The sequence below is a fragment of the Molossus molossus genome, unplaced genomic scaffold (assembly GCF_014108415.1).
Source record: "Molossus molossus isolate mMolMol1 unplaced genomic scaffold, mMolMol1.p scaffold_m16_p_1, whole genome shotgun sequence".
Taxonomy (NCBI): domain Eukaryota; kingdom Metazoa; phylum Chordata; class Mammalia; order Chiroptera; family Molossidae; genus Molossus; species Molossus molossus.
This window is the reverse complement of record NW_023425344.1, coordinates 60,937,706-61,226,063: the sequence shown is the minus strand read 5'-3', so window position 1 is coordinate 61,226,063 and position 288,358 is coordinate 60,937,706. Positions and strand designations below refer to the sequence as shown.

The 288,358-nt window shown below is 40.3% G+C and overlaps 1 protein-coding gene and 1 pseudogene across 1 annotated transcript; both read right to left on the bottom strand.

The window, feature by feature from the left end:
• Positions 1–24,391: 24,391 nt before the first annotated feature.
• On the bottom strand, positions 24,392–25,714 carry LOC118640376 (solute carrier family 25 member 46-like). Its single transcript, XM_036277285.1, is given in 5 exon segments — positions 24,392–24,836; positions 24,838–24,919; positions 24,922–25,022; positions 25,145–25,492; positions 25,494–25,714. Coding segments are annotated over 5 exon segments (1,197 nt in total).
• A 44,481-nt stretch (positions 25,715–70,195) lies between these two features.
• On the bottom strand, positions 70,196–174,137 carry LOC118627528 (annotated as a pseudogene).
• Positions 174,138–288,358: the final 114,221 nt, after the last annotated feature.

The window sequence follows — 288,358 nt, the reverse complement described above, 5'->3', positions numbered from 1 at the left end:
CATTCTGACAGGTGTGAGATGATACCTCATAGTTGTTTTAATTTGCATCTCTCTGATGATTAGTGACACTGAGCATTTTTTTTCATATGTCTCTTGGCCATTTGTATGTCCTGTTTGGACAGGTGTCTATTTAGGTCCTCTGCCCATTTTTTCATTGTGTTCTTTGTCTTCCTTTTGTTGAGTTGTGTGAGTACTCTATATATTTTGGAAATTAACCCCTTATGTGATGTATTGTAGGCAATTATGCTCTCCCATATAATGGGTTCCCTTTCCATTACGATGGCTGTTTTTTTTTTTTTTGCTGTGCAGAGTTTTTTAGTTTGACGTAGTCCCATGTGTTCATTTTCTGCTTTGTTTCTCTTGCCTTAGGCATTGTAGCAATGAAAATTCTGCTGCGTGTGATATCTGAAATTTTGTTGCCTACATTTTCTTCTAGGATTTTTATGTATTCATGAGTCACATTTAAGTCTTTTATCTATTGTGAGTTTATTCTTGTGTATGGTGTAAGTTGGTGGTCTAGCTTCATTTTTTGCATGTAGCTGTCCAATTTTCCCAACCATTTATTAAAGAGGCTGTCTTGACTCCACTGTATGCTCTTGCCACCTTTGTCAAATATTAATTGAGCATAATGCCTTGGGTCAACTTTTGGGTTCTCTGACTGTTCCATTGATCTATATGCCTGTTCTTGTGCCAGTACCAGGCTATTTTGATTACAATGGCTTTGTAGTATAACCTGATATCTGGTATTGTGATCCCTTCTACTTTGTTCTTTTTTTTTCAAGATTGTTGTGGGTATTCAGGGTCTTTTTTGTTCCATATAAACTTTTGAAATATTTGTTCTAATTCTGTGTGTGCACCATTCTTTTGAGAGTACTATAGTCCTTCCTCAAGAAACTCCAGATTCTTCTAGTGCCTCATGCTGTGTCCACTTACTGGAAGGCATCTTGCAATAAAAAATCACCATGAATATGTTGTTCCTTTACAAATGAGACTCGGGAGTTCTGCTCTAGTTTGAGGACTTCTTGGAAGTAACATCTGGAACATTGTAGGGGCTCTGGAAGTGTTTATTTAAAGGGTGTATGGACATTTCAATGAAAGAATGTGTTTGCTAATTTGACCAAACATTTTTTTTTTTTATCCTCACCCAAGGACACTTTTCCATATTTTGTTCAGATAGAGTGGGAGGGAGGGAGGGAGGGAGGGGGGGAGAGAGAGAGAGAGAGAGAGAGAGAGAGAAAGAGAAACATCAATGTGAAAAGGACACATCGCGTGGTTGCCACCCACACGACCCAACCAGGGCCGGGGACAAACTGCAACCGAGCTATGCGCCCTTAGCAGGAACCGAACCCAGGTCTCTCTGGACTGCAGGCCAACTCTAACTGCTGAGCCAAACCAGCCAGGGCTTGACCAAACATTTTGATGTCAAAATTGCCTTTATTCCATAACTATAGATACAGTCCATTTCCTGGGTTATACATTTTTAGTATCTGAGGAACATTAACTCTTTATTGATAGAAGAGTATTAGGAGAATGAGGATGAGAGGGATTTGATGCATAGGTTTAACCTTATAAGGAAGTCAGCATAGGTCAGTGGTTCTTAAAGTGTGGTCTGTGTTCTGTGGACTAGGAGCATCAGCATTACTTGAAAACTAGAAATCCAAATTTTCAGGCCCCACCTTAGACCCATTAAATTATAAACTCTGGATTTGGGGCCCAATGATTGGTGTTTTAACCATCCCTCTAGGTAAGAGATGCATGGTAAGGCTTGAGAACACTGGTAAAGGATAGACTCATCTGAAGAGCTTCTAAAACATACTGAAGGCTGGGCCTATATTCTAGATCAATTAAATCAGAATTTTTGAGAATGGGGCCTGGGCATTGATGTTTGTTAAATATTCCCCAAGTGAGTTTAATATTCAGTCAGGGGTAAGAACCACTGACATAGAGTCCTGGTTTTAGTATTTGTTTTTGATTTTTACTTTTTATTGAATAAAAATGTACATACAGAAAAGTACATAAACCATAAGTTTGTGTCTTGATGAATTATCACAGAGGAAACATAACCATTTGACCAATACCTGGGCCAAGGCCTAGACCATTGCCTGCTCCTCTCCAGTGCCCTGAGCCCACTCCCAATCTCAGCCTTTCCCTCATGCTCTCATGTAACAACCACTGTTCCAACTTCTAACACTATTGATTAGTTTTTAGGATATTATTGTTGTTTTAAATACATTTTTATTGATTTTAGAGAGGGAGGAAGGGAGAGGGAGAGAGAGAAACATCAATGTAAGAGAGAAACATCGATCAGCTGCCTCCTGCATGCCCCCCACTGGGGATCAAGCCCACAACTTGGGCATTTGTCCTGACCAGGAATCGAACTCGTGACCTTTTGGTGCACAGGATAATGCTCAACCAACTGAGCCACACTGGCCAGTGTGATATTATTTTTTATTAAAGTGTGGTCTGTGTCACTGACAGACAAATCATCTGACATTCTTATTAAAATATAAATTTCTAGCCCTGGCTGATTTGGCTCAGTGGTCAGAGCGTTGGCCTGTGGACCACAAAGTCGTGCATTCAATTCTGGTCAAGGGCATATTCGGTCCCTGGCCCTGGTGGGGTCATGCGGGACTCAACTGATTGATGTGTCTCTCTCACATCGATGTTCTCTCTCTCTCTCTCTCTCTCTCTCTCCCTTACACTCTATCTGAGGGTAAATGGAAAAATATCTGTGGGTAAGGATTAAAAAAAATATAGATTCCTGCCTCCCCTCTCAGAAGTTTCCAGTAAAAAATCTTTAAGGATGGGAGTGTGAATTTCTAACAAATTCTACATTTGTTCTTTGCACTAAAATTGAGAACTGTTAAAACAGTCATTGCTACCAGATATTGAGATCTTCTGTGTTACAATGCCATTCTAGGTGTTCCTCATATATTTATCTGGTTTAATCCTTACTTCACACTCTGAGGTAGATCTTATTATCATTCTAATTTTTTAGATAACTAAGGCTCACTGAGGTTAAATGACTTGCCCAAAGGTCATACAACTGGTGAGAACTACACAGTCTCCAAGGTCTGTAGTCACTATATCATCTTATTCTGTTTCTAGGGAAACTGTCCTATTTCTAATTGTTTTTTAATTGATCTGGAATTAGGAAACATTCCAAATTTCTTTGAGGACCACCTTGTTTACTTTCACTTCTTATGGTGTTCTTTCATTTTCCATACATCATTCAAAATTTCTATGTGAAAAAAAGTTCTTTAAGAAAATAAATTATTGTTAAAGTTTTGGTGACTTAATGCACTACCTCTCTAAGTGTGTTCATTAAAAAAATAAATTTACTTAATGCAAATAATGAAGTTTGAATGGAGACACTTCTGGAAATAGTACATGGGTCATTTCAGGTGCAAGTGGGTGTGTTTTGGGTTTGTGACACACAGACTATTTTTTGTAGGTGAGGGTTTATACAGTATCCCTCCAGCGAATATCTATTAGGTAGGAATTGCATTCTTTTTTTTTTTTTTAATCCTCACCTAAGGACATTTTTCCATTTTTTGTTCAGATAGAGTGGGAGGGAGAGAGAGAGAGAAAAACGTCGACATGAAAGGGACACATCGAGTGGTTGCCACCTGCAGGGCCCAACCAGGGCCGGGGACAAAGTGCAACCGAGGTACGTGCCCTTAGTGGGAACCAAACCTGGGTCTCTCTGGACTGCGGGCTGACGCTCTAACCACTGTGCCAGGGCAGGAACTGCATTCTTATTTGTATTGAAAGTTACAAAGCAATACAACAGTTGAAACTCTTGGTATTATCATTTTAGAACAGAGGTTGGCAAATTACAGACCCCAGGGCCAGATCTAGCCCTTAGGCTCTGAATGGTTTCCACATTTTTACATGCAAAGTTTAAAAAGACTGTTAGCCTTTTTATTCGAACAGTTGCCTAAGAATTGAAGATATTGCTTTTTTTCTCATAAAGCCTAAAATATTTACTCTCTCGACCTTTGAAGAGTTTACTGACCCCTGGTTTGGAGATAATTCTGACATTGCAGTTCACACTAAAGAAAAGGGTACACTCATATTATTATAACACGCACACCCTCTTGAATTAAGATGTGCTTGTTGGATGGGTATCACTGTGTTTGTGGTGTGTGTGTGTGTGCACGTGCACTAAAGGGCTGGCAATCTGTGCTTCATTGTGCTTGCGTGTAGCCCAGTGGGGCAGCACCAGGCTAGGATGATGCCCTACTTGACCAGCCACTTACATGAGCATAGCTGCCTTTGGGTGGTGAGCCAGTTAGCTTAGCCTTTTCCCATGCATATTTGTGTTTTCAAAATTCTACTTCCTTTCTAAGAAGTCAGTGAGCATATGATAACTATTCTTATAAAGCACAACCTAAGATTTGATTGTAATCTTTCAGACACAGTTGGAGCTTGTTGGGAGCAATGACCCCTTGAAACCTGCTTTCCTAAACTGTTGGTACATGCCGTGGCTGGTTTGGCTCAGCAGTTAGAGCATCGGCTTGCGGACCAGAGAGACCCAGGTTCGGTTCCTGCTAAGGGCATGTACCTTGGTTGCAGTTTGTTCCCAGCCCCAGTTGGGGTCGTGTGGGTGGCAACCAGTTGATGTTTCTCTCTCACATTCATGTCTCTCTCTCTCTCTCTTCCTCCCTCTCTATCTGAAGATAAACACAAGAAAGAAAAAAAAAAAAAGATGGTACTGACAGCCTTCTCAGCATCTGACACTGGTCTCTAAGTGCTTTACATTATATCATTTAACCCTCTCAACTTCTCTGTGAATTACTATTAGCTTCCTTCCGCAGAAGAAGAAATGAGAGACACACAGACTTTTCTTTGGGCTCTGAGATGCAGGGATGAGGGACCCAAAGGTGTAGCTAGAAATTCAGAGGAAGTTTCCATACTGAATAACAAACCAAGAGAGTAATATTATCCAAATGTTGAATTCATTTATAAATAGAAAATTTCTCTATTTTTTTTATAGAATGTGCAAGCAAATTAAAAACCATCCATTATGCACAGCAGGATTTCAGAACAGATGTGTACATTGCTGCTTTCTGCTCAGTTTTCAATGTGTTGTGCACACTGTGGCAACAGGCCAGCTCTATACATGTAGGTGGAACAGAGTTCAATACCTGGACTCTCCATGGGAACAACATGAGATTTAGGAATTTGGGGCAAGGGGTTTTCTTCCATTCCCCAATCCTTTCTGGCTACTCAGTGATTCTTGAAATGTATTTAACAAGGGACAAAGCCTTTGAATCACTAGTTCAAGAAACACTTCCTAGCAGCCACTCCTCAAGGCTCTCATACCATTCTGTATGTCTAATCCTATTCTTATCGTACTGTATAGACAGGGCCTGTGAGTTATATTTATTTCTATATGCCCAGCATCCAGCACAGTGTCAGGCCTAAAATAAGTTGGTAATTAAATATTTTTGAATGAATGAAAGTTATACTTAGGTGTAAATGACTAATATCAGAACTTTTCCTGATAGCTGGTTTTAACAGGGTCTGGATGAGGAGGGACTTCCAGGAGAAGAGCTAAAAACCAAAAAGAGGAGGCAGAGAATATGAAAGCAAACTTCATTTCCTTCACAATTTTCCCCGCAGCCAGCCCTTCCTTAGCTCCCCGAGAAAGGAGCTGCCTGAGCGACGTGGGAAAGAACTGTTACACTTGTCCTTGGGCAAAATGAAAAGCAGTGGATACAAGCCACTGTGAGTGTTTCCTCTAATGTCCAAAGTGCATAGCATACTAATTATTACTCTGATTTTATGACAATAGCGAAGCTCTCTTTTGGTCCTTGAGCCTCAGCATAGTACTTCATTTTTTGTGTGCCGGCAGAGATTTGTTCTTGTGACATGGTTCCAGGGTTTGCTATCAACGACTGTCCACATCACCAACTAAACCTGCTACCTTGTACCCAGCAGGATGGCATGAGCCTTTCTAAGGCTAACCAGACTTATTGGACTGGAAATACCCAGGAATTCAGCCCTCTGGGGAGCAATTCTCAACCAGTGGCCAAAGTGGGTTTAGGGACAAGTACCCCACCCCTTGCCTCTCGAGTGGGGTGTCCTGGGGATGTGTGTTTTGTACTGTTTCCCAGTTTCCTCAGGAGATTAAGCTCCAGTCACCCCCAGTGGCAGCTACCTTGCCATCACATCTTCACTGGCTTCCGTTTCTTCCCTTTCACGTACCACTCACCTGCTGGAGGTATGCTTCCTGCACCTCCCGAAGAAACGACGGGCTGAAATGGTTGCCATAGGGTCTGCTTCTGGGGAACCCAAATGAAGACAGTAGGTTTTACTTATTCCAAAGTAGACATTTGTATCTTGTGATCTTCACTTAAAAACTGCTGGGTTTGTTTTGTTTTGCTTCAAGGGCTGGGAAGGTTGCGGAGTGGAGGCACAGGGATAATGATGTATGGGTTTTCATCGACAGCTGACTTCCCTGGCTCACTGTGGACTGTTAACTCTTCAGTGTTGAAGGGGTGAGAGTCCTTGTCTACTACTAATGGTGTCATTCAGGAGAATCTCCTCTGCTTTGTGACTAGCCTATCCATCAATTTTTGCAAAGCTGATGTTGTGGCCTTGTGCAGGAGCACCTTCTCAGAAAAGCCCAGATGAGAAAAGCCATTTAGCTTCCATTTCAATCAGATACCAATACCCTTTGCCCTTGTCCTCATGCACTTCATTTCCATCACCGGGGCAGTGATGAACACACACCAGCATGTGGTAGAGCATTTAGGGGAGATGTAAGGGGTGGTGCTGCTATGCTCCGTGCAGTGTGTCGCCTGAGCTGCACAGCATCGGCAGCAACCCTGTAGCATGAGGTGCAATAAGACGGTCAGGGCATTATGAACGTGTCAGGATGATGAAATTACTATAACAATATCGCCATTGGCAGCACACGCAATGCACTATATCTCAATCTGTCATTTGCCATGGTCATGCATTGTGTGGAATCAAGCTATTTTTTTTTTCTTTTGGGTTTGAGTGATGTTTGTAATGGTAGTGGTGAGAAAGGCAGAAGTAGATAATGATTTTGGATAGCCTTGTTTGAGTTAACTGTGTTGCTAGGAGACAAGGGGTTGTGGGGAGAGAGGGGAGTGAGAGGGGAGGAAAGGGGAGGAGAAAAGAGGGAGGTGTGTGGAGTGGAAACTGAAAGGGGCAAAGGGGATGGAAGAAAGATTATTTTTAAAGCTTTTAATTTCAGAGGTAAAAATCTTTATTTGCTCCCTTTTCAGGATGAGCTTACTCAAACGTAGGTTAGGAAATTGGAAGTTTTTATTTGCAGGCTCTTTTGTAATATCAACTTGGAAAATGTTAGTATCTTATGATTTTTCCCCGTTGCTTTCAACTCTACCACAAACCCTCACTCACCCTGTGGCCCTGGTTATTTCCTGGAACTCTCAGACATATCTCATTGATAGACTGATGGCTACTTCTCTGTATAGGGACAAGCAGAGAGTTTGATATAGACAAGGCAACCTTCTGTTTGGTGCCGTGCTTTCTTATTTTCCATTCTGTTACCAGCAACACACACAGGGGTAGTATGAGGGCATTTGACTCTCTTTGCTCAAAAGTTAGGGAATAATTAAAGAAAATTGAAAGGCAGGAGTTGAAAAAAATTAAAGGTATGTGATAAATACGACCTTTAAAGGATCTAAGATGAAAACAGGCACGAAATTGAATCCTTCATAGGAGGGTGATTGTAGAAACTGGATAATAGTCACACAGAGACGTCAGATCCTAATCTCTGGACTCTGTAAATATTATCTTACAATGAAGATATCTTTGCAGATTTTATTAGATTAAGGATTTGATATGAGGAGATTATCCCGGTAGACCTTAAATCCAGTTGCAAGTGTCCTTATTAGAGAGGCCAAAGGATATTTTACAGATACAGGAGAAGGTGATGTGAAGATGGAGGTAGAGATTCAAGTGAGGTGGCCTCAAATGAAGGAATGTCAACAACCACAAGAAGCTGGTAAGAAAACTGATAGAATCCTCTTATGGGTGTACCTCATCCTCAGCATTGTTCCTGTTTCATATAGTTCCTGCTTCTAACTCCCCGTGAGTATCTCCAAGTACTGTTTGGGAAATTTCATACCTATCCACAGGGTTTGATCTCATCCTAAGAACCATTACTTTTCCCTCTTTCCTCTTGGAGTATCTTTTCTCAAGTCTGAATGATTGGGCCTAAAGTAATGGCAGTCATCCTACCCGGGGAGATGCGATAGATCTAGATGACATGAGGACTTTGACCTGCTCCGTTTCCAACCTGGGTCGGTTCACCCCTTTTTAGGCAACCTGGTGGCCGCCTGCTCCCGGGAGGTCACCATATTGATGCCGAACTTAGTGCGGACACCCGATTGGCATAGCGCACTACAGCCTAGAACTCCTGGGCTCAAGCGATCCTCCAACCTCAGCCTCCTGGGTTGCTGGGACTACAGGCACACGCCACAATGCCTGGTGACATGAGGACTTTGGTGCTCAAGTCTCACACTGTAGTCCAGATTGGTCAGCAGTTCTCCTTTGTGTCCTTTTCAAGATCCTACACCAGTGTAAGTTGAGTCGCTTCTGTTTCAGATCCCAAATTTTCTCTCCTCTGCCCCTGTCTCACACACACTCACACACACACACACACACACACACACACACATTCATTTTATGGACAACATAAATTAGCAGAGACAGTGTAATCTAGACCAATAAGAAGGAAGAAATATCTCTAATTGCCTCATAATTTGTAGGGTGTACTGCTATTCATTACATCAGTCTATTATTATGGCAATAGTATTGGTTTATTTCCTTTATTCTCCCTTCCAAATTGTTCCCCATTGGAGTCTGCTGAGAATAAGCAGAGGGTCTGGTGCTGAACCCTTTGGCTTTTTGTGGTTCACAAAAGTGAACTCAAAATGGGTTAAATGTAAGACCTAAAATCATAAAAGTCCTGGAAGAAAACAGAGAGAGTAAGCTCCTTGACCTTCACAATGACCTTGGTAAGGTCATTATTATTGGCAACGATGTTTTGGATCTTATACCAAAAACACAAGCAATAAAAGCACAAATAAATGAGTGAGACTTTATCAAACTAAAAGTTTCTGCACAGCAAAACGATAAACAAAATTTAAAGACAACCTATGGAATGAGAGAAAATATTTGGAAATCATACATCTGATAAGGTGTTAACGTCCCAAATATATAAAAGGATATAATACAACACAATAGCAACAAAAAACAAAACAACAAAATCAAAATAAAACCAAGGAATCCAATTTAAAAAATGGTTAAAGGACTTGAATAGATACTTTTCCAAATAAGATATACAAATAGCCTACAGGTACATGAAAAGGTGTTCATCAGGGAAACGCAAATCAAAACCACAGTGAATTATCTCCTCACGCCTGTTAGAATGGCTGTCATAAAAAAGGAGAAGCCCTGGCCTTGTGGCTTAGTTGGTTAGAGCATCATTCCAATATGCCAAGATTGAGGGTTCCATTCCTGGTCAGGCCACATACAGAATCAGCCAATGATTACATAAATAAATTGAACAACAAATTGATGTCTCTCTCTCTCTCTCTCAGCAATTGAAAAAAAAGATGAAATAAATGCTAGTGAGGATGTAGGGAAAAGGAAACATTATGAACTATTGGTGGAAACATAAATGGTAGCCACTATGAAAATCAATATGGAGATTCCTCAAAAATTAAAAATAGAATTACCATATGGTCTAGCAACCCTACTTTGGGGTATTTATACAAAAGATATGAAATCACCATCATGAAGTTATCTGCACTCCCATTTCATTGCAGCATTATTTACAATAGCTAAGGCATGGAAACACCCTAAGTATCCATCAAAGGATGAATAAACAAAGAAAATGTGAAATATATGTAAAATGGAGTATTATTCAGCCATAAAAATGAAGGAAATGCTACCATTTCTGACAGCTTGTATGAACCTTGAGGACATCATGCTATGCTAAGTGAAATAGGTTAGGCATAGAAAGAAAAGTACTGTATGATCTTACTTATATGTGGAATCTAGAAGCATCCAAATCATAGAAACAGAGAGTAGATTGGTGGTTGCCAGAGGTGGGGAAGTTTAGCTCATCCTATGTAATAATGTTGTCTTTAGCTGGCCCTGAAAAGAGAACATTTTCTAAAGACACTGAGCAATATTTTTAAATAGTGGGGGAAGAAATAGTCTTGCAATAATTGTTTACTTAGGGATGGCATTTGACGGAGATAGAGGAGTTTAAAGAAATTAATCTGAGTGGTTCTTTTGATTTGGTGTTAGGAATGAGAATATTTCTTTTCTTTCTTTCTTTCTTTTTTAAAAAATCCTCACTAGGGACACTTTTTTTCCACTTATCTTCAGATAGAGTATGGGGGTGAGGGGTGGGGGGAAGAGCAAGAGAGAGAGAAACATTGATTGGTTGCCTCTCATACGACACTGACCAGGGCTGGGGACCAAACTGCAACCAGATACATGCCCTTGACCAGAATCGAACCCTCAACTGTTTGGTCCACGGGCTGATGCTCTAACCACTGAGAAAACTGGCCAGGGCAGAATGAGGATATTTCTGTTGGCTTCACTAACTATATCCTCATTTCTCCCTCATGTCCCCTGATTCCTTATGCAGATTTTATAATATAGTGAGTTTTTGACAGATTATTTAAATCCTAGTGAGGTGGAACAGTATTGAGATTGTTTATAATGACTATCATCAGTGGAAAATTAGTTTAGCCTGTCTCAGTTTATTCTCTTTGACAGCTTCATGTTTATTTCACACCATAGAAACTGAAAAAGAAAACACATATAAAGAACCTGTTTTAATGTCATTTCATTATATAAATAATAAACATGATCAAGAATGTGTTTAGGACTCTGTCCCAGCCACAAAAGGAAACTGAACCCTAAAGACCAAGCCAATTAGACCTTTTTAATAGGTTTGTTTTACTATTTTTGTTTCCCACACACTAGTTTCTTTTTTATTGAATTCTGTCAAATTTAGGAAATAGACAAGTCATGGTAATTTTAAACCATCCATGATTGTGTGGCCTTTGGAATGCACTGTCTGGGATACCATATTTTCTAGCTATGAGTTTGAAAAATGATGTGCTTTTACCTATTATTGCAATTAAAAGGTTAAGAATACATCAGGACTTCAGAACCCATTTATTTTGCTTAATTGAAAATCTGTCCTCCTTGGCCAACATCTCCCATTTTCCTTTCTCCCGCACTCCTGACAACCACCGTTCTACTCTGCTTCTGTGAGTTTGACTATTTTAGATTCCACATGTAAATAAGATCATGCAGTGTTTGTCTTTCTGTGTCTGCCTTGTTTTGCTTAGCATAATATCTTCTTTTTTTTTTTTAATCCTCATCCAAGGATTTTTCCCTTTTTTTCTTTTTTAGATAGAGTGGAAGGGGGGGTGGAGTGGGGAGAGAAAGAGAGAAACATCCATGTGAGAGAGGCACATTGATTGGTTCCCTCCCACACGATCCCTACTAGGGCCGGGGATAGAACCTGCAACTGAGGTATGTGCCCTTGACTGGGAATTGGACCCATGACTCTTTGGTCTGTAGGCCGATGCTCTAACTGCTGAGCCAAGTTGACCAGGGCAACTTAGCATATCTTCTAGTTTCATCCATGTTGTTGCAAATGGCAAGACTGTCTTCTTTTAAAAGGCTGAATAACATTTCATTGTTATATATAATAAATTTTCTTTATCAATTCTTCCATTGACAGATATTTAAGTTGTTTTCTTATTTGGCTATTGTGAATAATGCTGCAATGAACATGGGAGTGCAGATATCTCTTTAATATACTGATTTTGTTTCTTTCAGATATATATCCAGAAGTGGAATTGCATATGGTAGTTCTATTTTTAATTTTTTGAGGAGTCTCCCTAATGGCTATACCAATTTACATTCCCAACAATAGTGTATAAGGGTTCCCTTTTCTCCACATTCTTGCCAACACCTGTTACTTTTTTTTTATAAAGTCATACTAACAGGTGTGAGATGTTTCATTGGAAGAGCATGGTGATAACAGTACTTTACTGTGGGTTTTTGTTTTGTTTTGTTTTGTTTTTATTCCTCACCAGAGGATACTTTTTCCATGGATTTATATATTTACTTTTTTTAAGCAAAATTTGTTTTTGTTTTATTGAGGTATAATTGACATAATAAGTTGCATATATTAAAAGTGTACAATCTCATTTGCCTGTAATCTGTTTTGTGTTACTATAAATTGATTTGTATTTTTTGGAGCTTTATATGAATGGAATTATACAGTATGTACTTCTTTTGTCTAGCTTTTTAAAAATCATAATTAGTTAGAGATTTATTCATGTTGTGGCATATATTGATAGTTCATTCCTTTCTGTTGCACAGAATGCATGTAATCTCAGTAGTATTCCATTGTATTGTTATACACAATTTGTTTATCTCCTCACCTACCAATTGATAGATACTTCAGTTCTTTCCCTTTTCATCTATTACAAGTAAAGCTACTGTGAGCATTTGTATACAAGTCTCTGTATGAACATATGCTTTCCTTTTTCTTGAGTAATTATCTCATGGTGATATAGCCTTCTTCCTTCACCAAGTTAGGAAAGTTTTCTGTCACTATTTCTTCAAATATATTCTCTAACCCTTGCCCATTTTCGTACTCTTTGGGGACTCCTATGATGCGAATATTATTATGTTTCCAGTTGTCCCACAGTTCTCTTAAGCTATCTTCCTGTTTTTTAATTGTTTTTTCCTGTTGGTTGATTTTTTCTACCCTGTCTTCTAATTCACTGATCCGGTCCTAAGCTTCCTCTACTTTACTGGTTAGTCCTTCCAATGTGCTCTTTATTTCTGCTATGTCATTCTTCATTTCCACTTGGTTGGTTTTCAATATTTCTGTATCTTTATTCATGGTGCTGATGTTCTTTCTCATGATCTTCCTCAAGATCATGGCTCTGAACTCTACCTCTGATAATTTGCTTAGCTGCATTTCATTTATCTCATCTTCAATATAGTTCTCTTGTTCTTTCATTTGGGATTTGTTTCTTTGTTTCACCAGTTTGGCTATCTCAGTGGGTTTTGGAGCCTGCCAAATTTTCCCTGTGGGTGTTGGTGTTCTGCTGTTTGTGGCTCCCTCTCCTGGGTTTGGATGAACCTGGGTGCGCCCATGTTAAACACCACTGTCAAGTCTTACTTTCCTGGGTAGATTTGCAAACCCAGGAAAGGTTCAGTTATCCTCTAGCTTTTTCTGGAAGCTAGTAGTCTCAGTTACTCAGTGCATTGGAATGTAGCCCTGGTGTTCTGCATAAGAGGATTTCCAGGGGGTGGGATAGAGGCTGGTTGTTAATGGGCCTCAATTTGCGTTTCTTTGCCTCACCTGGGAAAGGCTGAATCTCGGAGAGAGGAGGGGGGCTGCTGCTTTTCCCTACAGCTCTGGGAGGGAGCACACTGGCCACCATCCTTTGTGGCCACAACTCAGCAAAAACTGAGTGCCCTCCTAATTTGGGGTGTTTCCAAAGAGTTCCATCCCAGTCTGCCCTCCCTCTGCTGTAGCCCCCAGGTGAGTGGCTGTGGCTATTTTAGTGCTCTGTTCCAGCTCTCTGTGCTGTGGAGCCGGCTTGGTCTTTATTCCCCAAGGGCACTGCTCACAGCTAAAACTGCTGCTGTCAGTGGGCTCCCAGCCCGCCACCCTCTAGCACCTCCACAGATCCTACCAGTGTCCCTGGTTATATGGTCCTGTCCTGCTGCTTTTCTGTTGCTTATTTCCGAGGATTTGTGTTTATTTTAGTTGTAATTCCTGTTTGGTCCTGGAAGATCGTCTGTGTAGATTCTATTCACTCTGCCCCCATTTTCACATCCTCTAGGCCTATCTTGTGCACAGCTGGGTTGCACAGGCCTTTCTGGTGCCCCCGCACCCTGCAGGTCCTGTGGGTAACTGGATCACACAGTCCCTTTGGGGACCTGGCTCTATGCCTATGTTATGGGCTGCTGGGTCGCACAGGCCTCTCTGGTGCTTCAGCACCCACAGGCCCCGTGGGTAACTAGATCGCACAGTCCCTGCTGGGTGGCACAGGCTTCTCTGGTGCCCCTGCACCCTGCAGTTCCCGCGGGTGGGCAGCTGGATCACACCAGTCTCTTGGGCTTCGGCTTCCCTCTGCTCTTGTGAGCTACTGGACCGCACAGGCCTCTGTGGAGCCCCAGGTCCTCCCACTGGTGGCTGGGAATGCTGCTGCCCAGTGGGGCTCAACTCCTGCTCAGCTTTTGCTGCAATCCTTGGGGATGGGTCTCAGCTGCTGGTCTGTGCTTCTGTTGCCTGGGGATGGATGTCTGCTCCTCAGCCTCTGTTGCTGGGGGTATATCTGGACTCTGATCGGGCTGCTACTGTTGGCGATGCAGGCTGTCTGCGGCTTCCGAGACCAGCACCTTGGTAACTCCACTACTGTGCACAGGTCTGTGTTAACACAGAGTGTCCACTGGTCCGATGGAGCCAGGTGCACTGGTGGGCTCAGGTTGCTGGGCCCTAGCCATTCCCACTGCCTCCTCCCAGGGAAGACCCAGGATCTTCCAAGATGGTGGGACCTCCCCGCGGGCAGGGAGAAGAGCCCCGAAGGGCTGCTTACCTCGGTAGCCGGCTGCTCCCATCCAAAGCACAGGAAGTTTCTGCTCCGCAGCTCTGCGCTGCTTGGGTTTGGTCGTCCACCTTTGCGTCCACTCACACTCTCACACACTTGCTCACTTTCTCACACACTCACCCTCCCTCCGGTCCTGCCATCTTCCTCTTCTCCCCATTCTTTTCATTTTATCTGCTATCTTCTTATACTCTATTTTTGTGAGGAAGTACTCAAATGTAGTTTATATAGTACATATCAGTGAAATTTCACTAATTTCTTCTTTGAGAGATCATTTTTGACATCCTTTGGGCTATTCATTATACCAGTGAAAATCTGTTTTTTTTTTAACATTCATTATGCTAATTAGTAAACATTTGGTGTTGATCAAAGATAAAGATAACAATAGTTGCAGCTGGAGCTGGGCTTCTTGATTAGAGCATTAGCTACCCTCCCTAGGATATGGATTCCTGATTAGGTTAACTGCTAATACCTAGGGTGCAACTTAAATTTACTAATACAGACTTACGTATAACACAGTCTATGCTGAAGTACTTTAAATGAAAGCAAAAATATCATAATTCAAGTCCAATAGACAATAGGATATATGAGGCTAGGGTTCAGAGGGAAAATCTGAATTGGAAAGATAATTTTGGCAGTCTTGTAATTCCATTTTGTTTGTGAACTTATTTGTTCATTAGATTCCACATACTAGTGAGACCATATGGTATTTGTCTTTTTCTGACTGGCTTATTTTACTTAGCATAATACTCTCCAGGTCCATCCATGCTGTCACAAAGGGTTTAGACTTTTTTCTTTTTCACAGTTGCCTAGTATTTTATTGTGTATATATACCACAGCTTTTTTATCCACTCGTCTGCTGATGGGCACTTAGACTGTATCCAGATCTTGGCTATTGTAAATAATGCTGCTATGAACATAAGGGTGCATGTATTTTTTCTGATTGGTGTTTTGGGATTCTTAGGATATAGTCCTAGAAGTGGGATCACTGGGTCAAAAGGCAGTTCCATTTTTAATTTTTTGAGGAAACTCTATACTGTTTTCCACGTGGCAGCATCAGTCTGTATTCTCACCAGTAGTGCACAAGGGTTCCCTTTTCTCCACATCCTCTCCAACACTTGTTGTTTGTTGATTTACTGATAGTAGCCATTCTGGCAGGTGAGAGGTGATACCTCATTGTAATTTTCATTCGCATCTCTAATAATTAGTGACCTTGAACATTTTTTTGTATGTCTGTTAGCCAGCTGTATGTCCTCTTTGGAGATGTGTCTATTCAGGTCCATCACCCATTTTTTAATTAGATTGTTTGTCTTTCTGGTGTTGAGTTGTATAAGTTCTGTATATATTTTGGAAAGTAACCCCTTATTGGATGTATCATTGGTGAATATGTTCTCCCATACAGTGGGTTCTCTTTTCATTTTATTGATGGTTTCTTTAGCTGCGCAGAAACTTTTTAGCTTGATGTAGTCCCATGTGTTTATCTTTTCCTGAGTTTCCCTTGCCCTTGGAGACATATTAGCAAAAATATTGCTATGAGAGATGTCTGAAATTTTACTGTCTGTATTTTCTTCTAGGGTTTTTATGGTTTTGTGAGTTACATTTGAGTCTTTTATCCATTTTTAGTTCATTCTTGTGTATGGTGTAAGTTGGTGGTCTAGTTTCATTTTTTTGCATGTACCTGTTCAATTTTCCCAACACCATTTAATGAAGAGACTGTCTTTATCCCATTTTATGCTCTTGCCTCCTTTGTCTAATATAAATTGATCATATAGGCATGGGTTGATTTCTGGGCTCTCCATTTTGTTCCAAGTTGTTCTGATTACAATCACCTTGTAGTATAGTTTGATAGCTGGTATTGTGATGCCTCCAACTTTGTTCTTCTTTCTCAAGATTGCTGCAACTATTTAGGTCTTTGTTGGGTCTATGTAAATTTTTGGAATATTTTTTCTAGTTCTGTGAAATATGCCATTGGTGTTTTAATAGGAATTCTGATGAATCTATAGATTGCTTTGGGTAGTATGGACATTTTAATGATGTTCATTCTTCCAATCTGTGAACACAGTATTTGCTTCCACTTGTTTGTATCTTCCTTAATTGTTTTTCTTCTATGTCATATAGTTCTCCGAGTACAGGTCTTTTACCTCCTTGGTTAAATGTATTCCTAGATACCTTATTTTTTTGTTGTTGCAATAGTAAATAAAGTTGTTTTTTTAGTTTCTCTTTCTGACAATTCATTATTGGTATATAAAAATGCATGGATTTCTGGGTGTTTTGTATTCTGCAACTTTGCTGAATTCATTTATTAGATCTAATAGTGTTTTGGTGGAGTTTTTAGGGTTTTCTATATATAATATCATGTCATCTGCAAGTAATGACAGTTTTACTTCCTCCTTTCCAGTTTGAATGCCTTTTATTTTTCTTGTTGGATCACTATGTCTGAAACTTCTAGTAATATGTTTAGCAAGAGTGGTGAAAGCAGACATCCCTGCCTTGTTCTTGATTTTAAGGGAAACACTTTTGGTTTTTGCCCACTTTCTTTTTTTCCCCTCACATAAGGAAGCATTTATTTGAAGTTTAATACCATTTATTTTCAGACAGAGTAGGGGAGCAGGAAAGAGAGAGGAGAGAGAGAGAAACATCGACTTAAGAGAGACACATCAATTTGTTGCCTCCCACATGATCAGACTAGAACTAGGGACCAAACTGCAACTGAAATGCATGCCCTTGACCAGAATTGAACTGTGACTCTTTGGTTTGAGGGCTGATGCTCTAACCGCTGAGCCAAACCAGCCAGGGCTGCCCACTTTCTTTAAGTTACTCAAAATAAGTCACTTTCAGATTTGGATACACACATACGTTTTCTTTTCAACTTGTTTATTTGCTGTTTTGTTTGGAAATAGCCCGCAATAATGAAACAGATACATTTTGCCATTCAATTTGGAAAGGCAAGGTTTTACTCTTCCTATTTTTAGGCAAGGACACAAACTTTAAAGTTTTTGTTACTGCTTCCTTTATGTAATTTACTCTCTTCCCAATTGCTAGCACTCAATTTAAAGGTCACCACTAATTCAATGGTGTTATTTTTGAATTACACACTTATAGGAACAATACATATTTTGATTTACTGATTGTTCAGAGATATTTTCTTTTATAGGCTTGAAAAAATGTTTTGCTACTTTGTAACAAACACACAAAGGGACTTCCGGTCAAGATGGTGGCGTAGGTAAAAACAACCACATCAAATTTACAACTAAACTACAGAACAACCATCATTCAGAACAGCTTGAAATCAGGCTGAATGGAAGTCCTACAACTACAGAATTAAAGAAGCAGCCACATTGAGACTGGTAGGAGGGGCGGAGGCAGATGGGCTGGTCCCACACCCACGTGTGGTGGATAAAAATCAGGAGGATACCTTGGCAGGGAAGGTCCTCCCTGAAGACTGAGGGGTCCCTGTTTCACACCAGGCACCCCGCTCAGGGTTCCAGTGCCAGGAAGAGAAGTCCCTATAACTTCAGATTGGATAAACCAGTGGGAACTGAGGCTCAGGGAGGCTGAGGCGGCCTGAGCCCCAGGCAGCTTCTCTTACAGGGCCCACGCATGGACTTATTGGACTCACTCCCTCTAAGGTTGGAGAGGAGGCAGCTCAAGGGATACCAGAGACAAACAGGGAAATACAGGGAAGAATTGAGCTGTTTGACATTGGAGCGAGGGCTGGAGAGGGGGCTTTCTCCCAGACAAACGTGCTGTAAGAGGCCTTTGTTCCTTGGTTGAGCCCTTCCCTGGGGTGGCAGACAGCCACCATACCTGAGACTCCAGCAACCTGGCTCACACTGGTAGCCCCACCCTGGTGATTCCCTGAGGCACTGCCCCACCCAACTTTCAGGCCCACCCAAGCTGTTGCCACTTGCTTAACCATAGGATTGGCCTGTCTTGGATCCTGCTTCAGGTTTTCCTAAATTCTTTTAAACAAGCAGCATCTGGTCTCAGCTAGCCCCATACCTCTCATTAAGTAATATATAGAAACAAACACAGGGAGGCAGCCAAAATGAGGAGACAAAGAAACAGGTCCCAAATGAAAGAACAGAACAAAACCCCAGGAAAAGAACTAAGCCAAATGGAGATAAGCAACCTAACAGATGCTGACTTCAAAATACTGCTTATAAGGATACTAAATGAACCTCAGAGAACTTAGTGAAGGCCTCAAGAGCATAAAAAAAACCAGTCAGAAATGAAGGAGGCACTAATTGAAATAAAGAATAATTTACACAGATTCAATAGTAGAGTAGGTAAAGCCAAGAAGCAAACCATCGGTTTGGAATATAAGGAAGCAAAAAACACCCAATCAGAACAGAAAAAAAAAAAAAATCCAAAAAAATGAGGATAGTGTAAAGAGCCTCTGGGACAACTTCAAGCATGACAACACTCACATCTTGGGGGTACCAGAAGGAGAAGAGAGAGAACAAGAAATTGAAAACCTGTTTGAAACAATAATGGCAGAAAACTTCCCTAACTTGGTGAAGGAAACAGACATGCAAGTCCAGGAAGCACAGAGAGTCCCAAACAAGATGAACCCCAAGAGGCCCACACCAAGAAACATCATCATCAAAATGCAAAAAGTTCAGGACAAAGAGAGAATCTTAAAAGCAGCAAGAGAAAAGCAGTTAGTTACCTACAAGGAAGTTTCCATAAGACTGTCAGTTGATTTCTCAAAAGAAACTTTGCAGGCCAGAAGGGAGTGGCAAGAAATATTCAGAGTGGTGAAAAGCAAGAACCTACAACCAAGATTACTCTATCCTGCAAAGCTGTCATTTAGAATTGATGGCCACATAAAGAGTTTCCCAGACAAGAAAAAGTGAAAGGAGTTTATCACCACCAAACCGTTATTATATGAAATGTTGATGGGTCTTTTTGAAGAAAAAGATAAAATATATGAACAAATAAAATGGCAATGAATACATCTCTATCGACAATGGAATCTACAAACTGAATAGGCAGAACAGAAACATTCTCATAGATACAGAGATCATTGTTTTGGTTGCCAGATTGGGGAGGGAGCAGGGAGAATGGGTGAAAAAGGTGAAGGGTTTAAAAAGTACAAATTGGTTGCTAGACTGACAAACCTCAAAGGGAAGGTGGTTGGAAGGTGGGAAGAAATAGATAGAAAAATGGCGGCGGAGTGAACGGAAGCTACACAGACCGTCTCCCAGAACCAAACTGGAATTACTACTATAACACAGACAAATTGACGGGAAAAAGCAACAGAAAAGCAGCTTTTGAGGACCATACAATTAGGGACACTGACTCCATCCTGGTAGGCTTGTGAAGGCGCGAGACGGGGTCTGGGAGCCCACGGTCGGCAGCTCGGCAGAGGCCTTAGCTGGGAGCGGCGCCATAGAACTAAACCATAGAACAAACATCATTCAAAACTGCCTGAAATCAAGCTAAATGGAAGTCCTACAACTACGGAATTAAAGCAGCAGCCACATCCAGACTGGTAGGAGGGGCGGAGGCACGAGGGGCAGTGCGAAGGGCTGGTCCCACACCCAAGTGTGGCGGATAAAAATCAGGAGGATACCTCGGCTGGGACAGTCCTTCCTGAGGACTGAGGGGTCCCTGTCCCACACCAGGTGCCCCGCTCAGGGTTCCAGTGCCAGGAAGAGAAGTCCCCATAACTTCTGGCTGGAAAAACCAGCGGGAACTGAGGCTCAGGGAAGCTGAAGCGGCTGGAGCCCCAGGCAGCTCCTTAAAGGATCCATGCACGAACTTATCGGACTCTCTCCCTCTAAGCTTGGAGAGTGGAGGCAGCTCACTGGGCGCCAGAGACGTACAGGGAAGAACTGAGCTGTTTGGCACTGGAGCGAGGGCTAAAGAGGGGGCTTTCTCAGGGACAAACGTGCTGTCAGAGGCCTTTGTTCCTTTGGTGAGCCCTTCCCTGGGGCGGCAGACAGAAGCCATATCTGGGACTCCAGCAACCTGGCTCACACTGGTAGCCCCGCCCTGCTGACTCCCTGAGGCCCCACCCCACCCCACCCAACTTTCAGGCCCACCCAAGCTGTTGCCACTTGCACAATGGAATCTACAAACAAAATGAACAGGTAGAACAGAAACATTCTCATAGATACAGACAACATATTGTTGGTTGCCAGTTGGGGGGGGGTGTTGGGGGAATAGGTGAAAAAGGTGAAGAGATTAAGAAGTACAAATTCATTGCTAGACTGACAAACCTCAAAGAGAAAGGGGTTGAGGGGGTGGGAAGAAATAAACCAAAGAACTTATATGCATAACCAATGGACACAGACAATAGTGTCTGAAAAGGCGGGAGGGGGGCGGGAGTGGGGAGGAGGGGGTCAATGGGGGAAAAATGTGGAACATCTGTAATACATTTTACATTCAACAATAAAGATTTAAAAAAAATTTGTTTTAAAATTTGAGGACATGTTGAGAGAGAGAGAGAGAGAGAGAAAGAGAGAGAGAGAGAGAGAGAGAGAGAGAGAGAGAGAGAGAGAGAGAGAGAGAAACATAGATTCCGTACATGCCTTGACCAGGTATCGAACCCATGCATTGTCTAGGAATCAATGCACCAACTGGGAATGGAATTAACAACCTTTTGGTGCACAGGATAACTGCTGAGCCACTCCAGGTGGGCCTATTTTTTCTTTTGAACACTATGTATCTACCACTTTTCAGAAATTTTCTTTCCCAACTTTTATCTACTCCATCACTGCAATTATTTGTCATTTTCTGGAATTTCTTTCACATAGTAGAGCTCACTGTGGATTATAAGATCATTACTTATCCTCTCTATCATATTAGTATCATCATCACTTATCAGTTGTATTATTGCAGCTATGCATTTTACTACAATGTACTACCAAACCAAGGGAAATTGAGCTGATTTTTATTTTTTCTGTTTTGCTGAACCTAGAATATTTGGAGTTTGATTTTTTTTTTTTTACTGGGGAAACAGTAAAATTTATGTCGAAAGTGTCTATTCTCCAGAGATTTATGAGCAAGCCAGAAGTCATTTTTTCCCCCCACATACACAACTAGATTGACAAATGCCTGGGTAAATGGCAAAGAAATAAAATGAATTTTCAAAGTGGACTCCAACAGAAGAATTTAATGTCATAGCTTATCACAATAGAGATATATCAACTATAGTATTTGGACAAATATGGTTAGAAAGAAAACAAGATGTCTTATTTTATGGGGCAGAAAATGCACTTACTTTTTTTGTTTTTTATTTAGTAATATCTGTGGTCTATTTTCTAGGAAGTATTTTTGTATTTAGTAATGTGTATATTCATGCAGACTTACACATTACTTCTGATTATTCTGGTTACTTAGGACTTTTCATATGTGGGTTATTAGCATTTTGTAGTTTATATATGCACATTATATTGAATATTTCTCTAGTGTCAGTAAGAAAATAAATCATTGGTATGAGAAAACACTGGCATTACAAGGTATTCATCTGGAATTATTCAACCTTTCACAAGCAAATGAGAAAGATTATAGGGTTAGACCAAATCCTGGATTCCTTTTCCTCTCTGCCCATCTGTATTCATTATAGTTGAAAGATAGACAAATGAAACTATTGGTAGCTCTGTCTTTAAAGCTTTATTACAATTTAAAAGCATTAAAAAGGAGAGAAAATGGAAAAATCTTATCAAAGGCTCAAAATAATCTTCATATTGAATAGTTGAATTTTCCAGCTTAATGACAATGAAGAATGAAGATAGGTATTGTAAAGATATGACTTCATATTGGTATAATTCAGTATTTGCAATTTTAAAGAATTGATTATAGAATTTGTAAAGACCTCTGTCATAATATAGAACTGACAATTGGGCACAGCACTAGAGGAAATGAAATGGGTCAGTGGTTTTCCATTCTGTATAAATTACATAGGGCAAACCCACAGCTTTGGCTAAAACGCACACCAGAATCCAAAATACCTCTGGTCTGTTGCTCTGGCTATTGTTATGCTTCTTGGACCCCAGGAATGTGCATTGAGAATATGGAAAAACCAGAGAGCACAAAGCTGTCACATGAAATGCAGAGAATATTGATAGTTTTCCCTGGTATTCATTTTTGTCCCCTTTCCCCAAAACATCCCCACTTTATTTTATTTAATTTTTTTCTTTATTGATTTTAGAGAGAGGAAGGGAGAGGGAGAGAGAGATAGAAACATCGATGAGAGAGAACATTGATTGGCCTCCTCCTGCATGCCCACCCCTGGGGATCAGGCCCACCAACTGGGCATGTGTCTTGACAGGGAATCAAACTGGCGACCTCTTGGTGCATGGGTCAACGCTCAAGTATTGAGCCACACCGGCCGGGCACCACCCCCACTTTAATCCAGGGATCCAACCTTTGCTAGCACAGCTCATGGGCTCCAGGGGAAGCTGAGCCCTCCCCCAGTTCCAGGGGTTCCTGATTGGTGTTAGGGTAATTCCATCCCTACTGTCCCAGTGTTTGATTCTGGAATAGTCGTGTGTCACAATAACAGACCCTTACTGGGGAACTTAGAGTCCTTTTCTTTGGTTTTAAGAGTGGGCCACCAGGCTTGTGGGTGCCTTTTCCTCTAGACACATGTTTTTAATGTTAGTCCTGAAACCACTGTAGCCAGTTTGAAGCAGACACATGGAAAGAGAATAGAATCAAAGAGATGCAAGCCAGAACTCTAATCAAATCATATCTGATCCCTGCTTTTAGAGCTGTGAGCTAATAAATTTCCTTAAGTGTTTATGCAAATTTTTTTTTTTTGAATTTTAATCATGTCTTCATTAAGACGAGTCATTCAGAAATGCAAGACAAGTGACGTTCCCTGCAGTACACAATCTCTAAATTTAGAAACAGTAATAGTTGTCATGATTATTTTATTTTCTTTCTCTGTGAAGAGTGGCTCTAAACACAGCCTGATGATTCACATAACCAGAAAAGGAAATCGAGTCTATATAAACGTGACACACGTGGAGCTGCGGCACTGAAGCGCCCTGCGTTTGGCTATAGACAAGTATGCTGTTTGCCTTAAATCTTCGGGTACCATGGCTTTTAAGTTTCATTTTGATATCCAAGCAGAAACTGCATGACTTCATCTTATGTAATAAGCTGATGTAAGGGTGGAAAACTTGTGGAAATGAAGGAAATTCCAAGTTTTGTGTGTGTACATAGTGGCTTTATATAATAAGTTTGCAGCCATTAAAGCGTTATATAGGGACAATTTAAGACTTCAATTCCTGATTACAGATGGCCAAATCTAATCCTTCTTGTCATTATCATTGGTGTCATAATTTATTTGCTTAAAGGTAAACTATGACCTCTTGATAGTATATACTATATTAAGGATGATATACCAGTTATCAGTCAAGAAGGTAAAATAAACATATAATAAATACTAAAGTCAGATGGAGTAAATTCAGCTTTGTGAAATCTTGTTTATGTTTGCTGACAAATTTTTGCTTCTGCCCAAGATCATTTTTAGTTCAGTATGCGTGCTACACTAGTTAGAATTTAACTCATGAATGTTATTTTATTGAGTTTTAAAATATTCAATACTTTTGATCCAAAAAAGATACCTATGCCTTAAAAAAAAGTCAATATAATCAGCATAGGCTTTTTCTACCAGTTTCCCTTTCTAATCCATTTCCCCCCCTCCCGTATTCACTTTTATTCCTCACAATTTCATAACAAAGTGACTAATCGGGAACTAAATCTCAAATACTATTTTGAAGAAGTGTAGAGTAAATAATTTTGGTAATTTGTAGGACAGTTGCATGCAGTGTGTACTGTATTATAACAGCACCAAACCCTTTATAAAAACCAAGCATTCCTTCTTCCTGCTTTATGGTATTAATGCAGTCTCTCATTCCCTCATACTGGGTATTAATTGGAAGCACTTCATAGCCCAGGTCTGTATTGTCAATTATTGTGCGTGTTCCTTGAATGTGAAGGCGGTGAAACACTGTTTCCAAGGGGTAAAGTATAACATCAGAGCAAAGACTGGCAGCAAAGTTAGCAATGAGTTCTGGAGAATAAGCATCCAACATACTCTGCACCGGGCTAGTGCTCTCAGCTGGGTGGCTAGCATAAGTCTTTCTCTTTAGAATTAGTAGGACAAACTTCTGAATGATTGAGCTGATGACGTAGTGAAGAACCCCGCACCGTAGGGAAGATCAAGGAGAGAAGAGGAAGCAGCCGTTTGCCGTGAGGCACTCCCATGCCAATCACTCTTCCGATGCCTCTTTAACACATTCCAGAATTCCAGTGTTATCTCCAATTATCTCACTCTGTACTGTTTCAATTAGACTTGCTGAATAAAAAGGCATTGCCACCATATAAGTTAGGCTAACCCTATGGGCCAGGTCCTGGCAAGTAGTGGTTTTCAAGGTGAATGGAACATCACTAAGTAATAATGTGCTGGAGCGCTCCACAGAGGGAGCCAGCAAGCTGGGGGGTTTCCAATTCACAATGATTTCAGCAGAGGGTGTTCTCCTATATGTTTAGGATTCCATTTATGTGAAACCTCCCTTGGTAAAGGTGTAAATTCACTGATTATTCCCTCTGCTCCAAGTGTGACTCCTTGGACAATAAATGTACTTCCCATTCCTTTCCAAAGGGCCCTTGGTCCCTGAGTTTTGTTGAAGCTGTACATAATATTGATAACTGTAAATGGAGTGAGATGATAATGCCGAGCATGGTAATTGACCTGACACTGGCGGCGCAGAACAATGCAAGGATGAGCCAGTACATTCTCTGTAAAGAGACTTGCAAGCCCAATACCAAATCCAGCAAATCTACTCAACTGTTCGCTGCTCTGCGCCGGCACCCCCGGGGAAGGCCTCCTCCCCCCGGCCCCTCGCCCTCCCGAGGTGCAGGTTGCGGCTACCCGGAATGTCTGGGGGAGTGGTCACCCAGTGGCCCAGGTCCGACCCGGCGCTGAAGGAGCTTGCAGGGAAAGCGACGCCAAAACCCCGCTCATCCCGTGCACTCCCTCGATAGCCCAAGCCGTCAAACCCGTCCGGGCGCCGCAGATGCATCGCAGACGGGCAGGATGAGGCGGGCCCAGCCGGAGACCACCACCGCTGGGGCCGCGGCGACTCCTGCCCACAGACTCTCCTTCCTCCTCCTCTTCCCCCGCCACCGGGTCTGGAGAAATTGACAACCCTGTTTATGCAAATTTAAGTGGGCTGTTCCTTGTAGCCAAGATTACACCTACTGATAGAGATAGGAGGTACAGTCCAAACCTAAGTGGTTCCTAATCCAGAGGACCCCACAGGGTCTGTTTCAGGGATCCTTTGGCCACTTTGAGCTAATGGGAGGGTCATATAGATGCTCTCTTCTGGTCCAGACCTATTTTAAAATTTCACTTTTTTTGTGGTCATGCTCTTCAAAGTTTTCTGGTTTGTAAGCCTAGAGAGTACTCCTTCAAAGGCCATCTCTGCTGGAATGGATCCTTTGGATGCAATCTGATGCAGATACCCATCCTCGGCTCCAGAAGTGCCTGCCACTGTGACCTCCAGGCTATGGAAAATACATCAAATGGTTCTTCTCTCTGGTAGTTCACCATCTCCAGCATTTCTTTTTTTCTTTATTGATGAGAGAGAGAGAGAGAGAGAGAGAGAGAGAGAGAGAAGGGGAAGGAGAGAGAGACAGAAGCATCAATGAGAGAGAACATCGATTGACTGCCTCCTGCATGCCCCCCACTGGGGATGAGGCCCACAACCTGGGCATGTGCCCTGACTGGGGATGGAACTGGCGACCTCTTGGTGCATGGGTCATGCTCAACCACTGAGCCACACCGGCCACTCTAGCACGATTTATAATGAGGAGACCTGTCTGTGGGAGATGAATTCTTACTAATAGACTCACTTCTGGCTTCTCTAATTTTATAATAGTTTTGGTCCAGGCACACAGTCACTTTTGGGAACACCTGTTGAGCCCTTAACAGCTAAAAGTGGAAGCTATTGTGATAGAGGCAACTTGGTATTGAAAAGGCTTGGTCAGGCATGATAATAAAGCTGTCATTCTAAATAACCTCTAACTAGGCCCCATAAGAAGTAGCTGGATTGCATTCCAAGGGTAAAATATCTATTGTCAGCCACTATATGCTACAGATAAACTTCTTTGTTTGTTAATCCTCACTCGAGGATATTTTTCCACTGATTTTTAGATAGAGTGGAAGGGAAAGAGAGAGAATCATTAATATGAGAGACTCACAATGATTGGCTGCCTCCTGCACAACCCCGACCAGGGCTGAGGATCGAACCTACAATCCAGGTATGTGCCCTTTACTGGGAATTGAATCCATGACCCTTCGGTCCATGGGCCAACGCTCTAATCACTGAGCAAAACTAGCCAGGGCTACAGACAAACTTTTACAGTGAGGGATCTGTGATGTGCATGGTGTGTAATATTATAAGCCTGCAATCAGATAGGTGTGTTTTGCACTTTTGTTTAAATAGAACTATCAAATCAAGACCAATGGTTTTACATTTGGTTGTGAGTTGGGGAGGGGGTGAGGGGCAGAGCACTTGGCAGTCATAGTTCCTCAGATAAAACACCTTAAAACAATGTATATTTACATTGCCATTTAATGCCATTCTGAATACGAGGCAGATCTGCAGGCAGAAAATCTGACTATTGTCTCTATAACCCCAATAATGTTGGGCCTCTTTGTTTTTCCCTTAGAGTCTGTCTCTGCTCATTGTTTCAGCCAAAGGTATATCAGTCTGACATCTAAAAATAATTGTAAAGCAATTTAAATTTTTACTGTAATGTCTTGGATGATACAAAGCGGAGACATTCATAACAAGGTACAAACTGTTAAAAGTTTTTTATTCATCTATCTTCTCAAAGTCTCACAGCATGGTAGGTGGCTCTAATCTGTTATTTTCTCAAGATTTCTTCAGAAAGTCAAAAATATCTCTTGCTCTCCTTTGTCCTGTCTCTATTCTCTTCTGTGTATATTTTCTTCTCTTGTAGAGTACATTTGGCCCTTTTCAATAAAAATAAATAAGGCCAATCTAGGATTCTCTGTTATCCATTACTCAGTTCTACACAGAGTCCCAGGAATTAGGTATATGATGAAGGAGAGAATTCTCCTTAGCATTACATTTTTGTTTTTGTTTTGTCAATCCTCATTTGAGGATATTTTTTCCATTGATTTTTTTAAAGAGTGGAAGGGAGGGATGAAAAGAGGAGGACGAGGAGGAGAGAGAAAGAACTTCTATTGGTTGCCTTCCGCACATACCCTGACTGGGACCAGTAAATTGAACCTGCAACCCAGGTACATGCCCTTGACCAAGGAGCGAACCCGTGATCCCCTGGTGCATAGGCCAATGCTCTAACCACTGAACCACTGAGCACACCATCCAGGGTGTAAGCATTACTTTTTTTTTTTTGATGTTAGGAAATATTTTATTTCTAATAATAACAACAACAATAATAATACTAGACATCAACAATATTAATATAACAGCTATTATTTGTTGAGAATGTATTATTTCCAAAGCACTACGTTCAGCACTTTCTTTCTTTTCTTTTTTTATTTATTTAATTTATTTTTGTTACAGATGTTTCTCCTTTTTCCTCCACTAATTCCCCCCTCCTCCTCCCTCCCTGTCCTCTCCCCAGCTTTGTTGTCCATGTCCGTTGTTCATGCATACATGCATGTAAGTTCTGTGGTTTATCTCTCCCCCACCACCCCCTCTTCTGGGGATCGTCAGTCTGTACCCCACTTCCATGTCTCTGGGACTACCCCATTCCTCAGATTGTTATGTTCATTATATTCCACAAAATAAGTGAGATCATATGATACTTGTCTTTCTCTGTTTGGCTTGTTTCGCTTAGGATGACACTTTCCAGGTCCCTCCATGTTGTCTCAAAGGATAAGAGATCTTTTTTTCTTACAGCTGCATAGTACTTCATTGTGTATATGTACCACAGCTTTTTTTTATCCATTCGTCTACTTATGGACATTTGGGCTGTTTCCAGATCTTAGCTATTATAAATAGTGCTACTACGAACATGGGGGTACATATATTCTTTCTGATTGGTGTTTCAGGCTTCTTAGGGTATATTCCTAGAAGTGGGATCACTGGGTCAAATGGAAGTTCAATTTTTAATTTTTTGAGGTAACACCATATTGTTTTCCATAGTGGCTGCACCAATCAGCATTCCCACCAGCAGTGTACTAGAGTCTCCTTTTCTCCACATCCTCGCCAACACTTGTTGTTTGATGATTTGTTGATGGCGGCCATTCTGACAGGTGTGAGGTAATACCTCATTGTTGTCGTAATTTGCGTCTCTCTTATGATTAGTGATGTTGAGCATTTCTTCATATGTCTCTTAGCCATTTGTATGTCCTGTTTGGAGAGGTGTCTATTTAGTTCCCCTGCCCATTTTTTAATTGGGTTCTTTGTCTTCCTTTTGTTGAGTTGTATGAGCAATCTATATATATTGGAAATTAACCCCTTATCTGATATATCATTGGCAGTTATGCTCTCCCATACAGTGGGTAGCCTTTCCATTTTTATGATGGTATCTTTTGCTGTGCAGAAGCTTTTGAGTTTGATGTAGTCCCATGTGTTCATTTTCTCTTTGTTTCTGTTGCCTTAGGTGATGTATCAGTGAAAATTCTGCTGCGTATGATGTCTGAAATTTTGTTGCCTACAGTTTCTTCTAGAATTTTGATGGATTCATGACTCACATTTAAGTCTTTTTTACATTTTGAGTTTATTCTTGTGTAGGGTGTAAGTTGATGGTCTAGTTTCATTTTTTTGCATGTCGCTGTCCAATTTTCCCAACACCATTTATTAAAGAGGCTGTCTTTACTCCACTGTATGCTCTTGCCACCTTTGCAAATATTAATTAAGCATATTGCCTTGGGTCCATTTCTGGGTTCTCTGTTCTGTTCCACTGGCCTATATGCCTGTTCTTGTGCCAGTACCAGGCTGTTTTGATTACAGTGGCTTTGTAGTATAACTTGAAATCTGGTAATGTGATCCCTCCTACTTTGTTCTTCTTTTTCAAGATTGCTGTGGCTATTTGAGGTTTTTTTTTGGTTTCATATGAATTTTTGAAGTATTTGTTCTAGTTCTTTGAAGTATGTCATTGGTATTTTGATGGGGATTGCATTGAATCTATAGATTGCTTTGGGTAGTATGGACATTTTAATGATGTTAATTCTTCCAATCCATGAACAAGGTATGTGCTTCCACTTTTTTATATCTTCCTCTATTTTTTTTTTCAATGACCTGTAGTTTTCTGTGAATAGGTCCTTTATTTCTTTGGTTAAGTTTATTCCTAGGTATGTTAATTTTTTTGCTGCTGTGGTAAATGGGATTGTTTTTTTAGTTTCTCTTTCTGTGAGTTCATCATTGGTGTATAAGAATGCCATTGATTTCTTGATGTTAATTTTGTATTCTGCTACTTTGCCAAATTCATTTATTAAGGCTAGTAAATTTTTGATGGGGTCTTTGGGGTTTTCTACATATAGTATCATGTCATCTGCGAATAATGACAGTTTTACTTCCTCCTTTTCAATTTGGATCCCTTTTATTTTTTCTTGCTGTCTGATTGCTGTGGCTAAGACTTCCAGTACTATGTTAAATAAGAGTGGCAAAAGTGGGCATCCCTGTCTTGTTCCTGTTCTTAAGGGAAATGCTTTTAGTTTTTGCCCATTGAATATGATGTTGGCAGTAGGTCTTTCATATATGGCCTTTATTATGTCTAGATATGATCCCTCTATTTCCACCCTGCTGAGCATTTTTATCAGAAATGGATGCTGGATTTTGTTGAAGGCTTTTTTGGCATCTATTGATATGATCCTGTGGTTTTTATTCTTCATTTTGTTTATGTGGTGTATCACATTTATTGATTTGTGAATATTGTACCAGCCTTGCATCTCTGGGATGAATCCCACTTGGTCATGGTGAATAATTTTTTTGATGTGTTGCTGGATCTGATTTGCTAGTATTTTGATCAGGATTTTGGCGTCTATGTTCATCAGGGATATTGGCCTGTATTTTTCTTTCTTTGTAGTGTCTTTTTCTGGTTTTGGAATTAGAATTATGCTGGCCTCATAAAACGAGTTTGGAAGTCTTCCTTCTTGAATTTTTTGAAATAGTTTGAGGAGAATGGGTGTTAGTTCTTTTTTGAATGTTCAGTAAAACTCCCCCGTGAAGCCATCTGGGCCTGGGCTTTTGTTTGCTGGGAGAGTCTTCATTACCTCTTCAATTCCTTAGTTGTTATTGGTCTGTTCAAGTTTTCTATCTCTTCCCAGTCCAGTTTTGGGAGACTATGTGTTTCTAGAAATTTGTCCATTTAGCTTAGATTCTCAAATTTGTTGTCATATAATTTTTCATAGTAGTTGTTAACGATCTTCTGTATTTCTGGGGTATCAGTTGTTACTTCTCTTTTATTTCTGATTTTGTGTATTTCAGGTCTCTCTCTTTGTTTCTTGGTGAGTCTAGCTAAGAGTCCATCAATCTTGTTTATCTTTTCAAAAATCCAGCTCTTTGTTTCATTGATCCTTTGAATTGTTTTTTTGGTCTCTATGTCATTTATTTCTACTCTGATCTTTACTATTTCCTTCCTTCTACTTGCTCTGGGGTTTTCTTTTTGTCTGCTTTCTAGTTCTTTTTTTTTTTTTTTTTTTTTAATCCTCACCCGGGGACATTTTTCCATTTTTTACTCAGATAGAGCAGGAAGGAGAGAGAGGAAGAGAGCGAAACATCGATGTGAAAGGGACACATCGAGTGGCCGCCACCCACACGACCCAACCAGGGCCGGGGACAAACTGCAGCCAAGGTACATGCCCTTAGCGGGAACCGAACCCGGGTCTCTGTGGACCGCAGGCTGATGCTCTAACCGCTGAGCCAAACCGGCCAGGGCTGCTTTCTAGTTCTTTAAGTTGTGAGGTTAGGTAGTCTATTAGAGATTTTTCTTGCTATTTGAGGTAGGCTTGTAGTGCTATGAACTTCCCCCTCAGAACTGCTTTTGCTGCATCCCATAGGTTTTGTGTTGTTTTGTGTTCATTTTCATTGGATTCCAGGAAATTTTTAATTTCTTTTTTGATCTCCCCATTCGTTGTTTAATAACATGCTATTTAGCTTCCATGTGTTCAAATGTCTTTGCATGTTCTTGTTGCAATTGATTTCTAGTTGCATGCCATTGTGATCTGAGAAGATGCTTGATATGATTTCAATCATCTTGAACTTGTAGAGACTTAGTTTGTGTCCTATCATGTGGTCTATCTTTGAGAATGTCCCATGTGCACTTGAGAAGAATGTGAATTCTGTAGTTTTGGGAAGAATGTGAATATCTGTAGATTCCATGAAATCCATTTGGTCTAGTGCTTCATTTAGAGTTTCTGTTTCCTTGCTAATTTTTTGTCTAGAGGATCTATCCAGTGATGTCAGTGGCGTGTTGAAGTCCCCTGCTATGATTGTATTGCTATCAATTTCTCCTTTGTAGTCTTCCAGAAGATTTTTAATGTATTTTGATGCTCTTATATTGGGTGCATATATGTTTGTTATAGCTTTCTGTTGGATAGATCCTTTCAATATCATGTAGTGGCCTTCTTTGTCTCTAGTTATGGTCTTCATTTTGAAATTATTTTATCAGATATGAGTATTGCTACCCCAGCTTTTTTTTTTCCTTTTCCTTTGCTTAGAAGATTTTTTTCCATTCCTTCACTTTCAACGGATGTGAGTCTTTTGTTGTGAGGTGGGTCTCTTGTAAACATCATATATGTGAGTCATGCTTTCTTATCCAATCAGCTACTCTGTGTCTTTTTATGGGAGCATTCAGTCCATTTACATTTTAAGTGATTATTTATTTATTTATTTATTTATTTTTTTATCCTCACTGGAGGACACTTTTCCATTTTTTGTTCAGATAGAGTGGGAGGGAGAGAGAGGAACGGAGAGAGAGAGAGAGAAACATCGATGTGAAAGGGACACATCGAGTGGCTGCCACCCGCACGACCAACCAGGGCCGGGGACAAACTGCAACCGAGGTATGCGCCCCTAGCGGGAACCGAACCCGAGTCTCTCAGGACCGCAGGCCGACGCTCTAACCACTGAGCAAAACCGGCCAGGGCTTAAGTGATTATTGATATGTATTTATTTATTGGCATTTTTGCTTAGTGTGGTTCTATTTTTCTTGATATTTCTCCTGCTAATTACAGCAGTCCTTTTAACATTTCTTTCAGTGCTCGTTTGGTGCTAATGTATTCCCTTAGCCTTTTTTTTTTTGTCTGGGAAGCTCTATTTGACCTTCTATTTTGAATGATAGCCTTGCTGGGTATAGTAGTATTGGATTCAGATGTTTGTTTTTCGTGATCTTGATTACTTCATGCCATTCCCTTCTGGTCTGTAGTGTTTCTGTTGAGAAATCAGCTGAGAGCTTTATGGGTTTTATGGCTGCAACTCAGCAAAAACTCTGAGCACTCTCCAAATTTTGAGTGACCCCACACAGTTCCAGTCCCATCTGCTCTCCCTCTGCCGGAGCCCAAGGTAAGTGGCTGCTGCTATTTTAGCCCCTGTCCCAGCTCTGCACTGTGGAGCCGCTTGGGAGTTTAACTCGAGGGCGCTGCTCACAGCCAAGGCCGGTGCCGACCGTGGGCTCCCAGCCCCCTTCTCGCATCTCTGTAAGACTACCAGGATTGAGTCAGTGTCCCTGGTTATGTGGTTCTCCAAGCTGCTTTTCTGTTGCCTTTTCCTGGTGATTTGTCTTTATTTTTGTTGTAATTCCAGTTTGGTCCTGGGAGATAGTCTGTGTAGCTTCCATTCAATCCACCACCATTTTGGAATCCTCTCAGCATTACTTTTAAAATTTAATTAATTAATTAATTAATGTTACAGATGTTTCTTCTTTTTCCCCTATTGACACTCTCTTCCACCTCTCTCCCTGCCCCATCCTCAGCTTTGTTGTCCATGTCCATTGGTTATGCGTACATGCATATAAATTCTGTGGTTTATCTCTTCCCCCTCACCTCCTCTTCTGGGGATTGTCAGTCTACACCCTACTTCCACATCTCTGAGACTACCCTGTTTTTCAGACTGTTATGTTCATTATATTCCACAAATAAGTGAGATCATGTGATACTTGTCTTTCTCTGTTTGGCTTGTTTCGCTTAGGATAATACTTTCCAGGTCCCTGCATGTCGTCTCAAAGGATAAGAGATCTTTCTTTCTTACAGCTGCATAGTACTCCATTGTGTTTATGTACCACAGCTTTTTTATCCATTCGTCTACTGATGGACATTTGGGCTGTTTCCAGATCTTAGCTATTATATTTTATTTTTTATTTTTTTTATCCTCACCAGAGGACATTTTTCCATTTTTTGTACAGATAGAGCGGGAGGGAGAGAGAGGAAGAAAGAGAGAGAAACATTGACGTGAAAGGGACACATCGAGTGGCTGCCACCCGCACGACCAACCAGGGCCGGGGACAAACTGCAACTGAGGTACGTGCCCTTAGAGGGAACCGAACCCGGGTCTCTCTGGACCGCAGGCGGACGCTCTAACCGCTGAGCCAAACCGGCCAGGGCCAGATCTTAGCTATTGTAAATAGTGCTGCTATGAACGGGGCGGGGGCGGGGGGTGTATATATATTCTTTCTTACTGGTGTTTCAGGATTCTTAAGTTTTTAGCGTCAGTTTTGATCTGATTAATATCTACCTTTCCCAATGTCATTTCCCACCACAGCCCCACACACATGGCTTCTGCCATGAACAGATTTTTAAACAGAGAAGTGACATGATTATATGTACATTTTAGAAAGATCACTCTGGTGTGTTTGGGGAATGGGTTGGTTTTTTTGTTGGTTTGGGAAGGAGGAGAGGTAGTAGGGAAATAAATGAAGAAACATTAGGATTGCCTGGCCAATGTGGCTCAGTGATTTAGTGGTTGATCCATGCATCAAGAGGTTGCCAGTTTGATTCCTGGTCAGGGCACATGCCCAGGTTGTGGGACTGATCCCCAGTGGGGGGCATGAAGGAGGCAGCCAATCGATGTTCTCTCTGATCCATGTTTCTATCTCTCCCTTCCTCTCTCTAATATCAATACAGAAAAAAATTAAAAATAAAATAGAAACTGTAGAATTGTCTAGAAAAGAGATGTTGGTAAGAGATGTCGGTAGTTTGGTCTATGATGGCGGCAAGGGAGATAGAAACAAGCTGAAAAGTTTGAGGTACATTTTTGGCTAGGGAAGAAATGAGGTTGTTATCCAGAGTAGGAAATATAAAGAGAAGATCTAGTTTCTAGGATAAAATATTGAGATTGGTTTCGGACATGTTGCATTTGAGGACTTATGGGATATCTACTTGAAGTGTTCATTTGTCACTGGTTTTGATAAATCTGGAGCAGAGCTAGGGATATGGATTTGGAAGTTGTCACCTCATAGATATGGCTGTTGAGCCTGTGAGTTTGATGAGTGTATCTCAGAAAAGCACACACACTGAGGTCATTAGTGGGCCAAGAGCAGAGCCCTAAGGAGCACTGTCATCCAACAGACGAACAAAGGAGACTTGGGAGAAAACCATGGAAAAATGAGACAGAATCTGAGAACATTTGTTTTAGGTCCAGGAAAGTGGAATTCTAATGATTTATTATTTGATCAGACAACCACAACTGACAGTGCATCAACAGAATATAGCATTCAATTCTGAGCACCAGCCTTTCATAAGGACACTGATGAACAGAGCGTGTTAAGAGAAAGGCCATCCACATGGCGAGGAATCCGAAACCATGCCAAAGCAGAGTGGTTGATGCTTTCATACAGAGAATATCTTTAGGGCAAACACATTTGCCATGTAGAAGAAAAATTCATCTTTGTTTTTATATTCCAGAGGGAATAATGAGGTAGTAAAAAGAAACACACTTCAGTCAATAGAAAGAATACTTTTACAAGAGATTAAAAATGAAATAGGTTGACTTGTTTGGAGTGACTCCCTTTGAGCAAGAGCAAGATTCCTGTCCTGAGTAAGATTTACCTATCGACGTAGCTTCTAATTTGAGAAGCTAGTGATTCTGTGAGACCACTGTCTATGTGTACATATTTAATGTGTATATTTCAGGTCACTGCACATAAGGGGTCAGTGTGTCATGCAGTAAGCTCAGGGTGACTACAAGGGATGGCATTTTACCCTTTGGAGGCTGTAAGTGGAAGTGACATGAATCCCTACCACATTCTTATCTGCACTCATGAAATTTTGTTGAGAATTCCTCTGAGGGAGAATGTCTCCGCTTTGAGTCAGTCTTGTGGCCTTGAGCTGAGACAGTTGACGAGACATCTTATAATAAGAATAAGAGGGCACAATGACCTAAGGGCTTCACATACATTTATATAAAAATTCTGTGAAGGAAAATCAATGTTGTGCTTCTGGCAATGAAAATCCAAACCTCACCAAATCACTCGGGATGAACACTTTCTTTTCAAACATCAGAGGGAGAACGCCCCCCCCCCCCGCCCCCCCCATCAAGCTGAACAAATGCTTCACGACGTCTCTGGATGTAACATGGTGTGATAGGCTTGGCAGTGACCCTGTTTTGGAACTACAATAACCTCCTTTCATTGAAGTCTTTTTTTTTTTATCCTCACCCGAGGATATTTTTTTCATTTTTTTGTTCAGATAGAGTAGGAGGGAGAGAGAGAGAGAGAAACATTGATGTGAAAGGGACACTTCGAGAGGCTGCCACCTGTACAACCCAACCAGGGCCGGGGACAAACTGCAACCGAGGTACATGCCCTTAGTGGGAACTGAACCCGGGTCTCTCTGGACCGCAGGCCAACACTTCAAACGCTGAGCCAAACCGGCCAGGGCTCAAGTCTTTTTTTTTTTTTTTTTAAATTGTCTCAGTGAAGCCTTTTTTGATCACTCAATCTACAATTTCACCCCACCTAATACTTCATTTCCTTGTTCTCTGCATCATGTCTCCCTTAGCACTTGTCTTGCCCTGAAGCAGGATCTTAGACAAGGATTTGAGAGCAGGTGGTTTATATGTGAGATGACCCCAGGTAGGCCAGTGGGACATGGGGGAGTGAGACAGGGAAGGGAAGAAAGCTAATGCAGGGTGTGGCAATCAGCAGGTTATGGCTGTGGGCAAAAGGGACCGAGTCCTTCTAGGGATCTCAGGGAGACTGCATGGACCTGTCGTGGATATGCCTCAGAGTATATCTGGAGTACAAGGAAGTTGGGGTGTTTATCCATCACTTCTCAGTCCATGGTTGAGAGCTGCTGTGGGGGGTTGGGACTTGAACTTCCCAGAAATTGCAGTCTCTGTGCTTGGGCAAGTGTCTCCAGCTGCCAGAGAAAGCCCTCTGCTTTTCGGGAGCTCACAACTGGAGGTCTGGGGCCAGGGTGCAAGGGAAGTATGAGTCCCAGGGAATCTGCGAAGGGCAATGATAGCATCTGCTAGAGAACTTGTTAACTCTCTACTGGACTATGTATTTTACTTTCTTATCTTAATTGTCTGTTTCCCACTATAACATAAACTTCATGAAGACAAGGGCCTTTCTGTTTTGTTTACCAGGTGGCACTGGAAACATAGTCTCTGAGTTGTTCATTCAATATTTAACAACTACTGATTAGTGCCTACCTGTTCCAGGTCCTGACATTCTTTGACACAGTGATCTCCAGGGAGCTGGGTAGATCTCCACTGTCTTCATAACTAACTCTTAGTCTGTCCTGACTCAAGATTAAGAATTACAAGGGAAAGATGATAATTAGACAAATATCTTTGTTGTAATCCGTATTTTTGGTATCTAAATAAATAACCATGACAGCATAAACTGCTAGACCAAAGATCAATAGGTGGTAGAAGAGAGAATGCAAACAACAGATTAGAGTGCTTACTCTAACCCCAGCTTCCACAGAGGCCTCTTTGCTGGTCACATGGTCACATGGTATCCCAAATCCAAGCCTACTTTGGACTGATAGTTGGGTTTAGGTCTCAGGAGGAAGTTGCAACCTTAGGATCATAATAAAGGAAGATGCTTTTGCTCTGAACTCTGTGCTTCAGTTGATGCAGACTCAGACTGCCAAATGGCCCAGATGAGTGTGTGATCAACAACTATTCCAGAGTGTTGAACACGTATGACTGTTAAATTATATCGTGCCTGCTCTGGGCATTTCTTTCTTTCTTTTTAAAACTATGTTTTTATTAATTTTAGAGACAGAGAAATGGAAAGGGGGAGGGAGAGAGACACATCAATTGGCTGCCTCCTACACACCCTCCCTGGGGATCAAGCCAGCGACCCAGGCATGTACCCTGACTGGGACTTGAACCAGTGACCCCTTGGTCCATGGGATGATGCTCAACCAACTGAGCCACTGAGCCACACTGGCCAAGACCTACCCTGAGCTTTTTTCCAGCAACTCTAAACCAAAGTTTAGAAAATTTACTTAAAATGTTTGGCTCATCTTTTCATTCCATTACTGGGCATTCTCTGATTCCCAGTTTTATGCCTCTCAGCTTCCTGTTATTTCCTAATTAAGCAAGCCAATATTTATCACTTATCTCTTGAGTCCTCGTGTATTTTTAAATTTCTATTAATAAGAAAATATACATGAATTTTGATGGTACGTTTTTGTATATTGGCCGCAGCTCTTTCTCCCTATATTAGAGGTGCTCATAAAGCACCGACCAGATTGAATATCCTTTCAAGTCTCAGTCCCACACTTTCTAACTTTGTTTTTTTCTGTGGTCAAATCTGCAGGCAGCCAAAGCTATAGATACATAGCCCATACCTCCAATTATTCTTCTTAACACTTTCTAGTGTGATTGCTAATTGGAGACTTTTCTGTACTCAACATTGGAATGGGTTGTGTTTTAAAATCATCCATGGGGACCTCTAGAATATATCTCCAAATATGGGGAAGAAATTTATTTCTAAGTGCAAATCCAACATTTTTATTTATATTTATTTATCTGTTAATCCTCACTCAAGGATATTTTTCCACTGATTTTTAGACAGAGTGAAAGGGAGGGAGGGGAAGAGAGAGAGATAGAGAGAAACATCAGTGTGAGAGAGACCCATTGATTGGTTGCCTCTTGCACGACCCCAACTGGGGCCAGGGATTGAACCTGCAACCTAGGTACATGCCCTTGACCGGGAATCAAACCCGTGACCCCTTCGCCTGCAGGCTGAAGCTCTGACCGCTGAGCAAAACTGCCCAGGGCCCAAACATTTTTAAAGTATAACTGTAGGGAGGAACATTTAGAGACATTTGTTTCATGCAGACACATCTGGCTTGGAAGGAAAACGCCAAGAAGAGGTAACTTAGGAATTTGTGGTAAATTAGGTCATCATCATCAAAATAACATTTCTGAAGATTATTTATCATGGGTTATTAAGCTGGGCATTGCACAAAGCAAAGTGGTCATATCTAAATGCCTGTAGAGAGAGAGTTAAACATGATTGGGACGTCCTATACTTGAATTCATCAAGGTTTACTAAGGGTCTGTGAATGGAGGAATATAATTTTTTGGGACCCTTCTGTCCCAAAGATGGCATTTAAACCACAGCAGATCAGCCAAATCATTAGGTCACGTGTGGCTCCACCAGAGCCATGCAGGTCTTGCTTGAGACTTTGGGCTTTCCATTCCAAGAATCAGCCATCAACCATGGCACAAACCAGCAAATGGACAAACCATGTGTTTGTGAAAACACTAGAAAATAAATTAGACAAATAGAGAAGAAGCCTTTACATCATGTTAAAACACTAGGGACAAGAAAATGTACATTTTTGTCTATAAAATGTACCCTTGGTATTCCATAAAGGTTTTCTTTCAAGTGAAAGAATGAACTGGCTGGTGTGATAAATTTGCAGACACCTCCTTTGGTGGGAAGTATTCCTGTGTTGCAAATCACTGATTTTATTAGATGGAGCTCTAGCAGCAGTCTAATGCTGCCTCATGAAAAATCCATAACAATTCAATCTCATTTTAATGATTCTGGAAAATAATAGGACATATTTGAGAACAGCCCTCTTACTCATAGTCCCACTTTCTAGTCATGCCTGTTAAAGTGGATGTGATTCATGGACTTTTGTGGCCATTATTATTATTATTTTTTAGCAATGTATGAACCCAGTTCTTTTTATCTTTACCTGCCTGATTCACACATCATCTCTCCCTCTTCGCATATATCTTGCATCTTGCATATGTTACAGCTTGTTTACTTATTCATTTGATGTCTAAGCTCTTTGGAGAAAGATCAAAACTAATTCAGATGAACATTTAAACCCATTATGATACTTGCTTACGGAAAAAAATATACATAATGGCTTACATTTTTAGTTTAGAGAAAAACGGAAAATAACTGTACCTAAGATTCTCTTCAGACATATAATTAGAGAACAGGAAGAGTTTCTAAGATAAACAAAAATTTGATAAAAGCCAATCTAGGAGTAGATTGGAACTCTGTCCTGTTTGCCTTCTAATTTCATTTTGTTTACTTATGTATAAATCTTTATTCATGTGACGATTTCATTGTGTGAAAATCATGCTATTTTCCTGTACACGCAAATCCTCTGGGAGCACAAGAGCTTGATGTGTATTCCCAAATAGGTCACTTTCTTTTTTTCTTTGAATATCGTTAGAATAATTTACCTTTGCAGGCTCAGTATTGGAAAAGAATAGGATATTACTGTATTTTCGCATGTTCTGGTTTTTGTGTTAGGACTATCATCTGTACATTGATTAGACTGTACACATCCTTCAAATATCTCAAGGTAAAAGAATATGTTACATCTCAAGTTCCATAGATTTTTGGTTTTTTTATCCTCATCCGAGGATAAAATTTTTCATTTTTTGTTCAGATAGAGTGGGAGGGAGGGAGAGAAAGAGAGAGAGAGAGAGAAACATTGACATGAAAGGGACACATTGAGTGGTTGCCACCTACAGGACCCAACCAGGGCCAGGGACAAACTGCAACTGAAGTACATGCCCCTATCGGGAACTGACCCCAAGTCTCTCTGGACCGCAGGCCGACACTCCAATCACTGAGCCAAACCGGCTAGGGCTCAAGTTCCATAGTTTTAAAATTGCTTATTTAGATGGACATATTTATGATCAGAATATGCTCTTTGCCTGATTTTTTCAGTTAGGATCATCATTTATCAATAGCAAATATTTAGTCTGCTAATAAAATATCAGTATTACCTGTGTTTCTATTGCTGTCTATTTTCTGCTACATATGCTTTTAGTGTGATGTATATTTATTGGTGTACCATTTTAGCCATATGAAAACTGTTGACATTATTCTTTTGTCTTATTACATATTAATGGTTTTAACCACCATTTGCTATCAGCTGCTACTGAGAAACCCTTTTATAGATATACAATGCTTTGAAAGTAAGTGGCAACAAGAATTCCTGAGAGAAAATTAGAGTACTGAAATAGTGATAGAAGTCAGTTCAGTTGCCTCAGTTTGTCCAGTGAGACTTTGAATAGATTGGTCTAGAGAGATACAGACTGAAACAAATGCAAATTTGTGTGTGTGTGTGTGTGTGTGTGTGTGTGTGTGTGTATGCCTATATAGGACCATTTGCCTAACTCCCCATTGCTGGAGGTTAGGGATGTCACATCTGTTATCTGACATGTTGCGTAATTAGTACTTCTGGGAACAGTGGTGACCATTCATAGAGGTTCTTAGCCTTTCATGGGTCAGATTCCATCTTTTCTCTACTCCTACATTCCTGAATTTTACAGCCATATATACCTGCCTCATCCTATTGCACCTCAGGTTATTAAGAGATTTATTAACATACAAAAAGCAGGGAGCCTAACTCAGATAACCTGTTTATATGGAAAATGACTGATTTGGACCACACTATATGAAAATCTTTTAAAAACCTAAAGGAGAAATAAGTAACAACATAAATTTTGGCTGTTTTTTCTTATGACAGATGGAAATGTGAATGAATATTTATAAATTCTATAACAATTACAGAGAATTTTGTTTTTATTTTTATTTATTTTAATTAATTTTTGTTACAGATGTTTCTCCTTTTTCCCCCATTGACACCCTCCTCCCTGCTCCTGTTCCCTGCACCCCTTCACAATATTGTTGTCTATGTCCATTTTTTTATGCATATATGCATATAACTTCTTTGATTTATCTCTTCCCGCCCTCCCCATTCCCTTCCTCTGAGGTTCATCAGTCTGATCCCTACTTCATGTCTCTGGGTCTATTTTATTCATCAGCTTGTTTTGTTCATTATATTCCACAAATAAGTGAGATCATGTGATATTTTTCTTTCTCTGATTGACTTGTTTCGTTTAGGATAATACTCTCCAGGTCTCTCCATGTCGTCTCAAAGGATAAGAGATATTTCAAAGAATAATAGTGTTCCACTGTGTATATGTAGCATAGCTTTTTTATCTACTCATCTATCTACTGATGGAGACTTGGGCTGTTTCCAGATCTTAGCAATTGTAAATAGTGCTGCTATGAACATAGGGATGCATATATTCTTTCTGATTGGTGTTTCAGGCTTCTTAGAATATATTCCTAGAAGTGGGATCACTGGGTCAAATCGCAGTTCTATTTCTAATTTTTTGAGGAAACTCCATATTGTTTCCATAGTGGCTGTACCAGTCTGCATTCCCACCAGCAGTGTACTAGAGTATACTTTTCTCCATATCTTTGCCATCACTTGTTGTTTGAGGATTTGTTGATGGCAGCCATTCTGGCAGGTGTGAGGTGATAGCTCACAGTTGTTTTAATTTGTACCTCTCTGATAATTAATGACATTGAGCAGTTTTTTATATGTCTTTTGGTCATTTTGTTCTGTTTGGAGAGGTGTCTATTTAGGTTCTCTGCCCACTTTTTAATTGGATTCTTTGTCTTTCTTTTGTTGAGTTGCAAGACTACTCTGTATATATTTTGGAAATTAACCCCTTATCTGATGTATCATTAGCAATTATGTTCTCTTATACAGTGGGTTCCCTTTCTATTTTGATGCTTATTTCTTTTGTTGTGCAGAAGCTTTTTAGTTTGATGTAGTCCCATTTATTATTATTTTCCTTTGTTTCTCTTGCCCTAGGTGATGTATCAGTGAAAATTCTGCTGCTTATGATGTCTGAGATTTTGCTGCCTACATTTCTTTCTATGATTTTTATGGATTCATGAGTCACATTTAAGTCTTTTATCCTTTAAAAATTTTTTTGTTTCTTTATTGATTTTATTGAGGGAGGGAAGGAGAGGGAGAGAGAGATAGAAACATTGATGAGAGAGAACATCAATTGGCTGCCTCCCACACAAACCCCATTGGGGATTTGGCCCACAACCTGAGCATGTGTCCTAACGGGGAATTGAACTGACGACCTCTTGATGCATGAATCGATGCTCAACCACTGAGCCACACCGGCCAGGGCAGTCTTTTATCCTTTTTGAGTTTATTCTTGTGTATGGTGTAAGTTGATGGTCTAGTTTCTCTCTTCCTCTCTCCCCTCCCCTCCCCTCCCCTCCCCTCCCCTCCCCTCCCCTCCCCTCCCCTCCCCTTCCCTTCCCTTCCCTTCCCTTCCCTTCCCTTCCCTTCCCTTTTTTGTTGTTGCTTGTAGCTGGTTAATTTTCCCAGCACCATTTACTAAAGAGGCTGTCCTTACTCCACTGTATGCTCTTGCCACCTTTGTCAAATATTAATTGAGCATATTGCCTTGGGTCATTTCTGGGTTCTCTGTTCTGTTCCATTGATCTATATGCCTGTTCTTGTGTCAGTTCCAGGCTATTTTGATTACTATGGCTTTGTAGTATAACCTGATATCCGGTATTGTGATCCCTCTAAACTTGTTCTTCTTTCTCAAGATTGCTGTGGCAATTCGAGGTCTTTTTTTGTTCTATATAAACTTTTGGAGCATTTGTTCCAATTCTGTGAAATATGTCAGTATTTTAATGGTGATTGCATTGAATCTGTAGATTTCTTTGGGTAGTATGGACATTTAAATGATGTCAATTCTTCCAATCCATGAACAAGGTATATGCTTCCACTTTTTTATATCTTCCTCTATAACTTTTTTCAATGTCCTATAGTTTTCTGCACACAGGTCCTTTACTTCTTTGGTTAATTTTATTCCTAGGTATCTTAATTTTTTTGTTGCAATGATAATCAGGATTGTTATTTTAGTTTCTCTTTCTGTGTGTTCATTATCGGTGTATAAAAGAGCTAATAATTTCTAGATGTTGATTTTGTATCCTGCTACTTTGCTGAATTGATTTGTTAAATCTAATAGTTTTTGATGAAGTCTTTAGGATTTTCTATGTACAATATCATGTCACCTGTGAATAATAATAATTTTACTTCCTCCTTTCCAATTTGGATGCTTATTATTTTTTCTTTTTGTCTGATTGCTATGGCTAAGACTTTCAGCACTATGTTGAATAAGAGCAGTAAAACTGTACATCCCTGTCTTGTTCATGTTCTTCAGAGAAATGCTTTGAGTTTTTGCCCACTGAGCACGATGTTGGCTGTAGGTTTGTCATATATGGCCTTTATTATGTTGAGGTATAATCCTTCTATTTCCACTTTGCTGAGAGTTTTTTTTTTTAAATAAATAATTTATTTATTTTTTTGTTACAGATATTTTACCTTTTTTACCCCATTGGCACCACCCTCCCCAACCCACCCCCGCCCCGTCCCCGGCTTAGTTGTCCATGTCCATTGGTCATGCATACATGCATATAAGTTCTGTGGTTTATCTCTTCCCACCCTCCCCACTCCCCATCCCCTCTTCTGAGGGATGTCAGTCTGTGCCCTACTTCCATGTTTCTGGGTCTACTGTATTCCTCAGGCTGTTATGTTCATTATATTCCGTATATAAGTGAGATCATGTGGTATTTGTCTTTTTCTGCTTGGCTTCTTTCACTTAGGATAATACTTACCAGGTCCCTCCATGTCGTCTCAAAGGATAAGAGATCTTTCTTTTTTACCACTGCATAGTACTCCATTGTGTATATGTACCACAGCTTTTTTTTTTTTTTTTATAGAGTGGGAGGGAGAGAGAGGAAGGGAGAGAGAGAGAGAAACATCGACGTGAAGGGACACATCGAGTGGCTGCCACCCGCACGACCAACCAGGGCCGGGGACAAACTGCAACCGAAGTACGTGCCCTTAGCGGGAACCGAACCCGGGTCTCTCCGGACCGCAGGTCGACGCTCTAACCACTGAGCCAAACCGGCCAGGGCTGTACCACAGCTTTTTTATCCATTCGTCTACTGATGGACACTTGGGCTGTTTCCAGATCTTAGCTATTGTGAATAGTGCTGCTATGAACATGGGGGTACATATATTCTTCCTGATTGGTGTTTCAGGCTTCTTAGGGTATATTCCCAGCAGTGGGATCACTGGGTCAAATGGAAGTTCAATTTTTAATTTTTTGAGGTAGCACCATATTGTTTTCCATAGCGGCTGCACCAGTCTGCATTCCCACCAGCAGTGTATTAGAGTCCCCTTTTCTCCACACCCTCGCCAACACTTGTTTGATGATTTGTTGATGGTTGCCATTCTGACAGGTGTGAGGTGATACCTCATAGTTGTTTTAATTTGCATCTCTCTTATGATTAGTGATGTTGAGCATTTCTTCATATGTCTTTTGGCCATTTGTATGTCCTGTTTGGAGAGGTGTCTATTCAGCTCCTCCGCCCATTTTGTAATTGGGTTCTTTGTCTTCCTTTTGTTGAGTTGTATGAGCACTCTATATATATTGGAAATTAATCCCTTATCTGATACATCATTGGCAATGATGTTCTCCCATACAGTGGGTTGCCTTTCCATTTTTATGATGGTATCTTTTGCTGTGCAGAAGCTTTTTAGTTTGATGTAGTCCCATGTGTTCATTTTTTCCTTTGTTTCTGTTGCCTTAGGTGATGGATCAGTGAAAATTCTGCTCCGTATGATGTCCAAAATTTTGTTGCCTACATTTTCTTCTAGAATTTTTATGGATTCACGGGTCACATTTAAGTCTTTTACCCATTTTGAGTTTATTTTTGTGTATGGTGTAAGTTGATGGTCTAGTTTCATTTTTTTTGCATGTAGCTGTCCAATTTTCCCAACACCATTTATTAAAGAGGCTGTCTTTACTCCACTGTATGCTCTTTTTTTTTTTTTCATTTTATTTTATTTTATTTTTTATTTATTTATTTATTTATTTTTTGTTACAGATATTTTACCTTTTTACCCCATTGGCACCCCCCACCCCACCCCCCCTCCACCCTGTCCCCGGCTTAGTTGTCCATGTCCATTGGTCATGCATACATGCATATAAGTTCTGTGGTTTATCTCTTCCCACCCCCCACCCCCCATCCCCTCTTCTGAGGGATGTCAGTCTGTGCCCTACTTCCATGTGTCTGGGTCTACTGTATTCCTCAGACTGTTATGTTCATTATATTCCGTATATAAGTGAGATCATGTGGTATTTGTCTTTTTCTGCTTGGCTTCTTTCACTTAGGATAATACTTTCCAGGTCCCTCCATGTCGTCTCAAAGGATAAGAGATCTTTCTTTCTTACCGCTGCATAGTATTCCATTGTGTATATGTACCACAGCTTTTTGATCCATTCGTCTACTGGTGGACACTTGGGCTGTTTCCAGATCTTAGCTATTGTAAATAGTGCTGCTATGAACATGGGGGTACATATATTCTTCCTGATTGGTGTTTCAGGCTTCTTAGGGTATATTCCCAGCAGTGGGATCACTGGGTCGAATGGAAGTTCAATTTTTAATTTTTTGAGGTAGCACCATATTGTTTTCCATAGCGGCTGCACCAGTCTGCATTCCCACCAGCAGTGTATTAGAGTCCCCTTTTCTCCACATCCTCGCCAACACTTGTTGTTTGATGATTTGTTGATGGCGGCCATTCTGACAGGTGTGAGGTGATACCTCATAGTTGTTTTAATTTGCATCTCTCTGATGATTAGTGATGTTGAGCATTTCTTCATATATCTCTTGGCCATTTGTATGTCCTGTTTGGAGAGGTGTCTATTCAGCTCCTCCGCCCATTTTGTAATTGGGTTCTTTGTCTTCCTTTTGTGGAGTTGTATGAGCACTCTGTATATACTGGAAATTAACCCCTTATCTGATACATCATTGGCAATGATGTTCTCCCATACAGTGGGTTGCCTTTCCATTTTGATGATTGTTTCTTTTGCTGTGCAGAAGCTTTTTAGTTTGATGTAGTCCCATGTGTTCATTTTCTCCTTTATTTCTGTTGCCTTAGGTGATGTATCAGTGAAAATTCTGCTCCGTATGATGTCCGAAATTTTGTTGCCTACATTTTCTTCTAGAATTTTTATGGATTCACGGGTCACATTTAAGTCTTTTATCCATTTCGAGTTTATTTTTGTGTATGGTGTAAGTTGATGGTCTAGTTTCATTTTTTTGCATGTAGTTGTCCAGTTTTCCGAACACCATTTATTAAAGAGGCTGTCTTTACTCCACTGTATGCTCTTGCCACCTTTGTCAAATATTAATTGAGCGTATTGCCTTGGGTCCATTTCTGGGTTTTCAGTTCTGTTCCACTGGTCTATATGCCTGTTCTTGTGCCAGTACCAGGCTGTTTTGGTTACAGTCGCTTTGTAGTGTAACCTGATATCTGGTATTGTGATCCCTCCAACTTTGTTCTTCTTTTTCAAGATTGCTGTGGCTATTCGGGGTCTTTTTTGGTTCCATATGAACTTTTGAAGTATTTGTTCTAGTTCTATGAAATATGTCGTTGGTATTTTGATGGGGATTGCATTGAATCTATAGATTGCTTTGGGTAGTAGGGACATTTTAATTATGTTAATTCTTCCAATCCATGAACAGGGTATGTTCTTCCACTTTTTTATATCTTCCTCTATTTCTTTTTTCAATGACCTGTAGTTTTCTGCAAATAGGTCTTTTACTTCTTTGGTTAAGTTTATTCCTAGGTTTCGTAATTTTTTTGGAGCGATGGTAAATGGGATTGTTTTTTCAGTTTCTCTTTCTGTGAGTTCATCATTGATGTACAAGAATGCCGTCGATTTCTTGACGTTAATTTTGTATCCTGCTACTTTGCCAAATTCAATTATTAAGTCTAATAGATTTTTGATGGAGTCTTTAGGGTTTTCTATGTACAATATCATGTCATCTGCAAATAATGACAGTTTCACTTCCTCCTTTCCAATTTGGATCCCTTTTATTTTTTCTTCATGTCTGATTGCTGTGGCTAAGACTTCCAGTACAATGTTAAATAAGAGTGGCGAAAGTGGACATCCCTGTCTTGTTCCTGTTCTTAATGGAAATGTTTTTAGTTTCTGTCCATTGAGTATGATGTTGGCTGTAGGTCTTTCATATATGGCCTTTATTATGTTGAGATATGATCCCTCTATTCCTACATTGCTGAGCGTTTTTATCAGAAATGGATGCTGGATTTTGTCGAATGCTTTTTCAGCATCTATTGATATGATCATGTGGTTTTTATTCTTCATTTTGTTTATGTGGTGTATCACGTTTATTGATTTGCGAATATTGTACCAGCCTTGCATCCCTGGAATGAATCCCACTTGGTCATGGTGAATAATTTTTTTGATGTATTTCTGGATCCGATTTGCTAGTATTTTGTTCAGGATTTTGGTGTCTATGTTCATCAGGGATATTGGCCTGTAGTTTTCTTTCTTCGTAGTGTCTTTTTCTGGTTTTGGAATTAGAATTATGCTGGCCTCATAGAACGTGTTTGGAAGTCTTCCTTCTTCTTGAATTTTTTGAAATAGTTTGAGGAGAATGGGTGTTAGTTCTTTTTTGAATGTTCGGTAAAACTCCCCCGTGAAACCATCTGGGCCTGGGCTTTTGTTTGCTGGGAGAGTCTTGATTACCTCTTCAATTTCCTTAGTTGTTATTGGTCTGTTCAAGTTTTCTATCTCTTCCGGGAATAGTTTTGGGAGACTGTGTGTTTCTAGAAATTTGTCCATTTCGCTGAGATTGTCGAATTTGTTGCCATATAGTTGTTCATAGTAGTTGTTAACGATCTTTTGTATTTCCGTGGTGTTGGTTGTTACTTCTCCTCTTTCATTTCTGATTTTGTGTATTTGGGTTCTCTCTCTTTGTTTCTTGGTGAGTCTAGCTAAGGGTCCATCTATCTTGTTTATCTTTTCGAAAAACCAGCTCTTTGTTTCATTGATCCTTTGAATTGTTTTTTTGGTCTCTATGTCATTTATTTCTGCTCTGATCTTTACTATTTCCTTCCTTCTACTTGCTCTGGGGTTTTCTTTTTGTTTGCTTTCTAATTCTTTAAGTTGTGAGGTTAGACAGTCAATTAGAAATTTTTCTTGTTTTTTGAGGTAGGCCTGTAGTGCTATGAACTTCCCTCTCAGAACTGCTTTCGCTGCATCCCATAGATTTTGTGTTGTTGTGTGTTCATTTTCATTGGTTTCCAGGAAGTTTTTAATTTCTCCCTTGATCTCCTCGGTGACCCATTCATTGTTTAATAACATGCTATTTAGCCTCCATGTGTTGAAATGTCTTTGCATGTTCTTTGTGCAATTGATTTCTAGTTTCATGCCATTGTGATCTGAGAAGATGCTTGATATGATTTCAATCTTCTTGAACTTGTAGAGATTTAGTTTGTGTCCTATCATGTGGTCTATCTTTGAGAATGTCCCATGTGCACTTGAGAAGAATGTGTATTCTGTAGTTTTGGGGTGTAATTCTCTGTAGATATCTATGAAATCCATTTGGTCTAGTGCTTCATTTAGAGTCTCTGTTTCCTTGCTAATTTTTTGCCTAGAGGATCTATCCAGTGCTGTCAACGGGGTGTTGAAGTCCCCTGCTATGATTGTATTGTTGTCGATTTCTCCTTGGAAGTCCTCCATAAGATTTTTAATATATTTTGGTGCTCCTATATTGGGTGCATATATGTTTATCAAGGTTATATCTTCCTGTTGGATAGATCCTTTCAATATTATGTAGTGGCCGTCTTTGTCTCTAGTTATGGTCTTCATTTTGAAATCTATTTTATCAGATATGAGAATTGCTACCCCAGCTTTTTTTTGCTTTCCATTTGCTTGGAAAATTTTTTTCCATCCCTTCACTTTCAACCTATGTGAGTCTTTTGTTGAGAGGTGGGTCTCTTGTAAACAACATATAGATGAGTCATGCTTTCTTATCCAATCAGCTACTCTGTGTCTCTTTATGGGAGCATTCAATCCATTTACGTTTAAGGTGATTATTGATATGTACTTATTTATTGCCATTTTTGTTTAGTGTGGTTCTATTTTTCTTCCCATTTCTACTGCTATTTACAGCAGTCCTTTTAGCATTTCTTGCAGTGCTGGTTTGGTGCTAATGTATTCCCTTAGCTTTTTTTTGTCTGGGAAGCTCTTTATTTGATCTTCTATTTTGAATGATAGCCTTGCTGGGTAGAGTAGTCTTGGATTCAGATTCTTGTTTTTCATGACTTTGATTACTTCATGCCATTCTCTTCTGGCCTGTAGTGTTTCTTGTGAGAAGTCAGCTGAAAGCCTTATGGGGTTCCCTTTGTAGGTAACCTGTTGCTTATCTCTTGCTGCTTTTAGGATTCTCTCTTTGTCTTTAATTTGTGGCATTTTAATTACTATGTGTCTTGGTGTGGGCCTGTTTGGGTTCTTCTTACTTGGGACTCTCTGTGCTTCTTGACCTTGAATGCCTTCTTCCTTCACCAAATTAGGGAAGTTTTCTCTCACTATTTTTTGAATATATTCTCTATCCCTTGCTCCTTTTCTTCTTCTTCGGGGACTCCTATGATGCGAATATTATTACGTTTCCAGTTGTCCCATAGTTCTCTTAAGCTGTCTTCCTGTTTTTTAATAGTTTTTTCCTTTTGTTTTTCTGATTGGTTGATTTTTTCTACCCTGTCTTCTAATTCACTGATCCGGTCCTCAGCTTCCCCTACTCTGCTTTTTAAACCTTCCAATGTGTTTTTCATTTCGGATATGTCATTTTTTATCTCTTCTTGTTGGTTTTTAATTTCCATTTGGCTTATTTTCAGTGTCTCTATGTCCTTACTCATGCTGTTCAGCTTCCTCAAGATCATGGCTCTGAATTCTAGCTCTGTTAACATGCCTAATTGCTCCACATTGATCTCATCTTCGGTGGAGGTGTCTTGCTCTTTCATTTGGCTTCTGTTTCTGTGTTTCACCATTTTGGCTATCACTGTGGGCTTTGGAGCCTGTCAAGTTCTCCCTGTGGGTGTTGGTGTTCTGCTGTTTGTGGCTCCCTCTCCTGTGTTTAGATGAGCGAGGGAGGACCCGCGTTGAACACCACTGTCAAGTCTTACTTTCCTGGTTAAAGTTGCCAGCCCAGGAAATGTACTGTTATCCTCTAGCTTTTTGCCTGGAGGCTAGCAGTCTAGGTTAATTGATGAGTTTTGGGTTGTCCGTTGATTGAAAAACTCCCTCTGGTGCTCAGCCAAGGGGCTTTCACGAGGGTGGGGCAGATGCTGGTCGTTAGTGAGCCTCAATTAACACTTCAATGGCCCACAGGGTGGGGTTGGATCTCCGAGGGAGGGGCTGCTGCCTCTCCCCAGAGCCCTGGGAAGGAGCAATGTGGCTACCGTCCTGAGTGGCTGCACTCAGCCAAAGCTCTGAGCGCCCTCCAAACCCCGAGTGTCCCGACACAGTTCCAGTCCAGTCTGCCCTCCCTCCGCCGGAGCCCAAGGTGAGTGGCTGTGGCTGTTTCAGCCTCTGTCCCGGCTGCGCTGTGGGGCCGCCTGGGAGTGTAACCCGCGGGCGCGGCTTACAGCTAAGGCTGCTGCCGAGCTGCCGACCGTGGGCTCCCAGCCCCGTCTCGCGCCTTCGCAAGCCTACCGGGATGGAGTCAGTGTCCCTCGTTGTATGGTCCTCGCAAGCTGCTTTTCTGTTGGTTTTTCCCGTCGATTTGTCTGTGTTATAGTTGTAATTCCAGTTTGGTTCTGGGAGACGGTCTGTGTAGCTCCGTTCACTCCGCCGCCATTTTTCCTCCACTGTATGCTCTTGCCACCTTTGTCAAATATTAATTGAGCGTATTGCCTTGGGTCCGTTTCTGGGTTTTCAGTTCTGTTCCACTGGTCTATATTGCCTGTTCTTGTGCCAGTGCCAGGCTGTTTTGGTTACAGTCGCTTTGTAGTACAACCTGATATCTGGTATTGTGATCCCACCTACTTTGTTCTTCTTTTTCAAGATTGCTGTGGCTATTCGGGGTCTTTTTTGGTTCCATATGAACTTTTGAAGTATTTGTTCTAGTTCTATGAAATATGTCGTTGGTATTTTGATGGGGATTGCATTAAATCTATAGATTGCTTTGGGTAGTATGGACATTTTAATGATGTTAATTCTTCCAATCCATGAACAAGGTATGTGCTTCCACTTTTTTATATCTTCCTCTATTTCTTTTTTCAATGACCTGTAGTTTTTTGCAAATAGGTCCTTTACTTCTTTGGTTAAGTTTATTCCTACGTATCTTAATTTTTTTGGTGCAATGGTAAATGGGATTGTTTTTTCAGTTTCTCTTTCTCTGAGTTCATCATTGGTGTACCGTCGATTTCTTGACGTTAATTTTATATCCTGCTACTTTGCCAAATTCATTTATTAAGTCTAGTAGATTTTTGATGGAGTCTTTAGGGTTTTCTATGTATAATGTCATGCCATCTGCAAATAATGACAGTTTCACTTCCTCCTTTCCAATTTGGATCCCTTTTATTTTTTCTTCATGTCCCAGAGTTGTCTTAAGCTGTCTTCCTGTTTTTTAATAGTTTTTTTCCTTTTGTTTTTCTGATTGGTTGATTTTTTCTACCCTGTCTTCTAATTCACTGATCTGGTCCTCAGCTTCCTCCACTCTGCTTTTTAAACCTTCCAATGAGTTTTTCATTTCTGATATGTCATTTTTTATCTCTTCTTGTTGGTTTTTAATTTCCAATTGGCTTATTTTCAGTGTCTCTATGTCCTTACTCATGCTGTTCAGCTTCCTCAAGATCATGGCTCTGAATTCTAGCTCTGTTAACATGCCTAATTGCTCCACATTGATCTCATCTTCGATGGAGGTCTCTTGCTCTTTCATTTGGCTTCTGTTTCTGCGTTTCACCATTTTGGCTATCACAGTGGGCTTTGGAGCCTGTCAAGTTTTCCCTGTGGGTTTTGGTGTTCTGCTGTTTGTGGCTCCCTCTCCTGGGTTTAGATGAGCGAGGGAGGACCCGCGTTGAACACCACTGTCAAGTCTTACTTTATTGGTTAAAGTTGCTAGCCCAGGAAAGGTACTGTTATCCTCTAGCTTTTTGCCTGGAGGCTAGCAGTCGAGGTTACTTGATGAGTTTTGTGTTGTCAGTTGATTGAAAAACTCCCTCAGGTGCTCAGCACAAAAGGATTTCCCGAGGGTGGGGCAGATGCGGGTTGTTAGTTAGCCTCAATTAGCACTTCAATGGCCCACAGGGTGGGGTTGGATCTCTGAGGGAGGGGCTGCTGCCTGTCCCCAAAGCCCTGGGAAGGAGCAATATGGCCACCGTCCTGCGTGGGTGCACCCAGCCAAAGCTCTGAGCGCCCTCCAAATCCCGAGTGTCCCCACACAGTTCCACTCCAGTCTGCCCTCCCTCTGCCGAAGCCCATGGTGAGTGGCTGTGGCTGTTTCAGCCTCTGTCCCGGCTGCGCTGTGGAGCCGCCTGGGAGTGTAACCCGAGGGCGCTGCTCCCAGCTGAGGCCTCTGCTGAGCTGCCGACCGTGGGCTCCCAGCCCCTGTCTCGCGCCTTTGCAAGCCTACCAGGATGGAATCAGTGTCCCTCGTTATATGGTCCTTGCAAGCTACTTTTCTGTTGGTTTTTCCCGTCGATTTGTCTGTGTTATAGTTGTAACTCCAGTTTTGTTCTGGGAGACGGTCTGTGTAGCTTCCGTTCACTCCGCCGCCATTTTTCTCTAAGTCCTGCTGAGAGTTTTTAATCAGAAATGGTTGCTGGAGTTTATTGATTACTGCTTCTATTTCCTTAATTGTGTTTGGTGTGTTCAGGTTTTCTGACTCTTCTCAATTGTGTTTTGGAAGACTGTATGAATCTAAGAATTTATCCATGTTGCCTCGATTGCCGAATTTGTTGGCATATAATTGTTCATAGTATTTTTTTACAATCCTTTGCATTTTTGTAGTGTCATTTTTGTTTCTGATTTTATTAATTTGGGTCCTCTTTGTTTTTCGGTGAGTCTGGCTAAAAGTTGATCAATTTTTTTTTATCATTTCAAGGAATCAGCTCTTGGTTTCATATATATATATATATTTAGTCTCTATGTCATTTATTTCTGCTCTGATCTTTATTATTTCCTTTCTTCTATTAACTCTGGGTTTTTCTTTTTGTTCTTATTCTAAATCTTTAATCTTGATCTCATTGGTAACCCATTCATTGTTTAATAACATGCTATTTAACCTCCATGTATTTGAAGGTTTTCGAATATTTTTATTGCAATTGATTTCTAATTTCATGCCATTGTGGCCCATGAAGATGCTTCATATGATTTTTATTTAAAAAAAAATTTTATCCTCACCTGAGAACATTTTTCTATATTTTGTTCAGATAGAGTGGGAGGGAGAAAGAGGGAGAGAGAAACATCAACATGAAAGGGACACATCAAGTGGCTGCCACCCACATGACCCAACCAGAACCAGGGACAAATTGCAGCTGAGGTACGTGCCCCGAGAGTGAACCAAACCTGGGTCTCTCTGTAACCACTGAGCCAAACCGGCCAGGGCCTTGATATGATTTTAATCTTCTTGAACCTGTCGAGACTTAGTTTGTGTTGTAACATGTGGTCACTCCTTGAGAATGTCGTGTGTGCACTTGAGAAGAATGTGTATTCTGCAGTTTTGGGGTATAATTTTCTGTAAATAATCTATTAAATCCCTCTGATCTAGTGTGTCATTTAGGGTCTCTGTTTCCTTATTTCTTATCTAGAAGATCTATCCAGTGGTGTCAGTGGTATGTTCAAGTCCCCTACTATGATTGTATTGCTGTCAATCTCTCCCTTGAAGTCCTCCAAAAGTTGTAAAATATATTTTTTGCTCCTATATTGTTTACCAGGGTTCTATCTTCTTGTTGTATTGATCCGTTTAATATTATGTAGTGACCTTCTTTGTCTCTTATTATGGCCCTCATTTTGAAGTCTATTTTATCAGATATGAGTATTGCTATACTAGCTTTTCCTTTGTTTCCATTTGCCTGGAAAATTTTTTCCATCCTTTCACTTTCATCCTGTGTGAGTGTTTTGTTGTGAGGTGGTTCTCTTGTAGACAACATATATATGGGTCATGTTTTCATATTCAATCAGCTACCCTGTGTCTTTTGATTGGAGCATTTAAGCCATTTACATTTAAGTTTACTATTGATAGATACTTATTTGTCACCATTTTTATTTATGCCTGTGTTCCTCTCTCTCTTTCTATCTCTCCTTGTTCTTCTTACAATAGTCCCTTTAGTATTTCTTGCAGTGCTGACTTAGAAGTAGTAAATTCCTTTAGCTTTTTTTTTTTTTGTCTGTGAAACTCTTTATTTCACCTTCAATTTTGAATGATAGCCTTACTGGATAGAGTAGTCTTGGATTCAAACCCTTGCTTTTCATTACTTTGTATACTTCATGCCACTCCCTTCTGGCCTGCAGTGTTTCTGTTGAGAAACCAGCTGACAGTCTAGTGGGAGCTCCCTTGTAGGTAAATTTCTGTCTCTCTCTTGATACTTTGTGATTTTTTATTTGTTTTTAACATTTGCCATTTTAATTATGATGTGTCTATGTGTAGGTCTTTTGAGGTTCATCTTGAGTGGGACTCTCTGTGTTTTTTGTACTTGTAAGATTATTTCCTTCACCAGGTTTGGGAAGTTTTCTGTCACTATTTCTTCAAATGGGTTCTCTATTCCTTTCTCTAATTCTTCCCCTTCTGGTACCCCTATTTATGTGGTATGTTTTGTATTGTCCCAAAGCTCACTTAAACTCTCCTTCTGCTTTTTAATTTTATTTTTTTCCATTTGCTGCTCTATTTGGGTGTGCTTTTTTTCTACCTTGTCTTCTAACTCACTGATTTGGTCTTCAGCTTCTTTTAATCTACTATTGAATCCTTCCAAGGTATTTTTTATATCAGCTATGTCATTTTTTATTTCCACTTGATTTTTATTCACAGCTTCTACCTCTTTTTTTTTTTTTTTTTAAGCTGGTGTAGTTACAACTGCACTCTTTATAATTCTAATTAAGTGGCATGTAGTTCTCACTCAGTTGTTTGAGCACCCTTAACACCATTGCTCTAAATTCTTTATCTGACAAATTGCTTACTTCCATTTCATGTAGTTCCTTTTCTGGCGATTCCTCCTTTTCTTTCATTTGGGGGTTGTTTCTTTGTCTCACTATTTTAGCAGTCTGGTAGTTTCAGGCTGGGTGAGGCACATTGAGATGTGTAGGCAGGTTGGTGTGTATTAGATAAGACTGCCATGCTTCCCAGACTGTTCTGGTGCATGGTGCCTTTTGTCTTTTGTGGGTCCTGGTGGATTGACAGCTGGTGGCTTATGTTGGTTTGTCATGGTAGACACTGCTGGGATGCATGGGTCAAGCTGGTGCATTGTTGGGGTGCATGAGTCCTCAGGTGCCACTGCTGCCTGGTGGGGCTCAGCTCCTGGTCAGTCACTGCTGATGCTGCCACTGCTGGGGGATGAGTCTTGACTTCCAATCCTCTGCTGCTGTTGGGGACAGACAGTGCTCAGCTCCCAGGACTTTGCTGCTGCTGGGAGTGAGGCTCCACTCCCACTCCACTGCTGCTGTTGTCAGGGGCAGGTTTCAGTTGTCTATCTGCACTGCTGCTGCTGCCAGGGCACGGGTCTCATAGTAGACTTGCTACTATTGCGGACAGGGCTCTGTTCCCTAGCCAGCTGCTGCTGCTGCTGTCAGGGATGGTGTTCAGCTCCCAAGATGGCTACTACTGCTACTTGGGGGATGGTGTTCAGCTTCCAAGCCTTGCTGCTGCTGCTGGGAACAGGTTCCTTGACAGCTTCTCTACTATGTGCTGGTCCATGTTGGCACAGTGGGGGCCACTGGTTCGATGGTGCAAGGTGCACTGGTGGCCTTGGGTTGCTGGACCCTAGCCTCTCCCTGCTGCCTCCTCCCAGAGAAGACCCAACAGATCTTTCAAAATGGTGGGCCTTTTGGCCTCGAGTAGGGAGAAGTGCCCTGATAAGCAGCACACAGCATAGCTGGCTGCTCCCCTGTCCACAGCACTGGAACCCTCTGTCCTAAGTTCTGCACTGCTGCGTGGTTGCTCATCCACACTCACACCCACTCACACTCGCTCACACTGTCACACACTCACCCTCACTCTGGTCCTGCTTGCTGCCATCTTGTTTTTACATGGATTTTATTTTTTAAGTATAAACTGTCTCACTGCAGACTTTATTTTTCACTTTTCTCCAGAAATACCTGCTGGGGAGTAGGCTGTGGGACAGCTGACCCTTTATCTTCCCCATCCTATATCAGTATTGGTGCTGATATCTTTAATATATAGGTTTAGTCTTTCCAATTTCAAAGTCAATTCTTTATTGATCCTGAACAAGGTGGACTTTGTAATGGTAGTCTTGGACTCATGAGCTAGTGGGTATAGACTTACTGGTGCAATGGTAGGTTCTGTGTCCAGGATGCTTGGAGTAATGCTTGGGTTGTCATGCACAGTTGTACTTTGAGGATAGATATGCATGCTTTAATATAGAATCAATGTCTTACTGATATGATTATTTCTTTATATTATGTTTCATTCCAGTACTAACTTATTACCTTTTTCTTGACCACTTTTTAAAATGTTCTCACTTGGACTTCAGCCCACTTGCAAGAGCTTAAGTAAGTTGCCTGGACAAACAGGTAGAAGGGATCCTGTTGTCCAGAAAGTAGTAAAGGAAATCTCTAGAGCATGTGGGGAACTTTCCTGGTTTGGTCTAATTCATATGTACTCTCTGAATTCTTGTATTTTTCCTGTACCTGTACCTGTACCTGTACCTGTACCTGTACCTGTACCTGTACCTGTACTTGTACTTGTGATAGTTCCTAAACAATGAGGAGCTGGACTGTGGAGACAATTCGCATTCTACACTCATTGTCTCTTCTTTTCTTAACTTTTCCTCAGCTTCTGAAGTTCCCCACAGGATCAGAGTAATGGATCTATGATGCTGTTGGAGGTAGGCTCTGGAATGTGGAGATGTTTAACATTGTTCCAAGGGTATAAAACCACAAGATAAATTTGGCATAGTTTCCAAAGTTCAAGCTATTATTTCTTAAACTTCTGCAATTTAGATTGGGCTCAGCAGGGTTGTTCTGTTGTCTCATGTGCTGACTGCTGGAGCTGGAATAGTTAAGATATCTTCTTTATTCACGTGTCTGGTGCCTCAGCGGCAAGGCTGCAAGAGCTGGTAGCTAGCCATGCATCTCTCTTTCTCTTTCCACATGGTGTCTCCATTAGAATAGCTGGGCCTTTTTACAGTGCTCAAGGCACCAAGAGAGAGCCTTCTAAAAGGACAGTCCCCATTGTGAAATCACTTGATCAGGCTTCTGCTTGCATCATACTCATGTCTCACTGGCCAGTGAAAGGCATGTGGCCCAGCCCAGGAAAGGGTTTGAATCCTGAAGGCAGGATTCATTTGGGAGTTGCCAACCTAAAAGTCTACCATATAAAGTTATATACCAAATTTACGTGATTTTAAAAGATGAAACTGGTGATTTGAAGATAACCTTGCCTTTATGGTGGGCTAGGACTCATCCACTCTGGATAAGGCATGTACTCTTTTCTGCTGCTTAGAACTGACCCAACCCAGCTTGGTGTGCACAACTATTAGGTTCTTTCTGGTACTTTGAGAGTTGTTAATGGTTGGTGGTAATGAGGGTTAAATATTCTCTCATAACCATATATCAGATTACTAGGAAAGCAAGTCTCAGACCAATTTCAGCTACCCATCTCTTTCTGCAAGCAGGCACAAAACAATCCTAAACCAGTTCTACAAACATCGTTTAAGGATCTCACCTAGGGCTCCATTCCTAAGGATAAAGATTCCAGGGCTCACTAGAGTCTTACCTCCTGTTTTAGCAAACGTGGCGAATGCCTGTAAAATATTATAGCCAATTAACTTTTCTCCATTGCTACTAATTTCCCAAATGAAAGCTCCATTTCATCAATTAACAAGCCACTAATTCCACCAATGAAAACCCACTTCTAACGTTATGTTGATTAGGAAAACTCTGGCATTGAAGGGAGAAAATAATTACTGAAGACCTTTTAGTCATTACCTCTAGTATATGACTTTTCTAATAAAGTTTAGCTAATCATCACCAGAATGTGGGTTTCTGAGTAGGGCAATATCCTGCCCCAAGATTATAATTGTAGTTAACACACTGTACTAAAGTATATTAAAATAAAGTATAGATACCATAACATGTGCCTTAAAGATGCTTTAGTAGAAAAATTTGAGACATTTCCACCACAGTATTGGATATTAAGACCTTGGGATTAAACTTTGTGGATTCATTGCTTCTGGAAAGAACAACTTCCCAGTTAGGTAACTTTCCAAAATTAAAGTTTTGTGTACATATGAAATGTTCATAATTAAAATTTTTATTAAAAATTTTATTTATTTTCTATTATCTATTTTAAAACATACACAAAAATAGAAGAAGCTGTATCCATCACCCAGCTTTGTGCTGACCAGTTATGACCAATCATCTCTCACCCTCTCCACTTCCCTCCCAGCTGCATTATTTTAAAGTCCCAGATATCATGTTATTTTATCTGTAAATACTTCAGTGTGTATTTCTAACAGATTAGAATGTTTCTATTAGCATCAGCATAATGCTACTAATACACCCAAGAAACGAATAGTTCTTCAATATCCAGTCAGTGTTCACATTTCTCTGAATAATAAGTGTCTGTTTATAATTGCTTTGTTGGATTTAGGATTCAGACAAGGTTTGCAGATTACATTTGGTTGATATGTATCATAGGTCCTATGTTTCTTGTGGTAGATCCAGACAGGGTTTCTCAGTCTCAGCACTATTAACAATTTGGACTGGGTAATTATTTGCCACGGGGACTGTCTTGTCATTGTAGGATATTGAACAGCATCTCTGGCCCCTACCTACTAGATACCAATAGCACCAGCCCCTAGTGTGACAAACAAAAATGTCTCTAAACATCATTTAATGTCCCTTGGGGGCAAAATTGCCCCATTTGAGAACCACTGATCTAGTTATTTTTGTTTTTGTTGTTGTTGTTGTTAAAAGTATAAAAGTTGCCTAGGTACAAACAAGTTACAGAATAATGCATGCAAAACCACAATGGACTACATGCGACAATTCCATATAGCTTCTATTTTGATAATTTTACATCAGTATCCAAAATGCTAAACTCCAGCATTTTTTCTTAATCTAGTGGTGCATGATGGCAATACCTGAGGTGAACTTAGTCTCCACTAACAACATCTTTAGATACCAAGTCCTCTGAGAAAAATTTGGATATTTATAGTCCTATATACAATAGAATTCATAATTATAATCAGATACTACAGATTTAATTTAAAAATGGAAATGAGCCCCTATAATATTTCTACATTTATATATGTAATTTGAGCTCACTAATATAACCTCTCAAAATCCTTTGATTTGTAAAGTATGGTTTAAGGGGATTTCTTTAATAATTTTTTTGTATTCAGATAGAAATTATTGGTTAATCTCTAAGGACTAAACACTGACTAGCACCAAATATAAAATCAAAAGTTTCAATAATTTCCAAAGACATCACAGAATCAATATCCTAAAGAAAATAACAGTTTTGCCACCTACAGCCCTGATCACTTTTTCCCTGTGGAAGATGTTTGAGCTAACTATTGTCAGCATACGGCGCCCATGCATTTGTGTTCGGAACATACCTAATGACTTTTGCCAGTCAGGTGCTCTCTACTGTAATGGTCAGATTCCAGTGAAATCAGACTGTAGACTCCACATTATAAAAATATCTTAGTAAATATCAAAGCATCATTTTAGAGATAACACTATAATAGCTCTTACTATTTTTCCATCCCAAGAATAAAAATTGACATTTGCTAAGACTTTCAGAGCCCAAATAATTAGGGGGTTGGCTCTTTCATAGCTCATCTTATAATTGCACAACTGAAGGCCACATGGAGCTTAACCAATGCCATCTTTCAAAAGGTATTTTCTGGTATTCTCCTAAAGCCTGTCTCTTCATGCAGATTCCACATTCTTCAGGTAATAAAAGAAACTCTTTGTTTTACTTACAGCAAAATTAAAAGAATTAGTTCCCCCTCTACATTTTAATTAAGTCTTCCAGTAGAAGTCAAAATAATAATTTTAAGATAAAAGATGCCACAAATTTAAATGTCATTTCTTGTGGTTTGAAAAACATGAAGATCTTCAATATTAGTATTATTTCCCTTCTCTTTCCTTAGGTGATCATCCATTTGCTCTCTTCCTCTAGGTTGTCTACCAAGATTTGGGTTTGGAGGCGGAAGTGAAGGTCCTTTCAGAAATGCATTATGGATGCTATCCTTAGTTCCATGCAAGAAGTGAGCTAAAATCCTATATAAAACAGGTATTGCATTATCCTTTGATTCTTTGAATGCATTTAGTTCACGGATGAGAAATTGCCTGTCCAATGGAACTATAGGTTGACCAAATTCTGCTATGAGTACCGTTGCCGTATACTTATATTTGTTGAATTCCAAATACTCCCCTCCCCATGTCAGATGCCAGTTGCAAGTCCTAGGTTGCCACTGTATTTCTGACCAACCAACTATAAATTGGGGGTTCCCATGACCCCCCCCCCCATCCTTGAGTTCAATGATTTGCTAGAATAGCTCACACAACTCAGGGAAACATTTACTTACTAGATTACTGTTTTATTATAAAGGATATAGCTCAGGAACAGCCAAATGGAAGAGATATATAAGGCAAGGTATGGGGAGGGGCATAGAGCTTCATACTCTCTGGGCATGCCATCCTCTCAACATGGTGATGTGTTCACAGACCTGGGAACCCTCTGAACCCCATGATTTAAGGTTTTTGTGGAGGTTGCATTATATAGGCACAGTTTATTAAATCGTTGGGCATTTGTTAAACTTAATCAGTAGGATGGCTCCCCTTGGAGGCTGGGCATGGGGCTGAAAGTTCCAACCATGTAACCACATGGTCGATTCCTCTGGTAACCAATCCCCATGCCCCAACAGCCACCTCATTAGCATAAACTCAGGTGTGGTTAAAAGGGGGCTTATTATGAACAACAAAAGATGCTCCTCTCACTACTATCATTGAGAAAATTGCAAGGGTTTTAGATGTTCTGTGCCAGGAACTGGTGATGAAGACCAAAATATATTTCTTATTATAGCACAACATCACAGTTCACTTTCTAGTTTTTGAACACAGATTCCTTACTGTAAAATGATTGTAAAAGTCAAACGATACTGGCACACTACTAGAATCCATTCGGTCATTAATAACCCAGTCCATCATCATATTATTTGGAAATGTCACCCAGGGAGAGGGCACTCAGGTTTGCAGGCTTCCATTCAGTCTTGTCAGGTTCCAAGAGCAGGCATGGTCTCAGCAATATTTGTTCTTCACTTGCTTTTTTCACTTAACAACACATCTTGGAAACTACTATGCAGCAGGGTTTATCAATAGCAGCACTATGGACCAGATAATTCTTTGTTCTAGGGGACTGTTAAGTGTGTTGTAGAATGTTTAGCAGCATCCCTGGCCTCTACCCACTAAATGCCAGTGGCACGTCTATTAGACAATCAAAACTGTCTCCAGACATTGCCAAATATCCTCTGGAAGGCAGAATCATCCCTAACCGAGAATTGCTTTAGAGCAATACTGAGAGCTTTCTCATTTCTTTTATGATAGCATCGTACTCCATTTTGTGAATAGTTTTATCATGTAGTTCCTATGGTTGGGCATTTAAGTTGTTTCCAGTCATTTGCTATTACAGTGCTACAGTGAATGGTGGTATACCTACACCATTTTATATTTTTGCTAGTGTATTTTTGGTAGGATTCCTAGAAGTGGAATTGCTGGGTCAATGGATAAATGTGTATGTAATCTGTCTAGATAGTATCTAAATTCCTCTCCTTAGGGATTATACTATTTTTCCTTCCCCACAACAAGGGAATGTTCTTCCATAGCCTCCCACAGAGCATGTTATTAAATATTTGGAATTGTGTCCATATGTTTAAGAGGCATTTGCTTTTCTTTTTCTGTGAATGATATATCATTTGCCCATTTTTTTTCTATCCGTATTTCCATCCTCTAGAATCATTAAGACCTCTCCTTATATTAGGATATTAACACTTAATGAGTGATATAAGTTGTAAGTCTCCATCCCTCCCTCAATTTGTATTTGTCTTTTGATTTTGCTTATGTTATTTTTTTCATGTGAAAGTTTCTATTTTTATGTGGTCAAATTTATCCCTTTTTCTTTATTGCTTTTAGATTTTAAGTCAAAGAAAAATTTTCCCCATTCTCAGGTTATAAACAGAATGACTCATGCTCTCTTCTAATATATATATTAGATGTTAAATATACTATATATATTATATATATTTTTTTAAATAAATTTTTTTGTTTATTGACTTCAGAGAGAGAAGAAGTGAGAGAGAAACAGAAACATCGATGAGAAAGAACATCGATTGGCAGCATCCTGCATGCACCCCACTGGGGACCAGGCCCACAACCTGGGAGTGTGTCCTGACCAGGAATCAAACTGGCGACCTTTGGTGCATGAGTCGATGCTCAGTCACTGAGCCACACCGACCGTACTATATATTTAACATTTAGATCAACTTGGAAGTTATCCTGATATACGATGTGAGGAAAGGTCTCAGTTTTATATATTTCTATATAAATAACCAGCTTTCAATTGAACAGTCATTTTATTTTCCATACTGCTGTGAAATTCTGCCTTTATAACATCCTAAACTTTTATTTTCAGTTTTATGTATTTTTGGATTTTTATTTCTTTTTCTGTTGCTCTATCAATTCATGTGCCTACAATGAAGGCTTTATTCTATTTTTAAATATCTTTTAGGGCTATTCTCCCTGCTCCACTGTTTTTTTTTTAAGTGTTTCTCTGGGGGAAAAACAATATTTGTTTTTGTTGGGATTATGTTAAATGTATAAAGTCACTTTGGAAGAACTGACATTTTCATGATGCTGAGTATTCCTCTCTAAAAACACAATGTGTTTTTCTATTTGTTCAAGTCCACCTCTGTGTCTTTCAGGAATGTTTTCTAGTCTATAAACATTTTTTCTTTTGTTTAATTTTTTTTCAATTATTGTTTACATTCAATATTATTTTGTGTTAGTTTCAGGTGTATGGCATAGTGATTAGACAATCATATACTTTACAAAGTGTTCCCCCTGATATTTCTGATACCCACCTGGCAACATACATAGTTATTACAATATTATTGACTGTATTTCCTATGCTATACTTTACATTCCTGGGACTACTTTGTAACTACCAATCTGTGCTTTTTAATCTTTTCACCCTTTTCACTCAGTCCTCCAAGCTCCCTCCCCTCTGGCAACCATCAGTCTGTTCTCTGTATCTGTGAGTCTCTTCTGTTTTGTTTGTTTATATTGTTCTTTAGATTCCACATATAAGTGAAATCATACGGTATTTGTCTTTCTCCTACTGACTTATTTCACTTAGCACAGTACCCTCTAGGTCCATCCATGCTGTCACAAATGGTAAAATTTCTTTATTTTTTGTATAGTTTATAAACATTTTGGTCATTATACACATGACTTCCAGGGCACATACATGCTTTGAGACTCATCCTCTTATTTTTGTAGCCATGATCATTTAAACTTGGTTCTATCTTTCTGAAAATTTGGGAGGTAGGGAGAAGAATTCCATGTCAAGTGGTAAGAGTAAGGGCTTTGGAGTTAGAATTCTGGTTTGAATTGGGCTCATTTATTATCTCTGTGACCATGGGAAAGTCCTCGCTGGCAAAATAGAGGTTTTTACCTTTTATTGTAATAAGGATTGAAAGGGAAACCATATGTAAAGCAGCTAGTAAAGTGCCTGGTATGAGTAAGAGTTCACTTTCAATAGTAGCTGATACTTTTGGGCTAAATTTTCAGTAAACTATACTTGTTCTGAACAGTTTCCAGTATGGAACTGAAAACTGTATCATTGACCTTATGCTGTCTCTTATGCTACATACATATTTTAAAAAATAATTCATCCATCTTCCATTCATGTTAATTTCATTGGTGCTTGGCAATACCATGCTGTTTTGAGCTTTTCTTTTTTTCCCCCATGTGTTGGCATTTTTTTAGACTTTATATTTTTTGTCTCATTTTTACAAAATGCTGGAATAACTTGCAAGTCATGGCAGAAGCTTCACTCATCTGAACAGTGATGGATCATCTTTTCTGGGAAGCCATCAATCAACAACAACTAAAAAGAATATGGAGTGGGACAGGGGTGGGAGGGGGTCTGAAGGTCACTGTACTTGGTTCACTGACTACTATCTGTGAATCCTTGTGATTGATGTTGTGGACATTTCTGCCGATTGCATCACTATTTCAGGACAGTGTTGACTTGCTTTCCCTGAGCAGATTTCTGATTTTAATTGAGAATCAGCATTCTAAACTTTTGAAATTTCATGCAGATGGCAACATTAATTGAGCACCCACTGTCTACCGAGCATTGTGCACAAGTGTTAAAAATAAGTAGAAGGACGAGTGATGGCCTGTCCCAGGTTAGGGGCTGGGTTAGGCATGCTCTGCTCCAAGGACATGAGCCTACTGCCTGGGCAGTTTGTAGATTCAAGGAAGGTAGGCTGGTGAATGCTCAGCTACCATAGTGGTTGCAGGGCTGGGAGTGCTTGTTCACATGGGAGAGTCATCATAGGAAAATCAAGGTAGGGAGGAGGAATGAAGTTAGGGTCCTTTATTGGACAACAAGGAACGAAGCTTGATGCTGTGGCCAACAGCAAGAAGAGGCAGCCCTATAGTCTGAGGCCTCGGTTGAAAACTGTGGAAACTGAGCAGATGGTGGAACAGGAGTTAGGCCAAAGTCAGAGGCAAATAGCCAGCACTTCTCTTGGGAGTGGGTTGTGCTGACAAGGTGTGAGGTGCAGTGTCTCCTTTTTCAAAGGGCAGCACAGGACATACCTGGGAGTCAAGCCAGTGAGCAGCTGGCCCTCTTCTTAAAGGGACCCTATCCTCAGGATTGAAGAGACTCTGTGCCTGGCTAATAGGCTCCTCACTCTATAAATCAAACCTGCTATACACAGCGGGGATGGAATAATCTTAATAATAATAGCATCTTCATTTCTTTAGTGCTTTTAATGCTTCAGAGTACTTTCTCCTCCTTTACTGCACATGTATAAAGCGCTGCCCTTTCTCTACGAAGACAATGCCCATGGCTTCCTATTAATACTTGTCTTTGGCATTGTTCTACTGCAAGTGTTTATAGACTTAGGTTGATTAAAACACACTTTTTAGTCTTCTGGTAACCAACAGGAGTTAGAGGTGTTAGAGTGAAATGATGTATTATCTGTATATTCACACTTCTGTGAAATGTGAATGTTACCAGTGGGGAGAGGCGCTTGTCCCCACCTGTTGCTCATGGGAGTGGAATTCTTGTGATATCCTGAGAAAAAAATTTTCTGAGACTTGCATGGAAGAATGTGTAATTTTTGTATGTGTGGAATTAAATCCCTGAGTTTCCAAAGTCCCATTGCCCTTTGTCCTGCCATAGAAGAAGTGTAGCTGTGGCTTTAATAGGGCTAGAATTAGAGGCAGTGTCCAGAGTTTCTGTTCCATGTCTACATAGTCCAATCTGGCTTCAGGTTAGCTTAATTTATGTTTCCCCACTGCAGTCAATCAGCCCAGTGTATGAGAGGTCTGCAAGGCCACATGGCTATGGAGGAAACATGGGCAAATGCAAGGAAGCAGGAATGAGAAAGCCCAACGAGCCAAGAGCCAGGAGAGAAAGCTCCTTTGTTTAGGGGATTATGTATTCCCAAATTATCATGGGCTTGCAGCGGCCATGCCCATTCTGGTCAATGATCTCTGTTCCCAGGTGTGACTGATAGGCACCTTCCCTAGTCACCCCAACTTCACTGCCCATGCATCTATCTCCCTTTTGTTGGGCCCCTTCCTTCAGTGATCTGTGGGGAATTGGCTGGTGGTTCCCTGGGGTGTGTGAAATTGCAGCTTCCTGGTGAAGCTGCCCAAATGACATGCCTATTACGTCTGGCTTCTCCCTTTGCTCCTTTCCTATTATTAATAACTAGCTAATTACAATGGTATCACAAACACACAATCATTAATTCAACTAAAAATTCATATTGTGTACCTACTAGGTAGCAGGCACTGCTTTGGTGTTATTGATGTACAATTATTTCTATAGAAAAGATATGTCTATATATTTATTATCCTATATTATCACCTCTTATCCAGAGGTCAGACTGACAGCAACCTCAACCACTCAGAACATAAATTGGGTAAAGGCAGTGAGAGAGGTTTGAAGTTGCAAACTGCTGAGGACTTTATTCTGTAGGAGAGACAGAATTGTCCTTAGGCAGTTGCTGAGAACAACTGTGTATATAATGCAGCAGATGATAGCAGCAGGACTCACTAACCTCCTGAGAAATGATAGCTGACGGCAGAGGGAGGAGACAAAAGAACTCTCGAAAACAGAATAATTTCTTTTGAATTTACTTTAGTTCTTTGGCATAATGGTCAGAGCTATTTAGTTTAGGAGCAAAGAACCACAAGAGTGACAAGTAACCTTTGAGAGCATACTGCACTGAAAGGCTTCATAATTGATGTTCATAATGCTACCAGCTCATGTTTGCATAGCCTTTTTTTTTTTCCAAACAGTTCTTCACATTACTGGTCTTATTAAGGCAACACAAAATCTCTATGGCAGCATGCATCAGAATCACCTGGAGGATTTGTTAAAACACAGATGGCTGCATCCCACTCCTAGAGTTTCTGATTCAGTAGGTCTGGGGTTCCCAAATCTGCCTTTCCAACAAGTCCCCATGTGCTGATGATGCTGCTGGTTCAGGGCCACACTTTGAGCTGCTTTATAGGGTCACTTGGCCTCTTGTATTACTCTTGACTCTATTTCACATGGGATTTCAGAGACGTTGAATTACTTAACCAAGGTTGTACAGGTGGCAGATTCCAGATTCGAATTTGGGTTTTCTAAGAAGGAGCAATATGCTTTTTCAACCATGTGCTGTTGTCTCAGATTTTTCCTTAAGAATTAAGAGAGGGTTTAATACAATTAGAACATTTATTTTTATTCTTAATTTTTTTTTAAAATCCTCACCCGAGGATATTTTTCTATTTATTTTCAGACAAAGTGGGAGGGAGGGAAAGAGAGAGAGAGAATAAGAGAGAGAAACACATCAGTGTGAGAGAGATACATTGACTGGTTGCCTCCAGCACGACCCTGACCAAGGCTGGGGACCAAACCACAACTGAGGTATGTGCCTTTAACGGGAATCGAACCCAAGACTCTTTGGTCCACGGGCCTACACTCTAATTGCTGAGCCAAACCCGCCAAGGCAACATTTAGAACATTTAAATAAGTGCTAAGAAATTAGGATGAGTGGATGGAAAAGTAATACAAGGAGGAAGTGGGTGTTGGGGTTGACTGGGGAAAGATCCATGAGAGAGTGGGAAAGTGTGGGATTTGGCAGACCAGTAGAAAGCCGGTATTTTAGGAACATCTCTCTGCAATGACAGTTCACCTGGAATGCTTGTACTGACTTTGATTTGATGTTGCTCTTCGCTGGATGGAGTCTGCGATGGTCTTTCCCAGTGGAACAAGCATTCTACATCTAGGGTTGGAGGGTCTTAGAAAAATCTGTCCTGTTCATGTTTATGTGACCATTTTACTTCTCTGTGAGTGATCTCCCCTGAGCTCTTTGTTCCAGGTCTTTTCTGTGTCAGTTAAAGAATTATAGTGAAGCCATCTAAGAATCTCTAAAGAGATCATAAATAAAATTCTGGGATCATCTATATCCTTTCATTTTAAGACCTTGTTAGCTGCCTTTACTGTGGAGAAATGACATTAGTCTCGGCTGGTCAGAGGGTTGCTTCGGAAAACAAAACCACTTCAGGTATTTTAAACATGAAGACATTTAGCACACGATGGAGATTTAGCTTACTCAGTCATGGGAAGACTGGAAAGGTGGAAATCATGGAGGTTCCCTGCCACGAAGAAGTGGAGCGCGGCTGCCCCCCAGAATCAGGAACCAGCAGGGAGTGTGGCTGGTGGCCTCACAGCTTCTCCTAGCTCTGCATGGTGGCAATGACAAGGAAACAAAGAGGCTGTTGTAAAGACACGTCTGGGCAACATGCACATCCATCTGCCGGTGCTGCCAGGGGAGGCAGAAAGGATGTCGCTGTTCTCTCTCCCTTCTGAATCTTGCAGGAGTGCAGTCTCACTGTTGAACCCTGAGACATTTCCAGTTTAACTTGTTAAACAGGATCCACTTGGAAAGTAACGCTGGTGTCACTGCACAGATGTGGCTGAGGCCTCTTCCTCAAATTACTGTCTAGGGGTGGACGCCTGGGAGCCTGGCTGCAAGTGGAGGTCTCCGCAGCTCGTCACCACGCCTCTGAGCCCTGAGGTCTCACTGCATTTGCAGGTCCAGGGTGAGATTTTACTCGACAGATATTAATGACTATTATTGATTATATTTTCATTTATAGTAAAATTTTAACGGATAGGAATCTTGCTAAAACAGAAGCTTCCATGAATTAGATTTTTCTTTCTCTGCATGCTTTCTTTGAAAAGAAGTTCTACCACTAGAAAATAGACTCAAAAATAAAAAAAAACATACCCAACCACCCATTAATACATACCTATTGTACAAAAATGGGGGGAGATACCATATTTTAAAATATTTTTATATAAGTAAATATATATCTGTTTAATTGGTCCCCTTTTATTAGAATTCTAGTTGGTTACATTTTTTGTGTTTGCTTCATTTACCAATGTTGACATAAATATTCTGATACACACATACTACAATAAGCAATATCCTTGAATACATTTTTAGAAGTAGATTGTTTAGTGCCTAAAATCATGTACTTTTAGAAAGTTTTAAAGCTTCCAGAAATTAGGATACTTTGAGTCTCCCACCAGCTATGAATAAGAGTTCCCTGTTACCTTAAGTCTCACCAGCACTGGGTCTTATGTTTAAAAGAACTTTGCTGACCTAAAAGTTAAAAGCAGTTTTTTGTTTTAATTTGGTTTGCCTTGATTTGGAACATTCATTCCATGTTGTTGTCTATTTATATTTATTTTCCTAATGAAGTCATACCTTTAGCTTATTTTTTTTCTGTTAGACGTCTTTGAAAAATAATTCTAGTAGCTCTTCATGTATTGAGGATAAAGTCACTTATCTCTTATATATATTGGAAATATGTCTTTCTTTTTTCTTTTTTTTCGATTTAACAAAGTTTATTTTTCAAAATGTACACCTGGTGACCTGTTGTTCACGCATCTTCTCCAGCAGCAGGGGCATCCCCACCTTTTGTGCTCCTGGTGTAAATTACTTGAGCTCTGTGCTTGGAGACTAGTTTAAGAAGCCCTTTGCTGAGGAGCTCCTGAAGGGGGCCCTGGCCACGGAGCCACGGATCTTCACTCTCTCAGAGACGACAGCCGGGGTTATGAGCTTATAGTTGGGAACCTCCTTACAGAGCTTGTCATATGTTGCTTTCTCCAACAAGACTAGGTTGTTGAGCTTGTCCCGGTCTTTGCCTTTGGACCACTTCTTCTTTTTGGCTTTGCCCCTGGACTTGTTCACTGGGTCCTTGTCTTTCTTGGCTGACTTCCCACCATCTTTCTTCTTGTCGTCCTTGGGCGGCACAGCGAAACCCCAGGAGCAGCGGTGACCACCGCGGCCTCCACAAGATGTCGGACGAAAAGCTGTTTTTCAAATTTCTGTTTGCCTTTTTGCATTTTGTGTTTTATTTCCTAAAGAGTTTAAACTTCTTTTTTATCCCTACCCGAGGATATTTTCAGTCAGAGTGGGAGGAGGAGGAGAGAGAGAGAAACATCGATGTGAGAAAGACACATCGATTGGCTGCCTCCTGCATTACCCTGATCTGGGCCAGGGACCAAACCGCAACAGAGGTACATGTCCTTGACCAGAATCAAACCCGTGACTCTTTGGCCCAAGGGCTGACACTCTAACTGCTGAGCCAAACTGGCCAGGGCCAGAGTTAACTATTCACAAGAAAATTTCTTATGTATCCTTTCAGAAGGTTTCTATTTCTATACAAAAATATAGACTATTCCTAAAAATACCCTCCATGGGATAATACTGAATATAATGTTCTGCATCTTGCTTTTGTCAATTAACATGAAATCTTTGATCTTTTTTACATCACTGTGTATAGATCTGTTACTCTTTATTGTATGCTGTAGTATGCTACATAAATATGCCATGATTTACTTTACTAGTTGTTTTTGGTGCTCTTTTGGTTTCTCCCCATACGTCTCTGACACCCTCCCAGCCATTGTGCCTCTGATGGAGCCCAAGGTGAGTGCCTGTGAGATGGAGTTTATGTGCGGGCCCTTTAAACGGATGTCTGGGTTACAGGTGGCCTTCTGTCTCACCTGGGTGGATGGAATCCCACCAGTTTTCACAGCCAGATGTTATGTGACTCCTCTTCTGGCACTGGTGGCCCAGGCTGGGGAGACTGGAATGGGGCTGAGACGCCTCACTCCTCAGAAGGGACTTCTGCTGCTGCTTCTTGATTTCCTCATTTGAACTACTTCTGTTCAGCTAGTCTTCAGATGGTTATCCAGGTTGATTGTCCTATAACTTAGTTGTAATTTTGATATGGTCCTGGGAGGAGGTGAGTTCAACATCCATTCACTTACTCCACCATGTTGACAAAGGCCCCTCCCATTTCTTTTTTTTTTTTATCCTCACCCGAGGATATTTTTCCATTTTTTGTACAGATAGAGTGGGAGGGAGAGAGAGGAAGGGAGAGAGAGAGAGAAACATCGATATGAAGGGACACATCGAGTGGCTGCCACCCGCACGACCAACCAGGGCCGGGGACAAACTGCAACCGAAGTACGTGCCCTTAGCGGGAACCGAACCCGGGTCTCTCCGGACCGCAGGCCGACACTCTAACCGCTGAGCCAAACTGGCCAGGGCCTTTTTTATTTATTTTTATTTTTTTCAAATCTTTATTGTTGGATGTAAAATGTATTACAGATGTTCCACATTTTCCCCCCATTGACCCCCTCCTCCCCACTCCTGCCCCCTTCCCACCTTTTCCCACACTATTGTCTGTGTCCATTGGTTATGCATATAAGTTCTTTGGTTTATTTCTTCCCACCCCCCACAACCCCTTTCCCTTTGAGGTTTGTCAGTCTAGCAATGAATTTGTACTTCTTAATCTCTTCACCTTTTTCACCCATTCCCCAACTGGCAACCAACAAAATGTTCTCTGTATCTATGAGAATGTTTCTGTTCTTCCTGTTCATTTTGTTTGTAGATTCCATTGTTGATAGATATGTATTCATTGCCATTTTGTTTGTTCATATATTTTATCTTTTTATTCAAAAAGACCCTTCATCATTTCATATAATAACGGTTTGGTAGTGATGAACTCCTTTAACTTTTTCTTGTCTGGGAAAGTTTTTATATGTCCATCAATTCTAAATGACAGCTTTGCAGGATAGAGTAATTTTGGTTGTAGGTTCTTGGTTTTCATCACTCTGAATATTTCTTGCCACTCCCTTCTGGCCTGCAGTTTTTTTTGAGAAATCAGCTGACAGCCTAATGGGTACTCCCTTGTAGGTAACTAGCTGCCTTTCTCTTGCTGCTTTTAAGATTCTCTCTTTGTCTTGAACCTTTTGCATTTTGATGATGATGTGTCTTTGTGTGGGCCTCTTGGGGTTCATCTTGTTTGGGACTCTCTGTGCTTCCTGGACTTGTATGTCTGTTTCCTTCACCAAGTTAGGAAAGTTTTCTGCCATTATTGTTTCAAACAGGTTTTCGATTTCTTGTTCTCTCTCTTCTCCTTCGGGCACCCCGAAGATGTGAATGTTGGCATGCTTGAAGTTGTCCCAGAGGCTCCTTACACTCTCCTCATTTTTTTGGATTCTTTTTTCTTTTTGCTGTTCTGATTGGGGATTTTTTGCTTCTTTATATTCCAAATCGATGGTTTGCTCCTTGGATTTACATACTCTATTATTGAAGCTGTGTAAATTATTCTTTATTTCAGTTAATGCCTCCTTTAATTCTAACTGTGTATCCATGATTTCTAACTGGTCCTTTTTTATGCTCTTGAGGCCCTCCCTAAGTTCGCTGAGGTTCTCACTAAGTTCACTGAGCATCCTTATAAGCAGTATTTTGAACTCAGTATCTGTTAGGTTGCTTATCGCCCTTTCGCTTAGTTCTTTTCTTGGGGTTTTGTTCTGTTCTTTCATTTGGGACCTGTTTCTTTGTCTCCTCATTTTGGCTGCCTCCCTGTGTTTGTTTCTGTGTATTACTTAATGAGAGATATGGGGCTCGCTGAGACCCGATGGTGCTCGTTTGAAAGTATTTAGGAAAACCCTGAAGCAGGATCCAAGACCGGCCAATCCTATGGTTAAGCAAGTGGCAACAGCTTGGGTGGGCTTGAAAGTTGTGTGGGGCGGGGCGGGGCCTCAGGGAGTCAGCAGGGCGGGGCTACCAGTGTGAGCCAGGTTGCTGGAGTCCCAGATATGGCTTCTGTCTGCCGCCCCTGAGAAGGGCTCACCAAAGGAACAAAGGCCTCTTACAGCACGTTTGTCCCCGAGGAAGCCCCCTCTCCAGCCCTCGCTCCAGTGCCAAACAGCTCAGTTCTTCCCTGTGTGTCTCTGGCACCCCTCGAGCTGCCTCCGCTCCGAGCTTAGAGGGAGAGAGTCGGATAAGTCCGTGCGCGGGCCCTTTAGGGAGCTGCCTGGGGCTCCAGCCAGGTCAGCTTTCCTGAGCCTCAGTTTCCACTGGTTTTTCCAGCCAGAAGTTATGGGGACTTCTCTTCCTGGCACTGGAACCCTGAACGGGGCACCTGGTGTGGGACGGGGACCCCTCAGTCCTCAGGAAGGACCTTCCCAGCCGCGGGAGCCTCCTGATTTTTATCCACCACGCTTGGGTGTGGGACCAGCCCGTCTCGCCGCCACCCCTTGCGCTGCCGCCCCGTCCTACCAGTCTGGATGTGGCTGCTTTTTTTTTTTTTAATTCCGTAGTTGTAGGACTTCCATTCAGCTTGATTTCAGGCGGTTTTGAATGATGGTTGTTCTGTAGTTTAGTTGTAACTTTGATGTGGTTGTGGGAGGACGCGATACCGCGTTTACCTACGCCGCCATCTTGACCGGAAGTCGGCCAGGGCCTTTTTAAAAGTTATTTTGTTTCTTCATTTCTTAAGCACTGCTTAATTATTTTCTGTGTGTATACATGTTTTCATATGTGCTTGCATTAATAAAATGATAGTGTTGCACGCTATCATCTTGAAATGTCTCAGTCATTTCTTTGATCAGTAAAGCTTTATGTATATGTGAGATTAGTCATCAGAGTAATAATTATTTATAAGACCTAATATGATTACTTCTATCATGAACGTGAATAATAATGCATCTCAATTTATATACAATCTTATGTAACTCTTTTGTTTGATAAAATATAGTCTAAGTAATTAATTACTGCTCATATTCTTCATTGATGAGCATGTATTAATAATTTAAAAGGTTTTTTATTGATTGATTTTGAGAGAGAGAGAGAGAGACATCAATTTGTTCCACTTATTTATGTATTCATTGGTTGATTCTTATATGTGTCCTGACCTGGAATCAAACCCACAAACTTGATGTATTGGGGGTGACACTTTAACCAACTGAGCTACCCGGCCAGGGCCAATCATTCTTCAAAATAATTTTTACAGCTTGACATTTCATATATTTTTGAGTAATCTGTATAATGAGCTTGATTATTTAAAAAAGACAACATGACTTCATAGTTTGATTGAAAATATGATGAGATCTACAGCAATAAATATATGGTAGTAAATATTATTAACAGTTGTTACATCTGGGTTATGGGAAGTTCGGTTTTTCTCCTTTTGATTACCTATGTTTAAACATTTATTTATTATAGCCACATATAACCTTGTTTAAAAATTAAATAACATCTTAAACACTGTGTTTGTCAACAGAGCTCCTAGGAGAGCCACGAAAAGGGGTCCAGAGGGAATGTGGGTATGAGACTGTGGCTCCGAATTTCGTTCTGTTCCTTCACAGGCTCTTTAGGCAGTTGAGCAAAAATAATTTTTATGGTCTTCACTCTTTCTAGGAATGCATTATTTAAGCAGGTGAACATATTTAGCTTTTTAATATTTATGACCTTTTATATGAAAAAGAAATGTGAGTACTGGAGACCTCCTACTTGTAAATAGTCTTTTGGTTTTTCCTGACTACAAGTATACATATTCTGAAATGAATATACTAAGCATCAGTATTAGTTTACTAGGCCTCCCATAATACGTACATGGACTGAGTGGTTTAAACAACACATTTATTGTCTCACAGTTCTGGGGGGTAGAAGTCTGAGGCCAAGGTGTTGACATAATTGCTTCTCTCTGAGGGCTGTCTTCTTCCTGTGCACAGTCTTCCCTCTGTTGTTGTCCGCGTCCAAATTTCCTCCACCTATAAGGACACTAGTCATATTGGGTCAGGGCCTACCTAATGACCTCATTTCGTCTTAAATGTCTATAAAGACCCTATATCTATATGCAGTCACATTCTGAGATGCTGGGTTAGGACTTCAACATATGAATTTTGGAAAGGAAACAATTCAGTCCATAAGAGCATCTGAAAAATGCTATCTATTCAGATGTTCTTTGGTTCTGTAACCACACATGGCTCATATACGGTGATATTTAATGTCTTTTGAATTAGGGGCTCCTTTATTTATTTATTTATTTATTTATTTATTTATTTATCCTCACCCGAGGACATTTTTCCATTTTTTGTTCAGGTAGAGTGGGAGGGAGAGAGAGGAACAGAGAGAGAGAGAAACATCGATGTGAAAGGGACACATCGAGTGGTCGCCACCCGCACAACCGACCAGGGCTGGGGACAAACTGCAACCGAGGCACACGCCCTTAACGGGAACCGAACCCGGGTCTCTCAGGACCGCAGGCCGACACTCTAACTGCTGAGACACACAAAAAAAAGAAAAGTAGGGGACTTCTACCCAGAGAAATGAACATATACACTAAATTTCACATCAGGGAGTTTACAGACAAGCCCCTGCCCCCTGCCTCCTTACCCTGTCTCTGGATTCCTAATGTCTAGATCCCTGGTCCAGATGATATTAAAACCATGAAATCAGGGAAATCATTGATTAAGTCCAGAAGACTAGTTGTTTGTAAGTCACAAAACTTAGCAAGTTTCACCAGTAATAAATCACAATTTTAGATTTTTCACTTAAATGTTTATAGTTCATTGACTATAAACTCAACAGATTAAAAGCAGTTCCACAAAACTCATCCTCATGCTAGCAAAACCAAACTCCAAATGCGTACCAGCAACTCTCCTGAATGATGGGAGTAGTTCTCTTGTTTTCCAAAGGTGTTGCCTGACACCAGATTTTAAGCACAGATTCATAGTGAGGGAGGCCAGGCCTGCTCTTGGGCAGGCCCTAGGTCTGGACCTGCTAGGAATGAGATGGGGTACACCTGGCTTCATCTGGAGCTCTCTCAGAGGAGTGATCCAGCTTTGGCTAATCAATGGAATGGGGGGACCACAGGCTAATTGGGTTGACTTTCTATTTCAGGCCTTCTTCCATCCCAAATCCTAATGCCTTTGTTGCTCAGGGCTCAAAAGGAACTTATTATTTAAAGCTGATTTCCTAGTGTAGGGCCTCTATCCAGTCCCTGAAAATAAACAGGATTAGATCATCTTTGCCGTGTTATTGTTTGTAAATAAAGAAAAGGGGAAAATCTAAGCTGAGATTTGTAGAAATGAGCTTGAGATGGGCCCTATACCATGTGTATAGAGCTTTCTATAGAAGGTATGGACTCAAATGAATGCTTATACTGGTGTATAGAATATTTTGATGACGCTGCGTTTTCTTTTTACATGAATGTGTCAATCTGAGGCCAGTTACTGGCTTTTGTGCTGTTAGCACAACACTTTGAAAGGTTGTGAGTCAGGAAAAAATTGATATTTGGGTTCAATTTATTTCAGGTTTTGAACAATATGTGGTTCTTTCCAGCTTTTGTTTTACAGCCCATTTAGATTTGATTTAAGTCCATTGTCAAAATAAAATTTAAAATGCTTATTCAAGAATACTATGAAACGAGAAATCCCATAATATCCTGCATTATATAACTACATCAAAATTCTATACATAAGCCAAAAATATAGTGAAGGAAAAATAGCTTGCTAATCTACTAGCAGTTCTTTAATTAAGTTATGCATTTTTAATGTAACTTTAGTTTCATGTGGGTGTATTTTATTTTCTTTGTCTTTTTATTCATTTGAAAAATTATGCAGTTTTGCACTTATGTTGTTACTGAATATTAATGCTTTTACTGAATATTAATTGACATACTGAAAATTATTAATAAAATCTAATTTTACTCAAAACAGATTGACTCAGAAATATATGAAATAAACCTATATAATATATAAAACAAACTTGTTTAAGGAAGGAAATTTAGAGATCCTATACCTTGATAAAATAATATCAATACTAATATTTTTGTTTCATCTCCCAAATATGAAAACCCTCTTGATGTACCATTTGTTTTATTTCACTTTATCAATCTTTAACTGTCTGTGCTATTTAGGTAAGGAAAGTCATGAATATACAAAAACTAATGTTTTTTTTCCCAACAAGTTTCTCCAGAAAAGTACTATGGGTTAGATGTTTCATGAAATAAATATTCAAAAGAAATACTAAAAAATTATTTAAATTGCTTATAAACAATGATTGACCTTTAACCTTAGTTTTGACAATAGTAGTTATAGTTTTGGATATAGATATCAAGAGTGCCTTAGAACTGATTTAAAAAAATCCCACTTTGGCTGGTATTGCTCAGTGGTTAGAGTGTCGCTCATGGACCAGTCATGGGTTTGATTCTGGTACCTTGGTTGTGATTCAGTCCCCAGGTCTGGTTGGTGTCATGTGGGAGGCAACCAATCAATGTGTCTCTCTCACATTGATGTTTCTTCTCTCTCTCTCTCTCTCTCTCTCTCTGTCTCTCCCACTCTATCTGAAGATAAATTGAAAAAAAAAAAATCCTTCGGTGAGAATTAAAAAAACAACAACCCAACTCTAATTTTATTCAAATTTCATTACCTTTCCACTAATGTGTTTTTCTGTTCCAGGAGCTAAATCAAGATACCACATTGTATTTAGAATGCATTTTATTTTATCAAGTAATCTCTATTGCTCCCATATTTTATAATAATTGCTGACCAGTAGAAATCCTGATCATTCTGTTTGTGTGTGTTTTCATTCATGTATTATTTCCTCCTCTGTGGCAGAATAGCAAAAATAATCTTATAAAATTTGAAGTCATATTGACCTGAGTTTTAATCCTAATTTGCTACTTAATTTTGGGGTTTTGGTAAAGTTCTCTAAATTCTCTAAACTGGTTTCTTCATCTGTAATAGACGAATAATACTAACAATAATACCTACCTCACTGAATTGTAAGGACTAAATGTGAATATACAATGAACTGTAATAGTGATTGTTGGTATTATTATTAATTACAGTCTAGTGAAGATACTGAAGAAAGAGAATTATCCAGGGAGCAGATGGTCAAGAACAATTTTTATAAAATGGGGGAGGAGAATGGCACAGAAAAGCCACAATTTGACAAACAAACTTCAAAATAACCAGCAAGTGATTGTTCAGTAAAATTAAGAAGCCTTTCTCCTTCTTACCAGAATATTTATATCAAAATGTGAACATGGGGCCAGTTTTGTTATTTGGCATGCTTCTGGCCATTTGTAAAGAGGATGTTCAGCTGCTGTTGCTCTGGGAGGCAGATGGATGGATGACATTTATGAATTGCATTTTTCAGATGGAGAAACTGAGGCACCAAGTGGTTAATTGTTTCTCCCAACCTTCCACATCCATGAAACATCACATTTGAAATTACAGTTCATGAATATCTTATGCCTTCCAGCTATGCGCTACAGAAAGCAATTGCCAATGGATGAGATGGTGAAGACGGGGTTTCTCTAAGGGAGGCCAGCTGAAGACTCGTGCTTTTGTGTCTGGTACAGATGGCCAACTGGTCGCGCTTACCAGGCTCCCTCCAACCCCCCGCCGCCACCCACCCTCAAGTGACAGCTTTTTGCATCTTCTTGTCTAATTAAACCACCAACAGAGAATGCCAGTTATCTGCTTGTGTGACACCTCTGAATATTAAGTAGCTTTTGTAATTAATTATTTTTTGAAAGGCTTGATCCTCCATAATTAAATAAATCTTGGAGAATTAATAATATATGGGCTTAAAACACCATGAGCAACCACTTGGCAGTGTGGGAAGAACTTTGCATCCAATATAATGTCTCTATTGATCAATCCTTAATGATCTGAATGCTCCCAATACTAACATTACGATGTGTTTCTTCCTTTCTCTATATTCCCGTGCACCCAACTGGAACCAATTGTTTCTGCACAGGGTAAGATATAAAAATGCAGATTTGCTTAAATAGCTTATTGTCCAACAAGGCAGTCTGTGTTGTACATGAGAATATGCCGCAAGCAGCTGTCTGCTTCATATTGCCCTCTGGGTTATGACGGCGGTGCTGTTCAGTAAGTTTGGTAGTGTCTTGTGCTGGCAGCAACGTTGAGACTAGATAATGGATGCTGGCAAGATCTTGAAATCAGAGGGGTGGAAAGAGCACAATTAATCAGCTGGTCATGTTCTTCTATGGAGAGCTTGTGGGGTGTGACTGAGCTGGCCCACCACAGAGGACAATTCAGTATGCCACACCTGTCTAGATGGGGAGCCTGCTTTTTTGCCTTTGAGGGGCCAGGCAGCTGGGGAAGCAGGAGACTTGCTGCTGGGGGGTACTCTGCCTCTAGGGCTTGTTGCCATGTGATTTTTTTTGGTGGAGACTGTTTAATCTTAGTCTGTAGGGGTCTAGGTTGTTGGCTGCCAAAACTGGGTAGAACAGGTGTTTAGCTAGAAGCAGTATGGGGGAAGGGAAGAGGAGTGGAGTGAGGTGAGCAGAAATGGGAAATCGGTCATACCCATCCTTATATTTAGAGGAGATGCCCTGCCCTTTCCTTTCACCCGGTCCCGTTCTCTCTCCTTCTTCCTTCTTTTCCTATCCCTGTCTTTCCTCTTGTTCATTTGCCCTCATTTTGCGTTTTCGTTTAAATGGTTGACATCAGTATTGGTTGCTTAGACGTCAGCTTTCAGAGGAGCAGGATCATGTCTCAGTGTTTCAGAGTTTTAGATCCAGAAAGTGTCCTAGACATTCTGGAACAGACATGGAGAGTCTTGAATCTAGAAGATGCTGGAAAGATTTCCAGGGTTCCTCCCAGCAGTTTGACTTTTTGTTGGATAATCCTAGGAGTGCCGTCTGGCTCAGAAACTTACATGTAAGGGTAATGGTTCTAATGACAATCATCACCATAATAATATGCATTGAATGAGCACACTCTATATACCTTGTCTTTTAACATTTTAATTTTTAAATAGGTAATATATCTGCATGGTTCACAACCCTTTAATTCACAAAAATTATAACAGATACCTAGTAAAAATGTTCCCTTTTCCCTCCACTGAGTTACTACCTCCCAAAGAAATAAATAACAACTGTTACTAATTTATTATATAGCCTTTCATAGATTTTTGTGCATAAACAAGAAAATATGTGTATATATATATGTGTTTCAGTTTCATGGCACACATTATCCATTGTTCTCTGCTTCATGCACATCTTTACTTAATTCTCACAGCAGTCCTATGTGGAGTGAGCTGTTATTACCCCAGTTTACAATTAGAATTCAGTCCTAGCTGAGTACTTGCTCAGGGCAACATAGCAGAGTGATGGAACTGGGATAACCCGATTGTCCAAGTTGATCAGCCATGATCATCGTCACTAGGCTGTCTTGCCTCACTGGAGCTGGTACGGACTCCTCAGGGTTTCTGCTGATTTGCACATGTTTTCCAGGGCTCAGTACAGTGCTGCCTCCTAACCACAGACTCCAGCCATCAACGAGGGAATGTGGCAAAATGGACTCAGCTCTGTATCAGCTGGCATTTCCTCTTTTTTTTTTTATATGAAGTAATAATTTTAAAAAATTGTGGCCAAATACATATAATGTGCAATTAATCATCTTAATAATTTCTAAGTGTACAGTTCAGTGGCATTAAGTATATTCACATTGTTGTGAAATCAATCTCCAGAGCTCTTTCCATTTTTGTAAGCTGAAATTCTGTTCCCATTAAACAATAATTCCTCATTCCCTGCTCCCCAGCAGCTGGTATTCACCATTCTACTTTCTATCTCTATGAGTTTGACTACTGTAGCTACCTCATGTAAGTGGAAAGACACTGTATTTGTCTTTCTGGGATGGGCTTATTTCACTTAGCATAATGTCCTCAAGTTTCGTTCATGCTGTAGCATGTGTCAGAATGTCTTTTCTTTTTAAGGCTGAGTAACATTTCATTGTATGTGTGTGTGTGTATCATATTTTGTTTATTCATTCATCTGTTGGTGGATACTTGGGTTGCTTCCACCTTTTGGCTGTAGTGAATAAGGTTGCTGTGAACATAGGCACACTAATATCTGTTTGTGTTTCTGCTTTCAGTTCTTTTGGGTATATACCCAAGGTGGAATTGCTGGGTCATATGGCAATTCTATTTTTAAGTTTTTGAGGAATCACCATACTGTTTTCCACAGCACCCGCACCATTTTACATGCAGTGCATGAGTTAGGTTTCTCTGTATCCTCACCAAAATTTATTTTCTGTTTTTTGAGAAAATTTTTATTTTGTTTTATGGTAACCATCCTAGTGGGTATAAAGTGGCATTTTCTTTTTTTTTAAATTAATTAATTTATTTTTGTTACAGATGTTTCTCCTTTTTCCCCCACTGACGACCCCCTCTCTCTCCCTCCCCACCCTGTCCCCAGCTTTGTTGTAAATGACCTTTGTTCATACACACATGCATATAAGTTCTGTGGTTTATCTCTCCCCCACCACTCCCTCTTCTGGGGATTGTCAGTCTGTACCCCACTTTCACGTCTCTGGGACTACCCCATTCCTCACACTGTTATGTTCATTATATTCCACAAATAAGTGAGATCATATGATACTTGTCTTTCTCTGTTTGGCTTGTTTCGCTTAGGATGACACTTTCCAGGTCCCTCCATGTCGTCTCAAAGGATAAGAGATCTTTCTTTCTTACAGCTGCATAGTACTCCATTGTGTATATGTACCACAGCTTTCTTATCCATTTGTCAACTGATGGACATTTGGGCTGTTTCCAGAACTTAGCTATTGTAAATAGTGCTACTACGAACATGGGGTACATATATTCTTTCTGATTGGTGTTTCAGGCTTCTTAGGGTATATTCCTAGAAGTGGGATCACTGGGTCAAGTGGAAGTTCAATTTTTAATTTTTTGAGGTAACACCATATTGTTTTCCATAGTGGCTGCACCAGTCTGCATTCCCACCAGCAGTGTACTAGAGTCCCCTTTTCTCCACACCCTCGCCAACACTTGTTGTTTTATGATTTGTCGATGGCAGCCATTCTGACAGGTGTGAGGCGATATCTCATTGTTGTTTTAATTTGCATCTCTCTTATGATTAGTGATGTTGAGCATTTCTTCATATGTCTCTTAGCCATTTGTATGTCCTGTTTGGAGAGGTATCTATTTAGTTTCTCTGCCCATTTTTTAATTGGGTTCTTTGTCTTCCTTTTGTTGAGTTGTATAAGCACTCTATATATATTGGAAATTAACCCCTTATCTGATATATCATTGGCAGTTATGCTCTCCCGTACCGTGGGTTGCCTTTCCATTTTGATGATTGTATCTTTTGCTGTGCAGAAGCTTTTGAGTTTGATGTAGTCCCACATGTTTATTTTCTCCTTTGTTTCTGTTGCCTTAGGTGATGTATCAGTGAAAATTCTGCTGCATATGATGTCTGAAATTTTGTTGCCTACAGTTTCTTCTAGGATTTTTATGGATTCATGAGTCATATTTAAGTCTTTTTTACATTTTGAGTTTATTCTTGTGTATGGTGTTAGTTGATGGTCTAGTTTCATTTTTTTGCATGTAGCTGTCCAATTTTCCCACCACCATTTATTAAAGAGGCTGTCTTTACTCCACTGTATGCTCTTGCCACCTTTGTCAAACACTAATTGAGCATATTGCCTTGAGTTCATTTCTAGGTTCTCTGTTCTGTTCCACATGTCTATATGCCTGTTCTTGTGCCAGTACCAGGCTGTTTTGATTACAGTGGCTTTGTAGTATAACCTGAAATTTGGTAATGTGGTTCCTCCAACTTTGTTCTTCTTTTTTAAGATTGCTGTGGCGATTCAAGGTCTTTTTGGGTTCCATATGAACTTTTGAAGTATTTGTTCTAGTTCTGTGAAATATGTTGTTGGTATTTTGATTAGGACTGCATTGAATCTATACATTGCTTTGGGTAATATGGACATTTTACTGATGTTAATTCTTCCAATCCATGAACAAGGTATGTGCTTCCACTTTTTTATATGTTCCTCTATTTCTTTTTTCAATGACCTGTAGTTTTCTGTGAATAGGTCTTTTATTTCTTTGGTTAAGTTTGTTCCTAGGTATCTTAATTATTTTGCCGCGATGGAAATGGGATTGTTTTTTTAGTTTCTCTTTCTGTGAGTTCATCATTGGTGTATAAGAATGCCGTCGATTTCTTGACGTTAATTTTGTATTCTGCTACATTGCCAAATTTATTTATTAAGTGTAGTAAATTTTTGATGGAATCTTTGGTGTTTTCTACGTATAGTATCATGTCATCTGCAAATAATTACAGTTTCACTTCCTCCTTTCCAATTTGGATCCCTTTTACTTTTACTTCCTATCTGATTGCTGTGTCTAAGACTTCCAGTACTATATTAAATAAGAGTGGCGAAAGTGGGCATCCTTGTCTTGTTCCTGTTCTTAAGGGAAATGCTTTTAATTTTTGCCCATTGAGTATGATGTTGGCTGTAGGTCTTTCATATTTGGCCTTTATTATGTCGAGATATTGCTGAGCATTTTTATCACAAATGGGTGCTGGATTTTGTTGAATGCTTTTTCAGCGTCTATTGATATGATCATATGATTTTTATCTTTTATTTTGTTTATGTGGTGTATCACATTTCTTGATTTGTGAATATTGTACCAGTGTTGCATTCCTGGGATGAGTCCCACTTGGTCATGGTGAATAGTTTTTCTAACAAGTATTCTTTTACCATATAACTTTTAGTGACAATATTCATGGCATAATATGGATATTCTGTACCTTTTAAAAAATTTCTTTATTTTTGGAAATTTAGACAGTATCTGTTTTTGGTGGTTAAGAATTTTCATGAACCTCTTGGTACATATAGCTATGAAAATTGCCTTATTTGTAAATGCTATTTTTGGAGCAATCTATAGGAAGGTCAATGTTATTACAAGTGACCCTGACTCCATAGGGAAGCAAATTGACAATGTAGGGACCAAGGTTGACCAAAGCGACTGAAAACCTTTCCTTTGAGTGAAGATGAGAGTATCTGGGCAACTCCAGAGAACCCTGAACAAATTCAACTTCCTTGTCGCTTTGCTGATTTCGCTGGACACCCAGAGTTCTCAGATGTTCAGGATGCTCTTTTTTCTTGCTGCTTGTGGTCCTGATTAGTGGAATCCTTTGAAATATCTCTAATGAATCAAACCAACAGCCACACCCTCAACATGTAGATCTGTCTTTGTTTTGTGAGATGTATTTCCTGTAGTAGTCTATACTTCCCCAGGACATTTCATTAGTTCTTATTGTATGGACAAAGATAATTATATCATTGTTATTGTCATTGTTATTCTGGGTGTGTCTCCTCTCCATTGGTGATTTACTCCAGACAGTCCTGGGTTTTTTGTCCTAACACATTCCTGAAAACTTGTGTCAATGAGCAGATTAAAAAAAATCATGTTTTTTAATGAGAATAATACCACAATTGGAAACCAACACATTTCTACCAATTAACTTGGAATCAAATAAATCATGAATATGGTAAATAATATGTCATTAAAACAAACATCTTTCTATACATTTTCTAAAATTTTTTAAGAGCAATCAGAGACACTCACAGTAGTTTCACGAATCCAGGTCCTATAAAGTGAGCATAAATGTATGGCACATGCTGTTTATTCAGAGGTCCCCAGATGTACGTAGAGAGTATTAAAAAGGCTATAAAAACACAGTGAGATGAATCTATGTGACAAATTTGGCCCACGCCTAAATCATTGGGGCAGAAGAAATTCAAGAAAGGTCTGTCCTGCTCAACTGACAGATGAGGAAAATGGGTCCCATAGCATTAAGTGATTTGCTGAAGGTGGCCATGCTTATATCAATTCAATATGTAATTAATGACAGTTTTGCTTCCTTTCTTAGATGTAGTAAGTAGGTAGTGTGGTATGCCTCTCAGAACCCCCCTTCAGGGCTGAAGCCCTTATTACCCCAACTACTAGGATAGTGGTAGTAGACAGCTCCCAGCTAAGTCTCTCTCCCAGGACTTGCCCTTGGTGGCAGAAAGCCTCTGAACCCTTTAAGGGCAGCTCACATCTGATGACTGGGGTGTCTGGTTGATGCAGAGATACAAAGGCCTGGCCCCGTCAGCCCCAACTGAGGCAACTCTGAAGGACAAGTAGCATCAGCTGAGCCTGCTCTGTGGCCAGTTTCTCCCCTTGCCAATGCTACTTCCTCCCCTCCCCTCCAGGTATTATTCCTGAGAGCACTTCCTAATAAATGTCCTGTACCAAACTCCATTTCAGAGTCTGCTCCTCAGGGAACTGAACTGGGATGTTAGACAAATCTTAGAGAGACATTTTGGATCATTGAGTCTTTAAAAAAAATTTGCACCATGAAAGTTGAACTGATGTCTTATTATTTTTTTATTTTTAAGTATGTTTTTATTGTTTATTTAAAGAGAGAGGAAGGGAGAGAGAGATAAACATCAGTGTGAGAGAGAAACATTGATCAGCCGCCTCTTGCACGCCCCCTACTGGGGATCGAGCCTGCAACCTGGGCATGTGCCCTGACCAGGAATCAAACTGGGACCTCTCAGTCCGTAGGAGATGCTCAATCCACTGAGCCACACTGGTTGGGCCAGATTATGTCTTATTTTTTAAATATTTTTTATATATTTTCTTAGAGAATAAACAGAGATATGCAAAGTGGTTCTCTTACCTCAACTTTGAATATGTATGTGTACAAGTACATATAATTGTATACAGTGTATATAGTATATAAATACACACATATTTCTCTTATAATCTTGCAGCATCTCAATAAGGACTTTAATTTGGAAAAGATGTATCTTATTTGTTATTATTTTATAATCATTTTTCATCAAACAAACTCATTAAAGGGAGAAGAAAATTCTCCAAGTTTTGTGTTTAGAAAGGAGGGATGATTGGTGGGAATAGGTGATGAGAAATATTTATGAGCTGACTTCCGGTCAAGACGGTGGTGTAGGTAAATGTGGTCTTGTCTCCTCCCACAACCACATCAAAATTACAACTAAACTACAGAACAACCATCATTCAGAACAGCCTGAAACTGAGCTGGATGGAAGTCCTACAACTACAAAATTAAAGAAGAAGTCACATCGAGACTGTAGGAGGAAGATTTCTCCTTATCCAACAACAAGCCCAGCCAATGGGAAGTCATCACCACCCTGAACTCTGGCTTTCCTCCACTGGACTTTGTTCTTTTCCTTTGTTTTCTGGACTTGCCTATAGTTTTTGCTATAGCATGCTTGGCTTGAATTACAATTCTCTGCTGTTCCTGAATAAACCTATTTTTTTTGCTGGTAAAAACAACTGGCTGTGCCCGGCCAGTGTGGCTCAGTGGTTGAGCGTTGGCCCATACACCAAGAGGTCGCTGGTTTGATCCCTGGTCAGGGCAGATCTCCAGTGGGGGGCATGCAGGAGGTGGCCAATCGATGTTCTCTCTCATCGATGTTTCTTTCTCTTTCTCCCTCTCCCTTTCTCTCTCTCTAGAATCAGTAAAGAAAAAAAATTAAAAACAAACAAACAAACAAACAACTGGCTGTTTCATTTTCAAGGCCAACATTACAAAAAGATAAATTGAACAATATTAAAGTTAAGAACTTCTGTTTACTGAAAGACACCATAAAGAGAATAAAAGGGAAAGCTACAGAGTGGGAAAAGGTATTTAAATTACATTTTTCTAACAAAAAAGAATCATACCCAGAATATACAAAGAGCTCCTACAATAGCAAAAGGATAGACAACCATATAGAAAGATGGACCAGTGACTTGATCAGGCAGGTCACGAGAGAAGGTAACCAATAGACATTTGAAAAGGCACCTGGACTTTACTAGCTATTAGGAAATTGAAAACTACAGCCACAATGAGATACCACTACATATACATAGGAATAGCTAAAGTTGAAAAGATTGACAACATCGAGAGTTACCGAGGAAGTCGAGAAACTACATCTCTTATATATTGTTGTGGGAATATTAACTGTTAACAATCTCTTTGGAAAATATACCGGGAATAGTAAAACTGAAGAGATACATGCCCTATGACTCAGAAATTATACTGCTAGGTATCTACCCATTAGAAATACATGTATACAGTCAATAAGTGTATTTTTAAAATTCAAAGGAAAGATAAACACCAATTTAGGATAGTGGTTACTTCTGCGGAAAAAAGGTAAAGAAAGAGGGAGAGGAGGGGATGAGATTAAGAAGGAGTGTGAAAATTTCCACTTTATCTGAAATAGTAATTTCCTTAAAAGAGAATTTGAAGTAAATGAGGTAAAATATTAAGATTTGATGAAGCTGTATGAGAATAATGTGGGTGTTTGTTCTAGTATCTTTATAACTTTCTATAGGCCTGAAATTTTTCACAAAGACATTTTTTAATCTTGGTGAAGAACAGAGACTCAGAGAATTTTTAGGAGCCATTTATTTAAAAAATATTATAATACAAATATACAGTATAATGCCAATATTGTGTATGTAAATATACTACACACACACACACACACACACACACACACACACAGAGATTGATACGATGTGATGAAACTGGTACTTCATCTCTGTGGTATTCCTTTAATAGGCATAACCCAGTCTAAGGGGTTGATCATGAGGAAAATATCAAAGAAATCCCAACATTCTACAAATACCTGAGCAGTGCTCCACAGAACTGTTAGTCATCAAAACAAGGAAGTCTGAAGAGCCGTCACAGCCAAGAGGAGTTTCAAGAGACAGGACAATGAAATGTAATGTGCTACCCTGGATGTGCTAAATGTAATGTGGGATCCTGGAACGGAAACAGGACGTAAAGTAAAAACTAAGGAAATCTGAATGAAGTATGGACTTTAGTTAATGTATCAGTATTGGTTCATTAATTGTAAAGAGTGATCCATACTAATGTAAGATGTTAATCATAAGAGGAATTGGGGGCATGGGGTATATAAAAACTACTGTCTTCACAGATTTTCTGTACTATCTTCACAGATTTTCTGTAAATCTAAAATTGTTCTCAAATTAAAAGTTTATTTCTTTTAAAAACATGAGCTGATTTTATGGAAATTAAATTTGAGGATTTAAAAAAAGAAAAAATATGGAAAATAAAGTGATATAACACATGTACATGTACTCATTACCCAGAATTAGAATTTGTTAATACATTGTCATATTTGATATATTTTTTAAAGCTTTTGTATTTTATTTTATTTTATTTTATCCTCACCCAAGGACATTTTCCCATTTTTGTTCAGATTGAGAGGAAGGGAGAGGGAAGTGGGGGGGGGAGAGAGAGAGAGAGAGAGAGAGAGAGAGAGAGAGAGAGAGAGAGAAACATCGACGTGAATGGGACACATGGAATGGCTTCCTCCACATGACCCAACCAGGGCTGGAGACAAACCACAGCTGAGGTATGTGCCCTTGCAGTGGTTCTCAACCTGTGGGTCACGACCCCTTTGGGGGTCGAACGACCCTTTCACAGGGGCCACCTAAGACATAACAGTAGCAAAATTACAGTTATGAAGTAGCAACAAAAATAATTTTATGGCTGGGGGTCACCACAACATGAGGAACTTTATTAAAGGGTCGCGGCATCAGGAAGGGTGAGAACCACTGCTTTGTGGGAAGCGAACTTGGGTCTCTCTGAACTGCAGGCCGATGTTCTAACCGCTGAGCCAAACTGACCAGGGCTGATCTTCCCAAGTGTGAAATAAAATGTTAGAGACAGAGCGGATTTTCTCTTAATACTGTGGAGCCTGCTCCTGCCTGCTCTCCGTGCTTGGCTGGATCACCAGCCACACCGCACAGATTTAACACCAACAACGACAAATGGCTCACGTGGACAGGAGCCACGTGTAAGTGTTGCTGGGAAGCATCAAATGAGCAGAGTGAGGAAATGTGTTGAAAGCAGAACACTCCTTCCTCGTACATGATATTCACCATAATGGAGTCAGGAAGGTGGAAATTGAATGCCAGACACTGCAATTTCAGTGAACAAACCCTTTGGGGAAATGGCTCTTTTTATAATACAGCAAATGGGGTTGTAAGAGTCTTCAAAATTTGTGCAGATTGAAAGGCTTAGTGTAAAGGAGATTGGGATTCATAGTGAATTCATAAATAACTCCTTGTTTTTTCAGACAAGTTTTTCCTCCTCCTTTGCACCAGTAAAACCCCTGCTTAACCACACAAGCCACAAATCTGGGCATCTCCCGAGTGTTCTCCTTTCATGACATACCCAGTTGATTTAACCTTCTAAAGACTGGTTTAAATCCATTCCTTCCTCTCTGTTCTTCTTCTCCTGTCTTTATTTGAAATCTCATGCATTCTGGTGGGGCTGTTACAGAGGTCTCCTATCCGTCTTGATTCCTTTAATCCTTCCCTGGCACCTGCCCAATTCTGAGGACTCACACTGCCACCAGCCGGTCTTCCTGAAATGCAAATCTGGCATATTATTTCTTTTCTTTCTTTCTTTTTTTTTTTTAAGAAAATATTTTTATGTTTATTTAAACATTTTTATTAAATTGATTGGGGTGATATTGGCTCATAAGATTATATAGCTTTCAAGTGTACAGTTCTACAATACATCATCTGTATATTCCATTGTGCGTTCACCACCCAAAGTCAAGTTTCCTTCTGCCACCATATATTTGACCTCCTTTACTACCTCCCTACCACCCCATTTCCCCTCTGGTAACCACCATACTGTTGTCTGTGTCAATCAGTTTTTTGTCTTGTCTGTTTGTTGCTTTCAGTTTTATATCCCACATATAAGGGACATCATATGGCTCTTGACTTTTTCTATCTGACCTATTTTGCTTAGCATGATATTCTCAAGGTCCATCCATGTTGTCACAAATTGCAGTATTTCATCTTTTCTTATGGCTGAGTAGTATTCCATTGTATATACGTAACCACATCTTCTTTATCCAATCATCTATTGAAGGACACTTTGGTTGTTTTCATGTCTTGGCCACCGTGAATAATGCTGCAATGAACATAGGGGTGCCTGTATCTTTAGGAATAAATGTTTTAAAAATTTCAGGTACTTCCTGGCCACCTGTCCCACCTTCCCTCAGATGCAGGATTCACACCACCATCAGTGGGGTCTTCCTAAAATGCAAATCTGGCATATCATCCTGTTTAAAAAAACTCCTTGGCAGTTCCCCACTGCTCTTAAAGCAGATTTAAGCCTCTCTGTGAGATATTCAAGCCCCCACATCCTTAAGCTGCATGTAGCACCTCTCTTCACACTTCATGTTCCAGTGATGCTGAGCTGACTGTATACCCCACACCAAATACTTGATGCCTCCATACCTCTGGTCAGGCCTCTTCCTTGTCTTGCTCCTGCAGCTTCAGTTGGCTAACTTCTACTCATTCTTCAAGACTCAACATTAATGTCTTCTCCTTAGGAATCTTTCACAATTTCTTCCAGCAGGGCAGATTTTTTTTTTGTTTTTATGTCTGCTACTTCCACTCAAAATGTTACTAAACTCTGCATCCCAGCATCAAACACAATACTTGCATTTAATCAATGCTTTAAATGTTTGTTGAGTGACAGATCAGTGCAGCTGGGAAAGAGGTTGAACCTCTATGTGGACCACACGTTATTGGATGGAGCATTAGTGTGACTAGCTGGGGTATCTCAGACGTGGACATGTCACCTGCAGTGGTCTCTTCTCTAAGGAGGCAGAGGACTGGGCACCAGGTATGTTTCAAGTCTTTGCTGAATCTCTGTGAGCCTCTTGGGCCTACATGCACTAGATCATTGGAGTTAGGAGGGAAAGTGTGGACTTCACGTCCTTGGGTGAGTGGAAGGGAAAGGGGGAGGTAGTGGATGGGACAGGAGGTCACTGAGCATTATCGTGCACCAGAATAGTAGCAAATCTTGCATGAAAGGGACCGATCAGAAGATGCCTTCCTCCTCCTCTTCCTCTTTCTCTTCCTCTTCCTTTTCCATTCTTCTTTTTCATTCACTTTTTATTTCTCTTTCTTCTTCTTCCTTTGCCTCTTTACTTTTGGTGAATATATTACATTTTACATCCAAAATAACCTTTTAATATTAGTGGCACAGAGAGAAAAATGTAGAGAAAAATATGTAGAAGAGCAAAATAAATTTGGGCTCCAAAGGAGGATAGAAATTAAAGAGGAAAACAGAAGTGTTTCAGTCATTAAGTTGGACATCACCAGCTTTAAAATCAATTGTAAATTAAACACTCACATTATGTAAGGCATATTGCCTTGGCGCATAAATCTGATATCATTAGTGCTGCTAAAATAAAGTGCAACTTCAGGATGCTGGGTTAGGAACCAAAATAGGAAAATACGTAGTGTTAGTTGATGTGGCACAGTGCTTCATCTCCCTCTGCCCCTGCCAATCATGCAAAACGTATCGAGTTTATTTGGTCATTTGTGGATCAGAATTTGCATAAGTTACTATGACTTCTTGTGACTAGTTTGGGAAGCTGCAAACAAATGCTAAACTTCAAAGCATGTGTATCACAGAGAAACTCACCAGTGGAAGAGTAAGACCACAGAGGAATTTCCATGCTGTTGGATTTACGCTGTCTTTGCTTGAAGGAGCGTTTGCTGTGTGTAGTTTAAGGATGTCCACAGGGCAGGACATCACTTCAGCCTCTCTACTCATTGTTTCTCACAACATAGGGCTTTGGCCTGCATTAGAATAACCTGAGAGGCTTGCTTTGGTCCAGATTCCTGTCCTCGCTCCTTGCCAGCCCCTCAGCTCTACACGACCAGAATACCAAGGAGTGGGTGCTAGGCTCTGTGGTTTGAAAGCCACCTGTGCCCATTTTCTGCAGGTTGCCCACCTGATGTGCGTTATGAAAGTGGTGGTTAGTACTGAGTAGCATGGGCTGAAGATAGGAAGCATCATGTAAGCTCTAAGTCATGTTGGATGGCAGATGGGTTTGCTGTCAGAAACTGCTGAATTGGAGTTAGAAATTGTAGATGATGGCATTTGTGTCACACAAACATCAAAGCTGGTGAGCTTCAAGGGGCTGATCTAGTGGTCAGCAAGGGCTCCGTGGTGGCTGTGGGAAACCCTTTCCTGGCGGGATGACCAGGCAGTGGTTGAGTAGCCCATGACCCTGGAGGACCCTGGCTAGAGGGTCATAACCTCAGTTGCATTTGGCTGCCTGTTTCATGCATGGGAGGTTTTTTTTTCCAGAGAATAATCCTGACCTTGAACAAACCCACACAGGGAAGTAGCCTGTGTTGTAGACTATGAATTGCATCCGCACCACAGCCTAATTCATCTGCTGCTCTGTACAGCTCCTGAGACTGCAGCTAGCCAGCCCTCTGCCACCAGCAAAGCAGGCGGAGACAAGCTGTGGGCCAGATGTGGGCAGCTGGCCCGCTGTGTCTTGGTGCATGGACTGGAAAGTCATGTTGTGGCAGGATAGTCAGCGGCCAGGGAAATACCTCGACAAATGGAATAAGAGAAACTGAGACAAAGAAATTTGACAAGGCCAGACAATTTAAACAAGTTACAGCCAGCTGATGAATCACAGGGTTTTATTTTCCTTGACCAAGGACACTTAGGAGCAAATGGTTTACACATTCCAGACAGTGCCGGAGAGATGGGCCTCAGTCCCAGTCCCTCTTCAATAATATTCTTTAAAAATAAAACTAACCAGAAAATAACCCTCACCCCTCTATACACACATTTTGATTAATCAACATTTGGAAGGATACACCTAGAAAGCTAATAAATATTCTGTTAAGACCCTCCCCTGAGACCTCCTCTAGGGTTCTCTCCAGCCAAAGGAAGATAAAAAGCCTCCTGACCAAGGACCCACAGCCTGCTGTTGCTAGAGCACGCCCACACCTTGCATTTCCATGCTCTTTCTCCTAAACTCTAAGAGACCCCATGAGACTTGCAACCAGGGGAGCAATGGGCAGCCCCAGCTAACCGCTGCGCCTTCTCCAAGGTCCTCTTTCCTCTGACTTTCCAGTGAGCTGACAGCAGCCCTGCCTTGCTTCACTTTTTTTCCTGTGACTTCTGTTTCTGTGAGCCAAAGTGGCCCCTCCTAGGCTCTCTCCTGTTGCTTCTTCTATCCTAAGCCCTTCCTTGGTTTCACTGTCCCCAGTGGTAATAAACATACCCTCAGAATCACTTGGACTTGTGTTGTAAAATCTTTTCTGCACGAAGTCAAGAACACACACACCACAGGCCGGCCCGAGACAGACCCGCTCAAGCCTGATCCCTGTCCAGTACCGATATCATGATTCCTCTTTATGGCCTTCAATCCATTTAATGGTATCCCAGGAGTATTTAAATATATTTTCCTGCTCTGATTGACTCCCTTTTGGTAACCCAGAATATCACTATACTTACTGTATTGTTTCTGTTCCTAGCAACATAATGCCTAATAAAGTATGTCACTGAAAATGCTCCCTCTGTTGTATTCACAAAAGCATTACTGTCTGCGATATACTCACATAGCATCTTGGAAAACGATTTTGGGTTTATTCCAAGAGTTTTTCAGGTTATTCCAGCATCAGTGAATGTGAACATTTACTACTAATTCTAAAAGCTGTTGCTTCTCTATTGTAACACCCAGATTCATTATTATCTGACTAAGGGGGTGTGGCCATTTGTTCCAGCTCTGGGTGTTCCTGTCTGACTGCAAGGTAAACATGTGGTCCCAAGGACTTGAACATGCCCTCATCCTGACCTCACAGAGAGCACAGCAGCTCCGCCCCTGCACCGGTCTAGGTTAGAACCTCCCTGCAGACCTGAGGATCATTGTGTTTGTAACACATTTTGATGGGCTTCAGCAGGCTGCCCACATTTAGCTTAGAGGAAGGATAAAGGAAGGTAGAGAGCAAAGGGCCTCTAACTCAGGGTCTCCGGTAGCCTTGCACATTGATTCCTGGCTTCTTGCTTTTATCTCTGACCTTCCAGACTCTGGACCTTGTCCATCAGGAGCTGTGGCACCTCCCAGTGCATCCCAGGCTTAGCAGACCTCTCTGGGATGCACCCCTTTTAAGACTGATTCTTGCAGCATTGTCCACTTACCCTTGCCTCTCTCATCAGAGTATCTGTCAGATCCCCACCTGGCAAGCAGGCCTCTAGTCCTGACCCCTTCTGCTGCCGCCAGAATCCAGACCTGGGTTAACTCTGTGGGCATAGTGGACAGCTCTACGTTGCCTTGTTCACTCCCGTATTTCCTGTAGCATGTGCCCAGTAAATGCTGGCCAAATGTTGAATGAACTGGCTATTGTAAAGACATTTACAATTGTAAAGACATTTACAACATAAGTATACATTATAGGATTAGGAACCTAGAAGGCAAATTATTTGAATAAAAGGACATGAAAGCTCTAATTCTCCTTCTCCTATTCATGATCATTTCCATAGTTCCCTCTATTGTCAAGAGATATTCCCGATATTTTTTCCTGCTTAGGAGTAGCAGGTAAAAATTGCTTTGCCATTCCTAAATCTTGACTAAGAGGATTTCCTTCCTGCAATATGAACTGTGCAGAGAAGAAGTGCAAAAAACCTGTTCAAACCAGGGGCTTAAACCGAACAGTTCTGGGCCTAAAATCTAGAAGAGGCCACTGTAATCAGTGTTCCTGACTCAATCAAATGCTTCTCTTTCCCCCCTTTAAACGCAAATATCGTATAAGCCAACTTCTTCCACCAACAATTCTTGATAAATGGTATGAACCAGAATAGAATCAATAAATGCATATTTTTTTTCTCATCCCAATTCTTATTTGTTGTAAAATAAGAAGAAATAGCACTTATGATTCTACTGCCTTAACTAAGTCAATTGCTTGCCTCTATATTTCCTAAAATAGAATATGGTTAAATGAACTCTTGGGGCTGACATTATTATGAAAAATTTGCATGGACCATTATCTTATAACATTTTTTTTTTCCCAAATAGAAGGAACCTTTAAGACAGAGCCAAACTCTGGATAAGAACATCATTTGTTTTTACATAGATTTTAAAAGAGCAGGATGTACCTCAAGATGGAATGAGCCCAGTGACTTCTTAAGTTGGTCTCTGGCATATGTTTATGAGGAAGAAAGAGGGACGGAAAAGGGGTTCTAATATCTGACCTGAGAACTGCTTCAAGGGGTCAGCATCACGGTAGTGATTAGCACTGGTGCAGAGCTGAACATTCGCAAGTGTTACCTCCTCTGAGCTTCTCAACAATCCTGAGATATAGTTGAGTAGGCAAGATTATTCACTGGTCTCATCTTCTATATAAGGAATGTATGCTCAGAATGTTGCTAAATCTCACTCAGCAAATAAGTAAGAAAGTGAGTTGAGAATCAAACTTAGCTCTTTGGACCATAAATCTGGCTCCTTTCCCCATCCCCCTCTTGGGGTAGTGACAGTTCTACATTCTTCTGGAGCTGTGAGCAGGCTAACTAATCTCTTACCATGGAACACCTGAAGACTGGGGTTGGTGTGAGATATGTGCTCCTCGGGCGTTTGATTTTGGTCTCTGCTTTTAATATTTATTTAGAATGACTTCCCAGCATACTGTTGCTTATTAGGTCCAACTTCCAGAATAAATATAGAAATTTTACCTACTTGGAGTTTATTCAAATAAACTAATACCTTTGATATTAATGACAATAAAGAGAAATTTGAAGCATGTTCAAAGGATTTGGTTTTCAGTCTTTGGATGCTTTAGACCTGGGCTGTTGGGTTTAAGTAGTGCCATAAACCATACTATCCCAACAGAAAGTAGAATGGAAGTCTCATGGCTTTGCCAAAGTATTTGATTTTCCTTTTAAACATTTCATCGATTATGACTTTTGCTTCTTTTCTGTTAGAAGAACAGACATTAAGAAGATTTTCTCTACAGTTAATTCATGATTATACTTACTCATTCACAATCTATTACCTGCAATTTTGAATTCCAAACAGTTCTGAAATGCCCCCCACCCCGCCCCCCGCCCATAACTCAGGTGCAAATTGAGTCAGATCTAAACTGAAAGGAATTTAGGCTTTATTTATCCATTTAATGTGGATATTTATGTGTTTTTCTGCAGAAATATTAATACAAGGTGTTCCCCAGATCCCATTTAGTGTATTACCTAATACTGGTTATATAAAATCTGAAAAACTCTGAGTTCTGAAATGCATCTAGCCCCAAGGATTTCTGATAAGGGAGAATTCCTTTATCAGATTCTCAAGAAGAGAAGGGAGATGTGTGGATGACAGAATAATGGAGAAGCAGTAGACTGCAGTACCTTTCACCTGCAGGATAACTTTCCTGATGGAAGATTACACATCTCCCCCCATTGAACTTTTGTACAACCACGAGATTGATTTTCTTTGGCAAATGAAACGTGAGCAGAAGAGATGAGTTATTTCCAGCCAAAGCTTTAGGAGCCAATGTGCAGCTCTCTATTCTGTCTCTTTTCCTTCTGCCATGAGCTCAGAAATGTTTTAGATGAGAGCTGGGGTCCATAAGTGTGGACTCCCAGTAAAGCCTAACACGGAGCTCTGGTTGACCTGGAGATGTAATGTGAGTGAGAAATAAACCTTTGATGTTCTTTCTGAAGTATCACCAAGTCTGTCCTCACTGACATATGCAAAATCAATGCCCTCTGGATGGAGTCGTCCATTTATATAACACCTGTTGGCATCGACACAGTTAATGACCAATAGTCAGTGTACTCTAGGGGTTTGAGGTCTGGCTATACAGATAAACAGTTAAGAAGGAGATATCAAATCAGGCCTGGCCCGCCGGCCATACTTTCTCCAGTGTTGGTTACTGTGTCTAGGCCCAAGGCCAAACGTCTCCTGACTTTACGTATCTAAATATATGCTTGAATATTAACAATTTCTCTTAGTTTGCTGGATTTAACAAGTTATATAAGTAATAAATGTTTATTTTAATCAAACAACACAAAAGTATATAAAGAAAAAGTTAGTTTTATTTTTCCTCTCTCTTTTCAATGGTATGTATCCTTCCATGCCTTTTTCTGTGGTAGGCAAATATATACAGGCCATTTTTATTTTTTTTCCCTTTATTGATTTTTAAAGAGAGAAGAAATGAGAGAGAGAGAAGCATTGATGAAAGAGAACATCAATTGGCCACCTCCTGCATGCCCCCCATTGGGGATTGGGCCCACAACCTGGGCATATGCCCTGACCAGGACTCGAACTGGTGACCTCCTGGTGCATGGGTCAATGCTCAACCACTGAGCCACACTGGCCGGACATATAGGGCCACTTTTTAATATTATTTTACCATGACTATTACTCTGCCAGGGACATCCATTCAGTTGCTAACTCTAGCTAGATGATTAATTCTTTTAATTATTAATAGCTTCTTTTATTGGATGCTTACTACATTCAAGTCACTCTTGTAAACAGGGGATTTATTTAATCCCCTGTGAGATAGGCATTGTTATCAGCATTTTCCATTTGAGAAAACAGAGGTCTAGATAAACTGAATAATTTGTGAGAGTCACACAGATTAGGAAGTGGTAGAGTGAGAAACCCTGACTCTATGCTCCATGCCCTCTCAACCCTCTCAACTTCTCAGTTAGATGCTTGTATAATCACGTAATAGTCCATGAATAAATGGACAATAATTTCTTTTTTTTAAAGTACCTTCACTTTATTTATTTATTTATTTATTTATTTTCCTCACCCGAGGACATTTTTTGATATTTTGTTCAGATAGAGTGGGAGGGAGAGAGAGAGAGAGAGAGAGAAATATTGACGTGAAAGGGACACATCGAGTGGTCGCCACCCACATGACCCAACCAGGGCCAGGGACAAACTGCAACCGAGGTACATGCCCTTAGAGGGAACTGAACCCGGGTCTCTCTGGACCGCAGGCTGACACTCTAACTGCTGAGCCAAACCGGCCAGGGCAATGAACAATACTTTCTTCAATCATTTCCCTATTGATGAAAACTGAGGTGATTTCCTTTTTTTATTTTTTTTATTTTGCCACCACCAATAATGTTGAAATAAACAATACTAAAATACATTCTGATACTCTTTTTTTTTCTGTTGAAAAGAAACCCAGATTAATTTCTTCCTGTATTTCATTGGGGAGAATGCTACCAACTCTGGCAGTCTCAGTCTTCGTTGGGGAAGGGGTCCTGGTTATCATAATTCATATTTCAGTGACCAGTCAGAGATTCTTGCTTCACCAGTTCCTCTGAACCATCCTCATATCTCTGTAGTGCAGGGTAGAATAGAGAGCACTGTTTAAGTCAACACGGTTTACATTTAGAGACAGGGGGAAGTGAACTGTAAGGGATATCGTCTCCTAGATGTGTCAGATGCAATCACTCGGCGTGGACTTATGAAGCGGACTGAAATATTTGTTTTGATTGCTCACTGATTAAGAATACACTCTGGTGCACAATCTTGACAGACATCTAAGCCAACTACCCTTACTTTTAGAATCTGGGTCAGGGTTGCCCAACTTCTTCTAATTCAGCAGTCTCATTTCATTAAAGGATTATGCAAAGAAACCTCAATTGGGTCCGTGCAACTGGCTGCTTCCTCTTCAGTATTAAATATTATAGGAGCCGCAGCAGTCGCTAATGTTACTGTCCATTGATTTGCAATGTGTCCTTCCTCATTGTTTAGTATAGAGTTTGAAAAGGCTGTTAGCTGGGGATCTTACAAAAAATGGATATATCATATGAAAAGTGGACATATAATTTAATACTGAAATAATTCATGAAGATATTTGAGGTAAGGTGTTAGACGAAACCCCATATGTTGGAGATGCTTACAAATGGGGTTTTGTAAACACTTGAGAATAATTTAGATGGAAATTAAACATCTTAATAGCTATGTTTTAAAATTTTCATCTAGAGGCACTGCAGATTATATATTTATTAGCAGATTGCTACATTGTGCTAACATATGAAAATTAGAGACTGAAATGGATTTGGTTGCTTTAAGGTAAATTATCCAGTGAAATACAGAGAAGAAAGTCACAGCATAATTTGGGAGATTTTGTGTTTGCTGCTGGGTAGTGTATTTTTGTAGCTTATTTTTGTGTTGCGTAGGGGTTGGGGTCAATGAGCATGTGGTTTCCTTTAATTTTTTTAATTTTAGTACAATAGAGATTTTAGAGTAACAAATAGTCACTCTCTATAGTATATGTTGGAAAGAAATGCATTCAAGAGCTTAAAAACTAGTGGTTACATATGCAAGAAGCTCTGCTTTTGAAAACTAAGCATCACCTAATCTCTGTCCTGAAGTGTCTGTTTGTCTGTTCTCTCCTCAGCAGCCATCTCAATTTCTGTTTGCATTCCCAATGATGTAGGGGTAGGGCCCAGAGCATTTAAGTATGAAGCCTCACCTTTAAGCATGGATGCAGGCTTCAGTCTGTTCTTTTACTCTGTTTGTGCAAGGTTGGGCAATATGACATATTTTAACCAACCCACATTATCTTGAAGACCACTGTTTTCACCAGTCAGAGCCAATTTCTACATCCATGGTGCTGATTAAAGTGCTACTGATTTCAACAATGGAACTATTTCTGTGATTCTTTATACTCATTAGTAAGAGCACTGGTGAGGACCAAAATATGAGTACCTGAAGCACAAGTAGTAGTGGACCCTGTGGTGTGAAAGCTCACCCCATGAATGTGGGTTCCTGATTAAGACAACTGATTGTCCCTTGAGTAAAGCTTAAGCCAACTAACACCTTGTTGTGTCTCATTGTCTACACTAACTATTTTGAAGTGGAGATTCCAAAACAGCAGTAGAGTAAATGGAAGCTACATAGACCATCTGCCAGGACTAAACTGGAATTACAATGAAAATAAGACATATTGTTGGGGAAAAGCAACAGAAAACCAGCTTCAGAGGATACATATAACAAGGGACAGAAAAAGGACACTAAATCAAGCCTGGTAGGAACTGTGGAGGGGTGAGAGGGTGGGCTAGGAGCACACAAACAGCAGCTATTTTAGCTGTCAGCAGCAACATCCCAAGCCAGCTCCACAGTGCAGAGGGCTGGCACAGAGCAGTAAATTAGCTACAGCCACTCACCTTGGGCTCCAGCAGAGGGAGGATGGAGTGGACTGAAACTGTGTGGAGACTTGGGAGCTTGCAGAGCCGGGAGGGCAATGGGATTTTTTACTAAATCACTCCTTCACAGGACAATAGTCATTTTACTCAAAGAGACCCTTCACAGAGCCCCAGGGAAATGCAACAGCCTCTCCCTCAGGAATTTAACAACACACTGCCAGGCCAGAGAAATGCAAAATGAAGCTCATTAACAGCCAGCATCTGGCCCATCCTCTGGAAATCCTCATACCCTGAACACCTAAGGGATTTTTTTCATTCAGTTGAGGGCTACAACCCAAGGCTCATCAAGTAACTGAGGCTAATAGCCTTCACGCAAAAAGCTAGAGGATAACTGAACATTTCCTGGGCTTGCAAATCTACCCAGGAAAGTAAGACTTGACAGTGGTGTTTAATGTGGGTCCTCCAAATCCAGTAGAGGGAGCCACAACCAGCAGAGCACCAACACACACACAGGGAAAATTTGGCAGGCTCCAAAACCAACTGAGACAGCCAAAATGGTGAAACAAAGAAACAAATACCAAATGTAAGAACAAGATAATTCAACAGAGTATGAACTAAATGACAGGGAATTGAGCAAGATATCAGAAGGAGAGTTCAGAGTAATAATCATGAGAACCTCAACAGGATGAATAAAGATATAGAAGCATTAAAAACCAATCAACTGGAAATGAAGAATGACATAGCAGAAATAAAGAACACATTGGAAGAAATAACCAGCAAAGTAGAGGAAGCTGAAGACTGGATCAGTAAATTAGAAGACAGGGTAGAAAAAGTCACCCAATCAGAAAACCAAAAAGAAAAAACAATTAAAAAACAAGAAGACAGCTTAAAAAAACTGTGGGATAACATGAAAAGTAACAACATCCACATCATAGGAGTTCCAGAACAAAAAAAAAATGAGCAAGGGTTAGAGAATATATTTGAAGAAATAATGACAGAAAACTTCCCTAACTTGGTGAAGGAAAAAAGCATTCGAGTTCAAGAAGCACAGAGAGCCCCAAGTAAGAAGAACCCAAACAGGCCCACACCAAGACATATAATAATTAAAATGCCAAAAATTAAAGACAGAGAGAATCCTAAAGGCAGCAAGAGATAAGCAACAGGTTACCTACAAAGGAAACCCCATAGGGCTCTCAGCTGACTTCTGAACAGAAACACTACAGGCCAGAAGGGAATGGCATGAAGTAGTCAAGGTCATGAAAAACAAGACTCTGAATCCAAGACTACTCTATCCGCAAGGCTGTCATTCAAAATAGAAGGTCAAATAAAGAGCTTCCCAGACAAAAAAAGGCTAAGGGAATATATTAGCACCAAACCAGCACTGCAAGAAATGTTAAAAGGACTGCTGTAATTAGTAGAAAAAATAGAAAGACAAATATAACCACACTAAACAAAAATGGCAATAAGTAAGTACATATAAATAATCACCTTAAATGTAATGGTCTGAATGCTCAGATTAAAAAACACAGAGTAGCTGATTGGATAAGAAAGCGTAACTCATCTATATGTTGTTTACAAGAGATCCACCTCACAACAAAGACTCACATAGGTTGAAAGTGAAGGGATGGAAAAAAATCTTCCAAGCAAATTGAAAGCAAAAACAAGCTGGGGGAGCAATACTCCTATCTGATAAAATAGATTTCAAAATTAAGGCCATAACTAAAGACAAAGAAGGCTACTACATAATATTGAAAGGATCTACCCAACAGGAAGATATAACCTTGGTAAACATATATGCACCCAATATAGGAGCACAAAAATATATTAAAAATTGTCTGGAGGACTTCCAAGGAGAAATCGACAGCAATACAATCCTAGCAGGGGACTTCAACATGCCATTGACAGCACTGGATAGATCCTCTAGACAAAAAATTAGCAAGGAAACAGAGACTCTAAATGAAGCACTAGACCAAATGGATTTAATAGATATCTATAGAGAATCACACCCCCAAACTACAGAATTCACATTCTTCTCAAGTGCACATGGGACATTCTCAAAGATAGACCACATGATAGGACACAAACTAAATCTCTACAAGTTCAAGAAGATTGAAATCATATCAAGCATCTTCTCAGATCACAATGGCATTAAACTAGAAATCAATTGCAACAAGAACATGCAAAGACATTTCAACACATGGAGGCTAAATAGCATGTTATTAAACAATGAATGGGTTACTGAGGAGATCAAGGAAGAAATTAAAAACTTCTTGGATACCAATGAAAATGAACACACAACAACACAAAATCTATAGGATGCAGCAAAAACAGTTCTGAGAGGGAAGTTCATAGCACTACAGGCCTACCTCAAGAACCAAGAAAAATTTCTAATTGACTGTCTAACCTTACAACTTAAAGAATTAGAAAGCAAACAAAAAGAAAACCTCAGAGCAAATAGAAGGAAGGACATAGTAAAGATCAGAGCAAAATAAATGACATAGAAACAAACAAAAAAACAATTCAAAGGATCAATGAAACAAAGAGCTGGTTTTTCGAAAAGATAAACAAGATTGATGGACCCTTAGCTAGACTCACCAAGAAACAAAGAGAGAGAACCCAAATACACAAAATCAGAAATGAAAGAGGAGAAGTAACAACCGACATCACAGAAATACAAAAGATTGTTAACAGCTACTATTAACAACTATATGGCAACAAATTCGACAATCTAAGCGAAATGGACAGTTTCTAGAAACACACAGTCTCCCAAAACTGGACCGGGAAGAGATACAAAACTTGAACAGACCAATAATAACTAAGGAGATTGGAGAGGTAATCAAGACTCTCCCAGCAAACAAAAGCCAGGGCCCCGATGGCTTCACAGGGGAGTTTACCGAACATTCAAAGAAGAACTAACACCCATTCTCCTCAAACTATTTCAAAAAATTCAAGAAGAAGGAAGACTTCCAAAATTGTTCTATGAGGCCAGCATAATTCTAATTCCAAAACCAGAAAAAGACACTACAAAGAAAGAAAACTACAGGCCAATATCCCTGATGAACATAGACACCAAAATCCTGAACAAAATACTAGCAAATTGGATCCAGCAATACATCAAAAAAATTATTCACCATGACCAAGTGGGATTCATTCCACAGATGCAAGGCTGGTACAATATTCGCAAATCAATAAATGTGATATACCACATAAACAAAATGAAGAATGAAAACCACATGATCATATCAATAGATGCCAAAAAAGCCTTCGACAAAATCCAGCATCCATTTCTGATAAAAATGCACAGCAATGTGGGCATAGAGGGATCATATCTCGACATAATAAAGGCCATATGTGAAAGACCTACAGCCAACATCATACTCAATGAGCAGAAACTAACAGGAACAAGTCAGGGATGCCAACTTTTGCCACTCTTATTTAACATTGTACTGGAAGTCTTAGCCACAGCAATCAGACAGCAAGAAAAAATAAAAGGGATCCAAATTGGAAAGGAAAGTGAAACTGTCATTATTTGCAGATGACAAGACTCCATAAAAAATCTACGAGATTTAATAAATGAATTTGGCAAAGTAGCAGGATTCAAAATTAATGTCAAGAAATCGACAGCATTAGTATACACCAATGATGAACTCAAAGAAAGAGAAACTGAAAAAATAATCCCATTTACCAAGGTGGCAAAAAAATTAAGATACCTAGGAATAAACTTAACCAAAGAAGTAAAGGATATATTTGCATAAAACTACAGGACATCAAAAAAAGAAATACAGGAAGATATAAAAAAGTGGAAGCACATACCTTGTTCATGGATTGGAAGAATTTACATAATTAAAATGTCCATGCTACCCAAAGCAATCTATAGATTTAATGCAATCCCCATCAAAATACCAATGACATATTTCACAGAACTAGAACAAATACTTCAAAAGTTCATATGGAACCAATAAAGTCTCCGAATAGCCACAGCAATTTTGAAAAAGAAGGACAAAGTAGGTGGGATCACAATACCAGATATCAGGTTATACTACAAAGCGACTGTAATCAAAACAGCCTGGTACTGGCACAAGAACAGGAACAGAGATCAATGGAATAAAACAGAGAACCCAGAAATTGACCCAAAACATTATGCTCAATTAATATTTGACAAAGGTGGCAAGAGTCTACAGTGAGTAAAGACAGCCTCTTTAATAAATGGTGTTGGGAAAATTGGACAGCTACATGTAAAAAAATGAAACTAGACCATCAACTTATACCATACACAAGAATAAACTCAAAATGGATAAAAGACTTAAATGTGACCTGTGAATCCATGAATATTCTAGAAGAAAATGTAGGCATCAAAATTTTTGACATCATATGCAACAGAATTTTCACTGATATATTACCTAAGGCAACAGAAACAAAGGAAAAAATGAACATATCGGACTACATCAAACTCAAAAGCTTCTGCACAGCAAAAGAAACAATCATCAAAATGGAAAGGCAACCCACTGTATGGGAGAACATCATTGCCAATGATGTATCAGATAAGGGGTTAATTTCCAATATATATAGAGTGCTCATACAACTCCACAAAAGAAAGACAAAGAACCCAATGAAAAAATGGGCAGAGGAACTAAATAGACACCTCTCCAAACAGGACATACAAATGGCTAAGAGACATATGAAGAAATGCTCAACATCACTAATCATCAAAGAGATGCAAATTAAAACAACAATGAGGTATCACCTCACACCTGTCAGAATGGTCGCCATCAACAAATCATTAAATAACAAGTGTTGACGAGGGTGTGGAGAAAAGGGAACTCTAAAAGTATACTGCTGGTGGGAATGCAGACTGGTGCGGCCACTATGGAAAACAATATGGTGTTACCTCAAAAAAATTAAAAACTGAACTTCCATTTGACCCAGTGATCCCACTTCTAGGAATATACCCTAAGAAGCCTGAAACACCAATCAGAATGAATATATGTACCCCCATGTTCATAGCAGCACTATTTACAATAGCTAAGATCTGGAAACAGCCCAAATGTCCATCAGTGGAAAAATGGATAAAAAAGCTGTGGTACATATACACAATGGAGTACTATGCAGTTGTAAGAAAGAAAGATCTCTTATCCTTTGAGACGACATGGAGCGACCTGGAAAGTATTATCCTAAGTGAAATAAGCCAAGCAGAAAAAGACAAATACCATATGATCTCATTTATATATGGAATATAATGAACATAACAGTCTGAGGAATACGGTAGACCCAGAAACATGGAAGTAGGGCACAGACTGCCATCCCTCAGAAGAGGGGCTGGGGGGTGGGGTGGGAAGAGATAAACCACAGAACTTATATGCATGTATGCATGACCAATGGACATGGACAACTAAGCCGGGGATGGGGGCGGGGGGAATGGTGAAGAGGGTGCCAATGGGTAAATAAGGAGAAACATCTGTAACAAAAAAAGAGAAAAAAATTTAAAAAAAAGAAAAGAATTAGAAAGCAAACAAAAAGAAAACCCCAGAGCAAGTAGAAGGAAGGAACTAGTAAAGATCAGAGCAGCAATAAATGACATAGAGACCAAAAAAACAATTCAAAGGATCAATGAAAAAAGAGCTGGCTTTTCAAAAAGATAAACAAGATCAATGGACCCTTAGCTAGACTCACCAAAAAACAAAGAGAGAGAACCCAAATACAGAAAATCAGAAATGAAAGAGGAGAAGTAACAATTGACAGCACAGAAATACAAAAGATCATTAACAACTACTATGAACAATTATACGGCAACAAATTTGAGAATCTAAGCGAAATGGACAAATTTCTAGAAACACACAGTGTTCCAAAACTGGACCAGGAAGAGATAGATAACTTGAGCAGACCAATAACAACTAAGGAAATTGAAGAGGTAATCAAGACTCTCTCAGCAAACAAAAGCCCAGGCCCGTATGGCTTCCTGGGGGAGTTTACCGAACATTCAAAGAAGAACTAACACCCATTCTCCTCAAACTATTTCAAAAAATTCAAGAAGGAAGACTCCAAACTCGTTTTATGAGGCCAGCATAATTCTAATTCCAAAACCAGAAAACGAAACTACAAAGAAAAAAAAACCTACATACCAATATCCCTGTTGAACATAGATGCCAAAATCCTGAACAAAATACAAGCAAATTGGATCCAGCAACACATCAGAAAAATTATTCATCATGACCAAGTGGCATTTATCTCAGGGATGGTAGTCAGAAACAATATTTGCAAATCAATAAATGTGATATACCACATAAACAAAATGAATAAAAATCACATGATCATATCAATAGATGCTGAAAAAGCATTAGACAAAATCCAGCATCCATTTCTGATCAAAACACTCAGCAATGTGGGAATTGAGGGATCATATCTTGACATAATAAAGGCCATATATGAAAGACCTACAGCCAACATCATGCTCAAAGGGCAGAAACTAAAAGCATTTCTCTTAAGAACAAGAACAAGACAGGGATGCCCACTTTTGCCACTCTTATTTAACATAGTTCTGGAAGTCTTAGCCACAGCAATCAGACATGAAGCAAAAATAAGAGGTATCCAAATTGGAAAGGAGGATGTGAAACTGTCATTATTTGCAGATGACATGATATTGTACATAGAAAATCTTAAAGACTCCATAAAAAATATACTAGATTTAATAAACAGATTTGGCAAAGTAGCAGGATACAAAATTAACATCAAGAAATCTATAGCATTCTTATATACCAATAATGAACGCACAGAAATAGAAACTAAAAAAAAAAATAAATAAATAAATAAATCTCATTTACCAGTGCAGCAAAATAAATCAAGATACCTAGGAATAAATTTAACCAAAGAAGTAAAGGATCTATTTGCAGAAAACTATAAGACATTGAAAGAAGAAATAGAGGAAGATATAAAAAAGTGGAAGCACATACCTTGTTCATGGATTAGAAGAATTAACATCATTAAAATGTCCATACTACCCAAAGCAATCTATAGATTCAATGCAATCCTCATCAAAATACCAATGACACACTTCTCAGAACAAGAACAAAAACTTCAAAAGTTTGTATGGAAGCAAAAAAGACCACAAATAGCCACAGCAATCTTGAAAAAAAAAAAATAGACAAAGTAGGAGGTATAACAATATGAGATATCAGGTTATATACTACAAAGCCACTGTAATCAAAACAGCCTGGTACTGCCACAGGAACAGGCATATGGATAATGGAACAGAATAGAGAACCCAGAGATTGACCCAAGACATTATGCTCGATTAATACTTGACAAAGTTAGCAAGAGTATCCAATGGAATAAAGACAGTGTCTAATAAATGGTGTTGGGAAAATCGGACAGCTACATGCAAAAAAATGAAACTAAACCACCAACTTACACCATACATAAGAATAAACTCAAAATAGATAAAAGACTTAAATGTTACTTGTGAATCCATAAAAATCCTATAAGAAAATGTAGGCATCAAAATATCGGACTTTGTACGCAGCAGAATTTTCACTGATACATCACCTAAGGCAACAGAAACAGGAGAAAATGAACTAATGGGACTACATCAAACTCAAAAGCTTCTGCACAGCAAAAGAAACAATCATCAAAATGGAAAGGCAACCCACTGTATGGGAGAACATCATTGCCAATGATATATCAGATAAGGGGTTAATTTCCAATATATATAGAGTACTCATACAACTCAACAAAAGGAAGACAAAGAACCCAATGAAAAAATGGGCAGAGGAACTAAATAGACACCTCTCCAAACAGGACATACAAATGGCTAAGAGACATATGAAGAAATGCTCAACATCACTAATCATCAGAGAGATGCAAATTAAAACAACCATGAGGTATCACCTCACACCTGCCAGAATGGCTGCCATCAACAAATCATCAAATAACAAGTGCTGGCGAGAGTGTGGTGGAAAGAAGATTCTAGTACACTGCTGGTGGGAATGCAGACTGGTGCAGCCACTATGGAAAACAATATGCTGTTTCCTCAAAAAATTAAAAATTGATCTGCCATTTGACCCAATGATACCACTTCTAGAACTATATCCTAAGAAGCCTGAAACACTAATCAGAAAGAATATATGTACCCCATTGTTCATGCATACACATATAAGTTTAATTAATTTAAATAAAAAAGAATATATGTACCCCTATGTTTATAGCAGCACTATTTACAATTACTAAGATCTGCAAACAGCCCAAGTGTCCATCAATAGACGAGTGGATAAAAAAGCTGTGGTACATATACACAGTGAAATACTATGCAGCTGTAAGAAAGAGAGATCTCTTATAATTTGAAACTACATGGAATGACCTGGAGAACATTATGCTAAGTGAAATAAGCCAATCAGAGAAAGACAAATACCACATGATCTCATTTATTTGTAGAATATAATGAACAAAATAAGCTGATGAACAAAATAGATCCAGAGACATGGAAGTAGGGCTCAGACTGACAAACCTTAGAGGTGGAGGGTAGCGAGGGGATGGATGTGATAGACCGAAGAAGTTATATGCATATATGCATAACAAATGGATATGGACAGCAATGCTAGGGGAGGGGGGGCGGGATGAGGAGGAGGATGTCTGGGGGGAAAGAAGATACATCTGTAACAAAAATAAATTAATAAAAATTGGAAAAATAAATAAATAAATATTTTAAGTAAATTATGGACATTGAACTGCGATGGACCTATGCAAGCCCTTAAACTCAGTGCTCTCCATCTTATTTTTCTTTCTCCACATTCATTTAGATTTTGGCTTTGGCCACATACTTCCTCCCGTTTCTAGCTCAACTCATGCTATAATTTTACTTGTGATGACTGTTCTCTTTTTAATACCTAAGTGTATAAAAAGTATGGTTACTGTTTTGAGTGATCACTCAGTTATTTTATTTATTATTGCCATTGTGCTAAAGCATTAATTTTTGACCTGGAAAATATAAAACTTTGCCAACAGAGGGAAGAAAAATGACCAGTTTCCCCTTGGTGTGAAATACCTTCCATCTTAGTCCTTTGGGGCTTTGCTTCCTTTTGCCCGTAAAGTAGGGGATTTGGACCAGAAAAGCTTTTCTCTCTCTGCCTGCTCTGATAATCTGAGATGGTCTTCCTTGTCCCAGCAGTTATACCTTGGGTTGAACCTGCAGCAGCCTGTGGGGCAAAGCCATGGAGCAGGGCCTGCGTTATAAAGGGCCTGCTGGCTTCGGGTCTTTTCTCAGGGTGAATCAGAGAACTCCAGCCATCACTATTTGATAATCCAGCCAGCTCTGTTCCTGTGATGACTAATGAATGTACATGGTGATGGTGCCAAGTCTCTGCCATGGGTGAGGCATCCCTCAGACCAGGAAGTACATCAAAGGGGAATCCATGGGATTCAACTGCCTCCCTTCAGTTTTTATTCAGTCATTGATCCAAAACACATGAAGAGTAGAGCACATCTTCCCATCTTTGCTTTTAAATTGAATTCTGCACCCTCAGCAGGTTGCATAATTTCTTTCTAGTCAGCAAGACTAGACTCTGCCTCAGAGTATTGAGAGTTGTCTTAGAAGTTACAAGGGGCTGGTGCTGATGTCTGTACAGATGTCCCTGGCTTACAATGGTTCGACTTAACATTTTTCCACTCTACGGTGGTGTGAAAACAATACGAATAATAAATGTCATGAGATAGTCAACACTTTATCATAAAATGAGCTTTGTGTTAGATAATTTTGTCCAACTGTAGGCTAATATAAGTGTTATGATCATATTTAAGGTAGTTGAAGCTATGTTTGGTAGGGTAGGTGTATTAAATGCATTTTTAACTTAGTGATATTTTCCATTTATGATGGGTTTATCAGGAGGCAACCCCATTGTAAATTGAGAAGCATCTGTATTTAATCTCAATTTAAATGTTACTTTATTTTAATTTTTTTTAAACATCAATGTGAGAGAGACACATCGACTGTTTGCCACCCACACGACCCCAACCAGGGAGGGGACAAACTGCAGCCAAGGTACGTGCCCTCAGCAGCAACCGAACCCGGGATTCTCCGGTCCGCAGGCCGACGCTCTAACTGCTGAGCCAAACTGGCCAGGGCTAAATGTTATTTTATAGTAAGCTTGTTTCAATGTCCATTTATTCTTTCATGGTAAAGTTATTCCTCGTTACACAGAAATTCAATATAGTGAAAATTGAGAAAATAATTTATAGGTATAGGAATTTATTCAATATATGGTACCTGTTCACTGAATTCAAGGAATGTGCAGATCCCCTGTCTGATGTTCTAATAATAGGACACCTTTATTTGTTCATTTGTTCTTATTCCATTTATTGTTTTTCTCTCTATTCTCCCCTCTTCTGTTCCTGTGATTTTGCTCATTTCCAAAAGGGAGCCGCTTAGACCATGTGCTTGGGCCCTGTCTGAGCTTACTGTTCCCTAGAAGATATGGGGAAGGAGGATTGCTTGAAATTGGCTGCTTTTTTACTTCAATTATTGTCCCTGGATAGTTTAATTCAACTTTTTGTTTTTTCTTTAAGTCATCAAGCCTTCAGGTCAAACATAGAAAAACAAACAACAAACAACCAAGCAAACTTACAGTTATACTTTGATCATTCTTAATTTATCAGAAAGTAAAAAGTTAAGGATGTATTATATATCTTTTCTGTAGTTTAAAATGTGATTTAAAAAAATCACATTTTAAGCCAAACCTTTATCTTCCCACTCCCACCCTCCTCCTTCGGAATAGTGTGCCTTCCTTTGCCTCTTTTGGCTGACTCTGAAAAAAATCTCATGAACTATGATTCTCATTTCTATTCATGTTTGATCAACCTGCTTTCTTTTTCAGACCCTCTCTTCAGCTTTTCTGCCTAGTCTTGTGCCCCTGTGGTTGGATGACGTCACCAAGCGACCTCAGCTTCTGGCCCTAGGTTGGTTTGGCCAGTGGAAGCTTCGGTAGGGATTAGAGAGAGGGAGAGGAACAAGCCTGTGTGTTTACCACCCCTTCCCTCTCTGTGTTGTCCAGGGCTTTGGCTGCGTTTCTGCACTAGCTTATGGTTTCTGTAATGTGTTCCTCTCCACGCAGCCTCTTTGTTTCCAAATGCCAGCAGCCCTCTTGCCCTTTAGGCTTATGGGTGTTGACAGGGACCACTGATCCAACTGCATGATCCCTCGAGGCTTCCCTACGCTCTGCGCACCCCTTGTGGACGGGCTCTTCATTAAACTTTCCTCAAGTCATTCAGCTGGAATATGCTACCAGTTTCTTGCTGGGGCCCTTGATAGACAAAATAATATGACGAATGCTTACATTACTGGGAAGTAGTGTGGTACAGTGGTTATTTTCCACTGATGTCTGACTGATCTGGGTTTGAGTACATCCCGTTCACTTGATGAGTGAACCATTCTGGGCCTCTGTTTTCTCAGATTTAAGGTGGGGAGAATATGACCTATTTCACAGCATTGGTACAAGAATACGTATGAGTACTCAAAAATGTTAATAATTGTATTAGTTTAAATATAAATATATGTGTATATAATAAAATTTTTCATCCCTTTGATTTACACTTCCTAGTTTCCTCACCGGGAAGGCAATTCCAAAGCAGTCACTTAGAGTTCCTCTACACTTTGTGCTGCTGGTCTTTGTGTTTCGTGCTATGTGGATCCCTTCCTGCTCAGGGCTCCATAAATTCCTGCTTGTGTAAATGACACTTTGTTTCCCATAGATGGTCCTGGAGGCTCTGGTAATCTTACCTCCAGCCTGTGGAGTTGCTTCAGATGGAGTGCTAGAAGCAGGGGTCCTGGTGAAATGAGATTATTTCGCTGGAGTCTTAACTGTGAGCACAGGCTGCTGACTGCTCAGGTGCTGGGCAGCACTGCATAATCCAACTGCTTTGCAGCGTAGCTGGTTTTTGTTTCTGTCTTTTAATATACACATCTCGAAACTGTTTTGAGAGCACTGGCTAAGCCCAGAGAGGTACTGTAAGGATTAGCTAATTGATTATCTTAAATGCTTTGAAACTGGCCAAGTTTAGTGAGAAGGACGGGCTAAGTAATTTTAGCAGGCTCAGTGGGAGTACAAACTCTACCAGATGACTCCTAATTTGATTTGGTATCTAGTAGGATTTGCTTATTGTACAACATATCCCATAAAAATGAGTTATAAATGTCATTGAGTTTGAAACGTGACCTGGGGAAATGCTTTAAAATAGGAAGAGGTGTTTGGAAAACACACAAAGCTTTCGTCAAATGGAGCCATAGCTCCTGAAACCACTTGGGCTCTTCTGACTCAAAAGAAGCTCTGTGAAGCATGATTTAGTAACATTTGTGTTTTAAGGGCCTGCTGTGTATCAGGGCTGGATATGGCCACCATGGCTGTCTGCCTCCAAATTCCATAGACTAGAAGAGGAGACAGATACACGCAGTCAGACCCTGCAGTGGGGTGCAATAGGGGCTAACGTGCAAGGATATACAAGGCACAGAGTGACAAAATCAAGTGGCAATTAACTCAATCTCAGGGAAATCAGGAAAGATTCATAAAGGAGAGGCTCGAGTTAGTCTTTAAGGGTAAGAGAAGTTTGCCACATGAGAAGAGGGCTAAAGATATTCCAGAGAGAGAGGGAACAGCATATGAAAGACCCCAACCACCATATTTCATGAAAATATATTTGAGTTTCTACTTCTTCTGTATCTAGCTCTATCTTGTTCTTTGCACATAGTAGTATTTAATTAATTCTTGTAAGTGGATATTAGTAGGTGGTTGGATTATAGGTAGTGATTTCAATATTATTCATTAGGTTTTTCTTTATTTTCTAAATTTTCTATAATAGACATGCCTTTCTTTTGCAATTTGGGCTATCCTAAAACATTGAGGGAGCATTTACCAGAGTCTGTGGCTGCATTGGAGTTAAAGATTATTATATTCAAAGATGGCAATGAATTTTGGGATTTGGGGATAGCTGTTAACCTTGTGAGGCAAATGCTTGAGCTTGTGGTGGGTATCACTGAAAATGAAGCTGAAATTATATAGGTTGGGGCTCACAGATTTGGATTTTGTGTTGTAGACCATGGGAGACCGTTGAAATGGCTGGGCAGGGAAGTGCCATGATCAGAATCCTCTGGCAACTCTGTGGAGTGTGAATTGGCTTTGGGAGAGATTGGAGGGAAAAGCACCAACTGTGACACTTTTATAGTCCGAGTGAAAAGCACTGAAGCTTTTTAGGTTTGGGGAGAAGACAATGAGTTTGGTTATAGACAAGATAAATTCCAAATGTCTGTGGGGTAGTCTGTAGGAAGGCCAGTAAGTTCTTGGAACTGTCCACGAGGAAGGATCAGCACTTAAAACATCACCACCATCAGAGACCTTGGAGAACTGGAGGAGAGGAGGCTCTTTTGAACCCCAGGGAGGTGGTGAGGAGCGTGACAGCAGGGTCAAAAAGGCAAGAAAGAAACAGAAGAAAATGATGCTGTCAAATTATGGGAGAAAAGGAGTGAGAGGTGGTTCAGAAATGAGCAAATTATCTAGACAGGAAGTAGGTTCCCAGACCACTTACCTAAAACGGCACCTTCATCACTCCATATCACCTTCCCTGAGTACTGTTTTAAAATGTAGGTTTTATTTTTATTCAGGTATAGTGAGGCCAACAGATCAGGAGCAGATTGCCATGAATTCTGGGCCTCTGTCCAATGTCCTTACCTCGTCACTAGGGACAGATGCCTTTCTGGGGGTAGAAAGTCAGGGAAGTGGGTCATTACATTTTTCTTTACACACTGGATAAATTATTGATTTAGATAATATTGATTTAAGATACAGTTGAATGGGATGGAGGTGTCTGAGGTTCTTATCAGATTTCATTAAAAAAAGATTTTACATATTCCTTGGTCTAGATATCTAAAGGTCAAACCCATATTTGGCTACTTCACAAAATTTTATTAAAAAAATTTTTTTTTCTTTATTGATTTTAGAGAGAGAGGGAGAGAGAGATAAAAACATTGATGAGAGAGAACATCTATTAGTCACCTCCTGTATGCCCCCCTTTGGGAATTTGGCCCACAACCTGGGCATGTGCCCTGACCGGGAATAGAACTGGTCACCTCTTGGTGCATGGGTTGATGCTCAACCACTGAGCCACACTGGTCTGGCTACTTCACAAAAATTTAATGTGGAAGAAATAGATGTACTAAAACTGGAAAAAAAAAAAAGAAATGGAGAAAACATCCTGAAGAAGTTACATGTAAATTGAGATATGTGTATGAAAAGGGAACTCTGCCTGGGTGGTTGTGGAAGGAAAAGTCTATGATGGTGATGGACAAATATCTTAAGTCTTCATATCAATGTGTCCTTCCTTCCTTCCTTCCTTCCTTCCTTTCTTCTTTCCTTCCTTCCTTCCTTCCTTCCTTCCTTCCTTCCTTCCTTCCTTCCTTCCTTCCTTCCTTCCTTCCTTCCTTCCTTCCTTCCTTCCTTCCCTCAAACATTTTTTTAAAAAATCTTTATTGTTGAGTGTAAAATGCATTACAGATATTCCGCATTTTTCCCCCATTGACCTCCTCCTCCCCACACCCGCCCCCCTCCCAACTTTTCCCACACTATTGTCTGTGTCCATTGGTTATGCATATAAATTCTTTGGTTTATTTCTCCCCTCCCCCAACCCCTTTCCCTTTGAGGTTTGTCAATCTAGCAATGAATTTGTACTTCTTAATCCCTTCACCTTTTTCACCCATTCCCCCAACCCCCCTCCCAACTGGCAACCAACAAAATGTTCTCTGTATCTATGAGAATGTTTCTGTTCTACCTGTTCATTTTGTTTGTAGATTCCATTGTTGATAGATATGTATTCATTGCCATTTTGTTTGTTCGTACATTTTATCTTTTTCTTCAAAAAGACCCTTCAGCATTTCATATAATAACAGTTTGGTGGTGATGAACTCCTTTAACTTTTTCTTGTCTGGGAAACTCTTTATATGGCCATCGATTCTAAATGACAGTTTTGCAGGATAGAGTAATCTTGGTTGTAGGTTCTTGCTTTTCATCACTCTGAATATTTCTTGCCACTCCCTTCTGGCCTGCAAAGTTTCTTTTGAGAAATCAGCTGACAGCCTAATGGGAACTCCCTTGTAGGTAACTAGCTGCCTTTCCCTTACTGCTTTTAAGATTCTCTTTTTGTCTTGAACCTTTTGCATTTTGATGATGATGTGTCTTGGTGTGGGCCTCTTGGGGTTCATCTTGTTTGGGACTCTCTGTGCTTCCTGGACTTGTATGTCTGTTTCCTTCACCATGTTAGGAAAGTTTTCTGCCATTATTGTTTCAAACAGGCTTTCGATTTCTTGTTCTCACTCTTCTCCTTCTGGCACCCCCAAGATACCAATGTTGGCCCACTTGAAGTTGTCCCAGAGGCTCCTTACACTATCCTCATTTTTTTGGATTCCTTTTTCTTTTTGCTGTTCTGATTGGGCATTTTTTGCTTCCTTATATTCCAAATCGGTGGTTTGCTCCTTGGATTTACATACTCTATTATTGAAGCTGTGTAAACTATTCTTTATTTCAGTTAATGCCTCCTTCAATTCTAACTGTGTATTCATGATTTCTAACTGGTCCTTTTTTATGCTCTTGAGGCCCTCACTAAGTTCACTGAGGTTCTCACTAAGTTCATTGAGCATCCTTATAAGCAGTATTTTGAACTCAGTATCTGTTAGGTTGCTTATCTCCATTTCGCTTAGTTCTTTTCCTGGAGTTTTGTTCTGTTCTTTCATTTGGGACCTGTTTCTTTGTCTCCTCATTTTGGCTGCCTCCCTGTGTTTGTTTCTGTGTATTACTTAATGAGAGGTATGGGGCTCGCTGAGACCAGATGCTGCTCGTTTGAAAGAATTTAGGAAAAACCTGAAGCAGGATCCAAGACCAGCCGATCCTATGGTTAAGCAAGTGGCAACAGCTTGGGTGGGCTTGAAAGTTGGGTGGGGCGGGGCCTCAGGGGGTAACCAGGGCGGGGCTACCAGTGTGAGCCAGGTTGCTGGAGTCCCAGATATGGCAACTGTCTGCCGCCCCCGGGAAAGGCTCACTAAAGGAACAAAGGCCTCTTACAGCACGTTTGTCCCCGAGAAAGCCCCCTCTCCAGTCTTTGCTCCAGTGCCAAACAGCTCAGTTCTTCCCTGTATGACTCTGGTGCCCCTCAAGCTGCCTCCCCTCCGAGCTTAGAGGGAGAGAGTCCGATAAGTCCGTGCGCGGGCCCTTTAAGGAGCTGCCTGGGGCTCCAGCCGCTTCAGCTTCCCTGAGCCTCAGTTCCTGCTGGTTTTTCCAGCCAGAAGTTATGGGGACTCTCTTCCTGGCACTGGAACCCTGAGTGGGGCACCTGGTGTGGGACGGGGACCCCCTCAGTCCTCAGGAAGGACCTTCCCAGCCGAGGGAGCCTCCTGATTTTTATCCGCCACACGTGGGTGTGGGACCAGCCCGTCCGCCTCCGCCCCTCCTACCAGTCTGGATGTGGCTGCTGCTTTAATTCCGTAGTTGTAGGACTTCCATTCAGCTTGATTTCAGGCAGTTTTGAATGATGGTTGTTCTGTAGTTTAGTTGTAACTTTGATGTGGTTTTGGGAGGACGCGATACCGAGTTTATCTACGCCGCCATCTTGACCGGAAGTCACTCCCTTCTCTATTCAAACATTTTTTATGTCAGCATTATTGCAGGAGTCCCCCTTATAATCCCCACCATGCCCAACTCTACCCTCCCCTGCCTCCCTCTTCCTTGGCCTTTACCAAATAATTGTCCATGTTCATGGGGTATGCATATATATTCTTCAGCTATTTCCTTTACCTTCTTTATCCAGTTACCCCTACTTCCTCCCTTTGGGCACCAGCCGTTCTGTCCTATGTATTCATGCTTCTTGTTCCATTTTGTCTGTAAGTTTATTTTGTTTATTAGATTCCACATATTAGTGAGATCACATGGTATTTGTCTTTCTCTGACTGGCCTATTTCACTTAGCATAATGCTCTCCAGGTCCCTCCATGCTGTCACAAAGGATAAGACTGCCTTCTGTTTTTACAGCCATGTAGTATTCCATTGTGTAAATGTACCACAGCTTTTTTAGCTACTCTTCTATTGATGGGCACTTGCGCTATTTCCAGATTTCCATATCAATGTTGATTGCCACTTGCTTCTTCACCTTTTTTCCTTTGCTTCCGAGTTACAGTGAATCTGGAGCCTCCATTCCTGGTTCCCATGGTTGTCCTTTCTAGTAAATTTGCATAAAATCTTAATTTTATGCACATATAGAAAGCGGTAAGTTGTACTATGTTTTACATTCCTAAAGTTAGATGGGTTCTAAAGAAGTAACTTAGTTTATAACTTCTTGTCTTTTCCTTTGCAAGATCCAATCAGAGATAGATGGTCTCTTCATGTGAACAGTCAAAAATACTTTGGCAGGGCTAATTCTAACTACATTCATTGCAAACTAAATTTAAAAGTCCTGATAAATATACAATTGCACATGGTAGTTTTTTTTTGGGGGGGGGGCGTAGGGGGGACGAAAAGTTCAAAGAAAGAGACCCAGACCTGTCTTCTGGATACTTAAACTCTAAATTGAAAAATAAAGTCTACAGTAATTTATGAGAGTGACTGTTCTAGTTCTTGTCCAATAGACTTTAGTATGATTATGATTATTATTCAAGAGTGAGAAATGGAGCAACTATCTCCTCAGTTCTGCAGAGACATCCTGAGACTGCCTTCCTTCTTGCTCAGAACCTTTTGTTGTTGCCTTGACCCTCGCCTTAAATCAATCAATCCCAAGGTATACCTGCCTTTGATATCCTAAGAACGCTAAGCTCAACCTGCAAGATAAAAAATAGACACACACCTCCTCTCATGAGACACTATTTCAGAATCTGTGTGGTGTTCTCTTTTGCTTCAGTAATTCAATAAAACTCAATACTCAAAACTAAAACTAAAATGAAAAGTTTGCTTATATCTTCATAGGGGCTTTCCCACATAGCTAAATTAAAACTAATGCATCTTTCAGGGGTTGGAGGAAGGTTGCCTGTGAGGATGAAGGATGAGGAGCACGTCTACTGGTTTGTGTCCAGTCTGGGTGTGCTGACCAGGCAGCGTGATTGGTGGGTGCTATGGAATGCCCACCCTTCCTCAGGCGGGGCACATACTTCTCCAGATTCTCTCTGGTGTCCTCAGTGGAGCTTCTTCCAGAATTTTTTTCAGTGTAGTTTCACAATTTTGGGCATAAATACTTGTTGGATGATCAACTGCCTAAATGCCAAGTTTCTCTGAGTCTACAGAGCACTCTTAACATTTCTGAGGAATATCTCTGAAGATATTCAAGAATCCCCAGATTTGCAAACACCTCTGTAACATATGACTCCTCAACAAAATGGGTATTTTTCCACTGGTTGGAGCAGTCACTATATTCCCTTCCCACCTGCTTCCTATAGAGTATATGGTGGACTTTTTCAAGTCCTAGATCAGAGTTCATTGCCAAATGTAATATTCTACTCTGTAATGTATCCAAAATTCCCATGGGAACTCAAGCTTCATTCCAATGCCTTTGAGAAATCTGCAGGGTATTTCAAATCCAAGCACTAGGTGTCTTTCGCTCATCTTGCGGCATTCACTGAGCTGCTGCAAGAGGGCACCTTGTGCATCTTGGGCACCTGCTCTGGCTCACTGCTGCCGGTCCTGAGAGTGGCTCCTAGGTGGCTGATATCCGCAGTGTGAAGTTGCTGTCTGTTGCTGATGCCAGCCAATATCTGTGCCCAGGATGCCAGTGCCCAGTGATAGGGGCTTGTTATCTGTATCAGGAGTGCTGGGTCCCAGGCCAAAGAGCTGCCAGCACCAATGCTGGGATGCCCTGTCTCAGAGATGATAGTCATGTTGTTGTTCTTCTCCACAGCTAACCTTCCTTAAAAAAAGTATGTGTGTGTGTGTGTGTGTGTGTGTATTTATTTATTTATTGAATTTTGGGGAGAGGGAGAGAAAGAAACATTTTTGTGAGAGTGAAACATTGATGGGCTGCCTCCTGCATGCCCCCTACTAGGGATTGAGCCTGCAACCTGGGCATGTGCCCTGACCGGGAATTGAACTGGTGACCTTTCTGTACATGGATGACACCCAACCAACTGAGCCACACTGGCCAGGACCCCAATCCTTTTTTAACCCAGCCAAAGTACAAAATAACGCAAGATAAAAGAAGAGTTGGAAAATCGTAGTAGCATAAAAATGTACAGGAGAAATGTTAAGGAGATGCCAGTGTAGGCAATGTGGAAGGTCTGGTGCTCTTCATAATTACTGTACCTGTAATGTACCAGACTTGGGGAGTTTATTGCTTCTTTGGTTTTAAGAAGGAAAGGCGGTTCTCACAGGAATTCTATACTGTGGCTAAATTCTAAAGCTGGCATGTGAAAAGCAAGCATTGAAAGTAGACAAAGTTACTGTTGAAATTCCCTTACATTTCTTATAGACTGAGCATATGTGGCCATATTTACATGCCACAATGAAGGCAGGCACACTATTGTTTCATAACTAACAGCTGCTTTGGCTTCTGACCTTGAAACAAACCATTCTTTCTTTGATGATTGCCATGAGTAGTTGACTTGTATTTAGGGGCATGCTGTATCAAAAATATTGATCTTTAAATATTGCAATCCTATGAAATCCAGTAAGATTTCACACGATAAGAGGCACAAAAACCGAAGCCAAGTAAGGAGAGGAAAGTGGTGCATTCACCCTGTAATAGAATAATCAGCACATTTATTGAAGACTTATGCTGTGTTGGACACTTTTAAAAGCACGTTTACATATGCTAACTCATTTAATCCTTACAGCGACCCCAGGAAGTGTTTGATAATATTTTACCCATTTTTTTTAAAAAAACAGTAAAACGGAGGCACAAAGAGTTAAGTGACTTGCACATTTAGAAAGTGGCAGAATTTGAACTCAGATAGTCTGGCTGTGATGCAGTTTCTTTTAACTGCTGTGCTCTGTACTTTAAAGTGTAATTATACTATTTAATTGTGTTTATTGGGTGACATTGGTTAATAAAGTTATACAGATTTCAGGTATACACTTCTATAATCCATCATCTGTATATTGTCTTGTGTGTTCACCACCCCAAGTCAAGTCTCTTTCCGTCACCGTTTGTCCCCCTTTTCCCTTCTTCCGCCTCCCTTGTGATTGCCCTATTTAAACGACCTTTTCTCTCCCTCCCTTCGCTCTGGGCAGGATGGAAGTTAACAATTTAAACGTCTTGTTTTTATTTTTAAAATTGAAGTATAATTGACATATAACATTATATTAGTTTCAGGTGTTCATTAAATGTTTCACTAAATGTTTTTAATGATGTGACTCCATTGTAATTTTGTGCTGTAGCAAAAATTCAAACTATGCTGAAAGGCATTAAGTATATGAAGAGATGATTTCCCATATTTTCATCCCTAGACAGAGCAAAGCTTGATGGTTTGTGTATTTCCCCCCCTCAGGCTCTCTTTTATGTATGCACTCACACACATATTTCTTTTGTTTGTTTAATACATACTTTACTTTAAATTCCTTTTTCACTCATCAATGTCAGAGACATCTTTTTAGGTCAGAATATAGAGTTGCACCCCCACCTTTTAAAGAGCTGTTTTAGTAGCCACATAATATGCCACTGCATGAATAAACTAATTTATGTTTGCAAGTTCCCTTACTGATGGATAGTCAGGTTTTAAATTTTTTGCTAGGTTTTCACTATTATAAACTCTGTGGCAAAGATGCTCATTTGTTCTCCTAGTATTTTGCAGATTTATTTTTTACCTTTAAATCTTTAATCCACATGGAATTTATTTTGTGCAGGAGGTAAGGTGGGGATTACAGTGATTTCTTGACTTTCATCATTCAAATGATTACCCACCTGAAGAGATTCAGTCTCCAGGCACCCAAGTAAACACGTTGCATCTGTTATAGAATTATATTGAAAATTGTAATAAGGGAACTCTCTATGATGGAAAATAGTAGGTACTATATTGGAGAGCGGTAGCAGAAGCAGCAGGCTCGACCAGGATGCACGAGAGCTGGGAGCTCAGCTCTGCTTTCACGTTGGAACGCTGCATTTTAATTAGCAATATTATTCCCAAATGTTTAGCTGCAACAGAGGGGGGATTAGAGACCCCTGCTTGCTCATCATAATTCAGAACCTGCACATCAGAGTGTCTAATTAGATCTTCTCTCTTTTGAAAGGTCAGCTAATAAAATTGTCACGTTGTGTCATTCAAGGTCTAGAAGTTACTCTGCTACAAGCTTAATGGATTTTTTTTTTCAAGTTAAAAATTGCCTGTTCATATCTAGTGTCTTTAACAACCTTTGCTAGACTAAGATTCTGGCAGGTCATCATGCAAAGAGTCTCTGAAATTTTTCAGCCACTTAGAACAATTCTGGTCCCTTTAATTTTTTCTTTATCACTTTGGACACTATGCTAGAAAGAGTTAGTATTTTAAGCCCTTTGGTATAATTTCCTGTCCACAAAGAAAACCATATTTAATTCAGTCTTTGTTTTGGGTCTTGGATTCTGTAATTGAATATTACTTTCAATTAATTTCCATGGGAAGAAAACCCCAAATAAACTATGCTCCTCTGAAAATGTTATTATCATAGAGAAATTAATGGAGCTAGATTTTTCCTGATTTTATTACTTGGCTATAAGTGAAATAAGTTAGGGAGCTATCTTAATTCTTTTAAGCCACTAGGATTTTAATTAGAATTCTGTACGGGGTGACAAGTTCAGGGGGGAAATGTGAATCACAGGCAACCCTTCTATATGGCAGTTGCTGCTGTCTCGCTCCACTTACTTGGCCTCTACCAGCGGGGCCACCTCCTGGGTTCATCAGACCTCACCCCAGCTTTCCCCATTCTCAGAGCTGCAGGGCTGTTAGCCCAAGGATCTGAGACTAGGGGGAGGGGCTACTCAAAGCTGAAAATTACATTATTCCTATTTCAATTATATTATGGATTCAATTAGCTTTTGTGAGGGTATCAAAAAAATCACTACTAATAATTATATTTCCCAAGGTGTGGTTGCATCAGAATCACCTGGGTGTTTTTATTTTTAAATCCTTATCAGAGGACATGCATCTTATTAATTTGTAGAGGAGGGGGGAGAGAAAGAGAGAGAGAGAGAGAGAGAGAGAGAGAGAGAGACATTGAGAAACATCAATTGGTTGTCTCCCATATGCACTCTCACTGGGCAGAGATCAGACCCACAACCCAGGCATGTGCCCTGACCTGGAATCAAACCTGCAACATTTTTGGTACACAGAAGGATGCTACAACCAGCTGAGCCATGCAGCCAGGGCTCACCTGGATGTTTTAGTCAAAGTGCTGCTTGTTGGATTCCACCTCAGTATCAGAATCTCTGATAGTAGAGTTCAAGGATCTATTTTTTTTTTTTTTATGAATTTTTATTTATTTTTTTGTTACAGATATTTTACCTTTTTACCCCATTGGCACCCCCCACCCCACCCCCTCCACCCTGTCCCCGGCTTAGTTGTCCATGTCCATTGGTCATGCATACATGCATATAAGTTCTGTGGTTTATCTCTTCCCACCCCCCCACCCCCCATCCCCTCTTCTGAGGGATGTCAGTCTGTGCCCTACTTCCATGTGTCTGGGTCTACTGTATTCCTCAGACTGTTATGTTCATTATATTCCGTATATAAGTGAGATCATGTGGTATTTGTCTTTTTCTGCTTGGCTTCTTTCACTTAGGATAATACTTTCCAGGTCCCTCCATGTCGTCTCAAAGGATAAGAGATCTTTCTTTCTTACCGCTGCATAGTACTCCATCGTGTATATGTACCACAGCTTTTTGATCCATTCGTCTACTGGTGGACACTTGGGCTGTTTCCAGATCTTAGCTATTGTAAATAGTGCTGCTATGAACATGGGGGTACATATATTCTTCCTGATTGGTGTTTCAGGCTTCTTAGGGTATATTCCCAGCAGTGGGATCACTGGGTCAAATGGAAGTTCAATTTTTAATTTTTTGAGGTAGCACCATATTGTTTTCCATAGCGGCTGCACCAGTCTGCATTCCCACCAGCAGTGTATTAGAGTCCCCTTTTCTCCACACCCTCGCCAACACTTGTTGTTTGATGATTTGTTGATGGCGGCCATTCTGACAGGTGTGAGGTGATACCTCATTGTTGTTTTAATTTGCATCTCTCGGATGATTAGTGATGTTGAGCATTTCTTCATATGTCTCTTGGCCATTTGTATGTCCTGTTTGGAGAGGTGTCTATTCAGCTCCTCTGCCCATTTTTTAATTGGGTTCTTTGTCTTCCTTTTGTGGAGTTGTGTGAGCTCTCTGTATATATTGGAAATTAACCCCTTATCTGATACATCATTGGCAATGATGTTCTCCCATACAGTGGGTTGCCTTTCCATTTTGATGATCGTTTCTTTTGCTGTGCAGAAGCTTTTTAGTTTGATGTAGTCCCATGTGTTCATTTTCTCCTTTATTTCTGTTGCCTTAGGTGATGTATCAGTGAAAATTCTGCTCCGTATGATGTCCGAAATTTTGTTGCCTACATTTTCTTCTAGAATTTTTATGGATTCACGGGTCACATTTAAGTCTTTTATCCATTTTGAGTTTATTTTTGTGTATGGTGTAAGTTGATGGTCGAGTTTCATTTTTTTGCATGTATCTGTCCAATTTTCCCAACACCATTTATTAAAGAGGCTGTCTTTACTCCACTGTATGCTCTTGCCACCTTTGTCAAATATTAATTGAGCGTATTGCCTTGGGTCCATTTCTGGGTTTTCAGTTCTGTTCCACTGGTCTATATGCCTGTTCTTGTGCCAGTACCAGGCTGTTTTGGTTACAGTCGCTTTGTAGTATAACCTGATATCTGGTAATGTGATCCCTCCAACTTTGTTCTTCTTTTTCAAGATTGCTGTGGCTATTCGGGGTCTTTTTTGGTTCCATATGAACTTTTGAAGTATTTGTTCTAGTTCTATGAAATATGTCGTTGGTATTTTGATGGGGATTGCATTGAATCTATAGATTGCTTTGGGTAGTATGGACATTTTAATTATGTTAATTCTTCCAATCCATGAACAGGGTATGTTCTTCCACTTTTTTATATCTTCCTCTATTTCTTTTTTCAATGACCTGTAGTTTTCTGCAAATAGGTCCTTTACTTCTTTCGTTAAGTTTATTCCTAGGTATCGTAATTTTTTTGGAGCGATGGTAAATGGGATTGTTTTTTCAGTTTCTCTTTCTGTGAGTTCATCATTGATGTACAAGAATGCCGTCGATTTCTTGACGTTAATTTTGTATCTCAAGGATCTATTTTTAAAAACCCTCCTATGCTATTCATTTGTGCATTAAAGTTTGAGAAGATTTGATTTATAACATTACTTAAATGGAAAAATGTACTCTTGGTTCTTACCAATTGGTTTCAAAGTAGCTTTGAAATTAGGTGTGTGGGCATGCAGGGCTAGCCTGTGTGTGAAATCAGTGTCCTGGATGACAATCATATTTTCTTTTTTTTTTTTTATCCTCACCCGAGGACATTTTTCGATATTTTGTTCAGATAGAGTGGGAGGGGGAGAGAGAGAGAAACATCGATGTGAAAGGGACACATCGAGTGGTCGCCACCCACACGACCCAAGCAGGGCCAGGGACAAACTGCAACTGAGGTATGTGCCCTTAGCGGGAACCGAACCTGGGTCTCTCCAGACCGCAGGCCAACGCTCTAACCGCTGAGCAAAACCGGCCCACGCCAATCATATTTTCTTTTAAAAAAAAAAAATTATTGTTGAAACTATTACATATGTCCCTCCTTTTTCCCTTCATCGACCCCCTCCTCCTTGCTCCTGCCTCTTCCCCCATGCCTTCACTGCGTTGTTGTCTGTGTCCATTGGTTATGCATATATGCATACTGGTTCTTTGGTTTATCTCCCTCCACCACCACCCCCCTTCCCTCTGAGGTTTGTCAGTCTGTTCCCTACTTCCATGTCTCTGGATCTATTTTGTTCATTACATTCCACAAATAAGTGAGATCATATGATACTTGTCTTTTTCTGATTGGCTTATTTTGCTTAGCACAATACTTTCCAGGTTTCTCCATGCTGGCCCCAAAGTAAGAGATCTTTCTTTCTTACCACTGCATAGTATTCCATTGTGTGTATGTACCACAGATTTTTCATCCACTCATCCAATGATGGACACTTGGGCTATTTCCAGACCTTAGTTATTGTTGAATAGTGCTGCTATGAACATAGGGGTACATATATTCTTTCTGATTGGTGTTTCAGGCTGCTTAGGGTATATTCCTAGAAGTGGGATCACTATGTTAAATGGCAGTTCCATTTTTAATTTTTGGGGGAAACACCTTATTGTTTTCCACAGTGGCTGTACCAGTCTGAATTCCCACCAGCAGTGTACTAAAGTCCCCTTTTCTCTACATCTTCACCAGCGCTGGTTGTTTGAGGATATGTTGATGGCCACCAATCTGGCAGGTGTGACGTGATATCTCATAGGCATTTTAATTTGCATCTTTCTGATGATTAGTAGTATTAAGCATTTTTTCATGTTTCTTGGTCATTTGTATGTCCTGTTGGGAGAAGTGTCTATTCAGGTCCTCTGCCCATTTAAAAAATATTTATTTTTTCTTTATTAATTTTTAGAGCGAGAGGAAGAGATGGGGGAGAGAGAGATAGAAACATCAATGAGAGAGAATGTTTGTTGGCTGCCTCCTGCCTCTCCCCCACTGGGGATTAGGCCCACAACCTGGGCACATGCACTGACCAGGAATTGAACTGGCAACCTCTTGGTGCATGAGTCGATGCTCAACCAGTGAGCCACATGGACCAGATCTCTGCCCATTTTTAAATTGGATTGTTTGTCTTCCTTTTGTTGAGTTGTATGAGCACTCTATATAGTTTGAATATTAACCCCTTATCCTATGTAGTATTGGCAAATATGTTCTCCCAGAGAGTTGGTTCCCTTTTCATTTTGATGCTGGTTTCTTTTGCCATGCAGGAGCTTTTAAGTTTGATGTAGTCTTATTTATTAATTTTGTCCTTTGTTTCTCTGGTCTTAGGTGATGTATCAATAAAAATTACACTATATATGATGTCTGAGGTTTTTCTGCCTACGTTTTCTTCTAGGATTTTTATAGTTCACAGGTAACGTTTAAGTCTTTTATCCATTTTGTGTTTATTCTTGTGTATGGTGTAAGTTGGTTGTCTGTTTTCATTTTTTGCATTTACCTGCTCAATTTTTCTAACAATGCTCATTGAAGAGACTGTCTTTAGTCCATTACATGCTCTTGCCTCCTTTGTCAAATATTAATTGAGCATACTGTCTTGGGTCAATTTCTGGGTTCTTTGTTCTGCTCCACTAATCTATATACCTGTTCTTGTGCTGGTTGCAGGCTGTTTTGATTACAGTGTCTTTATAGTATATCTGGTATTGTGATTCCTCAAAATTTGTTCATCTTTTTCAGGATTGTTGTGGCTCTTTGGGGTCTTTTTTGGTTCCATATACAGTTTTAGAGTTTTTGTTCTAGCTCTGTAAATTATGCCATTGGTATTTTAATAGGGATTGCACTGAATTTATAGATTACTTTGGGTAGTATGAACATTTTAATGATGTTGATTCTTTCAATCCATAAACATGGTATATACTTCCATTTAAAAAATATCTTCTTCTATTTCTTTTTTCAATGTTCTATAGTTTTCTGAGAACAGGTCTTTTACCTCCTTAGTTAAGGAATACTGAGATTCCTTTATTCCTAGGAATCTTAATTTTTTTGCTGCAATGATAAATGGAATTTTTTTTTTTTAGTTTCTCTTTCTGAGTGCTCATTATTAATCGATGGTGTATAAAAATGCTGTTGATTTCTGGATGCTAATTTTATATCCGGCTACTTTGCTGAATTCATTAATGAAATCTAGTAGATTTTTGGTGGAGTCTTTAGGGTTTTGAATGTACAGTATCACGTCATCTGTGAATAATGACATTTTCACTTACACCTTTCCAATGTGGATGCCTTCTATTGTTTTCTTCTTGCTGGTCACTGTGGCTAACACTCCTAGTACTATGTTGAATAAGAATGGTGGAAGAAGATATCCCTGTCTTGTTCATGTTCTTGAGGGACATGCTTTTAGTTTTTGTCCATTGATCATGATGTTGGCTGTAGGTTTGTTATATATGGCTTTTATTTTGTTGAAGTATGATCCCTCTATTCCCACATTGCTGAGAGTTTTCATCAGAAATGGGTGCTTGAGACTTCCAGTCAAGATGGCAGTGTAGGTAAACGCAGTATCACGTCCTCTCACAACTACATCAAAGTCACAACTAAACTACAGAACAACCATCATTCAAAACTGCCTGAAATCAAGCGGAGTGGAAGTCCTACAACTACAAAATTAAAGAAAAAGCCACATCAAGACTCGTAGGAGGGGCGGAGGCAGATGGGTTGGTCCCATACCCATGTGTACCGGATAAAAATTAGAAGGATACCTCAGCTGGGAAGGTCCTCCATGAGGCTGAGGGGTCCCAATCCTACAACAGGCGCCCTGCTCATGGTTCCAGTGCCAGGAAGAGAAGTCCCCATACCTTCTGGTTAGAAAAACCAGCAGGAACTGAAGCTCAGGGAAGCTGAGGCAGCTAAAGTCCCAGGCAGCTCCCCTTAAAGGACCCGCACATGAACTTACTTGGACTTGCTCCCTCTAAGCTCAGAGGGAAGGCAGCTTGAGGGGTGCCAGAGACATACAGGGAAAAACTAAGCTGTTTGGCATTGGAGCGAGGGCTGGAGAGGGGGCTTTCTCATGGACAGATATGCTGCCAGAGACCTTTGTTCCTTTGGTGAGCCCTTCCCTGGGGCAGCTGACAGCCACCATATCTGGGACTCCAGCAACCTGGCTCACACTAATTGTCCCACTCTGGTGATTCCCAGAGGCTTTGCCCCACCCAACTTTCAGGCCCACCTAAGCTGTTGCCAGTTGCTTTACCATAGGATTGGCCTGTCTTGGATCCTGCTTCAGGTTTTCCTAAATTCTTTCAAACAAGCAGCATATGGTCTCAGCTAGCCCCATACCTCTCGTTAAGTAACACATAGAAACAAACTCAGGGAGGCAGGCAAAATGAGGAGACAAAGAAACAGGTCCCAAATGAAAGAACAGAACAAAACTCCAGGAAAAGAACTAAGCAAAATGGAGATAAGTGACCTAACAGATGCAGAGTTCAAAATACTGCTTATAAGGATGCTCAATGAATTTAGTGAGAACCTCAGTGAACTTAGTGAGGGCCTCAAGAGCATAAAAAAGGACCAGTCAGAAATGAAGGATGCACAATCAGAAATGAAGGAGGCATTAACTGAAATAAAGAATAATTTACACAGATTCAATAGCAGAGTAGGTAAAGCCAAGAAGCAAACCATCGATTTGGAATATAAGGACGCAAATGACACCGAATCAGAACAGCAAAAAGAAAAAAGAATTAAAAAAAATGAGAATAGTATAAGGAGCCTCTGGGACAACTTCAAGTGTGCCAACATTTGCATCTTGGGGGTGCCAGAAGGAGAAGAGAGAGAACAAGAAATAGAAAAGCTATTTGAAACAATAATGGCAGAAAACGTTCCTTATTTGGTGAAGGAAATAGACATACAAGTCCAGGAAGCACAGAGAGTCCCAAACAAGATGAACCCCAAGAGGCCCACACCAAGACACATCATCATCAAAATGCAAAAGGTTCAAGACAAAGAGAGAATCTTAAAAGCAACAAGAGAAAGGCAGCTAGTTACCTACAAGGGAGTTCCCATAAGGCTGTCAGCTGATTTCTCAAAAGAAACTTTGCATGCCAGAAGGGAGTGGCAAGAAATATTCAGAGTGTTGAAAAGCAAGAACCTAAAACCAAGATTACTTTATTCTGCAAAGCTGTCATTTAGAATTAATGGCCATATAAAGAGTTTCCCAGACAAGAAAAAGCTAAAGGAGTTCATCACCACTAAACCATTATTATATGAAATGTTTAAGGGTCTTCTTGAAGAAAAAGATAAAAAATATGAACACACAAAGTGGCAATGAATACATATCTATCAACAATTGAATCTACAAACAAAATAAACAAGCAGAACAGAAACATTTTCATAGATAGAGAACATTGTTTTGGTTGCCAGATGGGAGAGGGGTTGGGGGAATGAGTGAAAAAGGTGAAGGGATTAAGAAGTACGAATTGGTTGCCAGACTGACAAACCTCAAAGGGAAGGTGGTTGGGGGTGGGGTGGGGGGAATAAACCAAATAACTAATATGCATAACCAATGGACAGACAACAGTGTGGGGAAAGGCAGGAGGGGGGTGGGAGTGGGGAGGAGGGGGTCAATGGGGGAAAAATGAGGAACATGTGTAATGTATTCAACAATAAAGATAAGTTAAAAAATCAATAAAAACATAAAAAAAGAAATGGGTGCTAGATTTTGTCAAATACTTTTTCAGCATCTATTGATATGATCATATGATTTTTTTTTTTTTTCCTCACCTGAGGACATTTTTCCATTTTTTTGTTCAGATAGAGCGGGAGGGAGAGAGAGGAAGAGAAAGAGAGAGAAACATCGACGTGAAGGGACACATCGAGTGGCTGCCACCCGCACGACCAACCAGGGCCGGGGACAAACTGCAACCGAGGTACGTGCCCTCAGCGGGAACCGAACCCGGGTCTCTCTGTACCGCAGGCCGACGCTCCAACCGCTGAGCCAAACCGACCAGGGCTGATCATATGATTTTTATCTTTCATTTTTTTATGTGGTATATCATATTTATTGATTTTTGAATATTATACCAGCTTGCATCCCTGGGATAAATCCCACTTGGTTGTGGTGAATAATTTTAAAAATATATTGCTGGATCCAATTTGCTAATATTTTGTTGAGCATTTTGGCGTCTATGTTCATCAGGGATATTGGCCTGTAGTTTTCTTTCTTTGTAATGTCTTTATCTGATTTTGGAATTAGGATTAGGGTGGCCTCATAAAATAAGATTGGAAGTCTTTCTTCCTCTTAAATTTTTTAGAATAGTTTAAGAAGAATAGGTGTTAGTTCTTCTTTGAATGTTTCGTAAAGCTCCCCTGTGAAGCTGTCCAGACAAGGGCTTTTGTTTGCTGGGATTACTGCTTCAATTTTCTTAGTTGTTATTGGACTGTTCAGGTTTTCTTTCTTTTTATATATAATTAATTAATTTATTTTTATTACAGATGTTTGTCCTTTTCCCTCACTGAATGCCCCTCCACCTCCCTCCCCGCTCTGTCCCCAGCTTTGTTGTTCATGTCCATTGTTCATGCATACATGCCTAGAAGTTCTGTGGTTTAAGTCTCCCTGACCACCCCCTCTCCTGGGGATTGTTAGTCTGTACCCCATTTCCACGTCTCTGGGACTACTCCATTCTTCAGACTGTTATATTCATTAAATTCCACAAATAAGTGAGATCACATGATACTTGTTGTTCTCTGTTTGGCTTGTTTCACTTAGGATAATTCTTTCCAGGTCCCTCCATGTCATCTCAAAGGATAAGAGATCTTTCTTTCTTACAGCTGCATAGTATTCCATTGTGTATATGTACCACTGCTTTTTTTATCCATTTGTCTACTGATGGACATTTGGGCAGTTTCCAGATCTTAGCTATAGTAAATAGAGCTACTACAAACATGGGGGTACATATATTCTTTCTGATTGGTGTTTCAGGCTTCTTATGGTATAGTCCTAGAAGTAGGATCACTGGGTCAAATGGAAGTTCAATTTTTAATTTTTTGAGGTAACACCATTGTGTTTTCCATAGTGGCTGCACCAGTCTGCATTCCCACCAGCAGTGTACTAGAGTCCCGTTTTCTCCACACCCTCACCAACACTTGTTGTTTGATGATTTGTTGATGGCGGCCATTCTGACAGGTGTGAGGTGATTTGAATCTCTCTGATGATTAGTGATGTTGAGCATTTCTTCATATGCCTCTTAGCCATTTGTATATTCTGTTTGGAGAGTTGTCTATTTAGTTTTTCTGCCCATTTTTTAATTGGGTTCTTTGTCTTCCTCTTGTTGAGTTGTATGAGTATATATTTTGAAACTGACCCCTTATCTGATACATTATTGGCAATGATGTTCTCCCATAGAGCGGGTTGCCTTTTCATTTTGATGATTGTATCTTTTGCTATGCAGAAGCTTTTGAGTCTGATGTAGACCCATGTGTTCATTTACTTCTTTTTTTCTGTTGCCTTAGGTGATGTATCAGTGAAAATTCTGCTGTGTTTGAGGCTGAATCTCTGAGGGGGGAGCTGCTGCTTTTCCCCACAGCTCGGGGAAGGAGCACCCTGGCCACTGTCCTTTGTGGCTGCAACTCAGCACAGACTCTGAGTGCCCTCCAAACTCTGGGTGTCCCCACAGAGTTTCAGCTTAGTCTGCCCTCCCTCTGCTCTAGCCCTCAGGTGTGTGGCTGTGGCCATTTTAGCGCTATATTCAGGCTGTCTGAGCTGTGGAGTGAGCTTGGTCTTTATTCCCCAAGGGCTGCTCACAGCTAAGACTGCTTCTGTCCGTGGGCTCCCAGCTCGCCACCCTCTTACACCTCTGCAGATCCTACCAATGTCCCTGGTTATATGGTCTTGTCCTGTTGCTTTTTTCTGAAGATTTGTTTTTATTTTAGTTGTATTTCCCGTTTGGTCCTGGGTGATTGTCTGTGTAGCTTCTATTCACTCCACCTCCATTTTTACATGCTCTACACCTATCTTGTGTGCAGCTAGGTCACAGAGGTCTTTCTGGTGCCCCCGCACCCTGCAGGTCCCGTGGGTAACTGAATCGCACAGTTCTTTCGGGATCCTGGCTCATACCTAAGTTATGGGCTGCTGGGTTGCATAGGCCTCTCTGGTTCTTCAGCACTCTGCAGGTCCCACGGGTAACTGGATGGCACAGTCCCTGCTGGATCACACAGGCCTCTTTAGTGCTTCAGCACCCCGCAGGTCCTGTGGGTAACTAGATTGCACAGTCCCTGCTGGGTCACACAGGCCTCTCTGGTGCTTCAGCACCCCGCAGGTCCTGCGGGTACCTGGATGGCACAGTTTCTGCTAGGTCACTCAGGCCTCTCTGGTGCCCCTGCACCCTGCAGGTTCTACGGGTGGGCTGTTGGATTGCACCAGTCTCTCTAGGGCTCTGGCTTCCCACCGCTTTTTTGAGCTGCTGGACTGCACAGGCCTCTGTGGAGCCCCAGGTCCTGCTGCTGGTAGCTGGTAAGTGCTGCTGCTTCACGGGGCTCAACTCCTGCTCAGCTTTTGCTGTAGTCTTTGGGGATGGGTCTCAGCTGCTGGTCTGTGCTTCTGTTGCCTGGGGATGGATGTCTGCCTTCCAGCCTCTGTTGCTGGGGGTATATATTGACTCTGATTGGGCTGCTACTATGGGGGATGGTGCTGGGCTCCAGGCTGTCTGTGGCTTCTGCGACCAGCACCTTGGGATCTCCACTACTTGGCACCAGTCTGTGTTGACACAGAGTGCCCACTGGTCCAATGGTGCCAGGTGCGCTGGTGGGCCTGGGTTGCTGGGCCCTAGCCACTCCCACTGCCTCCTCCCAGGGAAGACCCGGGAGCTTCCACAATGGTTGGACCTCCCCATGGTGAAGGGAGAAGTGCCCTGAAGGGCCGCTTACCGTGGTAGCTGGCTGCTCCCATCCATAGCACAGGAACTTTCTGCTCAGCGGCTCTGCACTGCTAGGGTTTGGTTGTCCACCTTCGCGTCCACTCACACTCTCTCACACACTTACCCTTCCTTGGGTCCTGCCCGCCGCCATCTTCCTCATCACTTGTTCAGGTTTTCTAACTCTTCCTAGTTGAGTTTTGGAAGCTTGTATGGTTCTAGGAATTTGTCCATTTCTCTTAGTTTGTCCAGTTTGTTGGCATATAATTGTTTATAGTATTTTCTTACACTCTTTTGTATTTCTGTGGTGTTAGTTGTTACTTCACCTCTTTCATTTCTGATTTTATTTATTTGGACCTTCTTTCTTTGCTTCTTGGTCAGTCTGTCTAATGATTGATCAATTTTTAAAAATGTGTTTAAAAAGCTTGCTTTGTTTCATTGATATTTTTATTTTTTTAAGTGTCTGTGTCTTTTATTTCTGCTTTGTTCTTTATTATTTCATTTCTTCTACTATCTCTGGGCTTTTCTTTTTGTCCTTCCAATTTTTAAGTTGTAGGGTTAGATAGTTAATTAAAACTTTCTTGTTACTTGAGGAAGGCCTTTAATGCTATGAACTTCCCTCTCAGGACTACTTTTGCTGTGTCCTATAGATTTTGCATCGTGTGTTCATTTTTATTTGTTTCCAGGATTTAAAAATTTTTTCCTTGATTTTCTTGGTGACCCATTCATTGTTTAATAACATGCTATTTAGCCTCCATGTGTTTGAATAATTTTGAGTGTTTTCATTGTAATTGATTTCCAGTTTTGTGCCACTGTGATCTGAAAAGATGCTTAATATGATTTCAATCTTCTTGAACTTTTAAAGATTTAGTTAGTGTTCTAATATGTGGTCTATCTTTGAGAATATTCCATGTGCAGAAATAAATGACATAGAAACTAAAACATAATTCAAAAGATCAATGAAACAAAGAGCTGGTTCTTTGAAAAGATAGAAAAAAAAAAACTAATCAACTTTTAGCCAGACTCACCAAGAAACATAGAGAAAAGATCCAAATAAATAAAATCAGAAATGAAAGAGGTAAAGTAACAACTGACACCACAGAAATACAAAAGAGTGTTAGAAAACACTACGAACAATTATATGCCAACAATTTGGACAACCTAGGAGAAATGGACAAATTCCTAGAAACATACAAGCTTCCAAAACTCTACTGGAAAGAGTTAGAACACCTGAAAAGTACAATAACAACTAAGAAAATTGAAGCAGTAATCAATAAACTCCTAGAAAACAAAAGCCCTGGTCCAGATGGCTTCACATGGGGACTTTGTAAAGAATGTATATTCTGCTGCTTTGGGGTGAAATGTTCTCTAAATATCAATTAAATCCAGCTGATCTAGTGTGTCATTTAGGATATCTGTTTCCTTGTTTATTCTTTGTCTAGAAGATCTATCCAGTGATGACCGTGGGGTATTAAAGTCCCCTACTATGATTGTTTTGCTGTAAATCTCTCCCTTAAAGTTCTCCAGCACTTAAAAAATACATTTTGGTGCTCCTATATTGGGTGCATATATGTTTACCAGGGTTATATCCTCTTGTTGGATCAATCCTTTTAATATTATGTAGTGCTTTTTCTTGTCTCTTGTTATAGCCTTCATTTTATTTTATTTATTTTTTCATTTATTTTCAGTCAGAGTGGGAGGGAGGAAAAGAGGGAGAGAGGAGGAGGAGGAGGAGGAGGAGGAGGAGGAGGAGGAGGAGGAAAGAGAGAGAGAGAGAGAGAGAAACATTGATGTGAAAGTGACACATCAACTGGTTGCCTCCCACATGACCTTGACCAGGGCCTGGGACTGAACTACAACTGAGGCATGTGCTCTTGACTGGACTCAAACCCGCAACTCCATGGTTCACTGGCTGACACTCCAAATGCTGAGCCAAATCAGCCAGGGCTGGCCTTCATTTTATTTTATTTTATTTTTTAAAGTCTATTTTATCAGATATGAGTATTGCTACCCCAGCTTTTTCTGTCATTTCTATTTGCATGGAGACATTTTTTTCCATTCCTTCACTTTCATCCTGTGTTAGTGTTTTGTTCTGAGGTGGGTCTCTTGTAGACAACATATATATGGGTCATGGATCAAGTTTTGTTATCCAATCAGCTACCCTATGTCTTTTGATTAGGGCATTTAAACCATTTACATTTAAGGTGATTATTGATAGGTATTTATTTTTTGCCATTTTAAATCTTTATGCCTTTGCTTCTCTCTCCTCCTCCTCCTCCTCCTCCTCCTCCTCCTTCTTCTCTTCTCTCTCTTGCTCTCTCTTCTCTTCTCTTCTCTCTCCCTCATCCCTCTCTTCTCTCTCTGCCTTCTTCTTCTTCTCTCTTCTCCCCTCCTCCTCTTGCTCCTTCTTGCTTCTCCTTCTCCTTCTTCTTCCCTTCTTTCTTCTCTTCTCTTTCTTCTCTCTCCCTCCTCCTCCTCCTCCTCCTCCTCCCCTCCTCCTCCTCCTCCTCTAACAGTCCCTTTAGCATTTCTTGTAATGTTGTTAATAAATTCTTTTAGGCTTTTTTTTTGTTTGTTTGCAAAGATTATTTCACCTTCAATTCTGAATGATAGTCTTACTGGATAGAGTAGTCTTGGATTCAGTTCCTTGTTTTTCATTACTTTGTACACTTCATGCCACTCCCTTCTGGCCTGCAGCGTTTCTATTGCAAAATCAGCTGATAGCCTAATGGGAGCTCCCTCGTAGGTAACTTTCTGTCTCTCTCTTGCTACTTTTAAGATTCTTTATTTGTTTTTAACATTTGTCATTTTAATTATAATGTGTCTATGTATAGGTCTTTTGAGGTTCATCTTGAGTGGGACTCTCTGTGTTTTCTGTACTTGTGTGATTATTTCCTTCACTAGGTTTGGGAAGTTTTCTGTCATTATTTCTTCAACGAGTTTCTCTATTCTTTTTTCCAATTCTTCTCCTTCTGGTGTCCCTATGATGTGAATGTTGTTATGTTTTCTATGGCCCCAAGCTCCCTTAATTCTCTTCCTGCTTTTTAATTATTTTTCCACTTGCTGCTCTAATTGGATGCTTTTTTCCTACCTAGTCTTCTATCTCACTGATTCAATCCTCAGCTTCTTCTAATCTACTGTTGAATCCTTCCAAGGTGTTCTTTATTTCAGCTATGTCATTCTTCATCATTTTCTTCTACCTCTTTTTTTTTTTTTAGCTCCTGCTGAGTTCTTTATAGTTGTCATCAAGTTGCTTGTAATTCTCATTAAGTTGTTTGAACACTCTTACTACCACTACTTTGAATTCTTTATCTGACAAACTGATTTCCTCCATTTCATTTAGTTTCTTTTCTGGTGATTTCTTCTCTTCTTTCATTTGGGGTTATTTGTTTGTCTCAGCATTTTTGCAATCTAGTAGTTTGGGGTGTCCTAGGTCATGCTGGCAGGTTGGTGATTTCAGGGGCATTGGGTAGTGCTAGGGCTGGATGTTGGATCCAGTCCAGTTATCTGGGGGTGCTGGTTGTTCTCAATGGCATCTGCAGTGGTGGGTCAGGAGTCTCTTGCCTGATGCAGAGTCTGTGGTGTTAGCAGCTCTGTTCTGGTGCATGGCTGTTGGGTCTGGAACCTCTCATCTGCTGCAGGTCCATAGGATTGATGGCTGGTGGCTCATGTTTGTCTGTCATCATAGGTGCTACTGTGGAGTGTGGGTCTGGTTGGTGTACTGCTGAGGTACATGGGTCCCAATGCACTGCTGCTTCCTGGTAAGACTTGGCTCTTGAGGTGCCACTGCTGCTGCTGTGGCAGGGCTTGGCTCCTCAGCTGCCACTGATGCTACTGCTGGGTGTAGGGCTTGGCTCCAGAGCCACTGCCATTGCTGATGCCAGGGGGGTGTGGTGGGGGGATGGGACTTGGCTCCTGAGCCTCTGCAGGTGCTGCTGCTGGGGGCAGGGCTCTGCTCTCAAACTGTTGCTCCTGCTTCTGCTGAAGGTGGTGCTTATCTCCTGAGTTGTCACTGCTACTGTTGTCAGGGGTGGGCTCCACTCCCAAACCTCTGCTGCTGCTGCTGCTGCTGCTGCTGGGGGCAGGGCTCGGCTCAGCAAGGCTGCTACTGCTGCTTGGATGGTGGCCCCACTGCTGCTGGGAGCAGGTGCCTCAGTGGCATGGCTACCATGCATGGACCAGTGTTGGCACAGTGGAGGCTGCTGGTCTGATGGTACAAGGAATACTCGTGGCCATGGGGTGCTGAGTCCTTGCTGCTCCCTACTGTCCCCTTCAAAGGAGGACCCAGTGGTTCTTCTAAAATGGTGGGGCCTTCCAGCCCTGAGCAGGGAGAATCACTTTGCCAAGCCATGCACAATGGTAGCTGGCTGCTCTCCTGTCCATAGCACCGGAACCATCTGCCCTAAGTTTCCACACTGCTGCATGGATGCTGATCCACACTCACAGTTCTCACACTCTCTCTCATACTTGCTCACCTTCTCACACACTCACCCTTGCTTTGGTCTTGCCTGCCGCCATCCTTTTTTTTTTAACCCCTAACAATCACATTTCCAAAGTGTAGAGCTAACAACTAACTGGTGAGTGGATTTTGGCTCAGAGTATTCAGGTTAAGTCGTAAGGCAGTGATTTTCAAACTTTTTTATGTCATGTCACACTAAAATTAATTAAAATTCTGTAGTACACCAAAAATATGTTTCTTGCTTATCTGACAAAAAAAGGTATAATTTTGATTCATTTACATCAGACGGCTATTGTTGAGTTGGCTACTGTCATTTTTTATTTGACAATCTAAGGGTAAAGAGGTCCGCGCCCTTGACTAAATAGTCAGGTGTTGCATGCTTTAAAAATTCTTGCAGTACACCATTTGAAAATCACTGTTCTAAGGTATGGAGCTGGGACTACACAATTTCTGCCCGAATTAAAGCACAGAATGGATATTCAGCTAGAAGGTGAAGCTGCAAGAATAGTTTAAACATCTGCACCTGATGTCAGCTTGTTTCTCTTCTTGAAATTTAGATAAGATGGTTCCAATGCTTTCTACATCCCCTGGAATATCAGTGCCCTTTCCAAGATTTCTACAAATCCTGGGGGACTTGTCTTCCCATGGTTACTTCTAGGGGATCCCTTTTTCCTGATCTACATCTTGTGATGGTACTTTATTTCTGTCCAGTATGGGAGGCCACTTCTTGATCCCTCCAGCAGCAAAGAGTTATGTCATTAGCCAGTATCTTTACAGAGGGCTGTGGAATTAAAGGGCAGGAGTCATAGGGCCACACCACACACCACGGAATGCCGCTTACAATTGTGTTTGAAACATTCCTGCCCTTAAAGGTGTTTTTGGTCAAGCATGACAGGGATAGGTCAAGCCACTTTATATCACCTCTGGGTTTCTCTCTATCTGGATAGCTTTCTGTCTTCTTTGTCTCAGCCATCTCTCTGGGCTTGCTTGGGACTCCAAATTCTTCTCACTCTTGTATTCAGAAAATGTCAACTCTATCAAACCCCTTTTTCAAAACTCACCCCTTAGGACAATGCCAGCCAAGGTGCTTGGCTGAGCAAAAGAGTCATCCAGTCTTTTCTTTAACAGAATCCATCCTCCTCAGAATATAATTTTGGGATTCAATATAATTTTTTAAAGATCTGTTATATATTTATTCCATGGAAAAATTAATTCTGTCGAGGCTCTTTTGGATGCATAAAGATGGAAATAATCTTTTCTTCTTACATCACTAAATAATCATTTTTGTTGGGAGAGGCTCACCTGGAAAAAGTTAAGCAGGATTTCTATAAGGTTTTAAATGGCAGGCGCACACCAGTGAGCTCCCATTAGTTAACCTCACCAGTCTTTACAACACCTTTGCTAACATGTGTAGGGAAGATCTGAGTAAATGACAGCAGTTATTTTGCCGCTTGCCAGCAAAAAGAATGCTCCAGATGCCCGGTGAGTGGCATCTGCAAGGCCACTCAGGGCATTGTGTCATAAATCATATTTTGAGGCTAAAGCAACAGAAACTGTTTTCAGGATGGTTGGCTTTCCTGTTATCTTATCTTGTGTGCATCTGACAGCTTTCTGTTTTGCTTGAAATGGAAAGTCATTTACCAGATGAGAGATTATTTTATAGTGCTTTTATTTTCTTGGTAAGTATTCTGATTTTTTTCCTATTAATTTCTATTTTTATGCACAGTGATTCTCAATTGGTGAGAAAATTATGATCTCATAATCTCTTTTCCTTGTACTTGCTGAGTGATTAGCCTCATTTGCTATGTGAGTTCCACTTCATGGTTGTGAAATGATGACTTTCCCTGACTCTGGCTGAGCATATTGGCTTGATGGCTTTGACCTTTTCCACGAAAACAGGAGAGTTGGAAGAATGCAATGTGTGTGTAAATCGTCACTCAGATGGGGTTATTTTGGCTAACAGTTCAAAAGACATGCTTTGCTAAACTCCTAGAATGTACCAGTGGAATGTTTTGTGCTTGGGTGTTTCTAAGCCCTTCGAGAGTTATTCATAAGCAATGAGAAAAAAATTCTGACTTCCCATTAAATGAAAATGATAAATTTACATCCTGTATTACAAGCTGTGTGAATAAATGCATTATAGATTCCCAAGAATGGTACAGTTAAATTTGCTTCATCTGCTCTGTGATAGATATTACTTCCACTGCACTTAATTGGGATCATTGACAAATGTAGATTCAGCGCATCTCAATGACTCCAAGGGATGTATAGGTGTCTCATCAAATCCATTTATATGGTATTCTGGATATGGTCAAGGGTCTCACTGTAGTAATTTGCGGGTGTGACCAATATTAACTTATAAATTTTCCATGACTGGTCCTTTGCTGATTTCAGGCTTCCCCTCCGTTCGGTAATAATTGCTCAGCAAGCCTATTGTAACTTTTATTTCTCTGCAGGCCCTTTATTGCTTTGAGACCTCTCTCTCTCTCTTATTAATAGTAATGCATGAGACAGTATTTCTCACGGAGCATATTCACATGAGCTTATGTATGGAGCTATTTCTTACTTTACATATTTCTCTTTTCACTTGGGTATGCTTTTAGTTCAGGGGACTTGGACTCTGACTGGATGAGCAACGACAAAACAATAGGGATGGTGTAGAAATGTACACACGCTCTAATAGCCTGGACAGTAACACACTTGGCAATATGATTTTTAGTCATCACCATCAGGGTGGGTCTGAAGTCCAGCATAATAACCATAATGTGCTGCTCTAAAGGAGCTGATAAATTGACATATGGGTGAAAATGGTTAATTAAAAAAATTTTCACCCTGGACGGTTTGGCTCAGTGTTTAGAGCGTCAGCCCACAGACCAGAGAGTCCTGGGTTTGGTTCCCATTAAAGGCACATACCTCAGTTGCAGTTCATCCCTGGCTCCTGTTGGGGTGGTGTGAGTGGCAATCAGTCGATGTGTCTCTCTCACATTGATGTTTCTCTCTCTCTCCCTCTCTCCCTGCTGCTCTATCTGAAGATAAATGCGAAAATGTCCTTGGGTAAGAATTAAAAAAAGAAATTTTTTTTTATTTTTATTATTGATAATAAGATTCTTATCCCCTAAAATTAGAACATAATCTGTATATCATTTGCTCTTATTTTTTTTTTCTCATGCTAACATTTTGAACAGTATTGTATAGGGTCGAGTATCTAACTGGTTAGTTTTTCAATATTTGAAAATCAATAAATGTGATACACCACATAAACAAAATGAAAGATAAAAACCATATGATCATATCAATAGATACCAAAAAAGCATTTGAGAAAATCCAGCACCCATTTCTGATAAAAACTCTCAGCAAAGTAGGAATAGAGGGATCATAGCTCAACATAATAAAGGCTATATATGAAAAACCTACAGCCAACATAATACTCAATGTGCAACAACAAAAACATGTCCCTTAAGAATATGAACAAGACAGGGATGCCAATTTTCACCACTCTTATTTAACATAGTATTGGAAGTCTTAGCCACAGCAATTAGACATGAAGGAAAATTAAAGGAATCCAAATTGGAGTGGAGGAAATGAAACAGTCATTATTCACAGATAACATGATATTGTACATAGAAAACCCTAAAGATTGAATAAAAAATCTACTAGATTTAATAAACAAAGTAGCAGGATACAAAATTAACATCCAGAAATCTATGGCATTCTTATACATCAATAATGAACAGTCAGAAAGAGAAACTAAAAAAAAAAAAAATATATATATATATATCCCATTTACCATTGCAAGAACAACAACAACAAAATACCTAGGAATAAACTTAACCAAGGAGGTAAAAGACCTGTTCTTAGAAAACTACAGGACATTAAAAAAAGAAATAGAGGAAGATATAAAATAGTGACAACATATACCATGTTCATAGATTGGAAAAATCAACAAAATTAAAATTTTCATACTACCCATGGCAATCTACAGATTCAAAGCAATCCCTATTAAAGTACCAATGGCGTATTTCACAGATCTAGAACAAATATTACAAATATTCCAAAAGTTTATATGGATCCAAAAAGACACTGAATAGCCATAGCAATCTGAAAAAGAAGAACACAGAGGGAGGGATCACAATACCAGATATCAAGTTATACTACAAAGCCATCATAATCACAACAGCCTGGTATAAGAACAGGCAAATAGATCAATGAAACATAACAGAATCCAGATATTGACCCAGGACAGTATGCACAATTAATATTTGGCAAAGGAGGCAAGATCATACAATGGAGAAAAGACAATTTCTTCAATAAATGTATTTGGGAAAATTGGACAGCTAGATAAAAAAAAAACAAAAAACCCCAAACCACAAAAAACAAAACTAGACCACCAATTTATACCATATACAAGAATAAACTCGAATTTGATAAGACTTAAATGTAACCTGTGAAACCATAAAAATCCTAGAAGAAAATGTAGGCAGAAAAATATCAGACATCATATGTAGTAGAATTTTCAATGATACCTCTCCTAGGGCAAGAGAAACAAAGGAAAAAAATTAATAAATGGGACCACATCAAACTTAAAAGCTTATGCTTGGTAAAAGAAACCAGCATCAAAATGAAAAGGGAACCCACTCTCTGGGAGAACATATTTGCCAGTGACACATCAGATCAGGGGTTAATATCCAAAATATATAGAGTACTCATACAGCTCAACAAAAGGAAGACAGCACAATTTAAAAATGAGCAGAGGGACTTCTGGTCAAGATGGCAGCATAGGTAAATGTGGTACTCGCCTCCTCCCACAACTACATCAAAATTACAACTAAACTACAGAACAAACATCCTTCAGAAGTGCCTGAAATTGAGCTGAATGGAAGTTGGCAACTATGAAATTAAAGAAGAGGTCACATCGAGACTGGTAGGAGGGGTGGAGGCATAGATGGGCTGGTCCCACACCCACATGTGGAGGATAAAAATCAGGAGGATACCTCGGCTGTGAAGGTCCTCACTGAGGAGTGATGGGTCACCATCTCACACCAACCACCCCAGCTCAGGGTTTCAGTGCCAGGAAGAGAAGTGCCCATAACATCTGTCTGTAAAGACTAGTGGGAATTGAGGCTGAGGGAGACTGAGGCTGCAGGAGTCCCAGGCAACTCCTCTTAAAGAGCCCATGCATGGACTTGCTTGGACTTGTTCCGTCTGAGCCCCAGTGTGGTGGGGAGGCAAGCTGAAAGGCTGAGACATACAAGGAAGAACTAAGTTGTTTGGCATCTGGGTGAGGGCTGGAGAGGCAATTTTCTCTTGGACAGACATGCTGGCAAAGGCCAACATTCCTTTGGTAAGTCCTTCTCCCATGAGGCTTGTAGATGGGTGCCATATCCGGGACTCCAACAACCTGGCTCACACTGTTTGCCCCATCCTGGTGATACTCTGAGGCCCCGCCCCACCTAACTTATGGGCCCATCCATGCTGTTTCCAGTGGCTTTATCATAGGATTGGCCTGTTAGATTGTTTATCTCCGTTTCATTTAGTTGTTTTCCTGGAGTTTGGCTTATGCTTCAGATTTTCCTACATCCTCTCAAACAAGCAGCATCTAGCCACAGTGAGCCCCATACCTCTTGCTAAGTGGCTCCAGGCCTGGTGTTAGAAGCAACCAGCCTTGGTTCACAGCTTTACTTTGCCTGGACACCTCTAAGCCCACCACAAGAAGCAGTCATTGTAAATCACTTTGTAGCTTATGCCTTGTGGCCCCAGAATGTAGGCATTGGCTCACCTTGTCCCAGAGCCAGCATACCCAATGGACAGCTTCAGATCATGTCAAAGCACCACCACACAACCACCTTCACAAGTGACACACTCAATGAGTGGACTCAGTGGGTACTCGAGCCCTGATAAAGTAAGTCTTGCTCTGTGTGGTGGGCCCCTAAACGACCAATCATCTAAGGTTGGTGGATAGTGGGCAGAGCCAGTCCTTGCAACTGATCAGACTGAGTAAAACCCTCCCATTGATGTGCCAACAGCAATCAAGACTCAATTACAACAGAAGGTATAAAGTCCACTCAAAGGGTACACCTTGAGGGCCCAGCAGGGTGACCAGGGAGGCTGTGCCACTGGACCCTACGGGACATCTATTATTACAACAGGCCACCCTAGGAAGCCTAGGAAACATAGAAACTTACCTAATACATAGAAACAAACATGAGGAGGCAGCCAAAATGAGGAGACAAAGAAACATGTCCCAAATGAAAGAACAGAACAAAACTCCAGGAAAAGAACTAAATGAAATGGAGATAAACAATCTAACAGATGCAGAGTTCAAAACACTGCTTATAAGGACACTCAGTTAACTTAGTGAGGACCTCAAGAGCATAATAAAGGAGCAGTAAGAAATGAAGGATGTATTAACTGAAATGAAGAATAATTTATAGGGAATCAATAGTAAAGTAAGTGAAGCCAAGAAGCAAACCATCGGTTTGGAATATAAGGATGCAAAAAAACACCCAATCAGAACAGCAAAAAGAAAGAAAGAATAAAAAAAAATGAGGATAGTATAAGGAGACTGTGGGACAACTTCAAGCATGCCAACATTTGCATCATGGGAGTGCCAGAAGAAGAAGAGAGAGAGCAAGAACTTGAAAACCAATTTGAAATAATAATGACAGAAAACTTCTCTAACTTGGTGAAGGAAGCAGACATACAAGTCCAGGAAGCAGAGAAAGTCCCAAACAAGATGAATCCAAAGTGTTCCACACTAAGACACATCATCATCAAAATGCAAAATGCTCAAGACAAAGAGAGAATCTTAAAAGCAGCAAGAGAAAAGCAGTTAGTTACCTACAAGGGAGCTCCCATAAAACTGTCAGCTGATTTCTCAAAAGAAACTTTGCAGGCCAGAAGAGAGTGGCAAGAAATATTTGAAGTGATGAAAAGCAAGGACCTACAATCAAGATTACTCTATCCTGCAAAGCTATCATTTAGAATTGATGGCTTACCAGATAAGAAAAAGCTAAAGGAGTTCATCACCACCAAACCAGTATTATATGAAATATTGATGGGTCTTCTTGTAGAAGAAAAAGACAAAAAAAATATGAACAATAAAATGGCAATTAACACATATCTATCAACAATTGATTCTACAAACAAAATGAGCAAGCAGAACAGAAACAGACTCATAGATACAGAGAGTTTTTTGTTGGTTGCCAGATGGGAGGGGCGTTAAGGGGTTAAGAATTGCAAATTTGTTGTTAGACTGACAAACCTCAAAAGGAAGGGGGCAGGTTGGGTGGGAAGGGAGAATCCAAAGAACTTATATGCATATATACATGACCAATAGACACAGATAATAGTGTGGGGAAGGCAGGAGTGGGTGGGAGCGAGGAGGAGGGGGGTAAAGGGGGGAAAAATGAGAGACATCTGTAATACATTCAACAATAAAGATAAGTTTAAAAAAATGGGCAGAGGACCTGAATAGATATGTGTTCAAACAGGATATACAGATGGCCAGGAGACATATGAAAAAATGCTCAACATCACTAAGCATCAGGAAGATACAAATTAAAATGAGCTAGAATGGCAGCCATCAACAAATCCTCAAACAACAAGTGATGGCAAAGGTGTGGAGAAAAGGGCACTCTAGAACACAGCTGGTGGGAATGCAGACTGGTGCGGCCACTGTGGAAAACAGTATGGTGTTTCCTCAAAAAATTAAAAATTGAACTGCCATTTGACCCAGTGATCTCACTTCTTGGAATATATCCTAAGAAGTCTGAAACACCAATCAGGAAGAATATATGTACCCCTATGTTCATAGCAGCACTATTTACAATTGCTAAGATCTGGAAACAGCCCAAGTGTCCATCAGTAGATGAGTGGATAAAAAGGCTGTGGTACATATACACAATGGAATACTATGCAGCTGTAAGAAAGAAAGATCTCTTACCCTTTGAGAACATGGAGGAACCGGGAGTATATTATGCTGAGCGAAATAAACCAGTCAGAGAAAGGCAATTACCACATGATCTCACCAATTTATGGAACATCATGAACAAAATAAGCTGTCAACCAAAAGAGATCCAGAGTCATGAAAGTAGGGAACAGACTAACAAACCTCAGAGGGATTGGGGGGGGGAAGAGATAAACCTATGAATTTATATGCATATATGCATAACCAATGGACACAGACATTAAATTGGGGAAAGCAGGAGGGAGTAGGAGCGGTGAGGAGGGGTCAATGGGGACAAAAAGGGGGACATCTGTAATACTTTAAACAATAAAAATAAAAGAGAGAAACTGAAAGTCAGAGAAGTTAATTAACGTGTCTGTGGTCACACACCAGGAAGCCACAGAACAGAGTTTGGAACCTAGGTAGAATCGCCAGGTTTAGGGGTAATTCACACACACACACACACACACACACACACACACACACACACTGTCTCTCTCTCACACCTATACAATACTTGCCTTCTTTTTGTCATATTTGGGGCATATTTACCCTCAAAAGTATTCACTGTTTATCTGAAATTCATATTTAAATAAAGACTAAAACCTAGGCTTCACTGACGTGTGTTGACTTTGCAAGTCTTAGGTCAATTCTTTTCTATATCCACCCAAGTTTTATTGTTCAAGATGGTTCTTTTTTCTAGAGGTAGGACTTACTATCTATGATAGTGAAAATATGTAAATTAGAAAATAATGTACTTTTAGTTTACTCCATGTTCAGCATTGTGTCAGGAGTTAGAGGTTTTGCCCCTAAAAGTATGCTCAATCGAGGAGATGAGATGAATATGTAAAGGTTGATTCTGAGACAGTAGAATAATAGATTTGTTGGACTAGGAGCAGTTAACTTTCCCCAAGAAGTTTGGGGAAAGAACAATAGAGTAGGGAGCATTTGAATTGGTCCTTAATGGGTGAATACAAGTTCATTAAGGAAAGAAACTACGAGTAGGAAGGAAGCAATGTGAGAAAAGACGAAGATATGTGAAAGTGCATGGTGAAATTATCTTTTTAAAATGTAAGGTCCATGTGTTCTGTTTCATAGTGGGTGATGAGAATTGGAGAGTAGGATATGGATACGACCTCAAGAACGTCAATGCTATACTTAGAAACATTATCATAGACAACTGGGAGCTACTGATGATTTTTAAACAGAGAAGTGACATGATCAGAGGTCCTTGAGGGTTCCCAGGGTCTGCAAGAAGATGTGGCCTAGCACAGTACTGGGCAAGTTAACCAAATGCTTAATCCAGTGCCATCTGAGTCTTGGTTGTAAATTTTATTTTGTTAGAGGTGAAATAAAATTAGAGAAGATATTACTAGAAAAGCAAACTTATCCTGAATTTTGTGTACCAACCTCACCCACAAATCCAATTATTATCTTTACCCCATTTCACTCAGCTTTAGAAGTTCTGTTATATTTTGTTGTATGGATCTTCACATATGGCTTTAAATTCTTCTTTTGGAAACAGAGTAAAAAGTAAATAAATATTTTCTCTTTCTTGTTAATTGCAGTAATAAATTATTATAATTACTTGTGTAAATGAATGATGTCAATAACATAGTTAGGAGTCACTCATTATCAGATATCATCAATATCTCTATTTCCACATTATGGTTTATTAATTTATAACTTTGTTTGTTGGGTTTACTATTTCAGACAAGTAGCTTATGGCTCATCATGATTTACCATAGCAACAGTATAAGGGAGCAATAAAATTTTGAATATTAAATTTTTATTAGGGATTCAATGCAAGTTTGAATGCTTGGTTATACTGGATAGACATAGTGCTTAATACAATACAATGAGCTGTTACGAAACATAGGGTAAAAAATGTAAAGACTTGGGGTTAGCCATGAAAATTATCTTTAATTGGAAAAGGAAATCACAGGCCACTGTTGAATAGAAGAATGATGTGGAATATTATAGCAAATTATTCTGAAATTGGCATCTAAATTATTAAATATGCAAGTTTCCCCTGGGGAGGGGAGCAAATGGAAGGTAGTTCAGGAATGTATATTTTAGGGTATTATACATCAGGGGAAGAAAAACATGTTGCATGAGCCTAAGTATGGAAGGAAAGATCTGGATTTATCAGTAAAATAAAGGTATTGTATGGAAACTAAACACCCATTTATTTCATCACATGATATTAGAATATGCAGATGGTTATATAATGCAGGCATTGAATAGGAAATAAATATATTTGAAACATTTTGCAAACTATACCATCCTATATAAATGGAAGTTATAATAGTATCCTACTTTTCAATATTACACCATGATTAGGGTTCTTTATCTAGTCCTATTTTCCAACTTTAATTCTTTTAAGGGAAAATATGAAGGTAATTTTTTTTTAAATCAAGGTGGCTTACACTTGATCTCATTTGCTTCAATGATTGGTATGATCTCAGTTACCTTAAAACCTCAGGCTTCTGTGAGATGTAGGACATATAATGCTTTAGCTCTTAAAAGGAAATCTGAAATATGTTCTAAACATCCCATTTTGATGATGGTAATGATAATTTTTGAATGTTCTGGATAAGAGGATCCGGAAGTATTGTGACTAAAATAAACAACGGAAGGTCTGACACAGTCAGAGAAGGTCAAGTGAAAACCATCCGCCTTGCATCTTAAACGCATATTGGCCTCAGCGGCACAGAGTCCATGCCTGTACTGTTGTCGGTGGAGCTTCATTCCATACCACCTGCTGGGAAAAGAAGTACAAGCTGTGGTCCCAGAGCGAGTATGCATAAAACTGGGACTATCATCCAGCTCTCCTAACTTTTACTTTTATGATAGGTTGTCCCCGCTTTCACTCTGTAATTCTACAACTCTACTGGGAAATTTTGCAGCATGTTGAAGAAGAGTGAAGCCAAGAGCCTGGGGTAGTCTGCGATCAGTCTCACAACATTTTGTGATTCTCTGCTGGTGAGAAAGAGTTAATTTGGCAACAAAGCCACCATAAGGTTATATTCATCTGAGGACCATGTAGTTGGAATCCAACCCAGTGTTGTCATGGACATATCCAGTAGGCTCCCTATCTGGACCTCAGAGTAGAGAATAAATGTTGAATTCAGAGAATAAAGGTTGATTTCTGTCTAGCATATCTCTCTCTCTCTCTCTCTCTCTCTCTCTCTCTCTCTCTCTCTCTCTCCCCTAGCTTGTTTTTGATAACCTTTGCCATCAATTCAGCTATACTTGTATTTTATAAATTGACTCTTACTACTTTAAAATGCTTTAAATGGTCAAACCTTTATTTTTTACCTCTCTTTGAAATCTTTGGTAAACAAACAGATCTCCAAGACCCAAATGAACAATAATGCTCAGTTGTAAAATCTAATGCAGCGAAACGAACAATTATAGCAGCACCACCATCCAACTCAGGTACATCAATAGCTTCCTAGTTGAATTAGTACTTGAGAATCACTGTGGCAGTGGCAAATGTACGGCTGCAAATTTACTGTGAAGAATTAATTCCAGTGGCTCTGGTCACCAGCTGGAGTAGGAAAGGATGCTCTGGTGTACTTTTTATGGTTAATGCAAATAAGCAGGTAGTTGTGGGAATAAAGTTCTCTTTTTGATCTATGGCAGGAGATAGCTAGCCTGCAAAAGTTCATTTCAGACTGTAATTAGTTTATTCATTAAGGTGGGGAAATTCAATGACACAGCTGCATGAGGTATCATTGAAAGCTATCTGAACATATGGCAGAAGGATAATGCAAATTTCATTCCTGAAAGAAAAAGGCAAAATGGTACAGCTTTGTGCTTTTATTTCATATCCTGCAGTGATTTCCTGAAGGCTGGTAGTGAGTTGATTACACTCCAAACCTTCTAATATATATTGATATTGGATGAGGGGGTGGTATTTATTTTCCTTGAATGTTACATGTAGTACATATAAATGTATATAACGCATCCCCGCACACATTCCTAGACGTCTAAATACATGCACAAAAGACTGAATGCTATTCTTTGGTTTCTAGCAAGAAAGAATAACATCTATATCTATTAATAATTATTTAGACATAGATGTAGAATTCAGCCTTTCTTGTGAAATGCAATCACTTGGATAGAAGGGATTCTGTTAAATTTGTTTTTTGTTTTTGTGTACTTACAAACTAATCTGACTTCAGACATAGCCATGGTTATTAAGATTTAAAAATCCATATAGTATTTGACTTACAAAAAACCAAGACCTGTAATTCAAGTAGGCTATAGAAAGAATCAAATACGCATTGTTAAGAAGGAAGCCCAGTAGGCTGAAAAAATTGATTGGAGCATATCAACAGTTGATCTGAACAATTACACCAAACCATTCTAATGTCTCTCTTCATATTCTTCGAATGTCACCTATAAACATTCTAAGTGAAAATGTTATTGAAGTCAAAGTTTTAAGCCCAGGAAACAAAGAGATTGCAATAGATCCCTGATATTTTGTTCTTTGCAATTGATTTACTCTATAATTAGTGCCAGAAGCTATTATTGACTACATCATGTGCTCATAACACTGTGGTCTCTTCTTGTGACTCTCAATCCAAACTGATGGATAACACAGCTGAAACAAAATTCTTCTGCTAAAACAAAGATGTTGAATTATGAAGGAATTTGCAGGAATGACATGATGCTAGTGATTGGTTCATGGGCACCTGATCATAAGGAAACTCTACATCCTATTTTGTGGTTTTCGGTATTGCATAAATTTTGTTAAAGTGTGTGTGTGTGTGTTTTACTTTTATAATAATTTATAGCATTTTGTTTTCAGGAATGTAAATTTACTTCTGTGCAGAATCGGATGATTGTGGCTGTGGCTCAGAGTGAGAGGTGGTGTTGGAGGCAGGCGGCTATAGGTAAATGGGCAGGGAGGGGAAGCCACAGCTGTAAGAGGTAGGCTAGGGAGACGTGAGAGATCAGGGTGAGCATGGGCTCTGAAATGAATATGCCTGTGAGAGTAATCCTAGCAGTAAATTTAGCCAAGTAATGCATTGAATTAATAAACATATTAAGAATCAAGTGATGATAAAATTAAGGTGTCAGGCCAGTAGCATAATCCAGAATCTACTCTGATGATGGTCCATGAGAGCTGACTTGAAATGAATCAGGAGACCCTCCCAGGTAAGGCAGTTACCTCACACTTTTATACCGTCAGGTAAAAGAATCCCCATGACAGAGAGAAACCTACTCCAATGTACATAAGAAAAGGCAAATGAAAATATGTGGGTGGGTTAGGGAGCACAGGCTTTAACCCCAATTGCACTTATAGTCCTGGGTGTCATGAATACATTACCCTGGAGAATAACAAGACATTTCTCTGACAGTCAATGGACAATTCTGACTTTTTATTTTTTTGCTTTTTTCCTATGGGAGGGAAAGCAGAGTTCTATGCCTCCTGGGCTCACAGTAATTAGCTGGGGTGTGTAGTGTATTTAGAGTGTAAACTGTTCTGTCTTTTGTATTGGGGGATGGTGAAAGCTGTTCCTCCCCAGAAAATGTGTTGCCAGGGAGTATCTATTGATTGATTCCTAATTCCTCAAACCTCTGCTGATGTTTTGTGTATGAAGAAATAAAAGTTATAATTTTTGAGAATTGTATAGCACCTCCGTTTTTTTTGTTGTTGTTTTTTTTTTTTTTGCATTTATCTTCAGATAGAGCGGGAGAAAGAGAGGGGGGAAGAGAGAGAGAGAGAGAGAGAAACATCAATGTGAGAGAGACACATTGGTCGCTGGACAAACTGCAACTGAGGTACATGCCCCTAGTGGGAACTGAACCCGGGACCAATGCTCTAACTGCTGAGCCAAACTGGCCAGGGCTGTATAGCCCTTTTGAGGAGACAAGGGATACAAGCATTCATTCATTTTTACATTCAGTCACTGTAGCTATGCTGGATGCCCTGTCTCTAACGGGAAGTGAGATAGGAACATCACTAGCTTCACAGAGATTACAATTGAATAAACGACTGTAATCTATTCTTCTCCGCTGCTCCAAATGCCCCAATGCCCTACCTTCTGGTTTAAACCATTTTTTGTTTTGCAAATACGGATTGGAATAAAATTAAACAATGCCTTATAGTGTTAAAGCTTTGTTAATTTTATAGAATGGTTTCAGCACATTTACTAGTGTCTGGTGAAGAACTGTGATAATTAAAATTCAGCTATACTAATTAAAACAAGTGAACAAAGTCTGTTTAATGTCCTTTTTCTCACATTTTTTAATTTCCTCTTTGCTTACTCCTGACTTTGCAGAATTCTGTAATCCTCACTGGGGTTTTCCTGTCATTAGAGAAATTTATGAAGTTATGCCGTTTAGGAAACCTGGAGGAATTCTGGAACAGTAATATTTAAATAAATTAGGTTCCTTTGGGTTAACTCATTTATATCAATGAATTTAAACCAATATGTATTCTGAAAGTCAAACTTTCATAAGAAATTCTGACCAATGTTTATTGTTTTAATATGCTAAGGTTAAAATGGAGTCCCCATATGCTTCTACAAATCTCCTCAGGAATTAAACGCTTTATTTGTGATATGAAATCAGCTAAATATAAACTGTACAGATCTCTTTCTCTTCCTTCCTCCCTCTCTCTAGAATCAATAAATAAAAAAACAAATACATTCAAAAAATTAAGAAACTGCATAGAAAATAGGAAGAAGGAAATTATACAAAATGCTAATAGGGATTGTCTCTGGGTACTGAGATCAAGAGGTTTATATTTTTCTAAATTTCAAATTTAGCATATAATGTATTTAGAAACCTACAATAATAACAAGTGCTAAATGTGCTCATGGGTTGATATATCTGCCATAGGCAAGACTTTTCTTTAAAAGGTGGTCTCAACTTCCTCTCAAACAATCCATTTACTTTTAATATGGAGGCATCCTTTGGTTCATTTTGCTTTATAAATTAGTGTTTTATTTATTTCTTTAGAACACTAACTCATCATGTCTTTTCTGAATTCATTTGATCCAGTGGAAAGCTCAGCTTCACCTATTTTTTAAAATTAATTAATTAATTAATTTTTGTTACAGATGTTTCTCCTTTTCCCCCCCAAAGATACCTCCCTCTCCCAACCTCCCCACCCTGTCCCCAGCTTTGTTGTCTATGTCCATTGTTCATGCACACATGCATATAAGTTCTGTGGTTTATCTCTCCCCCACCACCCCCTCTTCTGGGGATTGTCAGTCTGTACCCCACTTCCATGTCTCTGGGACTACCCTATTCCTCAGACTGTTATGTTCATTATATTCCACAAATAAGTGAGATCATGTGATATTTGTCTTTCTCTGCTTGGCTTGTTTCGCTTGGAATAATACTCTCCAAGTCCCTCCATGTCTTCTCAAAGGATAAGAGATCTTTCTTTCTTACAGCTGCATAGCACTCCATTTTGTATATGTATCACAGCTTTTTTATCCATTTGTCTACTGATGGACATTTGGGCTGTTTCCAGATCTTAGCTATTGTAAATAGTGCTGCTATGAACATGGGGGTACATATATTCTTTCTGATTGGTGTTTCAGGCTTCTTAGGGTATATTCCTAGAAGTGGGATCACTGGGTCAAATGGAAGTTCAATTTTTAATTTTTTGAGGTAACACCATACTGTTTTCCATAGTGGCTGTACAAGTCTGCATTCCTACCAGCAGTGTACTAGAGTCCCCTTTTCTCCACAACCTTGGCAACACTTGTTTATGTTTTGTTGATGGCGGCTACTCTGACAGGTGTAAGGTGATACCTCATTGCTGTTTTAATTTGCATCTCTCTGATAATTAGTGATGTTTAGCATTTCTTCATATGTCTCTTAGCCATTTGTATGTCCTGTTTGGAGAGGTGTCTATTTAGTTCCTCTGCCCATTTTTTAATTGGGTTCTTTCTCTTCCTTTTGTTGAACTGTATGAGCACTCTCTATATATTGGAAATTAACCCCATTACCAGATTTCAGGTTATACTACAAAGCCACTGTAATCAAAACAGCCCGGTACTGGCACAACAACAGGCAGATAGATCAATGGAACAGAATAGAGAACCCAGAAATGGACCCAAGGCAATATGCTCAATTAATATTTGACCAAGGTGGCAAGAGCATACAGTGGAGTAAAGACAGCTTCTTTAATAAATAGTGTTGGGAAAATTGGATAGCTATATGCAAAAAAATGAAACTAGACCATTAACTTACACCATACACAAGAATAAACTCAAAATGGATAAAAGACTTAAATGTGACTCATGCATCCATAAAAATCCTAGAAAAAATGTAAGCAACAAAATTTCAGACATCATATGCAGCAGAATTTTTAAGGCAACAGAAACAAAGGAGAAAATGAACACATGGGACTACATCAAAGTCAAAAGCTTCTGCACAGCAAAAGAAACAACCACCAAAATGGAAAGGCAACCCACTCTATGGGAGAGCATAATTGCCAATAATACATCAGATAAGGGGTTAATTTTTAATTTCAGCTTCACCTTTTAAATGTAGTCCAGTTTGAAAATATAGCACTGCCCTGTGATTTAGTGTAATATCAATAATGATAGAATAATAATAAAAAAAAATAGTGCCTAGCCCTGGCCGGTTTGGCTCAGCGGTTAGAGCGTCGGCCTGCGGTCCAGAGAGACCCAGGTTCGGTTCCCACTAAGGGCATGTACCTCGGTTGCAGTTTGTCCCCCGCCCTGGTTGGTCGTGGGGGTAGCAGCCACTTGATGTGTCCCTTTCACATCGATGTCTCTCTTTCTGTTCCTCTCTCTACCTCCCACTCTACCTGAACAAAAAATAGAAAGGTGTCCTCAGGTGAGGATAAAAAAAATAGTGCCTTTTACAAAGTGTTGGGGGGCAGTTTGAGGGAAATCATATTTCTACCTGTATGTGTAATTCCCAACCACATTCCTTGCTCCAAGAATGGGAGAAACTTGGTAAGTGGGTCCCAATGAGATGAGAGAAAGAGCTGAGGTTTGGCTTCATGAGTGTGGGAGGACGTTTCAGGCTATGTGCTTTGTACCTGATAAGGGTGTAGGCTTTACAATCTAAAAGCTGCTTTCACTTCCTAACTTTGCCGCGGGATAGCTGTGACCTTTGAGAAATTATTCAGCCTCTCTGAGTTTCCTAATTTGTACAATGTGGAGGATAATTTCTACCTTTTAAAGTTGCTTTGGGCAGGTCATGTGCATAAAATGTTTGCCATGTTGCTTGACACATGTAACTACATTTGGAACAAGGAAAGCCTACCTATGGGGAGAAAAATTCCTACCTACTTTAGGAAAATCAACCTTTCTTAAGAATAATTATCAACTCCGATAGGAAGTCGTACACGTTTGTAACACGGGAGTATTACAAAGCACTATTGGGGTTGAGAATCTTGTTAATGACATTGAGTGGTTGCACAAGCAAGAAATGAGGACTGTTGCCCACACACCAATGAACTTCACCCCTCATCAGTTGTGTGTGGCTGCAGACTTTATTCCTTGTGCTTGATCTTATCTCACTTGGATGCCATCCAAGAGCACACTTAAATAAAAGTCCAACTGTCACATCTTGCTGTTAGCTGAGCAAGTGTAGGGTAAATACTATTAAGGTTAAATGTATTACACTAACCTCAGTTGAATGAGCGACAGGAAGACCAAGAAACACTCAGTGCAAGCAAAGGAACAGCCAATTTTGAAAGCCAAAAATAGAACCTTCTAAACTTAGACCTGGGTTTACTTTGGGGTGTTGGGCTTTCTTACCTGAAATCACAAGAGAAAAACTGTTGAAAGCTGTTACTTCATTTGGGGCCTGTTTATTACCTGTAATTATTCTCTCTATTTTAGATTATGGTTCAGGGTAGTTATATTCCTTTCTTCCTCCTTTTCCTTTTTCATTCTCATCACTAATTATTTACTGAGGATGTGTTAAGACCTAAAAGTTAAGTTTAATTTTTTTTTGTTACTCCTCACCCAAGAATATTTTTCTATTGATTTTTTTAGAGAGAGTGGAAGGGAGTGAGGGAGGGGTAAGGGGGAGAGAGAAACATCCATGTGAGAGAGACACATGGACCCTTACGTGCCCTGATTGGGGTGGGGATGGAACCTCTAGCTTAGGTACATGCCCTTGGCCAGGAATGGATCCCATGATCTTCCAGTGCCCAGGCTAACACTCTAACCACTGACCCACACCAGCCAGGACAATTAAGCTTAATTTTTTTTTTTTAATTTTCTTTCCTTTATTGATTTTACAGAGAGAGGAAGGGAGAAGGAGAGAGAGACAGAAACATTGATGAGAGAGAACTTCAACTGGCTGCCTCCTGCATGCCCCCCACTGGGGATTTGGCCCACAACCTGGGCATGTGTCCTGACTGGGAATTGAACCAGCAACCTCTTGGTGCATGGGTCGACGCTCAACCACTGAGCCACACCAGCCAGACTAAACTTAATTTTAAGAGAACCAAAAATGTAAGACATGACTCCTGCCCTCCATAGCTGTTTGGGCTGGTTAGTTACATATAGAGGGGACAGAATAGCCATAGTAGAAAGGTAGTTTTTTTTTTTATCCTCACCCGAGGACATTTTTCCATTTTTTTATTCAGATAGAGCGGGAGAGAAAGAGAGGAAGAGAGAGAGAAACAACGATGTGAAAAGGACACTTCGAGTGGCTGCCACCCGCATGACCAACCAGGGCCAGGGACAAACTGCAACTGAAGTACATGCCCTTAGCAGGAATTGAACCCAGGTCTCTCTGGACCGCAGGCCGACGCTCTAACTGCTGAGCCAAACCAGCCAGGGCGAAAGGTAGTTTTTGATGATGAATGTCAGAAGAATGTCTATGTAAAATATTCTGTGTTGACAGTTTAGTAAAAGTATAAATTGAGCCTTTAGCTCCCTCCATCCCTAACAGGTGAAACATTTTATTTACCTTCAATTTTTCCAGATCACAGCTGGGCTGCTGCCTTGCTCTACCTTTTCTATAGGCAGTAAAATTCCAAGGTATCATCTGGAATTTGGGAGCCATGCTCCATTAACACTAATGAATGACTCATGGTTAAGTCTTCATGGCTCAGGCTGAAGATCTTTCTGTAGGTATTGGTTCACGTTTCACTTCTGTGGGCATCACACCAGCCTACACTAAAATTGCTTGCATCATTTAACCTGTAAGGGTGTCCAACAAACCTATGATTTATGGTTTGGATATTAGTCTAGGATATTATTGAAAATTTTCCGGTTTCTTGGCTACAGTTTCACATTCAGGCCAAATACATTAATATATTTCCAGCTCCTCATTGTTTCCTGTAGGACTTGAGTCAAGATACTTTATATGTGGAATAATACAGCTTTAAAATTATTGTTCTAACAATCGTGGAATCATGTACATTTACTTCTGAGAGCTAGAGGTTTAGGTTAAACATCCATGACAATTGAATTGCCAGAATGTATAATTTTGTCATTGTATTGATTTGTAAAATAACTTTCAGATTCATAGGCAGGTGGGTGAGCAATTTTTTAGAATACTGTCATGAAAAGCCCAAGGGACTGAAAAAATTATATTTCTATTTTCTACATAACTCTGAATCATTGTTTATATCCATTGTGTCTACTTTGATTGCAAATTTAATGTCAGGAAACATTGTTGAGATGTAAAATTCAAGGTTAATAAGAAGGTGTTCTGTTGTATAATTTAGTCATGAGTCACAGCTTGAGGTCTCATGAGTCCAGCACTAATGAGTCTCCTCCAGATTTTCCTCTAACGCCACAAGATTCTGAATCTCTGAACTGCTGTGTGTGTTTGTGTGCATGTATGTGCGCGCGCGCGCGTGTGTGTGTGTGTGTGTGTGTGAGAGAGAGAGAGAGAGAGAGAGAGAGAGAGAGAGAGAGAGAGAAAGAGGGATTCTTTGTGCCTGTGTGTTTGCCCTTTTGTCTGGGGAACTGGTCCTTGCCAGCATGTTCCTAACAAATCGAATCCCTGTTGCAGTCTGGCTGCTAGATTGAGAGCCATTAATAATTGGCCATTTGTAGCTGTCATAATGATGCTGGGGATTTTCCAGATGGCCTTTCCCTTTCTCATGAGAGGGGCTAAGACTTATACTATTCTCTTTGATGGGGTTTTAATCATGCAGACGTTGCTCATACCCCTTGACCCACAGTAGGGACAGGGCTTGGTTGGTTCATTTCTGGGCTGGGGACAGGCCCATGTCTTGTTTTCCCCAGGACAGGTTCACATGCCTAATAGGGCTTTGACTTTCTGAGAAAGGGACGGGCTTCAGGGGGTGGGGTGGGTAAGAGTAAGGTGTATTAGGATGAAGATGGTAGAAGTAATGTGGTGTTGCAAGTGTACATTTGAAAAGAAAAAAAAAAAAAAGAGAAATAAGTAAACCTGTTGTTAAAGGAACAGAAAGTAGGAAGATGAGAGCATTGTTTCCTTTGGGCCTAATTGCAGGCCAGACAATACAAGTTTAAATTAGGGACAAATGGTAGTTTTATAGCAAATAATTTTCTCACCTATAGCTTTGTTCCCCTTCTTGTCCCAACCATGAACCCAAGAGTAAAAATGGAATGGAATTTTCTGTGAAGTTTTATAGTTAATGTTATCTGAGCAGCGTGATGTGGTGGAGTGGGCACAGTGATAGTGGGAAATGTTTTCCTGTGGAACTAATGAATATTCCAGCATCAAGCTTCCTTCTGCCTCAGTCCTTGTAGTTGGGTTGCCCTTTGACTAAAATCCTGTTCTCTCTGCTTCACAGAAATCTCTGTATTAACGTGACCTTCTTACATACTTTCCCTGACCTGCTCAACTGAACTAAGTTGTCACCTCCCTGCCCTGTGATATCCTCAGTCTGGCTCCTCACTCTGCTCTCTTCTTCCTCATGGCACCCATCGTCCCTGGGTAACTGCTTAATGTCTGCCTCTCTCATCAGAAAGTCAGCTCCAGGAGGCCAGGGACTGTGCCTCTTACTGCTTTACCTTCAGGGTCTAGTATCGGCAGAGATTCAAAAAATATTTATTGAATTAAAGTCTTCATTTCTGACCTTAGGTTCTGCATACAGAACCCGAGCCTCTAGGAAAACATAGCTCTGCTACGCTTGCTGCATTGTCACAGATGCCCTACTCCAAGGGGTGCAACTTTTTCACATTTCTGAAATTAGGATACACATTAAAAATATACATTTAATTAGACAGTGGTTACCACCCATCAAAGCTGCTACTAATTTGATGTACATCTTACAGTGAAATGTACCTTAGAATCAAGGACATTGTGGTAGACAGAATGGCTCCCCAAAGATGTCCATGTCTTTATCCTCAAAATCTGTGAATATGTTACCTTACATGGCAGAAGGGGCTTTGCATATGTGATTCAGTTAAGGATTTTATAGTGGAGAGATTGTCTTGGATTATTCAGGTTGGGCCAAGGTCATCACAAGGGTCTTTATAAGAGGAAGGTAGGAAGATTAGAGTTGGAAAGGAAGATCTGATGGTGCAAGCAGAAATTGGAGTGACGTAGGGCTACAAACCAAGGAATGTGGGCCTCTGGAAGCTGGAAAAGGCAAGGAAATGAATTTCCCCTAGAGCTGCCAGAGGGGCATAATTCTGCCATTTTAGATTTCCACCTCCAGAACTATAAGAGAATAAATATGCATTGTTTTAAGTCACTAAATTTGTGTTGACTGCCCATCAGCTATAGAAAACTAATATAGAAATTTTATTAGAGGCCACAACATGTATTACATTCAGGAATTTTTAAATGTCCAGTTTCATAATCTTCTTGGCATTGCTAAGGTATGTCATTGACTGTCTTTCTGGGACAAAATGTCATTGGTATTTCAGGATCTAGACAGGGTATAGTTGTGGAGTCTTCTGATGTCACTTTGCAGATATTGTCAGTGCCCCTCCCATATTCCCTTGACCTACTCCAGAGGTCACCTGCAGATAGTTCCTATATTAGAGTAACCAGTCATTCCAGTTTGCCCAAGACTTGGGGAGTTCTGAGGATGCAAAACTTTTAATGCTAAGACCAAGAAATTCTTGGGCAAGCTGGGTTGGGTTGTTCACTCTACCTATCCATGGGGATTTTACCTTCATATAATGAGGACATTCTCTAGCCATAGGCACCTCCTCATCTTATATACATAGTAGAAGTTAACACTGCAGAGGCATCTCTTAACCAATGAGGGATGAGAGTTGGTGGGTATGTGTCCAGATTCCCTGCCTCTCAGTGGAAATGTTCCGAAGCATGTTTCATGCAATCTCCCAGAGGGTCCCCTCCAGGATTGAGCTCTAATTATCTATAGCACCCACTAGTGACTCTGTTATTGGCTTTTCTTGTTACATTGTCTTCAACCCTTACCAAGCTTCCTGGATTACTTCCTAAATAAATGTTTTTACAAAAACCCAGTCCTTGCCTTAGGGTCTGTTTTTGGATGAGCCCAAACAAGGACATCACCCTAGACTTAAGAGTCTTATGTGATGAAGTCCAAAATCCTTCACATGGCCCCAAACATCTGGACCCTGTCTTCCCCACTAGCTTTATTCTTGCTCTCTTCTCTTTCTCACCAACTAACATCCAACCACACCAGCCATTATTCAGAATCCAGTCTGCTCCAGATTTCTTCCTCATCTAGGCCATTTTGTTCCTCTTGCCTGAGTGTGCCAAAGTCATGTTCATCCTTTAGGCCCCCACTCAAATCTCACTTCATCATGGAGGTTCCCATGGCTCACCTGCACTTTTCCTTTGTGACACTTACTACAAATGAAATAAGTTAATTATTTTATTGGAGGATGATTATCTCTTTATATGTGGGTCTTGAAAAGAACTTGAACCTACTAGTATTATATGGTATTGGTATAAAGTAAGGTTTATGGGAAAATAACAGGCAGAAGGGTCAGAGTTGTCATCTGGCCAGCTAGTTGAGATGCATGCTAGCCTAGGCACAGCTGGACAAATTGTGGAAAGTTCTCCCAGAGAAGAATTCTGCTATGTACCACTATATCTATCTATCTATCTATCTATCTATCTATCTATCTATCTATATCTATATCTATATATCTATATCTATATCTATCTCTATACGCATATATACATATATAGATACATATATATATATATATATTTATTTGTTGTTGTTCTTTGTTTTTTAATCCTCACCTGAGGATATTTTTATATTTTTCTTCAGACAGAGTGGGAGGGAGGGAGGGAGAGAGAAACATTGATGTGAGAGGGACACATTGACTGGTTGCCTCCTGCACAACCCCTACCAGGACCAGGGACAAACTGCAACTGAGGTACATGTCCTTGACCAGAATCAAACCCACAAATCTAAGCTCTAAGCAAAACCAGCCAGGGCCCACTATATATATTGATAAGGTAACTGTGAGGAGGCAGGGGACATCTAGTCAACCAGTGAGAGTAGAAGCTTCCTGGACAGAGAGATAGTCTTATTAGGCCAGAGCTTAGCTAGATGTTATCATTCAGTTTTTAAATAGAAAGTACCATCAGTCAAAGAACTGAGTCCAGACTTTCAACATATGTATATTTATTTATAAGTTTGTACATCTACTACTGTCAAGCTAAATGTCAAAGAGTAGAGAAAATTATTTCCTTTTTGAGATAATCATAAACAAAAATAAAAATTGGCAGACCTTTAAAACTAAAAAATTAGTAGGTAAACAGGGTACTTGCCTCCTCCCACAACCACATCAAAATTACAAATAAACCACAGAACAACCATCATTCAGAGCTGCCTAACATCAAGCTGAATGGAAGTTCTACAACTAGAAAATTGAAGATGAAGCCACATGGAGACTGGTAGGAGGGGTGGAGGCGTGGTTGGGCTAGTCCCACACCCATGTGTGGTGGATAAAAATCAGGAGGATACCTTGGCTGGGAAGGTCCTCCCTGAGGAGTGAGGGGTACCCATCCCACACCATGCTCCCAGCTCAGGGTTCCAGTGCCAGGAAGAGAAGTCCTCATAACTTTGGCTGTAAAGAACAGTGGGAACTGAGGCTGAGGGAGGCTGAGGTGGCTGGAGTTCCAAGCAGTTCCTCTTAAAGGGCCTACACACGTACTTACTTGAACTTGCTCCTTCTGGGCTCCAGCATTGGGGAGGCAGCTTGAAAGGCACCAGATGTGGAAGAACAGAATTGTTCGGCATTGGGGCGAGAGCTGAAGGGGCAGTTTTCTCCTGGACAGACTTGCTGTGGGAGGCCGTTGTTCCTTTGGTGAGCCCTTCCCTGGGGCAGCAGACGGCCACTATATCTGGGACTCCAGCAACCTGGCTCACATGGTTTGCCCTGCCCTGGTGATTACCTGAAGCCCGGCCCCACCCAACCTTCAGGCCCATCTGAGCTGTTTCCAGTGGCTTCATTATAGGATTGGCCTGTCTTGGATCCTGCTTCAGATTTTCCTAAAATTTCTCAAACAAGTAGCACCTGGTCTCAGCGAGCCCCATACCTCTTAAATAACCCCAGACCTGGCACCAGAAGCAGCCAACCTTGGTTCACAACTTGGCTTTACCTGGGCACCTCCAAGCCCAGCACAAGAAGCAGTCATTGGCAGATCGCTTTGTACCTTAAACCTGGTGGCTCTTGCGTCCACACTCAAGGAGTAGACTCAGTGGGTACCAGAGCCCTGCTGAAGTAAGTTTTTCTCTGTGTGGTGGACCCCCGCACCACTGATCCCCCAAGGGAGTCAGAGGCCAGTGGTCAGTGGGCACAGCCAGTCCTCACAGCTGATCAACCTGAGTAAATCTCTCCCACTGATGTGCCATCAGCAATCAAGACTCAATTACAGCAGAAGGGTGTACAGTCCACACTATGGGTGCACCTTGAAGGCCCAGCTAGAGTGATCAAGGAGGCTGTGCCACTGGATCCTACAGGATACTTACAATAATAGGCCACCCTCCAAAGCCTAGGAGACATAACAACTCTACCTAATACATTGAAACAAACACAGGGAAGCAGCCCAAATGAGGAGACAAAGAAATATGTCCCAAGTGAATGATTAGAACAACATTCCAGGAAAAGAACTAAACAAAGGGGAGGTAAATAATTAATCAGATGCAGAGTTCAAAACACTGGTTATAAGGATGCTCGAGGAACTTAATGAAACCTTCAAGGAACTTAAGGAGAACTCCAAGGAACTTAGTGAGAACATCAACAACATAAAAAAGGAACAGTCAGAAATGAAGGACGCACTAACTGAAATAAAGAATAATTTACAGGGAATCAATAGTAGAGTAGGTGAAGCCAAGAAGCAAACCATCAAATTGAAATATAAGGAAGCAAAAAACACTCAATTAGAACAGCAAAAAGAAATAAGAATTCAAAAAAATGAGAACAATGTAAGGAGTCTCTGGGACAACTTCAAGTGTACCAGCATTTGCATCATTGGGGTGCGAGAACAAGATGAGAGAGAGCAAGAAATTGAAAACCCATTTAAAAAATAATGACAGAAAACTTCTCTAACTTGGTGAAGGAAACAGACATACAAGTTCAGGAAGCACAGAGAGTCCCAAACGAGATGAACCCAAAGAGGTCCACACCAAGATACATCATCATCAAAATGCCAAAGGTTAAATACAAAGAGAGAATTTTAAAAGAAGCAAGAGAAAAGCAGTTAGTTACCTACAAGGGAGCTCCCATAAGACTGTCAGCCAATTTCTCAAAAGAAACTTTGCAGGCCAGAAAGGAGTGGCAAGAGATATTCAAGGTGATAAAAAGCAACAGCCTACAACCAAGATTACTCTATCCTGCAAAGCTACCATTAGAATTGATGGCCATATAAAGAGTTTCCCAGACAAGAAAAATCTAAAGGAGTTCATCACCAGCAAACTAGTATTATAGGAAATGTTGAAGGGTCTTCTTGAAGGAGATGAAGAACAAAAATATGAACAATAAAATGGCAATTAATACATATATATCAACAATTGAATCTATAAATAAAATGAGCAAGCAGAACAGAAGCAGACTCATAGATACAGAGAAATTTTTGTTGCTTGCCAAATGGGAGGGGGATGGGGGGATTGGTGATAAAGATGAAGGAATTAAGTAGTACGAATTTGTTGTTAGACTGATGAACCTCAACGGGAAGGAGGGAGGGAGGGCAGGAAGAAATAAGCCAAAAAACTTCTATGCTTATATGCATAACCAATGGACACAAACAGTAGTTTGGGGAAGGCAGGAGGGGGTCAATGGGGGAAAAAGAGGGGACATCTGTAATACACTCAACAATAAAGATAAGTTTTAAAAAAAATGAGAAGTTGTGAAATTTCTTTGCACATCCTAATAGATCATTTTGTGTGTATCCTGGTGTGCACGTTCCTCTCAGTGGGGATTCATGTTCTAGAGCAGTGCTTTCATGAGCAGACAAACCCCAGGAGCTGGTTCACAGGAAGACTCTGATTTGGTATGTCTGTATGGGGCCTGGGATTCTTCATTTCTAACTAGCTCCCAGGTGGTGCCAATGGAATTGGTTTGTGAATCATACTTTGCATAGTCAGGCTCTCAAGTGTCTTGCTGCCCAAATATTTATAAATCACAGAGATTTAGATGCTCAGGTTAAACACAATGATATGGTATTTCTATTTAGGGGAATAATTATCTTCTGTCTCATAGTTTGCTATTCCCAGGTGGAATCCGTGCAATGTGTGTGACCTTCGCCACATTGTGGAATGATTGCCCATTGAAAATACAATATTGAGGGACAGCAGGGCAAGGTACAGGTTTGTTGATCCTTCATTTCTTTTGGCCTTTAAAATCTAATAATCTGTTCTTATTCCTCTGAAAAGATGGCAAAAACACATCAAGCCCCGTGAAGAGGCTCTATGCTGGATGCTTTTCACGTGCCATTTCATTTCAGATCTGGCTCTAATGGCAGAAACCAGTGTGAATACAAAGAGACGTGCTATGTTGTGTGTGTGTGTGTGTGTGTGTGTGTGTGTGTGTGTGTGTGTGAGAGAGAGAGAGAGAGAGAGAGAGAGAGAGAGAGAGAGAGACTCAGCCTTCTCTTCTGACCCTCTGACCTGCCATTCTCACTCCCTGTGCTCAGGGATGCGGTGAGCACTACCCAGTTAGTGACAGAATCCGAGTGATTTGTAGGCATTTTTGTGCTGATTGTCTTGCCCTCTAGGCATGAGCAGTGTTGTATCAGGAGGGCAAGAGTTTCCAAATAGATTTAATATTCCTTGTATGAGCTTCAACCATCTGCCCGCCAGCTCTCAGTGTGAGCATAATATATGTTTGCAGAATCAAACACAAAGAGCCTGGTTTTTTCCTCTTTTTCCCCCAAAGCCTTTTACTTTGGATCATTTGTATTTTCTTTGTCTTTTGGGGTAGGTTACCAGGGTCACCCTCTTTATAATTATATTTGCTTTCATTTTATTTTCTGATGCCTCTGGCATATTTAAATAATTGGTTTCCCCTTGTCTGATCTCCATGTACTCCCGCCCCAACAGAACTATGCGCTTGAAATTAATAAGTATCTGTGAAATCTGGTGATGCACCGTGAGGTGGTTGGGATGGAACTGCAGGCATCTCAATGGGTGCTGATTAGACCCTGGACATCTGACAGTCCTTCCCAGGCTCAATCCGAATGCTGTTTTTCTGGCTGGTGAAATATTAACTTATTTCTTCCTTCAGGGGCAATCTTGTGACTATCGATGGGCCTGTCCTAGTAGCTATAGCTGGTTATGGGACTGAAGTTATTTGGATGTTGAGTGTCTTCGACCTGGAACCCTGTGTCATTTAAGGTAATTGAAATATAAAGATCTTAAACTCTGAAAGTGATGAAAATAAGCCAATCAAATGGAATTCTTAACTTAAAATCCCACTTAAGCTAGAGAAATTTGGCAGGAGATTTGGAAAGCTCTTTAATTTATAGGAAAATTGGGTGTAGACACTACTGGAACTCTCTTAGCATTGCTCAGCAATCACATGTTGGGCAGGAGGTGAGCTTGGAGCACTCTTCTGTGCAGGCTTGAGGGCACCAGGGTCAAAATTCTTCTGTTCTGCTCATTTTTATTTAGTCAGCACACTCTGCCTTGTTTTGCATTGGACAGTGTATATTTAAAAACTGCTTCCTCTTCAAACTCACTTCACATTCACTTCTCCCTATGGGAGTCGGGGGTGAGAGGAGGGGGTGTTGCTGAAAGAGCCCAATCCCTTACTGCTCTTCTCCTCGTCTAATGATGAAGGGATGTGGGGGAAGGCTGTGGGCTCTGGAGGACTGACTGGATGCCTGGTCAGGCTTCACCTCTCTCTAGCCGCATGACCTTGGGAAGGTAATAAGCATCCCCGTGCTATATTTCCTTCAGTTTTAAAGTAGGGATTATAATAGTGTTACCCGAAAGTTGATGAAATGATCAAATATAATAACGTATAATGATATATGCAAAGTGCTTAGTGCAGTGCCTCCCGCATACCACCCTGTTGGCTCCTGTTACTGTCATTACAGAACGGAAATGAAGCAGGCAGAGAAAGGGGAGTGGAGAGGCCACATCACGACTTGCGCTGTATGGCTGTGGGAGATGTTTCTGAAACACACCTCTAACTGGAGAATCGAGGGGTCAAGGCCGACAGGGGAAGGGACAAAGAAAATGGAAATCATATCTATTTTTAAAGCTTTGATTTAAATATGTGGCTGTTATAGAACTCATGGAGCTGTGTGGTGGGATGGGAACCATTCCTTCCTTTCAGGGTGGTGCAAGATTAACCTTGCCCGCTCCTTCCCCCAACGCCCCGGTGTCGATTTGGTCTGACTTTGAGTCATCTTTGAATTGTATTGGTTGTGAGACTGATGGAGCTTTAGGGGTGACCTTGTCTAGACTCCTTAATCTCACTGAAGATCTAATGACGATCTGGGGGCCTCTGTGGGTAGTTAGGACGAAACCAGCCTTCGGGGAATGGCGTGCTTCTGGCCAAAGCCAACAGCCTGACCGTTCACTTGTTCAGCTATCTTTCACGCGCGCTTTCACAGATAGGCCACACCAACTGGGATGGCAGGCCAGGCAGAGGAGGGGTGTGGAGCAATGCACGGCAAACAGAAATGGTATTTACCTCAAGTGCCTTCCTGGCTATCCTTTAGCTTCCTGGAGCCTTGTTCCCCTTGGAGGATCCAGGTGGTCATGTGTTCATCTCTCTCCCTGCAGCAGCTTTGCTTTTCAGTACTGGTTCCCTCTCTCTGCTCCATTGTTTGTGGTCTCTGTGGCCACGCTTGCTCACTGGGTGGTGCCACGGTCCTCTGCCTGGTGTTGGCCACAGTCCTACTTGCTACAGCCCATCAGTGCACTTGGCTCCAAGGGATCCATATTGATGCCACTCTTCTTTCTCAGGTGGCTTTGGCTCTCTACCCCTGAGCTCTCATTCCTAGGGTTATGGTGCAGTCTTCATGCCACCATGGGTTTTGTTGTTATGTAGCATCAGTCTTCTCATTGTCATGGGCGTTGACTTAGGACTCCCACTGTCACCATGATGAATCAGGTCCTTTCCCTTGAGCTAACGACTCAAATATTAAGCCCTAAACTGGGGGGAGGTGTGGCTAATTCTCTTAGTCTCCTATCACATGTATAATATTGCAGCTTTTCCATTTATTGATTCAATTTATCCAGGCTTTACCTCTCTTGTGAGTTATAACATGAGTTCCTTCCAAGGCTGGGGTGGTATATTGATATTACACTGAATGTCTTACCTCTTAAACAGCCTAACTCCATTTTGTGCTGACCATCAGCCAATTATATTGGCCCAAACCTTGACTCTTTCCCACATTGGAATCTGTCTTCTTCCCATCCTTGACAGCCAGGGCAGGGCTGGGAGGGTCAGGTGTATCTGTTTATTCATTAAAGAGCCTCTGGCCATCAGCCTCAAATATCCTAGAAGATTCTTCCAGGAAGCCCCATTATAGCTTTTCAAATAAGTACACCTTGGGAGCTCGCTGTGCCAGGACCAAAACACAACGTTCCTGCATCAGAGTATGTTGTGGGGGTGGTACCTCAAGGATAGGATGCTGGGTTCCCCTTCATCTCTCTCTCTTTCTTTCATTTTGCACCTAGCTCAAAGAAAAGTACTGTTTTTCAGGGAAAAATTTCAGCCCTGGCATGATTTAAGAAGATTTGGAGTTTCATGCAATGGGCATGACTCAGTGAAAAGAGCGTGGGCTGCCCTGGCCAGTTTGGCTCAGCGGTTAGAGCATCACCGTGGACCAAAGACTTGCAGGTTTGATTAGAGTCAAGGGTACATACCTGGTTGCAGTTTGGTTCCAGCTCTGGTCAGGGTGTTGTGTGGGAGGCAACAAGTCGATATGTCTCTCTCATGTCGATGTTTTTTTTTTCCCTCTCTCTCTCTCTCCCCCACTCTATCTGAATATAAATGGAAAAATATCTTCAGGTGAGGATTAAAAAAAAGAAAGAGTGTGGGCCATCAGGAGACTTAGAATATGGCCCCCACTCTGCTAATATAATGTGTAAACTTGGATAAAACCTTAACCTTTTTATGCTTCAGATTCTATAAAGTGGGGTGGGGGAGGGGAAATGTTGGATTGGACTAAATTCTTAAAAACACTCTCTTTTTTGATGGAATTGGGCTTTTAGTAAATAGGGAAGGAAAAGGTCTGGTATATGTTAGGCTTTTCTACCCACCTTCTTGAGAAGGCAGAATGGGGGCTCAGACTGAAGCCATATGCTTGCTTGTTGTACCAAGAAAGAAGTGAGGAAATTATTAAGTTTCGATCAATAGCACTACTTGAACACAGAAGATGGAACTATTCTCCCCCAAATTATTTTGATTGCTGCCAGTAGCTGCTATTTGGTGTGAAATCCTCTCAGATCATCCAAAAGCCAAAGGAACACACAGTGCCTGAAAATATATTGTAATTGGCACCATTGTAACTCTGTGCAGTGTGTGATCTTAGCTGGAAGGCGGGAGGTTGTAGGATAACTTGTAATCTAGTTTTCTTTGTTGTAAAACAGAATGTTACCATTGTATTCCCGTGGAATAATAATTATAACATCTCAGACAAATAGCGGCCTTTCTCAGGAGGCGCTTAAAGAGCTCAATAGACACTCAGTCAGCCTTGTAAGCACAGTAAAATCCGGCTTGCTTACATTTCTCTCAACTGAAAATTCCTATTAACCAGCGTTTCCCCTCATTCGTCCTATCAGGATAAATGATTTTTATGCTAGTGAATCTGACAACCTGAGACACAGAAGTGCCTTCTGAATCATCAAAGAATTACAAAACCTTTGGTAGAGTTTCAGTGTTAACTGCAATTTCTGACAACCTAAGTTTTTGAAAAGTGGAAATTCATGTGTTGTAGAGACTATAATTAGTTGAAAGAGTTGATTAATCAGACTGCTCTACTTTCTGACCACAATGAAGTACAGTATTTACAGTAACTGCAGTTCTTCCTGAGAGCTGCAAAGGAAGCAAAGCAAATGAAGGGAGTTTTCTTTATGGGTAAGGATAAAAAAATACTACTCATTCTGGGCAAATGATCATTTCCAGGCCTTTATTCATAAACTTCTACATTAGCTTCTAAACTAAATGAAAAGAGAAAGTCGGTAAGTTTTAAAAATAGATTATATTTGCTTTTTATGTTACCATTCCCAATGTTGAGAACTAGACAGTCAGCTCTTACAGCAAAGATAAGTGTCATTCAAATCAAATTTTGGTCCAGTAGATTCAGGCCATTCTAAATGTTTTATTAAAGGAGTAAGATCTTAAATCAGTTAAGATTAACTTGATAACTTTTTAAGAAAATATATTTTTACTGACTTTTTAGAGATGGAGGGAGAGAGATATAGAAATATCAATTAGCTGCCTCCTGCAAGACCCCCATTGTGGATGGAGCCTGCAACCCTGGCATGTGTCCCCACTGGGAGTCAAACTGGGACTTCTCAGTCCATGGGATGATGCTCAGTCCACTGAGACACACTGGCCGAGCTTGATAACTTATTTAAATGTCCAAATTCTTAATGATGGGATCTTAAAAAAAAAAAAAAAAGTATTAGAATTGGTGTTTTGCTCAGGTTCACTGCAAAGGATAGAAAATTCAGGAATGTGTGAAAAAGAAAATAAAAACAATCCATATTCTATCACCCAAAGAGAACTATTATTGCCTCTTTGTATATTTCCCTTCATTTTCCTCCTCTTTATATGTGTGAACATTTTACAATGTTAGCCCATACTACATGCACTGCATGCTCTCCCCCACCAACATTACATAAAGGATATTTTCTAGGTCAGTAAATAGTCTTTTATTTACTTTATTATGACTATATTTATTTTTAAAAAATTATTTTAGAGAGAGGAAGAGAGAGAGAGAGAGAGAGAGAGAGAAACATTGTTTTGTTGTTCCACTTATTTATGCATTCATTGGTTGCTTCTTGTGTGTGCCCTGACCAGGGATCAAAACTGCAACTTTGGTGTACTGGGAAGATGCTCTAACCAACTGAGCTACCTGGCCAGGGCCTGACTATATTTATGAACTATAATATATTAAAGCAAGCTCCTATTTTTGAATTTTATATGGTTTATAATTTGGGCATATAAAGCTGCAACAAGTCTCTTTTTTTCTTTTAATCCTCACCCGAGGACATTTTTGCATTCATCTTCAGACAGAGCGGGAAGGAGAGAGGGAGGAAGAGAGAGAGAGAAACATCAATATAAGAGAGACACATCAACTGGTTGCCACCCACACAACTCCAACCGGGGCCAGGGACAAACTGCAACTGAGGCACGTACCCTTAGTGGGAACTGAACCCAGGTCTCTCTGACACACTAACTGCTGAGCCAAACTGGCCAGGGCCAAGTTTCTTTTCTTATTTGTTTTTCTGTCCATCTACTTATTCAATCAATTTTTTTTTTATCCTCACCCGAGGATATTTTTCCATTTTTTGTACAGATAGAGTGAGAGGGAGAGAGAGACAGAAACATTGACATGAAGGGACACATCGAGTGGCTGCCACCCGCACGACCAACCAGGGCCGGGGACAAACTGCAACCGAAGTATGTGCCCTTAGCGGGAACCGAACCCGGGTCTCTCCGGACCGCAGGCCGACGCTCTAACCGCTGAGCCAAACCGGCCAGGGCTCAATCAATTTTTATTGAGTGCTGTGTGCCAGGCTCTGGGCCAGGAGTTGAGGATATATCATTAATAACAACCCTCCTAATACTTAGCATTTATGACTATTACTTACTATGGATCAGGTACTTTATTCATACTAGTATATTAATTATATGAACATAATAATCATTCTAATTTAGTGTAATATGATAGTCTTAATTAATTAAATTCTTATGAGGTAGGTATTTTTATTATTTCTATTTTACAGATAAGGAAATGGAGGCTTAGAGAGCTGAAGTGACTTGCCCAAGATCACCCGGTTGGAACATAGCAGAACCAGAATTCAAACTCCAGTCCTGCTCTTTTGACCACAGTGGTTTCTGTTTTAGTAAAAAGACACTTACTGGTCCCTACGGGTACGAAGTAACTTTAAATGTAATAATCTAATAATCTTCCAGTGATTCTGAGAGTAAATTCTAGAAATGGGAGTCTAAGTCAGCGTACGAACAATCCTCCTAGTGAAGAACACTGTGGTCAAGGTCCTAAATGGAGGAGGACTGGAAATGATGAGATTATTTATTTGTTCAATTTGCCTTTTTGGGGGGGGGGGGGATGTGGAGCTGGATCTCTGTTCTTACTTTACCAGCAAGGTAGAGCTGGAAATCGTCTTGGTAGTGGCAGACCTTGGAGAAGGTCTGGGCAACGTTTTCGCTCTCAAAGCTGGGTCAGTGGGTGTCTGCCCTTCAGAAATGTTTATTTCCTTTTGACATGGCAAGATTTAAGATGGCAGAGGGGAGGAGGCATGGAGAGGAAGACCTCATCAAAGGAATGAGTCTAGATCACAAGTATAGCCTCCTAAGAAGAATATCGTCACAAGAAAATGCCTCTGCTCACTAATAATCACCAGTTCAATTAGATTTTCTCATTTCAGATAGTATTTATTTATTATTTTTTTCTCCTCCCTCGAGGACTTTTTTTTAAATTTGTCTTCAGATAGAGTGGGAGGGAGAGAGAGGGGAAGAGAGAGAGAGAAACATTGATGTGAGAGACACACATTGACTGGTTGCCACCCACACGATTCCAACTGGGGCTGGGGACAAACTGCAACCGAGGTGTGTGCCCTTAGCAGGAACCAAACCTGGGACTCTCTGGTCCATGGGCCAATGCTCTAACTGCTGAGCCAAACTGGCCAGGGCTCAGATAGTATTTAGAGCAGCCACTATTTTTTTTTGCAAGCAAACCATAAATTATTCACATATGGCAAGTGATTACCTGTAAACATTTCTTCTATTCTTCATTATCGCCACACTTCTTCTCAAGTTGTATTTTCCCAAATAAATATTACCTGTCCTTTGCCACCTTTCTGTGATGCAATATCATATAATAGCAAAAGTACAGACTTGGTTGGCAGCTGTGCTAGGTTTGATCCTGGCTCTGCCACTAACCTGCTGTGTGGTGTTGGGCAATCTTTTTGATTCTCAGTTTCCCACCTTTAAAATAATACAAAGTTGTAGTGACAATCAAAGTAGGCGACATGAGTAGAAAAAAAAAAATAGCTAACTTTTATTGAATGCTTAAAATAAATTTTACAAAGTAAAACACTGCTCCAAGTGAATAAAATACACACATTTACTAACTCCTCAAAACAATTATGATAACCTAGATTCTAGATAGCTCTTGTGGCTTTCACCCCTGGTGATTATGTTACATTATGTGGCCAAACGTTGAAGATGTAATTAAGGTGACTAATCAGTTGACCTTAAACGAGGTAGATTATCCAGGTGGGCCTAGATATTATAATCATACAATCACATGAGCTCCTTAAAAGCAGACAGTTTGTTCTGGCTGTTAGCAAAAGAGGAGGTTGGAGAGATTTGAAGCATGAGAAGGACTCGGTGCAGTTGCTGCTTTGAAGATGGAGGGAGTCACACAAGAAAGAGCCTGAGCAAGCTCTAGGAGCAGAGGGCCAGCCCCGGATCCCAACCAACAAGGGAACAAGGACCTCAGGCCTAAAGCTGCAAGAAACTGCATTCTGCCAACAACCTGAACGACAACAACCTGAATGAGTTTGGAAGGGAATTCTTCCCAGAGCCTCCAGTTAGGGTCCAGCTAGCTGGCATCTTGGCTTTAGCCTTGTGAGTCCTTAAGAAGAGAATCCACTTGAGCCCATCCAGACTTCTAACCCACAGAACTGTGAGAGAATAAAAGGGTGTTGCTTTAAGATGTTAAGTTGTGAGAGCAGTGGAGAACTAATATAAACCACATATAGTAGCTACCTTTAGTATTATGCCCACTTTGCAAATGAGGAAACTGGAGCACAGGGGAGTAAAGTCACTTGCCTGAAGTCTCACAGCTATTACATATCAGAAGTGGGGTTTAAATTCAGGTAGTCTCTCCCCAGAGCCCATGCTCTAACAGAGGGACACAGTCCCTGAGACAATTGCAGGTACTCATTGCATATTTGTTTCCCTTTCCTTTTCTGTTTAGTGCAGCCCAGAGGGCACCTAGCTAGCACATTGCTTGATTTTGATATAACAAACCTGAATAAACCAGAGATTTTATGTTTTTAATAATCTCTTTACTATAAAAAATACTCAACTGAGTTTGAGAAGCACTGAGCTGCCTGCCATATTCAAACAAATTTAATGCTTTTTCTTCCCATTTTCTCCCCTAAACTCACTGTGAGTTTGCTGTACCAGCTAAAATTCTGGAATGAAAATCAGGATATCTGGAGTCATCTATTCATCACCATCTATCCAACCATCCATCTTCTATTCAGTCAAACAAGCATTCATAGAATGCTCCTCTATGCCTGGAGTCTCTAATACAATGTGACTTGGTGAATTATTAGGCATGTTCCTAGTTCTGTTTTCCTTGCATATGAAATTAGGTGATTTGACAAAACTTTCTCCAAGGTCTCTGTCACCAATCTAAGGCTTTACAGTCCTTGTATGTGCTGACCTGGGGATTTAACAAGATAGGGCAGTGTTTCTCAAAATCCAGCCTGAGTACTGCCTGCATCAGAATCTCCTGGGTGCCTAATAAAAAAGCAGATCTGATTTTAACAAGCTCTCCAGGTTAATCTAATGCACACCAAAGTCTGAAATGTACAGCTAGAGAGAGGCAATGTAAATGATAACATAGGGCTTGTGTCCTAAAAGTCTCTCTCCTATTAAAAGACAAGCCTTATAGGTTTGGAAAGAACAACAGGGCCACACCTGTCTGTTATCAGTCTCCTGGCCATGCCCATCCTCCCCCATCCCCGAACCCCACTCCAGCCAAGGCTGGGGAGGTCAGCTGTAACGGTGATGATGGAGTATTTCTGGCCTAGCCCCTGTGCCTACAAAATCACCGTTCCCCTTCTGGGGTTTACCTGTGCCTGCCCCATTCCATAACAGAGGTTGACAGGAGGGAGTGCCTCTTCCCAGGCTTCAGGAGCCCTGTCCCTTCCGAAAGGGAGGGTGGGGCTGGCGCTGGCCGGTGGGGGAGGCCCTCTGGGCTGCTGGCGCCTTGCGGCTGTAACTCGCCGGGGTCAGGCAGCAGCCGGAACATTGCCTTTTCCACCTCCATTAGCACGGAGGAGGGGAAACTAGGGAAGTGGGTCAGCACCGCGGGCCCGCAGGGGCAGATCCTCCCCCGCCGTCGCCTCCCGTTCTCCCGCCGAGCGGAAGGCCTCCGCTGCAGCCGAGCGGTGTCGCTGCGGTGTCCGCGCCCCGGGCTGGGCCGGCCGGTGCCTGCGCCGCTGCGTTGCCGACCGGCTGCCCTTGCCCGCACGCGGCCGTCCGCCCTGCGGCGCTGTGGGCCCTCCCGCCACCCCCTCGGCGGGGCCCTCCCTTACTATGGTAATAGTGACATTCAGCGGGAAAGGCTAGCGCGGACCGCGGAGCCGGGATCCCGCCGTGCGGGAGGCTAGGTCGGCAGACGGGACTGCGCGCCCCGGCGCCCGGGCTGCGGCGGACGGGCAGCAAGCGCGCTCGCCCCGCCGCCCCGTCCCCGGCCCTGCGGGGCAGCCCCCAGCCTCGGCCCGCGCTGGCCCGTGACCTGCGGGCAAGACCTCGCCGCTCGGGCTGCTACGCCGGGAAAGGACGGATCCAGCGCCTCCGGAGGGACCCTGCCTCACTGCTCGTATATGGCAAAGTTTCTCGCCGAGCTCCTGGGCTGCACATTGCCGAGCAAGGGCGCCTCTCCCATGTTTGAGGTAGGTGGTGGAGGGTGTGTCCCCGCAGCGATGGCTGTCTGCGGTGGCGACGACCCCTGGCCGGGGCCCTGGGGTCCCCAGGAGTTGACAGGTGTGCATGACTTGTTTGGTTTCCATCTGGATGTCTGGGTGGGGCAGGGAGAGGATGGCGAGGAGGAGACCTAAAGCCTGAAGTCTTGACTCCCTGGACCTCGGTGTATCTTTTTTTCCTTCCCGAGTTGACAGGCAAACCCATTTTCTATCCATCTGGACGAGTTTTTAGAGTTGGTTTTTACCTAAAATGCCAGGAATGCCTGAAAGTGAGCAGTATCCTGCAGTCCCTCTCTGCTGCCTACTTTATTTCTTCCTTTTCCCTTTTAATCTGAAAACATAATTAACAGTTAAATCTTCATGTCAGGTTTCTACCTCCCTGCCTCTTCCAACTACTGCCCTCTCCCAACCACCAGCACACCCACCAACTCAAAAAGTTAACTCATTTCTTCTTCTGTGAGTGCCACACATTGGGGATGAGAAGGGTTAACATAGGATTTGCAGAATCAGGTGAACAGATCTCAGTTCTGAAGGAAGGTACATCTAATTGCTCACACCTGCCTGAGATGGCAATGATGCTGCTGTGAGCATCTCTGCTGGGCAAGAATTGTTTATGAGAAGAAGGCTGGCTTGCTTGTCCTCCTGGGGGGAAGGGTGGCAGCAACTTTTTAAAATAGAAAACCTACATTGGGCACTCAGTAGAAACAGCTGTACATGGGCACAGTCCCTCCCTTACCTCTGCAGTGACACAGGGTCCTTTGTCTCTATCCACCCGCCCTCCCCAGCAGGCGGCCTGACCAGAAGGCCTGGACCAGAGGGCCCTGGCTGAGGTCCTGGCCAGGGGGCCAGTGCTGCAGTGTGTGCTTGTGGGCACTCCTCAGCAGTCCCAGGCCTGACAGCTTTCCCTGCCAGCCTCAGGGCCATTCCAGGAATTGCCTCAGACTTATTTATCTGCAGTTTCTGGAGAGGCCAGAACTTGGACTCTTCTCTCCTGGGTGCAGAAGCTTGTCCAGCAATGCAGCTCTTGAGGACTCAAACTCTTAGTCTCTTCCCTGACCTCTTGTTAGTGTCCTCTCACCTTTAGCAACTGTCGATGTTCTTACCGGAGGTCCTATGGTCACATTCCTTTGATTTTGGAGTTCAGATTGCCCAAACCATAATCTCTGCTATGTGATGAATGGGTTTTTAAGCCCTGAGATCCCCACAGTAGGTGATGAAGAGGAACTGGGAAAATGGAGCAGGCTGGGAGAAACCAGACTGACACGCCTGGGCACTTGGTAGTCTGGAATCTAAAAAATAATGAAGAACCTGAAAAAGTAAAGTTTTCCAGGCCTGCAGCTAAAATTAGTTATCTCCTTTGGCGGCTAACATCTCTGTTTGCTCCTCTGTGATGTAAATGTTAGGCAGCATTTGGGGCCATTTAGGACACCCAAGAGACTCCTTTAAAATTGCCTTTCTCTTCAGCTTTCTCTTTATTTGTATTTACTTAAATTACTAAAACCCATGCCAAGCGATTTTGATCATATGTGCTGCCTTTTGGTTGTATATAAACCAGTTCTATCCTCCAGCTGATAGACACCCCATCTTGATGTCTTAGAATAATTAACTCTTTATCACTGATGGTTGGAGGGGACCTTAAAAATGAGTCAGAGACACATTTAGACAGTTAAGAAAACGAGTGGCTGTTTTGTGTTTGAAGAGCTCCAGGGAAAGGGAATGCCCTCAGTCCTTGGTAACTCCATAAGTCTTGCTTCGTGTTATTATTCTACCCTTCTAGAGGCAGGAACTGCTGTAGCATCTGCCCTCTCCTTTCTACAGATGATTGATTCAGTGTTGTCTGAATCCACTAAAACACTCCACCCATGCATCACTTTTAATCAGTGTTGCTGGTGGAGTTAAGTGACCATCTTTTCCTACCTGTGGGGGAAACTCTGTGCCCAAAGAGATGAATAGCTGGGTAAGGAATGCATTTTGAGGATGCTTTCTTCTCAGGCACTACCTTCAACACACTCCTACTCATGAATGAAGAGGCAGTTTTTGAGTTCTCTACATCTAGTAGGGAGAGAAATGTGTAAGAAAGATGTCCTTAAACCTTTTAAAATATTCCTTTCCTAGAAGTGAAAGTGCTAGGACAGGAGAAAATTTTAGGCAACTTTTAATTTCCAGCAAATGCTTTAATTCTAACTCTGGAGGTTACCTTTAGTTTCAGGGAGGTCAAGAGAAGAGGTGGATGTTTGCATAATGAATGGCCGTTGGTTTCATTTTAGTTAGGAGGTGGCCGAGAATGTAGTTTCTTCCTCCACAGGCCAGTTGGGTTTTCACAGAGGAACTTCTGCCTGGAAGAGCACTGAACCCCGATAGGACCTCTTGTGTGTTTGCAGGTGTATGATAAGGGAAGATGGGTGACAGGTTATGGGGAACACAGAGGCAGAAAATTACTGTGGTTGAAAAACAGCTCCATTGTATTCCCTGTGGCGTCATCTTCAGAGGCTAAGGACGCCTGGTGTGCATTTGAAACACAGAGGAGGTCTTCATGATCATTTTGTTAACCTTTCCTTTCCTTTTTCTTAGTAATGTGTTTAAGTTTACAAACCAAGTCTCTGAGAAACAATTTAAAAATTTTAAAGATGAAAGCAAAGGATAGTAAGTTTACCCAGCCATGGCAGCGCCCGAGCATTGGGCTAGACTTCTGGAATAATGTTTATGCCACACCAAGACACAGCTCCTGCAGAGAGAGAGAGCTTGCCATGGATTCTGATGTCTAGAATGGTAGGCCATTCTAAGCACACAGGTTGGTGGTTTCAAACCAAGCAGGTTCCTTCTTATGTGTCCTATAAGCTTGGGTGGCTGGCAGTCTGGCCCTGGCATCCATTCCTTCCCCTTTAAGCTCTGACATATTATGAAACTGCCCCCGCCCTCCAGCCTCAGTGTTGCTTTGCACTGCGCCTTAGTGATAGTCAGCAATGGGGCTGGCTCCAGGTCAGGAAGTGGCAGGAGGATTACATAGTCTGGGCAATTTCCGTTTACTCCTTCCAGGCCCCTCACCCTTAGTCTGCAAACCCACAGTTTTAATCCTACCATCCTTCATGATCTAACCTGGTGGGCACCTTTCAGGAGCCACGCCTATTGGACAGAACACATCCGGCTTTCAGAAAATGGATGTTCTATTTCATACCACTGTTCCTAGATGGGGTCTCTAGGCACATAATGTCTACTCTGCTCATTTCCACATTCTGTTTCCACCAGTACTGCTGCCTAACTGCAACTAAAGCTTTATTTTAATTTATACATAACACGTAACTATCATTTATTGCCTACTGTAGGCCAGTGATTGTTCTAAGGGCATAATACAGGATGGGGCAAAAGTAGGTTTACAGTTGTTTGTATGAAAAATAACACAATAAATAATACAAGAATAAACTGTTTTGTGTACTCACAACTTTAAGCAAACCTATTTTTGCCACACTCTGTGTATATAATCTCCGTGATTCTTCCAATAGCTTTAAGATATAGATGTTAACATCCACGTTTTACAGATGAGAACTGTAAGGTTTAGAGAGAGGTAGGACATTCTAAGCATAGGTTGGTGGTTTCAGACCAACCTTAATTTGCTGAAGGTCACTCTAGTAATGTATGCTGGAGTGAGGGTCTCAAAGTTCACCTCTCTTGCTCAACTATGGTTAGTTGGTATTTCGTTTTTTGTTTAGTTATATTTTTTTGTTTTTTACTTCCGCTTCAATCCTAGATGTGCTCTTTCCCTTTGGAAGTAGGAAAGGAAAACCCTGTTCTTGCATTATTTCTTTCCATTCTTTCACCTTCACTATGCTAGACTTGCAATGGCTGAGTACCTCACTCCCGGGCATGTTCGGTCAAAGGCTGCTTTCACTCAGAGGAATTGTTAAAGGAATGATGCAAGTTCAATCAGTGGACCCTGTATAGGCAGCTTCCATCTGCGGAGCATTTCCTGTACGTTGTCCTGCTTGGCTCCCCAGTCACACTGAGGTAGGTCGTGTTGTCGTCCCTGTTTTAGAAGTGAGAAAGCTGAGACTCATACACAGATTGTCTAAGGTTCTCACTTGCGAAGGATCTGATCTGGGAGATAAATCCTGGATCACAGTGTTTTGCCAGCCAACTGCATTGACTTACCAGATCTTTTCCTGGCCTCTGATCTCTGTCTGATCCATTCTGTCTTTGGGACAGTTGCCAAAGTCATCTTTCTTATATCCCAACTCAACACACTGCCCACTTATACACCTCAGATTCTTGGGTGGCTCACTGTTTCACACACAATCAGCAGGGTATACAGTTCCCCTTAACAGTGTGGTTGCTACCCAGTTTTCTTGTCCAGTCTTTCCTTCCTCCTACTATATTTCTAGTATTCCGGCAACTATGCCCATTTCTTGATCATGTGATCTTATCTCCAAGCTGTTCCTCTGCCTGGAATATTCTTCCCCTAATATTCTCCTGTTGATGTCTCCCCTTTTTTCAAGTTTCAGGTCAAATCTCACCTCCAGATCCACCCCCTTGGATGACATCCAGCCTTCTACCACAATCCCACTGAATATTGTTTGTGTTTGTTTCCATGTGAAACTGTGGACAACTTTCTCTTATAATTTCTCTGTGCTTAAGTTTTCTGTCTTCACTAGGGAGAACAGCAGGGCCAAATGCAGGGCAGTTAATTCCTGGAAAGAACTTAGAATAGTGCTCAATGTATGGTCATTGCTGAGGACCTTTCCTGTGTGTGTCTGACCTCTTCAGCCTCCAGAACTAAGTATTTTTTCCTTCCACACCACTTAGCAGAGTATTTTGCACATAGTTTTGCATCAAATAAATGTCTGATAAAATTGATCTTCCAAACCTGAAGGTTCATGATTTTCTTTGCCCTTACATTATTTGTTATCTGAAATTCAAATTTAACCTACACTCTGTATTTTGTACTTGTTAAATCTAGCAATCCTGTCCTCCCTTCCTCCTCCTCCCTCAGAAACCAGCTCATTGGGTTCGGTTTCATTCAACTGCGGAAGCCTTGTCCCCAACCTTCCCCTTTCATAGCCCTACTGTGTCAGAGAGCCTGTCCCAGGCCACAGGAGCCACCTCTAGGGAACTGTAGCTGAGGAGCTGTCTGTCCCCATTGCCTCACCCGTACGGAAATGCTGAAGTGAGCAAGCTTTCCACCGCAAGTCTCAGGGCTGTGACCCAGAGAGGAATATTACTGGCACCCTATTTATTCACTCTTCATGTGTTCACCAGTTCACTAGGCACCCCATGGAAGCCTTGCTAAGAAACAGTCAAACTGTTTTGACTGTGACCCACAGTAGGAAATATATCTTACACTGCAATCCTGAATTCAATGAGCTATTTATATAACACTGGAATAAAGTTTCAAGAATAAAACTTTTCCTTATGACAGGATGTACTCTGATTTTTGCAATTCTGTTCTTTCCTTTCCATTCCACGTCTTCTTTTCTATTAAGAATTAAATGGGGGGAAGACCCACTGAACTGATATCATGACTCGTGACTCGTAATTTGAAAAGCAGTGCTATATGGGATGGTAAGATTCTATTTTTACAGATCACTTTGTATTATCTCATTATCCCAGTAGTATACTTACACCTTGTTACACTATATGCTATAGGAGATTTTTTTTTTATCCTCACCCGAGGGCATTTTTGCGTTTATCTTCAGATAGAGCAGGAAGGAGAGAGGAAGAGAGAGAGAAACATCTATGAGAAAGAGACACATTGACTGGTTGCCACCGACACAACCCCAACCAGGGCCGCGGATGAACTGCAACTGAGGTATGTGTTTTTAGTGGGAACTGATCCTGAGACTCCCTGGTCCACAGTCTGATGCTCTAACTGCTGAGCAAAACCGACTAGGGCTCTATAGGAGATTTTTGTGGTCTATCTTGGGAAGCCAGTTACCACACATAACATTATTTTTTGGTAGAAAATATTTTCAGGGTTTCAAACAACTAACTTACCAAATAACTTTTGATAAATATCCTGCCTAAAATTGGGTAAAAGTTTTGACATGTTACCTGAGTATATTTTATGACATGGTTTTTAATTTTGAACACTGAACTCAAATATCAATTTATTTGTCTTCTTGCATCCATTAACAACAAATATGCCCCAGTGTTTGGATTAACTCCCAGGCTACATTTTGTGAATCTTACCAGTTTTATATTTTAATTGGCCTGTCCCTTCTCTTGTGAAGGAAGTTATACTTTCACACAGTTTTTTCCCCTCTACTTTGCCTGGTAAAGATCTTGATTTTGTCCATTATGATGAACTCCTTTGTCTGTTTAAATGCATCTTACACACTCTCGTCCACTTGGTCATTCTGATCGGCTTCAAGCATCTGAAGAATGAACCATGTGGTCAGTCTGTTTTGAAAGCAAATAACTTGCTTTTGTATGTGGCTTTAACTTTGGTGATTATATGTTGGTGGATGATCATAAGAGAGAAGATGACTTTGAGGATAATAGCTCCTGTTGCCACAGCTGGGCCATTTGAATTTTAAGCTAATGGATGCTGAGTTTGTCTTGTGAATTCACAGTTAAGTTTGTCTGATGGCCAATTGAATTGCTGTACCACATCCAAGCCATTGTGTACACTGGGCAACTCTACTTACCTTTTGTGTTAGCTGCTTTTAAACTCTGCATGTGGTCCTAAATGCATGCATTTCATTGATAGGAATATTTGGTCCCATTATGATTACATCTGTCTAATGGCTTCTTGCTGAGAAACCGTTACATTATTTTTTTCTTTTTGTATTTTGATAAGGAAAGGCTGGTGTTTCATATCTGTCAAATGGCCAGTGCTGACAGCATGTCACAGGGAGCAGGAATAAGAGCTTAACGCTTTGATTTGTTTCCTTTTGCTTAGTTCTTTTCAATTTGTAGGTGTTCTTGTATATTATGAATTTCTTTACTTTGCAAATCTTTGATGAAATACAATAGGTCCAGTAGTGATGTTTATATTAGGAAAGTGCTACTTACTTAGAATTACCCATTGATGTGGCCCATAAATATATTGACAACTTTTATTTATCTGAATTCTGTGATGAGTAAGGACTGTGCTTTCTACTTTAAATTTATTCTAGGCCTATTTATCCAAATACCTGTAAGATATTAATAATATTCCATGTCCCTTTCAAACCTCTGTGTTTTCAAACCACAGTGGAGGACTTATCACCCTCCCTGCAACCAGCTGACACCCGTGTCTCCTTTTCAACTCTCTCATCAGCCAGAGCACCACGGTCATCTCACCCAGGGTACCACCGGGGTGCCATCTCTGCTTTCCTTCTTTTTTCTTTCATGGAGAGCCTGCCAGTGACTCCTGCAGATTCTTTCTTGGGTTTGTATCTTTCTTTTTATCCCTACTAGTCTTCATCCGCTGACATTTACTGAGTGTGTACTATGCCCACACAGTAGGAGCAGTAGGGTCTGTAGGGGATTTCACAATATGCCTCTAATTGGCTGGCTTCCCTGAAGTCTCCCTCCTTGCCACTGTTCCCGAATTTGCCGCTGGAAGAGCACAGCGCCTTTTTATTGCTACTTACCTATATAAGAGTCTCACTGACTTTCTATTTCCAGAGGCTCAAGTCTCTAAATTCTGCCTAGGTTATTTCTAAGGTACCCTCTTAAGCGTCTCACTCTACCTAGCTTACTTCACTTTCTGCCATAGATTTTCTTCCATTGATCCTCACAAGTCAAATACAAATTCTACCCCTGTGCCTTTGTTTATACTACTTGTCTGTCTTGTAATATGATGACCTATCCTCGTTCTCTTCATTCTTCCTAACTCCCTAACCTTTAGGGCTACAGTAAAGACCCAGCCTTTTATGAAACCTCCCCTAAAGCCACAGCAAATAGGCCAAGAGTACACAGGCTGGAAAAGCAGGTACTTGGCTTCCCATCCGGGCTCCTCCACCTTTTAGCTCTGTGATCTGAAATAAATTGCTTCTTTGCGTCTCACTTTTATTTTTGGTAAAATTGGAATAATAATAGTAGCTATTTTATTGAGTCATTATGAGGGTTAAATAAGAATTCAAATAAAGTACTTAGCATAGTATGTGGCATGTAGTAATTGGCAAATTATATATAATAATGATGATGATCATTGTTATTATCATATACTTTCACTTGATTCTAATAACCCTGAGTTATCTTTCTTCTTTGACTATCTTAGAAATACCTTACATTTTTTTCTGAATTCTTCACAGTGTTGAGCACAACATAGGTACTCAATCAATACTTATTAATTTTGAACACATGCCATATGCTGTTTTAGCAAAATCTGGGAACCATTTTATTTTTTGGATATATTTAATTGTATTTCATGGAAATGTGACACCCACTGTCCTTTAGTGACTTGCCCCTAATCTATGGGATGTATATTGATGCTAATTTAGGCTGCAGTTGTACAAATGATGATAATGTACTTTTATATACAATCCTGGCAGCAGCAGCACTTGAAAAATGTGCTAATTTAAATGCCATATAAATAAAATTCAACCATAGATTGCAATATAATTAAACACAGAATATTTTTTACTTTTCAAATGGTTTGCAAATATGTGCCCTCAAAATAAGTCAAGTGAAGCAAATTCGTGCTATAAGTCAAGATTTTATTTATTAGGCCTTTATGTTCCATGCTGTTGGTAGAGAATTCTTGCTGTAAGTCAGGTTAGAGTATTCCAAAATTAATTTACTCCAAAGAACATTTACCCAGTGGGCTTCCTTATTGAATTTCCAGTGAGAAAAAGAGGGGATAATGGTGCCCTGCTTCCCCAGAAACTCTGTTGTATAACCTGAAAGTATGGGGATTTACTTTCATGGGGATTATCTGCACTTGGCTGGAAGTCCAGCGAGGGTGCCCACAGAGGGGCGCGTGGGGATGAACACTGGAGAGTGGCAGCATTACGAATTGCAAAGAGCCTGCACCAGGAGTCTTAAGGTCTGGATTCTGAGCCTAGCTCATCTCCTCGCAGGCTGAATGTGATTGGGGGGAATCTCCTTACCTCTCGGAGTGTCAATTTGCAGGGCTCTAAAATGAAAGTATCACTATTTGATTTGCTTCAGTCACAGAATTGATGTGAGGCTCTGGTGTGGTAATAAACGTGAACATCCTTTATAACATCTCAAGCATTATATAAATGTGAGTTGCCATTACTGATACTGTAATGAAGAGGACAGAAACACAGGTGCATACTCGGCATCCTGGGTATGCCAGGAGCCTGCTGGCAAGTGGACTGATAGGGGTTGTGTGAATGGTAAAGAATAAAATGCTTCTGTTTGAAGGTGGAGAAAGAGCCAGGAAGCAGTCATATTTTACAACTAGAGCTTCACCCCCTCTGCCATAACTTCTGAAATCTATGTGCATTCAGAGATTTAGTTAGGGAATAAAACAATTAAAAACTAAACTTGAACTAGGTTTATGAGTGAATTTCCCTCAACATTGGGAGAATGGGAGGAGTTGGGGGGTAGGGGTAGGAAGCAGTTAGGGGTAGGGGTAGGAAAGTAAGGTAGGGGATAGGGTGGGGGTGGGCCTGCAGATATCCGGTGACAGAAGGTAAACTGCTGGGAGGGGCTGTTGGGCCAGGCTCAGAGAGGACTTGAGAGGCTAGGCTAGTGGCTGTTGTGTGAACTCCCTCCCCTTTTCCTCTGTGCCCTGAACCTAGCTATCCTGTGCCAGAAGTTAAGAGCTTCATGATGGATGACCCAAGCAGAGGGATATGGGGCCATTTCAGAGAGCAGAACTCAGAGGAGGGAACCTTTGTGAAGCATGGAGAACACCGAAGTCCTGGGCAGAGCAGACGTGGGGAGTGTGCTGGAGGACCAGTGCAGGCACACTGGAGACCTGGAGCCAGCACGTCCGATGGCTGGTTCAAGACCTTATGTGATGCAATTTTCCCCAGAGGACACCAACTAATACCAAGTGAAGAAAGGATTCTTGGAAAAGAATCTGATGTCTCAGAGTGTGGGTGGAGTTTTGTGACCAGCAAAATTTGGGTGTGCTAAGATGATTTCATTTGCAACCACATTTGGGTATACAACATTTGTTCATATAATCTTGTCAGTTTTCTTCTTTCCTATTTCATTTTTGAATCAGTGTGAAATCTAAAAATCTACCCCCCTAACCCCCTTTTCCCCCCCAAAAAATTTATTCTTAATGTTCATTTTAACCAAATTTCATACACATTACAATGTGTTGTGTGTCTGTTAGGAGAAAGTGGGGTGGTGTGGAAGAGGTCAGATGCACAGACAGAACCTCACACAGACAGACAGACACACAGTAATTTGCTCCTGGAATGGCTGTGATGATCAAACCACATCATAATCAGTGGTTAAAATGAACCCAGCAATGTCACTGATTTTGTTTATCAACTCTGCTCCAAAGCCTTAAATGTGCTTATATATGTGAGGCCAAGCATACGGGACACTTCTCAGGGGTTAACAAACTGAAGTCTTTCTCCTGAGTTTCCCTTTTGCCTCCTTGCTCTCTTCTAGCCTAGGGAGGCCCTTTCTAAGAGTTTATGACATAGCTGTGTGCAATTTTCATTTTTTCCATCTCACTCTGCAAATAGAAACTGATTTCATTTTTTCTCATGTATGAAGAAATAGCGCATCTGATTGCACAGGCTAGAAATAAATGATTGGAAGGCATCCAGCCAGGCTCTGGGGAAGCCCCTAAAATTATCCTCTACCTTATGGACTGTCCAGATTGTATGAGTGGCTGGGGAAGATGGGAGAAGGAAAGCAGAATTTGGGAAATAACATTTTCTTGGGCCCAGATGCTGTGAGTGAGTCAGATGGCTGGGTGAGTGCCCTGATGCCGACTGTGATTTTTAGGAGTCCACGTGCCTGGTGCCAGGTTGGGATGTCCGAGCAGCTGGGTGGACCTCTGAGGTTCCTAGTTAATGCAGCTTCCTCTCTTGGCACGTTGTGTGAACTTGCCTTATGTGTGAATGCTGCCTACATGGAGGGACTTCTCTTGGCTTACTTCGTGTTGCATCTTTGCTTTGGAGTTGCTGTGGGTTAGAATGACTAAGACAAATGCCCTTACTTAGCAGAATTGATGGATAATAGACAATAATAACAGTTCTTTAGAATTTACCAAAACAATTTATGTACATAAATGTATTAGAAATGAAAAAACAGCAGGGGGTTATTTTACTCTATTTACAGATGAAAAAACCAAGAAATGAGAATTAAAAATTATTAGCTATTGGGCCCCGACTGGTTTGGCTCAGTGGTTGGAGCATTAGCCTGCAGACCAGAGAGTCCCAGGTTCGGTTCCCGCTAGGGGCACATACCAAAAAAAAAAAAAAATTATTACCTATTGGAAAACAGCTTGGATCTTAAATTGCCTAACATCCTTGCAGATAATAAAAATAATTTATCACTTCCTTTCCTACATGTTATCCTCCATAATAGAATTAAGAAGATAGCACTATAAAAACACCATTCATTGCAATCATCAATATAAAATTCTTTGAAAGTCATAAAGTGGTACAAAAAATACCTCGGATAGTTTGGAACAACAATGCAGGGTATACCTAAATATCATAAAATAATTTTACTATTTAAATTAAACATTCCATTCTTAGTAAAATCACTTCTCATTTCCGGCACTGCAGATGCTCTGTTTTCAAAGGCATTTCCCAAGCCCTTCTTTGTCCCACGACATTAGCATAAATCCCACCTGACATCTCTAACCACCCCCACCTCTTCCTTCCAGTTCCTTGTATCCCTGGATGAAGAGCTCCCAAGCTGTGAACTGTAGAGAACAAATAGATTTTTCTCTGTGCACAAGCCATTCCTACAGTGTATAGCACGTTGGGGTGATTGCCCGGGATTTTATGTTACGGAGTCTCCTGTCTCGCTGGTGGCTGAGCGTATCATCGGTAGAAGAGAATAATCAATACATTTCATGACAAAATCTATAGATTTTGAAGCACTTTGACTGAATCTTCTTAAACAGCTTTTGAAGCATACTCATCCCACTTGACAGATTTGGAAGCTGAGGTTCAGAGAGATAAAATGAATGTCCCAAGATAACCGCAGCCGGAAAGTGATGGAGTTAGGACTTCAGCTCTGGGTCTTCTGTTCCCAAGTTCCCCCACTCTTTCCAGGGCAAGCTGGGTGTTCACTGTGATGCTCTCACCAGTGCAAGGAGGCAGTTACCATCTCCATCATGACCCCATGTCACCAAGGCAAAGGCATGGCACTTCCCACTCCCTGTATCTTTAGTGATATTAAAGGCTGCCGTTTATAGGATTATCTTCTAGAGTTTAAGTTAAATCTCTACATTGTCACTTATTTGTGTGACCATAGGGAAGTTACTTAACTTCTCTGAGCCGCAGTGTCTTTATCTTTAAAATGAGGACAATGGTTATTATGAGGATTAAATGAGAGAATATATATAAAGTATTAAGCACTCTGCCTGGCACATAATTAACATTAGATGTTACCTTTCTTCTTCTTAATAAGTTTTCTTTCATTTTTCACTTCATGGTTGGGCTTGATTTACATTTTAGCCTGCTTCTTCCTGTATTAATTTTTTGGAGTGAGGTGGATATTAAGTGGACGTGTGATGGGCGTGGGAAGGACCTAAGAGAAGGCACCTACAATATACTTTGTCACTGGTCCACACTAAATTGAAATTAGATGTGGTGATATAGCACTAGTGGTGATAAAAGATTGGTTTATATTTTTTCATAAACCAGTGTTTATTTACTTTTCTTTATGAAGTCTCTTGCCCATTACGAATAGTATTTATTTAATCCCAATTGTGTGTCCTGTTCATGTACTGGGTGCTGTAAGGATTACAAGAAAAGACTATTCTGAGCTGGGGTCTGGTAGGAAACCATTATGGCTATCCTAGGGGAAAGATTTCATGGGTTAACTCTTTCTTGAGAACGCTTCCATGTGCTTTGACAACCATTTCAAATATTTTCCAAAAGAAGTCAATTTCAGAAGAAATTCTATTTTTCCAGATTGATGCTATAAATAGGCAGAGTAAGTTATTAGTTGTGTCTTATCACTTTCCAAGACACAAGTAATGATTGAAAATGGTGAAACAGTGGGATTGTGACTGAGATCACAGTGGATGTAAAATCTTTTGAAAACTATGCCTCTTGATTGGATTTTCTGATTTTGTTTTGTAGTTTCTTAGGCAAGTTACTTTCCTCACATGTAAAATGCTGTAAATAAAAATATCTCACTGGGCTGTCATGCAGATTGAATGAAATATGATGGAAAGCACTTAGCTTGTGCCTGTCACATGGTAACAAGTATACAATTAGCAATGTTTTTCTTTCCACATAGATGGATATGCTCCTTGGCTTTTCTAGACCACAGATCTGATTAAGTCCTCCTTTGACACCCTCTCCCCTTGTTATCCACTTTTATTCTGTTATCCCCTGGAGCATTTCCTTTCCCTGTTTCTGCAGCTCAGCATGGCTTTACAGGCGTAGCCCATCAAAGAATGAAAAATGCTGCACTCCAACCTTTCTGGTTTGCTGAAGCTGCTTAATCAGACAAATCATTGTGGCTCTTTTTGTGCAACTCACCATTGATGTTCAAAGCAACTAATTAGAGAGAGGGAGTATTGAAAATCAATCTTTACTAACATCAACATTGCTTCCAATTTAAGCAATTGGTTTGCTTACATTCTTTGTGAAAACCTGTTGAGATCTAAAATTATCGCCGATGACTACATTAGAGGGTTCTAATAGGCTTTTGGTGTTAGAATAAAGACTATTTGAATATTAAATATACAGTCAAAATTTGGAAGGGATCCAGCACATTACATGAACACACTAGACAAGTAGTTTGCACTCATGACAAGATTAAAGAAGCTCTGGGCTCAGTATAACTTTGAGAATCTCACCTACTTACAGGGAAGAGGATTGTGTTAGACGTTTCCCTGTGCACCTCTAGGTCTTGACCTTTTCCACTTTGTACTCCAGGAAGCCAACCTGTATGAAACACATCCACAGTGGTCTCTTGGACTCAGCTTCTAATTGTGTTTGGCCAGTGGGAGCATTGGCCAGAGACTGAAGGGAGTGGAGATTGTGAGGACAAGACATTTATCACTCCAACTCCCTAATTGCAAGGTCACCTTGAGCTGGCTGTGTCCCTCTGATTAAGATCACAGCTCCTGTAAAGTGGTCCTCTCCACACAGCCTGTCTCCAGCTTCCTGTGAATCTCCTACTTCAGTGGTTTGCAATTAGGCATGCTACTAGCCCCAAGATATTGTACCATGCCTTGTGTTTTTTCTTACACCTTTCTTGCATCCTTGTACATAGTCAAATGTTATTGAACTTCCCTTTAATTACCTAATTTGAATATGTCATCTGTTTCTTACTAGAACCCTAAATGATGGAGGAAGAATAGAAACTTCCTCTTGAAAGATCAAAGGGACCATCTGAATGAATGGTTTGTAAAAAAGTCAGTCGATTTATAAAAATGCCATGGGGCCTCATTACATATTCAGATAAAAGTGCATGAAACCACAAGAGTGATATGCAATGACGTGGCTGGTGTTGGTTGTAATTTGTGGTTAAATGGAATGTCATTTGGGTCAAATGATAGTATTATTATAACTTTGGTAAATGCTAGTGTCTAAAAAGAGTAGAGTCCGTAGAGATGGGATGGGATGCTGAATGCATTGCATCTCAACATCTTAATTTGCAGGTGAGGAATCTGAATGGCCAGGAAGTTAGATGAAGTACCCAAAGTCAGATGATTAATATGTGGCAAAGCTGGGTCTTGAACTGCGACAGTGAGTCTAGAGCTAGCGGTGTTGTAGTGCTCTGAATTGTGGAAAACAGTTAAATTTAGTTTTCATAAAGCAAAATACATGGATTTGACTTTAACTGGTCAGCTTGCAACGAACGAGAAATGTGCTCGAGAGTGATCTTGTGGGTTTTGATTTGTTTTCAAACAGAAAATTAAGTGCAAGTGAGGAATTTCAATTTACAATCATTTATCTGTCATGTGCGCTTGGCCAAATAGAACAATGTTATGAAGATGGTAACAGTGTTTTAGAATTTGATTATTCATCAGGGAATTTTTTTCTTTTTTGCTGTCTAGTACTTTTAGTTTTAGAAAATATGACTTATATGTGTGCTGTGTGATGAATTATAAAATCACTCAGAAAACAATCTTGACCTCTGAATATATTTTATTGTTAAAAGAGTTTTCAGTTAGCCCTGGCCAGTTTGGCTCAGTGGTTAGAGTGTCAACCCATGGACCAAAGAGTCAAGCATTCGATTCTGGTCAAGGGCACATACTGCGGTTGTGGTTCAGTTCCTGGCCCTGGTTGGGGTCCTACGGGAGGCAACCAATCAATGTGTCTCTCTTAAATCGGTGTTTCTCTCTCTCCCTCCCTCCCTCCCACTCTCCCACTCTATCTGAAGATAAATGGAAAAATATCATTGGGTGAGGATTAAAAAGAAAAGAGTTTTTAGGTAACTGTTTTTTTCTTAGTTTTTCATACCAGACAAATATTTGATTTTCTATAGCATATGTGGTGTGTACCTTGAGAACTGGAGTTGTTACAAGGGAGATATCAATGTTTCTACCCTTATATAATGACAACCTAATGTAAGCGATATGGGATAAAGATTATATTCACATTGGAAAAATAAAAATAACAGGATAAAATTTTTTACTTATATCAACTGTTAGGAGGACCTGCAAGATAACCCCTTCAATTAAAGTGTAAGTCCCGCCCTGGATGGTGTTGCTCAGTGGTAAGAGCATCGGCCTGCACACTGAAGAGCTGTGGGTTCTCTTCCCAGTCAAGGGCATGTACCTGGGTTAGAGTTTCAATTCCCTGGCCCCGCTTGGGGTATATGTGGGAGTCAACCAATCAATGTGTCTCTCTCACATCGATGTTTTTCTCTCTCTTTCCTTCTTTCTCCCTCCCTCCTTTCCACTTTCTCTAAAAATCAATGGAAAAAAAAAATTCTCTGGTGAGGATTTACAAAACAATAAAATAAAATAAAAAGTAAATAAATAAAGTGTAAGTCCCTGAGGTCAAGGGTGAAAACTTATACTTCTTTTGTAGTTTCTTCTAACTATATGGTAGGCAGGGAAAATAATAGTTACTTAGTAAATATTTGACTAATAAATAAATGAAAATCACAATAGGTCTGTTTCAGGAATAAGAAAGAGAATTTGATCTAATCTGTTTTATTTAGTTCATAGTTGTTAGGCTAGATGGTTCACACATTGGGAATATTACTTCGCTGTACATTGTGAGAGAATATGGTGATTACTTTTGTCTATTTAGGTTTGCATGTAGAAAATTTACATAGTCAATTCAATATCATGTTTTTAATAAATTAAAAAGTAAAAGTGCCCTGGCAAGTTTGGCTCAGCAGTCAGTGGACCAAACAAAGAGTCTCGGGTTTGATTCTGATCAAGGGGACGGATCTTGGTTCCTCCCCAGCCCTGGTCGGGGTCCTGCAAAAGGCAACTAGTTGATGTGTCCCTCTCATGTCAGTGTTTCTCTCTCCCTTTCTCTGCCTCTCTCCCCCTCCCACTCTATCTGAAGGTAAATAAAAAGATATCCTCGGGTGAGGATTAAAAAAAAGAAAAGTAAAAATGTTTAGGTAAACAAATCAATAACAGGATGATTTAAATCAATTTTACTATGAAGAAACATCATCAATTTTTTTGTACATAAAATCTTGAAGATTAGTTAATATAGCTGTTTATTGGCTTCAGATTTTGTGCTTTGATACTTTAAAACAGTGACTCACCAGCTAGATGTGTAAATTTTCCTTGCACTTCTGCAATGCACAAAGATGCTCTTTGCTCTGATTCTGCTTTCCTGGATAATGCTCACATTACTATATTACATGCATATTTTAGAATTTTGAACTATCAGTTTTTCCTTTGTGTATGCAAATATATGCCATTCCCTTTAACATGTTATGAATGGATTCTTGTTTGTTAAGTACAAGATTGGCTTAATTATCTTTTGAATGCTGGAATTTTAAGAAAAGAAAAAAGATCTGTTGAAAAGATAATGGTCAACTCTATGCTTACCCAGATGTAAAAATTATATTTTTATAAAGATACTTTTTCTAAATAGAAAGTTGCAGCATGGTCCTCTAGCGTGAATACTGAATGCTCTTTATCACACAACCTATCAAATTAGTTCTCTTTCTCACTAGACCCCAAGGTGGAGGAATATAAATCTGACAGGTTGCAGGACTGAGTGGGTGGAGTCTCTTATATGCATATATTTGTCTTTTTTTTTTTTTCTTTTGTCCTTCAAAAATGGTAGGACCAGCCCAGCCAGTGTGGCTCAGTGGTTGAGTGTTGATCCATGCACCAAGAGGTCACCGGTTTGATTCCGGTTTGATTCAGGTTGTGGGCCAGGTCCCCAGTGGGAGGTATGCAGGAGGCAGCCAATCGATTTTCTCTCTCATTGTTGTTTCTCTCTCTCTCTCCCTTTTTCCTCCTCTCTATTTAAAATCAATAAGGAAAAAAATTGTTCTAAAAAAAGGTAAGAACAGCCTTGGCCGGTGTGGCTCAGTTGGTTGGGCATCATCCTGTCTGAAAAGTTGCTGGTTCGATACCCAGGATCAGGGCACATACCTGGGTTGAGGGTTTGATCCCCAGTGTGTGTGTGTGTGTGTGTGTGTGTGTGTGTGTGTGTGTATGTATGGGGGATGGTGCAGGAGGCAGCTGATTAATGTTTCACTCTCACATCAGTGATATTCTCTTTCTCTTCCTCTCCCTCTCTTTCTAAAAATCAATGAAAAATCTTTAAAAAGAAATAAAATGGTAGGACTCAGGAAAACTCCCACTTGTGAAAATGCATAGCTAATTTCTTTTTATCACTTTTTCTCTATTACCCTTCTGTATTGTGAGAGTAGAAAGCTGTTCCTTAGAAGAGGTCCCACTAGCTTGCTTTCTATCTCTAGATTCACTCTCTTCATTCCACATGGAAGCAAATGTGGAGTTACTCTCCTAGCAAGAAGCTCAATATGAGACAATGAGAAGAACCGTGTGTATTTCTTCAGTTGTATCCCCAGCACCTAGCAACATTTCCCAAATAGCAGACTTGTAGAATCAATACATAAATGAATAAATGCATGAAACCGCATCCTACCTTTTCACAAACCTTCCTCTCCCCTCATCACCAGGGAAACTTGAAAAACATTCTATTCCTTCAGTATACATACTTATGGATATAAGATATTTTTTGATGTACTCCTTTTACTTTACTTTTTGGCCTTGAAGGCTTGAAAATTTGACTTTCATATTAACCTGACTTAATTTGCTTTCAAATATCGAGAATGAATAGGAAGAAATGTTAGCACCACCTAATAAGATTTTTTTTCTTCTTTGGGGAAGGCATTGGACTCTAAAACGTTTTAGGATGTCACTGATTGTAAATTTTGGGATATTTATGATAGCAACTTTAATGTTGTTTAAATTGAATAAAAATATTTCTTTTTGTCTGACATTTTTAGTTGATACAATTGAAAATGTTCATTCTTTTCAAGTTACTGGTATCATTCAATTGAAGAGCCACAGATAGAACATAATTTAATGTACTTTTACTTCACTTTTTTGGTAATTTTTTGTGTGTTCATTTGCATTTTTGACACATTTTTTGTATAAATCTTTAATTACTATTGACTGGAACATTCAGATAATAAATACAGAATTTTTTTTTTAACAAGGCAAATTGTTACTGTTCTATTCCCAGATGTTCATGTAGCAATATGGTTACAAAAAAGAAAATGAAAAATTTTCTTATACACATCACTTTAACTTGAAATAGTAAAATTATATGTAGACTTTTGTACAGTGACTTTTAAAACAAAACTAATGGCTTTTCTACTTCAGTCAGGGCCCTTGTCCTACTCGTTGGAGCTGTCCACGGTGCTGAAACCCTACTGTATTGTTAGATAGAGTCATAAAATGATAGAGACATGAAAACATTTTAGACTAATCTCCCCATTTTGCATGAAAAATTATAGTGAGCTGAACTTACTTACCTATTTACTACAGCTTGTAATTGCTGATCGCAACAAGAATCCACGTGCTTTTCCCACTTTGCCAGGCTGGCGAACAGGGCTTAAATCTTAGAGGATCCCTAGTAGAGTTAAATGCACGAAACTATGTATTATGAATCTTCATAAACCCTTTGGATACAGAAAAATGTATAAAGTTTTTTGTTGTTGTTGGGTACACTGATGAAATATCATCAGCTTGTAACAAGCCTTTTGGTGAGAGATATAAATCCTGTTTGAAACATTTTTTTTTTTTTTTAAATAATTCTGAATTATTTCTTACCCTTGAGGCTTTTGAAAGCCTTCTTTAAATTCTGACTGACTTTGGTGTACTTGCCAAATATGAACAACCACCTCATTTTCTTAGAATTAACTATTTAAATTCAGTGTCCACTCATGGTTTTAAAAACTCATTTAAGAAAGGTAGCAAGATTTAGAAGACTAAATCTTGCGACCACTAGGTACACATTCTGAGATAAAATATGAGCAACTCTTTTTTTTCACTTTTTTTGTGTCAAATATTCTTTTCTTTATTTATTTTACAGAGAGAAGAAGTGAGAGGGAGAGAGAGATAGAAACATCAATGAGAGAGAAGATCAATTGGCTGCCTCCTGCATGCCCCCCACTGGGGATTGGGCCCATAACCTGGGCATTTGTCCTGACCAGGAATTGAACTGGCAACCTCTTGGTGCATGGGTCAATGCTCAACCACTGAGCCATACCAGCCAGACGGAGCAACTCTTATAAATTGTACTTTGAAGAGTTTTATCTGATAAGACTGTTCCTCTTCATGATAGTTTGGGATGCTACTTAGTATATTCTTGCTCATTGGATTGCTAGTTTTATTTTCTCCATTATCTTTGTCTTGGTTTGACTGTCTTTTGGAAACATTTAAAATATCTTTTGATGTCTCCTTTGAAAAAATAAGATTATTTATATTTTATTTACAATATGGGGAAATTTTAGAATAATTTAAACATTTTGTCCTCCAAATGTATCCATAGGGAAAATGGCACTAAAACACTCCTTAAGTTAGACCTATGTATCTATCATATTATGTAAGTGCATACTATTTGCTTACAACTGTACTAGGAAAAAAATAAATTTATGACGTCCTGGCTTATCCTTCTTATCTTGTAATTTAGTTTGTTTAAAATGAACACTCATTATTTTTAAAAAGTTTCACTGGGAGTATACTTGCCATATAATAACTTGCTGTGAAAGTGTACAATTGCTATAAAATGTACAACTTCATAGGTCTTTTTAATCCTCACCTGAGGATATATTTATTGATGGCGGGGGGGGGGAAGAGGGGAGAGAGAGAGAGAGAGAGAGAGAGAGAGAGAGAAACATAGAAGTGAGAGAGAAACAGTGATTGGTTGCCTCCCATATACAACCTAGGTATGTGCTCTGACCAGGAATCAAACCTGAAACCTTTTGGTGTATGGGACAACACTCCAACCAACTGAGCCACTGCCAGGGCCAACTTGACGGGTTTTGACACATGTATACACATGTAAGATGATCATAATCAAGATAATGAACATATCTATCACTCCTAAAAATTTTCTTGTGCGCCTTTATAATCTCTCCACTTGTTCCTCACCTCTATCCTCAGGAAACCACTGATTTGTCTTCTGTGTTTAGTGGTTAGTTTAAATTTTTTAGAGTTTTATATTAGTGGAGCCATATAGTTTGTACCCATTTTCTTGTTTTTTTTCTTCTTGTTGTTCTGTGTGGAACATATTCCTTTGTTTCTTCATCTTCTTTGATTGTCTGTGTTGGTTTCTATGCATTAGATAAAACAGCTATCTCTTCCAGTCTTGAAGGAGTGACCTCATGTAGGAGAGGAATCTTGGCGATCAACCCTGTCCTAGGTTTTGGTTACCTCTCAAACTTTTGTGATTGTGCAAGCAGACTATTTTATTTTAGGGGCTCCCAGTGGTTGAAGGTATGCCAAGACTTGTCAATGTCCCAAAGGGGAGGGTCTCAGTCAGCATCTAGATTCAGGCTGAATGGAAGCCAGACCCTCAGGCAGCAGCTTTTAAAGTGTACAAATACATCTTTCAGGGGGAAACTGAGAGATGGGTGTTTCTGTTTTCTCCTTCTGCATTGAGAGTTTGTATCCATTTTGTCTTGCTTCTTTCTCTCACGATTGAATGATCAATCCATTTATTGTGTGGATAGTGGTTCATTCTTTATTTTCTAGGTATTTTATTAGATGGATATGCCAATGCATAAATAATTTATTTATGCACCTGTTGATGGACATTTAGACAGTTTTTGGCTCTTACAAATAAAGTTGCTATGAATGTTCATATATAAGCAGACATGCTTTCTTTTCTCTTGGGCAATACCTGGAAGTAGAATACGATCATATGATAGGTATATATGTATTGCTTAAGAAATTGCCACACTGTTTTCCAAAGTGGTTGGCCCATTTTACATCCCCATTAGTAGAGTATTGAGTGTTCCAGCTTCTTCACATCTTCATTTAAACATTCTATAGTCAGCCTTTTTAACTTTAGCCATTCTATTAGGTGTGTAGAGGTATCTCATTGTGGCTTTCATTTACATTACTTTAATGACTAATGATGGTGAACAGCCTATTTTGCGCTTATTTGCCATCCATATATCTTCTATGGTAAAGTGTCTGTTCAAAATATTTGCTCATTTGACATTTTTCTTATAATTGAGATTTGAGAGTTCTTTATTATGGGTACAAATACTTGGTCAGATAAGTGATTTGCAAGTATTTTCTAGCAGTCTGTGGCTTGTCTTTTCATACTCCTAACAGTGTCTTTTGACAAGAAGTGTTTAATTTTTATGAAGTTCAATTGATCATTTTCCTTGTATAGATCATACATTTGATGTCATATCTAAGAAATATTTATTTAATCCCAAATCACAAAGATTTTCTCTTATATTTTCTATAGCAATTTCCCAGTTTTACATTTTATTTTTAGGTCATTGATCCATTTTGAATTAATTGTTTCACAGTTTGAGGTATGGATCAAAGGTCTTTTTTTTTTTTTTTTTTTTTTTTTTTGCATACCGATGGCTATACAGTCATTCTTACCACTTATTAATGATTCTTTCTCTACCAAATTCCCCGTTTTTTTTTTTTTTTTTTTTATCTTTGTCAAAAATCAGTTGTGTGAAAGGAAGACAAAGAACCCAATTAAAAAATGGGCAGAGGAACTAAATAGACACCTCTCCAAACAGGACATACAAATGGCTAAGAGACATATGAAGAAATGCTCAACATTACTAATCATAAGAGAGATGCAAATTAAAACAACAATGAGGTATCACCTCACACCTGTCAGAATGGCCGCCATCAACAAATCATCAAACAACAAGTGTTGGCGAGGGTGTGGAGAAAAGGGGGCTCTAGTACACTGCTGGTGGGAATGCAGACGGGTGCAGCCACTATGGAAAACAATATGGTGTTACCTCAAAAAAATTAAAAATTGAACTTCCATTTGACCCAGTGATCCCACTTCTAGGACTATACCCTAAGAAGCCTGAAACACCAATCAGAAAGAATATATGTACCCCTATGTTCATAGCAGCACTATTTACAATAGCTAAGATCTGGAAACAGTCCAAGTGTCCATCAGTAGACGAATGGATAAAAAAGCAGTGGTACATATACATAATGGAGTACTATGCAGTTGTAAGAAAGAAAGATCTCTTGTCCTTTGAGACTACATGGAGGGACCTGGAGAGTATCATCCTGAGTGAGGCAAGCCAAACAGAGAAGGACAAGTATCATATGATCTCACTCATTTGTGGAATATAATGAACATAACAGTCTGAGGAATGGGGTAGTCCCAGAGACATGGAGGTGGGGTACAGACTGACAATCCCCAGAAGAAGGGATGGTGGGGGAGAGATAAACCACAGAACTTATATGCATGTGTGCATGAACAGTGGACATGGACAACAAACTGGGGACAGAGTGGGGAGGGAGGCGAAGGGGGGAATCAGTGGGGGAAAAAGGAGAAACATCTGTAACAAAAATCAATTAATAAAAAAAGGAAAAAATCAGTTGTGTGGGGAACTCTCTGTACTTTCTATTCAACTTGCTATGAACCTAAGTATGCTCTATTAAAAAGAAAACGATATAAAACAAAGAAAAGAGGAGTAAAAGCAATAGAAAAATCAGTTCACATAACGTAAGTCTGTTTCAGAACTTTTTACTGTATTCCATTGGTTTATTTGTTTGCCTCTGTGCCAATATCACACTATCTTGACTACAGTAGCTTTATAATAAATCTTAAAATCCCATCCTCTCAATTTGCTATTCTTTTTCAAAGTTGTTTTGGCCATTCTGGGTTCTTCCCATTTCCATATGTATTTTAGAATCAACTTATCAATTTCTATAAAATCATTCTGGGATTTTGTTTGGGATCTATAGATAATTTTGGGGGATCTATAGATAACTGATCTCACCATATTGTATGTTATGCATCTTCTTTCACATAAGCACAATATATCTCTTCATTCATTTGGGTCTTTAAAATTTTTTTTCAGAAATATTTTATAGTTTTCAGTGCATAGGATTTGCATATCTTCTGTCAGATTTATCCCTAAGTATTTCATATATGTAATGTTGTTATAAATTGCATTATTTTAAAATTTTATTTCTGATTGTTCATTGGTAATATAAAAAAATACAATTGGTTTTTGTATATTGATCTTTGATTCTGCAACATTGCAAACCTCACTTCTTAGTTCTGGTTGCTTTTCTACGGATTCCATTATTACTTTAAAGGTGTTGCTCCATTTTTCTCCTGTGCCTTGTTTCCCATGAGAAATCTGCTCTCATCCTTATATTTGTTCTTGTGTATGTAATGTGTCTTTTTTCTCTGGCTGCTTAAAATAATTTTTTTCAATCACTTTTTTAAATAATTTGATTATGATGTGCTTTTGTGTCATATTCTCATGTTTCTTATGCTTGAGGTTAATTGGTTCTGTGAGTTAATTTTAATTACATTTGTAATATTTTCATCAATTATTTATTCAAAAATTTTCACTCCCTGTCTTCTCTACTTTGAGACTCTCAACACATACATATTAGACCTTTTGAAGTTGTACCACAAGTCACTGATTCTCCATTCATTTTTTAAATTAGTTTTTCCTCTCTGTGTTTCATTTTGCAGAGTTTTATAAGGATGTCTTTAATTTAATAATATTTTCTTCTACAATATCTAATCTGCCATTAATCCCTTTCAATGTAATTTTCCTTTTGAGACATTATAGTTTTCATCTCTAGAAGTTTTATTTGGGCTTTTTTTCATATCTTCCCTTTTTCTATTAAGTTTTTTAAAAATGTGAAATATAATTATAATACTATTACAATGTCTATTGGTGCTAAAGTTTGTGTCAATTTTAATTGATTGATGTTTTTCCTCATTAAGATTTTTTTTTTTTAATTCTCACCCGAGGACGTTTTTGCATTTATCTTCAGATAGAGCGAGAAGGAGAGAGGGACAAAGAGAGAGAGAGAAACATAAACGTGAGAAAGATACATTGAGTGCCACCCATATGACCCCAATTGGGGCCGGGGACAAATTGCAACCAAGGTACGTGCCCTTAGTAGGAACCAAACCTGGGACTCTCTGGTCCACGGGCCAATGCTTTAACCTTTGAGCCAAACCAGCCAGTGCTCCTTATTAAGATTTATATTTTCCTGGTTCTTTCATGCTTGGTAATTTTTTATTGGATACCAGACATTGTAAATTTTGCATTTTTGAGTACTGGATATTTTTATAAATATTTTTTGTGCTTTATTTTGGAATGCAGTTTAATTACTTAAAAACAGTTCATTCTTTCCAGATTTTATTTTAAAAATTTGTTAGGGTCACCTTGAAGTGTATATTGTTAAGGGAGGGCTAATTATTCCCCACTTCTGAGGCAACACTCTTCTGAGAACCTTACCCAATGACCCATGTGTGGTGTCCTAGCCCTAGGTGAAGTCTAGATATTGTTCTTTCCAATCCTTTCAGGTGTTTTTTTCCCCAACCTCAGATGTTTTCTTACATTTATGTGCAATTCAGTACCCTGCTCATTTTTTTAAAAAAGAGAAATCCTCTGCAGATCTCAGGAGTTCTCTCTGTGTGAAAGTCTCCCCTCTTTGCTACTCTGTGGTACAAATTCTAGATGCCTTAGTCTCTTCAGACCCTCAGCTTTGTCTTTTCAACCCAGGGAGTCAGCTGGATTCCCCTGGATTGCTTTCCCTGGGCTGAAACTGGAAACTCTCTCAAGGCAGTGTACTGGCACAAATGTAGGCCTCGCCTTACCTGTTTCTTGTCTCTCAGGGATCACAGTTTTTCGCTGCCTGCTATCCAGTGTCTTGAGAACTGTTGTTTCATATATTTTGTTTGTTTGTTTTTGGTGGTTTCAAGCAGGAGGGTAAATCTGGTCTCTGTTACTTTAAATACTCTTCTTATAATTGGGGAATAATTAGAGGCTCAACTATGTGCTAGGTACCACAAGTATAGCTGTAGGAATTAAGTAGAAGTAATTTCAGGCGTGATAGGGGAAAGGTACATGGAAGATGGGAACTAATATTTGAAGGTTAAGTAGCATTTTGATATGTACAGTGGAAGTATCAGATCTGTGGAGTTGGAAACAGCTCTTCTCATTGTAAGAGAACTATGGAGACATGAATGAGCAAAGCCTTTGTTCTTGACCATTTTAAGGGACTAGTCTACATATTTACCTCAAAGAATTTTGTGTGTGTGGCTTATCCATGTCTTTAGATAGAAACTTATTAAGACATACAGTAAAATGTAAAGTTTGAACATTTGAGAATATGTTGTTTATTAATACAAGTTTTTAATTTCCAACAAGTTATTTTACTATATGAGTTTTTATTGTAAATAGTAAACAAATGTTAAATAAATGGGTTTTGAAATCAAGCAGGTCTTGATTTGAATTGTGTCTCTGTCATTTATTAGCTGTTTCCTTAGACTATTTTTTTTCTCTTAGTTTCAGTTTCCTTATTTTAAAATAGGGATAATGATCATTGTTATCAGGATTAAGTGAGATCATTCATATAACATACTTGGAACATAGCCTGGCATAGATCGAACCCTTAATAAATGTTGGTTGCCATTATATGTTATACTATGAAGGTGGAATGTTAGTGCATTAAAATATTTTGTGGTATTCAGCTTTCTGATATAAAACTATCCATTTGTTTTTCTCATAGACTCTTATAGCTAAAAAAACCCCCCACAAAATCCTGCATTCAAGTATAATATTCAACTGTTTATTTCTTAAGTTTCATTTTACTTAGTGTCTTAGTCTGTGCCCACATGATAACAAACATATGGATAAAAACTGAAAAGGCATTAGATTTGGATGACTGGGTTCATATCAACCAGATGACCTTGAATGAGTTAACTGTATGTATGTGTTTCCCTCCCCAACTTTTCATCGGTATCGTTTCTTTTCTTGTCTCTGTTGTCCCTGTCCTGTTCAAGTTAGCATATCCTTCCTGGAAGTTTATCCTATGTGGGTTTTGTTCTGAAGAGACCTTTGGCTGGTTAGTTTTGAGAATCTGTAGGAGAAACCAAGCTCTCCCAGGCCCTTCAGACCTTACTAAGAACCTCTTGCACTATAGATGGAAATGCACTGAGTTCTGAGTTCCAGCCAATGTCCTCACATTGGACTACTGTACTTTCCAGTGAGGACTTGTTGGCAACTTTTGGGTTTTCCTGTTCTCAGATCCATCATTTTACTTCTTTCTCTTTCCTCCTACATGGCAGGGGATACCACATGAGGCTTGTAGCTGCTGGTGGTTTATTCCTATCACTCATATATTCAGGTTCTTGGAGAAATCTTATCACTTAATGGTCACCATTTGTTGTAAATATTGTTAATGAGTTTTTGGTTTTGGTATCCTAGTTGTTCTGTTTTAATCAGGGGTTTTGGGAGATTCAAATACTAGATTGTGGCTGCCATCATATTCCCAAAATTCCTCCCTAATCAGTCTGTTTTTCACATTTATTTCTCCATTTGAGATATAGCCAACAGTTTTCTGGAAGCTCTGATCCAAAGGTTAATGAAATGGGAACTAGATTGTGATAAAAACAAAACAAAAACAACTAGGCTAGCTGGATGTAGCTTGCAAGTGGAATTCTTTTAATGCAGACATTTGATTTTTTGGGATGTGTTTGTGGCTTAGGATAGATTACTTTTTTATTATTTAATATGATGACAATGTATATATTATTTTTATGCATTTCAGATATGTGGAGAGTCAATGTTTCTTCTTCTGCCCCATAAGCATGAGTATTACTAAAAAAAAATTTATATAGCATCATTAACTTAGAATTCAGGTTCTATTCTCTGCCACCAGAATTGTAAAGGAATTTACTTTTTGCCATATCAAGCACTTTTTCTTTTGGTCTTGGTGAGCTGAGGTTGCTTTCTTTTCTTTACCTGACCTCTTGTTTTCCTTGGTATTAAAAATCATTCAGGTTGGAAATGTAGGAGGTGAAAAGCTTTTTAGGGTTTTCATTGGCTTGAAACCTAGAGAGGGTCAATTAAGCCAATCCAATTTCTTTTGAAACTTTGCTTCTTTTTTGAGGACATTAATCACTGCAGAAATAAACATGTCATCTGGTCATTTGAAACCTTATGGATTTTTGTTCAAGTTTAAAATTGATTAGAAGTAGTGTTGGTAGTAGTCTGGGGTGAGCAAGAAAGGCAGGAAGCAGAATTAATTATCCCCAAAAATCTATTACACTCCAAGGGCATTTTCTGCAGAATCATTATTGCAAGTGTATTGTTAGACCTCACCATGAAGGGTGAGTGTATTAGCAATTTTACTTGATTCACAGGAGAGGAAAATAAGAATCTAAGAAATTCTTGAACATCCAGGAAGATGTAATTAATTCCCAAACTTCCTCCTTGTGTCCTGTCTCCTGCTACAGAAATGAGCTATTAACAGTAGTAATCTTTCATGACCTACACTTTTTCTTATACTAACAATTTCCACTTAATTCTTAGAGGGATTCAGAAAGTTCTCATTTTGGATACTAGAAATTACTACTGATCATGCACATTTTTTGTGTACAACTGGACTTTGATGTACTTGGATGATTTATAGCAAAGAGAGGTTTTCTCCTCATCTGACCTCATCTCTTTGTCCCGAGTACAGCCCATCTGCTCCCCTCTTGACTCTTGCTGTGTGTGGTACCCAGTTCATGACTATTTAATTCCCGGTTCCCCAGGCCCTTGTCTACTGTCTGAAAAGCCTCCCAGCATCAGCTCTGTTAGTAAGAATTAATCTCTATGCTTATCTAGCTTAAAACTCAATTCCTGCAGGAAGGTTCCTCCTATTAAGAGCTATTCATTCCCTCTGATGGTGCCACTGGGCAATATCTTCTCAGCACATATGTATTTGGTTTGAATAATAATGCTTCTCACTGCACTTAATATAGTTTCCAGTCCAAACTGAGCTCTTAACAAATAATTACAGCAGTTTTTCCTTATCCATGGTTTCGCTTTCCACGATTTCAGTTACCTGTAGTCAACTGCAGTCTGATAATTAAGTGGAAAGTTCCAGAATAAAACAGTTCCTAAGTTTTAACTTGCACGCCATTCTGAGTCATGTGATGAAATCTCATGCCATTCTACTCCATCCGCCCCGGGATGTGAATCATCTCTTTGTCCAGTGACTCCACACTGTATACTCTTATAATCTACCTGCCCATTAGTTACTTAGTAGCGGACTCAGTTATCAGATTCACTGTCATGATATCGCAGTGTTTCTGTTCAAGAAACCCTTGTTTTACTGAATAATAACCCCAATGCACAAGGGTAGTGATGCTGGCAATTCAGATATGCCAAAGAGAAGCCATCAAGTGCTTTCTTTAAGTGAAAAGGTGAGTATAGTACAGCAAGATATTTAGAGAGAGAACACATTCATATAACTTTTATTACAGTATATTGTTATAATTGTTCTATTTTATATTTAGTTATTGTGCTAATCTCATACTATGCCTAATTTATAAATTAAACTTTATTATAGGTATGTGTGTATGTATAGAAAAACACAGTATACATAGGGTTCAGGACTATTCACAATTTCAGGTGTCCACTGGGGATCTTAGAATGTATTGCCTGTGGACAAGGGAGCCTAGTATACTAACTAATGAACCTATCACCTTTGCTTGCAGGAAAACCAGTAAGAAAGCCTCATGTATCAAAAGTCTGTATTTATATAGGTTTTAAGTGTTTGAGAGTAAAATAAATGTTTTATGAAACAAGAGGAGGATGAGTTTAGATGAACTGGGTTTTATACTAGAATCTGGTTATTTGCATACCAACACTTCATTATAGCATATAGTAATAACTATAAACTTTTTTTTTGAATTATAAAAATAGCTACTCTGTATTACTGTGTACCAGGCACTCTGCTAAGGAACCTGGATTATTCTGTCTGATCCTCCCAATACTTGGAGGTATACACTCTTATACAGGGTGGGGCAAGATAGGTATACAGTTGTTTGTATGGAAAATAATACAATAATAAATAAATAATAATACAAGAATAAACTCTGTGTTTTGCATACTCACAACTGTAAGCCTACTTTTTGCTCACCCTGTATTTATTGTACAGGTGGTGACATTAATGCTTAAAGAAGCTGGCTAATTTGCCCAAGCTCAGTGTTTTTATTACAGGCAGTCTGCATCTAGAATTTATGTTTTTAACCATTCCATTTAACTAATGCCAAGAATAAGAACATGGTGAATTATTTTCTTTCCTGTCCATTTTATCATACCCAAGCAGACTTAAATAGTCCAGAGCAGTGTTTTACAAAACTTTTTCCTGACAACCTGCTTCAGAATCATTGTCTTATTTAACCATTCCACTGACTAAGCATCACATATAAATCTAAGTGCAGTTTTGTTTTTTCTACCACTATGCTGATTTTATTCACAGATCCACTCTATACTGATTCTTGCTTTAGGAGGTCTTCTTGGGAAAAACCTATAATAATTTGAGGCCTGTTTTCTCATCTGTGTGCCTCATCTGGTGGAAAGGAAACACACGTACCTCCCTTGCCCCCATGAATTCTGGGAGCAGAGATTGATCCTAGTCTACTAACCAGCTCGATTCTGCTGCCCTCAGGACACTTTCACTTTTTCAGGGGAAAGTCTAGCCTGCTGTCTCTCAATGACCAAGGACACGTATCAGGTGCTGGGAGTGATCTCATGAGAGCCCCCCAACTCTTTTTCACACTGTTTTATTTCCTTGTTCAGATGAGGCATTCAATGTCATGGAAATGGTTTGAAACATTTCTTTTGTAAATTCTGCATATGAAGGCGTGGGGGTATGTTTTATACTCCTTTTGGCTTCTATGGTGTTGATGCCTGGGCAGGATATGCTCATTTTGCCCCTTGAGATCCACTCTGTCTATTCACTCGTATGGGCCAAGAGGCTGACCTATATGGCCTTCTTTATCGGCTCCCTTGCCTTCTGGCTTCCTGTTGCATTTGGTCAATGGGGACTATGGGAAGAAACCAGGAAGAAGGGGGTGTAAGGTTGGGTGAGTAATTCTCTGGTTTTCTTTCTACTAGGTTTTCTTTTTTTTTTTAATTTATTTTTTTTATCCTCACCCGAGGACATTTTTCCATTTTTTGTGCAGGTAGAGTGGGAGGGAGAGAGAGGAACAGAGAGAGAGAGAGAAACATCGATGTGAAAGGAACACATCGAGTGGCCGCCACCCGCACAACCGACCAGGGCCGGGGACAAACTGCAACCGAGGTACGCGCCCTTAGCGGGAACCGAACCTGGGTCTCTCAGGACCGCAGGCCGACGCTCTAACCGCTGAACCAAACCAGCCAGGGCTACTAGGTTTTCTTAGGCTGCCTACAATCCTCAACAAAGGACACAGCTATGTCAAGCAGCCCTGTCCACCCAACTCCTTCCTCTAATTCTCATAACACTCTCTTCTCTTGTCCCTAGGGATATAAATAGGTCCTTTGCTGCTACTAGATCTGGGGCCCTGCAGTACACCTTGTGGTTTGCCCACACTCTACCCACACCTCTTGTAAATACTCTCTTTATTAAACGTCTTCATGTTACCCAGTTTTATCTTGCTATCTGTTTCCTGCTGGGATCCTATCTGACATGACACCTCAGCTGAAACTGACAGAGAGGCACTGCAATTGTAACATCCCGTTATACACATTAAAAATATAGATTCCTTCTTGGAAGAAGTGTCTGTTCAGGTCCTGTGCCCATTTTTTATTATGTATTTATTTATTATGCATTTATTTATTTTTCGTGAATTAATTAATTTTTGTTACAGATGTTTCTCCTTCCCCCCACAGACAAACTCCTCCCCATCCTGCACTCCCACCCCCCAGCATTGTTGTCTATGTCTGTTGGTTATGCATATATGCATACAACTTCTTTGTTTTATCTCATCCCTCCCCCTCCACCTCCCTCCTCTGAGGTTTGTCAGTCTGACATGTACTCCTGTCTATGTCTCTGGGACTATTTTGTTTATCAGCTTGTTTTGTTCATTATATCCCACAAGTAAGTGAGATCATGTGGTATTTGTCTTTCTCTGATTGGCTTATTTCGCTTAGAATAATACTCTCCAATTTCCTCCACGTTGTCTCAAAGGATAAGAGATCTTTCTTTCTTAGAGCTGCATAGTATTCCATTATGTATATGTACCACAGCTTTTGTATCCATTTGTCCATTAATGAACACTTGGGCTGTTTCCAGATCTTAGAAATTGTAAATAGTGCTGCTATGAACATAGGGGTACATATATTCTTTCTTATTGGTGTTTCAGGCTTCTTAGAAGTGGGACCACTGGTCAAATGGCAGTTCAATTTTTAATTTTTTGAGGAAACACCATATTGTTTTTCATAGTGGCTGCACCAGCCTGCATTCCCACCAGCAGTGTACTAGAGTCCCCTTTTATCCACACCCTCTCCAGCACTTGATGATTTGTTGATGGTAGCCATGCTGGCAAGTGTGAAGTGATATCTCCTAGTTGTTTTAATTTGCATCTCTCTGATGACTAGTGACGTTGAGCATTTTTTTTCATATATCTCTTGGCCATTTGTATATCCTGTTTGGAGAGGTATCTAATTAAGTCCTCTGTCCAGTTTTTAATTGGGTTTTCTCTCTTCTTTTTGTTGAGTTGTATGAGTACTCTATATATTTTGGAAATTAACCCTTTATGTGATGTATTGTTGGCAGTTATGCTCTCCCATATAGTGGTTTCTCTTTCCATTTTGATGCTTGTTTCTTTTGCTGTGCAGAAGCTCTTTAGTTTGATGTAGTTCCATGCATTATTTTTTTCTTTTGTTTCTCTTGCTTTAAGCGTTGTATCATTGAAAATTCTGCTGCATGTGATGTCTGAAATTTTGCTGCCTACATTTTTCTAGGATTTTTAAGGATTCACAGGTCACATTTAAGTCTTTTATTCATTTTGAGTTTATTCTTGTGTATGGTGTAAGTTGGTGGTCTAGCTTCATTTTTTGCATGTAGCTGTCCAATTTTCCCAGCAGTTTATTAAAGAGGTTGTTTTTACTCCACGGTATGCTCTTGCCACCTTTGTCAAATATTAGTTGAGCATATGTCTTGGGTCAATTTCTGGGTTCTCTGTTCTGTTCCATTGATCTATATGCCTGTTCTTGTGACTTTACCAGGCTTTTTTGTTTTATTACAGTGGCTTTGTAGTATAACCTGATCTCTGGTATTATGATCTCTCCTGTTTGTTCTTCTTTTTCAAGATTGCTGTGGCTATTTGGAGTCTTTTTTGGCTCCGTATAAACTTTAGGAGTATTTGTTCTAGTTCGGTGAAATATGTCATTAGTATTTTAATGAGGATTGCATTGAGTCTATAGATTGCTTTGGGTAGTATGAACATTTTAATGATGTTAATTCTTCCAATCCATGAACAAGGTATGTGCTTCCACTTTTTTATATCTTCCTCTATTTCTTTATTCAATGTCCTGTAATTTTCTGCGAAGAGGTCTTTTACTTCTTTGGTTAAGTTTATTTCTAGGTTTCTTAATTTTTTTTGCTACAATGGTAAATGAGATTTTTTTTTTTTTTACTTTCTTTTTCTGTGAGTTCCTTATTGGCGTATAAGAATGCCATCGATTTCTGGATAATTTTGTATCCTGCTACTTTGCCAAATTCATTGATTAGCTCTAGTAGATTTTTAATAGAGTCTTTAGGGTTTTCTATGTACAATATCATGTCATCTGCAAATAATGGCAGTTTCACTTTCTTGTTTCCATTTTGGATCCCTTTTATGTTCTTCATATGCTGTGGTTAAGACTTCCAGAACTATTTTAAATAAGAGTGATGAAGGTGGGCATCTCTGTCTTGTTCCTCTTCTTCAGGGAAATGCTTTTAGTTTTTGCTCATTGAATATGATGTTGGCTTTAGGTTTTTCATATATGGCCTTTATTTTGCCAAGATATGATCTCTCTATTCCTACACTGCTGAACATTTTTATCAGAAATGGGTGCTGGATTTTGTTGAATGCCTTTTCAGTGTCTATTGATATGATCATATGGTCTCTATATTTCATTTTGTTTACGTGGTATATCACATTTATTGATTTGTAAATATGGTACCAGCCTTTTATCCCTGGGATGAATCCCACTTGATCATGGTGAATAATTTTTTTGAGATATTGCTGGATCTGATTTGGTAATATTTTCTTCAGTATTTTGCATCTGTGTTCATCAGGGATATTGGCCTGTAGTTTTCTTTCTTTGCAGTGTCTTTATCTGGTTTTGGAATTAAAATTATGCTGGCATCATAAAACGAGTTGGGAAGTTTTCTTTCTTCTTGAATTTTTTGGAAGAGTTCAAGGAGCATGGGTGGTAGTTCTTTGAATGTTTGTTAAAACTCCCCTGTGCAGCAATACAGGCGTATGCATTTTTTTTGTTTTTTGTTTTTTTCTGGGAATTTCTTGATTACATCTTCAATTTACTTAGTTGTTTTTGGTCTGCTCAAGTTTTCTATCTCTTCCCTGTTTTGTTTTTGGAGACTTTAATTTTACAAATTTGTCCATTTTGCCTAGATTGTCCAATTTGTTGGTGCATAATTGTTCATATTATTTTTGAATGATCCTTTTCATTTCTGTGGTGTCAGTTGTTACTTCTCCTCTTTCATTTCTGATTTTGTTTATTTGGGTCCTCTCTTTTTGTTTCTTGGTGAGTCTGGCTAAAAGTCCACCAATCTTGTTTATGTTTTCAAGGAACCAGCTCTTTGTTTCACTGATGTTTGAATTGTTTTTTTAGTTGCTATGTCATTTATTTCTGCCCCAATCTTTACTATTTCTTTCTTTCTATTTGTTCTGGGTTTCTCTTTTTGTTTTCTTTCTAGTTCTTTAAATTTTGAGGTTCGATAGTTAATTAGAAATTTTTCTTGTTTCTAGCAGTAGGCCTGTAGTGCTATGAACATTCCTCTCAGGACTGTGTTCGCTGTATCCCACAGATTTTATTTTGTTGTGTGTTCATTTTCATTGGTTTCCAGGAAGGTTTTTATTTCCTCCTTGATCTTCTTGGTAACCCATTCATTGTTCAATAACATGCTATTTAGCCTCCATGTGTTTGAATGTTTTTGAGTGTTTTTATTGTTATTGAATTCTAATTTCATGCCATTGTGTTCTGAGAAGATGCCTGTTGTGATTTCAATCTTCTTGATCTTGTAGAGACTTAGTTTGTGTCATAACCTGTGGTCTATCTTTGAGAATGTCTCATGTGCACTTGAGAAGAATGTGAGTTCTGCAGTTTTGGGGTGTAATTCTCTGTAGATATCTATGAAATCCATTTGATCTAGTGCATCATTTAGAGTCACTTTTTCTTGTTAATTTTTTATCTAGAGGATCTATCCCTTGGTGTCAGTGGGGTATTGAAGTTGCCTACTGTAATTGTATTGCTGTTGATTTCTCCTTTGAAGTTCTTCGGAAGTTTGTAAATGTATTTTGGTGTTCCTATATTGGGTGCATATATGTTTACCAAGGCTATATCTTCCTTTTGGATAGATTCCTAGCAATACTATGTAGTGGCCTTCTTTGTCTCCAGTTATGGCCTTCATTTTGAAGTCTATTTTATCAGATATGAGTATTGCTACCTCAGCTCTTTTATTCTTTTCGTTTCCTTAGAAGGTTTTTTTTTCGCATCCCTTCACTTTCAACCTATGTGAGTCTTTTGTTGTGAGGTGGGTCTCTTGTAAACAACATATATGTGAGTCATGCTTTCTTATCCAATCAGCTTCTCTGTCTTTTGATTGGAGCATTTAATTCATTCACATTTAAGGTTATTATTGATAGGTACTTATTTATTGCCATTTTTGTTTAGGGTGGTTTTATTTTTTCCCTATTTCTTCTGCTAATTACACCAGTCCCTTTAACATTTCTTGCCATGCTGATTTTGTGCTAATACATTCCCTTAGCCTTTTTTGGTCTAGGAAGCTCTTCTTTTTGTTTTTTTAATCTTCACCGGAGAATTTTTTTTTTTTTTTTCATTTATTGGTAGAGTAGGAGGGAGGGGGAGGGAGGGGGAGAGAGAGAGAGAAAGAGAGAGAGAAACACATCAATGTTAGAGAGACACATTGACTAATTACTTCCTGCACGATCCTGACCAAGGCCAGGGAGCAAACTGCAACCAAGGTACGTGCCCTTGACCAGAATTGAACCAGCGAGTCTTTGGTCTTTGGGCCAAAGCTCTAACCACTGAGCAAACTGGCCATGGCCTGTCTGGGATGCTCTTTATTTCACCTTCTATTTTAAATAATAACCTTGCTAGGTAGAGTAGTCTTGGATATAGATCCTTGTTTTTCACTACCTTGATTACTTCATGCCATTCCCTTCTGTTGAGACGTCAGCTGATAGCCTTATGGGGGTTCCTTTGTAGGTAACCTGTTGCTTATCTCTTGCTGCCTTTAGGATTCTCTCTTTGTCTTTAATTTTTGGCATTTTAATTATTATGTGTCTTGTTGTGGGCTTATTTGGGTTCTTCTTACTTGGTGCTCTCTGTGTTCTTGTACTTGTATGCTTTTTTCCTTCACCAAGCTAGGGAAGTTTTCTGTCAATATTTCTTCAGATATATTCTCTAACACTTGCTCATTGTCTTCTTCTTCTGGAACTCCTATGATGCAGATATTGTTACATTTCATATTGTCCCACAGTTCTCTTAAGCTGTCTTCCTGTGTTTTCATTGTTTTTCCTTTTTGGTTCTCTGTCAAATGATATTTTCGGTCCTTGGCTTCCTCTACTCTACTGGCTATTCCTTCCAATGTGTTCTTTATTTCTGCTATGTCATTTTCATTTCTGCTTGGTGGTTTTTCATTTCCTATTGGTTGATTTTCAGTGTTTCTATATCTTTACCTATGCTGTTGAGCTTTTTACTCATGTTGTTGAGATTCCTCATTTTCATTTTCTGAACTCTACCTCTGATAACTTGCTTAATTGCATTTCATTTATCTCTTCTTCTGTAGAATTCTCTTGTTCTTTCATTTGGGATTTGTTTTTTTGTTTCACCATTTTAGCTGTCTCAATGGGCTTTGGAGCCTGCCAAATTTTCCCTGTGGGTGTTGGTATACCGCTGGTTGTGGCTCCCTCTACTGGGTTTGGATGAGTGTAGGTGGACCCATGTTAAACACCACTGTCAAGTCTTATTTTCCTGGGTAGATTTGCCAGCCAAACAAAGGTTCATTTTTCCTCTAGCTTTTTCCTGCTAGCTATTCATTTTAGTTAGTTGATGAACCTTGAGTTGTAGCCCTCAGCTGAATGAAAAAAATCCCTCAAGTGTTTAGGGTAAGAGGATTTCCAGGGGGTGGGGCAGATGCTTGTTGGCCATCTCTACCTGTTAATGAGCCTCCATTTGCATTTCTCTGTCCTAGCTGACTAGTGTTAAATTCCTGAGGAAGGGGCTGTTGCTTCTTCCTGGGGCCTCTGGGAAGGGGCTCTCTGAGTAAGATGGCTACTGTTCTATAAAGGATTGATTCAGCAGAAAACTCCCAGTGCCTTCCCAGCTCTCTAAACTCCCGAGTCTCTCCACAGTTCAGTATGCCCTCCCTCTGCTGGAGCCCAAGGTGAGTGGCTGTAGCTAATTTAGTGCTCTGTCCCAGCACACTGTGCTGTGGAGCTGGCTTGAGATTTTAACTTGAAGGAACTGCCCATAAACTGCCCATCCCTCAGCTGCTGTCCATGGGCTCCCAGCCTGCCCTCCTTTGCGCCTCTGCAGTTTCTACCAGGCTCGATTTGGTGTCCTCTTTCTGTTCCTGGTTAAAAGGGTTCTCTCCAGCTGCTTTTCTATTGTTGTTTTTTTCCCAATGATTTGTCTTATTTTAGTTGTATTTCCAGTTTGGTCCTGGGAGATGGTTTGTGTAGCTTCCATTCACTGTGTTGCCATTTTAGAATCTCCCTGTGCCCATTTTTTAAATTGGACTGTTTATTTTTTGTTGTTGAGTTGTATGATTAAAAGAAAAAATGTTTTGGATATTAACCTCATGTTGGAAGTGTTGTTTGCAAATATCTTCTCCGTTTTGGTTGATTATCTCTTTGTTTTGCTGATGGTTTCTTTTGCTATGCAGAAGCTTTTTAGTTTGATATACTCCCATTCATTTATTTTTTATTTTACTTCCTTTGTTTTTGAGGTCAAACTCATAAAATCTCCTCTATGACCAAGGTCCATAGTTTAGTACCTATGTTTTCTTCTGTGTAATTTATCATTTTGGGTCTTATATTTAGGTCTTTTATCCATTTTGAGTTACTTTTTGTCTATATTATTTGTTGGATAGAAGGAAATGGGGGTGGGGAGGTGGTAGTAAAGGGATTCAGAAGGAGATTTGACTTTGGGTGGTGAACAGACAATACAATATACAGATGATGTATTATAGAATTCTACACTTGACACCTTTATTATTTTATTAACAACTGTCACTCCAATAAATTTAATTTAAAAAAATGTATAGATTTTTTTAAACCTCCACCTGACTTACTGAATCACAATCTCTGGTGTGGGCATTTGGGATTTTGCATTTTTAACAAGTATCTCAAATGATTTTGATGCTCACTAAAGTTTCAAGTTTAACTGAAGTTTAATGTGAATTCAGGAAGTAGAAATCAAGTTTTGAGTGATGCCTTACCTTTAGGGACCAAAGCTTTTTGCCAGCCTAGATGGCTTACTGAGTTCAAATTGGTGAAGTGCTTTGAATTTTAATAATAGAAAAATACTGTGTTTGTTACTGTTCATGTAGCATTTATGTTTTCTTATGTTTTTCTCTAAATATTGGCTTAATTCTTTTAAGTGAATTGATTAATATTTTTGACTGCCACACATAGCTCCTATGTATGGTTATTTTTATATTTTTCTTGAGATTATAGACATGATTTATCAGTATCAGTTCAAGTTAAATTTTTTTTTTTTTTTATCCTTACCCGAGGACATTTTCCCATTTTTTGTTCAGGTAGAGTGGGAGGGAGAGAGAGGAACAGAGAGAGAGAGAGAAACATCGACGTGAAGGGACACATCGAGTGGCTGCCACCCGCATGACCGACCAGGGCCGGGGACAAACTGCAACTGAGGTACGCGCCCTTAGCAGGAACCGAACCCGGGTCTCTCAGGACCGCAGGCTGACGTTCTAACCGCTGAGCCAAACCGGCCAGGGCTCAAGTTAATTTTTGACCTAATATGTAGATCTAATACCACCTGTTAATACTACAATTTAATAAACAGCCTTTGAAGTAACTATTACTGCTACATGTGTTTTAGAACAACATTTTTAAAAGGAAGATTTTAGAATTGCTGTTAATAAGGATGTGGCAGGCATTATAATGGACCACACAAAATGTCTGTGTCCTAATCCCTGGAACCTGTGTTAGGTTATGTGGCCAAGAGGAAATAAAAGTTTCTGATCAGATTTTCATGAACTGTTGAAATTATACTGGAATATCTGGGTGTTCTCAATGTAATCTCAAGGGTCCTTAACCGTGGAAGAAGGAAGAAGTAGTCAGAGCAATATGATCTGAGAAAGACTTGACCTGTTGGTTGGCTTTGAAGATATAAAGAAGCCATGAGCCAAAGAATGAAGACTGTCTCTAGAGCTTGAAAAGACAAGGAAGTGGATTCTTCCCTAAGATTCAGAGAAGGAACATAGCCCTGTGAGACTCATGTTGGGTGTCTAACCCACAGAATTATAAGCTAATAAATTCATATTGTCTTAGTTCACTAAATTGGTGGAATTTGTTACAACAGCAATAGAAAACTGATACAAAGGGATAAAAGAAATAAGGGGAAAGGAAATTTCAAATAATAAATCAGTACTTTAACTGAGGTCATTTACCCTGCAAAGCTTGGAGTAATACTGCAGAGGCTGTAATTGTCATGTCTGAATGTTAGAAAAAATTTAATTCATTCTTTTGGAGCTTTAGTGGGTGACATTATGACTTTTTGATATTTTAATTATGTGGTTGGCAAGGGAGCAAATTATACACAGAGAGTAAGAACTGAGAACCTCATTCTAAGTCAGGGCTAAACTGACTAGAATGTAACTGATCCTCAATAAATGGGAGGCCAGCCCCCGAGAGACAACATCTCCATAGAGATCTGTTCTTGTGTGTCTCTGGGAACCAGTCAGCCCATCACTATGCAGATAAAGAAGACAGGGCAAGGAGCAGGAGCACCTGTGTCTGATGATCTTTCTTATCTCTTCATTGTCTGTGGTGTTTTTTATTTAATTTATCTCCTAATTCTCATCTTAAAATTTTTACATTTGCTATCACATTTTTAATTCCCAAGAACTAATTTTTGATTTCTGAATAATGATGAGGACTCCCTCCCTGACCAAACATTAATCAGTCTCTGCTGAATCCTCTGCTTGACTATGCCTCTCCTTGGCCTGCCAGCCTGGTTTTAGCAAGAACCCTGCTAAGCTATTTTAGTGAATTCCCCCATCCTTGCTATCCAGTGAAGTTCCTCATCCCCCAACCTTTGCTACTTGACACATTTCTTTCTAGTAATTTCTCATCTGATGACTCCCTCATTCAGCCCATGGCTGTAAATCTCCAGCTGTCCCTATTGTATTTGGAGTTGAATTTAATCATTCTCTCCCACTGCAAAGAGTTTTGACCCTTATTGCAATAGTCTTGGATAAAGTCATCCTTGGCTTTTTAACTTGTGCAATTTCTCTTTGACAAAGTTTCTTTTATATAGATTGTTTTTCTTATTTCTTTCAATTCAGTATCTTCTCTTATCAATAATGGGTTTATTTTTTCTAAAGTTTTCTCTTCTCTGCTTTTCTTCCCTACAAATTTAGAGTTTTTTTCTTTTTCTTTTTCTTTTTTCATATTTAAGAATGGGGCACTAAATTTCTGACTGGAAGTTCTGTGTGTGACTTGTCAACTGAAGGGCTTTAGAGTGGGGTGATGGGGCTGGGCCATTTTGTTGCCTCTGCCTCTTTCTGCAATCCCTCATTAACACCTGTGGCTTCTTTCTCAGGCTGGTGGATTTTTCCAGAGAGAAATTTCCCAAACTGCTGCCAGGTGGGAAACACATAAGTATAAGGCTAACTATGAGAGTTCTGGAATCAAGACTGAGTGACAAACTTGGAATCTCCCCTTTCGAAAATTTTTTTTAAAAAATGTAACCCTGTACTATATTTAATGTGATGTCCTTTTCTCTCTGTGTCTCTGGGGTTTCCCAGCTCATAGTCTCTTGTATTCATCATCTCTAGGGAGTGATTCTAGGGTCTCCTGCAGGTTGAGAAGGCTGTCTGGACTCCTATGAGTCTATGCAGACTCCCTGCCAATCTTCCTGTTTTAAGCCCAATTTCTCACTCTTTTGAGGTACACAGTAACTCTAATTATTGTGTCTTTTCATCATTCTTAGGAAATAACTGGTTAGATTCTTTCACTGCTGGTATAGGATTACATTTTCTCATGTCTGCTAAGCTGCATCATTTGCTTTCCATTTTCCAAATATTTTGTTCCTGTCTATTTTTTGGTGGGGAGATCTCTCCTAAAAGTGGAGTATCAAAAGGTGTTCAATGCATCATGTTTAACTGGAAGTAAATGGGTACATTTTAGAAAGATTTGCAAGATACTAGCTAATTGTCTTCTGGTTTTCTCTCAGTCAATAAGAAATTCAATTCACCTTAACATCTTGGTATCTCCCAATAAACTCAGAATTAATAAATGGTGATAGGACTATTGATTTATTATGTAAATAGATATATTATGTTTTCCTGACTTTATTTTTTTAAATTAATTTATTTTTGTTACAGATGTTTTTCCTTTTCTGCCCACTGATACCCCCGCCCCAACCCTCCCCGCCTGTCCCCAGCTTTGTTATCCATGACCATTGTTCACACATACATGCATATAAGCTCTGTGGTTTATTTCTCCCCCACCCCCTCTTCTGGGGATTGTCAGCCTGTACCCCACTTCCACTTCTCTGGGACTACCCCATTCCTCAGACTGTTATGTTCATTACATTCCACAAATAAGTGAGATCATTTGATATTTGTCTTTCTCTGCTTGGCTTGTTTCGCTTAGGATAATACTCTCCAGGTCCCTCCATGTTGTCTCAAAAAATAAGAGATCTTTCTTACAGCTTCATAGTACTCCATTGTGTATATGTACCACTACTTTTTTATCCATTTTTCCACTGATGGACATTTGGGCTGTTTCCAGATCTTAGCTTTTGTAAATAGTGCTGCTATGATTTTTGGGTACATATATTCTTTCTGATTGGTGTTTCAGGCTTCTTAGGGTATATTCCTAGAAGTGGGATCACTGGGTCAAATGGAAGTTCAATTTTTAATTTTTTGAGGTAACACCATAGTGTTTTCCATAGTGGCTGCACCAGTCTTCATTCCCACCAGCAGTGTATTAGAGTCCCCTTTTCTCCACACCCTCGCCAACACTTGTTGTTTGATGATTTGTTGATGGCGGCCATTCTGACAGGTGTGAGGTGATACCTCATTGTTGTTTTAATTTGCATCTCTCTGATGATTAGTGATGATGAGCATTTCTTCATATGTCTCTTAGCTATTTGTATGTCCTGTTTGGAGAGGTGTCTATTTAGATCCTCTGCCCATTTTTCTTTCCTTTTTTTTTTTTTCATCCTCACCAGAGGACATTTTTCCATTCTTTGTTCAGTTAGAGCGGGAGGGAGAGAGAGGAAGAGAGAGACATCGACGTGAAAGGGACACATTGAGTGGTCACCACCCGCATGGCCCAACCAGGGCCGGGGACACACTGCAACAGTTCTCCTTAGCGGGAACTAAACCCGGGTCTCTCTGGACCACAGGTGATGCTCTAACCGCTGAACCAAACCGGCTAGGGCCCTCTGCCCATTTTTCAGTTGGGTTCTTTTTGTTCCTTTTGTTGAGCTATATGAGCATTCTATATATATTGGACATTAATCCCTTATCTGATGTATAATTGGCAATTATGCTCTCCCATAGAGTGGGTTGCCTTTCCATTTTGGTGGTGGTTTCTTTTGCTGTGCAGAAGCTTTTGAGTTTGATGTAGTCCTATGTGTTCATTTCCTGCTTTGTTTCTGTTGCCTTAGGTGATGTATCAGTGAAAATTCTGCTCCATATGATGTCTGAAATTTTGTTGCCTAAAGTTTCTTCTAGGATTTTTATGGATTCATGAGTCACATATAAGACTTTTATCCATTTTGAGTTTATTCTTGTGTATGGTGTAAGTCGATGGTTTAGTTTCATTATTTTGCATGTAGCTGTCCAATTTTCCCAACACCATTTATTAAAGAGGCTGTCTTTACTCCACTGTATGCTGTTGCCACCTTTGTCAAATATTAATTGAGCGTATTGCTTTGGGTCCATTTCTGGGTTTTCAGTTCTGTTCCACTGGTCTATATGCCTGTTTTTGTGCCAGTACCAGGCTGTTTTGATTACAGTCGCTTTGTAGTTTAACCTAATATCTGGTATTGTGATCCCACCTACTTTGTCCTTCTTTTTCAAAATTACTGTGGCTATTCGGAGACTTTTTTGGTTCCATATGAACTTTTGAAGTATTTGTTCTAGTTCTGTGAAGTATGTCGTTGGTATTTTGATGTGGATTGCATTGAATCTATAGATTGCTTTGGGTAGTATGGACATTTTAATGATGTTAATTCTTCCAATCCATAAACAGGGTATGTGCTTCCACTTTTTTATATCTTCCTCTATTTTTTTTTGCAATGTCCTGTGGTTTTCTGCAAATAGGTCCTTTATTTCTGTGGTTAAGTTTATTCCTAGGTATCTTAATTTTTTTGCTGCGATGGTAAATGGGATTGTTTTTTGAGTTTCGCTTTCTGTGAGTTCATCATTGGTGTACATGAATGACGTAGATTTCCTTTCTTTTCTTTTTTTTTTATCTTCACCCGAGGACATTTTTCCATTTTTTGTTCAGATAGAGCGGGAGGGAGAGAGAGGAAGAGAGAGAGAGAAACATCGACGTGAAGGGACACATCGAGTGGCTGCCACCCGCATGACCAGCCAGGGCCGGGGACAAACTGCAACCGAGGTACGTGCCCTTAGCGGGAACCGAACCCAGGTCTCTCTGTACCGCAGGCCGATGCTCCAACCGCTGAGCCAAACCGGCCAGGGCTGACGTAGATTTCTTGACGTTAATTTTGTATTCTGCTATTTTGCCAAATTCATTTATTAAGTCTAGTAAATTTTTGATGGAGTCTTTGGGGTTTTCTAAGTATAATATCATGTCATCTGCAAATAATTACAGTTTCACTTCCTCCTTTCCAATTTGGATCCCTTTTACTTTTACTTGCTGTCTGATTTCTGTGGCTAAGACTTCCAGTACTATGTTAAATAAGAATGGTGAAAGTGGGCATCCCTGTCTTGGTCCTGTTCTTAAGGGAGATGCTTTTAATTTTTGCCCATTGAGTATGATGTTGGCTGTAGGTCTTTCATATATGGCCTTTATTATGTTGAGATATGATCTCTTTATTCCCATATTGCTGAGTGTTTTTATCAGAAATGGGTGCTGGATTTTGTTGAATCCTTTTTCAGCATCTGTTGATATGATCATAAGATTTTTATCTTTCATTTTGTTTATGTGGTGTATTACATTTATAGATTTGCGAATATGGTACCAGCTTTGCATCCCTGTATGAATCTCACTTGGTTATGGAGAATAAGTTTTTTGATGTATTGCTGGATTTGATTTGCTAAAATTTTGTTAAGAATTTTGGCATCTATGCTCATCAGGGATATTGTCCTGTAGTTTTCTTTGTTTGTGGTGTCTTTATCCAGTTTTGGAATTAGGATTATGCTGGCCTCATAAAATAAGTTTGGAAGTGTTTTGTCTTGGATTTTTTGGAATAGTTTGAGGAGAATGGGTGTTAGTTCTTCTTTGAATGTTCAGTAAAACGCCCCTGTGAAGCCATCCGGACCTGGGCTTTTGTTTGCTGAGAGTTTCTTAATTACATCTTGAATTTCCTTTGTTGTTATTGGTCTGTTCAAGTTTTCTATCTCTTCCCGGTTCAGTTTTTGGAGACTATGTGTTTCTAGAAATTTGTCCATTTTGCTTAGATTTTCGAATTTGTTGCTGTATAATTCTTTATATTTGTTAACAATCCTTTGTATTTTTGTGGTGTCAGTTATTATTTCTTCTCCTTCATTTCTAATTTTGTGTATTTGGGTTCTCTCTCTTTGTTTCTTGGTGAGTCTAGCTAAGGGTCCATCAATCTGGTTTATCTTTTCAAAGAACCAGATCTTTGTTTCATTGATCCTTTGAATTGTTTTTTTTGGTCTCCATGTCATTTATTTCTGCTCTGATCTTTACTATTCCCTTCCTTCTACTTGCTCTGGGTTTTCTTTTTGCTTGCTTTCTAATTCTTTAAGTTGTGAGGTTAGATAGACTATTAGAAATTTTTCTTGTTTCTTGAGGTAGGCCTGTAGTGCTATGAACTTCCTTCTCAGAACTGCTTTCGCTGCATCCCATAGATTTTGTGTTGTTGTGTGTTCATTTTCATTGGTTTCCAGGAAGTTTTTAATTTCTTTCTTGATCTCCATGGTAACCCATTCATTGTTTAATAACATGCTATTTGGCCTCCATGTGTTCAAATATCTTTGCATGTTCTTGTTGCAATTGATTTCTAATGCCATTGTGATCTGAGAAGATGCTTGATATGATTTCAGTCATCTTGAACTTGTAGAGACTTAGTTTGTGCCCTAACATGTTGTCTATCTTTGAGAATGTCCCATGTGCACTAGAGAAGAATGTGAATTCTGTAGTTTTGGGGTGCAATTCTCTGTAGATAACTATGAAATTCATTTGATCTAGTGCTTCATTTAGACTGTGTGTTTCCCTGTTAATTTTTTGTCTAGATGATCTATCCAGTGATGTGAGAGGGGTGTTGAAGTCCCTTGCTATGATTGTATTGCTGTCGATTTCTCCTTTGAAGTACTCCAGAATATTTTTAATATATTTTGGTGCTCCTATATTGGGTACATCAATGTTTATGAAGGTTATATTTTCCTGTTGCATAGAGCCTTTCAATATTATGTAGTGGCCTTCTTTGTCTCTAGTTATGGCTTTTATTTTGAAAGTAACTTTATCAGATATGAGTATTGCTACCTGAACTTTTTTTTCCTTTCTGTTTGCTTGAAAGATTTTTTTCCATCCCTTCACTTTCAACCTATGTCAGTGTTTTGTTGTGAGGTGGGTCTCTTGTAAACAACATATATGTGATTCATGCTTTCTTATCCAGTCAGCTACTCTGTATCTTTTTATCAAAGCATTCATACCATTCACATTTATGGTGATAATCGATGTGTACTTATTTATTTCCATTTTTGTTTAGTGTGGTTTTATTTTTCTTCCTATTTCTTCTACTAATTACAGCAGTCCTTTTAGCATATCTTGCAGTGCTTGTTTGGTGTTAATATATTCCCTTAGGCAAAGAAAGCTCTCTATTTGACCTTCTATTTTTAATGATTGAGTTGCTGGATAAAATAGTCTTGGATTCAGATCCTTGTTTTTCATGACCTTGATTATTTCATGCCATTTTCCTTCTGGCCTGTAGTGTTTCTGTTGAGAAGTCAGCTGAGAGTCTTATGGGGTTTCCTTTGTAGGTAACCTGTTGCTTATCTCTTGCTGCCTTTAGGATTCTCTCTTTGTCTTTAATTTTTGACATTTTAATTACTGTTCTTCTTGGTGTGGGCCTGTTTGGGTTCTTCCTATTTTGGTCTCTTTGTGCTTCTTGAACTTGAATGCCTTCTTTCTTCCTCAAGTTACAAAAGTTTTCTGTCACTATTTCTTCAAATATATTCTCTAACTCTTGCCCATTTTCTTCCTCTTCTGGGACTCCTATGATGCGAATGTTATCACATTTCCAGTTGTCCCACAGTTCTCTTATGCTGTCTTCCTTTTTTTCAATTGTTTTTTCCTTTTGTTTTTCTGATTGGTTGATTTTTTTCTACCCTGTCCTCTAATTCACTGATCTGGTCCTCAGCTTCCTCTACTCTTCTGGTTAATCCTTCCAATGTGTTTTTTATTTCTGCTATGTCATTCTTCATTTCCTCTTGGTTGGTTTTCAATGTTTCTATGTATTTACTCATGGAGCTGATGTCCTTGCTCATGCTGTTGAGCTTCCTCAAGATCATGGCTCTGAACTCTACCTCTGATAATTTGCTTAGCTGCATTTCATTGATCTCATCTTTGATAGAGTTTTCTTGTTCTTTCATTTGGGATTTGTTTCTTTGTTTCACCATTTTGGCTATCTCATTTAGTTTTGGAGCCTGCCAAATTTTCCCTCTGTGTGTTGGTGTTCTGCTGTTTGTGGCTCCCTCTGCTGGGTTTGGATGAGCCTGGGTTAGCCTACGTTAAACAGCACTGTGAAGTCTTACTTTCCTGGGTAGATTTGCAAGCCCAGGAAAGGTTCAGTTATCCTCTAGTTTTTTTCTTGGAGGCTAGTAGTCTCAGTTAGTCAGTGCCTTGGAATATAGCCCTGGTGTTCTGCATAAGAGGATTTTCAGAGGGTGGGATATATGCTGGTTCTTAATGAGCCTCAATTTGCATTTCTTTGCCTCACCTGGGAAAGCCTGAATCTTGAGGAGGGAGGTTGCTGCTTTTCCCATAGCTCTGGGAATGAGCACACTGGCCACTGTCCTTTGTGGCTGCAACTCAAAACTGTGCAACCCTCCAATTCCCAGATGTCTCCACAGAGTTCCAGCCCAGTCTGCCCTCCCTCTGCTGTAGCCCCCAGGTCAGTGGCTGTGGCTATTTTAGTGCTCTGTCCTAGATCTCTGCTCTGTGGAGCAGGCTTGGTCTTTATTCCCCATGGGCGCTGCTCACAGCTAATACTGCTGCTGTCTGTGGGCTCCCAGCCCACCACCCTCTCATGCCTCTGCAGATCCTACCAGTGTCCCTTGTTATATGGTCCTGTCCTGCTGCTTTTCTGTTGCTTTTCCCGAGGATTTGTCTTTCTTTTAGTTGTAATTCCTGTTTGGTCCTGGGAGATCATCTGTGTACCTTCCATTCACTCTGCCTCCATGTGAACATCCTTTCTCCCTGATATTTTAAAATTCATTCATTTATTTTTATTTTTTACATTTTTATTGAATTTTATTGGGGTGACATTGGTTAATAAAATTATCTATATTACCAGTGTGGAATTCTGTAATACATCATCTATATATTATATTTTGTGTTCACCAAGCAAAGTCAAGTCTTTTTCTGTCACCATTTATTTCCTCTTTACCCTCTTCTACCTCTCCCCATCCTCTTTTCTCTCTTGTAATCACCATACTGTTGTCTGAGTTTTTTCTTAATCCCTTCACCTTTTTCACCAGGCCCCGCAACTGTCCTCCCCTCTGTGAAATGTGCCATTGGTTTCTTGGTAAGAATTGTATTGAATTTATAGATTGCTTTGGTTAGTATGTGCATTTTAATCATGTCAGTTCTTCCTATCCATGAATGTGGTAGGTATATGCTTCCACTTGTTTGTATCTTCTTCATTATTTCTTCAGTGTCTTATAATTTTCTGAGTACAAGTCTTTTATATCCTTTGTTATATTTATTCCTAGAGCCCTGGCCAGTTTGGCTCAGCAGTTGGAACATTGGCCTGCGGACCAAAGTGTAATGGGTTCGATTCTGGCCAAAGGCACGTACCTCGGTTGAGATTTGTCTCTGGCCCTGGTCAGGGTTGTGCGGGAAGTATCTAGTCAGTGTGTCTCTCTTGCATTGACATCTCTTTCTCTCCCTCCTTCTCTCCCTCTCTTGCCCTCTCACTCTGTCTGAAGATAAATGGAAAAATATCCTTGGGTAAGGATAAAAAAAAAATTATTCCTAGATATTTTATTTTTTGATGTAATTATAAATGGTATTGTTTTCTTAGTTTTTCTTTCTGATAGTTTGTTATTGGTATATAAAAATGCAACTGATTTCTGGATATTTATTTTGTATCCTGACATTTTACTGAATTCATTTATCAATTTTCAGAGTTTTTTGGTGGAATATTTAGAGTTCTGTATATATAGTATCATGTCATTTGCTCCCTGATACCTTTTAAAGGGTATAAAGCAATACTATAGTAAGTACAATTGAACAAAATAATTTACAATAGACAAAAAATTACATAAGTGGAAACTACCTCACTCAGCATGTTGCATTAGAGCTGAGGATTATTCTAGTAATCACTTAACAATAGGGATCTATATTGATTTTAACTGCTAATTATGTCTGAGATGTGCCCCTGAGTTCAAATTTTAAATCCAGTCTGTTTATTTGGAAAGTAGTTCCTGAACTCTGAGTTGCAATTTAGACAAAAAAAGATTACAGATCATGGCAAAACAACAAATCTCAGTAGCCTACCCCACATGAACTGATTAAGAACATTTTATCATCTTTTATCATGGCAGTGTCTAGCCTTGTGTTTTGGAACAAGGAATCATAAATTGGGATATTTAAGGTCAATCCAACAGACTCAGAATTAATAAATGATGATGGAATTATTCAGCTATTAAAATTGGATCTTTCTCTTATTTGTCAAGGGTATTAGAGTGAAAAACAAAAACCAATTAGAATTTAAGGAGTAAAGTAGAGAAGAATCAGGAGTAAGATGGAGGACTGTAATGAGTTTCTATTTGGTAAAATCCAGGACTTCAGATCTCAATCTTCCTATTAAAGGATATGGGAGTAAACACTGATGACAGCTTTTCCTCAAAGCCAAGAATGAGTCTTGGGCCAATCTGGGTTATGTTCTTCATTTACATAAATTAAATTTGGTGGTGGTTGAGATTTTTGAGAAATATTTGAGGTCATTATTGATCAGGTCAGCCACCCAAAGGACTCTGTTTAGAGTAGGGTCCTGAAAGGTCACACGAACAGTGCATTTTCTTGGCTATTTGGATCTAACACAGGTTTTAAAATCACTTGTTTGTAGACAGATATGAATTTTTGGCTGTCTAAGAGATGTAGATTAACTGAACTGACTCCTGCTTAACTCCATTCCAAACTCATGTTATAGTGTTCCTGAACATGGCCAATTTAAAAAAAATGCTTTTTATTGAAAGCATAGCTCAATAACTTGCTGCTAGGTGGTGAGGAGAATCAATTTCTAAGGAATCTTCTGGCATATTTCTGTTTTGATGAATAACATAACTTTAAAAAATATTACTTTAATAAACCTCTTTTACCTGTAAAATAAGATACATGTTCAGATATTCTTTTAATATAGCCAAATAGCTTTCCATACAAGGAAAGGTATATTAGATAGGTCTTCATGCTCTGTCTTTACTTTCAATACAATGAAACAGACAATTTTTTTGAACTACCTTTGCCAAATATCCAGTTAGACTATTATATTGTCAGTATTTCAATCTATAAGCATGTGTTTATTAAATGTCTTAACATGACCTAGACTACAGAAAAATGTTTTCTTGTTTAATTTTATGAAAGCACCTACCACAGTGTTTGTTATATGATACATGGCTATTAAACATTTCCTGGACTTCGCTACCTATTAAATTTGTTGACTACCCACTATAAAATAAAAGGTCTTCAGAAATAAATTAAGCAAGACTTAAACCTTTCAGGCAAATAAAAATGAAGAAATATTCAAATCATAACGTAGATATTAAAGTTACCCATCTCACTTTCCCATAGGCACAGTTGATATTTAATTAGTACTAGATAGAAAATACAAACTGTACCAGTTGGCATAGAGCCACTGTTCTGAGTATCTACCCCTCCCAACTGCTCTCAGCACCCTACACCTCCCTAGGATCCAGCAGTTAATGAATTTGTGCCTGACACAACAGGGGGTGTCCCAGGCCGAGTTTATTCTGAATGATTGATATCTGGGACATATTGTCCTTAAGTATCTTGATTATTACCCTTCTCCACTCACCAGGTAATATGTGCTTGGGAATGCAAGTAAGTTTCAATATTAGCTGGATGCAGATTTTATTAATACACAGATCAGTGTTTTGGAGCATTTCCCAAGCTCTCTTTTATGGAAATATTCATTCACTTGAGAAATACCTATTTATTTGGTATAGGACTTTTCAGAGCCTTTAATATATGACTTTGCAATTTAAATCTCTAGGAAGGACTATCTCTGTTTCCAAAACTTATATGACTATGGATCCACCCCACTTTTCCCCCATGGAAAACCAATTAATAACAATTGATATATGTTTGCTAAAATCTTAAATATTTAGAATGGCACTTGTTTCTCCTCATATATGTAAAAAAATTAGCATTATTCACTCTTTTTGAAGAATCAAATTCTGGCAAGGTAGAAAAGTTAGAGTTGATCCAGGCAAAGTAAAATTAGAGTCGACTATTGTTTTAGGCAAGCTGGTTAGATCATGCTGTGGGAACACACAGCATCTAAATCGTAGTGGTTTAACACAAGAGTTGCTCATACAAAGGCTGCTGTGGGTTGAGACATTGTCCCAGTGATTGGGTAGCTTTCTCCTTATGTTAGGGAGTAGATGGAATGTATGGTGAGCCCTACTGTCTCTACCACAACCATATTGCAAAAATCCGGAGAATGAAGTTTAATATGTTGATTGTCCTTTAATTTTATTTTGGTAAATAAATAAATAATAACCTACATGTTTTTAGATTCTCTAAACGTTGTTGTTCACCATTCTGCAAATTTGCCATTGAAAACTATCAATAGGATTTTAGAGTGTATATACTTTTTACCATTACATGTTAAGGTATTTAGTTCAAGTTTTGTTTTTTTGTTTTGTTAAATCCTCACCTGTGGACACTTTCTATTTATTTTCAGACAGAGTGGGAGGGAGGGAGGGAGGGAGGGGGAGAGAGAGAGAAAGAAAGAGAAACACCGATGTGGGAGAGACACCTTGACTGGCTGCCTCCCACACAACCCCGACCAGGGTCCAGGGCTGGGGCAAAGCACAACCAAGGTACGTGCCCTTGACCAGAATCAAACTTGCGACTCCTTGGTCCAACGGCCAACGCTCTAACCCCTGAGCCAAATTGGCCAGGGCTAGTTCAAGTTTTTAAATATCCAATCTATGCTGCAAATATGCAGAGTTGAGAGTTTGGTTATTAGATTTCTGTGCTTTTTGGTATCATGTTTACATAGATATTGTTCATTTTGGTGTTTCTTATTCTTTGTGTCTATTTGGTTAATTTGTGTGTAGGTACTCAATTAAGAACTCTACATTTTTGGACTTGAACATGGTCCACAGATACAGTTTTTTCATGATGCTCTAGAGGAAGAAACATATCTTTTCCTTTTACCCTTCTGAGTTCTCAGCTGGGTGTCCTATAACAAGACAACAGCATGCAAACGTATGTAATAACTTTTACATGACATGGGGGTCTTGATAAGACCAAAGACCTGAAGAAGTGATGAAACCTGAGTGTTTTCCTGCTAGGTTTGATGAAGAGTGGAAACTGTGATAGGACCAAAAAGAGTATGAGCTAAGTGTGCTAAACTAGGGAAACAGCAAGGCCTGTTTGTTCAGATTCCTCTCAGCATCTCCTCATCCTGGAGATAAGGATGTTCTCTTCGTCCCCGTATAGAGGGGTACCTCTCACATGAGGGTTTTGTGAGATGCTTCAGAGGATGGTCAGAAAATCCTTCCTGCACATGGTGTTTCTTATATTCCTTCAGTTTAAACATCTAATTTGTCAAGGTACCACCATTTGGGGTAGTGTGTACCCCATTAATGCTGTGAATATATACCCAGGAAAGCTCAGTGGCCCCAACTGTACTTGATACTCTCCTTCCAGGGTTTTCTTATTCTTTCATGTTCTTCCCAAGTTCTCCTGAGCAGGTATGATCTATGCCAATTTAAGAAATTCAGCCCTGGCTGTTTTGGCTCAGTGGTTAGAACGTTGGCCTGCGGACCAGAGAGTCCCAGGTTCAGTTCCCACTAAGGACATATACCTCAGTGGCAGTTTGTCCCCGGCCCTGGTTGGGTGGCAACCACTTGATCTGTCTCTCTCACATTGATGTTTCTCTCTTTCTCTTCCTTCCTCTCTCCCTCCCGCTCTATCTGAAGATAAATGCAAAAAATATCCTCGGGTGAGGATAAAAAAGAAATTCATAATGAACAAGTCCTGAGTGGCAGATATACTAAGCCCCTGCTGGTAGTATTTTCTCCTGGCCTTGTAAACCCAGTGCTTAGAGAAAATATGTTTCTCTACAAAAAAGTTGGAGATGGATTTTAGAGCCTTACCTACTTGGATTTTTAAAATTAAAATTAAAATAGAAGATGTACTCATCGTAAAAATATTAGAAATGACAAATAAAGAAGAAAAGGAAAAAAAAAAATCTACCCATGACCGCCATCACTCTCCTGCACAAAAATAATTGCTATTGTTATATCTGTGTCTATTATGGTCTTTCATGACCTTTCCCCTATAGTCATAAATAATTTCTCAAGGTTGAATAGTACTATAGACACCATTCCATGTTTTCTTTTTCTTTTGCATTTTATAGGCTCTTTTAAAAGTGTTTTTAAAACAATCTTTATATTTATCATTTTAGTGGTTGTTTAACAGTTTACTGAGTTAACACACCATCATTTGAAAATGAGTTACGGTTAGGAGAAACAGATTCTTTGAGAAACATTTCCCTTCTGTGCTTTTTGTTCGAGCAGGGTTCTGGAACACACAGGTCATTTTCCTCCCCCCTGGAGCATGTGTTCACCATGGCCTTATTGCTGTTTTCCCCTTTTACTTAATGTTTGAAATACTTTTCATCTACAAATGTAAATAATATTCAGAATTTATATGGAAAGAAATAAAAAGAGGAAGGAGTATTCTCTGAGGAAGACTGTTTTGCATCGGGTTGAAGGTGGGCGTTTTCATTTTATCTGATATTGTCCTCCAAGGACAATAGAAGAAACTGCAGCTATATTTTAAGTACAGAATTGTGCATGTTTGTGTCTGAGGAACGTTATGAAACAGCTTAGAAAATGACCACCAATGCCTCGAACTGAGTCATTACAATGAGTGTACTTATTTAAGCATATTCTCGGATCCTCCGCATTCAGATGGCCTGGTTTGTAATATATGCCATTCTTTCCAGGGTTTGCACATCAGAGATGATGCCTTTTTCTTCCTCCCCTCCTGCTGCTGCATCTCCACCTGGGATTATGCAGATTCTGGCATAAACCTCTTTATTCTTTTCTGCAAGTGCGCAGCGTGATGGGCTTCATCGCTGTGACTAAATGATAATGGATTTCAGCCTTCACCAGTGACATTTGGAAACTACACGACTTAAATAGTATGTGTGCCACACAATAGAGTGGTCACCCTGTCCTAACAGTGTGAAAATGTGAATAAGGGGAGTGTAGTAATTATGCAGAAGCCAAATATTAAAATGAAAGGGGGGGGGTCCTAAGTATTTTAATGGAGCCAATTTTATGATTTTTCAAGCTGAATATAAAGGACAATCTTATTGATAGTGAGCACCTGGGATAATCAAGGGAAGGCACTTAGAAAGGGTTTAATTTATTGTCAGATATTCAAGGCTATAAAACATTGCAGCAAAGCCATCATCTGAGAAATAACAAAGATTAAAAGCCAGCATTGGATACCACACACTCACATCCTTCCTGCCCTTTAATCTGAGTATGAGTTTTATATTAAATAAAGTGTACTTACCATTGATTAGCATTCATTTCTGTCTCATTGAGTGTACAGTGATTTTTGATGCTCTAGATGTAAGGGGATTCAATTTCTTGTCTCAAATAACTGAGTATCTTTAGTTTATAAAGATAAACATCATAAGTGAAGGGTGTGAAGAGAGAGTTTTGATAAATTTGTCAGATATGGGCTTTGGGGCTGTTGTTTGTGGAGGGAGGAGAGGCCGGGCCACAGAAAAGGGTCCGTGGGGCGTCCGTGGGGCGTCCGTGGGGCGAGGATATTTGAAAAAAACAGAGGTATTTGTCTAAAGATCAATGGCCATGCGGATAAGATTACTGAAATCTCAAATCCCAGTTTGAATTCTCCAGGCAAAAAAACCCTTTGATTATTCCTTTATTCTCATTTCCCACCAGCAGAGAATGCGGATGTTTCCTGCCTTGAGAAAAACATATTGTATTGAGCTTCTCACTTCCATGCTCTGTCTTCTGTATGAGAAAGCAGGTGGCTTTTCTGCTCCAGATGCCCAGGGAGGGCCCTCCCTCATTTCATATTCCTGAATCCTCTGGGCGCTTGCACTGCCGCATTGACTCGTGGTGGTGACACCTCCACCTCCGTGTAATATGTCTTTCAAGTGAGAAGTCGTTCCTGGTCAATACTGAATCAATTTGCTCTGGCAGTCTAATTGAATGCCTCCCTCAGACAAATGGGTCACCGGGGGAAAGGGGAAAACCTTGATATGCAGATCTGAATCGAAGCCCCAGAGAAGGGTGTTTTAAACAATGCATATATTTCTTGTTAGAAGTAGCCTATGGAATGAAAGCAGTGCTGGTTATTTGCTCAGCAAAATGAACATAAATTAATTTGTTTACATCCTCATTTTTGTTGCACTATTATTTTACTTTAACTTGAGAGAGAGGGAGAGAGAGAGAGAGAGACCGAGAGCAAAACTGTAGAATGACCCTTAGGATGAGAAATGTCTTGCTTTAAAATTTTGATTATGTAGATTTGTCTTTAAAAATGGCACACCACTTCTAGTTAGCAAATTACAATGGTGTTTCAATTATTTGATATCCTTAATATTCATAAAATACAACTTTTTCCTAATATGAGTTTTTATTTTTATTTATTATCTATTTAATTTATTTTTGTTATAGATGTTTCTCCTTTTTCCCCATTGAAACCCTCCTCCCGATCCCGCCTCCCCCCAGCATTGTTGTCTATTTCCATTGGTTACGCATATATGCATATAAGTTCTGTGGTCTATCTCTTCCCTCCCCTCCTCCCCTGTCCCCCTCTTCTGAGGTTTGTCAGAACCCTCCCTCATTGTTCCCTTGGGGGTTTATGAGAAAGAAAAGGACAGAACATGGTCCTGTGAGTGTTCAGCATTGTGTTAGCTTCTTTGTAAAAACCCTCTGTGTTAGTCTGTACCAGAGCCTTATGAGAAGTAGTGACCCCTGATGTACAGAGGGGAAGCTCAGAGAACTTGGGGAACTTGCTCAAGGTAATTTGCTTCCTTATTGGTATGAATCAGACTCCGGTGTTTCCAAGACCAATGCTTCTTTTTCTATAGGATTAGATTTTGATATCACTTTGAAAAATGGTATCTTGGAGACAGCTCCTTTTATTAATCTTCCTACCTAAATGACATGAAAATCTATACATATCCTGTATATGTCTCTATAATAAAAAACTGCCACAAACTTAGTAGCTTAAACAAGACAAGCTTATTATATTTCACTTCTGGAGTTCAGAGGTCCAAAATTGGGTCTCCCCGGGCTAAAAGCAAGCTTGCATTTCTTTCTGGAGCCTGTAGGAGAGAACTGCTTTCTCGCCTTGCCCGGCTTTGAGAAGCTGCCCTCATTCCTGGCCTCATTCTTTCATCCTCAAAGTCAGCAATGGCTGGCTGAGTCTTCCTCACATTGTATCCTTCTGACTTCTGCTTCTGTCGCTGCTGTGATTCCAGTGGGCCCAACGGGATAATCCAAGGTAATCTTCACATCTTGAGGTCAACTGATTAGGAAATGTATTCTATCAGCCACCTTAATTCTCCTTTGCAGTGAAATTAAACATAGCCATAGGTTCAGGGGAGTAGGACATGGATTTTTGGGGGACCATTATTCTGCTTACCATATGCTATGCAGTCTTTTAACAGAATAATACAGTAGTGAGAGACCCAGGATTTGAAGTCAGATTGCCAGATTCAAGCCCTAACCCACTGCTTTCTCTCTGTGTGACTAGGGGCAAGCCATTCTCTGTGCCTTGGCATCCTCATCTATAAGACAGGGATAAGAATTTGTGGTGGAGATTTAGATAAGTATGCAGAGTGCTCAGCATCTACCAACATGTAGCATATAGTAGATATCCAGTAAGTATTGGATATTATTTTCTTTACAAAGCATTACATGCATTCATGGTACTTTGTGTTCCATGAAAGGTTTCACAGATTTTTTTATTTTTAGCTTTCTTGCCACTCTATGACATTTAGTATTAACACATTTCTATTTTATTATGAAATTATTTTAAATCAAAGCTGCAAATGTAAAAAAAAAACAAAAAACTTTTGGCTTAAAATGAAAAGAAATTTAGGAGGACATCTACTATATTAATTACTTATCATAATCATTTAATTTTTGATACTTCTAAGACTTTGTCTATACACATTCTGTAGTTATTTATAAGCTTCTGGAGAGTAGAGACAATGTTTTTGTTCCTTCTAGAGGCACTGACTCGAGCTTAATTAGCCTACAATGATTGCACGTAAATGCCTGAAGGAATCCAAGAGGCTAAGATGGCTAGAGGTTTGGGCAGAGGCTGGGAAGTGGCCAGGCTTTTGCATTCTCTCACTCCTTTGGCTGCATTCAAAGTTCCCTAGTAGATCCCTTAATCTTGATGTATTTAAATCTTTTCAACTCAGTGAGGACATAGCAACTGACTAAGAGCTAACTCGATTAATTCAGTGAGTTGGCTTTAGCCATGTGCAAGGAACAGAAAACAGGTCTCAACCTGGCTAAAACAATGAGGTGTTTATCAGCTCATGTAACTGAGAAATCACAGATGTTTGTCAAGCTGCAGGTAGGGCTGGAGCCAGTGGTTCACTGATGCCATCACTTTGCCTCAATCTTTCTTTGTTTTCACTAGGACTGCCACAGCTTAAGGCTGGCCTCCCTAAGGTGGGGTTACTCTCTAGGGGCCTCATTCTTCCTCGCCCAGGCCCTGCTGGGGGAGACAGCACAACTCAATAGCAGTCACAGATGAGTAAAGAACTTTCTTTTTTCTTTTTATCCTCACCTGGGGACATTTTTTTATTTTTTGTTCAGATAGAGTGGGAGGGAAAGAGAGGAAGAGAGAGAGAGAGAAACAGCGACGTGAAAGGGACACATTGAGTGGCTGCCTCCCACATGACCCAACCAGGGCCGGGGACAAACTGCAACCAAGTTACGTGCCCTTAGTGGGAACCAAACCTGGGTCTCTCTGGACTGCAGGCCAATGCTCTAACTGCTGAGCCAAACTAGCCAGGGCAAGAACTGTCTTAGAAATCTCCAACAAACAGTCCTCCACATCTCATTGGCTGAGATGTAATCTCAACCTCTTGCATCATCACTGAATCAATCGTAGTGGCCAAAGGAGAGCTAAGTGCTGATCAGCTTATGCCAATCAGAGTTCATCTGGCATTGTGTGTGCATGTGCGTATGCGTGTGTGTGTATGTATGTTCAGCTTTCCCATCAAATTTTATCCTAGATAAAATATAGGATAGACAAAGTCCTCAAGCTGCATATGAGAGAGATGGATTCTGAGCAGCCAAACCCAGCAAATAATGAAAACAGCTCAGCACGTCTGGGAATGTAAAATAAACTCTTTTCCTAGGTAGTAAAATCTGGCTGAGTTGGGGTCCTGGTCTCTTATACCATTATGAGCAGGTCTCGTTAATCATCCTTCTTGCTCATCATCTTGTTAACTTATGGAGCATTTCCTAAAGGTTTCAATGCAGATATTTGCTTTTAAAATATTAAGCACTTCACTTATTAGTTTGGAAGGATTTATCAAACATCTACTCATGCCAGCTTCTCCTCTAAACACTGGGGATTCAGAAGTGAGCAAAATGCAGCCCAAACTTTAAGAGTCTTACCACCGCATGGAGCCCATTAACTGCCACTTGAAACTTGGTTAGTTTCAAGGTTAATCCACCTCAGATTCTCAGTCTGAATGTCATTGGGTCAAGAAAGCTGAATCTTGGTATCTATACATGAGCATAAAGAACCTGCCCACTTATCTCAGAGGGACTCAAGTAGGCTGGATGAAAAGTGCATAATCAATAACAGAAATGGACACAACTTAAGTTTCTCACATTGAAGTTGTAAACCTTAGGGTGACTGAGAGGTGGGACAGAGCAATAGAGATTGGGAAGTAAAATGAACTGGTAGCCTGAAATGCATTTCATGGGGGCCTGTTGTGAATTGAACTGAAAGTGATTTGAAAACATATAGTTATATCACAGTTCATGACTTGTATGGGAAGACTCTAGAGAGTCAAATATGTCAATTAAAATCCTATTTTCTCTCCAAGAAGTAGGCCCGTTGGGTCATCCTGAGGGCGTCACTGAGAATGACCTTCACATTTTAACTGTGTTTTCTCTAAATAACTACCTCCCTAGGGTAGAAGGTGAAGATCCCTTGGTGCATACAGCACTTGCTTAAGCAATGAATTGACTTCCTGCAGGTCAGTGCAGGAAATCCCACAGGATAAGGATCTAGGCTAGGGGCAAGGACTAGGGTCAAACCAGTGGCTTAAACTATATCTACCCATGTGGTTGCCATTCTCTCTCAGTTTTGTCATGTTTTAATGCTGGAAGGACACAGAAAACTTAAGTATATTGAAACACATTTAGTGTTATAATTAAATAACATTTCAAAGAAAAATAAGATGATCTACATTAATGGTATTTTAGCAATTATTATACATATGAGAGTCATAATAATATTTTCTGTCAGTTATTCTAATTAGCATTACTTCGACATAGCCAGACCAGTTTGTTTGTTTGTTTGTTTGTTTTTGTTACAGATGTTTCTCCTTTTTCCCCCATTGACACCTTCCCCCCCTCCCTGCCCCGTCCCCAGCTGTGTTGTCTGTGTCCATTGGTTATGCATATATGCATATAAGTTCTGTGGTTTAGCTCTCCCTGCCCCCTTCTGGGGATTGTCAGTCTGTACCCTACTGCGGTGTCTCTGGGACTACCCTGTTCTTCAGACTGCTTGACTTGTTTCGCTTAGGATAATACTTTCCAGGTCCTTCTATTTCATCTCAAAGGATACTAGATCTTTTTACAGCTGCATAGTACTCCATTGTGTATATGTACCACTGCTTTTTTATCCATTCATCTACTAATGGACACTTGGGCTGTTTTCAGATCTTAGCTATTGTAAATAGTGCTGCTATGAATGTGGGGGTACATATATTCTTTCTGATTGGTGTTTCAGGCTTCATAAGGTATATTCCTAGAAGTGGGATCAGTGGGTCAAATGGCAATTTAATTTTTAATTTTTTGAGGTAACACCATATTGTTTTCCATAGTGGCTGCACCAGTCTGCATTCCCACCAGCAGTGTACTAGAGTCCCGTTTTCTCCACACCCTCACCAACATTTGTCTGAAGGCGGCCATTCTGAAGGTGTGAGGTGATACCTCATTGTTGTTGTAATTTGCATCTCTCTGATGATTAGTGATGTTGAGCATTTCTTCATATGTCTCTTGGCCATTTGTATGTCCTGTTTGGAGAGGTGTCTATTTAGTTCCTCTGCCCATTTCTTAATTGGGTTCTTTGTCTTTCTTTTGTTGAGTTGTATGAGTACTGTACTATATATATTTTGGAAATTAACCCCTTATCTGATGTATCATTGGCAATTATTCTCTCCCATACAGTGGGTTGCCTTTCAATTTTGATGGTTGTTTCTTTTGCTGTGCAGAAGCTTTTGAGTTTGATGTAGTCCCATGTGTTCATTTTTTCCTTTGTCTCTGTTGCCTTAGGTAATGTATCAGTGAAAATTCTGCTGTGTATGATGTCTGAAATTTTGTTGCCTACATTTTCTTCTAGAATTTTTATGGATTCATGAATCACATTTAAGTCTTTTATCCATTTTGAGTTTATTCTTGTGTATGGTGTAAGTTGATGGTCTAGTTTCATTTTTTTGCATGTAGCTGTCCAATTTTCCCAACACCATTTATTAAAAAGGCTGTCTTTACTCCACTGTATGCTCTTGCCACCTTTGTCAAATATTAATTGAGCATAATGTTTTGGGTCCATTTCTGGGTTCTCTGTTTTATTCCATTGATCTATGTGCCTGTTCTTGTGCCAGTACCGGGCTGCTTTGATTACAGTAGCTTTGTAGCATAACCTGATATTTGGTATTGTGATCCCACCTTCTTTGACTTTCTTTTTCAAGATTGCTGTGGCTATTCGAGGTCTTTTTTGGTTCCATATGAACTTTTGAAGTATTTGTTCTAGTTTTGTGAAGTATGTTGTTGGTATTTTGATTGGGATTGCATTGAATCTATAGATTGTTTGGGTAGTATGGACATTTTAATGATGTTAATTCTTCCAATCCATGAACAAAGTATGTGCGTCCACTTTTTTATATCTTCCTCAATTTCTTTTTTTAATGTCCTGTAGTTTTCTGCAAGTATCTTTACTCATGGTGTTGATGTCTTTACTCATGCTGTTGAGCTTCCTCAAGATCATGACTCTTAACTCTACCTCTCATAACTTGCTTAACTGCATTTCATTTATCTTAATTTTGGTAGAGTTCTCTTGTTCTTTCATTTGGAATTTGTTTCTTTGTTTCACCATTTTGGCTATCTCAGTGGGTTTTGGAGCCTGCCAAATTTTCCCTGTGGGTGTTGGTATTCTGCTGTTTGTGTCCCCTCTGCTGGGTTTAATGAGTGTAGGCAGGACCCATGTTAAACACCATTGCCAAGTCTTACTTTCCTGGGTAGATTTGCAAGCCCAGGAAGGGTTCAGTTATCCTCTAGCTTTTTGCCTGGAGGCTATTATTCTCAGTTACCAGGGCCTTGGAATGTAGTTCTGTGTTAGAGGATTTCCAGAGGATGGAACAGATACTGGTTGTTAATGAGCTTCAATTTGCATTTCTTTGGCTCACCTGAATGTGGCTGAATCTCTGAGGGAGGGGCTGCTGCTTTTCCCCACAGCTCTGGGAAGGAGCAAGCTGACCACCGTCTTTTGTGACTGAGATTCAGCAAAAACTCTGGGCACCCTCCAAATCCTGGGTGTCCTCACAGAGTTCCAGTCAGTCTACCCTTCCTCTGCTGGAGCCCAAGGTGAGGGGCTGTAGCCAATCTAGTGCTCTGTCCCAGCTCTCTTTGCTGTGGAGTCCACCTGGGGTTTTAACCCTGAGGGTGCAGCTCACAGCTAAGGCTGCTACTGTCTGTGGGCTCCCAGCCCACCACCTTCTTGCACTTCCACAGATCCTACCAGTGTCCCTGGTTATATGGTCTTTTCCCGCTGCTTTTCTGTTGCCTTTTTCTGATGATTTGTCTTTATTTTAGTTGTAATTCCAGTTTGGTCCTGGGAAATCATTTGTGTAGCTTCCATTCCACTTCACTGCCATTTCTTCTCTCCTAGAATTAAAGTAGTTTTGATGTTAGTTTTCATATGTACTATGAAGCTGTATTTACTTCATTTAGCATATCTGTAGCTTTTGAGCACCCCAGCCACTGGGGACCCCCTGCCTTGGGTGTTATCAGCACTGCAGCCGCTGCTGCTTGGGTATTGCTCCTGCTCGCTCTCTGGGGCCGCCTCCATCTGCTGCTCTCTCCTGTAGTGCACGAAGTGCAGACCAATTTTGAGTTTTCCCTTTGCTTTGCTAGTTTTTCAGTATCCATAAATATTGTTAAGGCTTGTTGGGATCCCTGAAGAAGGCTCATTAAATAACACCTTCTGTCCTGGCTGAGGGCTAAGAAAGGTCAGAAGTAAGACAACAGAGTTAAAGAGACGAGAGTTCAAATACTACCTTTTGTACTCATAAAGTCTCAGTTGGAGGATATAGTTAATCATACTTTCCCATCCAGTTATTGGCTAGCTGGACCAAGTTTGACTCTCTTGAGTGGGGTAGGGGTTAGGGAGAGAAGATAACAGGGATGACTTAGGTCTGCCCTTGAGGAACACAAAAGAACCAAGAGGTAAAAGGGAAGAGCTGAGCTGAGCTGAGCATGTCCAGTTGATTCTTCTAAATTTATCCATCGGATAGGTCACTCCTAGAGAGAGGTCGTAAATATTACACTAAATGAGCTCCATTCCTCAAGCATAGAGAAGTGTTTCCTTTAACTGTATAAACAATTTTTCTAGATGTTTTATACAGTTTAATTTTCTATTTATATACTAACTCAACTATACTGTCCCCCAAAGACAAGATCTTGAATGGAAAACAACAGCACTTCCTTTATTTTCAATCATTCTCTCTTCTACACTGTTCTTCCTTCCCTCCTTCTTAGAGACTAAATCTGGCCCCTGGGCTTAGGCTTCTTGAGGTTCTCTACTGTATTTATTTATATTATTTAATTATATTAGACATAATCCTCACCTGAGGATATGTTTATTAATTTTAGAGAGAGAGGAAGGGAGAGAGAGAAACATTGATGTGAGAGAGAAACATTAGTTGGTTTTCTCTCATATGTGCCCCGACCAGGGATTAAACCTGTAACCCAGCTATGTGCCCCGACTGGGAATCAACACCCGCAACCTTTTGGTGTATGGGATGACGCTCCAACAACCAAGCTACCTGGCCAGGGCTAGATGCCATATTTAATCCTACTCAGTAGGTCCGTCCATAGCTTGTCATGTGGCAGTCATTTTATATACATTTCCCATTTAATCAAACCTTGGAAATAGTACTTATTCTCATTTCTAGATGCAGAAACTGTTTCTCAGAATAGGTTATTCATCCAAGGCTAAGGAGAGAGTAAGTAGTGAAAATAGGATTCAAACCTGTGTCCCTTCACTCTAAAGCCTATAATGAGGTCTTGACTGAGAGAAGCTGATGATCCCAAGCACTATTTCTCCAGTCTTGGCAGGAGCGAAGAATGTTTGAATCAGAGATGAAATGTAGCTACCCTGACCTATCAAATGAGCAAGTTCACATAGATCATTGATAGAACTGGGTGTGGGAAAGAGCATAGCTGGACACTGAACTCTCTGAAAGGTAAAGGGGAAGGTAAGAGAGAAGTTAAAGCTGGACAGGCTGCATGGTCACTTTTTCTAGCTTTCCCTGCACACAGTAGGATATGGATTTGGGAAAGGCTTGGTTTAACTTTGGGTGAGGAGTCCTGGGGCAGAGTGTGTAACACTCTGAGATGGTCAGGTGTGTGAACAATTGAGTTGAGTAGTTTCTTTAAAAAAAACAAAAATGTTTTATTGATTTGAGAGAGAGGGAGAGGGAGGGGGGGAGAGAGAGAGAGAAAGAGAGACAATTGATCGTCTCTTGTTTGTACGGGGACCAGGGAGCGAACCTGAAACCTGGGTATGTGCCCTGACTGGAAATTGAACTGGTGACCTTTCTTCCGGTGCACAGGATGATGCTCAGCCAACTGAGCAACACTGGCCAGGGCGAGTTGAGTTGTTTTTTGACCTACTGTTCTCAGACAGTAAGTAGGCAACTGTTGGACCACAAAAGCCTGCTCTCTTCTGGGACATCTCTTCCCTTTTCTTCTCCCTTCCCCCAGCCCAGGAAGCTGGTAGGAGTGGAGTGCATGGCAACCTGCAATGCAAAGAAGCCTTATACCTCCAGGGTCAAAAAAGTTTTCTCTGTTGATGAAGAGAAAGAATAGAAAGTATGGATTCTGTTTTTCTTTCTTGGGGAGGGGGCAGCTGTGCCCACATGCCCATTTCTGAGGATCCATGGCTTCTGGTTATCTTTTTTTCTAGATCAGAATATTTTCCTTCACTTTCTTTTTTGGTGGATAATGTTAAAAACCTTGTCCTACCCTCTTCTCTGGGAGTGCTGTGTGTGCCTCCCCTGACCCCCAACCCATTAATCTGTTAAGACAACCAGTCATTCGAATTCCATCTACAGTGCACTAGAAACAGTCATCAGATTGTGCTATGTATACAGCAGTTTGCTTCTTTAATTCAAGAGCAGCTTGCAAGTGTTATACCTCGGGGATAGTGTGCTGTTAGGTTTATAATGACTATTTTTCTTCTTCCCCACTTATCTGGGTACTTGATAAGAACAATAAGCATCTCACCTAGAACTATGGGCAAAACCCCAAGCCTGTGGGGGTGTGAATGAATAAATATTTGGCTGAGCCTTGTGGGATCTAAGTAGTGATTTATTGGCATATTATCTGGTATGGGTCTGAGTTATATCATGAAACCTTTAATTGCAGAGGGTTGGCAAAAAGAGATTTTAGAGCATTATTAATAATGATTCTGAAATACTTAGGATTTCCTGTAGCCGGTTGTCATGTGGCCAGATCTCTGGTCTGTTGGTAATTCCAACTGGCCTTGTAGATTTACTCATTTGTTATTTTAAAAATAAAAAATAAAATAAAGCAATAGAAGTCCATTTACCTCATTTCTACACTGCTCAAGGAGACTACACAATAAGTTCTTGACTTGATTTTAAATTCTATTAATAAATGTGAAAAAGGAAAAGAAAACTATGTTCGATTGATTTCCCTTGCTCTGCATTTTTTTTACAAACTCAAAACTGACTAGATTCTATTCCATTAATTTCTTTCTTGGGTGGGGTGATGGAGTCCATCAGTCATTTATTTAAAATTGCATCTTTGAGATCTATACATTGTTCATGGAGTTCTTATGAGTTGTCTTTAAACTGATTCCCAAGCAAAGACTCATGTAACGACTTAATAGAAATGTGTAACCATGTGTTGTTGAGCTTGGCAGGACCACTGAAACAGTGCTCCTATGTTATGTACACCGTATTTATTATATGGCACCTTAGTGCCATATCATAGATTGAATGGGCAAGGTGGTTTTGACGAGGAACACATAGATTGTTAAAGTTAGCTAGGGATAGAAAAACTTGGTTTATGTTTAGCTTGAAGTTTTTCTATTACCAAAAAGTGGTTTGACTCAGTTTTCTTTGTGTAATTGCAAAGAGTTGTTTGTGGTGAGGAAAAATTGGGGGAAATCCTTGAACTTACCAGAAGTCCCTTCATCACCTTTTCTACTAATAATAGCTCATGTTTCTTGAGAGCTAAGTATGGGCTAGCCCATGTGCTAAATGCAACAACACACTGGTAAATGTTAAAACAATCAGCTCTCAAAACCAAAACCAAAACCACCTCCACCCCCAAAACCAGTTCTAAGTTGTAACATCTGCCGATTTTTGTGGTCTAAACTCTCCCACAATAGCCAATTGCAAGCCATGAATGTGATATAATTGAAGGAGCAGTCGGGAAGAGATGCTACCGAGAGGCTCTTGTGAGTTTATAGGAATCAACCCCAATGCACCACAGGCTAAAAGTTTTGTATGTACTAAACTCTCACACCAGTTTTATGATTTAGATACTGTAGCATGGAACAGTTTCATTTGAAAGATGAGAACATTGAAGCACCAGGAGGTGCATTACCTTACTCTTGTTATGTATCTAGTCAGTTGACTGTTAGGATGTGCACATGGTAATCTTGTTCCTGAGCTGGTGCTCTTAACCACAAGGCCATATTACCTGTAGCCCATGGAGCGGTTTCACCTCCAGTTCAGAAATTTGGAGGAAACATTGCATAGGAATATGAGGATGTTGAATGTAAAAATTATATGGTAGAAAATTTTTGTGTTTATATATTTATATCTATGTACCTTCATCTCTTGAAATTATTTAATGGCTACGAGGGGCCATTTGTTGAAGGCTAAGATAGTGCCCATGTGGGGAAATATCTCTAAGAGTAAGTAAAAATCATATCAAGGCAGAATGTTTGACTAAAAAGATGGGGGGCGGGGGGCTGTGGATCCGTGGTGACAACAGGGTAAGGCTCTGTCAGCACTGACTCATAGATCATTTCCTGACTGTGAGTCAGATGCCACAAGGTGGAACAGCTTCATGGACTGCTTCTACCTGGGTTTCCCAGGGGACACTTCTGTTTGTCTGCTCATCAGCCAACGAGCTCAGAGAGCGACTTCGACTCCACATATCATAAGTGAGGGTGTCTCCATTACTTGAGCTATGAACTCCAAGAAAAGCTAATATGCTCCCTCAGTAACCTCTTTTTGGCTCCTTGATATTGCAGTTTTCTTATATATGTAGGAATAAATAATTTTTTAAAAGAAGCCTGAAAGCAAACACTGTTGCTCTAGTCACAAGGCTTCTGGCACCAGATGAAATGACTTCTCCACACCATGCAGTTCTGCCAGTCTCTGAGGCCACCGACAGGGAGTCCCACAACGTCGCTCAATTCTGACACTAACTGCCTGCAATTAGCAGACCCCACAGGTTAAGGGCTCAGTCCCACAAGACTGCCCTTGACTTTGGATGCCAGGGATAAGTCCCAGGTTGTCATCTGTACTTTTGGCCAACAAGCTATAAATTGGGGGTTCCTACAACCCCCCTCCTCAAGTTGTGTAATTTGCTAGAATGGCTCACAGAACGCAGGGAAGTGCTTTACTTATTATCATCATTGTATTATAAAGGATACAATGCAGGAATAGCCGAACAGAAGAGATGTGTAGGGCATGGTATGGCGTGTGGGGTGTGTGGAGCTTCGGTGCCCTCTCTGGGCGTGCCACCCTCACAGCCAGTGAATGTGTTCACCAACCTGGAAGCACTCTAAACCTGCACAGTTAGGAGTTTTATGGGGCTTCATTACATAGGAGAAATTAAGTAAATCATAGGCCATTGGTCCTTAACTCAATCTCCAGCCTCTCCCCTCCCTGAGGTCGGGGGTGGGGCTAAATGTTCCAACCCTCACATCATCTGGTTGGTTCCTCTGGCCACCAGCCCCAGTCCTCCAAGAGTCACTCATTAGCATAAACTCAGGTGTGGATGAAAGGTGTTTAGTGTGAATAATAAAGACTCTCTCATTCCTATCACTTGAAAAATTCCAAAGGATTTAGGAGCTCTGTGCCAGGAATAGGGGATGAAGACCAAATATGTATTTTTTATGATATCACAGAGCTTTTCTCTGATTTAGGCAAAACAGTCTGTAACAAAGAGAATTGTTATTACTAATTGTAATTACTGTTTTTTTTTTATCCTCACTCGAGGACATTTTTTTTTGCATTTATCTTTAGACAGAGCAGGAGGGAGAAAGGGAGGAGGAGAGAGAAACATCAACGTGAAAGAGACACATCGAGTGGTTGCCACCCACACAACCCCAACCGGGGCCGGGGACAAACTGCAACTGAGGTACGTGCCCTTAGTGGGAACCGAACCCCGGATTCTCTGGTCTGCAGGCCGACGCTCTAACCACTGAACCAAACTGGCCAGGGCTGTAATTACTGTTTTTAACATTCAAAATCAATACACCCATTTGGTATAATCCAGATGTCTCCTGAGGGAGGCTGTTTTCTGGTCACATATGGTTTCTAGTTCTGTTTCTAGTTCTAGTCTGTTTCTAAATCAGCTCACTATTTCACATGTGCTGTACAGTTCTCCAGACTCAACACAAATAGAAAACAAAAAATATGTTTTTTTTTTAAAGTTTTTCACCCCATACATATCCCACTACCTCATGCCTTAAAAACCACCAGAACCAGTACCTAAGACCTTTGTGTGTGGAGAAGACCTTACAGAGACTCAAAGGGGGTTTACATTCTGCATAATATTAATTTGATATTGAAATTTAATTTTGATATCGCCATTCACAAAAAGGCTCTTGGCCATTTCCTCCAACTGGAACTTTTTAGTTTTCTTTCATTTTCTTGGATTTCAGTTTCTCAATTTTTTATTGGCGCTAGCGACTCTAAAAAGTTCTCCCATTTCATTGTCTGGTTTTCTCTACCTTCTACCTCTGGAGTCAGCTCCAGGCCTTGCTCTGCAAACTAAAGGCCCACTAACATACCCTGAAATACTTGGGCGTCTCTTCCATCTCCAGTTATCTTTGACAGAGGAGGAGGTGGTGCAGAGGCTACCCTCACTGACGGGAAATGTGCACCCGGCAGGCATCTCACCACCACCACCCCTGAGTGGAAATGACTTGCTTAATTTTGTTTGCATAACATTTGATTTGATTTTTCGTGCTCACATAGAAAATGTAATTCTTTCTTTATTTTTTTTGTTACAGATGTTTCTTTATTTTTGTTAAAGATGTTTCTCCTTTCCCCCCCATTGACACCCTCTTCCCCACTCCCTCCACTTCACAGTATTGTTGTCTATGTTCATTGGTTTTACATATGCATATAAGTTCTTTGGTTTATCCACCCCACCTGTCCTGAAGTTTGTCATTCTGATCCCTACTTCTATGTCTCTGGGTCTATTTTGTTCATCTGTTTATTTTGTTCATTATATTCCACAAATAAGTGAGATCATGTAATATTTCTTTCTCTGATTGGCTTATTTTGCTTAGTGCAATACTCTCCAGGTCCCTCCAGGTTGTCTCAAAGGATAAAAGATCTTTCTTTCAGCTGCATAATGTTCTATTGTGTATATGGATTTGCTCTAATGCAGCTTGGTTGTAGAATAAGTAGTGATGATGTGGGAGGTGAAATTGTTCAGTGTGACTGTCTACCTGCATGATCTGTCCTCTCCCTCAGGGGCTTGTTCTCCTTTGTGTCTTCTTATCTCAACATGGGCTTCATCCTTTGAATCAATCCCAGGAGCAGTGCAAGGGTGTGTTTTATAGAATAGAGACCGTAAAATCATCTGGTGACCAGCAATGTGTCTAGGTGTGTTTGGGGGTGGGTGTCTTTTGGGAACAGGCCTAAGCCAACTTGAATGTGCTTTTGGTAGATCTCTGTAGCCCCCACTAGTTAGAGAGGTGTGATGATCAGCTACCTGCCCCCGACACGCACACACTCTTGGTGCCGGGTTACAATGAAAGCAAATCTTAGTCTTAAGTTCTTCTCCTCATGAAGGTGCTTATTAGCAAGTACAGTCATATAACTCGTTCTGCAGGTGGATGAAACCCCAGCTCTGTCCTTTTTGGTCTCCTGAAAATATCTTACAGGAAAGTTCACCTGAGGCCAATGTGGCACTATTCCAGTGTCAAGATTCAGTGAACCAGGAAACCAAGAATCCTCTGACCCACTGGCTGGGCACAGGATGTTTAAAGATTAGGCTACAACTACAGTGCTCATTGTATTATTATACAGTTTTCATGTACATGTGTCTCAATCCACATGTTTTAAATATCTCTAATTTCAACAATAGTAACTCATTCTAGCATCTGCCATAATAATTAAGAAGCCATTAATTTAATCAGTGAAAACCCTTTTCAATCTTTATTAAACCAATTGGCAAAACCTCTGGTGTTCAATCAGAAAGAATATATGTACCCCTATGTTCATAGCAGCACTATTTACAATTGCTGAGATCTGGAAACAACCCAAGTGTCCATCAATAGATGAGTGGATACAAAAGCTGTGGTACATATACACAATGGAACACCATGTAGCTGTAAGAAAGATCTCTTATTCTTTGAGACGACATGGACGGACCTGGAAAGTATTATCCTAAGTGAAATAAGGCAAGCAGAAAAAGACAAATACCACATGATCTCACTTATATATGGAATATAATGAACAAAATAAGCTGCTGAACAAAACAGACCCAGAGACATAGAAAGGAGTACAGTTCAGACTGACAAACCTCAAAGGAGGGGATTGGTGGGGGAGGGATGAGATAAACCCAAGAACTTATATACATGTATGCATAACCAATGGACATAGACAACAATGCTTGGGGGGGGGGGGTGGGCTCAGGAGGAGGGTGTCAATGTGGGGAAAAGAAGAAACATCTGTAACAAAAATTATTTAATTAATAAAAAACAAAACAAAACAATCCTCTGGGGTTGATCAGAGGTAAGGACAACTTAAAGCTTGCGGTGGTTGCCTCTGATTAATAATGGTGGCTGACCACCCTGGAGTATGAATTTCCATTTTGGGCAACTGTAGTTAGATTGTAGTTTAAACGGACAATGATATAATATATGCTGTAACCAAATAGGAGTTGTGAAGGGAATATCCTTTGTTCCAAGATGTTTAAGTGTTTTGAATGTTCTTTCTAGCCCTGGCCGGTTTGGCTCAGCGGTTAGAGCATTGGCCTGCGGTCCAGAAAGACCTGGGTTCGGTTCCCGCTGGGGGCACGTTGCGGATTGTCCCTGGCCCTGGTTGGGTCGTGTGGTGGCAACCACTCGATGTGTCCCTTTCACGTCGATGTTTCTGTCCCTCTCTCCCTTCCTCCTACTCTATCTGAACAACATATGGAAAAATGTCCTCCGGTGAGGATTAAAAAAAAAAAAAAAATGCGTGTTCTTTTAAATCACAGGGCATCATTACTCTTTCCTTCCAAAGAGTATCTCCAGAAGCACAGAGATAAAATGACAGCTTTCTTTTTCTTGTGGTGCAAGATTCCAAACAAGAGCAGAATGCTCTGTTGTAAATAGACGTGATTAGAGGCAGTCTGGTTGGATAGAAATATGTCTTGCAGTCTTTTGACGGGTTAAACCATAGAACTTTCTAAAGGGACAGATATCCATTGTTCTGGCGTGTAAACTTTGTTTCCCTAAAAAATAAACTGCAAGAAATGCTAGAACAATGCAGGCAATAAATCTCCAGAAACCTTTATGTGGCTCCTTATTTTTCATTTCTTTGAAATTCACTGTGGTAAATATTGCTCATGGCTTGCAGACCAAAAAAAATGCATAGGAACTCAAAACTCTGTCCACCATTAAGTCTTTAATTTTTTTTTTTTAAGTAATTTTGTGTGTCAAATCAGACAGATGGATGGCTTGTCCCATTAAGGAGAAAAAGACAAATAAAGGGAATAGACAATTGACCTTCTAACCAACCTACAAAATAAAATATTCATGAAAACTAGGGTTCTTAATTAGCCAAGGGCCATGGAAAATGAGTTTATAAAAGGCCACTTGAAAATTGGGATTGCAAACACATCTGAATTTTGACATTGTTCAGGGTAAAAGGCAAATTAATCTCCCTAATTAGGATCTCAAATATCTCAGTGGTGAAAATCTTATGTTGAGTTCGTTGGGAGGAGTTAGATATGAGGTAATGACTTGGTTGATAGTTGTATTCTAGAGAATAGGGTACACATTTTGCTGTGCAATATTTTAAGGACCGATTTGAATGACTGAGTTACTCTCACTCACAGTGGACTGCTTATCCTCAGAATAACTCTGCACTCTCTGGCTGTCACATCTTTGAATTATTTTCCCTTGTCTGCACTGTCCTATTCTTGCTCTCACTGTCCTCTCCAACCTGAACTCTATCATTTTTATTGTACTAAGTCTGGGATTTCCTCAACAGTAGGAGAGTGAAGCCAGGAAGGAGACTTCGATTTGGATCTGGATGTGCTCTGGGTTAGAAGTACAGATCCAACTGTAGGTGCTGTGAAGTAGGTAAATGTTCCGAATTAAGCATGGTACCTAGTGGGAGGGTAACTGAAAGACTGTGGCCCATGAAACAGGGGTAGGAAGGATACAGGCCTATACCAGGCAGGCCTACTTTTCCACGCCAAGGACAGCCATCACTAATTGATCATGACTCTTTTCCTCTAGAACCTAGACAAGGCCTTGGACTTCTTTTCAACAGAGTATTCTAGGGAGCCAGTACAAAATCTGTGATCCAATTGGGTGACCCATCTGGGGGATAAGGAGCCACAGAGCAGGCAATATGTGGAACAGCCGGCCGCAGACATCATCGGAGTGGCTCTCAGCCTCTAACTGGCCTGAAACTCTAGTCCTGTGGAGAATGACAAGCAAGAGCAAGGCACGGACCATTTAGTTGTGAAAGGACTGGTTTGGGGCAAGATGGGGAACGGGACAGTTTCAGAACTGGACTATCAAATGGGAACTGGAGCTTAAGAAGAAAGACGTCCTGTTATCAGGAGTGGAGAGCAAAGTTAAAGCTGGGTTAATTGCAAGGAGAGCTTGATGCTATTCCCTGGAGTAGTGGACAGAAAGGGGAGACAGAAAAAAACAATCTCATGGGTACCTGCAGTGTGCCAGAGACTGTTTGGTGCCTTACAGACTTGATCTTACTCCGAGGCAGCTTGTATAATCCTTTCTGCCAAAGAGTAGACTTACTCCGGGGCTGGATCCAGGCCAGAGCCGCCACTTGCCACCTACCTTCACTACTTATGTTTTAATCCGGATTTTCAGCTCTTGAAGGAAGACACCGGGCCTACTGCTTCTTTGCATTCTCGTCAGGGTCCTACTTGCCTTAGGTAGTCAGTAAATATTTGTTAATTGATTGCTATATCCTGATACATGCAGTAACTTCTTTAGAAGAAACATATTTCTCGAGATTGGGTTTCAAAGCAGATCTCTCCATGAGACCAAACCTGACTGTCCTCGCACTGCGGTTTTGTGTAACCATTGAATGAGCAGGTAACAAGAGTAAGAGGTCAAGTCTAGATCTAAATGTCATAAGTAATTGGGCAGAATTCACACTGAACTCTATATGAGAAGAGTCTGGGCTGAACACTGTAAAAGCCACAAAAGGAAATACAGGACAGAATTCTTACAGCCTTTCTAGGACAGGACTTCTCGAGTCCCCAGGCATGTCCTCCACAGCCCTGGGTTCACCTGATGTGCCTTTTGTGTTGTCTGGAGTTCCCGCAGTACTTACTTACCTGCATCTTCGAGTCAAGTCCATGAGAGTGTATGTCAATACACAGTCAGCCTCTGGAAGATTTAAGTTAAACCAATATCAGCTCTCTCTTTTGCAAAATTAAGTTTATGATACACGTTCTGTTAGGCCTGTCAGTATAAGTTTGGTATGGCAAAATAATTTGAGAGGAAACTTGTGTCCAAATTAAAAATAACCTTGAATGACAGGTGTAATCACCATTCCCCCCTTTACATGTTTATGGTGGGTGCTGACACAGACATGTGAAATAACAAGGGCTTGGGGTTAGATGGTCTGTTTACTCTGCTGCTGACTTATTTGGGCAAGGTAGTAAACCTCTCTGATTCTCGGTCTCTTCATTTCCGAAGTGAGGATAACTGTGCCTGTGTACACAATTCTTAGAAGGGTGTAAGAGAATGCTCATAGACCATGCAGCAAGTAGCAGATGTCAACAAAGTATGGATTCATTATTAAACTTTTGATTGGTTTTTGAAAAGTAGGAGATGAACCCATTCTCCTCTGTCCCCCCCCCCACCGCTCTCTTTTCTGACCTTTCCTTTATTTAATAAGCAAACTAACAAAACAATAAAATGCAAAGTCATTGTGATGCATCACTTTTTGGGGTTCTTTTATTCATTGGATATGAAAGTATTTGTCATTTATTGTTTTATCACTTAGGCAGCATATACCATAACATATGGGCAAATGCAAACATTGAAGTGGATGCTTGTAGTTCGAGCATGTCCTACAAACCAAAGGGATTCATGATAGACAAGGACGAGGTGCCTCTGATCTACAGATGCAATTGAAGGAAGCACACATGAATTCCAAAATTGCCAAGGACATCCCCCAACAACCCCCTTCCCTACCCTGTTCTTCCTTCAGTGTTATAGTTTTGGGTATTTGTTCTAGCTTTCAGTCACCTTTTAACCCTAAGCGATTTTCTTATATAGGAGCTGCCTCTCAGGCAACCACAGCAAATCAGAGTGAGATGTATTAAGGTAATTCTAAGCCAATAACATCTTGCTACTAATTTTTTTTTTTTTCATTTTTCTTTTCTTTTCTTTCTTTCTTTCTTTCTTTCTTTCTTTCTTTCTTTCTTTCTTTCTTTCTTTCATCTTTATTGTTGAGTGTAAAATGTATTACAGATGTTCCACATTTCCCCCCCATTTTTCTACTCATTTTTAACTTAAGGAGAAACATAAACTCATGATAAAAGGGAGCCTGCTATGTTACATGTATTCATGTGTGGTCCTAGTCACTATAGAACTGTTTAATAGTCTGCAAAAATATTTTTACAAGCTCAGTTCCAGTTTCTATAATCATGAAAATAATTTTTCACACCCTGGCACCTATTAAATTAGCAACCAAGTTCTTTTCCTGAGACATTATTCAAATGGATTCCATCTGCATTCAAATTAATCTCAGGATCATAGAAATTAACAATGGGAAAGGTGCATTAAATCACCTAGTCCATTTCTTTGCTAGGAAGGAATTTATCTTTACATCGTAATCTCTAGTACTTTATCTAGTCTGTTTTAAATGTCTGGTATAAGTGTTATTCTGATTCTGGGTGGGCATCTCATCAAATTTCAGTGGAAATTTTTTCACAGTCTGCTGGAATATATATGGATTTTCTGATGCTGTGCGATTTGCCAGTGCTCAGAGCCGCCAGGCAGCGGATTTTCCAGAAGAGAGAGAGAGAACATGCGTGTGCATTGAAGAGGGTTGAGTAGGTTATGTGAGGGGGAGAGAAAGACAAAAAGAGGGCAGCTTGAGGAGGATGATCGTTTGACTATATTTGAGAGCCAGCAGTTGTTTGTTTTCATTTTCTAATACCCTGAGTGGCTTGGGGAATTGAAGGGAGAAGTAGGTATAATCACTAAGCCAAGAGGGGCAACGGGAAATGTGGGTGAGGCTGATGCCAGTTTGAGTAGTAATTATGAAATTTTTATGAGGTCAAATATCTAGAAGCCAACTGAAAAATTCTTTAACTTAAGGTTATACTTTATTCATCTTACTTATGGATAGTTTAAGTTACAGGCTCTAAACTAGAAAGTCAGAGTCTAGGCATTCTGATGCTTGCTATTTTCCTTTTTTTACAATTCAGTTGCAGCATTCCAATTAGACAAACAGACAGCTGGTAAAATAGGCATCTGATTTCGCATTCAGTTCGAGAAACAGAACATCATTAATACAATGAACCCTTCTTTTTGTTGTTTTATTTAACTCAAATGTTCTTCGTTTTCTTATTTGTAAAATGAGCTCAACAAAAGGCATGAATCAAACACTTTGTAAATGTTAGAGCACAACAAAAATAAAACAGATTTTATGATCTTATTACTACACACTTGTTATTCAAATTAAACAAGTTGGATCAAAGGCAGAGAAGGCGCTGGTGTCCGAGACTGAGGTGGAAAGCATGCGGACCCTCTTTCAGAAGCTCATGAAGTATCGGGACCGGAAAGGGCTTCAAGTTAGTTTACCCTCTGCGTGCTGCTTGAATCCCCACTTGAACATCCAGGACAAGTAATTGTTCAGCTCCTGCTTGAATACCTTATGTGTTGAAAAAATTATTAGTACCCATGGCTTCGGTAGTAATGGTTTGAAGGTTCTTACTTCTATTGAGACCCAAACTCTGCCTCCTCAGCGTTTCCACTCCTGGATCCTACACTCGAGGGCTGTACAGAAGAAATCTCATCTCTTACAACAGCTCCTCACACCTTTGGGCGCCGTTGTCATTGCTCCTTGCCTCAAACCTCTAAGTGCTCCCAACCCCAGTTTCTTAAGCTAATTCACTCTTTCCCAGACACCATCACTCCCTCTTCTTGGCTTGCACATGACTGTCTTAAGTGGTAGCTTCAGGCAAACTATTCTTCACAGTCCTCTTGAAATACGTTCTTTCGGTGCCTAGAACATAATGGGGACTTAATAAAAATGCTAAACGGAGGAGCACAGTGTAGCCAATCCTGTAGCATATTTATCTAATATTGTAAACCTCAGTCTAGACACACATTTTCTTTAGTACCTCTTCCCATCTCCGTCCTCATTAGAAGAAAAGGTGAAAACATTACTTTTGCTTCCAGATCCTTCCATCTCTCAGGAACGGATCCATCCTTTTTGATAAACCAAAACACAGCAAACATTACTTCAAACTTTTCTCTTCTCCACCTACTCTTAAAAAAAAGAGGGAACCAGCTTGCATTTGACGTGTACAGAATTCTCTCAATTGCCAGCCAAAATGGACCGAGTCTGCACTATGTGCAAAGTACAGAGCCCTCCTGTAAGCTCTGGAGGACATGGCGTGGGTTTTACAGCAGTAGCCTGGTGTTGTTACTGAGCCACTGCTGGTGCAAGTCAAGTCCTTGTGCAGAGGAGGAAAAGGAGCCCTCTGATGGCCCATAGACAAGCCCTCCCTGTCCTGTTTGCAGACCACTTCCTTCTCCACCAGGCACTTCTGGGGGCTCATTCTGCAAGCCAGCCAATCAGATGACTGATCCTAGAAAAACTCTTGGGAAGTCTTGTTGATTAAAGGATGATGTTATGAAATGAAACAAACCAAATGCTAATAATTGCTTTAAGGGGAATGAACCCAGTGAATTTGTTTAAATTTGGCCATGCCTGCAAACCAAGTCCACTTGGCTCAGACAGGTGCACTTTTATATGGAAAAATAGTAACAGCACCCTGAATGCTGAGGAAGGCCTGTCATTTGAAAGTGGACTGACCCTGTTTCCTGGTATGTTGAGTCCACTGCCTACGGTTCACTGGTCCTACCTACCTCTTCAGTGGTGCTGTCCAAGCAGAAGGTAGAGGAACCACCCCAGCAGGTTGCCTGCTGCTTGGAGGTCCCAACTCTCAACACCAGATATTTATTTGGTGTTGAAAAGCTGAGATCACAAGGAGGTGGAGAGTGCTGAAACAAAAGAATGAGCACCCCCATTCTAGAATGGCCAAACTTTAGAGCAATGCTATCTTGTGGCTGCTGGAGTGACTGCAGGGAATGGGATGCTAATTTATGTGCATTGCCATCCATGCAGGAAAGTGAGTTCTATAATCTGATTCTCATGCCACCAAGCTGCCGCTCTGTAATCTTTGGGCTGAAAGGTTACAAACCCCTCCACTCCAGTGGTCACCTATGGGATCAGCAGACCAGACCCTACTTCCTAATTTCCTTTTCCCTCCCTGCACTTCCCACTATTTCTTCCTTTCCCTAGGGAAATGGTGATGTATGTGAAAAAGAAATATGTTTATTTCATGTGGTTTTGAAGAGGCTATTTGAACCTATGCAAAATAAAACCTAGCTTTGCATTACTGGACAGCTGACTTTGCGATTTATGATTTCTTTTTCCCAAGAAAAGCCTATAATCTGTCTTTTTGGGGGGGACAGGCATGGAGAAGAGGCAATGGAACCATCAGCAAGGAAACCAGAATTCACCCCTTAGCAATATAAATAATTGGAAGTTCTTAAATGGAAATTGGCATGGTAACAGATGACATAACATTTGTTGATACAAAATGGGATGTCCCCTGAGGCATAGATAGCTTTAATTGTTCCTATCTGAGAGCTTTTATGAACTTAGGAACAAGCTATATTTTATAGTATCTTTGTGGCATGTGCCTTGGATAGCAACAAAGATACGTTTAATAGAGTTATCTTTCCCAGACAGAGCCAGAAGACTCACAGAGTACTGCTTTACTGCACGGTAAACTCTGTATGGGAGAGTTAATTTCCACTTGCTTTCTGTTTGCATTGTCACGTATAGGACACCCTGTAAGATTTAGCCATGTGCTTGACCTTGATGGAGTTCTCTATGCATTTATTCAAAGATGCTGGCATTGATGGGAAGATGACATGATTGGGTTTTGGAGAGGAAGATGGGAGGTGTTGTTGGTCCAGCATGTGGAAAGGTCAGACTGAGCAGACGGAGGAGGGAGTTCCTTCTGTCGGACCTTTTACACCGATGGCTCCTGCCACCCTCCAAGAGCTTGGGAAAAATGTTATGGCTCTGGGTCATGGAGGAGAGGTCTGTGACATTGTTTCGGTGGCTGGTTGCTTCTTGATGTCAACCTGCTGTAGTTCATTGATTATTCACAGAATCACTGATGCCAAAGCCCAGCCTCAAGGAGCTATCTCTGTAGTGTGTTCAAATTCATGGTCATTGATTTCTAAGCCTTCTATAGAGCATGTCCAATTGTAAATGCTGTAACCATTGCACTGTGCACTTGTCTTCTCAGAAGGGTGTTTTATTTTTATTTTTAAATCCTCATCTGAGGAGACTTTTCCATTTATTTTCAGACAGAATGAGGCGGTGGGGCGGGGAGAGAAACATCGATGTGAAAAAGACACATTGATTGGTTGCCTCCCGCATGACCCTGACCAGGGCCAGGGACCAAACTGCAACTGAGGTAGGTGCCCTGACCAGAATCGAACCCGTGACTCTTCAGTCTGTAGGCTGATGCTCTAACCGCTGAGCCGAACTGGCCACGGCTCAGACAGGTGTTTCACACAGCTCTCCGGCACAATGGTGAAAACATCCTGGACTGTGAACGGTGCAGCCTTGTTCCATGGCTCCGCCCTGGCACCGGCTGCATGAGCACCGCCCGTCTCTGAGGCCTGACACCGTGCGTTTCACTTTTACCCACCCTCTTTGCATCGCTCTCAATCTCACCAGCTTGGCTTTTTGATCTCACTGAGCCGGCTGTGCTCTGGCCCTCGGCTTTCTCTGTCCCGGCTGCATCTCATGGCGTATCCCTTCATTCAACACCATTCTGAAAACAGGCAAAGGCATTTTTGTCCTTATTGAGCTTATGTTCTAGTTGGGAGAGGGAGAGTTAGAAAATAAGTAAAAAAAGGAAACAAACAACAATATCTCTATATGGAAGTGCCAATGGCAGGGTTCGATCTTGTGATACTGGGCTGCCCCTCTTCCCCTGTTGAAGAATTCTGCTGAGAAACTTCCCAGCTTCTTTCTGGGTAGCCAGAAAACTAGCCTTCCTGATCCTTCTGAGCATCCTCACACCGGCCCCATGGGTACTGGGTAAATGGGGAGCTGTGCTGGAGACAAAGGGCGGCCTCAGTAACGCATGGAAATAGATCCAGGGTAGTGATCTGAAAACCTGGGCTTTGACTTCATACAGGTCCATCCAAGTGTTTGATTTGAGCTGGTTGGCTTAACTGTAGCACAGAAATGTTGTGCTCATTAGTGCTCATTTCTACGAGAAGTGGATGTGCACATGTGATGTTTTGCCGTTTCAATACAATGTTCTTATAAACACAATCTCATTTTAGCCTTAAGGGTCTTGGGAGGCAGGCTGAGCAGATAGCATCTTCCCATGACAGTCACACCCATAGACTGTAGTCCTACTGTGTTTTCCTGAGCAAGTTACTGAAGTTCACAACGCTTGTTTCTTCATCTCTAAAATGGGGCTAATGCTACTTATCTTGCACAGTTCTGGGTAGGTTTCAATGAAAAAAAAAATGTAAGTAAGGTACCTAGTCATGCCCGACACATCACAGCAATGCTAAATGACAACTATTGTCATAATTATTACTCTTTACAGCGAGGAAACTGAGGCTCACAGAGGAAGGCTGTTAATGATGGGCTGGGGCCAGATTCACAGGCTGTTGTTTCCCCTGTAATAGCAGTGTCTGTGCGTCTTGTCTGTGCAACGTCCGCATTAAGTTTCAGACAAATGGGCTTTTATGCTCACCAGATAATTAGTGCCGCCGGTCCTGTGACACGATGCTCATTTCAGGGGGAAGTGAAAGTTGTAGTCAGAGATGATGACTTTCTGGGACCAGGGTGGTCTCTTTGGGTCCCGAAGCATCATCCTGGACTTGGGGGGAGCACACTGGGGTATAGTCGGGACGAGGGTGAGAAGCTCTGGCTGAACTGGGAGGCGAGCAAAGTGACCCGCTGCCTTTTCAATTCCCAGGGAGCATCATTTACCTGCTCCCAGAGGACATTTTTCTAAGCAACAGGCCTTCCCTCTGAGGCATCTAGGTGAATTGATTCCCTAAGTGTGAATGATTGAGATGTATTCCTCTGGGCCCCTGCCCCCAAAATCATTGGGGTGGACATACTGCCTGACCAAAGTTGACATTAAGAAATGTTCAAAAATACAGCACCCACAAGATTGTCTCTATCTTCAGACAAAACTATTTTCTGCAATAGGCAGAGTATATATGGACATAAAACAAAGAGGCTTAAGTGTCCTGTGTTTCAAATACTCTGTCCTGTTTGACAGTGCTCTGTGATCTGTGAAGTACTTTCACAAACATGACCTCCGTGAGCAGACCAGTGGAGCTGAGTAGAAGGGCAGGTGTTCTCTGGCCTGCCTTGGTGGTGGGGCTCACACCCAGGGAGGGTGACCGCGGTTGCAAACTCAGACCCCCCCAGGCGTGAGACCGTAGGGAGTGGGAGATGTTGGAAGACTGCCCAGTCTGAAAATATTTACATCTAAACATTAAAGAAACCCTGTGAGGGCCTATTACATGGGTGTGGGGTCAGAGTGACTTGTCTCTCATTTGTAACGTTATTTATAAAGTCATTAAGCTGGTAATTGGCAGAGTTGGGCCTAAGCCCTAGATTTCTTTTCCTGCATGCAGTGCTCTTTCTACAGAACCTTATCACCTCACGTGTTTATATTAAGTCCCTCGGGTTGCTATGAATAATGACAATAACTAATACTTATTGAGCATTTTACAATGACCAGGTCTTGCTTTCCTACCTCCCATGCATTTATTCATTTAAGTCTCTCAACAACCCTATGAGGTGGGTACCATTTTGCACCCACATTACACATAGTGAGGCCTTGAGAGAGGGCATGACCTTCCCACTAGCCTCACAGAGCTCAGAGGTGCAGGACTCAGCAGTGGGAAGCAGGCAGCTGGCTCTGGAACGTACGGTGTGTGCTTTTAACCACTGCATAGGATTAGAGTACTAACTCAGTCTCTGGGAACTAAAAAATAAGCAAATATTTGTTAACCAGAGTCATAGGCACAATGTACTCTTACTATAAAGTACTGTTTTTGAGAAACCTATTTATGAACTAAAAGGCAAAGTAAAGACCGAGCATCTTCCCCAGAGCTGGCTCCCCGGGCATTGGCAGGGCAGGTGTCTGGAGGTCAAGACCCTCCAGCAGTCGGGGAGACCTTAGGTGGCAGGAGTGGAAGGGGAGAGATGGCCCCGAGGGGCGCATGCTTCTCTCTTTGATGGGAAGTGTGATGAGAGGTGTAATGGATATATGTCCTCAAATTCATCTGCGTATTTTTCATGTTTTTCCCCTCTCCATCCAATTTTCCACTTTGCTTTAAAAATAATGTTTTAAAAATATGGTTCCACCACTTATTTGCTGTACTTAGCGATGTGGCCTAATCTCCCTGTGGCATTTCCCCACCTGCAATGCTGGACCTGCTCAGGAATCATGGGAGGAATAAACGAGTGTATGGGAAGCACTTAGCATCGTTCCTGCTAGATCTATGATGGGGCTAATAAACGTCAGCTCTCACGATCATTATTGTTTTAAAAGTGATGGAAAAAATCTTATGATTGGTATATTCAACATTATCCAAGTTAGAATCACATAAGCTGATCACTCGGGTTAGAGATCTATTTCATTGCAATTTGAAAAGATAAACAGAACATTGATTGAGCGTCACTGTACGTCAGGCCCTCTGCTGGATGTTGACATGCCCATTACTGACTGGGTCCTCGAGTCAAGCCCATGAGATGGCTAAACACTAATATCGTTCCCATTTGATGTGTGTGCAGACTGAGGCTCAGAGAGAGTGAGTGGTTCTCATAGCCAATTGTTCAGCTAATAAAAAGGAAAATCAGGACGAACATGGAGGTTTTCTGACTTAAAACCCGTTGCTTTCTCCACTGCGCTCCTTTCCCTTGACCCGTCTTCTCCATCCCTGCTGATTACCATGCCGCCCTGGGCTCTGGCTTGGCAGAATGGCAGCCCAAATCCCATTGCTGGCTGTCTTCGCTTTCCTTGCTTTACAGAGATTTCTAAAGTTTCAAAAACATACTTTTTTCCTTTGCACTTAAAATTTCCTGTCTTGCAGTTTTCCAAGTCTACTCAGTCGACATCCTCCATCCTGTGGCTCCTTAGAGACTTGGGTGATGGGTATATGAGTGATCTTCAGGGCTTATGGTGAGTGACTTGAAGGCGATCACATTGAGAGGAAGATAAGTTCAGCGCTGTCCCATCTGTGAGAGCACTCAGAGTATAGTGCCTAAATGTGTTTCAATGAATGAATGACAATTTGCCAAGTTATTTCGTTAATTGTAGCGAAAGAGTCAATGGGGTAATGTCCCTTTACAGAATGAAAACTGAGTTCTGTTTGGTTTTGGGCCTGGTTTTCATTTCATTCTTGCCTCTTCCCCTTTTCTGAGGCACTGCTGCGTCCAGTGTAATTCCCGTTGTCTTAGTCCGTCTGACAGTCCACTGGAGTGAACTGCAGAGCCCGGACAGGCCTAGCAACAGTGGAGGCGTGATGCTGGGCCGGTGCGTGTGCTGCGTGGTCACGTGAGCTGCAGCTGCTTCCAGGGGGGTCCATGTCAGTTGAGTCCTAAGTGGATGGGGTTAACCCCTCACCTGCCTGTGCCATAAGCAGAAGTCAGAGAATTATTTAGTAATATAAAAAGTCCCTAGTCTGTTCTCTTGGGGAGAAAATGCTAAGAATCAGATACGTGAGTCATTCATAGGTTCATCCATTCATCAGCAAGTTGTCCAGGCTTTCTGTGTGTTTCTCTATAGAATGTAAGCTTCCAATACACAGCGTGGTACCTTTCGTGAAAATTCTCTGATGAATGGATGAATGCATGAATGACTGGAGGAAAAACACTGTGCTGTGGGAGCATGTACGAGGAGACTTGACGGACGAGCAGGCATTAGTCATAAAGTAAAGAATTGTTTGTTTGAGGATCTGAATCCAACAGCACAGTGTTTTCCAGAATCCGCATCATAAGAGAGGTCAGAGGGCAGCAAGGATGGGCGCAGCCAAGCAGAGACTCCAGGCGAAGAGATACTGGCAATGGAAGAATATACCTGGACATGGGGGAGAGGTGGCTTGATCTATTTTTTATTTGCTTATTCCACACATGGTTACTAGCACTTACCATGTAATGAACACTCCATGCTTTATGAATTCACCTTATTAACAAAACTATCATTCCCATTTGACAGATGGGAAACTGAGGCACAAGGAGGATCCATAGTTTACCCAACGTCTATGTTAAGTGGTAGACAGATCCAGGATCCAAACCCAGGCAGCCCCGCTGCAGGGCTCATTCTTTGAATCCCATCACCATGCTGACTCCTGTTGATGAGGAGAAAAGATTCTCCGAGACGTGGTCTAGGGAGGCAGGAAAGGCACAACTGCACCTGGACTCCTAGAGGCTGCATATTTTACAGGGGAAAGGAGACCTTCCTGCCAAACCAGGCAGATGCTTTGCGTTGTGATAATAATACAGTGCCCTACATTCCTGTTGCATTTAAAGAGGAAAAGGTTCTTCTTAACCCTTTCTGATCTTTGCTGGTGTGTGTGAATAGGAGAAATAAGTGTGAGGGAGACTGGGTATATAAATGGTTTTTTTTCCAATTCAACATTTTAGATATTCAGCCAGATTGTTCATCCCCAGAAGGTGGTCCCTGCCAAAGCTTGTTCTGGTGTGCCCAACTCTGCTTATTACTAAGTCTAGACTGTTACTTATGTTCTACATTGCTTCTGACACAATCAGAATCTCCGAATATTTTTTTACTGTATTATGGCAGGAACACTTAACCCGAGATCTACCCTCTTCATGAACTTTTAAGCGTGCACTACAGTATTGTTAACTATAGGATCAATGCTGCACAGAAAATCTTTAGAACTTATTTATCTTACATAACTGAAACTATACCCATTAAACAGCAACTCCCCGTTTCTCCCTCCCTTAGCCTCTGGCAACCACTACCCAAGTAATTTAAAGGTGTCCAAAATGGTGCTGAGCCTATTCTGGTGCAGAGATCATTGGGATGTCCTTCTCCAATTTACATAGACAAAAGCTTGATGGACATTTTTGCAAAGATTTACCAGAAGTAGTTGTAATTATCACCCCAAATAGTTTGCATATTTCTGACATTTCTAGAAAGATATTAAAACAATGTCTGTGTTTAGATAAAAAGACTGGATGGCCAGTTTGTCTCATACACTTCCCCAAGGGGAGCTCCTCCAGTGTTCTGTGTTTGCCAGTGAACATAGTGCCTGTGATGAGCTGGGAGGAATTCCAGGAAAGACCATGGTGGCCGAGATTCACGATACGAGCCACTCAGAAGGGAGCTGGTAATTCAAATTCTCTAGGCTGGACCGACAGACGTGACTTCGGTGAAGACAGCGTGGAGCTATTGTTTTCAATAGATTTTGCTCCTAACCCGTATTTAGTGAGTCGTCCCCACAGCCAATGGTACGTTGGCTTGTGGACCCAGGAGCTCAAGCTCATTTTTCTCTCCCTAAAAGCACTATCGTTTCTGGAGGGCAATGCGTGTCAGAAACCTGTTCCGGGTGTTTTGTCAGGAGTGGGAGATATAGTAAGAGGCTGTCGAGAACAAACAAAGACATCCTTGACAGTGGCGATTTATCTTGCTACCTGCAACATGCCCTTTGGTTTGATAGCTGCCTGGGCAGGCTGGGATTATTTATCTTGAGTGTACACTGATATATGGAAGTGTGCTTCTGGCAGGCTTCCTTCCTTTCTTCCTTTCCTGCCTGGCCAGTCTCCTCCGTTTACTCTTCCATATCAGAGGGCTGTCAGCCAGTGTTGTCCTGGGGAATTAGAGGGGAGGGCAGGTGCCTAGAAATATCTGAGAAGAAATAATCTCCTTTGCAAGCAGGACTTGATCTAGTTTCCTTTTTCCTGTCGGGTAAGCCTGGGGAAATCAGAGATGCCGAGGAGAGTATCTGGCAGGTGCAAGGAATGTAGGACTGTGCTTCTTTCTAGCCGTGATCTCTTTTAAGCAGATCCTCCCTCCTCTTCTGCCTCCCAAAAAAGGCTTCCTTCCTGCCTCTCTCTGCTGCTTGGGCTCGTTCCAGGTGAGACTAACATGTGGCCGTTGCAGGAGGGCATCATGGCAACAGCTCTCCACGTGTGCCTTGGAAAATGCTGCTCTCTCTGTTAAGAATCTTGCCTGCCCTGACCCCCGACTTCCCTTGGCTAATTCCTACTGTTTATTTACACATTCAGCTCAGGCCTGACCTTTTCTTAGTTGCCTATCTTTGACTGTGTAGAGAGTTTTCCAGGGCAATGGAAAGCTAGAGAAAGAGTTATTGTTCAGGGTCCCCGGCACTGTTTCTGTTATCTGCCCCCACTCCCAACACAAGTACACAGCACATGCACACACACACACACACACACACACACAGACATACACACATTTGTACTCTGCCCCTCCCCCACAAAGAGCACATGGTCACATTACTAGTTCACAAATTAGGTGAGCCCAGTGTTCAAAAATGGAATCAGGCTGGCAAAGAATAGAAGTTGTTTAAAAAAAAAAACTTTAGCTGAGAAGAGTTTAATAACTACTTCCAGCAGTGTGGGCGAGTTAAGGAACTAACAATCGGAACTGGTAAAACACTCGGGGGTGGCCGCAGCAGGAAGGGGCAGGCTCGGGAATAAACTCTCCTGGGGCCTTGAGAGAGGAGGAGCGCCTACCCGCAGGACCGCTGGCCGCCGGCCAGTGCGGCCCCTCCTGGAGCCTGGCGAGGCAGGGTGGCAGTGCGGGAAACTCATCCATCTTCTAAGCGGAGGGGCCGAGGGAAGCCTGGGTGAGGAGTCCAAAGGGTCACACTTCTGGGGCACAGAGCAAGGCGGAGAGGTGAGAGGCAGGGCATGTGGGCAGGGACACAGGGAGGCGGGGCTGGGAGTGAGTGGAAGGGACCAGCCTCTGAGCATTCCTTTTGTTCTGTGACCCTCTCTGGCAATCTGGAAAGCTAACAGATGCTTTTCAAAATAATGTTTCTAAATACAAAAATAGGGTACATAGAATTACAAAGGAAACCAATCATGTTGCAAATACTAAATACTAAAAATACTAATGTTATCAAAATACTGAAAATAAAAAATTGTGAGACAATGATATATAGGCTTATTTATTACAAAATTTATTACAATGTGGCAGATTTAGCAATTACCAAACTCTCTAAATAATAATAAATGCAAATGCTATTTCAAGATACCTGTCGCAGCTGAAATGAATAAGAAAATATCCGTGATGCTTTTATTATTGATAATGTCAGATACTTCTAATACTATTATGCTTTGTTGCCCACATTCCTAGTTGAGGAAAATGCTAAATTTTAGTTGAATAGAGTTTAGTGATATAGATCAATAAATAATTTCCCCCGGTATGTTCACAGACATTTGACTTCTATCCAAGGGCTCCTTAGGCTTCTCAAGACCCCAGGTTAAGAACACCTGTCTTAATGTGAGTGCAGGGATGTTACGTTCTAGTGAAGTACTGTTGTAAGCCTCAGTATGAACGGGCAGCAGGGTAGCCAGGATCCAGCTTCTTAACAGTAGTGGGGTCAGTGCTCCCTGTGCAGTGTCCCAGGGCCCTGGAAAACCCATGCTAAGCAGTGATGCATTTGCTCAACTCTCTAGTTGCCATCTACTTCTGTTAAGTATTATGTCCTTGACTATGCTAGAATGTAAACTTCATGAGGACATGAGTTTTTAAAAACTTGTATTGAAGTAATATACACACACACACACACACACACACACACTCATCAAGTATATGGCTTGATGACTTTTCATGAACTGTACATACTAGTGTAAGCAAAACCTGGGTTATTACCAGTATACCAGCCTCCCTTGGGTCACCTTCCTGACTAACTACTATCCTGGTTTCGAACAACATAGAGTAGTTTTGCCTGTTTTTGTCCTTTTCTGTAAATAAAATAATGCACGATACACTCTCTTGTGTCTTTCTCTCAACATTCTGCTTGAGAGACTCTGCCGTGTTCCATGTAGTTGTAGGTCCTTCACCGTCAGTGCCGCAGAGCATCCTGTTCTGTGAATGTGCCAGAATTCATCAGTTCCACTGCAAAGGGGAGCTGGATAGTTTTGAGTTTGGGGATATAACAGGTAATACTTATTATAATTATTCTAGTTCATGCCTTTTGATGAACGTATTGAATTATTTCTGATGAGTATATACTTAGAAGGAAAATGACAAGGTCATGGGTCAATATCAGTAGGTATTGTCACTTCTCCAAAGGGACTGTATTAGTTTGTACTCTACCAGTTCCAGTTGCCACCAACACACGGTGTTCTCTATGTTCCTCATTTTCGTCAGTCCCGTGGTTGTGTAGTGGTAGCTTGTTGTAGTTTTAGTTGGCATTTTCCTGTTGACTAAGGAAGAAGAGCACCTTCTCTCACCCCAGTGGTGACCATTTAGATATCTGCTTTTATGAAGTGTGTGTGCAAATCTTTTGTCCATTTTTCTAATGTCTGTCTTTAGATATTTTGAGCAAATTATTTAATCACTCTCAGTTTCCTCTTTGTTAAATTAGGATACTAATAGAACTAATTCATAGGGTTGTCATGAAGATTAAGAGAGAGAGTCACATAAAATGTTTAACCTGGTGTCTAGCAGCTGGCCCATGGTAAGTGCTCAGTGATTTGCAACAATTATTTTTAGTTAATCACTAATGTAGGCACATCAGGTATTCCATCTATATTCATTGCATCAGTGAGTTTTAAACATATTACTGTAACAGCATGGTAACGAGACCCAGTTACAATTGCCACTGGGTGGGAACCTCAGTGGCTTGGGGATGGGATGAAGGAGACTTACTTATTTTTTTATTTTTTATTTTTTTATCCTCACCAGAAGACACTTTCGCATTTATCTTTAGACAGAGCGAGAGGGAAAGAGGGAAGAAGAGAGAGAGAAAAACATTGATGCAAGAGAAACACATCAAGAGGTTGCCACCCACATGATCCCAACCAGAGACGGGGACAAACTGCAACCGAGGTACCTGCCCTTAGCGGGAACCAAAACCCGGGATTCTCCGGTCCACGGGCAAATGCTCTAACTGCTGAGCCAAAGCGGCCAGGGAAATTTATTTTTTATTCTTTTTTGAATTTTTTACTGTGTGTTTCTTATTAAGAAAGAAAAGTCCAAAAAGAATAGCTGAAGTAGAAATGGAAATAACCTGGAGTTAAGTTGAGTTATGAGCAATGTTACATGTGGCCGCATATGCCCGGGATGTGCATGGAGAATGGGCATATTGTGGGACTGTAAAGGGAAACCTTTCAAAAAGCAGATTTAGTAAAAAAATTGTGATGTCACTGTATTTGTGTAAAAGTTATGAGAAGGCTGGGAGAAGTGAATTATTCATGTATGATTAGTATTTGAGTGTTCCCAGAATTTAATGAGATGGGATGTCAATTTAATGTTGGGAAACAAAAAATATCAGAAGACAGAAGGAAAGTGCGTGGAATTCTTTAGTTATGTACAGTCCAGCCTCTCAAGGTCTCAAGCAGTTTGAACAGGGAATTTTGGATTAGTGTTTTTGAGGATGAAGATACACATCTGCAAGTCTCTTGTAGTGTTAGTATGTAAAATAATAAAAAAAGGCTTTTGCCTCTCTTGGTGGATTTTATGTTGCGTTTTCCAAGTATGTCACCTTTGAGTGGTCTAGTAGGACAAGCAAGAGAGCTCTATCTGTGTTTTTAAATTATTATTGATAACATTATTGCTAATGTCTTAACTTGCATAATGTTTTTCACAGTGTCCACAGTACTGTTAAATATATGTTCTTATTTGCTCTTCACACTAACTCCTGAGAAGGTTAGCTATTGTTGTTTCCATTTTACAAGTGGAAGAACTGAGGCCCAGAGGGACTAAGGGAAATGAGAGAGCCAGAACTAAAAGCCCATTTAGGACTGGAGAAAACCCAAATTACACTCCACATGGTGACTGTTAGGCCTATGACAGGTACAGGATTGAGAGGAGAAGAAGCATTGATGAAGTGCTTGCCTGGAGAATACTGACTGGGGAGTAATGAATGGAGATGATTGAAATGGAGAGTTCAGTGACTACCACCACCCCGGGGGATGGTTGTGTCATGTCATGTGGCCTAGATTGTGTCAATTCTGAGCTTTGATGACATCCCAGGACAATGGCTTTGTAGCAACATTCAATTTAGTGACTTTTTATGTGGTTTTGTTTTCTGTTTAGATGGAATTTGTGTGTATGTGTGTGTGTCTGTGTGTGATTATTCCTAAACTGTATCATTTTATAGGTAATATAGTCAATAATATTATAATAACTATGTATAAGTCCAGGTGGGCACTTGAAACATCAGAGGGATCACTTTGTAAAGTATATCATTGTCTAACCACTATGTTGTACACCTGAAACTAATACAGAGTAATATTGAATGTAAACTGTAATTGAAAAAAAAGATATTTAAAAATGTATCATTTGATCACTACACTTCCTGGAATCTTTCTTTCCTTTTGTCAACTAAACAGCTGCCCTTAAACAATAATCACGTTTCAAATGGCTCGATTCCCTAGACTTATGTAATGGCAGACCTGGGGAAGAGCTCCACCATCCTCATAATTTTACATGTGAGGACACTAAGACCCCGAGCGGCACAGTGACTTGTCCTGCACCACAAAGCCAGCTAAAGTGGGGCACGAAATAAGCTGGAGGAGAGGAAGAGGGCAGAGTTGACTTGCAATGTGAAAATTTTTTTATACAAGTTGACTAAGTTGAATTTTAAGGGAGGAGAACGTTTCATGTAAAGAGGATTGCTTTTTGTTTTTTTTTTGTTTTTTTTCTTTTTTTCTTTTTTTATGAATTTTTATTTATTTTTTTGTTACAGATAATTTACCTTTTTACCCCATTGGCACCCGCCACCCTACCCCCCCTCCACCCTGTCCCCGGCTTAGTTGTCCATGTCCATTGGTCATGCATACATGCATATAAGTTCTGTGGTTTATCTCTCCCCCCCCCCCATCCCCTCTTCTGAGGGATGTCAGTCTGTGCCCTACTTCCATGTGTCTGGGTCTACTGTATTCCTCAGACTGTTATGTTCATTATATTCCATATATAAGTGAGATCATGTGGTATTTGTCTTTTTCTGCTTGGCTTCTTTCACTTAGGATAATACTTTCCAGGTCCCTCCATGTCGTCTCAAAGGATAAGAGATCTTTCTTTCTTACCGCTGCATAGTACTCCATTGTGTATATGTACCACAGCTTTTTTATCCATTCGTCTACTGGTGGACACTTGGGCTGTTTCCAGATCTTAGCTATTGTAAATAGTGCTGCTATGAACATGGGGGTACATATATTCTTCCTGATTGGTGTTTCAGGCTTCTTAGGGTATATTCCCAGCAGTGGGATCACTGGGTCAAATGGAAGTTCAATTTTTAATTTTTTGAGGTAGCACCATATTGTTTTCCATAGCGGCTGCACCAGTCTGCATTCCCACCAGCAGTGTATTAGAGTCCCTTTTTCTCCACACCCTCGCCAACACTTGTTGTTTGATGAATTGTTGATGGCGGCCATTCTGACAGGTGTGAGGTGATACCTCATTGTTGTTTTAATTTGCATCTCTCTGATAGTGATTTGAGCATTTCTTCATATGTCTCTTGGCCATTTGTATGTCCTGTTTGGAGAGGTGTCTATTCAGCTCCTCTGCCCATTTTTTAATTGGGTTCTTTGTCTTCCTTTTGTGGAGTTGTATGAGCACTCTATATATATTGGAAATTAACCCCTTATCTGATACATCATTGGCAATGATGTTCTCCCATACAGTGGGTTGCCTTTCCATTTTGATGATTGTTTCTTTTGCTGTGCAGAAGCTTTGAGTTTGATGTAGTCCCATGTGTTCATTTTCTCCTTTATTTCTGTTGCCTTAGGTGATGTATCAGTGAAAATTCTGCTCCGTATGATGTCCGAAATTTTGTTGCCTACATTTTCTTCTAGAATTTTTATGGATTCACGGGTCACATTTAAGTCTTTTATCCATTTTGAGTTTATTTTTGTATATGGTGTAAGTTGATGGTCTAGTTTCATTTTTTTGCATGTAGCTGTCCAATTTTCCCAACACCATTTATTAAAGAGGCTGTCTTTACTCCACTGTATGCTCTTGCCTCCTTTGTCAAATATTAATTGAGCGTATTGCCTTGGGTCCATTTCTGGGTTTTCAGTTCTGTTCCACTGGTCTATATGCCTGTTCTTGTGCCAGTACCAGGCTGTTTTGGTTATAGTCACTTTGTGGTATAACCTGATATCTGGTATTGTGATCCCACCTACTTTGTTCTTCTTTTTCAAGATTGCTGTGGCTATTCGGGGTCTTTTTTGGTTCCATATGAACTTTTGAAGTATTTGTTCTAGTTCTATGAAATATGTCGTTGGTATTTTGATAGGGATTGCATTGAATCTATAGATTGCTTTGGGTAGTATGGACATTTTAATGATGTTAATTCTTCCAATCCGTGAACAGGGTATGTGCTTCCACTTTTTATATCTTCCTCTATTTCTTTTTTCAATGACCTGTAGTTTTCTGCAAATAGGTCCGTTACTTCTTTGGTTAAGTTTATTCCTAGGTATCGTAATTTTTTTTGGCGCAATGGTAAATGGGATTGTTTTTTCAGTTTCTCTTTTTGGGAGTTCATCATTGATGTACAAGAATGCCGTCGATTTCTTGACGTTAATTTTGTATCCTGCTACTTTGCCAAATTCATTTATTAAGTCTAATAGATTTTTGATGGAGTCTTTAGGGTTTTCTATGTACAATATCATGTCATCTGCAAATAATGACAGTTTCACTTCCTCCTTTCCAATTTGGATCCCTTTTATTTTTTCTTCATGTCTGATTGCTGTGGCTAAGACTTCCAGTACAATGTTAAATAAGAGTGGCGAAAGTGGACATCCCTGTCTTGTTCCTGTTCTTAATGGAAATGTTTTTAGTTTCTGTCCATTGAGTATGATGTTGGCTGTAGGTCTTTCATATATGGTCTTTATTATGTCGAGATATGATCCCTCTATTCCTACATTGCTGAGTGTTTTTATCAGAAATGGATGCTGGATTTTGTCGAATGCTTTTTCAGCATCTATTGATATGATCATGTGGTTTTCATTCTTCATTTTGTTTATGTGGTGTATCACGTTTATTGATTTGCGAATATTGTACCAGCCTTGCATCCCTGGAATGAATCCCACTTGGTCATGGTGAATAATTTTTTTGATGTATTTCTGGATCCGATTGGCTAATATTTTGTTCAGGATTTTGGCGTCTATGTTCATCAGGGATATTGGCCTGTAGTTTTCTTTCTTTGTAGTGTCTTTTTCTGGTTTTGGAATTAGAATTATGCTGGCCTCATAGAACGTGTTTGGAAGTCTTCCTTCTTCTTGAATTTTTTGAAATAGTTTGAGGAGAATGGGTGTTAGTTCTTTTTTGAATGTTCGGTAAAACTCCCCCGTGAAACCATCTGGGCCTGGGCTTTTGTTTGCTGGGAGAGTCTTGATTACCTCTTCAATTTCCTTAGCTGTTATTGGTCTGTTCAAGTTTTTTATCTCTTCTGGGAATAGTTTTGGGAGACTGTGTGTTTCTAGAAATTTGTCCATTTCGCTTAGGTTGTCGAATTTGTTGCCATATAGTTGTTCATAGTAGTTGTTAACGATCTTTTGTATTTCCGTGATGTTGGTTGTTACTTCTCCTCTTTCATTTCTGATTTTGTGTATTTGGGTTCTCTCTCTTTGTTTCTTGGTGAGTCTAGCTAAGGGTCCATCAATCTTGTTTATCTTTTCAACAAACCAGCTCTTTGTTTCATTGATCCTTTGAATTGTTTTTTTGGTCTCTATGTCATTTATTTCTGCTCTGATCTTTACTATTTCCTTCCTTCTACTTGCTCTGGGGTTTTCTTTTTGTTTGCTTTCTAATTCTTTAAGTTGTGAGGTTAGACAGTCAATTAGAAATTTTTCTTGTTTTTTGAGGTAGGCCTGTAGTGCTATGAACTTCCCTCTCAGAACTGCTTTCGCTGCATCCCATAGATTTTGTGTTGTTGTGTGTTCATTTTCATTGGTTTCCAGGAAGTTTTTAATTTCTTCCTTGATCTCGTCGGTGACCCATTCATTGTTTAATAACATGCTATTTAGCCTCCATGTGTTGAAATGTCTTTGCATGTTCTTGTTGCAATTGATTTCTAGTTTCATGCCATTGTGATCTGAGAAGATGCTTGATATGATTTCAATCTTCTTGAAGTTGTAGAGATTTAGTTTGTGTCCTATCATGTGGTCTATCTTTGAGAATGTCCCATGTGCACTTGAGAAGAATGTGTATTCTGTAGTTTTGGGGTGTAATTCTCTGTAGATATCTAGTAAATCCATTTGGTCTAGTGCTTCATTTAGAGTCTCTGTTTCCTTGCTAATATTTTGCCTAGAGGATCTATCCAGTGCTGTCAACGGGGTGTTGAAGTCCCCTCTATGATTGTATTGTTGTCGATTTCTCCTTGGAAGTCCTCCAGAAGATTTTTAATATATTTTGGTGCTCCTATATTGGGTGCATATATGTTTATCAAGGTTATATCTTCCTGTTGGATAGATCCTTTCAATATTATGTAGTGGCCGTCTTTGTCTCTAGTTATGGTCTTCATTTTGAAATCTATTTTATCAGATACGAGAATTGCTACCCCAGCTTTTTTTTGCTTTCCATTTGCTTGGAAAATTTTTTCCATCCCTTCACTTTCAACCTATGTGAGTCTTTTGTTGAGAGGTGGGTCTCTTGTAAACAACATATAGATGAGTCATGCTTTCTTATCCAATCAGCTACTCTGTGTCTCTTTATGGGAGCATTCAATCCATTAACGTTTAAGGTGATTATTGATATGTACTTATTTATTGCCATTTTTGTTTAGTGTGATTCTATTTTTCTTCCCATTTCTACTGCTAATTACAGCAGTCCTTTTAACATTTCTTGCAGTGCTGGTTTGGTGCTAATGTATTCCCTTAGCCTTTTTTTGTCTGGGAAGCTCTTTATTTGATCTTCTATTTTGAATGATAGCCTTGCTGGGTAGAGTAGTCTTGGATTCAGATTCTTGTTTTTCATGACTTTGATTACTTCATGCCATTCTCTTCTGGCCTGTAGTGTTTCTTGTGAGAAGTCAGCTGAGAGCCTTATGGGGTTCCCTTTGTAGGTAACCTGTTGCTTATCTCTTGCTGCTTTTAGGATTCTCTCTTTGTCTTTAATTTGTGGCATTTTAATTACTATGTGTCTTGGTGTGGGCCTGTTTGGGTTCTTCTTACTTGGGACTCTCTGTGCTTCTTGAACTTGAATGCCTTCTTCCTTCACCAAATTAGGGAAGTTTTCTCTCACTATTTTTTTTAATATATTCTCTGTCCCTTGCTCATTTTCTTCTTCTTCGGGGACTCCTATGATGCGAATATTATTACGTTTCCAGTTGTCCCATAGTTCTCTTAAGCTGTCTTCCTGTTTTTTAATAGTTTTTTCCTTTTGTTTTTCTGATTGGTTGATTTTTTCTACCCTGTCTTCTAATTCACTGATCCGGTCCTCAGCTTCCCCTACTCTGCTTTTTAAACCTTCCAATGTGTTTTTCATTTCGGATATGTCATTTTTTATCTCTTCTTGTTGGTTTTTAATTTCCAATTGGCTTATTTTCAGTGTCTCTATGTCCTTACTCATGCTGTTCAGCTTCCTCAAGATCATGGCTCTGAATTCTAGCTCTGTTAACATGCCTAATTGCTCCACATTGATCTCATGTTCAGTGGAGGTGTCTTGCTCTTTCATTTGGCTTCTGTTTCTGTGTTTCACCATTTTGGCTATCACTGTGGGCTTTGGAGCCTGTCAAGTTCTCCCTGTGGGTGTTGGTGTTCTGCTGTTTGTGGCTCCCTCTCCTGTGTTTAGATGAGCGAGGGAGGACCCACGTTGAACACCACTGTCAAGTCTTACTTTCCTGGTTAAAGTTGCCAGCCCAGGAAAGGTACTGTTATCCTCTAGCTTTTTGCCTGGAGGCTAGCAGTCTAGGTTAATTGATGAGTTTTGAGTTGTCAGTTGATTGAAAAACTCCCTCTGGTGCTCAGCCAAGGGGCTTTCCCGAGGGTGGAGCAGATGCTGGTTGTTAGTGAGCCTCAATTAGCACTTCAATGGCCCACAGGGTGGGATTGGATCTCCGAGGGAGGGGCTGCTGCCTCTCCTCAGAGCCCTGGGAAGGAGAAATGTGGCCCCCGTCCTGTGTGGCTGCACTCAGCCAAAGCTCTGAGCGCCCTCCAAACCCCGAGTGTCCCGACTCAGTTCCAGTCCAGTCTGCCCTCCCTCTGCCGGAGCCCAAGGTGAGTGGCTGTTGCTGTTTCAGCCTCTGTCCCGGCTGCGCTGTGGGGCCGCCTGGGAGTGTAACCCGAGGGCGCTGCTCCCAGCTAAGGCCGCTGCCGAGCTGCCGACCGTGGGCTCCCAGCCCCGTCTCGCGCCTTCGCAAGCCTACCGGGATCGAGTCGGTGTCCCTTGTTGTATGGTCCTCGCAAGCTGCTTTTCTGTTGGTTTTTCCCGTCGATTTGTCTGTGTTATAGTTGTAATTCCAGTTTGGTTCTGGGAGACGGTCTGTGTAGCTCCGTTCACTCCGCCGCCATTTTTCGGTTCCGAGGATTGCTTTTTGGACCAACAAGAATTTTACCGATCTAGCTGATGAGTAATGATGGCAGATGGCAGCCACAGTGTTATTGTAACTACAGACCCATGCAGTCTATAATCATGGCACTCACTGGTACACTTTCAACGCAGTGTTTAGGTTCTGAACCAGTACTGAAATGGAAACTCATACATGGCATATGTAGTGGGCAGAACACTCAGATGACCCCCAACCACCCTTTTACACACATTCTTTGTAATACCCCCGCCTTGAGATCTGTGAATATGATGGATTTCACTCCCATAATGAAGTCACACTACATGACAAAGTGAAGGAATTTTGCAAATATACTCTCAAATCAGTTGATTTTGAGTGAGTCAAAAGGGAGGTGAACCTGGATGGGCCAAGCTTAATCAGGTGAGAATTATTCACAAGGGACTGAAATTCAAAGTAAAAGAGATACTCCTACTGTCTTTGAAGAGGTAGTAGGCCTCTATGTTGGAAGAGACCAACATCGCTAGGACCTGAGACAGCTCCTCTAGGAGAAATCTCAGCAAGAAAACAGAGACTTCAGTCCTAGCCATAAGGAGTCGGATTATGCTAATGACCTGAATGAGCTTGGAAGAAGACCCCAAGCTCTCAGTAAGAACATAGGCCCACCTGACATCTTGGAACCTGGTGAGCAGAGGATCCAGTTAAGCTATGCCTAGACTTCTAACATGTAGAAACTGTGAGATAATAAATTTTTGTTATTAAAAAGAAAGATACCACTTTCTTGGGTTGTCTCCAAGTTCAAGACTATGAATTCAGGCAGAACAGCCCTTTCGAGGATACTTTATTTGCTCTTAGATTTCTGGACTGATGTGGTTCTTCGTAGTATAACCTATTAGTTATGTGGGCCAATAACAGCACATTTTCAGAGAATTGGCTCATAATGATTTTTGTGACTCATTTTGCAGAGAAACAGTTTTCGAGGGAGTCAAATGAAGCTTTATTGAAAGCTTTACTTTAAGGAAGATCATCGCCCTGGAAACCTGTCAGAGAGTCAAAGCACCTCTTCCCCTCCTAGATGCAGCATTTCTTGATTTTAAGCAAAATCTTCGCTTGCTTGAAGAAAAATAAAAGTCTTTCTGGCCCTGCTGGTGTGGCTTAGTGGTTGAGCATTGACCCATACACCAAGAGGTCACCGGTTCGATTCCCGGTCAGGGCACATGCCCAGGTTGTGGGCCTGATCCCCAGTGGGGGGCAGGCAGGAGGCGGCCAATCGATGTTCTCTCTCATTGATGTTTCTACCTCTCTCCCATTTCCTTCCTCTCTCTCTAAAATCAATAAAAAAAATAAAAAAAATTTTTCTGGCCCTGGCCAGTTTGGTTCAGCAGTTAGAGCATCTGCCTGCAGTCCGGAGAGACCTGGGTTCGGTTCCTGCTAAGGGCATGTACCTCGGTTGCAGTTTGTCCCGGCCCTGGTTGGTCGTGCGGGTGGCAGCCACTCGATGTGTCCCTTTCACATCGATGTTTCCCTCTCTCTCTCTTCCTCTCTCTTCCTCCCACTCTGTCTGTACAAAAAATGGAAAAATGATCCTCGAATGAGGATAAAAAAAAAAATTTTTTTTCTGATATACTAAGGAGCACACTGGTGATTTTCTTTTCTGCTACATTATTTTCTAGACTACCTTTTCATTCTTCCCGGTACTAACAAAGCAGGAAATGCTAAGGAGCTTTCATTTCTGTTTGGTGTGGGGCCTACTGGGGAGAGGAGGACAGGGACATTTGAAAGGGAACAGCCTCTGCTTCCCTGGAGACGATGCCCCTGTGTTGAATGGGGCTCTCTTAATCAACTTCATTTCTGGTGGTTTGCCTGCCACACAGCTTCCGTTCCACAGTACTGGGCCTTCTCTGTTGTGAGGGGAAAAGTTGGACTGGCAAAATTCTTGCTCAGGGAGAACCACTCGGTGGAATTTACTTATAACACTTCTTTGTACACAAATTCAGAAACATATTCTTTATCTCCATGCTCAGTCATGGCTGAACGCTTGTAAGGAAAAGATTGCTCTAATAATGTTTAGCTGTATCCTTCAGATTACTCTGGCTGTTGCAAATATTCAGCCTGGATCGAAATGGCTGACAAACATCCTACTTGTGGGTAGCACAGGGGGCCTTTAAGGAACCATGTCTGTAATCAAGAGATCCCTAAGAGTTGGGGGCACTGAATAGTTCTATAGCACAGTGTCCAGGCTCCCCCGAGAGCTGCAAGAGATGAGGGGAAAAGGGATGAAGGGAGAACATAACCTCCAAGAAAACATGCCAATCAGTTTGAGTACCTTGGAGATTCAGAAATAAATCTCTGACTGAGAGTTCTGGCAAGTGACTCAGAAAAGCAGAAAGAGCCCTGGACTAGGATTCCATTTTTTTTTTTTTTTTTTTTTTGCTCTGTGATCAACCAATTGCATAACTTTGGCCAATTCATAGAACTGTTCCGATCCTCAGTGTCCTGAGATGTAAACACGGGTATTTCCATTAGAGTTCTTTGTGTACAAGGGACAGAAAGTAGGTCTCATCACTCTAAGCAAAAGAGGATTGTTTGGAAGGTGCTGAGTTGCTTGCAGGACCTGTGGAGGCTTGAGCCCCAGGCTGGGAAAGGGCAGGAGGCAGACGAGGTCTGGGTTCTGTGGCAGCGGTGAGTGTGCTCAGCCTTGGTGGGTTCTGGGTTTAGGGCACATGTCTTTCCCAGGTGAATATAGACAGTCCTATGCTTCACAATCATTGCAGATCCTTCTGGCTGAGCCCCTGGCTCTTGGTTTCTCACTTAGTGCAGAACTTCGGGTTCATCATATGAGCATTTAGTGTACAGGAAAAAAAAGGGATGGGCATTTACAAGCTTCCTCTCCGGAACAGTTTCTCTTCAGGAACACATGCATTTGTTCAGCAGAATTTTGATTTGGTTGAAGTTAACATTCTTGCTACCAACCTGAAACTGGAAACATTTAATTTTATTATTTAATAATATAGATAAGGTGGAGAAGACTCTAGGCTTGTCATACGTGACATTTAAATCTAAATTTATAAAACCGTTTACTAGGTGAGAAAAGTATTTGTTATGCTTTTTCAGGTCTACTTGGATATATTGTTATAAAATAGTAATGAGCACCCCTATCTGTTCATTGAAATGGATTCTGGAGGTCAAAGGCCCTTCAACTTACGTTTTCTCTGTGCTAACCCTACATTTAGCCAGAGTTGCTTTAAGAATTAAGAGTTGGGAACTATTTATACAGAGATACACTGTCACTGAATACATTAGAGCCCTTTTCCCACTGCTATTCTGAAAGTCAGCTGAAACTCAATTTAGGAACCAAAATTCATGCCATTCATTCAGTTTAGTGCATTTTAATTACCTACTTGGGAGTTTAACCATTTAGAATGTTTTCTTCATCTAAAAATGACAGAATATTTGTGTGCTGCTGCAGAGATATTGTTAATCAGCATAATCAGATATATTAATCAGCAAATAGTAAGTAAACACAAAATATTGACCTTGCGTGGGTATTTTTTCATACTAGGAGTTGGGTGAAGATTGCAAGAGAGAGCCTCAACCTGGCTTTACAGTCGAGTTTGGACACCATGGTGCAGTTATGATCTAGCACTCTCAAGCAGAACCGCCCTTTCAATCACAGTGAACAGGGTGAGCTGTGGGAATGGGTCCTATTATTTTCTCATCAAATTCCTCAGGAATCATCTTCCATGGGCATAGACTGTCATGTATGGAGAAGCTCACACAATCTGGATGAATGTGGCAGAGGTGGTTAGCTGTACCCCAGTGTTCATGCTGTCCTTTCTACAGCACATACTTATCTCTGGTAACTAGCTACCCAGCTGGGGCTAAATTTCCCAGCCCTTCTTGCATCTAGGTGTGGTCATGTAACTATTTCTTGCTATCGGAATGTAAATGGAAGTGTTGTGTGTCACTTCCTGGCCACAGCAATTACGAAGCATAGGTGCTTCCTCCATGGTCTTCCTTTTCTCCTCTACTGGCTAGATGCAGATGCCTACACCAGGTATGGTAGAGCCCCAGGGTGGAACCATTGTGAGAAGGAGTTCTACCTCAACTTGGAACATCCACCTTGTATTCTTACTTGAGGAAGAAATAAATTTTTATTGTGTTGGAGCGTTTGTACATCTGTAGGTCTATTGGCTATATCAACTAGCATTACCTTATTATAAGAAATAGATTCCCTTGAATAAACTTCTGCTTTTGCTATTCTGTGTTCATTGCATTTTTGAAATTCTTTGTCAACCTGAACTTACAGCAGAAAGAGAAGGCTAGTCTACCTTTTCTGTGCTTATCATATTTACAAGAGGACAAAAATATATGATTAAAGATATTGATTACTTAGATTTATATATCACCTTTTAAAATTCTTCTCCCAAATTTTCAGCCCATTAAGAGATTACCATCTCTGGTATAGTGATTAAGTGTATGGGCTATGGAGCCAGAATGCCTGGGTGTAAATATTGTCTTCACTGCTTATTTTTCTGTGTACCTGAGCAGAAGTTGCTTAACATTTCTGTGTCTCTGACATCACATCTGCAAAAGAGGGGTAGTAACACTAACTACATCAGAGGGTTATGAGGAGTAAAGGGGTTCATACAGCCGAGCACTTACAGTGCTTTCTGGCTAGTAGTAAGTAGAAATGTTAGTTTTTATAATTATTCAGGTATCTTATTATGGTTTGGACTAGGACTTCTAAGTACTTTTGTAGTTGTGTTTAGTTTTCATATCAGTGTCAGGAGAATCCAGGAAGCTTTTTAGTGAAGGGTGATGCCATTGTTAATGGGACAGAGATAAATATATGACTAAATGAACTACAAGCACTAGCTACTTTGTGGATAAGGTGATCTAAAATCATGATGACAGCAGTTTTACTTTACAGTGCTTACTATACGTCAGGCATTGTTTTAACTTTACATGTATTAGCTCTTTGATCATCGCAATGACCCTATGAAATAGGTTTTGTCTGTCAGTTTTTCTCTTTTACAGATGGGGAAATTGAGGCACAGTGAGGTTAAAGTCCTCACCCCAGGTCACACAACCAGGAAGTGGCAAGCTGTTGCTTCAAATACAGGCAGTCTGGCTGCAGAGGCCATGCATAGGAAACTCCTAGTCGTCCTTAGCACCAGTCAAGGGTCCCCTCTTCTGGGAGGTCTTTCTTTTTCTGTTCAGGATGGTTGTCCAGGGCTTTCTGTGCCAACCACCACTCTGTCTTTGACTGGTTTGATTGCAGCCGGCCCCATGCTGTCTTGTAGTTATTTGTTTATGTTTCTGTGAGATCCTTATACACATAGACTAGACTAGTGCATTTCAAACTTCACTGTGCCCACGAATTGCCTCTGGAATCTTATTAAAATGCAGATTTAATGCAGTAGGTGTGATGGCTAATTTTATGTGTCAACTTGACTGGCTGTCCAGATATGTGGTCAAACATTATTTCTGGGTGTGTCTCTGAAGGTATTTTTGCGTTAGATTGACTTTTAAGTCTGTATACTGAGTGAAGCAGATTGCTCTCCCTACTGTGAATGGGACACATCCAATCAGTTGAAGGCCTGAATAGAACAAAAAGCCTGGCCTTTCCTCAACTAAGAGGGACTTCCTCCTGCCTGGCTGCCTCCAAACTCAGCTCCTTCCTGCCTCTGGGCTTAAACAGAAAAACATCAGGTCTTCTGGGTCCTGAGCCCGCCAGCCTTGGCCTGGAACTGCACCATTGCTCTCCTGACTCTCCAGCCTGCTGGCTCACATTATCAATTTTGAGACTTGTCAGCCTCCATAATTATGTGAGCCAATTTCTTATAACAAATTTCTTTATATATGTGTGTATATATCTCCTTCTCCACCCCCCCCCCATTGGTTCTGCTTCTCTGGGGAACCCAGACCCATACAGTACGTCTGGGGTGGGACCTGATACTCTGCATTTCTAACAAGTTTCCAGAAGACACCGCTGCTCCTACATAGTGGACTGCGTTTTGAGAAGCAAAGACAAGACTGTTTCGTTCACCTTTTGATCCTTGGCTGCTAACACAGAGTGGGTACCCAGTAAATTTCTTGGGAATGTTTCAGATGAAGGTTTCTTACTAGGTGAAAGATTCTCTAAGAGAAAATTCAAGGAAATAGTAATAAGAAGTGATTTTGAAAACTGTACATTTGACTTTAATATAATCCAAATTTGACCTAAATAAAGAGGAGAAAAGAGAAGGGAAAATCAGAAAAATGACAGATTGTAAGAGCTAAACATCTAGGAAATGGAAAGTAAGATTAATGAGACTGATTGGGACCAACTGAATCTATCAGTGGTTAAGCATAGAGAAGATGAAATTAGTTTTAGCACTTATGGTTTTAATAGCATGGATTTGAAACTACACTGCCTGTGCGTCTTGATGTTATGTAAAATTGAGTTCCATGCATTCATGCATCGAAAGTCATTTTAATCATTTGTGAGTATGATAATGTATCCATGAAGTTTGAGCCTGATAGCCGTCAGTTAGTTTCACGGATCATTATTTCCTGCTATGGAGACGGTGTGGCTCATTGGTTGTGTTTCCTCTTGGAACTTTGTTCCTGAAGTTTGGTTACACTTATAATCAGCTCCACAAATTCAGGGCTTAATTTCTGTATGGCCAGTGTTGACAGTATGTGTCATCATTGACTTTGCTAGTTTTCTCTGAGTGACTAAGTTTTATTTACCAGATTTATAAACTCATGACTCTAAGATTAAAATGATCTCAGGAAGCCTATAAAAGATAAAAGTGCTAAAACAACAATAACAAAAGAAAACAATAGGAGTTAGATATACATACACAGACAGGCACGTACAATCTAACATGCTATTGACTATAAGATGTATCATTAAGGTATGTACTGCAAAAATTGGGAAGAAGCCCTGGCCAGTTTGGCTCAGCAGTTAGAGCGTTGGCCTGCGGTCCAGAGAGACCCAGGTTCGGTTCCCGCTAAGGGCATGTACCTCGGTTGCAGTTTGTCCCCGGCCCTGGCTGGGTTGTGTGGGTGGTAACCACTTGATGTGTCCCTTTCACGTTGATGTTTCTCTCTCTCTTTCTCCCTCCCACTCTATCTGAACAAAATATCAAAAAATGTCCTCGGGTGAGGACTAAAAAAAAAAAAAAAAAAATTGGGAAGAAAAGCCACATTATAGTAATTATATTATTGTTACAGTAATGTCACATTATTAGATAACATGCATCCCACTTTCAGAGATTTTAACGTGAAAAATTTGCATTCTAAAATTTCTGAAACACATTGTGCATTTATGTATACATGTGTATGTGTAATATAAATTAATATATACACTTATAAATACTCTCTTAGATGTATAGGCAATATAAAAAGCTATGTCTCTAGCATTTCACGTTGACTGTGAAAAGCTGCAGATATTCTAAAAATAATGCACAGAAAATGAGTTTCTTCTGGTTCTCTATAGCTAGATGATGAGAACACTAGTGATATTTTTACTTACTTTAAATGTTGGGAATGATTGAAACACAGTCCCACTGTAATATTCCTAGGGCTTAAGCTATTTGAGGCTTCAAAAAGAACACTAATTTTGACCTGTGAAATTAAGATTCTCTAGTCAACAACAAAAAAATTGTAATGAAAACAAAAGTGATTTGGTTACTCACATGAAATACATGCTCTTTGAGGTGTCTTCATGCTACTTGATTTTTTCAGACACTTTAGTGCAGATCTGCAGCTTTAAAAAATCTTATTTGATCTGAGTTCTCACTTACATTGACCCTGTTAAGCCAAATTGCCAAGGCTTTTACATGCATGGTCTCGGTTAAAATTGCATGGCAAGTTCAGATCTCTTCATACATCCAGGGCTCCTCAAAGTTCAATAGTGATCTTTCGTGTGTGTGGACTTTGTGACAAGTAGCAATGCACTTCATGTGAGAAACGATTAAAATAGCATCAATACCCACTAATGTCTTGCACCAAGGGATTGGAATTGTGCAAAAGCTATGAACCCCAGTAGCATGATGGATATCATAGGCCAACCAGAGTTGTCATGGGAAAGCTAATGATCATTATTTTTCATGGATGAAACTCACACTGCCAATAAAAGCTTTCAAATGGGTGGATGTATGTCCCTCAGGAAACATGTTTAGGCATTGCTTAAATCTGTTTTTCTCCTCCCGCTCCCCAAAGTCCCTTTAAGAGATTGATTATTTAATGTTGAGCCTTGTTTGATTTCATGTTGCTTTCTGTTGGTATGGTGTATTTGAACTAAGAAGGCTAGCATATTCCCTGCTAAAGCAGGAGCTAGAAGAGGAACGTTAAAGGGCTACCAAGATAGCAAGGATATCTAGGGGTCAATTACAATAAAACCTCATTTTTGAGGAGAGGAGAACCATGGCATTCTGCACAATATTATTATTATGCAAAGTCTTGAGAAAAGATTACACACTGTTTAAATAATGATAGGAGGTATCGTATACTTGCAGTTAACAGGAATTGAGAGTTTCCTGTGAGCCAGACACTCTGGCAACAATAGTAGAAGGCAGATCCTCTTACTAGACTGCTTTTTACAGATGCAGACACTGAATCACAGAAGCGTCAGATAACTTGCCTAAGTGTGTCAGTCAAGGTCCTGGCAAGTAACACATTCAAATTGGGTAACTGGAAGAGAGTTTATTAAAGGGATTATTTACCAGAGTATTGGCAGAGTTTAGGGAAACCAACACAGAGTTAGCAACATCAGGATCCATTTGCACTCCTAGGACTGAGGAGGTGGGGGAAGGAGCGGTTCTTGGAGTCAGAGCTCTTCGGAGAGGACTGCCTGACAGGGTCTGCATATCCTGGGAGGGAGATGTTGCCGGATCCAGAGACTCTGCAGGAAGGGAGTTGGGATAATAAATAGCCAACCTCACTCTCTTTCTGCCCTCAGAGCCTTCCTTTGGCTGGAACCTTCTATTGGCTGAATCCCAGTGGAAGCCAGAGGGCAAAAGAGCCCATTGATACTGTCCCTGTGGCTCAGCCTCCTTGGGAGGGGGCAGAGTAGGAGGGAGTGTGGTCTAATTCCAGCACCAGGGTCCCTAACCACTGCCTCAAGCCGGGTGCCTTCAGTCCACCTTCAGAATGAATCCGGGATTCTGAAAAAATCACATAGAAATGTCTTAGCAGCCCCACACATCATTTATTTGTTCATTCTTATTCACTTAAAATTTCACTAAACTTCCCTTTCTCACATTACATAGTTCTGGAAGACCATCTTGTCTTTTTTCCCGGCTGCATGAAGTTCAGGTTTATCTTTGGCTCTGGATGACTATGTGTTTTGTTACCCCACACTGTGTGGAGTGTTCTTTTATTTTTGGAAGTGTTTCTTCAATAATTGTTTTAGTTGAGAAGAAATAAGTTCTTATCTTAAAGTGCTCTTTAAGCCAGATAGATCTGGGAGTATTTTGCAGTGTCAAGAAAGTATCTATTTCTGAAAAAGACAAGAAAGTTACCTTTTATTGTTTGTGTCAAAAAGCCAAATTGTCTGGAGTGAAATAATCCTCCTTGTGAAAAGGCAGATAAATGAGTAAGTGGTTGTCTATTTTTATATTGAAATGTAGTTATTTCCATAGATACCTGATTCATAAGGATTAATTATGCAGTTGTGTTTCCCAAAGTCTATTTGAATGATATATAACAATGATATAATAAACTTCTAACTTCTTATTCAAATACTTTAAAATTTTCTTTCAAAAATCATTGATGTTCAGTGCCTTAAGTAAAGATTACTAGGTTTCAGCTTTCCATTTTTATATTCTCTTGCTACAAGAGACATATTGAAAATATTATTAGGTCTTATCTGTTGTAATGATCTTGGTTTTTATTTTTTTATTGTCAAAAAGTGTAATGAAGATTTTATATGTTCAAATGGGATGGTATTATGATGATGTTTTGACCAGAGCAAGCTCTTTTTTGTAGAGAGTAGGGAGCCCAGGTTACCAGTTTACATCCGGTTATGGGGTGTGTGGTAGTCACAGAGTTTATTTAGTGTGGCTACTAGTGGCCCCTGTGGACAATCAACTTATTGAATATCCTACTTGATCCTAGTAATAACTAACATCTGTATACAGTTTTAAAACATACCAAGTATTTACATGCATACATTATTTGATCTAGTCTTCATGCTTATGAGGAAATTATTATTATTTAATCTTCAAAATACAAACAAGGAAATTTAGTGTTTAGTTTCACAGCTAGCAGATAGTAAAGCCAGAATTCAAGCAAGTTTTCTGATTCCCTAATTTGGATCTCTTTCTAATTCTCTAGTGCTGGCTCACAAAGTCCACCAATCCAACCAATTGGTAGAGTCTTAGAGGTTGGATTTTATTGAGATTTCGAAGTTTGGTTTAAGGTGGGTCTTTCCAGGAAGGGGGCCTGATTAAGATCGAGTAAGGCGACCTGGCCAGGTGGCTCAGTTGGATAAAGCATTACTCTGATACAGCAAGGATGTAGGTTTGATCCCTAGGCAGGGCACACATAAGAATCAACCAATGAATGCATAAATAAGTAGAACAACAAATCGATGTTTCTCTCTCTCTCTCTCTCTCTCTCTCTCTCTTTCTCTCTCTCTCTCTCTCTCTATATATATATATCTATATATCTATATATCTCCCTTCTCTCTCTCTAAATCAATACATTTAAAAAAAAAATCAAGGAACATATATTCGGGTGAGGATTAAAAGAAAGATGGAGTAAGGATGGCAATATAACAAACAGTTTAGGATTGGTAAGAACAGTGAAGTGAGGGTGTTCCAAGAGTGTTGATATTTATTGAAGAGTTGATGATCTTTTGGGAAATTTTTTGTGATTAATAATCAAGTTACTTGCTGCATTGGCAAGTGTCTCCTGGGGTAATACAATAATGCTAATGAAGACTCGTGTGTGTGTTGTGTGTGTGTGTGTGAAAGTAGGTAATTCCAAGGTAGTTCTTTGGTGTCCAAGCTGTATATCAAGATAGATAGTTTAGGTTCCCAGTGTCCCCCTTGTGGCCATTCTTTAGACTGAACTGAAGGATAGATAGTTCATATCTGGGACTGGGATCAATCCAGTTCTTCACCAGTGTTGCATATCAAGTATCTGGGGTGGTTGGTTCTAGCTCTGTATCAAGTTTTCCTGCTCTTTTGCTTGATGATCACTTGTTAGTTCATTTGATGGGACAGGGGCTGCACAGCAGAATTTAAGACTCTGGAGATCACACAAGTGAACACATGATGCAAATACTAAGAGAAGGATTATGATCAGAGTTTACAGTCAGCTCTCCAACCAGAGGTTGAGAGTGTCCAGATTAAACCAAGAGGTTATATCCCTTACCAGATATGAAGAGGCCACAGATCCGGATATGGCATAAACCCATTACCTGATTTTTTTTTGTTTGCTTCCTGCCTGTTTTTAGTACTATTAAAGCTCCAAGAGCGGTCTGTAAGGATGTAAGTACAAGTTCCTCTGGAACACACATGTCCCCCTGGAGAAGCGATATTCTATCTCAGGCAGCTCTTCTCTGAATCACTGTCTGTCTAGTTTGTTCTGGTCTCTGGGTGCCACTGTGCAGCTCACCTGCAAGTCTCTGAATCTAGGAATCTTCTTCCTTTCCTGGTCGTTCATAAAGCATGTTGTGAAGATGTATGCAAAGATAAGAAAGCAATCAAGAATTTCCCTGAGAAGTTTTGATGTTCGTTCTTATGTTGGGGCTTAGTGTCTCTCTTTTTTTCTTAGAGCACAAATTGATGGTTCAGAATGGGCCCTGGGTGACGTTAGGGACAGTCCTGAAGCAGGCATTAGTTTACCAAAATAAGAAGTTTCTGTTCAGTTATGGGTAGTAGTCAGTAGGCTTTTCTTCCACAAACACAGTGCCAGTCATTAGGGGCTACGCAGAGATCTGCTTTGGCCAAAATGTTCCTATCGGGTTGTCAAGTAGTTCTGTAGCATTTTCGTGCCACTCATCAGGGTGAGTTTAGCATCACGTGATGAAATGTGTACTGTTGAGATCATTAGGTAGGTCTGAAGTAAAAAAGTGATGTGTCATATTTGTAAAATCTGTGAAAAGGAGACAGCTTCCAAATACATACCAAGTTAATAAACCACAACTACCTGTCTAAGTACTGAATACTTTCTCAGAAAATGAAATAACTTTTCCTCTGAGAATTTGCTTATGCTTTCAATTAATTTGGGGCTTTTTGAAAGGTGTCAGGCAGTGCACATGTTGCAAAAATAATTGTCTGAGATCTTTTTCCTTTTTTCATCATGCTGGAAATAAGTAGCCTATCTAGTGAACCCTGCACCTAGTGTAAGATGCCTTCTGGCCACTTGCACTGATCCACACTCCTCCCCAGTCCCCTTTGTGTTCCTGTGGCTGCCCAAGGACTTCAGAATCCTGCAGAATACTTGTGTGGGCCAGTGACCTGTGAAGCTGCATGAGTTTTCACATACGTGTTGATGATACTTGGGTAATGAAATTGCCAGTTAGGGAGAGAAGAGATCACATGAAAAATAGAAAGGTATAAGATGTTTTTATAATGTAGCACTGAATCACAGAAAGGAAATAGAAGTCTTGGACAACCTTCCTGTCCTTTAGGACATAGCCCACAACCTATCAAGCCACATTATAGTTCTTGCTATGTTTGGATGTGGTCTTCGATAAAAATATCTTGGGCAGAAACTAGAGAACCTTGTGTATTCAAGATTGCTAAAGAAATATTATGAGGACAGAGGAAGATTATGCCTCAGTGAACAGTCACCACCACTACCATGACCACCACCACCTTCACAACTATGTCTTATCTGCTTGCTCTGTGCCAGGAAATGTGCCAAGTAATTTATGGCATTTTCTCATTTAACCCTATGAAGTGGCTATTGTCAGTGTTCTCATTTTATACACGAAGAAGTCAGGGCTTAGAAAGCTTCAGTAAATATAGACAAGGACATAGAAGCAAAAATATGGTGGAGCTTGTGTTTGAAGACAGGGCTCTCTGACTCAGCAAAATATGTGAATAAAATTTGAATCTGAGCATTCAACTGACTGCATGGGAGCAGCCCTTGTGAGACCTGAGTCTCAGTACTTGGGCACAGTCAGCAGGACCCCTAAACTTATAGCATATTTACAATGGTTCACAGAGGTACCAGGTGGGCCTTCTGGAACAAAGGCAGTTTGAAATATATAATTGAGGAATTTCCATTTAATGGCTAAAATTCTTCTGGGAGTCCTTTGAAGAGCTGATGTGTAAAAAGGGATGGATAAAGGACAGTTGTGACCCCAAAGCCAAGTTAAAGAATTTTGAATCCAGTAGAAGCAGAATAATTTTTCAGGCCCTTGGAATAGATGGACAAGCAGAATTTGTCAGAAGTGATGGACACACATCAATCCTAGGAAATTGCCACGTAGGTAGGAGTGGAAGTCTCCTGACATTAAGACTTGCTGCTGGAAAAATCCCGTGTGATATTTTACAGCAGTAGGCTGCAGGGCAGGGGATATATTTAGACCACCAGAAACTTATCCTACGTCTGGGGTCTCTGAGACCACTTTGTGAAGTTTATGGTATGATGCTGACCTAGGAAAAGACCTCTTGTGAAGAAGGTGAGGTGGCTCTTACTTTCAGAGTCCAGACTTCCTGTGTATTTCTTTCCATCATTTTGAAAGTTGGAAGGGGGATCCAAAGTAGCGAGGGAATGAAATACTGGCCATAGCATTTTAGGTCACTGATCATTTTAAGAAAGTATAGGTTTTAGTATTTTGTACTCATATTAATTTCTCTAATGAAGTAAATAGGAAAATTAGAAGATTAATATCTACATTTCAGAGGACCCTGTACTTTAAAGAAAAGATTCATTGTAGGATTATTTATTTATTTATTTATTTATTTATTTATTTTTACCCAAAGTTATTCCCTGGGCATTACAGTATACATTTCTATAGCATTAATTAGTTCAAAGAGACTAAGGAGAAAAGGAATATAAATGTGAATAGTTAGGAGCCACTATCAGTTGGAGAGCAGTCAGAAACAAAGATAAACTTCTCCTTGAACAAAATGTGAGTCAATGGGAAAACAGATTTGATTTACAAAAATTCTACTCACAGCATAGCTTATTAAGCATACTTGTGCTGGTTTTGTGTAAAGCTGGTACTGACCACCTCTCTTTGTTTTGGCTTTTTTAAAAAACTCTTTTTATTAGGAAAATTAAAAAAAATACACACACACATATATATGTATGTGTGTGTGTGTATATATATACAGTGAAGTCCCATTGATACATCACCCAGCTTCAACAGTAATTAATATGTTATTATTATTATTTTTTAATGTGTTTACTTCCAAAGACTGTTATTGTCCGAAATGGAAAGCTAGCTTTCAGTGAGAGTTAGTACTATAAGAATCTCCTCCTTGAATAAGGAGACTGTCCCTAAGATAATCATTTGTCTATCATAAATTTTTATAATTTCAAGTCAGCATTTAGTATTGACAACCTGGAGTAGAAAAATAATGGTGACCTAATTATGTACAATGTATATTTATGAAATTTCTACACTGGCTTCTCTATAGATGAGTTCAGTGTTGTTGTTGGAACTTTGTATTTTTTATATTTTAGTCAAGTATAAATATTACAAAGACTAATAGTCACTTATAAATAATACAGAGGCTCCTCTTGACCTTATTTTTATTATAATTATTCCCATTTAGACCATTATAACATACATTTGAGTGAGAAATAGAATTAGTCCCTACATTTTTAAATGCCTTTTGTTTATTGTCACAAAGGAAGACATGAAAAACAAAGATAAAGGCTGAAATAGTCTCAATAATTAAAAAAAAAAAAGATGAAATAACTAGACATTGAGGCAAACGGCCATCTATTTACCAGATATTATGTTCAAAAGGTAATCTGCCTGCTTGACTTCCCACTGAGATGACTCACAGACATCTTGAAAGTAGCATGCCCTAAATAGAGCTCTTTATTTTCTTCTCCAAACCTATCTCTCTATCTCTAGTTTTCCCTATTTCCACAATGGTACCCCAATCTACCCAGCTATTTGTGCCAGAAGTCTATGAATTGTTCCTAATACACCCACATACAATTTATAAGCAAGTCCTGTTGATTCTGAAGTATCTTCAATCCATCCACTTTATCTGTAGACATTGCTGTTTTCTTAGTTTAAGACATTCTTACCATTCACCTGCATGATTGCTTCAATATACTAACTGACCTCCCTTCTTCCACTCTTGGCTCCTCTCACCACTATCCACCCAGAGACAGGAATGTTTTTTAAAATATATTTATCAGACTCCCCCCCCCCCCCCAAAAGCACACCCCGGTTAAAATTCATCAGTAGCTTCTCATTGTACTTGGAGTAAAATCCAAAATCCTTGTAATGGACTACAAAGTCTTCCACCTCCCTCCTCAACAACACTCACTTTCTGTTTTCAGCCAACACTGTTCAGTTCCTTGAACACGTTGTACACTCACCCTCTGCTGTATCTCTGCTGCATCTCTGCTGCAGTGTTCCTGGGCTCGCTGCTTGCCACCCTGTGAGTCTTGGCTCAAATGTCACCTCTTTAGAAAGGACTTACCTCAAAAGTTTCTCTTGTTATTCTCATTCTCAATTTCTTATTTCATTTATAACCCAAACACAAATTTGTATTACTTTATTTATTTGTCTGTTTGGTTATATATTTTTCTCTTCCCAACCAGTATGTAAACTCCATGAGAACAGAAACAGTTACTCTTGAACAAGTTCTTGCTCAGTATCTGATGCGCAGTAGGTAACCAAGCAGTAAATACTCATTGACTGAATCATCTTGGAATTCACCATTCCATAGTAATGTTAAAAATAGTGGTTGATTCCCCAGGCACCCCATAAAAGCATGTAATTAAGGATATAATCCAAGCACCTAGGATGAGCAACTTGAGTTTTGGGATTTGAGAGTAAGGCTATGCGGTTGGATTCAGGAAACGGAGAAGGAGTAATCTCTCACTTTCTTACATACAGAGTTACTTGCAAGCAAATTATAAAAATAACAAAGTTTCTCTTTGGTATCTTTATACTTCCTTTCCTGCAGCCTTCTTTATTTTATTTCAAGTGTTGTATGAGACAGAAATCCATCCAGGAAAGGCCAAGATAAAGGAAACTATATTGGTAACCAAGGACAGGAACTAGATCTCACAGAAATGAGAACTGGGAAGCCGTTGAAAATAAAGATTGTATATCTCTCTCTTCACTCTCTCCTTCTCTTTCTCTTTCCCTGCCTTTGTCTCTTTGTCTTTCTCACTATGTACCACATGATTTCCCTCCTAGGGTCCTTGCTGTTCTCTGTCATATATCCTATTTTCTGTTGTCTGGTTTATTCTTCTTGCTTATAACTTTCAAAAAGTCATCATGGCCAACACTCTCTATGACCCTTTTATATTACAACTCTTAAATTTTAATTCCCTTTACTAACTACCTTAGATTGCTTTCCATTTTCCAAATTTTTGACAGAGAGATCTTATTGATCTTTCTGAGTCAGGCCATAGGCCACTCTCCACCCTACTTGTTGGCTTCCCATTGGACCACTTATCTACCCTTGGCTCAGTCATCTGTGCCTGAGGTGAGGATGGGGTCATATGATGGGGGTCATGGTCATGGAGACAGCAGGTGTTATGAGTGGGCCAATTCCTCAGAAAGAAAGATGCATACACAGTAAAGATCTACTTCTCCAGCACCGTGTCTCTGTTTATAATACCTTCTGCTCAACCTGCCAGCTCCCTCACTCTGGCCCAAGCATCCATTCCAAGCCTTCAACCTAGAGTCTGCCCAATATGATTCTTAAGTACTGACCCCTTTTGTCCACTTAAAGCCCTTTACCTAGAGGGCGTGGTTATGATCCCTATATGTCAGTCACTATGCAGGTCACTTGAAATACAAAATTGAATAGAATATGGTCACTACTTTCAAGGAGTTCCAATCTAGTTAGGGAGATGGACCAGTAAGTATATTATCAACTAATTTTTAGTGTGTTCAGTGCTATCACTGATTGAAATGACTAAAGTGTGTCCTCAGAGTTTAGTGGTGAAGGTTAATAATTCTGCTTGAGTAGAAAGAGAAGCTGGATAAGATTTCACAGAAGATCTGACCTTGCGAGTGGGTTTTGGAAGGTGAATTGGAGTTGAGAAGGAGGTAAAGACATTAGTATAGCCTTAGAGCTATAAGTCTCAGCCTCTGAGACAGTAGCTCTGTCTGATGCATGAAGTACATGGGAGCTGAGTTCTTTTGAGATATGAGCTGGAAAGGTAGGGTGGAACTGAACTTCCGATCATGGAGCAGCAATAGGTTAATATGGATTCATGTAGTTATGGAGAAAATGTGTGAGTTAGAGAGACCTGGAAGAGAAGAATTAGACAGTGACACACTCCATACACAATCTTACTTAAATTTCTTAGTAGAAGCACACAACCACTTTTTTGTTCAATTCAATTTTATAAGCATTTACTGAGCATCTAATATGTGTCAAGAATAGCTCTGAAGAGAGTTATATTTTTATGGCATCACAGTTAAACCCATGGGTATGGATGGTATCTCCCAAGAAGACCATGCAGAGAAAAAATGAAGTGGTGGTGGGAGTGGGCGAGGGATTGACATAAACGATATCTCCAGACAGCATAATTGACAAAGTAAGAGGAGAAATGGGATACAAGCCAAGGGAAGAGATTCAGGAAAATGGGGGTGGTTAGCAGTGTCTGGAGCACAGAATGGTCAGATAAAACTGCAATTTGGCATTTAGGAAGATTATGGGTAGGATGTAGAGCAAGGAGGCAGTGTGGGGTTCTGAGGGTAGAGAGTAGCAAGTAGTCACTTCCCCATTTCATCTGGAGCTGACTCTGCACAAAGGAGTCTGATTTAAAAAATGTTGTTTTTCTTTATTGAGTTTAGA